General features: G+C 34.6%; 4 protein-coding genes across 8 annotated transcripts; 2 read left to right on the forward strand and 2 right to left on the reverse strand.

Moving 5' to 3' along the window:
• The first annotated feature begins 12,323 nt into the window (after positions 1-12,323).
• IVNS1ABP (influenza virus NS1A binding protein) lies at positions 12,324-33,369 on the forward strand. 2 transcript variants are annotated; one of them, XM_051998781.1, is made up of 15 exons: positions 12,324-13,566; positions 20,408-20,646; positions 21,837-21,965; positions 22,375-22,544; positions 22,672-22,747; positions 23,150-23,323; positions 23,928-24,053; positions 25,540-25,647; positions 27,513-27,642; positions 28,080-28,304; positions 28,786-28,907; positions 29,054-29,180; positions 29,418-29,549; positions 29,664-29,837; positions 31,927-33,369. In XM_051998781.1, the coding sequence occupies exons 3-15, from the start codon at positions 21,855-21,857 to the stop codon at positions 32,178-32,180; spliced, it is 1,929 nt and encodes a 642-aa protein (XP_051854741.1). In that variant the 5' UTR covers positions 12,324-13,566; positions 20,408-20,646; positions 21,837-21,854; the 3' UTR covers positions 32,181-33,369. The 2 variants fall into 2 exon arrangements, with proteins under 2 accessions (XP_051854741.1, XP_051854742.1); XM_051998782.1 differs by lacking the exon at positions 12,324-13,566 and having other exon boundaries at positions 18,954-20,646.
• A 658-nt stretch (positions 33,370-34,027) lies between these two features.
• On the reverse strand, positions 34,028-167,642 carry SWT1 (SWT1 RNA endoribonuclease homolog). 3 transcript variants are annotated; one of them, XM_051998777.1, is made up of 19 exons: positions 167,477-167,638; positions 161,531-161,620; positions 157,872-157,964; positions 155,708-155,766; positions 147,260-148,007; positions 144,924-144,983; positions 142,950-143,079; positions 140,320-140,421; positions 138,604-138,792; positions 132,975-133,068; positions 125,967-126,115; positions 124,077-124,240; positions 117,488-117,626; positions 111,229-111,374; positions 107,072-107,280; positions 102,652-102,783; positions 64,840-64,906; positions 55,422-55,486; positions 34,028-35,006 (listed from the first exon to the last, which is right to left on the reverse strand). In XM_051998777.1, the coding sequence occupies exons 2-19, from the start codon at positions 161,609-161,611 to the stop codon at positions 34,874-34,876; spliced, it is 2,760 nt and encodes a 919-aa protein (XP_051854737.1). In that variant the 5' UTR covers positions 161,612-161,620; positions 167,477-167,638; the 3' UTR covers positions 34,028-34,873. The 3 variants fall into 3 exon arrangements, 2 of the variants coding, with proteins under 2 accessions (XP_051854737.1, XP_051854738.1); XM_051998778.1 differs by lacking the exon at positions 167,477-167,638 and adding an exon at positions 167,117-167,218; XR_007953825.1 differs by lacking the exons at positions 34,028-35,006; positions 55,422-55,486; positions 107,072-107,280 and having other exon boundaries at positions 167,477-167,642.
• Positions 167,643-167,814: 172 nt separating this feature from the next.
• On the forward strand, positions 167,815-214,033 carry TRMT1L (tRNA methyltransferase 1 like). Of its 2 annotated transcripts, none has more exons than XM_051998779.1 (16): positions 167,815-168,225; positions 171,511-171,663; positions 174,496-174,609; positions 184,539-184,652; positions 187,617-187,681; positions 192,027-192,156; positions 194,864-194,987; positions 200,590-200,669; positions 203,050-203,299; positions 203,960-204,172; positions 206,069-206,259; positions 208,086-208,164; positions 210,408-210,574; positions 211,375-211,434; positions 213,203-213,329; positions 213,412-214,033. In XM_051998779.1, exons 1-16 carry the CDS (start codon positions 168,084-168,086, stop codon positions 213,722-213,724), a joined length of 2,322 nt encoding a protein of 773 aa, XP_051854739.1. In that variant the 5' UTR covers positions 167,815-168,083; the 3' UTR covers positions 213,725-214,033. The 2 variants fall into 2 exon arrangements, with proteins under 2 accessions (XP_051854739.1, XP_051854740.1); XM_051998780.1 differs by having other exon boundaries at positions 167,824-168,225; positions 206,069-206,091.
• An 11,070-nt stretch (positions 214,034-225,103) lies between these two features.
• Positions 225,104-255,442, reverse strand: RNF2 (ring finger protein 2). Its single transcript, XM_051998783.1, has 7 exons — positions 255,142-255,442; positions 241,687-241,775; positions 240,681-240,841; positions 234,227-234,442; positions 229,676-229,948; positions 228,417-228,588; positions 225,104-227,335 (listed from the first exon to the last, which is right to left on the reverse strand). Exons 2-7 carry the CDS (start codon positions 241,771-241,773, stop codon positions 227,234-227,236), a joined length of 1,011 nt encoding a protein of 336 aa, XP_051854743.1. The 5' UTR covers positions 241,774-241,775; positions 255,142-255,442; the 3' UTR covers positions 225,104-227,233.
• Positions 255,443-288,358: the final 32,916 nt, after the last annotated feature.

The following is a 288,358-nucleotide window of genomic DNA, read 5'->3' on the forward strand; positions in this document are numbered from 1 at the left end:
CAAAAAATACAAAAACTTTTTAGAAGATGATTCCATTCACATTGGTACATTGAATGTGCATACACTTATGGACCACACAAAATCTCATAGACCTGAAAGATGAAAGTTCTTGTTGTGAGAGGACTCAGCAGATATCACAGCCAAATTCTAGACACATTTGAAACAAGGCTGGCAAATGAAGGCAAGCTTACCCAAGGTGGAGCCAGATCTATGTTTCTCTGGAATGGTCATAGTAAAAGGAAGTGCAGCTAGGATAGATTTTATGTTTTTCTTTTATGTATGCTTCCCAAAAGGAAGGAACAATAGGCTCATGATGAAGTGATTGCTTATAAGAAAGTGCCATGTCGCCATCCTCACCATCCTTATTATATATGTTCCCACCACTACGAACCTGATGAAGTCAAAGAAAAAAGTTATGAAGACCTGGAGATATTGGAATCTTTACAAACTGCTAACTCATTAGAGTTGATAGATCATTGATTTGATCTTACAAGATGTTTTAGCCGGAACCTGAAACAAGGTACTAAGTAGAACTAATTGATACAATGCTTATGTTCACACCTTTACTCATTGGAGTTCACAAGTATGGGAATTCACAAAGTTAACTGTGTAACTTTGGGAGGGGAAGGGGGTGGCAGGTGGGGCGCCCCTGGCACCCGCCGGCACGCAGTTTTATCCCGTCAAGCGAATGATTAGAGGTCTTGGGGCCAAAACGATCTCAACCTATTCTCAAACTTTCAATGGGTAAGAAGCCTGGCTCGCTGGCTTGGAGCCGGCGTGGAATGCAAGTGCCTAGTGGGCCACTTTTGGTAAGCAGAACTGGCGCTGCAGGATGAACCGAATGCCAGGTTAAGGTGCCCTATGCCGACGCTCATCAGACCCCAGAAAAGGTATTGGTTGATATAGACAGCAGGATGGTGGCCATGGAAGTCAGAATCTGCTAAGGGGTGTGTAACAACTCACCTGCCGAATCAACTAGCCCTGAAAATGGATGGCACTGGAGCATCAGGCCCATACCTGGCCGTTGCTGGCAATGGGCGCAAAGCAGGAACAGAAACATGTTATTTCCTGAGAACGGATTCCGCGTATGGGAGGAAGGTGGGAACTCACTCCTCGGGGGCTAGGCCGCGACAAGTAAGAGGGCCGCCACTGTGGTGGGCCTGGAAGCCTAGGGTGAGGGCCCGGGTGGAGCTGCCACGGGTGTAGATCTTGACTGAAGGCCTCTAAGTCAGAATCCCCCCTAAGTGTGACGTGGCGCAATGAAGGTGAAGGCCAGCTTCTGCCGGCTGAGGTGGGATCCCGAGGCCTTGGTTCTTCTTCCCCTCCTGCCAAGGGCGCACCACCAGCTCGTCTCACCTGCCCCGCCGGGGAGGTGGAGCATGAGTGTGCGTGTTAGGACCTGAAAGATGGTGAACTATGTCTGGGCAGGGCGAAGCCAGAGGAAACTTTGGTGGAGGTCTGTATTGGTTCTGACGTGCAAATTGGTCATCCAACCTGGGTTTAGGGGCGAAAGACTAATTGAACCATCTCTTGTATCCCACAATTCCTCTCTCTCGTATAAAAGAAACAGACAGAGGCTCTTGGACAGATTTCAGCTGAATTATGCCAGAAGCCCTCTCTAGAGGCAAGAGAAATTCATTCCAATATTTTTCCACTTGGCTGGCTGGTGGCAGAAGAAGAGTTTTCAGAGGAAGAAGCTATGAGTCAAGAATTCAGTGAAGATTGAGAAGGCTCTCTCAGAGGCAAGACAGATTCAACTTGGTGCTGGCTCTGGAGGCTGAAGAAAGCAGAGGCAGAGGCTGAAGGACAAAACCTTTGGATTTGGAGATATTCGGAGGGAGCTCTTGGAACCAAGCAGAGAGAGAAGGATTATGAGTTTTCTCCCATAGTGCTCTCTGGCCCTAAGAGCTTCAAGGGAGGTGTGAATTCACAAAGTTACACAATTAACTTTGTGAACTCCCATACTTGTGAACTCTAATGAGTAAAGGTGTGAACACAAGCATTGTTATCAATTAGTTCTACTTAGTACCTTGTTTCAGGTTCTGGCCCAAAACATCTTCTTGTAAGATTAAATCAATAATCTATCAACTCTAATGAGTTAGCAGTTTGTAAAGATTCCAACATGGAGATCATCATCATCATTAATGTGCTTAAAGGAAATGAGGTTGTAATTCTAGGTGACTTTAATGCCAGAGTCTGCACAGATTGTCAGACCTGGCAGAGAATCCTTGGGAAGAATAGATTCAGAAAGAACAAAGTAGCAGTCACTTAATGATTTTGTGTCTCATAACCTTCTCCTTATCAAAGACCTCAATGAGGACAAAAAAGGCATCAAGGTGGGGGCAGAGCCAAGATGGTGGAGAGGACACATGCATCTTCCTGAGCTCTCCTTTACCCTCAAACTATTTGTATGAAACTCAGCCTTGGAATTAGTGCTTGACTGTCAAAATCCACGAATATTGGGAGTACAACATATTACCAACAGAAGATAATCTCAAAATTCACCAGAAAAGATCAGTTTTTGCTCATGAGTGGGGACAGAATGGGGCTAGGCCAAGGGCAAACTCAGGTAGGCAGTGAGAGCATGGGCAATAGCTCACACTGAGCAGACCGGAGTGGGTTGGGGTGTGGTCTTCACCAGCAGAAAACTTGCAGAGAGAACTCTACCACAGTGCCGACTACTATGCTCTGGAAGCAAGTTAGTAGATCAGCAGAGAAGCTATAAATACAGGGGGTAAAGACTATAACCCCAAAACGCTAGAGTCTCTCAGGACCTGGCCACACCCACCCAGCATAAGGAAAGATTCAACACGATCTAAGAGAGCAACTGCTGATCACAGCTGAGACACAGTGGTCAGCGTAGACTCTAATCCCAATGTAGATGTTAATTCCAGTTCAGCCAGCATAGCCATTGCTAAACCACTGCTACTTCACTGCTACTTCCTGATGTCTGTTGAGGAAGCTGAGTAACCCCACATTGCCCCAAAAGCAGATTGCAACTTTTTGTTGTTGTTGTTAAAATGAGTAAAAAGGCAAAGGGGGCTCTAACTATAGAATAGCTTCTATCCTGAAAGCAGATTTCAAACTCTGAGGAGACTAAAAACAGTTTGTCTCTAGATCCAAAGGTGGATATAATTTGGTCCCCACACATAAGACTCTCATAGAAGAAATTTAAAAGGCTCTTAAAAGAGAGCTAGAAGAAAAATGAGGAAAGGAAAAGGAAGCTTTGCAAGAGGATCTGGATGAGACATGTAACTCATTAAAAGATAGAGTGGAAAAGGAAATAAAACTCCATGAAAAACAGAATTAGTGAATTGGGAAAAGAAAATAATTCTTTAAAAAATAAAATTGGCAAAATGGAAAAAAAAATTCCACAGAACAAAATAACTCATTTAAAAACTCAATTGGACAATTACAAAAAGACATTTTAAAAAGTAAATGAAGAAAATAATTCATTAAATGAATAAATGGAAATGAATGACTCGAGGAGACACCAAGAATCAGTCAAGCAAAACCAAAAACAAACAAACAAAAAATGTTAAATACCTACTTGGGAAAACAACAAACCTGGAAAATAAATCTAAGAGAGACAATCTAGGGATTATTGGATTCCCTGAAAATCATGATGAAAAAAAAAAAAGAGCCTAGACACTATTTTTCAGGAAATCATCAAAGAGAACTGCCCAGATGTTATAGAAACAGAAGGTAAAATAGACATTGAAAGAATTCATTGATCACCTACTGAAAGAGATCCCAAAATAAAAACCCTAAGAAATATTGTGGCTAAATTCCAGAAACTATCAGACCAAGGAAAAAATATTACAAGCAGCTGTTGGAATCCTTACAAAGTGTAAAGCCATTAGAGTTGATAGAGACAATAATTATCTAATTTAGCATGGTTCAGTATGATTGATCTGATCCAAAGAGGAGATGTTATGGGCCAGAACTTGAAACAAGGTACTAAGTAGAACTGATAGAAGCAATGCTTGTGTTCACATCTTTAGAGAGTTCATATAAGCAAGAAGTTCTTAGGGCCAGAGAGCACTCTGGGAGGAAACCCATAATTCCACTCTTGGATCCCACAATCCCACTCTCGGAGAAGGAGCGTAAATAGAGTTTCAGTGAGCCAGTCGAGTCAGTTCAGGAGAAGCCCTCTTTTGGAGGTGCAACCAGATTCACTTCATCTCATACCACTGTGGTGGCTGGGCTTCTGCACTTCCCCCACTGAGACCAAGGCTGGTCTGAAAGGTTCTCCAGAAAGCTGCTCAGTCCCAGGCAAAGAGACAAGAGATTCATTTCCCACCTTTGTGCTGATTGGAGGCTGAAGGAAACAAAGGCAGAAACAAAGGACATAGCTGCAAAAGCTCTTAGAACCAAGTTGAGAAAGCTATCAGGGCCCAAGGAAGGAGAAAATAAACATTTGCATTTTATCAGCTGGCTGCATTTGAGGTGATTATTGCTTTTAATTGAAACTAAGGCTGCCTCCAGAAAACCTCCCCGAGAAACCTGCTCCCACAGAGAATGATTATATTATAAAAAAGAACACCACAAGCAGCCAGGAAAAAAACAATTCAAATACAGAGGAGCCAAAATAAGGATTACTCAGGATATAGCAGCATCCACATTAAAGGACCAAAGGGCCTGAAATCTGATATTCCAAAAGGCAAAGGAACTTGGTGTGCAGCCAAGAATAACTTATCCAGCCAAACTGAGCATTTTCTTCTAGGGAAGAAGATGGACATTCAATGAAATAGGTGAATTCCATTTATTTCTGAAGAAAAAACCAGAGCTAAACAAAAAGTTTGACCTCAAAATATAGGACTCAAGAGAAGCATAAAAAGATAAAAAGAACTCTTGAGAACTGTATTTCTGTTATGAGTATACATAAAGAATACATATATAATTTGGTTTTACTATTATAATATAAAAAATTATCTAGAGATGGAAAGGAAATTGTAAAAGAAAAAAGGAAAAGTGGAGGTACTACAATTCACAAAGAGGCAAAGGAAACCTATTATATCTGAGGGAAAAAAGGGAGGAGGATGAACATAGTGTGTATATTATTCTCATCAGAATTGGCTCAAAGAGAAAATATTAGACATATTCAGTTTACAAAGAAACTTCTCCCACCTCATTTAAAAGTGGGAGGGGAAAAGTGAAAAGGGAAAAAGTAGGCTAAATAGAGGGTATTACAGAAATTGTAAGGGAAAGATTTAAGAAAAGGGGAGGGACTCTAAGAGAGGGGGGAGGGATCCTAAAGAGGAAGGGCTGCATGAAGCAAGTGGTGCTCATAAATTTAATACTGGGGAGGGGGGTAATGGGGAAAGGAAAGAGAAAAGCATAATCTGGAATTATCAAAATGGCAGGAAATACACAATTAGTAATTTTAACCATAAATGTGAATGGGATAAACTCCCCCATAAAGCAGAGGCGGCTAGCAGACTGGATTAAAAGCCAGAATCCTACAATACATTGTTTACAGGAAACACACTTGAAACAGGACGATACATACAGAGTAAAGGTAAAAGGCTGGAGCAGAATCTACTATGCTTCAGATGAAGTTAAAAAAACAGGAGTAGCCATCCTGATCTCAGATCAAGCAAGAGCAAAAATTGATCTAATTAAAAGAGATAAGGAAGGGCATTATATTTTGCTAAAGGGTAGCATAGATAATGAAGCAATATCAATACTAAGCATATACGTTTTTGCAAGAGATGAGTGTTGAAAAATTACCTATGCATATGTTTTGTTAATAAAAAGCTATAATAATAATAAAAAATACCAAAAAAAAACATCAAGGTCAGCTACTACACTGGTGGTAAATTATTTGACTTCAAAAGGCTACAAACCAAGATTAAAGTGGAGGGAAAGTTGGTGCAAGGTTTTTTGTTGTTCATGGGTTACTATGCACTTAATGCAGCCTTTGAGGCTGAGATGCAACAGAATATAGATTGATTCTCTGCTGCTTGTGCTAATTTTGGCCTCAATTTTCACCAAGAAAGCACTGTTTCATTCATGTACAGGATCATCAAACCAAAAATGGAGAAAATTTTAGTGCTGTGGATAAGTTTACTTATCTTGGCATTATGTTTTCCAGGGATGATAAGGTTGACACACATATTACCAGAGCTAATTGTATTTGGGAGGTTCTGAAGAAAAGGGTGGGGGAGAAGAAGTCTGCCTACTAAACTGAAGTCTACAGGGCCATTGTTCTGATTTCATTGTTCTATGCCTGTAAAACCAGGACAGTCTACCAGTGTCATGACAGAAAATTGAACTGCTTCCATTCAAACTATCTTAGGAATACTATTGATCACCTGTTTGTACCAGACACTTGAGGTCCATTTTCAAGTTTAAGTATTCAGACTCTACTGCAGAAATTCCAACTTTGATGGGCTGATCATATTGTTCAATTGCCAAATGTACATTTGCCTAAAAGATTCTTTAATGTAGAATTCACACAAGGCAAGTGCTCACATGGAGGTCAGAAGAAGCAATACAAAGACACTCTCAAGTTCTCTCTGAAGAACTCTGGAATCATTGTGAGACATAGGAAATATCGGCATTGTGATGGTGTGATCACTGCATGGTGTGCCTGCATCAAAGAGGGTACTGTGCTTTATGAGCAATGCAGAATTGTTCAAAAGAAATGTAAGCTGTCTACAAATTTAGACAGAGGTCTTAGCCTCTGGATGCATCTTCTACTCCATCTCTGCCTCTGAATAAGAGACTAGACCTTCTAATCTAACTAAACTAACTTTGACTCCTAAACTACTTCTAAACTCTAATCTTAAATTACTTTAAAACTCATACTTATACATTAGTCCTAATCCCAATTCTAATTCTACTGTGCCTCCAAACAAGCATTCTGATAACAAGCCTTAATTGCTGTTTCTGATTCCTACTCCACCTCCAACTCCAAGTCAGTTTCTCAGATTTCCATATGTACTCTTGGCCTAATATTAGCCATACTAGCATCACTGGAGGCTCAAAAGGAATTCAAAGATAGTTAATGGAGGACATTTTTTTTTTTACTTTCTTCTACAATAGGCTAGAATAAGGGTTGAGGTATGGACATGGCATGGGGTTCAAGATGGATCTTCAGGGTTGTGGGAGGTAGGAACAAGGAAGCAGGCTTGGGGAAGTAAAGATATTGGAGAGACAGAGATAGAGACAGAAATGGAAGGGGAGAGAGATAAATAGGGAGACTGAAAGCTTTTGAAAGGGAAGCTGGGTGGAAATCTATAAATAATACTGAGACACTGAGTTGGGTATAAAATATTGTGCAGTGGATATAGTAGCAACAAGGGGCAACAAGTAGGGAAAGGAAAAAGGCCTATATGTACAAAATATTGCACCAGACACTTGAGTTCCATGCTGTCCCATGAGGTCCTAAAGTCAAATCACTAAGAACTGGACTTTACTTGCAAGATTGGGATGTTTTTAAAATTTAGTATTTATTTTTTAACATTCTTTTCAAATTTTGAGTTCTAAATTATTTCTCCTATCCCTTCCTCCACTTGCTCAAAAAAGGCAAACAATATATCATCTACCCATGTGAAATCCTGCAAAACATTTCGATAATAGACACGTTTCCAAAAAAAGCAAGAAAAATAAGGCAAACAAATTATACTTCATTTTGCACTCAAGTTCATCAGTTATCTCCCTGGAGGCAAATAGCATTTTTTTCTTCATGAGATCTTTGGATCAAGAGATCATTCTCACTTCACTTTGCATCACTTCATGTAAATCTTACCACATTTTTCTAAAACAACCCCCTCATCATTTCTTATAGCACAATAGTACTCCATTACAATCATATGCCACAACTTGTTTAGTCATTCCCAAATTGAAGAGCAACCCCTCAATTTCCAATTCTTGCCACCATAAAAAGAGTTGCCATATTTTTGTACATATAGGCCTTTTTCCTTTCATCTCTTTATGATACAAACTAGTAGTGGTATTTCTGAGTCAAAGGGTATGTACAGATTTATTGACCTTTGGGCAAAATTGTTTTCCAGAATAGTCGGACCAGTTCACTACTCCACCAACAATTCATTAGTGTACTTCTTTTCTCCTCATTCCCCATCAGGATTTGTCATTTCTAATAGGTATGAGATATTACCTCAGAATTTTTTTTATTACATTTCTCTAATAAATAGTGATTTAGAACAATTTCCCATGATTATAGATCGCTTTGATTTCTTCTAAAAATTGCCTTCTAAAAATTCTTCTAAAAAAATTCTAAAAACTCAAAAATTTACATCCTTTGATCATTTTTCAATTACAGAATGGTTCTTAGTTTTATAATTTGACTCAGTGCATATTTGAGAAATGAAACCTTTATCAGAGAAACTTGCTGTAAACATTTTTGATATTACTTCAGTCTATGGTACCTTTCAGCAAATATAGTTTCCTGATTCTTTTAATTAGGTTTTTTTTTTTTTTTTTTTTTTTTGCTTTTGCTTTGTCTGATTAGATTCTGTTCCAGCTCTTTATTTTAATTCTGTGTATCTTTCTGTTCTGTTGTCTCTCTGTTGAATTCTGGTTTCTGATCCATTCTGCTATCCACTTCTATTTTATGGGTGAGCTTATCCCATTCATAGGCAGAGTTATTTTTACTGTGTATTCCCTCCATCCTGTTTTCTTCTGCTCCCTCTTTTTCTCTCTGTTTTTATCTTGTCCCACTTTAAAGTCTACATTGTTTTTAAACAGCCTTTATAATCCACTCTCCCTTTTCCCATCCTCCCCTACTTCCAATAACTTCTTCCTCTTCTGCTTCCATATTGAGTAGGTTAGATTTCTATGCCTAAGTGTGTATATATATACTCTCCCCTCATTGAATCAATTCTGACAAGAATTAGTATCAAACATTGTCCAGTCCAATCCCCATTTTCCTCTCCATTGTAAAAACTCTTCCTTGTGTATGTCTTTCATATAAAACTTCCTCCATTCTACCTTTCCTTCCACCTCCTTCTATTAGTGCATCACTCTTTCTCACCTTCATTTTTTTGGAGTTCATTCCAACATAATCAATTCACACCTAAGCTCTCTTTTTCTGTAAACTCTTTTTAACTGGGAGTTACATGTATCATCTTTCCATATAGGACTGGAAATAATTTAATCATATTAAAGTCCCTTATGATTTCTCTTTTATGGTTACCTTGTTATGCTTCTCTTGAGTCTTGTATCTATTTGAATGTCAAATTTTCTATTCAGCTCTGGCCTTTTCATCAAGAATGCTTGAAAATTCTCTATTTCTTTAAATAGTCATTTCCCTCCTTGAAGGATTAGATTTAGTTTTGTCTGTTAGATGATTCTTGGTTGTAATCCTAGCTCCTTTGCCCTCTGCAAAATCATATTCCAAGCTTTCCTTTTCTTTAACATGGAAGCTACTAAATTTTCTATGATCCTGAGACTCCATAATATTTGAATGATTTCTTGAAGTATTGAGAGCTCTGAAAGTTTGCTGCATCTTTACCCAGGAAGAGCCTCTAGTCCCCTGCACACATAAGTACTGGTGCTCCTCTTTGCCTTAGAACTGAGACCAGGAAAAGGATATGAACAGACAATTTTCAGACAAAGAAATTAAAGCCATTTCTAGTCATATGAAAAAAAATGGTCTAAATCACTATTGATTAGAGAAATGCAAATTAAAACAACTCTGAGGTACCACTACACACCTTTCAGATTGGTTAAGATGACAGGAAAAGATAATGATAAATGTTGGAGGGGATGTGGGAAAACTGGGACACTGATACATTATTGTTAGTGTTGTGAACTGATCCAGTCATTCTGGAGAGCAATTTGGAACTATGTCCAAAGGTCTATCAAACTGTGTATACCCTTTAATTCAGCAGTGTGTCTACTGGGCCTATATCCTAAATAGATCACAAAAAGGGAAAAGAACCCACATCTGCAAAAGTATTTGTAACAGTCCTTTTTATAATGGCAAGGAACTGGAAACTGAGTGGATGCCCATGGTTTGGGGAGTGGCTGAATAAGTTATGGTATATGAATGTAACCAAATATTCTTGTTCTATAAGAAATAATCAGCAGGATGATTTCAGAAGGCCTGAAAAGATTTACATGAACAGATGCTAAGTGAAGTGAGTAGAACCACAAGATATGATGATCAATTGTGAGGGATTTGACTCACTTTAACAGTGAGGTGATTCAGGCCAATTCCAATAGACTTCTGATGGGGAAAGCCATCTAGATCTAGAGAGAAGATTATGGGGACTGAATGTGGATTGCAATATAGTATTTTCACCATTTGTTGTTGTTTGTTTGTTTTTTCTTTTTTTTCACTTTTGATATGTTTTTTTTTTTTTTGGTTTTTTGTGCAGCATGATAAATGTGAAAATATGTTTAGAAGAATTGTACATGTTTGACCTATATTGGATTATGGAAAGGGGGAAGGTGGAGAGGGAGAAAAATTTGGAACACAAACTTTTGCAAGGGTGAATGTTGAAAACTATCTTTGCATGTATTTTGAAAAATAAAAAAACTTTTATTAAAAAAAATAACAGTTGAGACCAGGGGCCCTGTTCCTCTGTGATTGTCCAAAAGTTCTCTTCACCCTAGAACTGCATATGGACAATACAGTTGCCAATCAGTGCTGGTTGTACCCAATACCAGAAATGATCCCCATTTTTGATCTATTATCTGACCCCCTTATCTCTGGCTGAAATCTCTTGTGTAGCTGTCCCCCACCTTAGCCACTTCACGTACTCTAACAAACCTTTTCTTTAGTATCAAAGAAGTCTACTATTGACTTCCTAAATTCTATTAAAACTAGAAAAAATGACTCATTTTTCATCTTTTGTTGGTTGTGTTACTCCATAATTTCATTTGAAGTATTATTTTAAATTTGTTTGGAGGGAAATGTTGAGAGTTGAGCTGAGTTGCTGCCTCTAATCTGCAAACTTGGCTCCCCAGCTTGGACATTCAGTATTGGATTATGAGTTGTTGAATTTCTCAGAGAGCTCTGCTGTCTGAGAGGAAGTTATTTCTCTTGCTTTTTTCTCCATTCTCACTATTTCTAACAAATGTATTCTTTACCTAGTATCTTATTAGCCTAGGTTGACATTTATTATACTAGATTGCTAGAAATGATGATATATTAAATAGCCACCTCTTTCCAAAAGTATGAGGGCCATCACATTTTTTTCAAAAAGAAGTTTCACGTTATATTATTAATTTATATAAAAGTCAACACTGCTCTCATCCATAGTTTCAATTGCAAGTTATAAATCGAAGTTTTTGTTTTACTTTAAACAAATATTGTTTTATATAATAAGCAACTGACTATGACCCTTTTTGGGGTTTCCTTGGCAAAAATACTGGAGTGGTTTGCCATTTCCTTCTCTATTTCACTTTACAGATGAGGAAACTGAGGCAAGCAGGGTTAAGTGACTTGCAAACAGTCACACATCTGAGGCTAAATTTGAACTCAGTAAGATGAGACTTTCTTACTAGAGGCCTGCCCAGATCAATCTCTATCTGATTTATTAAATCACTCACACAAAATAAGGTTTCCTTATGAATTTTAAAATGAGAAGCTCTGAAATTTCCATTGTCAAGAAAACTAAAAAAATATTTTCTTCCTCCAATAAATATAAATTCTATTATGTCCAATAAACTGTCAGAACTCTTGGCATCTGGGAAATTATATGAATTCCATTGACCAATCAGTATATAAACAAGAACACATCCAGTCTCTGCTTAAGCACCTTCCCCATTGGGATTAACCAAGCCTTTCATAGGTCACTCATTAGACTCCAATTTGGACTTAACTTTCGCTTCACTAAAACTTCCCTTCAATCAAACAAGTCATTCTCCCCCCCCCCCCAACAATTTCTTAAGTCATTTCCCCTTCAGAATGGGGAAGGGATGAACCAGGTGTTATGAAGTCAAGAAGGTCTCTGAAGCATGATAAAAGGATTTCAAATTTTCCAGAGACATCATAGCACATCACATGTCTGCTGCTCCTCTCCAGACATATAAAGGGTAGAGCCAGTAAAGGATTGTTCCTGTGTCTGTGTAGAGAGCAGAAAGCAGCTCTACACAGAAAAAGTAAGAACCCGTGAGGAGCAAAGATAAGAAGTAAACAGGGTCCAAGGGGCCTGTGTTCTCTTCCAGGACCTGTTCTGCCACAAAACTAGCATTTTGAAGGCCATGTCACTTCTTCCCTCTGCGGTTGGATGAGACGGGATTTGGTCTTTTCCAGTTCCATCGCTAAATTATTTAAGTCCGATCTCGAAATTATGATTTATTATCAATAAATGTTTGATTTGCATACGTTTTAGATGCTTTTTTATATACCCGGTTTTACATGTTTTATATATCCGGCGTCTTGTAAAAATTTATTGGAAAAGAAGTTTAAGCAGCTCTGAATGAGATTAGAATTACACTGAAGTCGGTTCTCTCTTGGACCTCTCTACTCCAAGCCGGTAGGGCAAAAATAAAATAGAACAAAACAAACCACAAATACTGGGTGTAAACAAAAAGCTACAGGATACCTTGCAGCCCAACAGTGTCCAGGCGAGCGCTCCTATCTCAGCTCCTTATCTCAGTTCACTACCCTATCTCCTAGCAGACACACAATTAACAATAATAATGCGAAGGTGTGGATTGGACCCAAGGAAGTTAAAGCAGTTAGGTCCAGGCCCGGGTGTGGCACTGGGAGGAGACGGCGAGTCTGAAGTCCTAATTCTCGGGGGGTGAAAACTAATCTCCAAAATCTGATCCGGGAGGACAGGTAAGGGCTGCCTGCCCAGCTAACTCCTTCGTCCTAGGGCTGGAAAGAACCAGCCTGGGGTTAAGAGTAGGCGGGGAAAGAGCACACAGGTGGAGACTGGTCTAGATATTAAAAAAAAAAAAAAAAAAAAAAAAAAGCTCCTGGAGGGGAAGGGGAGAAGGAGGAGGAAGAGGAATAGCAACAGAAGGCGGTGGCACAACCCACTCTGCCCAGGACCTCGCCCTCACATCACCTTGCACTGACCTAGTGCAGCTGCAGAAGGGATGGAAAGGGGGGAGGGGCGGGGGCGCGAGGGAGGGAGAGAGGCAGGCTCCGGCTCAGGCGGGAGTTGGAAGGAGGGAAGCAGAGTGATTTGTGTGTCGGGCTCTGATTCGCTGAGGGATTCACGCAAGAAGGAGTGGGAGGGGGCAGCGCCAGAAGCGCAGGCGCACGCGGTGACGTGTGGAAGGGGGTGCGGCCAACGCCGGGCGGGAGGCAGCAGTGTCTTCTGGCGCGCGAGGAGGACGGACGTATCTTCTGTGCGAGCTCCCGGGCAGCGGCAGTATCAGCGGCGGTGGCAGCGGCTCTCTCTTCTCTTCCTTCTCTTCTTCGTTTTCCTCCCCAGGGCGGGCGAGCGAACGATCCAGCCCGTGCGGAACTCCTTCCCCGTCTGTCTCTCCCTTTGGCTGACCCTGCCCTCCCTCTCCAATCGCTGCCTCCTTCGCCTCGAGGCGCTTTCCGTTGGGGCCGCTTCCTACTCGCTTCCTCCTGATCCCCCCGAAACTCCAGCGATGAATTTTTTCGTCGTTTCTCAAAGGAACCAGGTAACGTCCGCGGGCGGGATGGGATGGAGAGCGGGGAGAAGGGAGCTTGTGCGGCCAGTCAGAGATCGGGCCGAAGAGGGGATGGCTCAAGGGATGCGGAGCCCGGCCCTGCCTGCCTGGTGTGTGCGGGCAGAAGGCGGAGTGTCGAATCGGTAACACCGGCGCCGGCGATGAGCAGTCCGGGAGAGGCTCAGTCCCGCGCGCTCTTGGCGGGGTTGTCTCGATGCCAGCAAACGAGGAGGGGGCGGGACACATGTGTTGTCTGTCTTCCCCGAAAAAGGGGAAGGTTTATCGGTGTAGGGCTGGAAGGACACGAAGGCCACCTCATTTACGAGGCAGGAAACGGAGGCACGGGATGGTGATCTCCCTCTCCCCGATCTCGGAAGTGCACCTGACGGTCTCTCGGAGCTGTCACCTGCGGGAGCGGCTCCTGCGGTCGCCGCTGCCCGGCCCCCAACTCACGGGGAAGGAGGCGCGGGAACCTCCATCCTTGCTCCCCTGTGTTTCTTTTACCCACAGCGAGGCCAGGGGTCGATGAGGACGCGCCCGGAGTCAGCGGGACATGGGAGAGCTACCCTCCCCGGGTCGGGTTCGCAAGGCGCGGAGCCGCCGGCCCCAGGGCTCCTTTGTTCCCTCCACGTTGCCTGCTTCTCTTGCCAAGCGGAGGGGAAGAGGGGGCGGGAAGAGGCAGCCATCGGCTGCCCTGACGTGTCGGGGCTGATTGATTGGGAAGCCGTCCAATCGCCAGCTGGGGGTGTGCCGCCGGCGGGGTGCCGAGCCTCCCTGCGTGGGGCGCTGGGGCTGCGAAACCGAAGGGGGCCAGCGCCACGCCGGGAGCCGGACCTCGTCTTACATCTGGAGGGTTTGGTTTGGGCGGCCCCCCCACACCTCCTGCCACCCTACTGCTCGAAGGTTTATATTCCAGCCCTGAGGGTCTTAGGAAGCAGTCCTACACCTTGGAACACTTAATAAAATCGTCACGTTTTTTACACGTGGTAGAGGGATGTTAATTTCATAACTGCATATTTTTTAAATCTTCCTTAATTTGTTTCATATATACTATACTATATAAATATAGTATGCATAAATATAGTGTATGTGTATATACACTATATAAAAGTAATGGATGAAAGTGACAATTAAATAACAATTAGATGACAATTAAATTAAAAAGACATTAGGAGCTCCTGAAAGAACACCCTTTTGTATACCCGGATTTCTTTGAATTGTTCACTGTTTTATAATTTGTGATCCGTGGTTAAATAATAGTGAAAAACAACCCAGAACACCTTGACATCACTTCTACACTTTTCGCAGTGTGGGGTTGCTCATCTTAACTAATGATACACTATGGGAAATCCAGAAATTCTATTATCTGTAGAACAATTAGAGTAAAGACCCTGATCTAAGTCATATTTTGTTGAACTAGTCCTTTTTCTAGAAGTCCTGGGAATGAAGAAATAATATTAATAATTTAATTACTATCTTATTTGAGCCATGTCTTCATTGCCTGTAGATGTAAATGTTAATTTGGGGGATCGTGAAAATAGTGCTTTGAGTAATTTGTGTTACTTAGAAGATCTATTTCAGATGGTAATAATTTGATCACTATAGGTAAACTGGATGTGAGTCAGTGACAGGGGAACAGGCTTCCAGCTGTGCTGTTCTTTTTTGTGACATCTTTTAATAGCCTTATGGTAATAATTGTATTAGTTCAATATAGAGTTCAGCTTAGATTTTTTTTAAGGTTATTGCTTTTAAGTTTTCTTTTGGAAATCAATTTCTTCTATTAGAGAATTGATGAATTTGTTCATTGTTAAGAATTGAAGTTGTGTTTTCATAGTTGTTGGATGGCTTTAGGTTATGGGAGAAAGTCAGAATAATGGCCTTTGACTTTGAATGATATAGGTATAAATTGTTACTTGAAACAGAGGTGAAACAGACAGCTTCAACTTTCCATGGCATATTAAAAAATCAAGTACCTCTCCATTTTCTCAGTTTTATCTCTAGATGACTACCTTTATGTGGGAGTTAATTTCCTTCAAGAATATTCTTATGTAATGTTGGTAATAAGCTTTTTTTTTTTTTTAATCAGAGAAAGTCACTAGTTTTAATTCCAAATCTTTTGAGAGTGCTTCAAGGGGGAAAGGAAGGTTGTGGGAAAACCTGAAACCAACCAGCTACTGATTTTCTGCTGGGGGAGATGAGCCGCTATTCTTACCAAGTTTTGGATGTTTTAAACAATTTAAGCTTGTTCCTTGCTGAACCAAATCCTTAACAAGTAAGAATTCTAATCTCCACTTTATCCTTAAGAGAAAGAGTATCTCCTAATAATTAATTCTCCACTGAAAAACAGTGATTACTTGCTCTGACCACACCACCCAAAGGAATACTAAGTAAATAAGACTAAAACAGTTTGTTTTGACTACCATTTTCAGATCTTTGTTTCCCTCTTATTTTATCTTCCTTTGTCTCGTTTCTGTTTTTTTTTTTGCCCCCTCTCTCTATCTTTGTTCATAATTATTCTCTTTTTTTAAACTTTAAAGTAAAGTAGACGGCATACTCAAAGAAAAGTATACTGTATGTAGAGTCTTTGAACTGATATGCATATTAGTGACCTTCCCTAAAAAAATCTTATTCTGGTTTCCTTTTTTTTCTATTCACTATTAATGACCTATATTTTAAATTTATCCAGTCTTTCCATTGAGCTTTATTAGTTTAGTTGCATTCATTTCCATTTCAATTAAAGATGGGTATTCTAGATATATGTTTTGGGTTCTCAAAGAAAGGGGTGAGTATAAGGGCTATTTTCAATCCTTCAAGTTGGGAGAAGTGTGAATAATTTTGTTATTAATGATTTATGAAAAGGGTAAATTGATCCACCCTTGAATTTAAGAAATTGAATTTCTGTTCATATCTTAGAATATGATAAAAATTCATTATGTACAGGGTACAGGAATGGATTCTAAACCTGTGGCTTCTGAATAGAGTTATGTCTTTATTACAAAAATTGTAGACATACACTCTGTGATTTTTGTGGGCTGTTGAGAAATCAAGCTTTTGTCTATTAATACATAATAAAAAGAACTTAGAAAACCACTGTTAGTTTAGTTACAACTTATCTAAGGTAATATAGTTGTCTAGAATTTTTTTTAATTAAATAAAAGAGGGAGCCATACATCACAAAATTTACAAAAAGGCTGAAATTTGTTTTTATCTTAATTGCCATGATAAAAATGTAAATTAAACAAGGATAGAGTATCTCTCTAATTTACTTATGGAGGATGAAAATGAGATAAACGTATAAAAAGCTTTTTTATAAACCTTAACTAATTATGCCATAGTTAATAATCAGTTACTTTTATATTATACATGGGATCACATTGTAAAATCATTGTTACTTTAAAGCATTGGTTCTCAAACTTTTGTTTTCAGTACCTTTATCCTATTAAAAATTATTGAGGATCTCTCCAAAGCGTTTTTATTTATCTGGATTATATTTATAGACATTTACTATAGTGGAAATAAAAACTATTTTTGAATTTGTAGACCCTCTAAAAGGGTTTCAGAGATCACCAGGATTCTCTAGACCATACTTTGAGAACCACTGCTTTAAAGGAATGTTTTTACTCATAACACGGCTACTTCTTGGTATACATTTTTGCTGAGTGTGATAGCTCTGAAAAATAGCAAGTTCACTCTGCAGGCACATTCTGGGTAGCAAAAATCTTGTAATCAGAAGACAATAGTTGCATCTCAATGACTTTAAAATATTGAGTCTTATTTCTGGATATGTTCACCTTTAAATGATAAGTTTTCACATTGAAAAAATATGTGCTATATTGTATCTAGGATATACTGTAACCTACTTAACATGTAAAGGACTGCTTGCCATCTGGGGGAGGGGGTGGAAAGAGGGAGGGGGAAAATCGGAACAGAAGTGAGTGCAAGGGATAATGTTGTAAAAAATTACCCTGGCATGGGTTCTATCAATAAAAAGTTATTAAAAAAAAAACGAACCTTTCAAATTAAAAAAAAAAAGAAAAGTAAATATATGTGCCATGTATATTTGCTATAAAAAATACTTTACAGAACCATATTAAAAAATAGGGGGTTCCTTCATAATTTTCGTTAATGTAAATGCTTATAAAAGCTTTGATTATAGTCTAAAAATTTAGTGTGCTCTTAACTTGAACCTAGCTTTGTCTTGTATTATTTAAAGGGAACTAGTTTGCAATCTAGAATCTTAGAGCTGATTTCCCCATTTCATTATAAAATTTCCCTATATGTTGTGAGGTTTCTGAGTAAGTCTTATAAGATGTGCATATGTCAGTATTAATCAAAAAGCTTGTCTTCCTACAAATTGTAGTTTAAAAAAATGATCAAAAACTAATTAAGATTTTCTAGGGATCATCTAGTTTATTCTTTTGTTTGACTATTTTTTTTTCCAAGTAAAATTTTCTTTTCAGTGGTCATGGGATGATCTGATATCGACTAATGTTTCCTTGACTTATAAGCTCAGTTTCACATCCAAGAAAAGTTGCTAGGGCAGTAAAGTTCAATTAGGGGCTTCCTTCCCCATTTCCAATAAATGGTTGAGACATGTCACTAAAATGAATGTTTACATATTCTGAAAATTTTATACAATGTACAGACAATGCTCTTGTGGAAAAACAAAAAAACTAAATTTGTTAAACCAAGAATGAATGAAAGATAATGTCTTATTACTTGACACAGATAAAGGGAATTTAACATTCATTTAGTTAAATTTTTTTGTAGTTATTGGTCTTAATCGTTGTAAGTTTTATGGATGTCAATTGATATTAAAAATTAGTATCATTTGTTTTTTATATGTTATGCTTAAGATTATCTTGTGGTTCATTTCATTAAACTGGAATAATGGCAGACAGAGCTCTGGGCACTTGTAATCAGTTATAAGAAAACTTCTACTGAAGTAGTTTGTAATACTACTAGTTCACATGACATGTAATATATACTCTATGGAGAAATGGTAACTATAATATGTGATATATCTTACATTTGTGTAAAAAGATTTGAATTTTAAGAAAATTATAAGAAATAACCATCATTATATTGTTAAAGAAGCAAACTATTACCTATTCATATATTCAGACTTGCATGTAGATCAGCCTCTGAATCAATACCTAGATCCAAATATTTTTCTCTAGCTACCTACTAAAGAAATTCAGTGATAACTTATAGAAAGCCTTATTGATTAGAAAGTCTTGCTGAACCTGAAATCTGCTTTTCTATGACTTATAGGTATTGTTCCTAGTTTTCTCCTATGGAGCTAAGCATGATAAATATGTTTGTCACAATGACTCTGATGTTTTCCTTTACTCTTTTCTAAATTCCTTCATTTGGCATAGCCACACAGTTTTAGATGTGTTTCATATGTGTTGATTTCTCTTCTAAATGACAAGATGAGAATTTAATCTGTTTGAATAATGCTTCATATACAATCCTTTAACTATTTTCATGTTGTCTGCTTGTGGTACTTTAGAATTTCATATCTTTCTGCACATCCCAAAGGCATCTGCACTCTCCATTAAATGTTGTTTTTCCTCAGAATTCAGTCACCTTCAAAAAAAACAAACAAACAAACTAGAGAATGAAGGGGCTGCAGATTGCCACTTTAATACACTAAATTGTGAATTGATCAGCCCATTCTGGAAATCACTTTAGAATTATGCTCAATAAATGACTAAAATACCCATATCCTTTAACTCCAAGATCCCACTGTAAGACATAGATGTCTAAAGACAAAAAGAGAAGTTCCATATATACCAGTAAGTCATAGCTGCGTTTTTTGAGGTTGCAAAGAAGAGAAAAAAGATACATAGTTCTGATTGGAGTAAGTTGGGACATGGATTTAGGATATTTAACAAAATAACAAGATGATAAAACGTAGATAACGTCACATTTTAAAACTGTTTGAATTTGATACCATTAGCAATACCATGGGGTTAAATGACTAACCAAGGTCACTGCTTGCATTTATTGAAAGTAAATCTTCCTGGCTTTGAGCTCTGCTCTGTATATCACATGTTGATTGGAGAATAGCTAAACAAATCGTGGCATAAAAAACAGTGCAATATTATGTGCCATAAAAAGTGATGACTATGAAAAATTCAGAGAAGCCCTGGAAGATTTATATGAACAGTGAAGAAAGCAACTCCAGAAAAACAGTATACAAAACGATTGCAACAATGTAAATGTTTAAAAAAACTATCTACATATGATCAAGAGTGACTCCAGAGAAGAGAAACTGCCCCCTGCCTTTAAAAAGTTATAGAAAGGACTGTGGGTATAGACGTAGGCTGTTGGAGTAAGTTGGTAAAAAAAAAAAAAAAAAAAAAAGAAGAAGAAGAAGAAGAAGAAAAAAGTTGGTTAATTTTGGAAATTTTTTAAAAATTTGCATTGTAAAAAGAAATGACTGGCTATATAAGGGAAGGATATAATTAGGAATGAAAAAAAAATTAAAGAGTGTGCTCATAAATATATTTTTCCTAATTCTTAGTAGGAAAAAATATTGAAGTGAGCATATATTTCTTTTGTTTGTAGAATTTCCCCAAACTCAAGGATTATTGGATTTTGAAAAGAATTATCATTTATAGAACAAATAATTAATAGAATCAGGTGGGGGGGATTAGGAAGGAAATTCAAGTCAGTTAATTTTTGAGTTTGAGACATTGTTATATGTAATCTTGCATTTGATGCTAAATCAGTTGTTTGTTTTTTTAAAGGTTGCTTATATTTTGAGATTGTAAACTCTTGGCAGAACTTTAATTTGTCTTAAAAAAAAAAACCTCTCTTACAGATTATGATGCATGATTATCACAGAAGAAATTCATGTCTATAGCTTTTAAGGACTTGATTACATCATTTTCAAGCCTGATAGTTTTGGAATCACCATTGCAGCTTTAAACACATCTGCCTTTATTCAGCCCCCTGTCTTCATACAAGAAGATACAGAATCGTGTGCTGCATTTTCACACTCCAGTTCCCTTGGATTATTAACAAATCTCCTGGCATAAATTCTCACAAATATATTAGTAGGTAAGTAAAAGTTTAATACCTGAAGAGACTTTAAATGCAGAACACTGACGTTTTGCTATAAAATCTGTTATATATATTCTGTTATATATCTGTTATATATATATATTCCGTTATATATATATATATATATATTCATTTCACTCCCAAATTGTTGAATATTTCTCATTGACAACATTAGGAATATGAATTCTTTGATATCATTTAAGTTATACCAAATGTGTCAGTATTTTAAACTTCAGTGACTGAAAAATAAAAATCTATTTTGATATTTACTTCAGTGATCTAATTTTTTTTAATTTTTTATTCTATTTTTATAAGTAGAATTTTAGCATTCATTTTTTTTAATGCAGGTAAATGAAAAAATATATATACCTTTGGCAAATGAATTTTTACTTTATAAAGTAAAGATGATTTTAGATTACATAGAATATAAAAGTTTAATTTAGCTGCTAAAAGCTATAGTTCTAGAGATTTATTAAATTGTTAAAAAAATTTTAAGTAGGCTATATGTATGAATAGAGTTATTCATTGATTTTTTTTTCTTCCATTTGTATTGTCTCAAGATTTTGAGCTAAAAGGGATTTCTGTGTCTAGGTCATAACCCTTCGTTTGACAATGATGAAATCTGAGTCCCAAATTGAGGAGCAAATGACATTGTCAAGATTATAAAGTCAAAAGTGGCAGGGCTTCTGGGTATATGACCAGATGATTTTCTGTGACATCTTAACTTAAAATGACTCTATGGAATTAAGCAGAGAGGAGGAAAGAAAGGAAAAAGAATTAGAGGATATTTCTAGTTTTAGATTAGGAAGTTCTTTTTCATTGTAGGTTGTGATAAATCAGGACAAGAGTTCAGAGTTTCCTTCTTAAAAGAAGGGATAGTTAACAGGGATGGAAACCTGAAAGTGGTCCTCATCTCTCTAGTCATTCTGCTTGCTAGCCTTTAAGATTAAGGGATAGGGATAGATTGGTCTTCATTGGTTTGGGACATTTTGTTAACCATGCTTTGCTGCATTGTTTGGAATATATTTTTATATTCCATGAAATGTACATGGTAATTTAAGGCTATCCTACTTGAATAAAATAGGATTTATAAAAAGGTATTAGTCTTTTGTGTAACAAAATTGTTAATTCTTTTAAATGGTTATTTTCTAGGAAGAAAAAAATAACAAATGTTTTCTTTCTCTCAGCCAAACCTACATTTAAAAATGATTCCCAATGGATATTTAATGTTTGAAGATGAAAATTTTATTGAGTCTTCAGTTGCCAAATTAAATGCTTTGAGAAAAAGTGGCCAATTCTGTGATGTTCGACTTCAGGTACTTAAAATTTGATTATTGGAGTGAAGTGGAGGTATAAGTAAGAGTAGGCTAAGCCAGTCTGGTATATTCCCTAAATGGCATTAATATAGGGAACTACTCGGGAGCTGGGGACAACTGAGTTGCTTAAATAGGAGGTCAGAGACTATCAGAAATCAGGTTCCTTTATCTGGCTTGGGCAATATATGGAGACAGTTCTTTTTAAAAAAAAATAACGAAGACATATATTTTTTATTGCCAGGTCACAAAAATTTCCAGACTTAATATATTTTCCATAAAAGACATTTACAAAGTATACTTTGAGAACAGATAACTTGGGGGAAAATTGAGAGAATTGAATATTACATAATGATTTGTTGGTAAGATGTTATCTAATAAATTTCTGATTGTAATTCTTTATAATCTTAAGGTCTGTGGGCATGAGATGTTGGCACACAGAGCAGTGTTGGCTTGCTGCAGTCCCTACTTATTTGAAATCTTCAATAGTGATAGTGATCCTCATGGAGTTTCTCATGTTAAATTTGACGATCTCAATCCAGAAGCCGTTGAAGTTTTGTTGAATTATGCCTACACTGCTCAGTAAGTACTTTCTATCACATGGAAGTAAGCTTCCATATCAGAATTTTGAAATTTCTAATTTAAAACATGTGTTCTATAAACCTTAATATGGATATACTATAATGGACCTTTGAATTTTTTTTAATAGATTGAAAGCTGATAAGGAGTTAGTAAAAGATGTTTATTCTGCAGCTAAGAAGCTAAAGATGGACAGAGTAAAGCAGGTACAGTCTTATTTATATAAGGAGAATTCAGTGTTGCTCTGATCTTAGTCATGTGCATAACTTTGAAAATTTTCACAAGGAAGTATGCTTGTAGATCCTTGACAGAGATAATTGCTTAATAGAAATGAAAATAAATTTGGGGCTTTCTTTGTTGTTTGGGATCTGTGGTTAAACCAAAAAACTTTTAATAGGCTAGGTTCCAGGTCATACTCTTCCCATCTCAGAGGCCTTTCTAGCTTATGGGAAAATCCTTTAAACATCAACATATATATATCTTGCCTTTTCTGTTCTCTGGAGCTATTACTGGCTTTTTCAAGATTTACTATTGAAAAGTATAGGTTACAAATTCACAGAGAAGTTGTGAAATATTCCTATATTTGCATATCCTTATTTTTTTCAAAGGTTTGTGGTGACTATTTGCTATCCAGGATGGATGTTTCAAGCTGTATCTCTTACCGGAATTTTGCAAGTTGCATGGGAGACTCACGTTTGTTGAATAAAGTTGATGTTTATATCCAGGAACACCTATTACAAATTTCAGAAGAAGAGGAATTTCTTAAACTTCCACGGCTAAAAGTAAGAAGAAAAATAAAAATTATCCTGCCTGCTTCATTTTTTTTTTTTTAAGTTTTGTACCCTTCAGGTCATTTGCAGATAAGGTTTTTAGAAACAAAGAAAGCAAAATAAAATAGTTTTTAAAAACTGTTATAAATAGTTCTTACCTGTCCCAATGAAAGGAGTGTAATACATTTTCTCAGCCTGGCTTGTGGTCAAGATTATTAGTGACTAGTTTCACTTTAGTTCAGTATCCAGTTTTTTTTTTTTGTTTTGTTTTTAGAAGCATATTATGCTCTACCATTATACACCTATATACTAGAAAAATGGTACAAAAGTGTATTTCAAAGATTGTAAAAATCATTCAAGTGAAATGATTTTATCTTAATATCTGGCTGAGTATCTTTTTTCCTGTTTTTCTCAAATTTTATCTGTTTTTCTTTAAAAAGGAGTGCAGTTTTTAATTAAATGTAGAAAAAAAGTTTTAGGTAGAATAAACATGAAAAATTGGTTTTAACATACTTTTGCAATAGAAACTCATACAATAAGTAGAACTTAGAATTCTTATTGACAAACTGGGCACTAAAACATATTTTAATGATTATTTTCTTTTTTGGAACTCTAGTTGGAGGTCATGCTTGAAGACAATGTCTGCCTACCTAGCAATGGCAAATTATATACAAAGGTAATCAACTGGGTGCAGCGTAGCATCTGGGAGAATGGAGACAGTCTGGAAGAGCTGATGGAAGAGGTTAGTTTTTAAGTAAATGGGATTAAACAATTCTTTAAAGTTAAGTTGCTTTGACATGAAGGATTCCCTTTCATTTTTATTTTATAACCATGACCCTAAAGAATTTAAATTTTGCTGTAGGTACCCCTAAGCTGAGAAACAGGGGGGGTGTCCAGGTGAGCTGAATGAACTGTTCAGTCTGGTCTTCTGCTTTCTTTTATTTTTTTTCTTTGCTCATTATGTGCTGATAACTTTCTTTAAAGTAGCATGTAATTTGCTTTAGAAATGGGGAGGTGGTACTGAAATTTCTGTAGATTCTTAATGTTTCTTTCACAGGTTTTTGCTTTAAATATGAAAAGTAGGTAAAAGCTTCTAATGGTTGTTCCTCCCCATTGATTTATCTCCCTATAGGTTTATTAACAAAACTAGGATACCCAAGACTGAAGAAACAAGAAGAAACCTCAAGTGTATTGACACGTACAGAAGCAGCAGTCCTGCCCCAGTTCTCCTAAGAAAAATCCGCTGTGGGCAGAGAGCGATGATGATTTAATGGTGTTTACTCCTTTACAGGATTCTTTTCTTTAAAGCTTTATGTCTTTTCATTGGTGTTATTCATGCATACCTCTAAACTTCTCTTGGGCCACTTTTTCTTAAGATCCCCAACGATCCCCTAAACAAACACACATATGCACCAAAGCCTAAAATATTAATGAAGGAGACTTGGAAAAATTTTTTCCTTAAGGACACTCTGCACTTAATTGCTCAATTGTAGCATTTCCACCGAAGCTAGATAATATGATAAAGACATAAGCCTAAGAGACTTTTGAAAAAAAACACCTTGTGTCATTTATGTTCTCAGTTGATCTTCTGCCTTGCCACTTGTTATTTGGCTGCTTTAGTAATGTATTATTGCATGCTCTCACATTTTTTTCTGTTTTGGGGCTTGGGAATTGAATTTTTTTAAAGTTCACTTTTGTTGGCATTTTTCATCCTGCCCAAGAGGAAATTGTTGTACATGGGAAAAGAGCTTATTTTCAGGGAGTAAAACCCTAATGTGTGATTGTGTATCTGTATATTACTCAAGATCCTGTATATTGTGCTTTTATACTTTCTCTCTTAATGTTACATCAAAAATGCTAATAATTGTTAGGAGTCATGAAAAATGAAAATTTCTTTCAAGCAGAACAAGCCAAGGATTCTTAAGCCAGTATTGGAAGATTTTTATTAAAAAAAAAAAAAAAAAAAAAAGGTTTTTTTTCTTTTTTTTTTTTCCTTTTTTCCTTTTTTTTCCCTTTTTCTTTTTTTTTCCCTTTTTCTTTTTTCTTTTTTTTTTCTTTTTTTACCATCATGACTTGTATTTTTCTTTTAATTTGTGATTTTGCCAGAGTGAGATATCAAGAGGCACACTCACTGGAGGTTCCCTTGTGGAGTCTTTGTATTCTACCTAATAGGAGAGTAGTTATGGTGACAAGAGCCACCACATGGGTATTCTATTGCTGTTTTGCAGGTTCAAACGTTGTACTACTCAGCTGATCACAAGCTGCTTGATGGGAATCTACTAGATGGACAGGCTGAGGTGTTTGGCAGTGATGATGACCACATTCAGTTTGTGCAGGTACACATTGCAGAGTTGGAGGTAACTGCAGGTTAAAATTTGATAGTAAACTTTATAGCACACCTAAAAATACTTTTTTTTCTGGTAAAGAAAGTAAAGCAGCAGAATTTTTTATATTACAGACAGTTTGTATTTGGCAGAAAGACATTTGTGGACATGGGAGTATGTTTATTCATGCCTTTCCCAGGTGGTAATCAGTAGCCAATCTGGGTTTCCATTTGGATTCTTCCCCCTAAATTAAGATTTGCAAATAAGACAAAGGGCTGTTTAAATGATGTAATGAAAGAATAGTGACAGTGAAAATTGGGGTTTTGTATTAGGATAAGTTAGCATGTTATAAATTAGTGCTAGAGACTTGAGACTATAAAAAGGTGTTTTGAGCCTTGTAGCCAGATGATTGATCTTGTGGACATTTAAGAAATTTTAGACATGTTTCTTAGCATGTAGTGTTTGGTCTTTTAATGTGTGAGCTTATAATGACATAGTTTGGAGATGGATCATGTCATAAATAGCAAATCATAATGAACAGTATATAGATATCAGAACCATAAAGAATGATAAAACTTAAATTCTTTTGCATACTAAGAAGTAATTCTCTAAATCAATCAATATGGAGAAACTTGGTTATTAATTCCAGTGTGCCTCTTGCATTATATTATTTACAAGTTCATTGCTTTTACAAATTATCCCTAGTCTCTTTATTTTTTATTGCCTTTTTTCAACATACAAACTTTACTCCAAATATTAATCAAGATATTCAATTTAAATGAACAGAATTACATTTGGATGACTTGAAATAATGATAACAAGTGTTAAAGATACGATTCATTTTTGGCTGTGTGGAATGATTTTTATTGAAAAACTCATGAATTTTATCAGGTCAAATGAAATCTTCATTTATAGAAATTTATGTCAGAATGTTAAGTTAACTCTGTACTCTGATCATCATAAAAATAAAGGCTGGCTGAAGTAAAAATTATTATGTTAGAGGTATTCAAACCAGCACTGTGGATTTGTAGCAGTTCAGACTTCATATGTCCGTAAATGGAGTCATGTTCTCATGCAATTATAATTCCTGACATGGCTTCTATAGCTTGATCAGGCTTGTGGGAAATCTTGCACAATGCTCTATGGTATTAACTTATAGGTTCACAGCTGCTAGAAGATAGGCTTATTATTACTTGCCTCTGTATATAGTTGCAGTGATACTTGGGGTCACTGATTTAGAACTAGAAGAAACTTCTATTCCTCATTTAAGAGATGAGAAAAGGCCAAAAGAAATCACTTGCCCAAGTTCGCACAGGTAGCAGTATCAGAGCTGGGAGTTGAACACAAGTCCTCTTATTAAATTCTTTCCATTGAAAATCTGTTAATTCTACCTGGCACTGTGCTTAGAGGCATTGCATGTATTCCTTCCTTATTGAATGGAAACATTAATTTAGTCTTTTACACATCTGTAAAATAAATTCTATGAGCTCATAATGTGTACCAGATGTATCTTCTATTCCCTTTTGCCTTTGAGATTTTCATGCTTTAAACATAAAGTTGTCAGAATATTTCCTTGTTCGAATTATTAAGTATATTCTTACTTGTGGCTAGTTCCTTAAATATTAAATTGGCTATTGTTTTTTGACTTGTCTTAAGATACAGTGGTTCTTTTATGAAGCGAACACTTAACATAGGTGTGCAAGTAAAATTGTCAGTGGTTAGAAAGTGGGTTTGTTTAAATTTAGGTGTGCTATGAATGACGTACATAGGTCGTTGATTTTAGAATCATGTTTTCCTTCATAATGGCTCAGAGGCACAGAGGTAGTTCAGTGTGTGGTCTTTGGCTAGGTTTCTGTAGCTCCCTTTTGATTTTGCAGAAAAAGCCACCACGTGAGAATGGCCACAAGCAGATAAGTAGCAGTTCAACTGGATGTGTCTCTTCTCCAAATGCTACGGTACAAAGTCCTAAACATGAATGGAAAATTGTTGCTTCAGAAAAGACTTCAAGTAAGTATATAAAAATTGATGAATTGCCCTATTGAGTAGCAAAATTTTCTTACTGATTTGGGAAGAAAAAACTTCCCTCCAAATTAATTGTTAATATTTTGTATATTTTAAAACATCTTAACATACATATTAAATAGTATGTATAAATAATGGATTTCAAAACTGAAATTACAAGGAGATGAGTTTTGTAAAATAGAATTCCTTCCACTATCCATCCCTCCTAAGAAAGCCATTCCACATTATATATTTTTTCCCTAAAAATGAAAAAAAAGAGGAGTGAAAAAAAATTTTTTTAAATCTGAAAAAATCTATGTTCCATACAAGTAAACATCCCCACCTTTCTGCAAAAGAATGAAATAGGGGGTACTGTCTCACCTGTTTGGGGAGATCATGTTTGTTGAGGTGTAGTTTTTAATGCCAAGTTCTTGTGCTTGCAGATAATACTTACTTGTGTCTTGCTGTGCTGGATGGTGTATTCTGTGTAATTTTCCTTCATGGACGCAACAGTCCACAGAGTTCACCAACAAGTACTCCACGACTGATTAAAAGTTTAAGTTTTGAGTTGCAACCAGATGGCCCGGTAGAAAAGCCCATGTCTCCCATGCACTATGCTCGATCTGGTCTAGGAACAGCCGAATTGAATGGCAAACTGATAGCTGCAGGTAAGTTAACCTGAGAAACACTTTACATGTAGAAGCCTAGTGAAGTTTATAATGGATATTAGGATATTAGGTATGTTGCTAGTGAAAGCTGAATCCTGTTGTTGGTTAAGAATGTTTACTGCTTCCTCATGATTTATTCTGAATACTGCCCATTCTTGCCTGTGGAAAGAAGCTATTGATAAATGTTCTTGCCTTTTGTCCAACAATCATAAGTTGAGACTTTGATTTAAAAAACAGTTCAACTAGTGTGGGAATAGAAATGAATTGTTTTCCCTCTTATTCTAATTTTCAATCCAAGAATAAACGGTAGATTTATTTAAGAATTAAATCTACTTCTATAGCAGACATGTAGTTAAAGCTTCAAAAATAAGTGCATTCTGTTATGTGTGCATATTCCAAGAAACATTTGAAGGAATTCTGAGCTCAGCAATATATTGAATTGTTTACTACTTTGATAGTAAATGTTGTCTCATCCTTTCAGGTGGCTACAACAGAGAAGAATGTCTTCGCACAGTTGAATGCTATGATCCACATACAGATCATTGGTCCTTCTTGGCTCCCATGAGAACACCAAGAGCCCGGTTTCAAATGGCAGTGTTAATGGTAATTGAGTTGATCCCACAATATGTAGTAGAGACCATTATTTTTTTAGTCTCTCCTTGTGACTTGGGAATTGATTGAAATTCTGTAGTCTTGAGTTAGTTGAAATTTTAAACAGATGAGATTGAAATAATTTGTTTGTTTCCTAGGGCCAGCTCTATGTGGTTGGTGGTTCAAATGGCCACTCTGATGACCTGAGTTGTGGAGAGATGTATGATCCAAACATAGATGACTGGATTCAAGTTCCTGAATTGAGAACAAACCGTTGTAATGCAGGTACATTATTTTTTGTCCAAGTAAAGGTTTTTTGTTTTATTTTACTTTATTTATTTTGCTGAGGCAATTGGGGTTAAGTGGCTTGCCCAGGGTCACACAGGAAGTATTGCGTAAAACTCGATTTGAACTCTGGTCCTCCTGACTTCTGGGCTGGTACTCTATCCACTGTGCCATCTTGCTGCCCTGATACTTGAATTTTAGAAATAGCTTATAATTGTTTCTTTCCTTGAAATATAGGGGTCTGTGCTTTGAATGGAAAACTATACATTCTTGGTGGCTCTGATCCATATGGTCAGAAAGGACTAAAAAATTGTGATGTGTTTGATCCTGTAACAAAGTCATGGACCAGCTGCGCTCCCCTTAACATTCGTAAGTTGGTGGTATTCATATTTTTTAAGGCAGATTTACTTAAGTTCCTTTGAAATAAATCCTCGGGGAATTTTAGTAATAAGGTGATAACACTAGTTTAATTTGCTTTTATAGGTAGACACCAATCAGCAGTATGTGAGCTTAGTGGTTATTTATACATAATTGGAGGAGCTGAGTCTTGGAATTGCTTGAATACAGTAGAACGCTACAACCCAGAGAATAACACCTGGACACTGATTGCATCTATGAATGTGGCTAGACGTGGAGCTGGAGTAGCTGTTCATAATGGTGAGTGTTTTCCTTTCTACCAAGATGTCAGTGATCATAGCTGAAAAACAATGAAATTAGTGTTGCCATAACCAACTTTAAAGAAAGCAAAAATTCTTCTGTCTCTAATTACATGTTGAAAGGGAGGTTCCTTTTGTTTATGAGTTGAATACTGGTTCCCTTCTATTTCTCAGTGGTTAATATACATGTGAGTCAATTTGGTAGCTTCCAAAAATTCCATAGATCCAAATAATTTTTATAATTCAAATTTAGAGACAAAAGAATACTCAACAAACTCTGTATCTTCCACTATTATATACTTAAAAATAACTACAAATTTCAATATGAAAGGAATAGATTTTTAAAGTCATTAATTTGATTCTTTGTTAAAGGAGAAATTTTTTTATAAAAAGGTCTTAATCCTTTCTCAGTTTGAAATGACATTTAGTAATTTTATAAGGGAGTTGTGATTTTAAAATGGCATATGAACACATGAAGAATAAAATGGGGAAAGGGAACAAAATGATCATTTCAGATGAGGCAGTAATACACCAATACTGTCAAGAGGCACAAAATGAGAAATAATATACTCTGATATTGAAAAAATTGTTTATTTATATATATATATGTATGTATATATGTGTGTGTGTGTATATACACACTCCCCTACTTTTACATCATTACCATTATATATATATATATATATATATATATATATATATATATATATATATATATATATATATAATGGTAATGTTGTAAAAGTAGGGGGGGGGGGAGTAAGAAGATAAACCACAAAGTGCTGGAAAACCTAAATGACACTTAACCTTGTGAATGGGAATTTTAAAGAATATGCATATTTTAGCATTTTTTACCCAGAGAACTAAAAAAAAAAGCACAGATCCTTTAGAGAAACAATAGAGATAATTTATTATTGCCAATATATAATCACCAAAGAGCAAAAGATAAAGCTTTGATTGGAGATTAGATTATAACAGATCAATTTGTGAGAACATAACAATTTACAGAGTGAATAATGCAGTCCAAGAAAATTTATATCCTAATTTTATGTATATAAGTAATGTGAATCATAAGAATCTTTTTGTCAAAAGTTAAAGGGAAAATGAAAACGTCTTTTTTCTGTTTGAATTAATTTTTTTTTAGATGTATTAATTGCTTGCTTGTGAGGAGAGAGAGTACACCAAGGACTGGATCAGATTTGGGGGGGTAGGGGGGAAGAGGAAATGGTAGGTAGGGAATAAACTCTTTAGATTGCAGATCCATTGCAGTTTTACGTATCATTCACAAAAAACTTTGGGATTTGGATTGATAAAATTTGCTTTTAAAAATACTATAATTTAGAATGGCCCAACATAATCTAGGCAGTAATCCAGGAGTTAGTATATTTAGCTTCAATGAGAAAAAGAATTTTATGAAATCGTAATGATACAGGTTAATGCCTTAAGCATCCAATAATTGTCTGTGGTCTTTCTATGTGACTTAAAATCTATAAATTAAAGCCATTTTTCCTCCTATTCAGTTTCTGTGTATAATTTAACCTACTTTCTTTTTTTTTTTTAATTTAAATTTTATTTTATTTAATAATAACTTTGTATTGACAGAATCCATGCCAGGGTAATTTTTTACAATATTATCCCTTGCACTCGCTTATGTTTCGTTTTTTCCCCTCCCTCCCTCCAACCCCCCCCCCAAGATGGCAAGCAGTCCTATATATGTTAAGTATGTTGCAGTATATCCTAGATATAATACATATTTGCAGAACCGAACAGTTCTCCTGAATTTAACCTACTTTCGACTAAACAAACCCTCTTAATGTTTTCTCAGGAATTTTTGGTTCTTTGGAGTCTTGATCTCATTATCATCCTTTCTAAAATGCAGAGATTAAAACTGAATTGATACTTTAATAACGGTCAAGAAGAATCACTTCCAAAATAGTTATTCCATAAGTTAAAAAGAATAATGCATTTGAATCGCTAAGATTCTGGCTTCCCTTCAGATTTTTGTTCATTGTGTCTCTGCTATGGGTACTTTTATACAGCAGTCATTTGTATTTGCTCCTATTGATAACTTTTTGGCATTTCTCTTTTAGGAAAGCTATTTGTTGGTGGAGGCTTTGATGGTTCTCATGCTGTCAGTTGTGTAGAGATGTATGATCCAGCTAGAAATGAATGGAAGATGATGGGAAACATGACTTCACCAAGGAGCAACGCTGGCATTGTCGCTGTGGGGAACACCATTTATGCAGTGGGAGGATTTGATGGCAATGAATTCCTGAATACTGTGGAAGTCTATAACCCTGAGTCAAATGAATGGAGCCCCTATACAAGGCTTTTCCAATTTTAACAATTTTAAGGCCCTTTCCAAACTAACAGGCTTAGTGATGTAATTGTGTTTAGTAGAGGTACAGTTGTGAATAGGGTGGGATCGGGGGTGGGGGAGGGTATATAGAAGTTGCTAACAGCAACACAAAGCTTTTGCATATTGCATACTATAATATGTGCTGTACATAATTTTTTGTGTTTATTTGAAAAGAATGCCAACATGAAGGTTTGTTTTGTGTATTTTTAGAATTTTTTTGGTTACTTTTATCTTTTTGAAAGTTGACATTGTAAAAAAAAAAAATAAACTTAAGAATTGATTGGGCATATCATTTCAAGAGTTTCCCTCTTCTCCACATTTGTTTTGCCAATTTGCACATGAAATGACTTTCTCCTTTGAATGTGTTTTATGGGGCAAGAGGGAATAAGGTATTGGGATGTCAGCAAATTTTTTTTCCCAGGCCCCTTTTTTCAATAACAATTCTAACAAAAAAAAAATCCTTATTTAAATATATTACAATGCTATTTTTTTTAAAGAAAGCTGACATGCCTAACAAGAATTAATCTTTTATGATTGCCTTTTTATAAAAACTTTTTATATTCTCAGCAGAGTACTTTTATCTGTTGATATGAAAAGTGGCAGATTCAAATTATTGAAGCAGAGGGAGAATCTTAGAATGGGCCAAGAGGAAGGCTTTTCCTTCAACTCCTAGAATGCTAACTTCTAAGCCTTGGCCTCAGCTGCAACTTTTTTTGTTGTTTTGTTTTGTTTGTATGCAACACTTTCATTATTTGAATAGGGTTCTGAACAGTAACATAGCTGATTACAATAGAGTGGAAATAATTCTGGCTTTAAGTATTTTGATTTGGGTTGAGGAGTATTTTGTACAAGACTCATTTAAGCTAAGTGAAAGATAGTGAAATGTTTTCTTTTCAAAGTAATCATCTTAAATAGTACAATTAATCCCCAAATGGCAGCCCTTGCTCATGAAATATTTAATGCACACTCTACTAGTTTTTTGGAAACAACCTTAAGCAGAACTATGTTTTTGTTTTATGGATAAATTTGGGATACTTGGGTGTCTAATGTGTAATGCTGCACATCTAACCAAGGTGCCAAAATTGGCACTTTCTAATGCTTTACTGCTGATGCAAACACATTAAAGGTACCTTGCAGGAAATCCTTGTACCATGGAATTAAAATCAGAACATGATTGTTTGTGTACTTATTTCCTTAGTATCTGTTGTATGCTTATGAAGAATGAGAAATGTAGATCTTTATAATGTGTAAGGAAACTTTCTCTTCCCCTCTCACTTCCCAGTGATTAGGACAGACATCTATGCCATTTCATCTGAGAAGGGAGATAGTCATTCTAGAATTACTGATGCCTATCTCCAGCTATGACATGATTAAAGTAAAGGGAATCTGTTTCAGTGTCCTTAACCTAGAAAAAGGAATTGGATTAGATGAAATAAGGTCCCTTTAAAAGTCCAAATACTTAAATTCATAGCATTTAAAATGACTTGCCCAAAAAATATACAGGTGGTAACCAAACTAGGATTCAAATCTGTATTACAATAATATTCAGATTGATTACATAAAATTGTCTATGATTGTGGTCCAGTAACCTTGTATTGTCTGACTTCCATATCATGGTGATGGACCTCAACTATGCTGTCTGTCTTGTATGTTCAGGTGCTGCATAGCTTTTAAGTATTTTCAAGTTAATGAGAACTGTCAGCCACTTCCATTAAGTATACAAACTGGGTATTTGGAGTGGAAACGTTTACGAGCTACCCTAACTAGAAATTTAAGATCTCTTCCAATCTCTCAACTTCTTTGAAAGTCAAGTAAAGCAAGAAACACTTCAATTTACTCAAAAAAAAATTTTTATTTAATTTTTCTAAAATAAATAAGACATATGTATTTAGAATATAATGCCTAAGTTGGATTTGTTACCAAATGTAGAGTACATTTCTAATTAATTTCATTGTACAAATGAATAATGCAGAAGACTAAATGTTGAGTTTCAGCCAGGAGCTAACACTGCTAAAACTATAAACTAGGGCAGAGTTGCATTTCAGGGAAACACACAAATCCTCTTCTAGAAATAAAGGATGCAAGAGGTAGAGTTGCATTGCAGCTTAACTTTGATGCCATAGTGTAGGAACTGAAAGCAGCAAAATGACCCCAAAATAAAAGTTTTCGGTCATAACTGAAGATTTACATATTAAAGGCTACATCAAAATGTGTATTAGTCCCCTGGCCTGCAGGGTAAATCCAGCTCAAAACAGTCCAGTGGCTGAAGTTCAGTTTGTAGGATGTGGCCATACTGGGATTGGTTCTTATGTGTCTAGTCCCACAACTGTGTCAATATAACCTGACTTAAGGACAAGTTCAAAATGAGAAGAGTGCTCAACAGCCACATCATCCCATCTGTATAATCTAGGGATAAGAGGAATGGGAAATGTTGACTCCAAAAGAACCGAACTTGCACAGTAAAAAACATTTATCCCATGACCTAAGTACTAAGCTTTTTTCAGGTCTTGGCTGTTTGTTTGTTTGTTTCAGGAAAAGGCAGTCAAACATGAAAACCTGAGGACTGTTCTTGATCCAATTTTGGGTTTGGCTCAAAAGACTCCACAACAAAACAAAAACTACATTATACTGTTATTTCAACTAGTCCAACTCATATAAAGGATTAAGGAAGAAAACATTTAACAAGTCCTGTAGTTGAGCATATCTTCAGACCATCCCCGATTTTTGGCTTCCATATAGACAGAGGCATTACACTGCTGCATGGTGTACTCCATCTGGGCCAGCTGACAACATCCAATTTTTAATTTTTCCCTAAAGGAGAAAAAAAGTATTAAACCTGAGAAAGCAACAAAAGGATGATTTTGTAAGTAATATGTTGGCTTAAAAACAATTTATGCTAGGACATGGGGAATAGGGTTTCCTCTTGTACTAGACAAAGGCCCAGCTTACCTTATTCTACAGAATTTCAGGACCACACCTACCTGTGAAGGGGCAGGTCAAAGCCCCCACAGGTGTGAATTACGGAATTGCAAATCAGCCTTTACTGATGTTGCTTGCTGCTTGTGGATTGGGAGTGAAATAAGTTAGAGGCAAGAGGGAAGAGGAAGAAAGAAAATGCAACTGCCTCAATCTCCTTGCATTGTTATCCACTCACATGAAGTGATCTATTCTGCTGGTCAGAATTAGATCCCAGCAGCCACTAGCAGGTGGTTCCCCTAGGAAGAACTCCTCTTCCATAAACTTGACACTTGAGATAAATTGAAAGGTTAAAGTGACACAAACAGGGCCAAACATAGCGAATATCTGAGGCTCAGATCTCAGGTCTTTTATCATTTCCCCATCCAGCTTTCTACCCACTGTTTGAAGAACAAAGTACAATCTCCAAGAGGTAGGTCAATGATCTTCCAAAAACACAATTATCTTGTATTTTATTTTGTATTCATTCAATAAACAATTAAGTCCCTACTTATGTGCCAAGCACTATGCTAAGGACTGAGGATACAAAAAGAGGTCAAAGACATTTCCTGCCTTCAAAGAGCAGTCTAATGAGGTTGACGATATTCAAACAAAACATATAAAACAAGTTATATACAGGAGAGATATCATTTAAAGAGGGTAAACTGTCAATATGTAGTTTCTGACAATGCAAGAGTACTATATATTTGTATTACTAGAGCCTATCATAAATAGTGGCTTCATATACTAATTATTTAATAAATCTGTATTGATTGGCAGACCCGAAATGGCTATAAACCCCAACACTGAAGCTAGGTAGCAGGCAAATTTCAAGGCAAATAGAGCATTCTTTTCTATAAAAGCACAGCTTCTAAGAGATTCTCAGGGCTGGGTATCCAAAAAGAGCCCTTGTATATGATTAGGCCAAATCAATACAATACAGCCTCATCAGAGCTGCCTGGGTTAAATCATGTTCAGTTCCATTTACTATTTATTGCTGAATGGTCTTATCTAGAAATCTCCCATTTTTGATAAGTGGTATTATACACCCTGTAATAGATTTTTTCAAGGATGTGAGAATAGGAAAGGGAAAATTATGGCACTAATCCTACAGAAACAGATACAGTATATGGCCAAAAACTCTTCCAAAAAACTCCCAGCAAAAATGGAAGGTAGTAAGGTGTACAGTCTTTTAAAATCCTGTTAGATTACAGCTGTTGTAATACTAGCTGACAAAAGGAACACATGAAAAATACATACTTAGGGGTGCCAATAAGTACCAGGAAAGAGAAAATACCTTTTTACAAGTTTTCCTAAAGTCTTGAATTATCATTTTATGGCTATTCTGTAGAATCTCCATTCCCTTTTCTAAATCTTGGCTCAAGTCATCTCTACAAGACTGAAATAAGCTTACTGTATTAAGGGATGCCTCTCAGGCTGGAGGCATCAGAAATAGAAAGGAGGAGTCAAGCCATTTTAGGAAGGTATACAAGAAACCACTTTGGATCAGGCAATTCTTTTTGTAAGGACATAAATTCAGGCTCTTCCATTCCCTGTATTTAAACTTATGACTAAAGGGGTCATTCACACTCTTGCAGTACATACCCAGAATCATAGCAGATATATAGTCTCGCTCTAATTTTTAAAAAATCAAATCCTAATGAATTAAAGGATGAGGTATACAAATGCTTCTTTCTTTTGGTCAGTTAGTCCATGTATGAAAAAGACTCTCCTGGTTTTCTTACCTCTTATTCTGCATGTGGCTCTTTTAGTGAAGATGATCTCTCTGCAATATCTCTCATCTTCAGTTTGATTACTTTTTTAGTGTGATTCACGATTTTGGCACTGGATTCCCCTATAGCAGAGCTTGGTCATGTTTTGAGTAAAGAAAGTGCTTCTATATTCAAGTGAGCATTTAAATTGCAGAAAGCACTTTACATGTGTGAAATGCTTGTTCTCTTCTGAGGCATTTCGATTCAATTTTGATATGGTATTATAGTTAGCTATGAACTATGGAGTAAAATGTCTGGCTCAGATCCTAGCCCAGACCCCAGTTTGAAGGGGAGCTTAAAATTAATTTTCCTCATTTGTAAAGTGCAGACACATGACATCTGCTTTAAATAAATGTGAGATGTTATTACTGCATTTTATATACCAGGTCATGGCATCAGTTAAGGTCTTTCTGCTACTAGGTTTATTTCGAATCACAGGAATCACGACCATGATGCTTGATGGACACTCATGTAACCCCCACATTTTCAGTGGTGAAGAATTCACTGCTTTCTTTTTCAAATCCAGTCATTATTTATTTAGCACCTATGATGAGTCGGTGCTGTATCAAGCTCTGGGAAATAAGATGTAATCCTTGTTCTAGGAGTTTAAGTGACAACTATATAATGATAATACCAAATACATTAATAAATTAAAAAGTTCAAAGGAAGGAAAATTCAGAGTAGACTTAACAGAGAAACTGTCACTTTTTAGCTGGGCTTTTAAGGGTAGGAAAAGTTTCAACAAGAGAAGGATGGGAGAGGGCATTCTAAGAAATTCCCAAATTATTTGGCAGGCAATAAAAGACTGGGGAAGGGGATGGTGATGGTCATTAAAGGGCTGGAATAACTCACTCACCAGCCAGAATACCAGAATAGGCTATTTTAAACAGGACAGAACTCTTCTTAAAATGTCAGAACTACAGCTGGTCATTTGTAGCCAATTATTCATGTAACATTTATTTAATTTCAAAATCTTATAGTGTTGAAATGATAATGGGTTGTCAATTTTATTTTATTTTTTGGTTCCACTGCTTTAAGTTAGACAAAAGGTTCTTAAATTCTTTCGAAGTTTGCCACCCGGGTTTGGAAGATATTTTTGAGCATTAGTCAGTCTCATTGTCTTTTTCATTCCTTTCAAACACTCTGTGCTCACAATGGCAGCCAATACTGTTCTTTTTTCACCAGGTCTTTTATCATCAAAGTTGTCTCCTGATTCCTCTTCCTCTTTCTCGTAACCTTTTCCCCCTCATCACTGTCTTCAGTTACCCTGCTACTGATCACAAGTCTATTAGGATTTGAGAATTTTTGCCCTGAGTCCCCGTCAAATGGATCTTCTTTCTTAGGTTTCTCAGGGGCACTAGCTGGAAACTTCTTGGCTATATCTTCAGAGCTGCTTTAGACTGCATACCTATCTAGAAGCTCACTATTCAGAGCCAAAAAATTCCTTTTCCTATTTGAATTTTCATAGCAAAATGATGGAAAGATCAGAAAAGCCCCAAATGCAAAATTGGCAGCAAAAACCTCCATAAAAAACAAGGAGGGATCTTCCATGGTGGATAGTTGTCACTAACTACAGTAGCTACTGAAGGTGGGTCCCTTGCATCTTCGCAAAGTTTCCCAGTAGACATCAATGACTGACTACAACTCAACTGAGCCATCACTTATCTTGTCTGCCAAGGATATAGATATAAAGAGAATACTTGGGGCTAGGAATTGGGCCATTGAATCGCTGGCACAGTAGGAGAGTTTGAATTAAATTTTAATGAGCCAGTTTCCTGACAGTGCACTCCTAGGGATTATAGTAACCCAGCTCCCATATGGCCAGAGATTTGGGCAGTTCCAAAATAGATGAAGCACCTTCAGTTGTAGTGAACTTTTTTCTACAGAGGCTCAAAAGAGGGCCTCCATTTTCTTCATGAAGTAATGAGGAATCCCTGGGATAATTGAGAACCATTAGCTTAGAAACTTGTAGTGATAGAAGGAATATCAATATGGATAAAAATGGATGCATGAAATGTTAAATTAAGAGAATGCCTAGGAAAACAGCACCCTGTTCTCCTCTTTCTATTACTATAAACATAAGTATATAATAAATTTAAAGGGGTTTTCCTTGGCATTAGGCTAATCTCTATAAGCCATCCAGAAAGATGTTAGTTTTGGTACAGATCTGAAGTTGTGAATTTGATTCCAACCAACTTTTAGGGTTGAAGGTTGAATTGGGCCCTACAGAACCATGCTAGAATAGGTCTACATTTAAAGATAAGTTTTAAAAATTCCCAAAATGTCAAGGGACCTCTAGTCTCTAAAAAAGCTCAGAATGTGCAAGCACATATATATGTACTCATATTCACAAAGATCCAAACTTCTGGAAATCATAAATTAATAACCTGAGCTTCATGGAAGCCTAAGTTTGAACTCTCAGAATTTCTTTCTTTCTTTCTTTCTTTTTTTTTTTTTTAAAACTACGATAGCATCTAAGTATCTAAGCAGCATTAACTGGCAACCAAAATAAAATATACAATACAGACAGTTCAAATCCCACTCTGGTACCTCATCATAAAAGAGAAGTAACTGCTTTAAAAAGGAGTACAAGTTCTGAAACATAACAACTGCCAATAATAAACCCTCACCTACACTTCAGTTACATTTCATTGGTCATTAGATATATTCTTCTAAACTTTAGAAGGTAATAAATAAAAATCAGTCAGTCAACAAACTTTTACTGAGCAACTACTATGTCAAAGGCAGTGTGTTAAATAATAGAGATTAAAAAGGCAAAAAATAATCATTCTTAGGTAATTCAGTCAGAAAGACAATATGCAAAAATATTGTGTGCGAAATATATATGCAAAATCAAGAACATTGGAACTGACTGCAATGTATGAAGATGCTAGCTAAGAACTGCCCAGGATGGTGTGCCTGCATCAAAGGTGCTGTGCTCTAGTAGCAAAGAAGAATTGCAGCAGCTCAAAAGAAATGTGAGATGCACAAATTTAGCAAGTTCACCCCAAATGTTTACGTGGAGTATTTGGGCCCAACTTGTAGTAGAGCACTCCAAACTCATATTGCTCTGGTCAGCCACAGTTGGACACACTATAACTTGACTCTAACATAGTGATGTCATTTTGGACCTCTGAGTATGGACCAACCAACCATACAAAATAAAATGGAGATATTCTCAGAAGGAAGCACTAAATTTAAGGCAAACTATACTTACAGATGCTGCTCCAAGACTGTCTTGTCCCTTTTCTTTTTCCACACCCTGGCTTTCAGTGACCTCCACTCCTATGAGTTTAATTAAAATCTCTACAGATACAAGTCATAGATCAAGCCCATTTTTTCCCTTAGTTCTAGGCTCAACTGCTTATTAGATGTATGACATACTCAATATGTCCAAAATAAAACATCTTTCTCATCACCCCACCCCCTTTGGCAACCTGCAACATTGAAATTTGAAAGGTACCACCACTCTTCCAGTCTTTCAAATTCATAATCAACTCCTCACTCTACCTTATCCTCCACATATCTTTTATATCCTATGCCTTCTCTTTCCTTATACAGCAATCTTAGTTTGGGCCTGCATCACTATACAAACTCTTAAAAATTACTTCCTTAACCCAAATCTCTCTCCCTTCCACTCAGTTGCCCAAGTGCTTTCCTTTAGTGTAGATCTGGCTCCGTCCCTCCTGTTTGCCTCTAGGACAAAACACAAACTCCCCTGTTAAGCTCCTCACAGTCTGGGTCCACTCCCTCTCTGCAGCCTTCTGACATATTACCTTCCTTTCTGCAATCTGTGGCCCAGCCAAGCCAACATAAGGTTCCCTCCCAATGAGCAGGCTCTCCCCATCTCCTGGGTCCATGTCTTTCACTGGATATCCTTCATGATAGGGAAGTACTCCTTCCTCCACCTCACAGAACCCCTCTCTTTCTCCTAAATGTACCTCAAGCATTACCTTCCCTCCACATTTCTTCTGATCCCTCCACTTGTAGGGATCTTTCCTAACTATCCTAATACTTTCCTAAACTATCTTGCATTAACTTTATATTTATTATATATATATACACTTATGTATAGACATGTCTTCTCAGATAGAATGTAATCTCCTTGAAAGGAAGAACTGTTTTGGGGTAGCTAGATGATGGCACAAGGAAGAGAGGGCTATACCTGGAGTCAGGAGGACCCAAGTACAAATCTGGCCTCAAACATATTTACTAGCTATGTGATCATGGGGAAGTCACTTGACCCCAATTACCTTATCTCTCCCCCCCCAAAAAAAAGTAGGAACTATTTCTTTTTTTTGTTTATATTCTTACATAGTGCCTTAAAATAAATGTTTATTCACTTAACTAAAAACAAACCTACTTGTTAAAGATGTTATAACTATCCTAGGTCTAATTTGGATAATGCAAGGACTCCAAGTACTATATATTTCCAAGCTGGAAGCCTTTGAATATGGACCTGGCAATGGATTGTGTGGTTACTGTCTAAACACTTCTACAAATTAAACTAAAAAAGGATGGAGGGTTAGCTAACAAATGATGAATAGGAGTTTTTTGTTTTTGTTTTTACTGTACTTAGTTATTACAGTTCTAACCAGTAACAGAAACTTCAATTGAGTTCCCTTTCACAATCTTCTTCATTTAGACCACAATAATACATGAGTTATGTTTCAAAATGCAGCCTAGAAAATGTAATACCACTTCCTGTGACCAAAATCCACAAGGATTAAGGTTTGTTTATATTTCTCAACAAAGGTATTATTACATGGAGCAGTGAAGGTAACAAGTATTTTAGCTCAAGCTCATATGAGACATATATGATATAACTGCCAGCTAGCAGTTTAAAATGTATTCCCCAGAGTTCAATCATACAAAACAATGGAGTCATTTCCTATGACAAGTAATTTGTGCTTTATAGATTCTAGTATTTCTACTAAAGTTCTACACTAGTCTCCAGCGTGGCATGAAGATAAACTTATGTTCTTGAAGGCTATGTCAGGACAACCTTTGGGCTGATGTACTGGGAAACATCCAGACCCAGGAATAGACAACATATCTGTTGTCTGAGAATGGGACTACCTAAGTTTGGAAAAGATCATTATCAAAAGGTTAGACAGCAGGTGGTCAATGTTTTGGGGACCATGTAAACTTGTCAATCCACCTAACTAATGTTGAGGGATTACATTGTGCAAAAGTGGAAAGTGTTATCTACAATAATGAAATCATAGCTCCTTAATGTAATTTAGGAAAGATTCATTTGACAATATTACCCTTTTTACCCATAAAAAATTATCAATTTCTATGATTTTTAGAGTTTGAACTGATGTTACAATCCTCTTGAATTTTTATATATTTTTCTAACCTACTTCAAGAAGGATTTCTTTTTCTTTCTGCCCTTCTCCCTTCCTTTTTCCTTCCTTCCTGTTTTTGGTATAGTGTGAAACAGATGAGAAGAACTGTGATATAGTGAATAAGGAAGTGGCTTGAAAATCAGGAAAATCTGAGTTTAAGACTTGTTTCTGGTGCACATTGGCTCTGCTCATCTGCTCAGGGCCTCAGACAGCTCTGGAAGTTCTCTATACTAATAAATAACAGGTTCAGTCCAAAAGAAATTAATACTAACAGAAGTGACTCTCTATAAAAGAATACACCTCTAAAGGTTTAACAAAATAAACATTTGTTAAAACTTATGTTCTGTGTCAGACCCTGGGTTATACAGACAAAAATTAAACATCTCCAACTCCCAAAAGACTGCAATTCTATGAGGAAATACAACATGTACAGAGATAAGTAAATAAAAAGGTAATTTCAGAAGGGAGAGAACCCTAACTGGGTGCTAAGTAGCTAAATTAGCTTGTAGTAGAAGGTAGCACCTATACTGTGTCTTGGAAGAAAATAAAGGTAGTAATGAGGAAGTACATTACAAGTATGAGTGGTAGAAGTTTGTGCAAACGCATAGGAATGGGAGAGAGAAAACAAACTACCAGGAACATTTAGTAACTTGATTTGACTGAAGCAATAGAGAACAATATTAATATTAAATCATCTCACAAGATAGGGGCAGGAACTTAAATTCTAGACTGTGGTGAGCACATAGGAGGGGAAGTAAGAAACAACAGGAAGTCCAACCAGGTTAATTTCAATAATTCAGGGGGAGCGGTCAAGAAGTTCTGAATGAAAGTAGTGAATGAACAAAGAAAAGAGAATGAATGTGAAAGATGATGACTTGCAAACTTATTTGGAAATATTGATGGAACAATGAGATGATGCTCTCTAGCAGACAACTGGTAAAGTAAAAGAGAAATGCAAGAAAATGAGTTAAATTTGGGAGCTAATGAATATGAAATGATAAAGCTATGTAAAGATGATAACTGAATCAAGAGAGTAGATGACAAGAAACTGAAAAAGTTCCAGGTCAGGGCACCCTATAAACAGTGTGTGGGAGATAAATAATGCTTTGGTAAAAAGTTTGAGTGGGATCAAAAGTAAAAAAATCAGAAAAATACAATTTTATTACCAAGGGAGAAATAAAAAGTTCAAAGTAAAATAGGGTAGAAAAGAGAAAAAAAATTACATTTAGTAATTAGAGAGATTATTGAAAAGAGCAATCTAAGTGGTGTGAAGAAAAGAAACTTTTGGTAAGGACTGAGAAGAGAATAGGTGATAAAAAAATCTGAAGTAATAATTACAGATGATTTTCTAGGAGTCTGGCTTGAAAGGGAAAAATATATTTAAGCAGCATTGCAAATATTCTATTTTCATTTTTATAATAAACACATCTTAATATGCAAGGTTCTGTAGTAAATGTTATGCAAGGAAAAAATGTACAGAATTTTTAGGATTTCATTATTACTGGTTGGTCTTGCCCGTTTTTGGACTGCGAGGAGATATATTTGTCAAAACTTTCTAAAAAGAAAGTCCCCTCTAGCTCTTAGAATACTGTGTGCCCCAGCCATCTCTCTATATAAGATCCCATCACTTAAAATTGGCCCAAATTTAAACCATACTTTCCTCTTAACTATAAAATAAAACCTGAGTATATGATACAAACTGTGTTATTTTTAATGTGAATAAGCACAATATACATATGTTATGTATGTATACATACATATATAAAACACAGATTTTGGAGGGACTCTGAATAATGCAACCTTTCAATTCTAACACCAAAAAGACAAAGATTTTAGAAAGCTAATGAAAAATTGCTTGTTTCCATGGTAATGCTTGTCACAATGAGATATCACTTTTGAAGAGCTTGGTGCAGATGATTCTCAGATCAGTTTAACCAACCCTAATCTCTTTTTTAACATCCAATCTCTTATCTCCAACTGACTACTGGGTATCTCAAACTAACCGTCCCACTGATTTATTAAACTCAACAAATCCAAAGTGAACTTTCCCCCTACCCTTTCCCCCCTTTTTCTAATTGCCCTATTACTTTCAAGACCACCACCATCCTACATATCACTAGGACTCACAACTTAAATGTACTTTTTTGGTCATTTATTCTTTCTCACCCTTGTGTTCAATCTGTTACCGAGACCTGTTGATTCTACTTCTGACACTGCCACCACCCTGGTTCAGGCCTTCAGCATGTTACACCTATTATAATACTATTGTTAATAGCTTTCTGACTGGCCTTCCTGCTTCAATTCTAGTCCATTCTCCAGGTAGCTATCAAAGTGCTTTCCCAAAACTAAGTCTAAGCAGGTTACTTCAATAAATAATTCAATAAATTCCAGTATCTCCCAACTGCTTCAGGAGCGAATATAAAATCAATCCTTTGGCTTTAAAGCCTTTTAAAAATTGTCTGGTAAATGGTAAAAACTTATCATTCCAGTCTTTTTTACACTTAGACATGTCCTCTCTTATCTGATAGGTGACTCTGGTCTCCTTTCCATTCCTTACACAAAAACTTCATCTCTAGATTTTACATTTTCTCTGGATGTTTCCTATGGCTTGAAATTCTTTCCCTCTCCATATCTACCTCCTGACTTTTTTTTAAGTCTTTGTTAAAATCCTATTTTCTACAAGAAACCTTTCCCAGTCATTCTTAATGTTAGTACTTTCCTACTGTGATTATTTCCAATTTATGCTGTATATACATTGTATGTAATTGTTTGCCTGTTGCCTCCCTCTACCCCCATTAGAATATGAGTTTTTGGGGAAGACAGGGACTGTTTTTTGCCTCTTTTTATATTTCCAACATCTGGCACATAGAAGTTGCTTAATAAATGCTTGCTGATTTGACCTGTTGGGTAAGAATGAACATGAAAGAAACTAAGGATGTGGACTAAGAATAAAATTTCAGTAGCTTAAGCTAAGTTCAATATCAGTGAAAAAAAAATGCTGCTTGAATTTTTTCCACAAATATCTTAATGCCCATATTAAATGAAGAATTGCATCTAAAAATATTACATTACTTTCCTCAACTATTTTCTATATTAAACCAGAAAAGTAGGTTGGCGGGAGACTTCAGTTTCCTTTCACATTTAAATGCTTCATGGCATTTCACCAGCTTTACCTGTCACATGTTCACTTCACTGCTGACTGTAAATTATAAGATAGTAAGGAACAATTCCTTCTGATACCAAATCAATCATTTCCATTAATAACATACTTCAAGGATCTTTACCAGCTAAAATATCTTGTGATGATTCCTGGTATATATGCTTGCTTGCAAAGATGACTAAAACATTTTCATGATACATTTTAATAAGAATTTTTAAATGACAATATAAACAGCCCTGACTCATAAATATTTAATATCTTTTCAATTAAAAATCCTGCTGCTATCATTCCTGTAAAGATAGGATACAATACTAAGATTTCTCACAAGAATAATCAAGATACATTATGATAGGCTCTTGACTTAGTGGATTTTAAAATAATCTGCAATATTAATGAACTAAGAGAATGTGTAGTTAGACCTCACTCTTACCCTAACAATTTGGTTATGTTCCCTCCTGATGATAGACCGAAATGTGACATAGTCAGAGAGCCAGCCTCAAAGACTAGATTCAAGCCTTGCTTCTGACATGCACTGGCATGTGACCTTAGGCAAGTGATTTAATTGATCAGCTGGGACAATTCTGTAAGACTAAACGGCAAAGATTAGATCCCAATCTCTATTAGTAAAGGAGTTTCCTCCCCTGGAAGTTCCCTAAACCAATAAAATCAAAGGTCTAGTCCCTATCCCCATTACTGGTGCTGGTGAGGCCAAGAAAAGTGCTAGTCTTTTGATTAAAATTCTATTCATACAACCTTCCATGAAGGAAGAACCAGAGAAACTAGTTCCATGGTGAGATACTGCTTCAGACCTCTGATCTTAGTGAGGTGAGTAGTTCCTGCAATCATGGAGATCATGCTGCACCAATATCTTCTTATCTCGTACAACTCTAATCCCATAAAACCCTCATAAAAATTTCACCCAACATAAGTGGGAAGTTTCTAGCAATTCACCTGATGTTGCACAAACACCAGCAAAGACCACAGGCTCTCCATCTTTCTGTATGATGGGCCTGTCCATTCATCTCCCTGGAAATCTTTTATACCACTTGCTCCTAAGTAGTTCTTTACTGGCAATACAAGAAGCCAAGTCACACCAACTTCACTGTCCACTAACCACAACTTCAATTATGCAGTATTCTACAAATTGAGGTCATAGATCATCATTAACACTGAGGTTAGTGAGATGTGCCTATGTTTTAGGAGAGTATCTGGACCATTAAGTCACTGAAAAATTTCCAAATTTAATCCAACTCAGTTTCTTTCTCCTCTCTTAATCTTGATCCAGTTCATGGGTCATCTACAGAGCCTGTCCAAAATAGATGAATTGATGGACCATAGCTATAAATTTTCCATTCAAGTACAAATCATAGTATGTATAAAATTTTTTCATCTATACTTGTTTTAATTGCATATATAGTTAAGTTGACCTCTTTTGAGGATTTAGGGATTTCATTTAGGATGGTTAGTAATGTTCTGGGGCTTGATGAAACTACACAATGTCATTTATAAAAAGGATCATCTGAAAGACTTCACTAGCTATAAGGAATCCTCTAAATATCCTCCTTGATAATAGAGAACACTTTTGGTAAATATGCATCTGTTTCTTTGATATTAATAACCAGAAGATTACTTGAGTAAAATTATTTTTGTTATGCTTCAAGGAATAAAGACATTGTTCTCTACTAAATTATTTTTATAGTAATAATAATAATAAATAACTACAGTGGAATTTTACATTTACTACACCTTTTGGACAACTGCACAGCTATAAAGATTTAATGTGTTGTAGAATATATTTTTTAAATCAACCTTTTTTAATTAACAAAAATATACCTTCTTTCTCTTGCCTCTCCCTAAATACCAACTGAGAACGAAAGAAAAATAAATCCCATTACAAACATGTATAGTCAAGCAAAACAAACTTCCACATTAGCTTTATTTAAAAGAGACAGAGAAAGAGTGTGTGTGTGTGTGCGCACGCGTGCACACACACACACACACACACACACACACACACACACACACACAATGCTCCATGTCTCTCACTTCTCTATCAGGAAGTAAACAGTAGGTTTCATCATTAGACTTCTGGAATTATGAGACAGATCATTACATTGATTGGAGTTTCTGAGTCTTTTAATATTGTTGTTACTGTACAGATTGTTTTGGTTCTACTCACTTCATTCTATATCAGTTCATATGTCTTCCCAGATTTCAATGAAATCATCTTCTTTAATATAACTTAACAGGAAAATAATATGCCAACACATTTATACACTATAATTCATTTTGCCTTTCCCTAATTGATAGGTACCCCCTCAAATTCCAATTCTTTGCCAAAAATATTTTGGTACACCTTTAACTAGAATTTGTTTTACTTAAAATTAATCTCTCTCTATGCTATACCCTCTAAATTCCTTCTCTCCATTCCTCATTCCCTATAACATAGACAAACTGTCTATATGTATTCTTTCCTCCTTAGACCAATTCAAATGAGTGAGGTTCAAGTGCCAATTGCTTCCACGAAATACTCTTTTTTATATAGACTTCTACATGTGTAACCTGTGAGATAATTTCCCTCAAACTTTCCTTTCTCTTCTCCCCAGCTCTCAACTGTAATCATCTTTCCCTCCTTTTATCCTTCCATTTAGATTGTCATAAGAGAACTACTCTCAAGTCTTCTGTCTAATTAGACTCCCTCTACAATGCCTTTTTAATATTTCTCCAAAATCCCATTTGGATTTAAACTTTAAAGTTTCTAAGTAGCTCTAGGAATGTTTTTGTTTAACATGAAGTGCCTTGGATAGATCTGGGAACTAGCTCTCTTGCTCTAGTCTACAGCCCCTTCCTGCACTGAAGTGATCTCATGAGGCCAACTCTTGCTCAGTCCCTGTTGGTAGTGTCCAAAGTTCTGTCTCCCTTCTCCCCTGTTAGCTGGAAAAGTGATTTGCTGTGTCTTTTTTTAGATTTAACAAACAAGATTTGGACTGGTTTGTTTTGTTGATCTGTTTGGAGTTCTTCTGAGGGGGTACTTAATCTTGCTACTTTATCATCCTGGCTCTGCCTTCTGAGATAAAGAATATGGCTTCTGCAGTTACTAAAACCATCTGGTATTGGCTAAGAAATAGACTAGTTGATCAATGGAATAGGTTAGGTTCAAAGGACAAAACAGCCAATAACTTTAATAATATAGTGTTTGACAAACCCAAAGACACCAGTTTCTGGGATAAGAATGCATTATTTGACAAAAATTGCTGGGAAAATTGGAAATCAGTATGGCAGAAACTAGGCATTGACCCACACTTAACACCGTACACCAAGATAAGGTCAAAATGGGTTCATGATCTAGGCATAAAGAATGAGATGATAAATAAATTGGAAGAGCATAGGATAGTTTACTTGTCAGACTTGTGGAAGAGGGAAGAATTTATGACCAAAGAAGAACTAGAGATCACTATTGACCACAACACAGAAAATTTTGATTATATCAAACTGAAAAGTTTTTGTACAAACAAAACAAATGCAAACAAGATTAGAAGGGAAAAAATAAACTGGGAAAACATTTTTACAATCAAAGGTTCTGATAAAGGCCTCATTTCCAAAATATATAGAGAACTGACCCTAATCTATAAGAAATCAAACCATTCTCCAATTGATAAATGGTCAAAGGATATGAACAGACAATTCTCAGACGAAGAAATTGAAACTATTTATAGACATATGAAAATATGCTCCAAATCATTATTAATCAGAGAAATGCAAATTAAGACAACTCTGAGATACCACTACACACCTGTCAGATTGGCTAGAATGACAGGGAAAGATAATGGGGAATGTTGGAGGGGATGTGGGAAAACAGGGACACTGATACATTGTTGGTGGAATTGTGAACACATCCAGCCATTCTGGAGAGCAATTTGGAACTATGCTCAAAAAGTTATCAAGCTGTGCATATCCTTTGATCCAGCAGTGTTTCTACTGGGCTTATACCCCAAAGAGATACTAAAGAAAGGAAAGGGACCTGTATGTGCCAAAATGTTTGTGGCAGCCCTGTTTGTAGTGGCTAGAAGCTGGAAAATGAAAGGATGTCCATCAATTGGAGAATGGTTAAGTAAATTGTGGTATATGAACATTATGGAATATTATTGTTCTGTAAGGAACGACCAGCAGGATGAATACAGAGAGGACTGGCGAGACTTACATGAACTGATGCTGAGTGAAATGAGCAGAATCAGGAGATCATTATATACCTCAATGATGATACTGTTTGAGGATGTATTCTGATGGAAGTGGACCTCTTCGATAAAGAGAGCCTTAATTGATCAAAGATGGACAGAAGCAGCTACACCCAGAGAAAGAACACTGGAAATGAATATAAACTGCTTGCATTTATGTTTTTCCTCCCGGGTTATTTATACCTTCTGAATTCAATTCTCCCTGTGCAACAAGAAAACTGGTTCTGCACACATATATTGTATCTAGGATATACTGCAACCCATTCAACATGTAAAGGACTCTTGCCATCTCGGGGAAGGGGTGGAGGGAGGGAGGGGTAAAATCGGAACAGAAATGAATGCAAGGGATAATGCTGTAAAAATTACCCTGGCATGCGTTCTATCAATAAAAAATTATTAAAAAAAAAAAAAAAGAATATGGCTTCTAAAGCTTTGGTCTCTCTCATCTCTTTCTTTCCTCTTCTATGTCCACCTTTGTGCTGAAGTTATCTATTTTTAATGTATATGTTGATTTAATTTAGAAGGCCTTAACAACCTTTCCACATACTCCTTCCTCCTCAGGTTACTGACCAGCTATATGTTCATAGTAGTCCTTTTGAAAATAATTAACATAACACTGAAATATGATATGACTAAGAACACCTTGAAAAAATGTTTCTTCTGTCCTTTGGATACAAATTGAAGAATAAGAAATTCTTTTATTACATCTCCAAGGAGAATCCATGAATTCATGACCACATATTTTGACATGTGACAAGTTAAAACCCATGAGATGTCATGTAGCACATGAATGCTCTTTCAATGTTGTTGCCCTTCCCTTTAATAGATGTTTTAAAAACCACAAGATCCTTGGTATCCCCTGATTCCTTTTCTTCCATTCTGACACTATCACTGGAGAAGCAGAAAGGAAGGCCCACAAAGGACTAAGTTGATATTTTCATTTGTTTCATTTATTATCATGACCAAAGTAACATCCTACTGGGGATGAGCTTTTCTACAACTAGCCCGAAGAAAAGTGGACAGTCTGTTAGCAGCACCAGGTCCTAAAAAGCATCTCTACCATGGAATAACCTTACTCTCGGTGTTATTTGCCTCAGAGTAGAATTTGGTCAAGAAGTTTTCAGAATCAATTATGAACATCAATAACTATACAGCACTATATTAATTATAAATTCATGAAGTATCTGAGTATTTTTAAAACATTTTATGCTGATGATTACGTAGAAGGAGATCATTCAAAAACTGTTATGCCCATTTTACAGATGAAGTTTAATAACAAAACTAATAACTGGCAAGGTCCTGTTCAGACCCAAATCCAAATCACTTTCTGATTCTAATTCTGTATACTTTAATAGTTTATATCATGAAGAATTGAATCTCTGTTCTGATATTTTTGACCTTAAGCAAGCCTCTTGATTTCTCTCTCTGGGGAGTTCAGTTTCCTCATCATTGTAATGAAGGAGTTAGACCAGACAACCTTATAAAGTACTACTAGATGCAAATATATGATCCTATGATTACTACATTTAAAGGATGAAACACCATTCCAATGTTTTATGACAGAATTCTCAATAGTTACTAAGCATATAATTGCAAAATTCACAGTCTGATGTTACAGATATGAGTTCTCCCTCCAATTGTAAACAAGGTTTTGGAATGGACTTTTTGGAGAAATAAGCATGAAGGAGGGGAAAATATACCACTGAAAATATAGCAAGGCAGAAGATACGGTCACTATCTTCAAGAGTACTTCAATCCAATTCACTGAAGAGACAGGTTCCACAAAAAAAATTTTTTTTTTAATACCGTTACAAATGAATGGTATAGACTAGGTTTTGCTGACTCATATTGTAAGTGGAAGGTTTCACAGACTTATGCTGTATCTGGAAGGAAAGGCAAGATTCAGATAGAATCTGAAGAAAAAGACTTTCTGGAATATAGATAGGGTACAAGAAATGATATGGAAATCTGAAGGCTGAAGTCAGATTGTGAAGAGCTTTGATTGTTTTCCTGAGGAACTTACACTATTCTAAAAGGAGTGATGCAATATTATTTTTTGCTGAAGTATCTATCTACTTGAAGTATTCTTCTAGGCTCTTTTGCTCCAAAGAAATACAATTCTTTTTGAAAGAGATCTTAATAATGTCAAAATCTTTTTCTTTTATTAAAATGAATATCTGATTTATTTCTATTTTTGGCAGAAATCAGAATTAATCACGAAGAATCCATGAGGTGTTTAAAATATGGTAACTCATAATTTATAACAGTATTTATGTCCAAGAGGTTTACCCAAAACAGAGAAGCAATGTTTTCTGGGTCATAAAACAGAACTATCACAGACAGGGACTGATTCCAGATGTTTCTCCAAGTCTAGCTCTCAACTATACAACATTATCTCTAAAATAATAAATTCAACAGAATTAAGTAGAAATTATAGTCTACTATTATTATAACTGAAGCTTAAGGTTAAAGAATCAATGGAAAATTCCAAGTTAAAATGTGCTCTCTCTGCCATTTTTAGAATCCATCAAAATATATACTCTCATTATATTCACACTATGGACAACATTTTAGTCAGCAGATCAAATTAGCCTAGAATGTGATCACTCAGAATGTGAATAATGTGTCTGTTAAATCTCTATCTTCAGAGATTGAGTTACTATGTCATCCTGTCAGTCCTGATCTCTTGTGATTTATTAGAAACAAGAGAGCAGAGATAATAAAATAAGGATCCTTATTCTATCTTATATAAACTACTAAGACTAATAGAAGAAAAATCACAAATATTTAAAGTTGTTAAATATGCTGGTACACTTAATTATTGCCTTAATCAAAAGTTGATGGTCAACTATCCAAAAAGGCAAAGCAAAGGTGTACAATTTAGGTCTACATTCACATTTTTTATTTCTATTTGTCTCCTTCCCATTCCATATTCCCACCATAGCTTTCTGCCTAATTCAAAGTAAACAAAACAAAACAATTTTTTTTTTTTTTTAAGATTCGTGGCATATATGTTAAAGGGGTAAATTCAGCTTGTATTTGTTTTTTTTAAAGGTTATTTTAAAAAAAATTTCCTCTACATGTTATGAAAAAGAATTTTAAAAACCCTTTCTATGTGACAGGTACTTATAAAGAGAAGCAATGCAAGTGTGGGGGGGGGGGGAATGGGGGGAAGGGGGTGGAGAAAGGTAGGAAAGAGGAAGCAGGCAAACCAGTAGCAAGTATTTATTAAGCAAGTGCCTGATGCTAAATTAGGGGTTGAGAATACAAATAAAACAATGAAACGGTACCTCATAGGAAAAAAAAAAATCAATTGTCATTTCACTAGCAGACCTACAAACAAAACCACAACAACAAATGCCAAACTGCACAACAGAGGTACACAGTGTAACTCCTTAAAAATGTTTTTTGTTCCATTGTTTTAAGGTCTAATATAGACCTTTATCTACTTTATCAAGATATTTATAACATTAGTATTTAATATTAAGTTCAAGAATGGCTATATGCTCTATCACTATTAACCTATTTTCAAAGATAAATTAGAGAACATAAGGCACATAATATCACACTATGAACATTTGTTAGATTACTTCCACAGCAAAAATCAGAAGACACAATTCTCCAAATAATTCAGTCAATAAAGAAATACTTTTCTTCATTTATTTGCATAACTCTAGAAAAGTATTAATTAGGCAAGAGGAAAACTGATTGTACCATATTAAAATAAGTAATAAACGTGTTCTTCCCTGAATAATACAAATAGTTCTTTATTCTTGGTTTGGCTGAAGAAACAAAAACCAAAGCAACTGACTAGTTTGAGTCAATAAAAAAGAAAGAAGGGGAGAGGGGAAGATTCTGTCTTGCTAGATGTTAACTGTATTTACCAGTTCAATTTTATCTAACCAATTATACTGATATAAAAATAATTAGCCAACCTTTGATTACTTGATATAACTTCCCTTAAATTCTTCCTAAAAATGGAGACACATATTTGTGTATTATGCAAGAGTTATTTCTGACTAATCAAAGCACTTTTGATGCTCAAAACATACTTTATTATTTACATGTCATGTAACATGCTTCCTCAGCTAAAATGAAAAATCCAAATCCTCTACAGTATTTTTGGATCCAAGGCTATTTTTTAGAAGCTTTTGTGTTAGAAATCAGGAACTCTAGTCTAGCCTAATTTTGAGGAAACTTCTGTCTCTAGAGTCACAAAACAAGCAAATTTCCAAAGGCCTTCTTAATGAGAAAATAACAGTAGTGTTGGTACACATTCTGCTGTTAGTGGAATGCTGTTTGGCTTTACCAGATACTTTTTGAATCTGATATCACAAACTAGTTTTTAATTTATACTGAAAAATGACTGTCTCTTTTAGGTTTTCTGAAAAAGTTAAAACTGCTTCAGTTCCTTTTTTATAATAACTAAGACTGGCTGATACACCATCCTAGGTTTCTGAATAAAATTCCCATATGATCCTGACAAATGAATGGATAATCAAGTATCCCTCTAATAAGAGCTGAAAAAATTGAAAGGTGTTTGCAGATTTTAAGATTTCTATTTTATCCCTTACTTGTAAGTTTTAATCAAGGACACTCAATTGGAAACATTACCTTTCTGTTCTATCAGGTTCTATGCACAGTTCCTCCCTACCTCCCCCCCCCCCCATCTCTGCCCTCTCCATTCATTCCTGTAGCACTTATAATTTCCCTATAGCATTAAAATAGAAGTCTTTCTGCAGATGTCTGGTTTTCACAGTCACAATTCCCTCCTTTACAGTCAATTCTGGAGATAAGAAATTATAAAAGAACTAAAAACCCAAGCACTTTAAATAATTATTTGCTTTAATATTCCTAAGGAAGTGATATGTATGCCTGTTAAATGAAATTTATTTCTGTCTGATCCCCTCCCCCAAATTATAGAGAAATTGGTTGGCCTAATATTACTCTACTAAAATTCTTTATTTTAAAAAAAGGAAGTCTGGTTCAACTTCACCTATCATATTTGGCCCTGTGTCAAATAAGGGAAAGGAGTCCTCTTTCTATTTCATCTTTTAAGTAGAGAAACTATGTAATATTGAAATGGTCCCATAAAATCCAACTGCTTTTAAATAGTCCCAAGGCGACCTTATATAGAATCTAGGCATTATTCAATTTTTTTCAATGTCAACTATTACAACTTCCCTCCTCTCTACCCCCACCATTCTAGTCCCAATAAATAGTCTCTAGTCAGTAGTCAGCTTGTTAGCAAATGCCTTAGCTCACATAGCCTAGTAATTAAGAAAAAAAACCTTGGTGACTGTTATTCCTTAAAAAATATAACTAACATATAAGAAGTAAACCTGTAAATGCAACAAGGTATGAGTCAAAAAGAAAAGTAAAATCCAAGTAATTCAGACATATTAGAGAAAACTGTCTTTCCTTTAAGGAATTTCCCTTTTAATCAAAATTGCTGGTACAAGGAACGGCCAGGTGAAGAACTGCAAGGCAGCATGTTCTATGAAATTCTATGAAATGATAATTCAGTGTTTTCTGTCAAGGGCAATTATTCATTACAAAACACCCCCATCAACTTCAGTAATTAGGAAAGAAGAACTAAGTAGTTAAATAAGAGATGGAAGAGTCTAAAATCAAAGCAGCTCAAGGAAAGGTGAAAATTACTGTTATTTCTAGTAACTTTTATTATTACAAGTAACTATTATTATTACAATTAAACTTATTCCGCTTACAGATTTATACTATAGATGACTTACCGATATTCAGCCTGTGACACACAATCATAAAGTTCCTGGGCAGTAAAGTTGATACATCTATTTGCCTAAGGAAAAGAGAAAAATCATAATTATTAAAATTGTACACTAAATCAAATGATTAGCAAAAACCTAGTTAAAATTGCTCAATATACTAAGTGGTAGGATTTTAAATATCTGGATATTAAATAGAAATAATTAAATTGTAATGTTTAATGCCTACAACATATCTAACAGCATAGAGAAAACCTTTTACAGCCCTCATATTAACTAACTTTGAACAAATCAGAAAATGTTCTAATTTCACTCTTATTCTCCCCAACCAATTAGTGAGCTCAAAGCAAGCTCTGAAAGTAAGGGTAGCTGACAGAACCTTGATCCCCATACATTAGTACCCTTGATCCTTTAAAAATAAGACAGCATTTCTATCATAAATCAGAGATGGAACCTTTCCTGTTCTTCTGGGGAAAGCAGAAAAGATAATTTCAGCACTGTGACCCAAAACATTCCACTCCAGTATCTAGCTGCTGTAAAGGGCATCCTTTTATAAAATGCTTTTGCACACACAGGTCTTATATGAAAGTTTCTTTTTACTCTTTCCAGTGAAGACAAAGGGTTGCCAGATGCTCATTCATTTGGAGAGACATTTGTCAATAAAGAAAGGAATTAAAGTGGACAAGAGAAATTGATCATGTTTTCTCATTTTTAAACTAGAATTCAGGGAGCCCTCATTCTAACCCCTGCAGTCAGTGGTTCAGAGAAACAACTTTTTTAGGAAATAAAAGAATTAGTAGGTGTTAAATGCTAAGCCACTGCCAGTGATCTTTGAAAGACTGGCTCTCAAAAAGAACTACAACATCAGGGAATTGGATTGAAGTAAGGGAGGGCTCTGCAAGGTCACCAGTCTCCCTTTCTCCTCCAGAGTTATCTTGGTCCAGTGGCGAGATAGAGTTCAGGATGCCTGGAGATGACCTGGTGGGCTAGAGAACTACTACTGGATTAAATTCTGTCCCAATTTTCAAAGAGGGAAGAAGGATAGGGCTTGTTAATAATAGGCCAATGAGCTTGATTATGGAAAAATTCTAAATCACAGTATTGAGTTACTGAATATCTAATAAAGGAAATGATTACCACAAAAAGTCAATAAGGTTTCATCAAGATCACATCATGCAAGTCTAATATATTTTTCTTTTTGTCATGGTGACTATATTAGTATATGGGGGAAAATGGTAGATATAATTTGCCTAGATTTTAGCAAAACATTTGAAAAAGTCTCATGTTATTCTTGTTAAAGGAATTAAAGATGTGGGCTACATAAAAACTTCTTAAACCGTGGTTTGCAATCCTATATGGGTCGTGTAATTGGGAGGGGGTTGTGAAATTATGATTTATTATCAGTAAATGTTTGATTTGTATACCCATTTTATACACCTACATGCCCACGGTTGCATAAAAATTTCTTGGGTGAAAAGAGGTCATGAATGAAAAAAATTTAGTGGTCCTAAGCTAGATGAGAGTTTGATTAAGTGTATCTTGAACTGGGCTGACTGACCTAGAAGCATTCAATGGAGTTCAACGGACTGTTTGTATTTAAAAAATGACTTGGATAAAGACACAGATGGCATAATTATCAAATCTATAGATGATACAATGCTGGGAAGGACAGCTAACAAGCTGAATGACCATTAAGATTAAAAATTATATTGACATACTAGTACATTGGGCTGAATCTTTGAAGTTTAATAGGATCAAATATAAAGTCTTATGCCTGGATTCAATCAATCAGCTTTTTAAGTAAAAGATTGGTATGATATATGTATATAGTGACTAAATACTAATTCATCTCAAAAAGATCTCAGGTTTTAATGGATTGTAAATTTAATATAAACTGATTGTGTGATAGGGGAATCAAGAAAAGTAACACACTCTTAGGCTACATTAGCAAAGGCATAACTGAGGAACGAGAAGATAATAGCACCATTCTATTCTGCCTTTGTTAGAACACAATATTAGAATATTGTGTTCAGTTCTGGGCACTGTATAGGAAGCACATTGATAAATTGAAGAGTTCTGGAGAAAGCAGTCAGAAAAGTAAGGGGATCGCTAGTTCATAAGAGAAGACAATTATTAAAACTAGGGAGATTTAACAATTTAACCTGGAGAATACTGAGGAAGAATATGAATGTTTTCCTCAAGTATTTGAGTGGCTGTAACATGAAAGAGGAACTAGACTTCTTCTTCATGGCCCCAAAGGAGAGAACTAATCCTAATGTGGTAGAAGTTGAAAAGAAGAAGGCTTAGGTATGCTATCAAGGAACATCTCTTCTTAATAATCAGAGCTTACACAAAAATGGAAAGGGTTGACTCGAGGATTCTCTTTCTCACTGAAAATCTTCATCTTAAAGCTAGGTGACCCCTTATTTGGTATGTTGGAAAAAGGATTTTTTTCAGATATGGCTCTAACTAGATATTTCTAAGGTTTCTTAAAATTCTGAGGTTCTGTGAACCACTGACCCTGATTAAGGGAGCCATGACCTTCTTCACTGTAGAGTTGTGTATTCCCTTTAGTAATACCAATCATGATCCCTTACAGGGGTGCTCAAACTTGTTAAATAGGGCGCCAGTTCACTGTCCCTCAGACTGTTGAAGGGCCAGACTATAGTAAAAACAAAAACTTTGTTTTGTGGGCCTTTAAATAAACTTCATAGCCCTGGGTGAGGGGGATAATCATCCTCAGCTGCCCCATCTGGCCCACGGCTGTAGTTTGAGGACCCCTGCTTTAAGCCTTACTGGATAGTCTTCATGAGTTAACATAGCCAAAATATTCGTTATTCTGTGGCCAACTTAGCAATGAAAAGCTCTAAATTTAATTTAGCTGACTGATCCCTGGGATTATACCCTCAACTTTTCTTATATGGTAAGAACCATCAGATTCTCTTATGCTGGCACAGACAAGAAAAATTCAGACTTAACTCAATGCCACGATAAGGCATAGGATGGATTAGATGACAGTTTAATATTATTGATAGTTTGTTGACAAGATTTACATTATAATGTATTATTGTAACTGGTTACTGTTATGATTCATTTAATACCAGAAAAGGGGAAATGGCTAAAAAGTCTGTTTTAACAAAGTATGATTTATAGAATTTAAAAAAAAAATTATATAGTTACAGAATTAAATTTTTTTTAAAGAAGTAATGTACTTTGCTATAAAGCATTAACTTTAAAAGTTAGTTTAAAAATTTTGATGGGAATGCTATGATTTAAGTCTTTTAAAATACAAAATTGATTATTATAACAAAATTGTAGGCCATTTGGAAAAATTCATGATTTCTTACATGCTTAGTTTGAAAAAGGTACTGATTTTAGTCTGAATGAATTTTAATTCATGCTAAATACTTCAAAAATTCACAAAGAAAATATTTTGAACTTCTTAATTAAAATGGGATAGGAATTTAACTTGTAAGGTCAATGATACAATCAACTCCCAGAAGAGGAAATGATTTTTACCAATTAAAATTAGAATCCTTTTTATAATTTAAAGCATTAGAATGTTTCTTAGAGAACTGAGAGATTAAGAATCACACAGGCAGTCTGTATCAAAAAGCTGAATTTGAATGCAAGTTTCTCTGGTTTTGAGGCATTCACCCAATATATCACATTGCCTCTCTTTTTACTTAATATGGAGCTTAAGTGATCATAAATTTTCAGAGTTCAAATTAATAGACATTTCTATATTTCTGCTGTTTTTAAGTTTTATTTTTACAAGTTATATGCTGTGAATTCTGACTTTTTCAATTAAAAAAAAAAGATGCTTAAATAGATAAGATGCTAATCTAACAAAGAGAAAAGTACTTTTATAAACAAAAAAATACCTCCCCAACAGATCACATCTTCTATGGAGGCAAATAGATTCCTGTAAAAATATCATTGTATGCTCATGTAAAATAATTTTATTTTCTAGAGCAATAATGTCACACTAATAGAACACACTACTAGAAATGAGGGTTACTAAACCATATTTACATCCCTTTGGACCACATACTGACTTAAATTTATTTTGTTAAAAATTTCTCAATTACATTTTAATTTGACTCTAACCTTACCATCACTCAGAAGTGTCATTCATGTTTGACACTTCTGCTCTAAAATTTCTATAAATGATAAGATTTTGTTGTTGTTATTGTCCAGGTGGTTTTTAGTTGTATACAACTTCTCATGACTTCTCAAGGGACTTTCTTCTTAGAGTGATTTGCTATTTCCTTCTCCAGCTCATTTTACAGATTAAAAAAACAGAAGCAAACAGGCTTACATGATGTGCCCAGGTCACAAAGAAGCTGGTTTCAAATTCTTCCTGCCACTTGATACCTAGGTGACATTAGTCAAATTATGCAGTTTCCCTAGTCTCAGTTTCCTCATCTTGTTATAAAAAAAAAAAAAAGAGTTCCAATTGATTAATAGTCAAAGTATATGAATAAGCAGTACTCAAAAGCAAAAATCAAACTATCAACTTCCATATGAAATGCTCTAGATCACTAAGAGAAAATGTAAATTGAAGTAATACTGGGTTTCTAATTCACAGTTATCAAAATGAACAAAAAAGGCAAAATGATGAATGTTGGAAAAAAATATGCAGAGTAACACAGTGTTAGTGGAACTATATGTTGGTCCATCCATTCCAGAAAAAAAAATTTCAAGCTATGCCCCCAAAATGAGCTATACATACCTACTGACCCAGAGTACAACTACTAAGCCTATACTCTCAAAGACATTAATAGGAAAAAGAATTATTCATGTGAAAATGTTTCTAGCAGCTTTTTTTCTAGTGGTAGCTAAGAACTTTAAATTAAGGTGGTACCCATCAATTGGAGAATGACTGAACAAATTATGGTATACAACTATAATGGAATATTATTTTGCTTTAAGAAATAACCAAAGTAATAGTTTCAGAGAAACCTGAAAAGACTTGTATAAACTGATGCAGAGTGAAATGAACAAAATCCAGGAGAAATTTTTTATATAAACACAATATAAAAATGACCAACTTTGAAAGACTTAAGAAACTTTCGTTAACACAATTACCTAAACATAATTCCAGAAAACTGATGATGAAGAACATTCACATGATGCTATATTAGAAACAAACTAAATCTGTAGAAAAGAATGCACATTTTTGAACATGGCAAATGAGAGGATTTGTTTTATCTGACTATTTGTTACAAATGTTTTTTGTTTTGTTTTAATTCCAGTTGAGAAGGAAGGTGGGAAAGTGAAAAAATGGATGCTTGTTAATTGAAAAAAAATTATTTAAAAAAGAAAAAAGAGGGGTTCGTACTAGGTGGTCTCTAAGGTCCTTTCCAGCACTAGGTTGCTTATCTTAGTAACAAATAATCTATTTGGAAATATATCATAATGAATGCAAATATTTCAGGAAGGAAGGGAGGAAAGAAGGAAGGAAAAAATAGAGGGAGGAAAAGAAGAGAGGAAGGGAGAAAACTGTTGAAGATATAAGGAAAGGTTTTCTATTCAAAGGTGGGATTGGACCTAAATCTTGAAGAAGAGATGGCAGTGAATAGGCAAATTATTCTAAGCATACAGAAACAGGAGAATGTGTATTCAGAGAACAGCAAGTTGTTAAGAATAGCTGAATCACAGACAATATAAAAGATAGTAAAATGTAAGAAGATTATAAATATAGGAAAGGGCCAGGTTATGAAGAGCTTTAAAATGCCAAATAGAAGATGATCCTACAGCAACAAGGTGCCTTTACAGCTCACTGAGCTTGGAAGTATACACTTTAGAAAACTTATATTGACAGCTAAGTGGAGGATGGAATGAAACTAGGAAAGATTTGAGACAAACCAATTAGAAGACTATTACAATAGCTAAGGACAGAGGTACTGAGCACTCAAATTAGGATCACAGTGGCAACGTAAGTGGAGAGAAAGGAATATAGATGAACGTTATCATGAAGGTAGAAACAATATAATTTGTCAGTATGTGAGAGTAAGGAGTCGAGAATAATACCAAGGATGCTAATGTGAGAGAATGATCATATCTAGAAGATAAAAGGAAAGTTTCAAAGAGGGACTGATTTTAGGGGAAAGCTGAGTTCTGCTTTGGACATGCTGAGTTTAAGATGCCTATGCAACATATAGTTTGAGATGTCTAAATGGCAATTGGTTATGTGGCACTAAAGTTGGATATGAGAATGTGTGAGAACGATAAGAGCTAATGAGATCAAATGAGCCAATATACTGTAATAACAGGAGACATTCCGAGACAGAACCTTGAGGGACAACCTCTGGTTAATGGGCATGGTATAGATGAAAAACTTAAAAAGGATCAGACAGAAAGGAAGAAAACTGAGAGAAAGGTCAAGAAAACTGAGAAAGGACAGTACAGTATCCAAGAGGAGAAGATCACTATTATCAACAATACAAAAGGTTAAAGCAAAACTTCTGAAACTCTGGTTGTGACCCCATATAGAATCATTGTAACTGAATGTGGAGATTGCAAAAGTATTATCACTTAAGTTTGATTTGTATACTTATTTTATATACCTGTAGATCCAGGGTCATGTAAAAATTTCTCAGGTAAAAAGATTGCAAGTGGGAAAAGTTTAAGAAGTCCTGGGGAAAGGACATTAGATATAGTAATTTAACTGGAGGGGGCAATTTCCGTTGAATGATGAAGTAGAAAAGTCAAACAACAGAGGGTTAGAAGGGAGAAGTGAGAGGCAAGAAATTAATCTTGGGGGATAGAGAGGATAGGGGATACTGAAGGCTATCTCAAGGAATAGAGCAGTGAAAAGAGACACAGAAAGACAGCTAACTAGGATGGTCACATGAGACTTTTTTAAGGATAGAAGATAAATGGATATGTTTGTAGGCTGTATGGAAGAAGCCAGTAGCTAAGGAAAAATTAAAAGATAAGAGAATGGGGATGACAATGAAGGCAAACTGCTGGAAAAGACTCTGGTTTTGATAATTTTTAATAATAAAAATGATAGTTTAAGAATTTATAATCACTCTTGGAATGCTTTCTATAAGACAGTGAAAAACATTAAGTAAAATTCTTAACCTGTTTTAGATTAAACTGATTTTAGGTGCCTTTACTATCTGTGTTCAACACATAACAAAAACAAAGTATCTATGATGAAAATTTAGACATAGGCAACACATGTATTACATACATAGGGATTCATGTATATGCATGTATATATATATATATTAAAAAAAATTAATATTATAGTTTTGTATATGTATGTGTGTGAGAGAGAGAGAGAGAGAGAGAATATGAAGGAATGTGTATGTATCTGCACTTAACTGTAGCCTTTTTCAGAAAACTGGAGAGGCAAAATGGGGATAGGGACAGAATAAAGTAAAAAGTACACAGCAGAGAACAAAAGAAAACCTACAAGGAAGCAAAGAAAGGATGGACAGCTGTAAACAAAATGTTAAGTAAAGAAAAAAGTTAAGTTTATTATATAGGCTTTATTGAAATGGAAATTTAGTGTTTCATATTTTGAATTCTCTCATTTTCTATTGTGCATATGGCAATATTTTTTTTTTGGTTTTTTTTTTTTTCCTATCTTGCAGTTAAGTTTTAAATAATGTTTTAAAAAGAAAAAGAAATATCTTTACTAATTTTCTTTTTTACTAATTTTTTTTACTAATTTTACTTTACTAATTTTTTTTTTTTTATTAATAAAACTTTTTAAAGCTGGAAGGGACCTTATAAGTCAACTTGTCTATTCTGCTCACTTTACAAATTAAATGATTAAGGACTGGAAAAGTTAAATGACACCCAAGAGCACACAACTAATATAAGTTTAACTCAATTCAAGTATTTATTGGGACACTATAACACACTGGAAATAACAGCAGATTTTAAATTTAGAGATTTTGGTTTGAATCCTAGCTCTCTAACTCTATCAAGGTGTTTTAAATGATCTTAAATTCAACTCTTCTCATTTGTTAAATACTGGTAAGATGACTTCATAAGATTGCTATTAAAAATAGTTATTTTGTAAACATTATGGTACTGTGTAAATTTAAATTATTATTAAGAATAAGCCATGTTCCTTGCCCTGAGAGCAATAAATACGATACACAGTAATACATGACAGGTAAGTTAGAGTTACAGAGTATTTTGTGAAGTCAGGGTGAAGCAGGAAAACATCACAGATAAAGGAATCAGACAAGGCTTCTTGGGAAAGGTAGGTTTTAAATCAGTCTTCAATGTGCATGGAAGGCAGTAACAAAAGGTTAGAAAGGATGGTTAATTGGTAAAGTTGGGTCTAACATTCTTTTCCATTGTACCATAGAGGTGATAAAGCTAAGAAGATCTATCATCACTATTATAAGCATAAAGTAAATAGTACAATGACAGTCTGAGATGGCAGTGGGCAGCTAGGGTGGGGATCACCAAGTGAAATGAAATCCCTTCCACACAGTAACCCCCAGTATCTTAAGCAACTAAAAAAACATCAAATGCTGATGACAAATAGAAACTATTTGAGATAGTCTCTGCATGAAAGAATTTTCATTTAAAGATAATAGATGATAAATGGATGATCTAAAGAAATTAAGTTAAAGAACTTCAATTCTTAGAAAAAAGAGTGACTTGAATATAAATTTCTTAAAACTTACTATCAATTATGTAGAAATTTAACACTCTCACTTTTGTAAATAAATTATTTTCAAAAAATGAATGATTGAAAATTTGGAATGTCAGAATATAAAGACAACCTAGACTACCTTTAGGCAAAGAGAAAGGTAAATCATACCCCAAACAAAAAAATGAAAAAGCACGTAAATTGATTTAAGAAACATTTGGGGAGAACATGATTCAAACAACATTCCAGATTTTCATTGTAATGTCACCCTCATGATCTGTACTGCCTTAAAGTTGAGACCATAAAATATTAGGCCATCGTGGCATTTCTAATTACTCAAACCTTTAGGATAAATCAACAATTTCTATCAAAGAAAACTGTGTTATATTAAAGGCTCCAATGTATATTCTAGTAAAAAAGCAGAAGGTAGGAGTTAGGTGACATTATTAAATAAAAGATACTGAAACATCATGCACTCAGAATAATATAAATTTATTTGCTTTTATTGCATTTTGAAATCAGAGTTGGAAACGACCTCAAAAATAATCTAATCCACCTTTCTCATTTTATAGATAAGGAAACTCGGGCATAAATAAGAAGTTTACCCAAGGTCATGTTGTTGATTAGCAAAACTCACAATACATGTCTTGTAATTAAACATTTCTTTAATTCCTAGGAAAATAATCTTTCAAATCCATCAATGTTTCTTTAACACAATCTAAAATTTATTTTTTGTTTTTATTTTATATTAAAGTCATTTCTTTTGAAAAAGAGAAAAATTTAAAGAAACTCTCATACCTCATTACTCACTAAGAAGTTATAAAGGGTCTCAATATCTTGATAACAACTGTGTGGAGCCAAAATCCTGTAATGGGGAAACACAAAATTAGCAATTTCTCTGAAAGATTTTAGAAGTTCTGAAAAATACAAATGCAAACAGTACAGCTGTATGATAATCATAACATTTTCATTAAAGCAATATATTTACCACTTTATATAAATACGATGTCATTTATGCCACACAAAAATACCATTAGATACTACAAATATCCATTACCATTTTACAGATAAGGAAATTAAGTTAAGTGACCTTCCTATGGTCAGAAGTGGAATTTGAAACCAAGTACTCCTGACTTTCAAGTTCAATAATCTGTTTCTGTCCTCTATATAATTATGAACTTTCATTTTAAATTTCATAAATCATTCAGTCAGTAAGGTAAAAAGAAGTCCTTATCCTCAAGAAGGACTAGCAAAGGAGACAACTTGTATAACTAGGTACATACATGTAACACACACATGAGTAGATGAAGATCATCTGAAATGAGAAAGCATTAGCATTTGTAGACAGCAGTAAAAGCTTATTGAAAAAGAATAGAACTGAGTCTTGAAGGAAGCCAGGTAAACAGAGGTGAGATGGGGCAGAGCATTCTAGACAATGGGGACCAAACAGTGCAAAAAAAAAAAAAAAAAATCACAGAAGAGATGGAATATCTTAATACAGTGCCAACCTTCTAAGGCAAAACAGGTTGTGTCCATGGCTTTTCTTCCTCCTAAGTAGATGGACATGTATACATAGGAGCACAGAACAGCATAGACAGCAGGGGTTATAAAGACAAAACAGGGCAGCCAGTAGTGCAATCACAGTGGTCTTTGCTGACACATCTTTGGACTGGGTGGTTTTTCAGAACTGGGAGTTGATATGAATCAGTCTGAGTTGGTTATATGGAATAGTAGGAGAAGTTTTGGATTCATTATGCCAACACTGCAAGGAACTTCTGATATGTCAAGCAAGGAATACAGTTTTATTTGATTCTCAGGTCAGTGCAGTCTCTTCTGGATAGTAAGGGATCTTGACCAAATCAAGGTGATTAATAAAGACACTAACCATTCCATTTTCACAACAGGAATTGCAAGTGGGTTAATGTAGCTGGATCACAGGGTACATGAAGGAGATTATGGTCTAAGAAGGCTAAAAAGGTTTGGTGAAGAGCTTTAGCTTTAAGCTTTACATGCAAGAGGAAAATATATTTACTCCTGAACATAACAGGAAGCCACTGGAGTCCACTAAGGAGTAAAAGCTGTCAGACAGGTTATAGAAAAAAATCATCTTGGAACTGTGTGGAAAATAGAAAGAAATGAGGAAAGATCAGACAAAGAATGAAAATAAAGAGAAGAAAAAGACTACCACTACCTGTAATAGTCTAGTAAAAAGATCTTGAAAGCCTGAGCTAAAATTGCGGCCATATATGAGAGATGTCAAGCTAGAAATGACAAGATATGGCAACAACCTGGATATATAGGCTAAGAGTGAAAAGTCAAGGATGATACAGCAGTCATAAGACTGGTCTCTGGGAATATAGTGGTGTCTTGACAATAATGTGAAAGTTCATAATTGTACATCAGAGGAGAGAAGAGGTTTTGGGGGGGAGGGGAGGTTAAAAATTTCAAACGACTTGTTCTAACATATCATCTCTCTATTAAAATGTTATTCTTAATTAAAGGTTCTGCTATGATCTATAAAATGATAAAAGTGGGAAAAAGACCCACATGTGCAAAAATGTATATAGCGGCTCTTTTTGTGATGGCAAAAAATTTGAAAATTGATTTGCCCATCAATTGGGGAATAGCTGAATAAGTTATGGTATATGGAAGTAATGGAATATCATTATTCTATTTAAAAAAATTGATGAACAGGCTGACTTTAGAAAGGCCTGCAAAAATTTACATGAACTGATACCGAGTGAAACAAGCACACCAGGAAAACATTGTGCCCAGCAACAATAAGACTGTGTGATGACCAACTATGACAGACCTGATTCTTCTCAGTGGTTCAGTGATCCAAAGCAATCCTAATAAACTTTGAATGAAAAAGGCCATTCACACCCAAAGAACTATAGAGAGTGAATATAAATCATCATGTGTGCTATGTTCACTTTTTTTCCCCATTCTGTTTTTATTCCCTTCATGGTTTTTCCCTTTTGTTCTGATTTTTCTCTCCCAAAATGATTCATATGGAACTATGCAAAAAATAAATGTACATTTTATATGTAAGTAAGGAAAACAAAGAAAAAAATAACCTATGAAGTTAAAAAAAAATTTAATCCAAAAAACAGAATTATTTCCACATGAAATAAGTTACAGATACAACGTGACAACATTTCTCAACATATACATGGTAAAAAAGATCACATTCCATATTTCAAAGTTTGAATAAAGTTTTATAATTGCATATAAAAATTTTCCCCCAATATACACACAAAAATCATATATTTTTACTACTAAGAAAAACAGGAATGACAGTAGAGACCAGAACTGTGATTCCACTGACAGAAAACTACCAAATAAGGAAATTCCTCTCAATTCTGCAACTCAGTCTTAGAAAACTTCCTACAGGGACAACTAGGTTGCACAGTGAATAAAGCACCAGCCCCGAAGTCAGGAGAACCTGAGTTCAAATCTGTTCTCAGATATGTAACACTTCCCAGTTGTGTGACCCTCGGCAAATCACTTAACCCCAATTGCCTCAGCAAAAAAAAAAAAAAAAAGAAAAAAAAACTTCATAAAACATAGAGGGTAAGTGACTTGCTCACCATCATAAAGCTAATCTGTTAAAACAATATTTGAACTCAAGTACTATTGGCTCTAAAGGTAGTTCTTTATCCACTATGCCACCTACCAAAGAGAAAAAAAATAGCAAACAGTAACCAATTCAATTCAAATAAATACTGGGATCTTCCTTTATTTACAACAAAATCCTCTAAAGAAAGACTCAACACTAATTGACTATTTGAAAAGATTGGAAAATTATGTCAAGTCATGAGGAAATATATCACTTGAACAACAACAAAAACAAGGGAACCCTAATTATGTAATTCGCAGCCAAAGAATCGTTTTTTAATTAATCTGATAGCAATGTTTAATTTTTTTGTCATGAGGGAAATTTGCTTTTCTACCAGAAAATCATTAATTCAATAAATGTACAATCCTTGGTCATCAAACTAAATATATTCAGAGATGGGGAGGTTATTGCCTAATGTGCAGTTGATTTCATTTTTTGCTATCTGAGAAATGAATGTTTCTTATATTTAATAACTAATTACTATTTTAGGACCAAGGTTTTCCCTTTTAGCTACGTCTTCATCCAGAAACAAACCAATGTGGAAAATCTCAAAACAGACAATAAAAAGAAATTCTAGGTTTGGGCTATTCCTGTTCTTTGTGGTTGCTCAAGTCTGGGAAAATGCTGCTTTTCCCTATAGTCAAAGACAGCTGATAAGAAAATTGATTATTTCTTTAACCAAGAGTTGGAGGACCTAAGGCAAATACTTCAACACCCTCATTTTAGCATAGTCTACCCTCTCCCATTGTATTAAGCAATCATAGTTGATTGGCATCCCTAAGGAACACAATTCTTTAAAAGGGCTTATAAATTGTGAGCCCACCTCATTGGGGATCTTTGGTCTAAGAAAGACAGCCTAATCACCATCTTTTTATTAAGAAAAGTGCTGGGTATTAATAAAATGATTGAATTATCTAGAACTATGATTCTCAAAGTTTTTCAAAACATTACAGGTAACTTTGATGATTTGGAAATTCTTTATGTTTCCCTGTAATATCTAGATTAGTATACTTATTTTAGTTCTTTCCCCTGGAGAAAGAGAATAAAACCACTAAACTTTCTGTGATCTGAAAAACCCTTCAAATATTTTTAAGTCAGATAAAAACCAGTCTAAAAACTCCTAGTTCCTTCCACAGTTATTTTATGAATAAATGAACAGCTGAATGCATGAATGGATAGATTACTTATTACTATTAGTTAGTACTATGTCCCAGGCATTATGATAAGCAAAGAGAATACAAAGATTAAAAAAGAGATAATTCTTTTTCTTCAGCTTGCTTTCTGAAAAGACAACACATTGACAGACTGCAACAAAAGGGAATTTTATTTTGAGAAGGTAGAAAATAGGGAAAGGAGAGAAGAGGTGCTAGTGAGATGAACTGGATGAATGGCTAGATGGTTCAAAACACAGAGGCACAGACTTTTGTTGAAGGTCATCCAGTAGTAACCTAGTTTGCACAGTCTCTATCATCTAATGTTCTAATGAGTTAGGCAATAAGGCTGAAGCTGCAAAATTGAGTGAATTAACTTTCCAAGATAAGAAGCTTGGATTGAGGAAGACCAGGGTATATGAATCTGAGGTCTCCTAAAGAAAATGCTGGTTTACATGGAAAAGAGCAGGTCAGTGATGACAGGCAGATGGTGAGATGATTTAGGTGGGTAGATGTGATAGCCAAAAGGGATGTGAAACTAAAGCATAGTAAAATATGATTATAATATAGCTCTGAATCTCCTAATGATTCTAGGTCACTTCTAGTTGTATTCTAGTGACCAGTACAGTGCTTTGTATATTGCAGCTTATCAAACACTGTGGTGCCCCAACTTCATAATACTTGCTGTGATCAGAAGAATAAAGTGGGATAATTGTTCACTTTTTTTCTGAAATTGTATTTGTTTTGTTTTGTTTTTTTGGGGGGGTCATTTAAAGCTTTTTAAAAAAATTTTTAATAGCTTTTTAGTTACAAGTTATATGCATGAGAAATTTTACAGCATTGATAATTGCCAAACCTTTCCTTCCAAGTTTTCCCCTCTTTCCCCCCGCCCCCTTTCCCTTAGATGGCAGGATGACCAATACATGTTAAATATGTTAACGTATAAATAAATACAAAATAAGTATACATGTCCAAACCGTTATTTTGTTGTACAAAAAAGAATAGGACTCTGAAATATTGTACAATTAGCCTGTGAAAGAAATAAAAAATGCAGGGGGGGGGAGCAAAAATATAGGGTTTGGGAATTCTATGTAATGGTTCTTAGTCATCTCCCAGAGTTCTTTCGCTGGGTGTAGCTGGTTCAGTTCATTACTGCTCCACTGGAACTGATTTGGTTCATCTCATTGCTGAAGATGGCCAGGTCCAGCAGAATTGATCATCATATAGTATTGTTATTGAAGAATATAATGATCTCCTGGTCGTGCTTATTTCAACTCTGCATCAGTTCATGTAAGTCTCTCCAGGCCTTTCTGAAATCATCCTATTGGTCATTTCTTACTGAAAAATAATATTCCATAACATTCATATACCACAATTTATTCAGCCATTCTCCAATTGATGGGCATCCACTCAGTTTCCAGTTTCTGGCCACTACAAATAGGGCTGCCACAAACATTCTTGCACATACAGGTCCTTTTCCCTTCTTTAAGATCTCTTTGGAGTATAAGCCCAGTAGAAACACTGCTGGATCAAAGGGTATGCACAGTTTGATAACTTTTTGATCATAGTTCCAAATTGCTCTCCAGAATGGTTGGATGTATTCACAATTCCACCAACAATGTATTAGTGTCCCTGTTTTCTCACATCCCCTCCAACATTCTGCATTATCTTTCCCTGTCATTCTAGCCAGTCTGACAGGTATATAGTGGTATCTCAGAGTTGTCTTAATTTGCACTGAAATTATATTTGTAATAATAAAAACGACTAAGCTTTTTTTCTCACAAATTATGGCCTAAACTAGATGTATCAAACTCTCAACTGGGGCCCTAACCAGATTAAAATATAATTGAAAAATTCTGAACCAAAATTAATAAAAATACAATACAGCATAGATAATGTTAACTTGTGTTTTTATAAATCAATATGCAGCCTTTAGGGATCTATTTCTATTTGAGTTTAACATCATTTATCTAAACCACACCTCAATTGTGAGTCTCTGAAAATTTTTTTAATCTGAGTACAAGATTTTATATATATACATGTTCATTAAATTTGGCAAGGTATTTTTTATATTATGATACTTTTATACAAAGTCAGCTTTCCCAGATTTCTGTTAACTGAAAATATGATAATCAGGATGTCTATCCAAATTATTCAAAGATCAAACAGAATAGGATGGGTCGGAATTATATAGTGCCACCAATAGAGACCATCTTCAAGATACAAAGAAATTCACCAAGTAACATTCCTTACATGGCTGCCATTTAAGAGCAGGATTGGGGGTAGGGGAGAATATAAGGAAATGAAGAAAAAATTTGGAACACAAAATCTTACCAAAATGAATGTTGAAAACTTTCTTTACATGTATTGGAAAAATAAAATATTATTGAAAAAAAATTTTTAAAGAGTCAGACATAAATGATTGAACAACAGCACTAAGTGCTAGAAATACAAAGAAAGGGGGGAAAAAAAGAGCTCACATTATAATGGCCTAATTATTTTCCTCTCAAACCTGCCCATATTTTGGACTTTCTTTTATCATTCAAAGTAGCACCAGTGTTCTAGTTGCCTAAGTTTATAACTTTAGATCAATCATTTTTTCCCCTTCTCCCCTTCACCAATCAATTGTCAAGTACTGTCAGTTTTACCTCCATATCTCACACAGCATTTTCACTATGCACATAGCTACCATAGCACTTGAAACCCTGATCATCTTCTGTTTTGATTACTATTGCAGCTTTTTATTGTTTTCTCTCTTCTCCAATCCATCTTCTAAAGAGCTGCCAAATTTATTTTTCTGAATTAAATAGTTAACCATATGTCACATTCCCTGGGTCACAGTTTAACACTGATAAGCTGGAGAGTACTCTGAGGAGAGAAATCAAGACAGGGAAGGGCCATGAAGTCATATGAGGATCAGGTGAGGAAATCAGGGATGTTTAGTTTTGAAGACAGAAAGCTTGGAGAACGGGTGAAGATAACTGTCTTGTAAGTATCTTAAGGGTTTCATGTGGAAGAGTGATTAGTCTGTGTGACTCCAAAATAACCAGGAGCAATGGATAAGAGAGCTGAAATCTGAAAGAACTCCCCAACAATGAAAGCCATTCAGAGATGGAATGAGCTGCTTTGAGAGATTCTTCTCACTGAAAGTCTTCAAGCAGAGACTGGATAACTATTTGTCAAGTATGTAATATTGGGAATTCATTTGCAAAAAAGTTAAACTAAATGACTGCTAAGATCACTTTTATCTCCTAAATTCTATGAAGAAGTTCTAATTGTTATTACCACCTCTAAAGTTAAACTTAAACTTCTCAGTCTAGCATTTAAAACCCTTACTAGCTTGATTCCAAGCTACTTTCCCAATCTTATTAAACATTATCACCCTTCACATATTCTACTGTTTCTCACATAAAATATTCAATATCCCATCCTTACAACCCACTATTCAGACATTTACTAGTTGTATAATCCTGGACAGTTTACATCTGTTTCCTTCAGTTTCCTCAGTGCATACTTTGCCACTGCAAGTGGATATTAACAGCATCTACTTTGCAAGGCTTTTTTGAGGATCAAATACAACTGTTATCTGTAAAATGTGTGTCATAGATAAAAATGCCTGAGTGCTATAATATCCTTGTATATTTTTCTGTGCTAAAGCTCAGCAAATCTCCTTATATTGTTGAATAACCTAGAATACTTCTAATACTATACCTAAATCAAAAGGAAAACAGTTTAAGTCTTTGCATTAAATACTACACAAGTGCCCCAAGATAACTTTTCATTACTACATAGGAGCTAGAAAACCTTTAAATAAAATTAAAACAAAATGTCTTTAATAATTAAGAAAACTACAACAAAAACTATTAACCATAGCATTCCACTGGAAATCCAAGGAGAATATAACCATATTAACCCCTCAAATACTAGACTACCATGGGATATAATTGCTATGCTCAAAGAGTCAAGACTACATCAAAATATACTATCATCTCTGTCACATTATTCCATTTTGTCCCAAATATAGCAAAAAGAGGTTGTAGGACAATCAAATCAGAGTGGGAAGAGACCTTAAAAGGCCATTAAATCCAACCCTCCCATTTTATAGATGAGGACAGAGGACAGGCACAGAGAAGTAAAATAATTTGTCCAGGATCAAAAAAACTAGCAAATATCTGATGTAAAATTTGAGCCTCAGTCTTTCTGACTCCAATTCTAATACTCTATCTTACCATGATGTTCCATCCTTCATGAGGTTAACCTACTATGATTTGCTCTTAGTAAACAATATCTTACAGACACAATTGAACACTTTCATTTCTTGGAAACTCCCTCATGTCTGTTTTTGTGATACTACTTCTTTTTGAATTACCATCTACCTCTTTAACTAATCCCTCTCAGTCTTCTTTGCTGGCTTACCAAACACTTCATGCCAGCTAACTGTAGGTGTTCAAAAATACTTGAGTCTACCTGCCAAGAAAACCCCAGGAATTATATGAACAAAATTACAAAATGCTTTTTCACACAAATAAAGACAGACCTAAACTGGAGAACTATTAATTGCTCATGAGCCAATAAAATAAAAATAACTCTCCTCAACTTATTTATTCAGCACTATTCAAATCAAACTTAACCAAAAAATTTTATTTTATAGAGCTAGAAAAAAAATCATAACAAAATTCATTTGGAGGATTAAAGGATCAAAAATATCAAGGGGAAAAAAAGTGGGGTGGGAGAGGAAGAAGGAGAACTACTAGATTTCAAACTGCATTGCAGTTAATCATCAAAAGAAGCTAGTAATGGCTAAGAAATAATGGGGAAGCAGTAGAATAAATTGGGTACATATCACACAGTAGTAAATGACCATAGTAATACAATGTTTAACAAATCTAAAAAGCCAAGCATTTGGGACAAGAACTCATTTTCTGACAAAAATTGCTGGGAAAAATGGCAAAAAGTAGGCATAGACCAACATTTCAGACTGTACACCAAGATACAGCCAAAATGGGTACATAATTTAAATATATATTCATATCATAAGCAAATTAGGGTATTTTACCCATCACATTTACGGATAAGAAAAGAATGTATTTCCAAACAAGAGACGGAGAACATTATAGTGTAAAATGAATAATTTTAATTCTATGAAATTAAAGATGTTTGCACAAACACAAGTAATACAGCTAAGATTAGAAAGAAAATAGGAAACTGGAGGGGAAAATTTTCAGCAAATTTCTTTGATAAAATACCTCAACTCTAAAATATATCAAGAATTGAGTTAAATTTCTAAGAATACATACAAGTCATTCCCCAATTGATGAGTGGTTAGAAGATATAAGGCAGTTTTCAGAAGAAATCGCAATTATAGTCCTAGAAAAAATATTCTAAATCACTACTGATTAGAGAACTACAAACTAAAACAACCCTGAGATACTATCTCACACCTATCGATTGACTAATAAGACAGAAAATAACGAATATTGGCTAGAATATTGCACTCTTAGTAGCATTATAAATTGATTCAACCATCTGGAGAGCCATTTGGAATTATGCCCAAAGATCTATAAGATTCTTAATATCCTTGAATCCAGCAATACTACTACTAGGTCTGTATCTCAAATAAATTTTTTTAATTAAAAAAGGAAAAGGAACTACAAATACAAAAAATATTTATAGCAGCTCTTTTATGTGTTAAGCAAAGAATTGGAAATTGAGTCAATGTCCAACAATTGAGGAATAGCTGAACAAATTGTGGTATATGACTTTGATGGAATATTTTCTGTTTTGTAAGAAAATAGGAGCAGGACAGTTTCAGAAAAAACCTGGTAAGAGTTGTATGAACTTATACAAGATAAACATTGTACACAATAACAACAATGTACGATGATCAACTGTGAATCACTTAGCTATTTAATGATCTAAGACAAGAGTGGAGAACATTTAGCCCCCCAGTATAAGACCTAAGAAATCATTAGCTAAGACGACCATAGGCAATGATGAGCTGAAAACTAGGTATGACAATCTTCCACAATTATAATTATGGAATTATAACTTAATTCCATAAGTTGATAATTTTGTATGTATAACCTGCAGGTGATGTTATAAATATCCAAATGGTCCTTGTCAGGGGGGAAAAAAAAAGGTTCCCCACCCTCAGCTAAGACAGTAATGAAAGACTTATGATGAAAAACGCTATTCAAGGGGCAGCTAGATGGCACAGTGGATAGAGCACTGTCCTGGCATCAGGAGGACCCTAGTTCAAATTCAGGGGCAAACACTTTACACTTACTAGCTGTGTGATGGAAGAAAAGAAAGAAAGACAAGGACGGGGAAGAAAAGGAAGGGAAGGGGAAGAAAGGAAGGAAGGAAAAGGAGGCAGGAAGGAAGGAAAGAACAGATCGAATATGAATGCAAGTATATTTTTTACTTTTTTTGTTAATTTTATTTTTTATATTTTTTTGTTTATAACATAGCTAATATGAAAATGTTTACATAATTATATGTGTATAATCTATATCAAATTGCTTATTTTCTTAAGATGGGGAAGGCAGAAGAGAAAATTTAGAATTCAAAATTGTAAAAAAAAAAAAAAAAAAGTTCAAAAATTAAATGTAATTGGAAAAAATAAAATATTTCCTCCAAAAAAGCCTATTCACTTTTATACTTCTTGATTTCTATCAAAGGCACTATATCCTTTTTCCAGGTTTATAATTCCAGTACCAGTTGCCAAATTTGGTCAAATTTACTGTCAGAAAAATCTCTTACATCTAACCTCTTGTCTTCACACATACAGCTATCACCTTAATTTAGCCTCTTTTCACTGCTTGCCAAGACTATGATCTCCATACACCCAATCTTTTATCACTCCTAAGTGGTCTCACTATGGCCAAGTCTCACCACTCCAGCTCATACTACACTTTGCTGCCAAAGTAATTACCATTAAGTATATATCTGTCCATGTTTCTTCCCTGTTTAAACAACTTCACTGGTGGCCAAGAGGCCCTTTCCAACAGTACCACGCAAGCTGACTCAGCACAAATGCCTTGTACATGACCCTCCCAGATACTCTGAGTTATAATCTTGCCCCTAAAAATTTTACTTTTTTTCAATACTTATGTATAAAGTGTATATGTATACGTTTTTGCCCTTTACAAAATAGTTCCTTGAGGAGAAAGAATGTTTCATTTTTGTCTTTGTATTTCCATTACTTAGTATATCCTGTGGAATGCAGCAGACACTGAATAAATAAATGCTTGCTATTAATATTAAATGATATTAATAGCAGAGAGAAGAATAAAGAAGTTCACTAACTCCATGGAGCATTTATATGGGACACCTAAGAATGATTAAACCTAACGACAACTATCCATTTCTGGAAATTGTGATGGAGATAAAAATCACTACCAGAAGAAAGCTAGAAGGCATTATTAATGATGAATTTCTGGTGAAGAAACTGAAGACCACAGGACAGAAGTGATGTTTTTATCACGGCTGTCCACTGAAGGAAAGAGAATTTCAAGAAGCAGATTTGGGAAGTTTTTAAGTGTACTTTCAAAGTTAACAAAAATATGTGTCAGCAATCTAACAGTCTTCAATCCCTCAGCAGCAAGGATGTATAGCAGAATGAACACTAGGCCTGCAATCAGGAAGGCTTGAATTTTAATCCGGTTTCAGGCACATATTAGTCATATGATATTGGGCTATTTGGCTATTTCCTCAAATGTAAAATGGAGATGATAATAACTGTTGAGTTACTGTGAGAATAAAATGAAGTAATATTTGTAAAGCTTTTATTAACACAATGCCTAGACGATAATAGGTGCTAGAAATACTATTACTAATATCATTACATTGCTCCCTCCCCCAAAAAATGATTTAAAAAGAGAAATTATTTTGTAGAACACATTTATGGAACATATCACACACACAAATGGACTTGACTTAAGTCTTGGTATCATTGCACATAATTGTGGATCGAGTTTATTAATCATGTAGTCCCAGCGCTTCTTGAATGTTATGAATGAAAAATTAGGCTAAATCAAAAAAAAAAAAAAAAAAAGATGTTTACTGTAGACAGAGTTGAAAATTACATGAAAAAATAAAAAATGGGAGGGAAACCTCTACAAACTTATATGCCTTAATAATATCCCACACAAAAATTCTTTCGAGGTCAGTCGTGTATAATTTTCTCATTACTCCTCTTCTACTAGTCTTCAAACAAAAGATTCTTAGAATAAAATTTCTAAAAATGATTCTGCACTGGCAATATTTTAAGGAACAGTAACAGAACAAACATTTAAAATAAAATTATGCTGCCTCTTCAGGAACTAGCCAGTATTTACTTGTAAACATATAACCCTAGCTTTTATATTTGTTATAAAGGTAAAGAAATTCAATTCAATAAAGTACTTTTATAAAATGCGTACTATGTGCTACAGTATAGAAATATGGAGAAGAGGGGCTGATATATAAGACAAAGTCCAAATACTCAAGAAAATTTATCATCTCGGAAATATATAGTAGGATTGTGAACCATTTCTAAGAAACAGAAGCAAAATGATAGTTTTTTTTTTTATTTCTGACCATTACTAATATCTATAAATGAAGTCAATTGATCTAAATGTCTTGATATTTCCAGTAAAAATCAACATTAACTTCCCGTGACAGTATAGTGTAGTGAAAAGAAGTGAAAAGTTGGTCATCAGAAGCTGCCTCAATAATAACTTGCTGTGTAACCTTGGAAATATCATTTATCTTAATGTACCACAGGCATCTCAACTTTAGAATGAGATTAAACCAGACGGCCTTTCTCAAAGTTCTTTTTCGGTTCTAAAATCCTATGAAAACCTATAAAGTGATTCTTTCAAAATTTCCATTTTCACCTTTCTATTAAGAAAATACAAATTTAGGCCCTTATCAAACTCTTAATTGGTCTCCTTGCGTTAAGTGTCTCTTTTCTTTCAGAGAGCTTTTAGAATAACATTCCTAACACAAATTTCTTACTACTATCACACAAAAGATCTGGTAGCTCCATAATGCCAAATTATAAGCTCCTCAGATTGGTACACAAAACCCTTCACAACAAGGGCTGCAGACCCTCTTTTTGAAATCATTATACATTACTGCCCCTCAGGCCCATTCTAGTTTGGCCTACTCTGTATTTCTTCAAATTCCAGGTTGTGGGTTCTGCTAGGGCTAATTATACCCCATACCTTTTCATCCCTGCTTTTTAGAATCCCCAGTTTCCTTCAAAGTTGAGTTCAGATTTCACCTTCTACATGAGGCCTTTCCACTCCTCATTTATAAACTGGGGATAATAATACTTTCACCATATTGTAAGGTAAATGCTTTGCAAACTTTCAAGCAGTAAAAAATCTGAGTGATTACCATGTATGCCTTGTATTACAAAGGCAGCTACTTACCACTTGTGGCTGAAGATGTCTTTATTATTACATAATTATTATTAAGTAATTGACAGAGTCATTGAACTACTCTTTATTGTCCTAGGCAAATAAAGGGCATTTTGTATGTGCCTTCCAATGAAGTTTCTTTGTGGGGGAAAAAAAATCTTTTTTTCCTGAAAACACAGGTAAGAGTTTTGATTGAATAAAATATAATTATCATTTCTGCTTATCAGAATATTCTACAGAAGATCAACCAATGTGAATTTACTACACTATTTAAAAGGACTGGATGAGGGGAAATATCCATATTCTTAGCATTAAGATAATACAATTAACTGATAGTAAATGGAGCCCTTTGATTTATTACTAAATATGTTCTATGTTCATATTAAACTAAATTTAACAAAAACCAAATTTCTCAAACTGGGAACCATTTAATTATCTGCCATCACAAAAACTTATATAGATATATATATGACATCTAATTGCACTTCACTTCTCACCTGTTGTCTAATTGCTATTCTCACCTGCTGTCTTTCTGCCTGGCCTCAAATTTAGATTAATAATTATAGACAGATCAGGAATGAGCACTTGAGGGCTTAAATGCCAACCTAAGGAATTTATTAGGGGCACTACTATCTTGCCAAGCTAGCAGCTAGTCTCCATTAAGCTGAGAGAGGGGAGAGAGGAAAAGGATTTATTAAGCTGCCATGCACTGTGCTAAGTGCTTTCCAAATGTCTCACTTGATTCTCACAACAGTCTTCTAATATAGGTGCTGTCATTAACCCCATTTTACATGGAAAAAAATGATGCAGACATAGGTTAAATGACTTGCCCTGGGTCCCACAACTAGTAAGTGCCCAAGGCTGGATTTGAATTCAGGTTTTCCAGCCTTCCAGCACCATTTAGTAGCCTCCAGCTCAAAGGTAGAAGAGGGATTAAAACAAAAAGATCAACATAAAAGATGGGCCTAAGAAAAAGAGCCAGGAGCAATGTGAGCACCAACATTTTCTGGAATCCCTAGGTATTTCTTACCTCCCATCAAGAGCCCATGGTCTAGACCAGCCCTATGGTTCTGTCCTGCTCTTAGCTTTACTTAGTTGAATAGCTTCCCACAATTCAGACACCAGCACTGATATCCCAGGATCTTTATCTTGCCCCCTTTTCTTTCTCTATCTCCAGGTTCTTCTTCCATTTGCTGTGTAAAGCAGTACAAAGAACCAGATTCCAGTGCCTGCCTGTAAATCTAGATACTTAACAGTCACTACATCTTGGTAAAGTGATTTAAGTTCTCTAGGTCTTAGTTTTCCCAAATATATAAGAGGGTTGGAAAAGATAAATAACTATCATCATTAAAATTTATGCTACTAAGATTTGGGTCCGAATCCTACCACTAGCTTTTATTAGCTTTGTGACCTTCATCAAGTCCAAATCTCACCAATTATCAGAGTCTACATCAAGTTGTCTTGATGGGTAGACTTCCAAATATTTTATACATTATGCAGTTACTCTGAATGAAATTCTCTTTTCCAGTTGATTTTTCTTAGGAATATCTAGAAAGGCTTATAATTTTGTGGATGTGTTTTCCATCTTACACTTTTGCAGAAATCACTGTTTAATTTTTAGGTGAATCTAAGATGGTCACAAAGAGTTTCACAAGAACAATGAATGAATCAACAATAACTACAGGAAAAGTATCTGAAGAAAAATGATAATTTGTTTTTCCTTAGTCTGTACTTACTCAAATTCATTTTTCTTTTTTTACTGTACAGCTAGCATTTCTAGAACGCTAATTATCAAATAGCAAGAATCCCTGCTTCACCCCAATCTTGTTGCAAAACCTTCTAGGTGGCTGCCAATTTTAAATAAATACTATTGATAGTAAAGAATATTACATATATTTTTATACTTCTTAATATTTTAATGCTAATAGGTAATATAGCTTGTCAAAGCCTTTTCTAAATCTCTACATATTTTTATTGCTTTGTTATTAATGAAATCTATTATGTTTATGGATTTCCTAATATTAAGCAAAATATGCATTCCTGATATAAATATACAAAGTATATACTCTTTAACATGCTGATGAAGCCTCTTTGCTACTATTACATTTACAATTGTGCATAGATATTCATTAGAAATATTGATTTATGGTTTCTTTTCTATTTTCTCACTGTTTTAGGCATTAAGACCATTTTTCTGCCATACGAGGATGGTATCTTCCTTTTTGCAAACATTTCATGCAAATACTAGAATCAACTGTTTTTTGAACATTTTATAGGATTCACTTTGTTACTTAGTCCTGGGGATTTTGGCAGGGAAAATTCATTTATAGCTTGTTTAATTTCTCTTGCTAGAATTGGGTGATAAGATATTTCTATGTCGTAGTCTGTTTATTGGGATATTTTATATTTTTCTAAATCATCCATTTTATCTATTTCTGTTGGTATGAAATTGGACAAAATGGTTTCTAATAAAGTCCTTCATTTCTTCATTTGTTGGCAATTTCATTTTCATTTCATTGCTCATCCATATTCATGTCATATTCCCACATACCAGATTCTATCAGAAGCCTCATACTCTTTATAATAAAGGTAATGAAAAAGAAATGTCATCAACACTACTTATGTATAAATAAGAAACTCTATTTTCAAATTATTATTTCTTTTTTATTCCCCCTAAACCCCAAACCTCAAACATAGGATATTACTCGGGTATGGTTTCCCACACCATATTCTAACCCATTCAGTCTTCTTTCCAGAGGAACTCTTATTTCATTTATAATTACTACTCATATAGTCCTTGTGGCTCCTCCTGGATCACTGCTTTGTCATGGCAGAGGGGTTTATGTATGGTAGAGAGGCTTTGTTATGAAATAATGAACTACTTTTTTGTAGCAGCCAAGAATTGGAAGATTGAGGGGATGCCCATTAACTAAAGAATTGCTAAACAAATTCTGGCATATGAATGTAATGAAATACTATTGTGCTATAAGAAATAATAAGCAGGCAGATTTCTGAAAAACCTGGAAAGACTTATATGAACTGATGCTGAAGTGAGCAGAAGCAGGAGAATACTGTAAAAAGTAACAACAATATTGTATGATGATCAACTTTAATAAGACTTGGTTCTCTTCAGCAATAGAAGAAACTAAGACAATTTCAAAAGACTAATGATAGAAAATGCTACCCACATCTAGAAAAAATGGGAGATAGAAAACTGTTCAAGAAAACCTCATGGATATGACACATAAAAAAAAAAATTGAGAGGCATAATTTCCATTAGCAATGATTTATAAAAGAGATCAGTGATATTCCTGAATGATACCCATGAAATGATACCCTCAGGGTAGCAATCTGGTTGGTTAATAAATAATGAGAAGAATGAATATTATAATGCAAGGTGGGCTTATCTAAGGGTCTAGTGACTTTAATCACTAACTCTTGAACTAAAAGTTTTATCTCTTATTCAGACTACCCAGACTTAGGGTAATCTAGACAAACCTCTGTTAAGATCTGCTAATGAGTTGGGATTCACTTTAGACTAAATTCTTTTTAAGGTTCTCTAATTGGGTAGAACCTTCCATCCAGGACTGAAAGACATTTATCCAGGGATTTGGGTAATCGCATCCATCAACAATGCCCTTCCAAGACTGAAAACCAACAGACTTCTGAAAAAAATCCTGATTCCAATTCAATAATTAATTATTAATATAAAAGATAATCAATTCTCTCAAATAGTATAACTTCAGGAAATAGTGGCGGGCAGAAGGACATGGTGTCCATGAGGACACAGAGTTGGACATGATTGAATGACTAAAAAAGTTCTTGTGAACAAGATTTTCCATCCCATTCACTAAACATTCCTCTCTCTGTGTTCTCTCACTCTCTACTTTAAGCCTCTGGTACCTAAATTATTACTTCAGTGTTGCCCGTTTTCTGTTCCTGATGTCTGAGTTCCTGATTTGGGACTTGATATCAGTGCCAAGGTCTATCCCTTTCCACACTCTAGGACAGAGTGGTCAGACCTTACTTGTTCCTGATCTGGATCTACTAGGGGCCTGCTGCTGGTTTCTATCTTATCTCCCTTGCTATGTTTGAAAAAAGAGCAGAGGGAAGTTCCAGAACCATCTGGCTTGAGATTCAAGTGCTACACTCTTTAGGGCCTTTGACACATTTCTGTCAGAGTGCTGACAACTTCTGGCCCCCATCTGTACTAAGGATACTGTTAGTTTCTGATTTCCTCTAGATCATCCCTATTTGGTTACTCTAAAGCTTCCAATCCATCTTAACTCCTCTGGAAACAGTTTGTCATGTTTTAAGAGTTCTTAGAACACTTGTGTTCAGAGTTCTAACAGACTTCTGGCTTATAAACCCATTCCCCAATGCTAACAGGTTTCCAATTGTCTTTGATTCAGGTCTGAAATGAATGAAATTTTCTTGTCATTTCTGGAATTCTTGAGCCATTACCTGCTCAAGTATTGGAGAGAGAATTCGGTTTTTCTGGGAATCATCATAACATCATCTTAGCCAAAAGTTTATAAGTCATCTTCCCTCTTTGCTTATTTCCTTCCCTTTTATGTATGTTTTTGCAATAACCCCCTGTTATCCCTTGAGTACACTCATTAATGAACTAAAAAAAAGTTTGCCATCCCTGAAACTGATCACTGTTCAGGTGAGAACCAGAGCATTTTTTAAGTTGAGGAAGTAAAAAAAATATATATATTCCAATTACTTTCCTTTTTCTATCTGTATTTCAATTACTTTCCCTTTTCTGCTTGTGTATCACTCTTCTTCTCTCTCCTCTGCCCTCAGCCTTTAAAATTTTTTTTTCTTCCTTTCATTTTTTTTTGGAGGGTCAGGGGGAAGTGTGGATGGGGAGGAGTAGGTTCTTCCACAAGTATAGAGAATTGCAGAAACTCTAAAGGGGACGAAAAATAAAACTAAATTAAAGCTCTCTATGTCAAAGTTTCCTCATCTGTAAAAAGTAGGACAACTACTCATTTGACCAAATGAGATAATATAAGCAAATAATAAACAAAGCAATATACAACATTTGTCAGCTATTGATGTATTAAAGAGATTATAAAATCAAAGTGTCTAAGAAATGAACTCACAATGTTAAGAAGTGCTTTCTTAACCCAGAAAAGGAAAAAAAATAAGTTTTAGAATTATTTTCTAGATTTGGAATATGTTCAAATGCTAGGGAATCTCTTTCCTAAACTGCAAAACAAGCAATCTGCCTCTACCTTCTAAATGTTTACATATTCTTCTCAAAAAAAAAAAAAAAAGTATTTCAATTTCTGCCTGCTTTAATGTAGTTTTAATATTTGTACCTTATTTGTGCTTTTGTGTTATGCCTTTAGCAGTCTTTCCTAAAAGCTCAGAGGATTATGGAATAGAATATTTAGTATTAAGCTAAAAAATGCAGTTAATAAAATGCTCCAAGTACAAACCAATATCTTTGAGACAACTAAGTGATTAATATATTAGAGATGCAATTATCGTATACCTGCTTTTTCCATTACTCATTTATAATTCATGTCATTAATTATGATACTAAAATTAAGTGGGGTTAATGGATAAAATATTTAAATAACAATAGAATCTTATTCTATGATTTTTTAAAAAGGCATTATTGGAAATTTTAAGAATTTTTCTAAAAATAAAATACTTCAAAAGAAAACCAAAGGAATTTAAAAGGAATCAATGCTTACTTAGAGTAGAGATTAGCTGCATCAAAGATCTGTAAATACATTATTATAAGTGCTCACTCCTCCAACAATAGAGTATACTACTCTAATTTAGCAGATAAGTTTTAAAGATTTCCATGTCTAAGAAAGCCATGGTTCTACAGCCAAACAAACAATAACATTCTCTAAACTTTATCAGTCATCTACAACATAAAAAGTCTGAACTTAACAGGAATTGTCACAGAAGTTGTGTCGGGATAAACGTTTAACAACAACGGGTAATATGCATATTATGAGACATTGGAGTGGAACTTTTAGTGTTAAAAGAGTTTAAATAACTCAGTAAAAATTAATCACTATCTTGTTCTAAAACTGCAATTATGCTATTATTCAATATCACATCCATGTACCTAGTAATTATCAGGAATTAGGTGACACCTAAAGAATACAACCAAATCCTGATATATTATTTTCAGGGAAGCTTATTATATTTAAATTGTAACAATGAAAAAAATGACATTAATAGATAAGTGCATGTTTTACACCCAGAAAATATCAGTTTCTGATATTAAGATTCCTTTGTTTTAAAAACTTTTTTCTTCTACCTCCACCAGGCTTCTCAAAAAGTTTTCAAAAGACGAAAATGAATATATTGTCCCCCATACACATTTTGCTTTGAAATGGTTGTCAATTATGCTTCTTTTAATTTTAAAAAAGCAAACTATACAGACTAATGTATTAACTCCTTTGAATTAATAAAGTTTGAGTAAATAAAATGAAACTCAAACACTAAGCATACTTCAAATATAGATCTGTTAATTGAATTCTTATTTAGGTAAACAAGTACACAGTTAAACATTTCAACAGTTCATAACAATTGTGACTTCACCAGATTAAAATCCCTGCACACATTTGGTAGAGTGAAGAGTTAACGTGATTAACAACTTTCAAAACCTAGTGTCTAATTTGATGGCGAGTCCTTACAAATATAATTTAGGTTAGTCTGGGGCTAACAATCTACTATTGTACTCAAAAGATTTTTTGGGTTAGTAGGGCCTGCCAAAGTTGGTGCTCCAATAACAATTAGCCTCACCTCTACATAAATCTAAGACATGAGAGCAAGACTCTAATAAAAAGTGTGTGTGTGTGTGTGTGTGTGTGTGTGTGTGTATTAGACTATTTCCTTCATGACCACAAAATGCATATATTAAGGATCATAAATTAGTCAAATTCTGTAATTTAAGAGACTATGAAAAAGTTTCTCTAATCTCAATTGTATTTTATTAAGTGGAAATGCAAGCCTGACTAGAAAATCTAGGCAATTTGAAATCATCACTTCCTCCACAGAATTCTTAATTGGAATGGAAATGGCAATTTTGTTGTATTCCTATTTTCCATACCTTTGCTCCTACCCCTTGAAACTGGAATATTTTATGCTTCATTCCCGACCTTACTCCCCACCCCACCCCCCAAAAAAAATCAAAAATAGTTAATCATATGCTATTATATAATGCAAACATTTTAGTATTAGTTTTAAATTTATACAACTGTTTGATTGACAGTATATTTATAGTACTTAAGTTTTTAGTTTGAATCATAATGACTTGCTTAGTTAACTTAGTTTTACCTACCAATTTAGTACCATTTACAGAATCACTTGAAAATACTTTTTGGTCATGACAATATTACAAATGATGGACACTAAAAGAATTTCTTTAATAGAGTTATTCCTGAGGGCATAATGAAGGAAGCATTTTCCCAGGTTTTCCCAACATAACACTAAATAACTTTTTAAAATGCATAAAATCAAATTCTAAATCGCCAACTAACAAAGTCTAAGTGAGTTATTTTTTTCCAAGCCCAGGACAATCAGCAGATCAGAAAGAGAAGTCTGTGGGCACTGGAATGGGAGCACAAGGAGTAAGCAACACCATCTAGTGCCTTGGAGACCACAGCAATAGTAGCAGTACCACCAGAAACACTCAGCATCTAAATACAATAAGAGAACTGAATATTTAGATAGAAAATATTAGTGCCCACTGTGCTAGCACTGAGCAGATAATTTGGTGCCATTTGTGGTGCCATCCTTGCCCTTTATTTAGTTCTGGATCATATCTCTAAGGCAGTGAGATGTGCTTACAAGAAAGCCACATGGTTAAGAACAAAAAGCACAGACCAGGAGAATAGTTCTACCTGGATTATACCACCTTGGAAGCACTGTAGACATACAGACCTCCAGAACTAGCTATGATAACAGCAGGGCATAAAAGCCTGAAGCTTAAAACAGCGACCACCATCCCACCTGTTCTACAACATCACCTTTTGTAAGGAGAGGCTATTTTTAATATAAAGGTCCAAAGTCAATAAATAGGCTGGAAAAATAAGCAAAGAGAAAAAAAAGTTAGCCATATAAAGCTATTATGATAACAGAAAAACTACACAAACTCCAAAGACCGTAACATAAAACAGGTATCTGCAAGCAAAATCTAAAAGAAAAATATAGATTAGACACAACCACAAGAACTCCTAGAAGATCTAAAGAAAGGAGATTAAAAAAAAAAAAAGCATACTTTTTAAATCAAATGAAAGAGGAAAAATTAGGAAAAGAAATAAGAAAGCAAAAAATATGAAAAGAAAATTAATAACTTGGGAGAAGAATACAAAAGTTTACTGAAGAAAATACTTTCTTAAAAATTAGAATTGGGAAAGTGGAAGTTAATGACAATATGCGACATCAAGGAAAAAAAAAACAAAATCAAAAGAATAAAAGAAAAGTGAAATATCTCATAGGAAAAAAACAACTGTTCTAGACTGAGGAGAGATCATTGAAAAATAAATGGACTTGAAAGACTTGATTTAAAAAGGAGTCTAGATATATTTCAAGAAATTAGAGAAAAACTGCATAAAGAGCTAAGAACCAAGGGGGAAAAACAGACAACAAAAGGATCCACTAATCACATCTGAAAAGACATGTCAAAATGAATGTTAAAAACCAAATTGCTAAACTCCCAAGTCAAGGAGAAAATACTGAAAAGAGTCAGAAAAACACCTAATCTATTAAAATACCATGGAGTCATACTCAAAATCACCTAAGATTTATATGATAAAAGAGTAGAGAACTTAGATATGATATTCTAGAAGGCAAAAGAGGTGGGATTACATTCAAGAATAAACTACTCAGCAAAACTGTATGTACAGATGAAAAAGGAATGAAATAGATTTCCAAGTTTTTCCCAATTAAAAGACTATAGCTGAATAGGAAATGTGACATTCAAATATAAGTCTTAAGAGAGCCATGAAAAGGTAAACATGATGAGAAATCATAAGAAATTCAATAAGGTTAAAGTGTTTACATTCCCAAATATAATGAATGAGAACTTTATCACCTCTAGGGCAATTAGAAGGAATCTACTTAGAAGATATGGGTGTGAATATTATGTCTATTATGCTGGGTTAATCTTCAGGAAAAAAAATGAAATGCTGAGAAAGATGGATATATTAGGAATAGAGAGATGGAGAATAAGGAATGATGTTATAGGAGAACACATGGAACACTTTTTAGAAAGCAGGAAACATCACTCAACTGTAGTGATTCAAAAAGGGAAATATACATGCACGCGTGCGCGCGCGCGCGCGCACACACACACACACACACACACACACACACACACACAGTACAAATATTCTATTTACCCAATGGGACCTTGGAGGAAAAAGAAGAGAAAGGGAAAGGTGGTGACAAGATAGAGGGCAAAGTAAAAGATTCAGAAGCAAAACAGGCTTTGAAGGAGGTATCAAGTAAAACAAAGGGAGAGAAGGAGAGAGAAAGAAAAAGGTGGAGGGGGAAAGACAGAGAAATACACAGAAATAATTATGAATGAAAATCAGATGAACTTAATGAAATTTAAAAATAAAAGCAGATAGTAGAATGGATTAGAAAGCATAATCTAATATCATATTTTATAGAAATACACTTGAAACAGAAAAACACGTAGAATTAAATTAAGGGGCTAGAGAGGAGCTTATTATGTTTCAGCTGAATTAAAGGATATCTCAGATAAAGCAAAAGCAAAAACAGATCTAATTAAAAAGGATAAATACGGAAATGATATTTTGCTAAAAGTTATCACAGGCAGTTAACACTAATTCTAAACCTATATGTACCCAAAAGAATAGCATCCACATTCTTAAAGGAAAAGTTAAATAAATTAAAGGAGAAAATACAACTTTAATAATAGGGGACCTCAATCTACTCCTCTTAGACGAAGAAGGGGATAAATAGTATTTTAGAAAAGTTAAATATGCTAAGACTTTGAAGAATACTGAATAGAATTAAAAATAATTAAATTAAATTAACTAATTAATTAGAAAACGAAATAAAATTTTTTCTCAGCTGTACATGGGATAAAAAATATGTAAATTAAATATTTTTCTCAGTTGTACATAGCCCCTGACCGTATAATAAAAATATAGAAAGCAATAAAAAATTATATTCAATAAAGGATATTAGAAGCATAGGTTAAAATTTATTAGAAACTAAATAATTTTATTCTACAGATGAGTGGGCAAAAGAAGAAATCATAGAATCAACAATTTCATTAAAGAGAATAACGATGAGTCAATATAGATAAAATTTATGAGATGTTGCCATAGTAGAGGAAAATTTATATATCTAAATGCTTTCATCAAAGCAATCAATACTCATACAAATAAAGTCCTTAAATCATTGTAATTAGAAAAATGCAAATTAAAACAACTCTAAGGAACCATCTGAAACCTATCAGATTGGCTAACATGACAGAAAAGGAAAAATGACAAATGCAGGAAAGGATTTAGAAAAATAGATAAATATACTAACATACTATTGGTAGAAATGCAAACTGATACAAGCACTCTGGAACTATGCCAAAGGGCTATAAAATTGTGCATACTTTTTAACCCAATATCACCATGAGGTCTATATTCCAAAGAGATCAAAGAAAAAAAATAGCTCAGAAGTACAAAAATATTTATAGTGGCAACTTGAATGCTGGCCGAGAATTAGAAATTAAGGGATGTCAACAACTGAACAAGTTGTTGTATATGACTATGATGGAATAATATTTTGCTATAAAGAATAAGGGATATGGCCTCAGAAAAACTTTGGAGAAACTTAGATGACTTGATGCAAAGTGAACAAAAAGAACACTACACAGTAATATTTTAATGATAAACTGTGAGACTTAGACTACTATGATCAATACAATAATCTAAGACAATTCCAAGGACTCATGATGAAAAATGCTATTCAACTCCAAAGAGAGAGCTGATAAAATGGATGCAGACTGAAGCATGTTTTTCCACATTATTTTTCTTGTAGTTTCCTTTATAACATGGATAAGTAAAATGTAATTTACATGACTTCATATGTAAAATGAGTATATTTCTTAGTTATCAATGCATAAAGAAAGGGTAAAAAGGAAGAATTTCAAAATAAAAAATCTTCTGAAATTGTTTTTAGTGTATGCAATTTGAAAAGAAATTACATTTTTTGGTTATTTAGTAAAACTCAAGTCTACTTTAAAAATTTACTTCATATCCTAGGCAAACGACAATGATCCTGAGATACTTAAACTAAAGACTTAAATTTCTTCATATGCAAAACAAAAACTAAAGATGTTAACCTACTTTTTAATAAAATCCTAAAGCAATCTTTAAAAAGGAGAAAAAACTCATCTAAATACCCCAAATAATGTACCCTTCCCACATGTGCCAACTTAGAAAGATGAATCTTTTGCACCATTCTTAAGGACACACACCCTCTGCTCTTATCAGATTAACTTAAGACTGGAATATCAGATAGAAAGTTTACGTGGAAAGAACCTTGCCTCTAGCTCTCTGATTTTCAGATAAAGGAACCACAAGTAAAAAGTACAGTTGCTCCTACATATACATAGGGTGAAAGATGAGAGGATGGATTGCTAAAAAAAATTTTGTTTAAACATTAATTTGGTGAAAAAGGAAAAAAAGATGAAAAATATGGATCTATTTTTACTTAGTTTTTGTCTAGCTAGTTTCCTTTCCTATTTTTAACTAATACTTATAGCCCTTGGACATGTTTAAATAGTTGCATTTTCTGTAAATATTTATTTGGTATTGGAGTTTAACAGCTCAATTCTCAGACCAAATAAAATGTATATGTGTGTGAGTGTGAATGTGTATGTATTAATCATCAAGACAATTAAATTATATATGAAAGTACATTATTAACTGCTTAATATTGTTACTGTTTTTTGTTTAAGGCACACATTTATTCTGTTCTTTAGTTAAATGATTTGGTTAATTTTTGTTTTTCATTTTTTATAATACTTTAGTACCACAAAGTGTTCATATAATTTATTACTTTTAAATAATAGTGCTCATTATAATATCTAACATTAAACTCAACAATTCATAATTACAAACGTCAAGTTCACTTCTCAGTGTCTGCAAATAAAAAAAATCACCTACCTTCATGAAAAATAACTAAATACTTGGTTTGTAACAAATTACAGTTTATTTTTGACAAATAATAATTTGTGATCCCTATACTGATTTAAATATCTCTTACCTGATGATTAAAACAAAAATAACCTGACAATTAACAGTAGTTGAATGCTGAGCCTCTATCAAATAAGCGAATGTCTTTTACTTCTTTATTCACATTGCCCTCTACTGGCAGATCAAAGAGAAAACAACCACCTAATTTCTAACCTGACCCTAATTAATCAACTACAACCCTCAAAGCTTTAGACATTAGACAATAGAAAACATCACAATCACTCATAAAATTCAGCTATTATTGGTTAGGTGTAAATGAACCCATAAACAATGAATGAATTTTTGACAAATTTTAATAAAGAAACCATTAGCATATGCTATCTCCCTTTTACATTTAAAGGTCCTCAACAGCAGATGCTAACTCATTGGAGACAGTGATGTGCATATACCAGGAACAACAAATTTTTGCTGAATAAGTTATTAAAATGATATTTCATTCTTCACCTCTCACCCTGTATCCAGAGCAAGGTGACTATGACTAATCTGAAATGAAGATGGGACCTGTAACTTCTCTTTGGAATGCTGTACCTACCTATACTGGTGACATGTGCCTGTCTGATAGCTATAGTCGCACGTCACACAATCAGGCTGATTCTTGAGCTAGCTACCTACGACCCTAGCATACTCCAGGCACTAAGAAGAAGGAATGGAAATTCAGAGCAGCCAGAATTCTATCAGAAAAAATTTCTCGTATGCTTCTTGTAGAAGAAGAGCATTTAAGAGCATTTAACACAAGGTACGTGCTCACTGACTATGTGCTTGATAGTAGTATAAAGAAAATGCTCTAATTTATATGATTTTATTGAGGCAAAAGAAAACTTAAGGCTTTCCCAATATGCCTATTTTTACATACCCTATAAAGTCACAGTTCTATCATTAAATTTAGCCTACTGAAGTAAAACGCTTCATTTAAAAAAAAAAAAAGACAACAAACCAAGAGAGACCACTCTTTCTGTTAGGGCGCCAGCATCATTCCAGTCACCTAGGATCACAAACTCAGTATCATTCTTCAATCTTTATTCTCTTACTCCATGAGATTTTATCAACTGTCAAACCTTATCACCTCTAATTCCACAACCTTATCTCTCTCCCTTTCTCTTCAATTAATCTAGGCTTTAATCACATCTTACCTGAACCCCTAATTTATCTGTCTGGCACATCTCTTTATTCTACCTTCCACATAGCTGCAAAAAGATTTTTCAAAAGCACAGATCTGACTATTTCTTAAATATTCTTTTAGGACCCTTTAAAGGCCTCTTAAAATAGAAATTGCTTTGTTTGGCTTTTAAAATCCTTCATAACTGAGGCTCAACATCTTTTTAACTTTATGAGTATGTTATTTTTCATACGCACTGTGGTCAAGCCAAACTAGCATATTTATTGTTTCTTATATATGACATGCTATTTCCCATTTCCATGAATTTGTACCCCTATTCTCCATACTAAAGGTATTTGCTTCTCAACTCTACCTCTTAGAAACCTTAAACTTTTTCTAAGGGAAGTCTTTTATTAATTTCTTCAGCAGCTAGTATCTTCCTCAAATTATATTATAAAGCAGTAGTTCCCAAAACAATCTGATATTGGCTAAGAGAGAGAGAGTGGTAGATCAATGGAGTGCATCAGGTACAAATTACATTATAGTAAATCACCGTAGTAATTGAGTATATGATAAACCAAACATCCAAGCTTTAAGAACAAAAACTCATCATTTAACAAGAACTGCTAGGAAAATTGAAAAAAAATTATAGCCAAAACTAGGAATAAATCAGTATTTCATACTGTATACCAAGATAAGGTCGAAAAGGGTAAATGATTTATACATAAAAGGTGTTATAAGCAAATTTTAAAAGTATGGAATAGTTTATCAGATTTATAAATAGGGGAAGAATTTAGACTAAAGAAGATGTGGAGAGCATTACAAAAAATAAAACAGATAATTTTGATTATATAAAATTAAAAAGTTTTCCCACAAACAAAACCAAAGCAACCACAATTATATATTTAAAAAAAAAAAGGCAGAAAAAGGGGGAAAGGGTGGGGGGAGGGATTTTTTGCAACAAGTATTTATAATAAAGGCTTCATTTCTCAAATATATAGAGAACTAGGTAAAATTTACAAAAATACAAGTCATTCCACAGTTGATAAATGGTGAAAGCATATGAACAGGCAGTTTTCAGGCAAAGAAATGACAGCTACCTATAGTCATATTTTAAAAAGACTCTATCTTAATTATTGATTGGAGAAAAACAAATTAAAACAACTCAAAACCTCAACCTAAAGAGAGTGGCTAATATGACATAAAAGGAAAATGTTGGATATTGGAGGGGATCTGAGAAAACTAGGATACTAATACATTGTTGATGGAGTTGTGAATTGATCCAACCATTCTGAAGAGCAATTTGGAACTATACTCAAAAAGCTATAAAACTGCAAATCCTTTGATCCAGGAATATAACAGCCGGTGTTTGGTGGAAAGAAAATTAGAGACAACAATATGATGTAGTAGTCAAGAGCTAATAAGATCACTGGCTACACTAATAAAGTCACAGTATACAGCAGGAGAGAAATCACCTGCTATATACTCACTCTGAGTTCTCTCACTGAAGTCACATTTTAGGATACTGAATGTAAACTCCTTATAGATTGCATTTCATTCTTTGAACTTACCCAGTTCCAGGTCCATAGTAGGCACTCCCATATGGAGTGACTAATTGAGATATAAACTGAACAGCATTGCAAGGACTTTCAAGAGGGAAAGGGAAAGGTAGAATTCTGTAAATTATCTGCCATAAAAAGCAAAAAAAAAAGCTTTTCCAGTTGAGAGTAGGAGGGGAAGGGAAGAGGGAGAGAGGGACTCATCAGCATTTGTACAAAGAGGGAATAACATACACACTCGATTGGGTAGAGAAATCCATCTTATCCTGTAGGAAAGGAGGAAAGGAATGGGATATGGGAAGGAAGGAGGATGATAGAAGAGAGGGCATATTGGGGGAAGAAATAGTCAGAAGCAAAATATTTTTGAGGAAGGACAGGGTAAAAGGAGAAAGAGGATAGAATAAATGGGAGGAAATAGTAACAGTAACTATTGAAAAGAACTGTGAAGAAATCTCTCTGATAAAGGTTTCATTACTCAAACATAAAAGAAACTGAGTCAAATTTATAAAAGACTAAGAGTCATTCCCCAACTAATAAATGATTAAAAGATAGGAGTTTTCAGATGAAGTAATCAAACTATTTATAGCCATATAAAAAATACTCTCACTATTGATTGGAGAAATGTGAATTAAACAACTCTAAGGTATTACCTCATACTTATTAGACTGGCTAATAAGACAGAAAAGGAAAATGACAATTGTTGGAGGGAATGTAGGAAAATGAGATATTAATGCACTGTTGGTAGAATTGTGAACTGATTCAACCATTCTGTAGAACAATTTGGAACTGTGCCCAAAGAGCTATAAAAGCATGCATACCTTCTTTGACCTAACAATACCATAGAATTGGAAATTGAGGGGATGTCAATCAACTGTGGAATAGTTGAATAATTTGTAGTATATAATTATGATGAAATACTATTGTGCTATAAGAAACGATGAGCAGAATGCTCTCAGAAAAATCTGGAAAGACTTCTATGAGCTCATACAAAGTGAAATATACTGGGTATAAAATAACAGCAATAATATAAGATGATCAGCTGTAAATGACTGATGTTTTCAGCAATTCAATACTCTAAGACAACTCTAAAAGACTTATAATGAAAAATGCAATCCATATCCAGAGAAAGAACTGATTGTGTCTGAATACAGACTGAAGCACACTTTTCTTTTTTTTTTAAATTTTTTTCTTGAGGGGTTTTTTGGAGAGGTTTTTTTTTTTTTTTTTTTTTTGGTCTGGAGGGAGGAGGAAGAGGGTAGAGAAAAAAGGGAGGTTGGGAAGTTAATACAAAATTTCTTTCACACCATGACTTTTATGAAAATCTTTGGTATAACTTCACATGTGTCATCTCAATGTGGGGAGCAGAAATTTAGAGGGAGAAACAGACAATCTGGAATTCAAAAGTTTTTAAAAAACAAATGTTAAAAATCACTTTAACATGTAAATAGCAGAAAACATTAAATTAAATAATAAAAAGAAAAAAGGACTTAACAAAATCAGCTGAAAGAGAAGAGACTCATACTAGGTACATTACAACTGCTTTCACATATATAAGAGAGAAATCAGAGTATCAGACGATAGAAATAAGAATAACGGGTGTAAACTCAAGGCACAAAAATGAGGTGGACTGGCTGTCTCTGAAAACACTAAGTTCCTCCTAAATAGATGTCTTCAAGTACAGGCTAAATGACAATCTGTTTAGTATATATGTAATAGAGGAGATTAAATTTAGGCTCTCTCCTTATTAGACTGCAAGCTAATTCAGAGCAGGAGCTATTTTTTCCATTCTGTGAATCCACAAGGTTTACACAGCTGGCATTTAGTAAGTTTTTAATAAATAAATGACTGACTGGTTGGACTAAATGATTTGAGGTTCTTACAACAGATCCTGTGATTCAATAAGTCATAAAACCATATTGATTAGGTCCATTACAGATGATTACTATCTAAGCTCAAGTGAATCCTTGTTGTTCGGCCATTTTTTCAGTTGTGACCAACTCCTTGTGACCTCACTTGAGGTTTTCTTAGCAAAAATACTGGAATAATTTGCCATTTTCTTCTCTGGTGGATTAAAACAAACAGAAGTTAAGGGTCTTGCCAGGGTCATACAGCTAGATGGTGTTTGAGGTCAAATCTGAATTCTATCTACTGGGCCACCTAGATGACCCCAACTTAGTCCTTAGAGAAATTTTTTTATTCAAAACTTCTTGTCAGAGAGAATGTTCTCCATTCTCAATTTTTAAAATCTACTCTTTGCCTTGAGCCTCTTCAGATGATCTTGCCTCTAAATTTAAGTATTATTTCAAAATAGTCAACTGTCAACCAATTGAAAAACAACAAAACATTTAACCGCACCAAGAATTTTACACAAACACACACACACACACACACACACACACACACACACACACACACACATACACACACACACACACTTAATATATATGGAATAAACACAAAATTAAAATGTAGTCTGGGACAGGATGACACTAGCTGATTTAGGCAGAAAGAAGAGAAAGGATTCATCTAGAAGATATTTCGAGAATCAGGTTTTGAAAGAAACCTGGGATTCCAAGTAGTGATGATGAAAGAATGCACTCTGATAAAAGAATGAGGGTGGGAGATAAGGAAAAATAAGTAGGCCATTATGGCTGAACTAAAGAAAACATGTAAGAAGATAGAAAAGTAGGAAGTGGTCATATTATGAAGAGCTTAAATGTTATCCTAATCACAAACTTCAATGGCTTTACTCCAAGATTTTCTGAATTCTTCATAGCATTTGATATCATTTGATAGCCTGTTTTCTGAAACTCAAGTCTTCTCAATCAACAAGCAACTGCTAAACACCTGCTTATATAAAACATCTACTCATATAAAAAGCACCATATTAAGTGCAAACACCAAAATATTAAAAATATTAGTGTCGTTACTCTGAAGAAACTTTTTTTTTGGAGGGGGTGGTGGATAAGAGGAGGCAGAGCACAACATATTCACTAGTAAGGAAATACAGGAGAGAAGGTAGGTGGTATAGCACCTAGAGTGCCACACCTGGAATAAGGAAGTCTCATCTTCCTGAATTCCAATCTAGCTTCAGACACTTGGACAAATCACTTAACCTTGTCTGCCTCAGTTTCTTCATCTTGAAAAGGAGCTGGAAGAGGAAATGACAAACTTCTCCAGTATCATTGCCAAGAAAATCCCAAATAGGATTAAAATAAAAAATTTAAAAACTTGGACACAATTGAAACTGTTCATTTGAACAACAAATAAAGCATAAATACAAAATGAATCCTTACTGATTTGGGGGCAAAGAAATATATAATTGAGGAAAATCTCAAGAGAGTAAGTATTTGAACTGCATAATGAAGGGAATTAAGAACTCCAAAAGATAAGCGGTTTTTTTCCAAGAGGGAAAGCATCCTAGTTATGAAAAGTGGGAGATGAAATATTACATCCTAAGAATAGCAAGTGTACAGAGGACAGAACACTGACTCTCCAGTCAAAGAGATATGGGTTAAAAAACAACCTTCTAATTTAGTACTCATGTGACTTTTGGCAAATTACTTAACCTGAACAAGAAGGTTACAGATTCTTCAATTATAAAAGGGGTTCAACTAAATGATCCTCAAAATATTTTCTAGCTCTAAAGCCATCCTAGGTAGTTTTCTCCCTCTTATTGCTATGTGAAATGATATGTATAGTTTGGCTATAGGATGGCTATACTGCCATCCTAGGTAGTTTAGATCATTTGGAATGCAGAGTCTAAGAAGACAATATAGCATATAAATCAATCTATAAAAATAGGCTGGAAAGCAGTAGGCCTTGGAGGCAGTTGCAACAGCGGAAACGGAAGTTCTCAGCTCAGAGATAGTAAAACAATTTGTGGCTAACACTGCACACAGGATGCTGTCACACTGTCTATACACAATTTCAGGTCAAAGCTCCAGAATAAAGAGCAGCATTTGGGTTCAAGAGCCCTGGTCATAGGACCAAGGCAGAGAAGAGTTCTAACACTTGAAGCTGCAGAGGAACGGTCCCTTTTTGGGGAAAGATCAGAGAGCAGGAATCCTACTCCTTGGATCACACCACTTTGGAAGCACAACAAAACTTGTAGACCCCCAGAATTAGACCTGAAAATAACAGGATGAACAAGCCTGAAACTGAGTCAGTACCTCTAACCCCAACGTGAACAAAGCCTAACTTTGTATTTAACACAAAGTTCAAAGTCAAGAAGTAGGTTGAAAAAAGATGAACTAACAACAAAAAAAGAAGCTGATTGTAAAAAGCTACTCTGATGGCAGGGAAGTCTGAGACATAAACTGAAAAGAAGATTAGTGTAAAAATAGGTACAAGCAAAATCTCAAAGAAAAAACTTCTGGAAGAGTTAAAGAGCAAGATTAGTGTGACAGAGGAAAAACTGGGGAAAGAAATGAGAGTGATGCAAGAAAATCATGAAAAGAGAACTAACAGCTTGGTGAAAGAGAAGAAAAATTCACTGAAGAAAAGAACTCTCTAAAAAGCAGAATTAGCCAATGAACAGAAAAAGGCATAAAAGTGCAATGAAGAAAATAATTCCTTTAAAAAATAGAATTGGACAAAGAGAAGCCAATGACTGCTTGGGATTTCAAGAAACAACAAAACAAAAATCAAAAAATTTAAAAATATAAAAATGTGAACTATCTCACTGGAAAAAGAAATAGATCTGGATAAGATAATTTAAGAATTATTGGACTATCCTGAAAGCCATGGATCAGAGCTTAATAGATACTCTGAATTTCAAATACAAGACTCAAGAGATGTATTGAAAGATAAAAGTGAAAAAAAAAAATCAATAAAATTAAACTATGTAATTCCCAAGAATTTTATCATTATTATGGCACTTAGAAGCAGCCTACATAGACAAAGGACCTGGATCAATTATATTGAAATAATAATAAATCAAAAACAGAAGAAAACTGAAAAAATTTCATACCAAAAAAAAAAAAAAGATACATGAAGGAGAATCTTTACTATAAGTGGGGAAATGAATTAAGGATGGAGGAGGGGGGAAGAGTTGGCAGACAATGTTTCAACCTCACATCAGAACTGGTTTAAAGAGAATACATAAACACACTCAATTAGGCATAAAAACCTCATCTTATGCCACTGGCAAATAGGAGAGAAAGAGGATAAAAAATGAAGGGAGGAACAGAAGGGATGATAAAAGGGAAGAAATATTACAGGAGACAATGGTCAGAAGCAAAACAGACTTTTGAGGAGGATCAGGATAAAAAGAAAGAGAAAGATAAATAGAAGAAAACAGGACAGAGGAGAATATATAGTTAGTAATCATATCTGTGATTTTCACCTTTTTCTTTGTTGTTGTTGGCTTGTTTTTTCCCCCGTTCCCTTTTGATCTGATTTTTCTTGCACAGCATGACAAATAAGAAATATGTTTAGAAGAATTACACATGATTAACCTATATTGGACTGTTTGCTGTCTGGGGGAGGGGAGGGCAGAAGAGGGAGAAAAATTTGGAATATAAGGTTTTACAAAGATGAATGCTGAAAACTATCTTTGCATGCATTTGGAAAAATAAAATAAAAATTAAAAGCTGTTTTAAAAAAATAATCATAAATGTAAATAGGAATGGGATGAAATTGGCTATAAAAAGAGTTAGCAAAAAGGATTAGAAACCAGAATCCAAGAAGATATTATTTATAAGAGACACATTTGAAACAGAAAGCCACACATGGAGAATTAAAATAAGAGAATGGAACAATCAATTATGCTTCAGCTGAAGTAATAAAGGCAGGAATAACAGTCATGATCTCAGACAAAGCAAAAGCAAAAATAGACCTAATTAAGAAATAATCAAGGAAATTACATTTTAATAAAAAGCACCATAGAAAATATAATGTAATAATTTTTACAGTGAGTTTCTCTGATAAAGGCCACCTCACAAATATACAAGGACCTGAGTCAAATTTATAAAAATAAGAATTACCTTCAAATTAATAAATTGTCAAGGAATATAAAGAGGTACCTTTCAGAAGAAGAAATCAAAATTATCAATCATACCAGAAAGTTTAAAATCAATACTGATTAGAAAAAATGCAAATTAAAACAACTGCCATCTCATACATATCAGAAATGACAAATGCTATAAGGGGTAATGTAAAATAGGTAAACAAATGAATTGTTGGTGAGTTATAAAGTGGTCTGACCATTCTGGAGAACAATTTGCAACTATGTCCGAAGGGCCATGAAACTATGCATATCATTTCACACAGCAATACAACTACTAAGTCTGTACCCCAAAGAAATCAAAGAAAAAGAGAAAGGACTCACATGAACAAAAATAAAGCAACTCTTTTTTGGTGGCCAAAAAAAAAAAAAAAAAAAAAAAAGGAAATTGAAGGGATGTCCATTATATCCATTTAATTGCGGAACAGCTGAACAAGTTGTGATATAAGATGTGATGGAGTTCTAATTTTCTAGTGCTGCTAGTATACTATCTTCTGATCACCTAAAACAGTCTTCAGAAAGTTTCTATTCTTATTTGTAATAGGATATGTATCATTTAATATTCCTCTCTATAACTCCCAAATTAAATCATAACACCAGAAATGTTATCAGGAACCACTTCTTATTAATCTGTGGTTAATGGACATTATCAGTGGCTAATAGAACCAAATGTTCCACAGACATCTTAAATTCAACATGTCCAAAAATAAACTCATTTATTTTTTTTCTCCAAAGCCTCTTTTCCTAACTTTCCTATTATTTTCAAAGGCACTGCATTGATCCCAGTCACCCAAGCTCACGATCTAGGTGACATCTCTGACATTGCCTCTTTTCTATCTCCATATTCAATTTGTTGCCAAGTCCTAGATCTTCCCTTTGCCACATTTTTCATATTATTCTCTATTCTGTCTTTTGACACTGCCACTATGCTAATGTAGGCCTTATCATATTACCGCTTGATAATTGCAGTAGCCTGCTGAGGGATTCGCCTGTCCAATCTTTCTCTACCCAGTCCATCCTGAACTCATGATGCCAAAACACTAAGTGCAAATCCAACCATGCAATTCCTCCATGCAATAAACTCCAGAGCCAGTCTGATGGACAAGAGGGTACCTGAAAGTTGCTTTAATTTAAGCATTTCCCTGACTATCAGAGATTTAGGCAACTTTTTTCATGACTGCTAGTATCTTGGGCTTCTTATTTGAAAATTGACCATAATCTTTTACAATAATAAAAGGCAGGAATCAACTGGAGAATGGCTTTCAGATTTCTAAATCTGAATTAGTTTCTTATCTATGTTTTACATGAGAACTGTGTTGGAAAAACTTACTGCAAAGAAAAGATTTTTCTCTTTAATTGGTTTTCCTTTTAATTGGGCATGCAAAAACTATTTTTATATAATCAAGATCTCTTTTTATGACCTCTTTCCCCATCCACAGATCTGAAAAGCAACGTCTTCCTTTCTCTTCTAATTTATTTATGAAGTAATTGTTTATACCTGGGGCATATATCAATCTGAAATAGCTAGAGAGTACAGTGGGTAGTCCCAGGATAGAGTAAGGATCTTTCTTAGTTCAAATTCCTAAATTTACATGCAGATTCAGATACTTACTGGCTAACACTTCAAGTTACTTAACTTCTGGCTGTCTCACAGCTTCCTCAAATGTAAAAAGTACATACCTCCCAGAATTGTGATGAAGACCAAATAAGTTTTTCTAAAGTGCTTAGACAGCATTTTACACAAATTAAGCACTATATAAATGTTATTGCTAGCAGTAGTAGCAGCTTCTTAGTATAGGCTATGAAGTGCTAGTCTAAGCTTAAATTCTACCAGACTGATGCTAGTTTTCCCAAAAGTTTTTGTTAAATAATGTGTTCCTACCCTAGTAACAAAAGTATTTTGGTTTATTTAGTGGAGATGCTAACAAGTATGTCTCCCAAATAAGTGAACCTTTCTAGATTTAAGTAAAAGCCAATTCCTATGTTTAGGAAATACTATTGGACAATTATACAGATGTTATTTGTTTCTGGAGTTCATATTGAATCATTTTTACTGCTGGATTCATAAGAATCTATGCTTTATATATGGTCTAATAATTTTTAACTCAAAAAGTCAGATTACTTTTTTAGGATTTTTAGGATATGTATCATTATTGGACTATCCTGAAAGCCATGGATCAGAGCTGAATAGATATTCTGAATTTCAAATACAAGACTCAAGAGATATATACTAAAAGTAAATTCTTAGAAAATAAACTATGATAAGTTAGTTCTAGTATAACTAGGAGCAACAAAATGAAATGAGATAGATTTAGAGCTGGCAAACCCTTACTGATGAAATATTTTTTCATTTGTGAGATCAGACAGTAAAAGATCCACTCAAAAAATGCTTCAGGCAATTTTTTTTAAAATTATGAATTAGCCAATTAGTTTTATTTCACTTTAGGGATAATAAACTCTAATAAATATATTGATGTGCTAAGAAAGGTAAATGTTTAAGAATACAGAAATTCATAAGTTTCTGGAGACAGAATACTGCAACCTAGCCTTCTATTTTACATATTACATATTAAAAAAAGAGAGACAAACATGCTTGAACCCAATTTAAGGGGCAATAAGGATGAATTACAGACCTATGACTTCATTAATATAGGGAATTTCTGGAAAAGGAAATACTTCTACCAATGCAGACTGACACCTTCTCTACAACTTTTAGTCTTGGTAAGTTTCCTGGAAACACTGAAAGATTAAATAACTTGCACAGGGTCATGCAGAATAACAAATGTCAGGAGCAAGACTTGAACTTAGGGCTTCCTGAGGGCTTCCTATGCTGCTTCTGCCTTATTTAAATCCTATTATAGCCTACAGGTTTCCAAAGGTATTGGATTTAAATCCTATTGAAAACTTGTGGATTATAATTGGTGTGAGATTTGGAAAAATAAAATATTTGTCAAAGATATATTTAATATCCATTGAGATAAAAATGTGATTTCAGGATGAATAATTAAAGAATACGAGTCAAAATCTCCTGAAACTAATGTCAAATAGTGTAAAAAGGACTGCAGCAAAGACATTGCATATCAAAGATTTTTTAAAAAAATAAAAAATTGTAAGGCTAATTTATAAGTCAATGCATTTAATTATTTCACTCTGCCCTATTTAACTTGAATACCATTATGTCCACAGATATATTTCACACCTACCTCATTCTATCTTGTAAATAGCCATGTTGTACATACCTTCTACCATACTCTACTTCCCTCATCCCAGATTAGGCCAGAACAGTGCTTATTTTATTTTATTTTTGTATATAATCAGTCAGTTCATACATGTTCTATGACACATACAAAATGAATCTCTACTCGTTCATTATTTTTCATTGAGTTATTCTACATTAATGACACCTCAAAAAATTTTTTTAATTACATAAATATCAATTCCAAAATGTAATGAAAACTATACAAATGACAGGCTCAATATTAAAAGGAATTTATCAATTTATTACCTCTGAATTCCAGCAAGAACATCTTTCACAGCTGCCATCAATTTCTGAAGATACACAAAGGCCTCTTCAAATGATGCAATCTTTGGTGTGCTCGACGTATTGTTGGAATCCAAACTTTGGAAAACATCCGTGCTAAAAAACAAAATTAAAGATCCAAGTTACACATGTATGTATATTTATTAAAATTTCACTTTATGTTTGCTGCATATATAAAAAAAATTAAGATTTATTCTTCTCACACAGTATCTAAAATGGAAATAAGAGACAACACAATAAAATTTTGGCTTGATGGGCATGCAGGAAAGTAGATGAATAGTCATCCAATCCAAAATAATACTATGCAAATTCTGTTTAATTTTCACAGAGAATCTAAAGCAGATTCAGCAAGAATGAACTTCAGAGATCCCAAAGGCCCCATCTACTCTACATCAAATACAAAAGGAATCCCTCCAGCACCACATACAATAAAAGATCATCTAATCTTTGCCTGCAGATAGAGCAAAAGTTCTTAACTTTGTTATGCCCTGGACTCTTTGGCATTCTGGTAAAGTGTAGGGGCCTCTAATCAGAAAAATGATTTTTAAAGTATAAAATATGTGGTATTACAAAGAAAAGTGATTATATTGACAATTGTCAAAAATCCCTGCAATAAAAGAAACCTACCACTTCACCAGGAAGTCCATTCTACTTTTGGAAAGCTCTATTGTTTGCAAGTTCTTCCCAAGACAAAGCCTAAATTTGCCTCTATGCAACTTCCAACTCTTTACAGCAGGTTCTGCCCCCTGGGGCCAGAGAAATAGAACCTCACTTCCACATGACATCAGAGCCCAAATTTCTTCAATCTCTCTCTGTCATGGACTTGGTGCTCTACCATTTTGATTATCCTATTCTAAACTCTATGAAGTATGTTAATGTCCTTAAACTGAGCTGTCCAGAACCAAACAGAAGAGGTGAAGTCTAAACTTGAAAAAGTACAAAAGGACTCTCACCTCTCCATGATGATGAAATGCCAAGATTGGCAGCCACATCACATATCCGAGTCACATCCAATTTGAAGTTCAATAAAATCTTCAGACTTTTTTCATACAAATTGCCGTCTACCCAGGCCTTCTCCCAACTCCAATCCTATACTTGCCAAGTTGCTTTTTTGGACACAAAAGGGAGAATTTACACCTACCTTTATTGATCTTTATTAGATTCAGATCAATAGATGTTCTATTCTGTCAAGACCTTGTGGGGGATAACCCTCAACTTTATTATCTACTGTATTAACTATTGCTTAAGGTCAACAACAAGGCAAGAGAAAAGCTAATGATTATGCTTATCCTGAAATTAACATACATCTAACTAGGATAACAAACTATGTGTTAGATTTGAAATACCTTGCTCAGACTATAAACGTCCTCTTTGCTAAGTATTAAAAAAGCAAATTGCCACCTGATACAGGTACATATTATGTAGGACTGAGCTAAAAGCTCCTCGGAATAGGAAGATGCATCAGAAAGCAACAGTACTAGATAGAAACTGCTTCAATATTTATCATATAACTAATCAATAACTAAGAAAAGTTAAACTCTACTAAAAACCAACATTTGGGTAAACACAGTAATTGATCAACTGATTTTTTACAAGTGGACTTAGTCCCAATTCTCCTGAATTCCTGTCTCACATTGTCAATTGCCTAATGGGCCTCTTCAGCCAAGAGCAAATTTGCTTATCTCAGACTTGACATATTGAAAACTAAATAAATCATCTTTCCTCACTAAATCTCTCCTGATTTGTTCTATGTTCTATGGTTGGTGCCATGATCCTGCCAGTTACTTAAATTTAAAATTTCAGGATAATCTCTCATTTTTCCTCCTCTCTTATTCATCATCCATTTCCAAGTAATGCAGATTCCATCTTACAATATCACTTGCATCTTTCCAATTATATGGCTACCATTCTACTATAGGATCTCATCATCTCTTGCTTAGTCCATTACAAGTTTTCTAATTATCTTCCTGCCCCTTGCAGCCCCAATTTTCCATGCACCTTTCATATAGTTGCCAAAATAATCTTCCAAAACTAACAGGTCTGATCACTTTACTCTTTCATCAAATATATGGAGATAGATAAATGTGTGTGTGTGTGTGTGTGTGTGTGTGTGTGTGTGTGTGTGTGTGAGAGACATAACTGTATTAGCTCCTTATTATTACAAAGAGAAAATACAAATTCCTGACAATAGCCTAATGTGTCATGGGAGACACCTGACAGTGGCTGCTATAGATCCAATCCAGATCTGCAGAATGTATCTCCTCGTCTAAGAAGATGATACAAGGAGACTGAGAGGCAGTTGCTGTTTTCTGACCTCTCCACTGAGAAGCCGTTGTGTTGTCTGACCTCTCTCCTCTTCCCTCTACCTCCAATTTATTTCATTCCCAGTCTGCAACACCTGTGTCAGCAAAGACTTTTAATTTGCTTTTCTAACCATATTTGACAATTTCAAACACTCTATATTCCGGGAAAACCAAACTGCAATTCAATAATTCATGCCATCTTCCTTCTCCATGCATTTGAATAAACAAAGTTGTCTCTTGTTACTTCAGGGAACAAAAATCCATTCTTTTCTTTGCCATGATTTTTACCCCTACCCTGTCTGTTGAAATCCTACCCATTTTTCAAGGGTAGACGCACCCAAATACAAGTTTCCTCCATTAAGCCTTCCCTGAATGTTCCAGACTGGAAGTGATTTCTTTCTCCTCTGGTTTCAAACCATTTAATGCTGCTCTTAACTTATTCTACTGTGAACTTGTGGGTGTGTGTGTGTGTGTGTGTGTGTGTGTGTGTGAGAGAGAGAGAGAGAGAGAGAGAGAGAGAGAGAGAGAGAGAAGAGAGAGAGAAGAGAGAGAAGAGAAGAGAAGAAGAGAAGAGAAGAGAAGAGAAGAGAAGAGAAGAGAAGAGAAGAGAAGAGAAGAGAAGAGAAGAGAAGAGAAGAGAAGAGAAGAGAAGAGAAGAGAGGAGGAGAGGTAAAGAAGAAGGGATGAAGGAGAAGAGAGAAGCAGGGAGGGATGGGGACAGAGAGGAGGAAAGGGGGGGAGGGAAGAAAGAGGGGGAGAGAGTGGGGAGGAGAGGGAGAGAGGGAAAGAATTATTCACATGAGACTCAGCCACCCAGGATTTATTAAGCTTTTGCTAAACCCTGAAAATACAAAGAAAGGCAAAAGTCAGCACCTACTCTCATGGAGATCACAGTCTAATGGGAAAGACAACATGCAAACAACTATGGATGAACAAGATGGACAGAAGAGAAACTGGAGATAACCAATATAAAGAAAAGGAACTAGGAAATAGTACAGTCTTCTCGCCTAAGGTAGGATTTGATCTGAAATTTGAAGAAGTCAGGAAAACTAGGAGGCAGGGATGAGGAGGAAGAGTATTACAGACATGGGAAACAGATAAGAGAATGTCCAAAGCAGCCCAGAGGCCAGTGTTACTGGGTCTCAGAATATGTGGCAGGGAATCAAGTATAAGACTCAAAAAGTAGAATCATAAAGGTAACAAACAGAACCAATAGAATTAACTTGAAGGGGGAAGGGGGGGAGTAGAATTCATATAAATGTGAAAATAAGTCTTGAAGAACTGCACATGTAGAGAGGGAATGGGGAGAAGGTAGGGAAAAAAATTTGGCACAAGTTTTGCAAGAGTTAATATTGAAAACTATCTTTGTATTTTGAAAATAAAAAGCTTTAATAAAGAAAAAGAAAGGGAGCAAGTGATATACTAGCTAACATTTTAGAAGATTAATTGGACACTGGATACATATGACAGAGGAGGATGGCCTGGAGGGGGTACAGGGCACCAACCACCACACCACTGTGGCAGTCTTTAACATGAGTTTATGAGGGCCTGCCCCAGATGGCCACCATGTCATAAGAAGAGGAGCATATGAAAGAGATAATGCAAAGATAGAAACAGGACTTGGCAACTAAGTGAGTATGGTGCATAAAGAAAAACTGAAGACTGCACCCAGATTGTGAGATGGAGTCAGAGGGAAGATGGTACTCTCTAATAATGAAAAAGTCAGGAAGAGAGGAGAGTTTGGGGGAAAAACAATGAGCTTCATTTTAAATAGGGCGAGCTTAAAATGATCTAGGAGACATTAAGTTTAATATGTCTAACAGGGAGATGGAGTTGTGAGACGAGATCAAACATCACCATAAAGAATATAAATTCTTGGAGAATCATCAACATAAAGAATATAAATTCTTGGAGAAGACAAGCCAGACTTTAAAAATTTATCCTTTATTCTTAACCTCTAGCATTATACATCATAGGAACTTAACATCTGATGAGAAAAGAGAAAAAGAAAGAGAAGATTGAGCAGAGAGAAAGCCCAGAGCCATAAAAACAACTACAAATCATCTCTGCTAATATGGTACCTGTTCGTATATATCGTGGTCCAAACATTCTCTAGGACAGACCAGATTTCTTGATGTCTGTTGGGTTGGGGAACCTCAGTTCTCAACACTGTTGTATTCTCCTGATTATTGGGTTGGAGCAATGCATTCTCCTCCTGGTTTTTACATGCAGCATTCTTTGAAAAAGACTCAATTGACTCTGTAGAATTTGGCTTATGTTTAGAATTGACCTGGGGAAAGAAGAATTGCATAAGATGCAGCTAACTTTGACACTAGCAAGTGTCCAAAATGGAAAGCCAACTTCTTGTGCCCATTCGTGTTACAGTTTCCTGTGAGGTGCTATGTTTTTTACTGTACACAGAATATTCATAGGCAAGTGCCAATATTAAAGTGAACGTGGTCCTTTTCCAACTATAACCTATTTAATCACAAATGATTACTGATTTGTTTAATGAAGCAACAATACTGACAAGCAATTTTTAAAGTTAATATACTGATTTCACTATTAACTTGGGAAAAAAAAAGTAGGTTTTTCTTTGCTTCCAGTTTATAAACTTATAAGACCACAAAATAGCAAAGATTAGTAATTATACTTCTCATAATCTCAGGACAAAAACTAAATCCAAGAGTTGAACTGGCAGAATTAAATCTAGTGACCAAAAAAAAAATCAAGATATAAACAAAAAAGATATCTGTCAAGATATAAACAAAAAATGTTTACTACTATGCAGTGCTATCAGACTAAGGAAACAAAGAATAAGGAAATAAATGAATAGGAGAAAACAGAGGAAGAAAAGAAAATAACACTCATATCTCTAAGAAAATAACCCCTTTCTGCCTCCATACATCACTTAGACCTTTCTATTTCTCCCTAACAAAAAAATTAAATTGTCCATTTTTCTTTATTTTTAAAGTAAACAATGAATCAAAAAACTCAAACTACTATTTGTAGAACTTATTTTCAAAGTACACAGACATAGCATTTGAGGGAGGAAATCATTCCCAATTTATAAATAGGATGTGAACCAATTTTATCTCAAGGATGATTTCATTTTCTTACCTTGATACTATGCCTCTGACTGCCTGGCAGAAGTACTAGCACATGTTGGTAATTCCTGTTACTGAAGGATACTGAAGCTGTTGGATCTCTTGAACTCATGAGTTCCAAGCTGCAGTGGGCTTAGTACATTCACTGAGTGCAGCATCAATAAGATGAACCCTAAGAGCCAACAAACTGCCTAAGAGGGAAAACTCTCTCCTCTGATCTGCCTTGCTCAGAAATGGAAAACCTAGTTTTTAAAAAACAACAGTCACAGGGCTGATAGAGTATAAATAGAATATAGAATTATACCCTACCTGCCTCTTTTCCAGCCCTACACCTAAACCAGAAACTTAGATTAAATGATACCAGTTATATTTTGACTTTTTTCTTCAGAAACAATGAATGCATGAAAAAACATTTATTAAGTGCTTATTATACACAAAGCTGTGATAAGGGCTGAGGATACAATATACTCAAGAAAAGGAAAACTGACAGCTACAAAGTAGGGCAATGGCAGAACCATAGAAGTCACTGGCTCCATTCATTCATCCAAACTGTTCCAAGATGATTCTGTGATCTCGATGTGATAGAGACTCTCCTTTCTGCTAATACAGATTACAAACTCTCCATGCTGTTTCATCTGATAATGATATGTTGATCACATCTTTCTAAAAATCTTCCACCCAACTCACCAGAACATTTCCTGATTCTTTTAGTGTATCAAATACAATAACAGTACAAGTCAAGTTCCATTTTTTATCTGCAATCCTATATAACAGATTTTTTGAGGAAAACAAGTCCTTAATGATATCCTTTATATTATTTTTCATATGTTTATCAACACTCTCAATATGCTACAAGCCTACATGCACTTATATGTTTTTACAGTGTCTTTAAATTACACGGAATTTTGACTCTTTCAAAATCATGATGTCACATGATCTCTAACCATACAATGTCATATAGAAAATACTAGTGTTAAAATAGTCTTCAGGAACAAGCAGTTTGGGATCACTGAAAGCACTGTATAATTTCCCAAATTCCACTCAGTTTAATATTATTCTATTACTTAATTCTAAGAGATACACATTTAATCACATCTTCAGCATTGTGTGTATGAGCATATTCAGAATGAATAAAGGATTATATATGTAAATATGTCAATATATCTATACATAATATGTATTTTGTATCTATTTATATATCTTAATATATAATGTATATAAGTGCATCTGTATACATATATGTGTATTTATATTTCTATATATGCATATATATAAATTCACTGAGTTTGTCTATTATTTTTTTCTTACACACATATAAAAATCATTTTTTAAAGATTTTATAGAGATAAGAATGTCAAGATATAAGTTAGTAACAGATGCTTAAGTCTCTTTTTTTTCTAGTAAAATAAATGTCAGTGATTTTTCTCTTGGAGTGGGGAAAATATTGCCTCTTCAAGAAATTCTGAAAATATCTCTGTGACTTTAAAACACAGCACTCCCAGCACTGATTTTCTCTATAGGTATTTGGTCAATTCCAGTTACTCTTTCTGACTTCCTCTTTATATATAACACTGATACTTCCTTTGAAGCTACAGAATTCAAATATGGCTAAAATCAGATGAGCAGATCATCATTAGAAACCTGTAAGATCCACTTTCAATATTATCTGTTCTCCTTCCAATTTCACATGCAAGTGATCTTGAGATCTTACGGTTCGACTAGATCCATGGCCAAATTGTCTGTAGGCTTTTGAGTTTACATTCTCAGATGCTAAACGCATTGTTGTTCAGTTATTGTAACCGAACTTCAAAAACATCTCTCTCTCTTGACTTCTGAATTCAATGAACTATTTATCTGTCTGAAAAGATTTTAATAGATTGTACTGTCATATCATTTCTTCTCTCATTTTCTTTCAAATGAAGCAACTCTACAAAATTGCATCAAAAAGAGACTGAACCTTTGTTCTACATATTTGGAAATGAATGTCAGTCAAATCTAACATTCAAACAAAATTATTTATACTAGAGGAATATTAAAAGTGCCAAAAACAAAAAAGTAAATGTTGGACGGCAGCCAGATGCCAAAATGCGTTTCTAAAAATGAAAATAAAATGTTAATAACTAGCTCCAATTCACAGACGCACAGGCTACTTCAGCTAATCAAATTCTATTTTATGAAACAGATAGAATCCCTGTTCTTAACTTTCCTAATAATGATATGAATGAGAATGAAGTATTCTAAAAACAATATATAAACAAAAATCAAACAATAATTTCTTCTAATCTTGGTTCTGCTCTTCATTACAAAAGGCTACAAAAAAGTCTTTTTTTCCAAAAATTTATTTCACACCAGCAATATGATGTCAAATAGAGACCAATTAAAAATTAAAAACAAAGCAAAACAAAACACCATTTTCTAAATCATTATAGAATATACTTTATCTCCTCCAAGAATATAAAAAAGATATGTTGGTCCATAATCTCCTTCTTTACCAACTATGATTGTTTATCATCAATACTTCCTTCTTTAGCGTGGAAGTAATAAATGAATGAATGAATGAATGAATGATTAGAAAACTTAACTGGCCATGAAAAATCAAGCAAAAAAAAACTAGTCAAGGCTTATGAAAGAAAAAAATCATATAGAAGAAAGGCTACATCAATTTGCATTTGCTATGTCTCACTTGTGATACATGAACTACTAGCATGTGAACTACACATTTTAAAAACATCAAATTTTTTTTTACAGTTTTTTAGGTTTGGAATCAGAAAGGCAAGAATTTAAATTCTAACTAGAGAATTAAACTGATAGTGAGTTTCTTGCATAGGAAAAATAACAAAATGATAAATAATCAGAGGGGTCTTCTCCCCAAAAATGAATTGAAGTGTATTCTTAAGAAATATAAAACTCTTCTTTCCTGAAAGGATAAAATATATAATACAACTAAAACCCAGAGTAGCTTGCCTATTCAGTTTTTAATTCAACCAATACTTCATGAGTACCTTTAAGGCTAAAGAACAAGTCAGAATAACAACAAATATTTCATTTATTATTTACCAACTAAAAGTACTTAGCTAGGCATTAAGAATTTATTGACACTTGTTTTAGAAAGCATTCCAAAACCATCTTACCTCTGAGAGTGTTTGAAGTAATTGATTCACCTGAGCAAAGGCCTGTGGCAGAACCCCATCATAGTTTGACCTCGTACTAAAAGCATGTATCAAATGTTTGGAATCCTGAAGCAGGAATTTAGTTGTTGTGAAATCCACTGTCTTTGCTGATGTCAAGAAAATTTAAAAACAAATAATCATACACATTATAAATCTATGATACAGAGAAACTCAGGAAACTAATTAATATTGTTTTTTAAAAAAACAGATATGCATTCATTAAATGTATACTTGATTCCAAAAATGAGCAAAGAATTACCAAAGTTAATCATTTTGGAACTATGTTTTAATAAAGTATACTTTTATGTAATTGGGAAATTCTTAAGATAAAGACCCTATTATCTATGCAAGCCATCATTCTCTCTCTTTCCACTTTTTCTCAGGCAAACTCCTGGGGAAAATTGTCTTTTCTTAAAAGTGTCTTCACATAGGCTTTATCCTGGGCTCCTTCTCATCTCCAAAGGATTCAATTATGAACATTTAAACTTAAGAAGATAAATGCTAAAGATAAGTTCTCTTTTGAAAAAACAAGATTTTTAAAACTATTTATAGCCATATGAAAATATGCTCCAAATCATTATTAATCAGAGAAATGCAAATTAAGACAACTCTGAGATACCACTAAACACCTGTCAGATTGGCTAGAATGACAGGGAAAGATATTGCGGAATGTTGGAAGGGATGTGGGAAAACAGGGACACTGATACATTGTTGATGGAATTGTAAACACATCCAGCCATTCTGGAGAGCAATTTGGAACTATGCTCAAAAAGTTATCAAACTGTGCATACCCTTTGATCCAGCAGTGTTTCTACTGGGCTTATACCCCAAAGAGATACTAAAGAAGGGAAAGGGACCTGTATGTGCCAAAATGTTTGTGGCAGCCCTGTTTGTAGTGGCTAGAAACTGGAAAATGAATGGATGTCCATCAATTGGAGAATGGTTGAGTAAATTGTGGTATATGAATGTTATGGAATATTATTTCTTACAGAAATGACCAGCAGGATGAATAGAGAGAGGACTGGCAAGACTTACATGAACTGATGCTAAGTGAAATGAGCAGAACCAGGAGATCATTATATACCTCAACGACGATACTGTTTGAGGATGTATTCTGATGGAAGTGGATCTCTTCGATAAAGAGAGCTAATTCAGTTTCAATTGATCAAGGATGGACAGAAGCAGCTACACCCAAAGAAAGAACACTGGGAAATGAATATAAACTGCTTGAATTTCTATTTTTCTTCTCGGGTTATTTATATCTTCTGAATCCAATTCTCCCTGTGCAACAAGAGAACTGTTCGGTTCTGCACACATATATTGTATCTAGAATATACTGTAACCCATTTAACATATAAAGGACTGCTTGCCATCTGGGGGAGGGGAAAAATCGGAACATAAGTGAGTGCAAGGGATAATGTTGTAAAAAATTACCCTGGCATGGGTTCTGTCAATAAAAAATTATTTAAAAAAAAAAAAAGAAAGAAAGAAAGAAAGAAAAAACAAGATTTTTACAACCCCTTTAGGGTTTTGCTATATTTTTTTTTAACATCACAATCATTTCTAGATGTTTTTACTTTTCTCTCCACTCTTTTCCCATCATCACTACCTCCTGTTCTAAAAATGAACTCTCCCTTTTAACAAAAATAGCTAAGCAAAAAACAACTGAAAGAGCAATCACATCTGAGATTGAACATTCTACCTTCAATTTCTCTAAGAATGTTATTTGTTTTTCAGTAAGCAAGTTTAGAGTTCAATTTTTTTAGTGATCTTTTTATTGTTGTTGAAATTATTGTTCTACGAATCCAACCATTCTGGAGAGCAATCTGGAATTATGCCCAAAAAATTATCAAATTGTGCATACCCTTTGATCCAGCAGTGTTTCTATTGGGCTTATATCCCAAAGAAATATTAAAGAAGGGAAAGGGACCTGTATGTGCCAAAATGTTTGTAGCAGCCCTGTTTGTAGTGGCTAGAAACTGGAAAATGAATGGATGCCCATCAATTGGAGAATGGCTGGGTAAATTATGGTATATGAATGTTATGGAATATTATTGTTCTGTAAGAAATGACCAGCAGGATGAATACAGAGAGGACTGGCGAGACTTCCATGAACTGATGCTAAGTGAAATGAGCAGAACCAGGAGATCATTATACTCTTCGACAACGATATTGTATGAGGACATATTTTGATGGAAGTGGATTTCTTTGACAAAGAGACCTGAGTTTCAATTGATAAATGACGGACAAAAGCAGCTACACCCAAAGAAAGAACACTGGGAAACGAATGTGAACTATCTGCATTTTTGTTTTTCTTCCCGGGTTATTTATACCTTCTGAATCCAATTCTCCCTATGCAACAAGAGAACTATTCGGTTCTGCAAACATATATTGTATCTAGGATATACTGCAACATATCCAACATATAAAGGACTGCTTGCCATCTAGGGGAGGGGGTGGAGGGAGGGAGGGAAAAAAAAAATTGGAACAGAAACGAGTGTCAATATAAAGTAATTATTAAATAAAAATTAAAAAAAAAAAAAAAGAAATTATTGTTCTAAGCTTTGATTTCTACTTCCTTTGTAGGATAGTAGGTGATAAAATCATTGTTTCATGCTTGATTTTGTAAAATCCTTTAAAGTTTTATACTTACATTTTAACTGTTAATTAATAATGTATCCTAAAAATAATTCAAGTTGTAAAGTATCATACTGTCTAGAGATGTCTGTTATCCAAATTATATTTACGATAAAAATGAAACAAAAATCAAATAACCTGTACTATGTTAAGAGTAATAAAGAGAAAAGGGGCATAGGAAGAGAATCTCAGGGAGTCTTGACATACATGAGAGAAGATTAAAATAAAATTCAAGGGGAAAAATCATAAATTTAACTATTATAATTTCAAGTATGAATGGATTAAATTCCTCAACAAAATGAAACAAGTAAAATAAATACTTTGCTACAAGCAATAAATATATTTTAAAAAGAAGCCACTGAGTCAAAACAGAGAACCAAAATTCATTAAACAAAAAATGATTCCAAAAATATCAAGAACTGTATTATTATTTCAGACAAAGCAGTAATGAAAATTCACAATGTCAAGAAGGATAAATCCATAAAAGAAATGCTAAATGAATGCCAATAAGACCAAAAAAGATACAGAATTGTTGGAGGAAAAGTTCCTGTTTTTGAGGAAGAGCTAGATAAATCTAGCAGGGGAAAAAAAAAAACAAAACCACATAACTGAATAGAATGTTGAAAACTGAAATTAGAACTTAATCTTAGTAACATCTTAGTGACATCTTAGTAAGAACTTACTATTCAGCTTCATACAGTAAGTACCTTTGCAAAAAATGAATGTTAATGAACAAAGAAAAATATAAACATGTAAAAACCTGAAATAAATACAACTTTTACAGACCATAAATTAAGAAAACAATTCAGGAAAGAGAAAGAATAGAACATACCATACTAAAATTTTAGTAAATTAGCAATGAAAACAGCAAAATAACAATGAAACTAACTGAGGCAATTAAAACTCTTTACTAAAGTAGTTGGCATGCAAAAGAAATGCATAAAAATCGTCGTCACACTTCTGGTACAGGACTATCAAAAACAAAAAGGAAATGGTGGAAAGAAAATTCCATTCAAAATTAGCTACAACATGCAAAAAGCATAATATCAACCCAAATTTTGCAATTTGATGCTATAAACACTCATAAAGCATATGGGTGTTAAGCTACTAAGACATACTCAGATTAAAACATACTCAGATAAATGATTAGTTATCTCCCCAAACTCAACATTCCACATCCTTGCCTAGAGAAATCTGTACAAACCAACAATCCCAATGCCTAGAATATACAATTTTAAAACCTTTACCTCTCAGAATCTTTATCTTTTTTTCAAAGTGTCACCTATTCTGTGAAACTCTACATCTCACCATCTTTTTAATCTTTTTCTCTTCAGTACAATTATCCCTTCCACATCCCAAGTTTCCCTATCATGGCTGTTATCATGGGCTAGCATAAGAAATTAATTGGGACTTTGGGGGAGTTCTATGAAAACTGCAGAAGACAAAAGAAGGCCAGCAGATGACAACAAAAAAGTCTGGAGATTAAGAAATGCACAAAATATATGCAGAGTATTACATAATATCAACCCAAATTTTGCAATTTGATGCTATAAATACTCAATAAAAATAAAAGAAAACTTTCAGACTTCTTCTCTTGTATGCAGGGAGGGCCAAAAATTTTGATGTGGATTTTCCAGATCACTGAGGTGTCATACCCCCAAATCCCCAAGATATGGAAGGGATGACTGTATTTTCTATTTATACCTATTATTTGACCAGGTACATTTAAGTTTTCCACTCCCACCCTGAATGGAACATAAGCCCCTTCAAGAAAGATAATGTTTTATTTTCATTTTGGAACCCCACAACCTAACATATTGCCTTCTATATACCAAGTGTTTAATAATTGTTGATTCAATCTAGACAGGGTAAATTTGCATTCCCAAATATTGGTCTATACAATAAATTATTAGCTATTGTGCAAAGAAAGCATTTGTGTTAGGTGCTAGGAGTGGAGGTGAGGAGTATATTCGTAGTATAAAAGGGGGGAATAAAACATATAGATTTACTACAATTCAAAAATTATAAAAGAAAAGAAATTCTATACCTCTTTTTGGAACAATGAACGAAGATTTCATGGATAAAGTAGTATTTAACCTGGCTTTTAAAAATTAGGATTTTAAAAAGCTGAGATGGAGGAGGGTGGACATATTAAGTGAAAAGAAAAGAGAATCCAGGCAGAAGGAATAGCATGAGTAAAAGCACAAAAGTAAAGTAGTGTAATATGTACATAGGTGGACACAGACAATCTAGTTTGGATATAGCATTGATTAGATGGGGGAAGATAAGACTAGATATTGTATAAGGTCCTGGCTACGAGGCTGCAAAACATAACTTTTATTCAAAAAGAAATTGACAACCATTAAAGGACTTTGAACAGAAGAGTGGTGTGATCAGATCTGCTAGAATTAAAGGATTAATCTGGCAGAATTATGAAGAATGAAATGGAGCTGAAAAACTGGAGATGGGAGATAGGACACTAATAAGATAGTCCAAATGAATGGTAATCAGGGCCTATATTAAAACTGTTGACAGAGAAAATAGAAAGGAGAGAGATGTAAACAGATATTGGAGCAGTAGTATAGTTGACAAGATTTAATAAGTAAAAAGATGTAGAAAATAAAAGTGAAAAAAAAAACTTAACATGAAATCTAAAATATGGATGATGCCTGAATTACAAAGAGAAGATCTTGATGAAAAGATTCTACCTTCAGTTTTAGACATTAGAACTTTAAAGTGTCAATGGGACCTCTAGGGACCTTTGTTTTAGCCCCACAGGCAACAGGAGATACTTAAGAGAAAGATCAGAGCCAACCATTAAGGACAGCAATTTGGAACTATGCCCAAAGGGCTATAAAACTGTGTTTAACCTTTGACTCAGCCACCTCATTACTGCATCTGTATCCCAAAAAAGATCACAAAAAAGGGAAAAAAACCCACATATGCAAAAATGTTTGTAGCAGCCTAGAAAGAATTGGAAACTGAATGGATGCCCATCAGTTAGTAATGGCTGAATAAGTTACAATATGTGAATGTAATGAAATACTGTTATTTTCTAAGAAATAATGAGCAGGATGATTTTAGAAAAGCCTAGAAAAACTTAAATGAACTGATGCTGAGTGAAGTGAGTAGAACCAAGTGAACATTGTATACAGTAAACAAGAAGATTCATGTGCCGATCAACTCTGATAGATTTTGGATTTTCTCAACAATGCAGTGATACAAGGAAATTCCAATAGACTTGGGATGGAAAATGCCATTCATATCAGAGAGGGAACTATGAAGAATAAATTTCATCTCGGTTTTTTCTTCTCTGACTCGATTTTTCTTATAGAACATTAACGAATATGGAAATATGTTTAAAAGGAAAAATAAAAAAAAGGTCAGGGGTAGATATGCCAAATATATACTAAATATAAAGCCATGTCTATCAAAGTGACATGAAATCATGAAAGCAAGAAAAAAAGAGGACCAGGGATAAGACATCTACTAACTCTTCAAAACCTTTGAAAAAAAATTCAATTTAAATCAAACATTTTAAGAAAACAAGAGTATAGCATAGAAAAAATCAAAGATTCCTTACCTTTACAAAGACTTTCATATAGGCTCTCAATTGTCATAAGCAAGTCTTTCTCCATAACTAAACCAAAAACAGCTAACCAGTGTTTTTTAAAACACTGTAATAAATCTGCAAGTGTCCAAGGAGGCTTGAAATACACCATCTGTAGTTAAAAAAAAAAAAAAAATCAACATATATTCAAAGTAAATTTAATATTCACTCCAAGTGCCACCTCCTAAAGAAGTTCTTTTCTGGTTTCCACCCTCATTCCCAACCCTTAGCTAATAGTTTCCCTTGTATAGCTACCTGCAGTCTATTCTATGTATCTAGCGATCTAGGCATTTGTCATTTCAGCCATTAAAATATACGCTCCTTAATTAAGGATAGGAATATCCTTTTGTTTTTTCTTTGCATCACCAATATCTAGCATTGTGCTGTGCACATAAAGTGCTTAATAACTGCTTATGGAATAATTATTAAACATCAAAATTTTAAAAGCATGTCATTATGAACAGTCTCTTCAACATCATTTTAGTTGTCAGTACTAATCTACATCTCATCTGTTAACTCAGTGAAAACAACTTTGAAAATTTCATCATCATTGAAAAAACTAGTCTTCATGTAGACCAAAATTGTTGAATACCTGTTTACTATAACAGATGCTTTCCTTTAATAATTTATGTTTACAAATCACCAGTAAGTAAAAGCTTTCCCTATGTCTACTGTCTGACAACTGACTTACTGAAATCCATTTTTAGAAACCTTTTCTCTCATACTGGGTTTGACACTTAATCTATCATATATAACAAACTAACCACCACAGTTGTGAAAATTGGGAAAACAGTGAGTTTTTAAAATATCATTTATACAACCTTACAATAACAGTAAAGCATTAAATATTTCTCATTATCACAAGGAATAAGAATAGCAGAAAAGGGCAGAGGGTACTAAGAACTAAAGTTTTTAGATCATAAACATTAATAGAACTTTGTACTCTAACTGCAAAATCTATATCCAATGACTAAGGAATTATATTCTTTAGAAGAATTAATACTGAAATTCTCATCATGAATGAAATGAGAAAAAAAAAATACTACAGTCAAGTGAAGAATGCCTCAGGTTAACTTTGAAAAGACAAACAAAAGAATTGGTAAAGTTGTTTTCATCATGAATTCAAACAACAAGAAATATAATTTCAAGTGACACTTTGTCATCTTGTCTTTTAATTCACTTAAGCATAAGCACCAAAGTCACACAATACATGAAGCTTAGATGCCAACATCTGGTACAATAAATAAAGTAGAAAAACTAAGACTTTGACAAGATCTTCTAAATCCAGTCAACATGTACTTGGAAATACTTTGACTTGTTTAGTTAGGCATAGTGAAGGATGGAATGTTGGAAAAATATGATTCAGGTTTAGGAAATGGAAGAAACCTAAGGCTTATAGTCTATTTGGAAGCCTTAGGGCTATATATCATTAACATTTTCCTCAAAAAGGAAAGCAAAAGGTAACAGGCATGACAAGCAATAAACTATCACTGAATTTTAACAAATAGAAAATGACAAATTGATTTTGAGTCATATCAGAATCAACTGTATATAATTATATTATCAACTAGATGGAACAAAGCTCAAATTAACACCAAATCAGAAGATTAAAAAAAAAAACCCTGCACAAAAATAGCAGCCTTCAAAGGGACCTATTGAAACAAATCACTGAAAAAGCTTAGTGCCTAGTGCTAGACTTAAGAGTCAAAAGAACTGAGTGCAGATCCTGCCTCAAATACTTACTAGCTGTGTGACTCAAGGCAAATGATTTTATCTCTCTCAGTCTCTGTTTCTTTATCTGTAAAATGAGGATAATAAGAGCACCTATTTCACAGGATTGTAATAATGTGATAATATCCTTAACCTATTATATAAATGTTATTATTATATTGAAAAATTCCAAATGAAAAAAAAGTATAGATATTGCCCTTGAGTATAATTATTTCTTGCAAAAGTTCAACTGGCATAAAACATCTGTCACAATGGGAAAACAAAAAAGATCTAGAAATTATCATAGACAGAAAACATTCAAAATCCTTATCAAACAGAAAGGATATTGGTCAAGAATAATCACAGCCTAACAAAAAACAAGGACTTCAACGGCCATCTAATCCAACAAAATATATATCTTCAAAAATAATTTCACCTATAGCATTCCTGTAGTCATTTAGCCACTGCTTAAAAATCTCCAAAAAAAGAAAATGCAGAAGATATTTCAGAACACTTGTCTCTACACTAAGAACAGAACCCCAAAAGGATGTGATAAATCATGAGATGGGAAGGATAGGCTTCCATTCCAACTCTTCTGAAGTAACTAGTCATGGGTGCTGTCTCCAATACCACCACATTGGCCATTCCCTTCCTATGGTTCCCCATTCTAACGCTTCCTTCCCTCTGCTACAAAAACTTTCATCTCTGGTCCTCTGAGTCATGCTCTCAGGTAAGCAATAACCGAATGGCTATACAAACATGCAAAGAAAGCACCATTAGAAAAAATCCTACTTTTCCCAACATATCCACCACTGCCCCTAACCAATTCAAGATTTTGGCAGGTATCCCTTTGCTATCCTCAAAGGCAGCTCACAAACCCAGGATAATAAATACAAAAAGAATCTCATTCCTCTTCCTTCCCATCTACAAATCTCCTACCCCAAACCTCTATTTTTTGTTTTGGGTAGCTCAGAGTGTCATAGGATAAATAAGAATCAAGCTGTCTTGTAGATTTTATTAAATAACCTTTCCATAAAACCCACCCATCTTTCCCTTTTTCTATTTTTGCCAGGGGGAACACTATCTTTTTAGTCACACATGTTCACTATCTCAAGGTCATCTTCAACTCCTCATTTTTCCTCAACCCACATCTCTAATCAGTTGCCAAAATCTCGATATTTCCTCCTCCATTTCTCATACAACCATCATCCTACTTTAGGCCATCATCATCTTTCACTTGAAATATTCAAACAACCTCCTACTTGTTCTATCTCAAATCTTGTCCTATATCAATTCATTGAAGTTGCCATAAAGTACAGGTGTAATCATATTGCTCTTCTACTGCAGTTATAAGTCCCAGTAGCTCCCTAGAATCTCTACTCTATGATCAAATTGACTCTAGGATCAAATACCATTTTATCTTTACCTCAAACTTTTTACATTTCTATGTTTAATGTCAATAATGTAAATGCCAATTAATATAGTTAACACTTTCTATATAACTCATAAATGAGTGTATATGTATACATATATGTATACGTGTATGTATATACATACATATATGTATATATACACATATGTGTGTATACATATATGTGTGTGTGTGTGTGTATGTATATATACACACACACACATACGTATTAAAGATAAGTGAGTAACAAAGTCTGGAGACCAATGGTTTACAATTTAGATTCAATTATGTAACAATACATAGGAGAATGAAGATTATCAACAGCATTTTTTCTCTCTAAACATTAAAAAGAATGAGAAACCAAAATAAGCTAGAGAAAGCTTAGTCTGAGACTCACTTCTAAGAAGAATCAAAAGTTTCCTATACAACATAACTCAAGGATAATAAAATACTAAAAGACTGCCACCTATTACTATGTTCAAAAAGGTATATAAAAAACATGTGTAATTACTAACCTATATACCTACTTTTTTCAAGATGAACTTAATTATCAAAAGTAGCTTTAATAAAAATATAAAGAGGTAAACTTTCATAAACTGCATTCTGTATCTGATCACAATTCACAGACACATAATTGACAAAAAGGTACAAAAGACTTTAAAAATTCACTTGTTTATAGATTAACTTTTAAAAACCAAAGACCCACAATAGATTTAACTTTAAAGACTGCCAACATAAAGTTTCTCATGCATTATTTTAGATTCAAAAATTTAATTCAATTTGATAAACATTTATTAAGCACTTACAGCACTGCATTAGGCACTAAGAATACAAAGAAAAAAACAGAATGTTCCTACCCTTAAGGAACTTAAATGTCAATATAAGGACATAGAGCTAATACAAATATTCACAAAGTAATTTCAAGAGGAGAAAACCCTATCAACTTAGAAAGATTAGAATTGATCTAAGAACTGATCCCTGAACTAGGCTTTGAAGGAAACTCAGGATTTTAAGAGAGTGCATATTAAATGCTGATGGACCACATACAAAAGAATTGAAAGGCAGGAGTTAAAATGTTGAGCATGAGGAACAGTTAGCTAGACAAATTTGCCTACAGAGTACATAAAGAGGTCTAACATGAAATAAAACTAAAAAGATAAGTGGGACCCATATCACAGAACATATTCTGTCCTACAAAGCATTTTATATTTTAACCTGGAGATAATAGAAAACTACTGAAGATTTTTAAGAAGAGGAGTGACCTGATCAAGTTTTAGAAATATCAATTAGGCAACTACACAGAAGATATATTGGAAAAAGGAGAACTGAAGCACAAAAAAAAATTAAAAAGTTATTTTAACAGTCCCAGGCAAAATATAATGAGGACTTTGTTACCAGCTATGTGAAAAGATAGAAGGGGGCATACGTGATGGATGCTATGAAAGTAGATAACTTGGCTACTGATTAGGTATCAGAAATAAGAGGGAAAAGCCAAGGTTGCCAACCTTGAAAGGACAGTGATAGCCCCAGAATAATAAAGAACTTTAGAAGAGACAATTTTGAAAGAATGTATAGCCAAGTTCTATTCTGAAAATATTAAAATGAATATGTATTGGACATCAAGGTGGGAAAGTCTTAATGATCCTGATTATGTAGGACAGGGGTTCATTGAGAAAGATCAGGGATAGATACAGAGATTTGGGAGTCATCTTCATAGAGATGGAATTGAACACTTGAGATAACCCAGTGAATGGAATGTAGAGAGAAAACTACCAGAGATTTTTCAAAAGAGGAAGGACTTAATTCAAGTTTCAGAAATATCAATTTGGCAACTATGTAGAATATGTATTGAAGGAAGAGCTGAAGTAAAAAGAAAAATTAGAAAGTTATTGTAACAGTACAGACAAAAAGGGATGGGACTATATCACAGAGACACGAAAAAACGAGAAAAGAACATATTTGTACGAGAATATTTATACCAGCTCTTGTTATAGTGTCTAAGAATTGAAAATCGACAGGATGTTTATCAATTGGGAAATAGCTGAACAAGTTTGTGACATGATTAGAATGGAGCATTATTGTCCTATTTTAAAAAATGATTTGAATTTCAGAAAAACCTGTAAAAACTTACATAAACTGATATAGAATGAAATGAGCAAACCAGGAAAACATTTACACGGTAATAGTAAATTTGTGTATTGAACTATGGCTGACTTAGCTCTTCTCAGCAATACAATGATCCAAGACAATTTCTTAAAGAACACAAGAGGAAAAAAACTTATCTGAATACAAACCAAAGCATATTATTTTTCACTTTTTTTCTTTGAGCTTTCTTACACAAAATGACTGATATAAAAATGTTTTATACAACTATGTATAACCTGTACTGATTGCTTGCTGTCTTTGGGAGAGACAATGTGGAACTTCAAATTTTAAAAAGAAAAATGTTAAAAATTATTTTTACTTGTAACTGGAGGAAAATAGAATTGTTAAAGGATCACTTTTTTTAAAAGTAAAGTATTCAGAAATTATGTTTTCTTCAGCTAAAAGAGAATTCTGATCATAAAAAATGTATTTTTTATTTTTAGAAAAGATGATTTCAAAATTCCTATAAAAATATAATAAGAAAGATAAACTTTTTGTTGGAGGGGATATGAGAAAACTGAGATACTGGTGCATTGTTGGTGGAATTGTGAAATGATCAACCATTCTGGAGAGCAATTTGGAACTATTTTCAAAGGGCTATAACACTATAAATATGCTTAAGCCTAACAGTGTCACTACTGGGCCTGTATCCCAAGGAAAACATAAAGGAGGGAAAAGGACCCATATGTGCAAAAAATTTTGTAGCAGCTCTTTTTATGGTAACAAAAAACTGAAAATGAGTAGATGTCCATCAATTGGGGAATGGCTGAATTGGGATATATTTAGATAATGGAATATTATAATTCTATAAAAAATGATGAACAAGGTAATTTTAGAAAGGCCTAGAAAGATTTACACGAACTGATGTGAGACTAAACAAACAGAATCAAGAAGACATTGTACACAATAACAACAAGAATATGTAATGATAAAACTATGAAAGATTTGGTTCTTGTCAGTGAGTGGTTCAGTGATTCAAAGCAACCCCAATAGACAGACTTTGGACAGAAAATGCCATCTGCATCCAGAAAAAAAAAAAAAATGACTGTAAATCAACACATGCTATGCTCACTTCTTTTTTCTGTTTTCTTTTTTTCTCCCATGATTTTTCCCTTTTGCTTTGATTTTTTTTCTCCCAACATGATTCATAAAGCAATGTGTATTAAAAAAAGAAAGATAAATTTTTAATCACACTAAAGTCACTATCATTTCACTTAAGTAATTTCTTCTGGATTATAAAACTCATTCTTCACCTCTGACAAGAAAATTTCAGTCAATTAATTTTGAAATAATCACCTCCAGCCAGAGATCTCCAAAAGCAATTTTCATTTCTGTTTCTAATATAGAAGATAGAGCTGTTCCAAGACATTTTTCAAGCTCAGAAATAACACTTTCAAGTAGAATGGCCATTCCAGATGATACAGTATTTCCCTTGCAGCTTTTCTCCTGGGGTTTTGTATCTGGAAAAAAAAAAAATTTGAGAGTTTTAAGATTCTATAATATGTAAAAAAAACAAGTTGATATCACTTTTAAAATACTAAAACCACAATTCATCTCTTTTTTAAATAGCTTGTTATCTATAAGCATCAAGAAAATATCAGAAATAATCAACCATTAGATATAGAAATAACAAGTACAATTAAAATGCTGTTACAAACAGGTTTCACGTTTTAGTTTTTTTTTTTTCTAACTAAAAAAAAATTGAATGGGGCTACTCTAATCTAGATAAATAAGATTTATGCATTATCTAGACTATTAGCAAGTGCTACGCCAAAATTGGTAAAAGCTATCTAATATTTTAGTAAAAGTATCAAAATTAATATATATGCTTGGGGCTGATATGAAACTACTTCTAAGCAGTTTATTTAATGAATTTTCAGCCATGAAAAAAAATTATTTTTTATGGTCTTAGCCCAGAGCAATGATTTGTTTTTAAAAAATCCACAAATCTGTTACTTGATTAGTCATTCTATTTCCTCTCCATTCTTTTTATTCATTCATTTAAAATTATTTTCATCATAACTTGATACCATTTAATTAATATATTTTCTAAAATCTTAAATATAATTTCTCTATGGTCAAACTCAAAACATTTGAAGTTTACCTATAATAATTCTATAGATAAATTAAAATAGAATAAAAAAATTATCTCCAAATTGTTAAACTGAAAATTTTCACCAAGGGCAAAAGAGCAGAATACACACACAGACACACACACACACACACACACACACACACACACACACACACACACACACACACACACACCATTTACTATATGTGATCATATTAAAGATTGGGAGATGGGCTATGTACATAATGACCATAATTATTAGTCATGGTCTGGTTTGATGCTGAATTCCACCAAGTGTTTTGATAGAAGAGGAAAAATAATTTTTTTTCAAAGAAGATTAGGAAAAATGTTATAATTATTATTAATAGTAAACAATAATGGCTAGCATTTATAAATTGCTTAAAGCTTCACAAAACTCTGTAAAATAAGTTACCTGATTTGATCCTCACAACAATGCTGAGTTAGGTGCTATTATTATTCCCATTTTATAGATGGAGAAATTTAGGCTGAGAGGCCAAGTGACATCTAGGGTCACACAGCTGGAATATATATGAAGCACAACTGGGTCTCAAGTCTTCCTGATCTTAAGTCCAGGACTCCATTTATCATACAACCTCATGAATAGTAAATAAGCAACAGCATCCACCTTCCCTGCTTCTACGTTATTTATTCAGCATGAAAAACTGTACTATTATAGAATTCCTGCAAAAACCTACATTTTGAGTGAGTACAATATTCAGAATAAATTGTTAAAACTGAAAGAATAATTAAGAACATCCATAAAATTCAAATTGTTTTTAATCTGTTTGTTCAATCATATCTAGTCTGAGGGTTATGAAAAGTAATTTTATACCACAATTAAACTTGACTAAGTAGCTCATATGCCATGCCTTTAAAAACAATCACCCAGTTCAAACTTATTTTTTAAATTCAAAATTTCTTTTATATTATGAATTTAACCTACATGAGCCTTTTATGCTAAGAATAGATTCTATATGAACCTCTATTATGTTTAGTGAGATAAAGAATATTAATTACAAACGTCAAAGACTATCGATGATTATTGTATACTGATGCTATTTATTGAAATATAAATATAAGAACACACTAACCTGCTTTGATGTACTGATTAGAAACATGTGGTTGATTGTCCACAGTTACTGATTTGGGACTGAGATTCAGCAACTCTGCACTTAATTCCACTTTACTGAGTGATTTTATACCACTTATTATGCTTTTATTGCATAAATTTCTATCATCCCTGTGGGGAAAATTATATTTTTCCTTGTTACAACAAAATGCTACAAAAAGAACATAACAGTAATAAAATAACATGAAAAAATAGAACTCAGAAACCAAATATTCTTAGATGAGATCTGTGATTCTTAAAAAAAACAAACAAACAAGATATTTAAAGAATATCTGTTAATCATAAAATTGTGAATGTAAAAAGAGGCATGATATGGTTCTGATTTCATATCTCTTCAACATTCAAATTACTAATATGTTTTTTCAATAAAGTTATAAGAAAGCAAGTCATCTAGACTTAGTATTTTTTTTTAAATGAACACTTAAAATACTAAGATATAGGGTAACTTTTACAAGGCAAAGTCTTGAGGGTTTTTTTTTTTTTAAGACAAAAGATAAATTTTTTAAAAAACAGAAACCTTTTTAACAAAGGTTAAAACATAAAAGATCATAAAGATTACTTATATGTGCAAATATAAAAAGTAAAAACAGAAAAAGAAAATATTTGAAAATAGAAATGGAAAAGAAGAAAAGACAATGTGAGGAATGTATAAGTGAACTGTTTTTCAAAGAGAGAACATATCTTAGGCATTTCTAATGGCCTAATCAGAATTTCTGACATATCCACTATACTGGGAAATACCAACAAGTACAGTAAATATAAGAGTTTTTATTTAAAGCCCACAACATTTAAAAATAAGCCACTTATAAATTCAGCCACTAAACTAAGTTTAGCCTTGTCTCGTACAAGCAAATCTCAAAATTACCACTGCCTTCACCTTAGGGCTTCATCAAACATTACAAAATACAAAAGATAAAATTTTTAGATTTTAGGTTACTATTTTCAGTAATTAATTCTAACTATCTTACCAATTGAAACTATTTCAGATTTCAATGTGCAACAAAAGCAATTGCAGAATGACATCTGACTAGCCTTAAAATGAACAATGAACATATCCTATAGAAATTGATTATTAATTTTTCTTCATTTGCAAAATAAAAAATCAATTTCCTCCAAATTAGGAAAAATGGTAATACTTCACTGCATATGAAAATTTCAAAAAGTTAGCTAATTTCTATGAATATTTCTTGATGAGAACTGCAATCTCTTAATATTTAAATGCCCACTTTAGGAATGAAACTGACTAAAAGCTACAACTTAAAACTACATCTCTGACCTCCAAAACCACTTTAATGTTTCTTCTTCAATTTGGACAAAGAAACCCAAATAAATGTGTGTTGATAAGAATAAGACAGTTAAGAAATAAAATAACATCTTACAAGTAATTTCATTTAAATGAAGAAAAAAAATGTCTAGTTCTACACTTAGAGACAGATAGTTTGAATTCCAGCATAGCTCAGATGCTTGCTGGCTACATTATCTCACAGCAAGTCATTAATTTCCACAGAGATGATGAAATAAAATATCAGACTCTGAGGATTGCTTTAACAACTTTATAAACTTTAAAGAGATATATAAATGAAAATATAAGTTATTACTTGGAGACACTTCTACCTATCTAAACTTGTTTTGTGATTATTTACTAAAGATTCATCCATGAAAAGAGTAGCAAAATTAAAGCAACTAAAATACAATTATAATATATTCAACAAGAATTATTGTACACAAATTATCTTAGTAGAATTTGCTTACTATAGAAGAGTCTGCAATTTATATACTAAAGTTTGATTGTAATTCAAGTATAGCTGAATACATTTTCTTTATAAAATATTAAGACCTCTTGGCAGCTAGCTAGCTGGTGCCATGAACAGAGCACCACTCTGAAATCAGGAGGACATGAGATCAAATTCAGCCTCAGACACATAAAACTTGCTCTATCACCCTGGGCAAGTCACTTAATCCCAATTGTCTCATCAAAAAAAAAAAAAAAGAAAATTAAGTTCCTAACACAATTCACAAGTGCAAAAATATAGGGATTTTTCTTACTTCTGAGCTATCTCTAATCATCCCCATTTATTCTTCCTCCTACCAAGTCCTGGGGATTGACCAGATATTTTCCTTTGTCTACAATCCACTGCTTTCTTTCAGGTATATTTCACTTCTCCTAAGCCCACCAATGTACATAATAATTATTATGTTGTTATTGTAATCTTCTCAAAGACCAACCCAACCTGCATGAGGAAAGGAAGGAAAAAGGAGGAGCAACACAAAGGAGATGCCAGACAAGATGCCAAGTTTGGGGGATACTTCTGAGTGGGGCAGTACCCCAGGCATTGTGATGAAATTTCTACTACAAATCTAAGCTTACTCAAAACCATAGTGATGATGAGATAACAATAAGAGGAGAAAAGTAAGTGATCCTTCTTTGTGTTCTAGAAAAACAAGATGAAGACATACATGTCTTCATTATGTGCTGATACTCTATGAGAAAAAAAATTGAAAACAGCTTTTTAAAGAGGTATTCTCAGACAAAGCCACATAATAGAGTAATCTTAAATTAGGTCAATCATTTTTCAATAAAACAGCTGTGTTCCTAAGCCAGAATTGGAGAAAATAAGAATGAAATTGAGATACTACAGAAGGTAAAGTTAAGGACCAGAAATCACTGAAAATCTTCACTTAAGAATTCTAGAAACTATACCTACTGCCAAATGAGTGGCTAAAGTAGAAACAAAATCTCAAATTACTTTGAAAAAGAGCTGGGCATACTTAAGACTAGAATTCCAAAAAGGTTTTTTTGAGGTTGACAGCATAAACCTAATTAGCAGACCAACAATACCAAAACAGTGTAATTCAAAAGGGATGGCATCTCCTCTAATGATCGTAAGTGCATTGTCTTGCAGCATCTGACAGTAAAACAAAGCACCAATAATCAATGGCAGTCTGATGCTGTTAACAAGAACCACAAAAGAAAAATTACCAACATTGTGACAATCTTAACAGATTGCTTACTGTACACAATACCAAGGAAAAAGTAAATTGATATTCCAATTGATAAATGGTCAAAAGATATGAAAGACAATTTTTAGATGAAGAAACTATAGCCATTTCTAGCCATATGAAAAAAATTCTCTTGATGAAAGAAATGCAAATTAAGACAACGCTAAGGTACTACATCTCTCAGATGGGCTAAAATGACAGGAAAAGATAATGATCAATGTTGGAAGGGATGTGAGAAAACTGGGACACTAATACATTGCTGGTAGAGTTGTGAACTAATCCAAACATTCAGAAAAGCAATCTGGAACAATGCCCAAAGGGCTATATAACCATGCATACCCTTTGACCCAGCAGTGTTATTATTAGATTAGTATCTCAAGGAAATCATACAGGAGGAAAAAGATCCACATGTGCAAAAATGTTTGTAGCAGTTCTTTTTGTAGTAGCAAAGAATTGGAAAATGAGTGCATGTCCATCAATTGGAGAATGGCTGAACAAGCTGTGGTACAGGAAGGTAATGAAATATTGTTCTATAAAAAGTAATCAGCAGGATGATTTCAGAGAGGCCTGGAGAGACTTACATACATTGATGCTGAGTGAAATGAGCAGAACCAATTATTTGATGATCAACTGTGATGAACTTGGCTCTTCTTAACAATGCAGGGATTCCAAAATAATCCCAATAGACTTGGGATGAAAAATGCCATCTATATCTATAGAGAACTAAGGAGATTGAATGTAGATTAAAGCATAGTATTTTCATTGCTTTGTTTTTTTCTCTCATGGATTTTTTTTTCCTTTTGGTCTGATTTTTCTTGCACAGTATGACAAAAATGGAAATATGTTTAAAAGAACTGCACATATTTAATTATGTCAGGTTACTTATTGTCTTGGGCAGAAGGAGAGATAAGGATAGGAGGGAAAAATTTTTGGAACACAAAGTCTTACAAAAACAAATGTTGAAAATTATCTTTACACATATTTGGAAAATATACTACTGAAGAAATGACTTGAAAGAGCTATGGAAGATCTACAAAAGATAAATGGAAGACTGACTGATATTTATTTGGGCTGATAATGTATAGTAAAAAATTTAAATTCCATTTATCAACTATTTGAAGGCAACAGAAAATTTTTGCAGAGAGGAATATAACAACCAAAAGCATATCAAAAATTCTAGATCCTTTAACGAGCATCTAAATGCAAAAATTATAAAATTGTACAAGAGTAAGCCAAAGCCTAAGGAGTCTCACAAAGAATGTAAATGTAAACAGCAAATGAAGTTCCAACTATCCTATGAGAAAACTTGCATGTAACCCCTGAGCGAGTCTATCACTGTGCCTTTTTTGTTGTTTCTATAATACCCCTCTCCTTAGTTAGGGTTGGTATGACAATCCACAATGTTATTACTCTGTCCTACTAATGCCCAAGACAACTGGCCTCTTAAGAGTAAACTTCCTCAAACAACGCAATGAACCTAATGAACCTTAATAAACCTTATTAATAATAACCAAGCTGGTATGAGACTCCTTTTCTTTGATATTCTCAGTGTTCTCTGAAAGATATGCTACTCTAAAACTGGCATAAAAATCAAAGAACAACAACAACAACACACACACACACACACACACCCCAAAATAAAAAATTTTAGCCAAGAAGCTAGAGATGCTAAAAAATTAAAATAAAGGTTGAATCCCTAAAGAAGAGGACATAGTAAATTCCTATGATTTTTTCAGTTTTTTGAGTATATACCTCTATCAGTAAAAACCATTTGGGCAAGTAATCCTTGTTTTCCTTCATGCTTTAAATCCAGCAATACTTTCTATATAAAAGCTTTCCTTAATCTATCTTGCCAGTGTCTTCCTCTAAAATAATCTGGTCTCTAGTTTGTATGTATTGCATTAACAACTATGTATGCATACAATGTCATTTCTCAAAAGCATAGATTCTCTTATCGTTTTCTGTGGATACCCAGTATCTAAGCATAATGACAAGTACATTTCAATCATTTAATAAATATTTATTATCATCACTCTCCACTAGCCCTTAAACTAATTTGCTTCTGTCACCTCTGCCTCCAGATCTCCCCATTGTCTTCTTCAGCCTTCATCTGTCCCCACTGTCTTTTGCTTAATCTATATCTTTGTGTAAAAACAAGCTACTCAAATAACCAATAACATATATAATGTCTTTGCTGATTACTGCAAAACCTCTAATTCAGTTCTGCATGCATGATTTATTTGTGTACTATAAATATAGAGTATTTCAGATTTACTGGCAAATTTTTCTCTGTTTAAAATGTGTTAATCATCCTAAAAATGTCAAGAACAAGTAATATAAAATTGGCATTTTTTTCACAGGGACAGTTCGGAGTCACGATAGTACTGCCCAATTTTATATCTACTATTACTTCTCTAAAGTACAACTATGACTTTCAAAATAAAGACTCAGAACATCTCATTAGCTACTTAGTACAGATGGCTAATTTGGACTTGATAATGTAAAATACTTAATGTAGGTCAAAGAAAGGTTTCCACTTGAAGCCAGAGCTCACATTGAACAAGCAAATAAAGGAAGTACCTACTAACATCCTGTTATCTTCCATAAAAGAAACAAAGTTAAAAAAAAAAGATCAAGAAGGAAAAGACTATTTCAATAAACTTACTGGCTTTCTGATATCAAAGCTGAATGAGACAAAACAAGTTTAAAGCACATAACATCTATACCACAATAGTGTAAATGATTGATATCACAATAGTGATAAAGTGATGTGTAACAGATTTGAAAAGTAATCAAGGAACAGTTAGGTGGTACAATACCTAGAGCACTAGCCTGAAAGTCAAGAGGGACCTGAGTTGAAATCTGACCTCAGAAAACTTACTTCCTGGCTGTGCGATCCCAGGCACGTCACTTAACCCTAAAGGCCTTGTCCAAAAAAAATTTTTTAAGTAATCTAACAACAATCCGCATATTTTAAATGAAACATAGGGCCATCAGTATAGCAACTATGAAAACATCAACCCTATGACAACAAAAAAGAAGAAAAATTCTTAGAATATACTTCACTAAGTAACCAAAAGCTAATAATAGTTACAGATCAATACTTTTTGAAAGCAAACAAAGGGCCCATGAAATCTCTATATGGGGCCCATGAAATTAAGACCCAAAGATTAATGAGATAGAGCATGCCATCCACATGAACTCAGTCAACAATAGGTCAAAGAAGTGTCAACAATGCCCGAATCATAAATATTTATTTGTGGTGACAAAGAGTTTAACAACAGCACTACAGACCCAAGGCACTGTCCCCAAAAACTATAGGAGTTACCGTTAAAAAGCATTAACTTAGTTAATAATGCCAATTATGCAAGGAAATTTAACATATCATTACAGATAGATAAAATGCATCACCCTAGTGAATAACCAGACATCAACATGGTGGGGACAGCATTGATCCTAAAGTAAGAAGGACTAGAGTTCAAATCCAGCCCTAGATACTTAACCCTTACTAGCTGCATGACCCTGGGCAAGTCACTTAACTCCAACAGCCTTGTCAAAACAATAAAAAGACATGACATGGTAGCTACAATAATATGTCAAAAATCCGCAATACTGCATGGGCTGAAAGATAACAAAACTCAATACTATAAATACAGACCTGGAAATAAATTCATCCAATAATCTACTGCAACCATAACATTATTACAGACTGAACTACTCTCTTTTACCTATTAACTCATAAGGTATTTTAAATAAATGTTAATACTCCCAAAATACTTAATCTTTCAGCTAGTAAGAACAAAAAAAATTTCAAAGTAGAATACCTGCTCAATGAGGAATAAGGGTTTTGATATGGAAATGAAGAAATTATCTCACCACCACCACCACCACCCCCCCCACACACATTTTTTTATTTCATTCAATTACTGCAGTTTTATACCAAAAAAGATAAATTGTTCAGGGAACTCACGTGCACAATATGACAACAGCACAAGGAAATAAATTCTGATACTGAAGACAACATTTCAGGACTCTGTCATCATTGTTTTCATCACTTAATCCATCTGAAAATTGAGCAAAAGTAAAAGTCAGCAGGGTATATAGTTAGACTGGATGCATAAATAATTCGTATATAGAAAAATACATTTAATAGAGATTAGAGAGCTATTAAAATGGCTATTATAATATTTCTATTAGTAATTAGTTCTTGGAGAATAAGCTATTTTGATATGAAACTGGTAAGTGATGGGAAGTCTCCAAGTAAGAGCAGAGTAAAAATAATAAAGGCTATTGGGGATGATTTACTTCATAAGTTGCAAGTGACTTAATTTTAGTAATGATAACTTAAGGATTAAAAATATAGTTGGGGTGGCCAGAATATAGATGACTAGGTTAAAGCATGTGTGCGGGCGCACACGTGTGTGTGTGTGTGTTAAATTGAAAATACAGTAGTTATTCAGCCTCTATGTATTATGGATGAGTAACCTAGGATTTTTTGTAGGTGGCTTTAAGTCCTCCTCATCTGCCTGGTACAATAGGACAGCTAGGGAGATAAGAATATTAATATTTAAGGATGGTGAGATCTTGATGTGGGGACAATTTTTTTTCACATTACAGGTGAAAAGTAATTAAATGAAAAGAGGAGAAAGTGAAAAAAATAAAGGATACTTGGGTTTCTATACATAATCTATTTAACATGTCCTTTAGTGGGCAGCTAGGTGGCACAGTGATAAGAGCACCAGATCTGAAGTCAGGCGGATCTGAGTTCAATTTGATCTCAGACACTTAACATTTCGTGGCTGTGTGACTCTGGGCAAGTCACTTATCCCCAATTGCCTCAGCAAAAAACAAACAACCCCCAAAAAAAAAAAAATGCACCTTAGGACATTATAATTTGTGATTGGCTCAACAGAGAAAACACAAAATGTCAGATCTGGAAGAGATTTTAAGAGAATATCTCAATCTTACAGTTGAGGAAAATGAATTACAGTGAGGCAAAGCGAGCTGCCCTCTGTCCAATAGATATTAAGAGAGAAAGAAGAATCTAATCTATATTTCCTGATTTTCCAATCTGTCCTTTACTGTGTACTTTTCACAATTCTCATCATTATTAGTCACATATTATGCCACAGTTCTCAGTTTCTCTAATTATGCTGACCTGACTCAGTTTCTCTGCTTCTAGTCCTACAAAACCTCCCCTCCCTCTTTATCAGAATATTTGATAAGGATAAAAGACCTTATGTTTTAGAATATCAGAATGCCTCTCCCCATCCCAAGCTTCTTCAATCCAAATGCCAAATATTATACTTATTGGCTATTTGATCTTAAGCAAATCAATAAACAGCTTAAGGTTTAGATTCATTATTTGCAAAAAGGGAGGAAGGAGAGAGACTGGGCATTGTGTAAAAAAATTTGGAAAGAGATTGATTTCAATTCAAGAGGATAAAACAGTTTTCAACTTAGAGCTGCCCCAAAATAAATAGGCTGGCACAAGGAAGAATGGGTCTTATTACTACATAATCTTCAATAAAAGGCTGGACTGATTTCCCCCCAGGTAAAGCTAAAAACTTTTGTTATCCCTTCCAATCCCAACAATTTAAGATCCTGTAACAACTGCTCTTGGTCTTGGTCCCAACAAATAATTTTACTTTAAATCTGCCAGATCCCAAAATGAGGTTTTGCTAATATGAAGCTCAGCTGAACAATAAGAAAAAACAGAACATTTATCTTATTCTATAATTTAAAAGGGAACTAAGACTATTTTTAGAGCAAAGGTTCTTAATCTTTCATTGCTTAGTGAAGTCCTCTGGCAGTCTGCTGAAACCTATGTACCTCTTCTTAGAATGATATTTTTAAACAAGTGAAGGAAATACTAAATTTCAATTTGAGGTGAATGAAAATAAAGATTTGATTTTTTCCCCTAACCAAGTTCAGGAATTTCTAAAATCTATTCATGCATCTTTGTGTGGGTCTGAGAAGCCCTACGCTTCTTAAGTTTAAGGAGGAAGTTTAGAAAGGATGGCTCACCATCATTATCACTGTCAGCAAAAGGCATTAAATGTTGAACTGAATATGAATTAAGCCAGATTTGAACCCTAAAGCAATCTTCCAGACATAACACCCATTTATATGAACAAAACTATGAGGCACTGAAAATCATGAAAAATACTTATTACAAATAAGAAACTTTGGCAATTTATCATGGCTACTAAATACTTATACATCAAAAAAATCTATTATTTCATCCCAACATCCATACAGATTACAACCCCTCTAACATTTTCAAGACTATTTATTATAGTCGACAAAAATTCATTATTCAATGGTCAGCCTTCTATTGAAGGAAATCTGTTGCCAGATACATTTTATGTGGAGCTTACGCCCTGGTACAGACTTTGAGAACCTGGCATAAACATTGGAATGAGTTGTCAAAAAATTATTTTAATGGAAGAAAATCAAATGACATCACAACAAAAAAATTACTCAGATGGAAGTGAAATGTAGTTTTCAAAAGAGATACTTCCAAAGTAGAAGCAATATGTACAAACAAAACTAATGCAAACAAGATTAGAAGGGAAGCAATAAACTGGGAAAATATTTTTACAGTCAAAAGTTCTGATAAAGAACTCATTTCCAAAATATATAGAGAATTGACTCTAATTTATAAGAAATCAAGACATTCTCCAATTGATAAATGGTCAAAGGATATGAAGACAATTCTCAGATGAAGAAATTGAAACTATTTCTAGCCATATGAAAAGATGCTCCAAGTCATTATTAATCAGAGAAATGCAAATTAAGACAACTCTGAGATACCACTAAACACCTGTCAGACTGGCTAGAATGACAAGGAAAGATAATGTGGAATGTTGGAGGGGATGTGGGAAAACAGGGACACTAATATATTGTTGGTGGAACTGTGAATACATCCAGCCATTCTGGACAGCAATTTGGAACTATGCTCAAAAAGTTATCAAACTGTGCATACCCTTTGATCCAGCAGTGTTACTACTGGGCTTATACCCCAAAGAGATACTAAAGAAGGGAAAGGGACCTGTATGTGCAAGAATGTTTGTGGCAGCCCTATTTCTAGTGGCCAGAAACTGGAAACTGAGTGGATAACCATCAATTGGAGAATGGCTGAATAAATTGTGGTATATGAATATTATGGAATATTATTGTTCAGTAAAAAATGACCAACAGGATGTTTTCAGAAAGACCTGGAGAGACTTACATGAACTGAAGCCGAGTGAAACGAGCAGGGTCAGGAGATTATTATATACTTCAACAACAATACTATATGATGATCAATTATTCTAATGGACCTGGCCATCTTCAGCAACGAGATGAACTAAATCAGTTCCAATGGAGCAGTAATGAACTGAACCAACTATGCCCAGCGAAAGAACTCTGGGAGAAGACTAAGAACCATTACATTGAATTCCCAATCCCTATATTTTCGCCTGCCTGCATTTTGGATTTCCTTCATAGGCTAATTGTACAATATTTCAAAGTCCTATTCTTTTTGTACAGCAAAATAACGGTTTGATCATGTATACTTATTGTGTATCTAATTTATACTTAATATATTTAACATCTACTGGTCATCCTGCCATTTAGGGGAGGGGGTGGGGGGAAGGAGGGAAAAAATTGGAACAAAAAGTTCGGCAATTGTCAATGCTGTAAAATTATCCATACATATAACTTGTAAATAAAAAGCTATTAAAAATCTTTTTTAAAAAGTAAGCAATAAAGAAAAAGGTTTTGAAACCTTTACTAGAATTCGTAAGACTATGTATCAAAATAGTATACATAAAAGAGCCAGGAATAATGAACCAGTGAAACTAAAAATCATTTTAAAAAATATCAGGTTTTTTCTTGTGCAACAAGAGAATTGTATAAATATGTATATATATATTGTATTTAAGATATACTTTAACATGTTTAACATATATGACACTGCCTGCCATCTAGGGGAGGGGGTGGAGGGAAGGAAAGGAAAAGTTGGTACAGAAGTGATTGCAAGGGACAATGTTGAAAAATTACCCATGTAATGTTCTGTCAATAAAAAGCTGTAATTAAAAAAATAGACAGATAGATAGCAGGGACATATGCAGAAAATGAATTCAAAATTTGATTACAGAGATAAAGAAACAGAGGACATCCTAAGACAAAACAAATCACATCTATTTCTAGAGTTTCAGAATAATCTTTTCTATATCAATTAATGACAATGATACAATGATTTATTCCTTTTAATCTGCATGATAGAGCTTATGTGACAAGTTGTACAGAATACTAAAGTATGTTATTATGATTTAAATAAAATAGAGACAGAGTGGTAGACTAAAAGGGATACTGTTCTTGGAGTCAGTAGACTTGAGTTAGTACATTTACTATCTAGAGGCAAATCATTAACCTCACATCTGTAAAATAGAGATAAGTGTGTACTAGCGATTTCAAAGGGACTATCTGAAGACGAGCTTTTTAAATCTTAAAGCATTCTACCAATAAACATCATTGTTCATTATGTTCCCAAAATGTTAAGAAAAAAGTATACTGAATAAATAATTCATTATACCTCAAGAATTTCTGAGATCTTGTTACTTACAATCATTAAATGGTTACTTGCTATCCTTTTCCCTCAAAGTAGACCAAAATGACATCTCCTTGTTGGAGTCAAGTTAGTGTATCTGACTATAGCTGATCAGACCAAAATGATCTCAGAATGCTCTGCCACAGATTGGATACAAATAATCCATATGAACAATTGAGGTGAATTCTCTAACTTTGTACATCTCTCATTTCTTCTAAGCTAATTCAATCTTGCTTTGCTCATAGAGCACAGAACTTTCTTTGATGAGGGTATACCATGTTGGGCTGTCCTGTGTCAGTGTCTCCCATGTCATACAATCAAACTATATAGATGACTGATTTCCTTAAAAAGCCCAATTTAATGCCATTTCAGGTTCATTCTACACTTATCCATCCATTAAAATTCTGCTTATTGATAATAATTATACTTTGTGGTTTTCTTTGAAGAACTCAAGGAAGTTTTCTCCAAAATGAACAGTAACACTTCTTCCTGAGCCTAAATAAGACTAAGGGAACAATTATCACCAATGAAATTCTTTTCTAAATTAAAGTGAGAAAATATAAATGAATGAAAAAGCATTTGTTAAGAGCTTGCTATGTGGCAAGCTCTTGGTGGCACAAAAAGAAAAGTTGAAATGGGTTCCTGCTCTCAACAAGCTCACAGGATGAGGGAAACACTTAAAAGAAAGAAAAGACAAAATGTAGAATAGCCTCATCACCCAACATCAGCATTATGTAACAATTTTTTTAAGGAATACAAAATGATAGCTATAAAGCACAAAAAACTTACTAACTCTGAATTTTCTTTTCTGTAATAATAATATAGCTTTAAGGAAAAAAATTTTAAATATATTTTTTGCTGAATTTTTATGGTTTGAAAATAATCAATTTTTATCTTTTTAATGGAAAATTAAGTTTTTAAACCATTCCCCTTTATATCCATTTTAAAATTGAATAGAAAGTGCAGCACCCCCAACCCATTCAATTCCCCATGAGATACTTACAAAATTTTTGAGAAGCAAGTTGAATAGATTGACCCCACAGCTTTCCATCTTGACTTTTGAGACAGTCATTGATAAAATGAACCGCAGGTATAGCTTTGTGCTGTGCATGCCGTAGTAATTTCCCTGCTTTCATACGATCTAGTTCTTGCACAACCACCCAAGGAATTATCAATACAAGTCTATCGAAGCCTGAAAAATTCAAATCTTGTCAAATTAAGAAATATACAAGTTGACATCAGTACTAGGCATGCTGACTTTACAGAGAAATATAAGACACTTCCTTAAAATCAAGAAGCTTATAAGTTAATTGAGCTTAACTGGCCATACAGCAGCCATACAGCAAATGATAAATATCAAATAGGTTTCAAAGGAATTCAAGAAAGAGAATGAATTATACCCAAAGGGCTATAAAACTATACACAGCCTTATTCCCGCAATATTACTACTAAGTCTATATCCTAAAGAGATCCAAAAAAAAAAAAAAAAAAAAAAAAAGGAAAAAATCTCTATTATAAAAATAATTTTAGGAGCAGCTAATTGGCTCAATGGATAAAGTACCAGCCCTGAAGTGAGGAGGACCTAAATTCAAATCTGGCCTCAGATACTTAACACTTCCTAGCAGTGTGATCTTGGGCAAGTCATTTAACCCCAATTGTCTCAGCCAAAAAAAAAAAAAAAAGAAAGAAAAGAAAAGAAAAAAAGAAAATATATATATATATATATTTCTATCAGGCAGCTCTTTTTGTGTTGGCAAAGAAGGGAAGGTCATCAACTAAGGAATGTCTGAACAAGTTGTGATATATGATTATGATGGAATACTACTGAATTATAAGAAATATGAGCAGGATGGTTTTGGAAAACCTGAAAAGTTTTATATGAACTGATGCATACTGCAATGAGCTGGATCAGAACACTGTTCACAGGAACACAATATTTTAACAATGATCAACTAGGAAAGATTTAGCAACTATGAGCAATACAATTATTCAAATCAACTCCAAAGAGGTCATAAGGAAAAAATGCTATCCACCTTCAGAGAGCAAACTGATAAACTCGAGATACAGATCTAAGCATACTTTGTTTCAGTTTATTGGTTTGGATAGGTTTTTCGTAATATGGCTAATAGGAAATACATTTTGTATGACTTCACAAGTATAAATGATATATTGTTTGCCTTCTCAGTGGATAAAGAAGGTGATTAAAAGAAGAGGAGAATCTGGAACTCAAAATTTAAAAAAAATGAAATGTTAAAAATAAGATTCTTTTTTAAAAAAGGAATGAGTGAGATTTTATATTGCTAAATCAACTTCTGAAGATCCTATTTTATTATGAAAAGTAAGTTTAGGATTCATTAGCCAAAATTACTTTGTCAAGCATCAGAAAACATTCTGTTTTTCTTTGGGAAGGAAATTCATAAGTTCATATTATAATTAAAGAGAAATAGTGTGACAGTGTGACAGAAGAATTGAGAATGAGATTTCAGATGACCTTGGTTTGAGTTTTGGCTCTGATGCTCCCTAATTGGGTAATTACAGGGAAATCACAGTTATGACTTTCTGAGTTCCAGTTTCCTCATTCTATAAAAAGGGAATAATACTCTATACTCCCTACCTCAAAGTGTTAAAGCACAACACAATACAAATTTTGATCCTATGTTTTCTAGTGATGTCGGATAATGTCTAGTAAGAATCAAAAAATATCTTTATGGATAAATACCTGGAACATCCATTGTCTTCAAAATTCCAAGAAACTTAAGATGATTCATCAGAATATTTGTGTCAATAACAATTAAAAGTTTTTTATCTGAAGCAGTATTCTCTGAATGGAATAAAAAGGTATACCAATATTTTAAGATTATATTATTCTTGATAAAGTTTTACTAATTTAGAAGATTCTGCTTGTTGAACTTAAAAATGTTTTCCAGAATTTTCCAGAAATATCTTCTTCTATCTTAAGATATTGATTTCATTGAATCAATGCCCAATTATCCAGCATTTATTATTTTAATACAACAAATTTCAAATCCAAAACTCAAGCTATCCCTACTCCTCACCTATACTTTTGATTGTATTCCCTCCTGAGTGATCTAAGGCAAGATTTACTTTACTAATCATTCCCTCTTCTCTCATGCATATAAAGCTCTTTTTCACCAATGGCTCTTTTGAACATACTTAAGAAATTTTCCCAATTCCTTCCAATATGAAAAAAGTCCCCCTTTGACTTTTCTATATTATCCAGCTATCATTCTTCTACTCCTGCCTCCCCATCAGTGCCAAATTTCTGGAGGGGAAAAAGTCTACATCCAATGCTTCCACATCTTCATTACCCCTTCCCCTTTGCAATAAGACCTTTGTGGCTAAAGTTGAATTTAAGTTCCTCAAAGTAAGGAACTGATTTTCATTTTCCTTTCTCTAACTGTGGGCCAATGTCTTACATTGTTAAAAGATGTCAGTGACAACCTAAAAATCAAATCCAGCAGCCATTTCCTAGTCCATCTTCCTTTGATAACCCATTCTTTATTAGTCATTCTTATTCTTCATTAGTATTAGACAAGGTTCTCTCTCCCCTGGTTCTCCTATTTTTATAAACATTCTTTTTCAGTTTCCCTCACAAATTCCTCATTCTTTTGGACTTTTAATACATATTCCTTAGGATCTTGTCTTTAACCCTCTTATAACTTTTATTTTCTTTTCCCTTTGGGAATCTCATTCACTTCCATGACATCATTTGCCATTTCTAAAATAAAGTTCCCAAATAAAAATCTTAAACTCAGATCCCTTATCTCAGATTTAGATATATAATACAGCTTCAAGTACCTACAGGACATCTCCCATCTTGATTTTCCACAGGTACTTCAAGCCCAATAGTCCAAAACCAATCTTACTAATAACTTTCAACCAAATGTTGCTACTCCTTACATTTTTATTGTCTTGTTGGGAGTTTCTATAACCTTCTATTCTTTTTCCTGCCATAACTCTCATATCCAGTCCTGTATTGTCATTTAAATTTTTATATTTCTTACTATTGCTGCCTCACTATATTCCCACAGCAAGGACCCTAACATAGGCCTTCTTTACCACTTTCAAAGAGTACTGCAATAGCCTCCAAATTCTGTTCCACTATTTAACATTATTGCCTCATACAAATATCTGTTCAAATCATTCTTCAGCTAACAATTTTCACTAGCTCCCTATTCCCCACTACAAAAAAATCAAATTTACTTTGCCTATACTCAAGGATCTCAAAAATTTGGGACCAGCTTATCTTTCCAGCCTTATTTCACATCATACCCCTGAATGAAGTCTTCATTCAAGTCAAACTTAATAACTTAATAACTGTAGAGCACATCCAATTCCTTTTTTGCTTTCATGTCTTTGTTCATGCTATCTTCTTTTCTCCTGGAATGTTTCTGCTCTCCCTATTCACCAACTCAATTAAGACACTCTTTTAAAGCCCAACTCAAATTCTATCTCCTCTGTGAAACTTTCCCCAATGTGTCCAATTGATAACAGCCCTACAACTATGACTTCAATTGCATTGTAATTCTATAGTGAACTTAACACATATTATTTGTATGTTAGGGCTACCTATATATCCTATTTTCTTCTATACGACCAAGCCCATGAGAGCAACTTCCTTATCTAAAATTTTTTCTCTCCTCAAAATTATCACAGTATTTTACCACATAATATAAATGTTTACTGAATTAAGTGGACTTCCCCTTGCGACTTATTGTGCTTTAAGACTGCTTATTCTATCATCAGTTGATATGTACATCAATAATAAGCTAATATTAAAAATCAATTTATAACTGAATATCATCAGTAAGGTAAATAATGTAATATATACATTCCAAACTCAATAAATGATTTGGGAAGTGTCTATACCACTATTCCTTCCCATTACCAAGAATAAACAAGATCTGACTGTATAACCAGGATAAATCCAAGATGACATTTCCTCCACACATTACAATTTACATTACATCCAGTCAGTGCCTTGACAGAGAAAAAAAAATCTTTATTAGTATACAATTACAGTAGAGAAGGATAAGTTGAAAGGTCAAAACTTTGATGACTATCCCTTACACAAACTAAGTAAGAAGTACAATTAAAGTTAAATACATTACAATAAAAATCTTGTGTCAGAAAGCAAAAATGATACCTCACTGCCTTGTAACTTGAATATAACAAATTATGACAAAGCAGAATACTGAAAATAAATTACAATTCTTTAAAACATTCTGGACATTTCTTCTATATCTTAACACATTCAAAATAATGAGTTATTATGCTGAAATGCTAAGAGCTTAGGTAAAAATGCCAACATTAATATAGAGGACATACCAACAAAAGGATGTACATCATCTTCAGCCAAGTCAATTTCCATACTTGTCAGCTCTCCAGAGGCCGGTACCACAGGTAAATCCATACTTTTCCCCACACGAGCAGCATGAAGCTCTTCTACTATCTGCATCTATCAGAGAATCACAGAATTTCATAGTTGGAAGGTATCTCAGAGGCCAGCTAATCCAATCTGTACTTGATAAATGGATCCCTCTATAACATACTAAATATGTAACCATCCAGCCTTTGCTTACAGATCTCAAGTGAAGGGAAACCCACTCCATTAAGAACATTCCATTCTGTTTATGAATAGCCTTAATTAATTAAGATATCCTTCCTTACCTCAAGTCCAAAATGTCCCTTTGCAACTTGCACTTAGCTCTGCCCTCTGGGACCAAGCAGAACATGGCAAACCCTTCTCCCAGGTGTTAGCCTTTTCAAATATTTCAAGACAGTTCTCATATCTGTCTTCCTATACCACTAGACCCCTTCACCCCACCAGCCAGTCTTCTCTCCCCTAGAATAAATATCCCATTCCTTCAACTGATCCTCAGATGATATAAATTCGAAGACCTTCATTATCCTGGCTGCCCTCCTCTGAATACTCTACAGATTATCTATGTCTTCCTCTAACAGTTCCTGGAACAGAACACAATACCCCCAATGTGGCCGGGCAAAAGCTGTGGACAACAGAATTATCATCACTTTATTTTTTTTGAACTCTAGGCCTCTTTCACAGAAGCTCAAAATCAGACTAGCTTTCTTGGTTACAAAATCACTGTACCAACTCACATTATTCTTATAGTCCACTAAAACCCTCAAATCATTCACAGACTAACTGCTGCCTACTCATGTCTCATCAATCTTGTATTTGTGAAGTTGATTTTTTTAATGAATTGTAGAAAGACTCACATCTGAGTTGTTTCCAAATTAATAAGAAAATGAAAAACATATATTCAAGGCAGAAGATATGTATAGAAAAAAAAAAGTTTAAAACCTTAATAGCTTAATATATTTATAAGTTGTTGATTGATGCTCTTCCTCAGAATATTAAAAAAAAGTTTACAAACCACCCCAGATTATAAACTGGATCTTCAGACATTGCACATTTTGAGGTAGTTAATTCTCTAATGGAAAACTAAAGAAGCTAAAAGACACAAAAAATTTAAATTAAGGGGAAAAAAGTCTTGTCATATTATAAGGGCCACAAAAAATTGAAGGTCATAAAATAATGAGCAATTTAATGAAATTTGGAGACTTTTTAAAAGAAAAATTTTTTAAAATTCCTATGTCCCTAATTACTAAATTAAGAAAAAACTTCATTAAGTAAATATAATACTTAAAAACGTATTTTAGAACTAAATTGAGACCAATTAGAGGAGAAATACATGCATGGTATTTCCTTCTTCCCATATTCTACAGTTAAGATAGTCACGCATATAATTTCAAGGAACACCCCCATTTTGCTGTCTTGTAACTACAATTACAAATGGAAATCTGTTTCAGTATTTGTGTTATGGTAAAAATTTAAGACTCAGAAAATCTAGTAAAATAAGGCAAAAAATCAAAAGACAGAGGAACATTTTAAAATGTTTTTCTAGATAATAGCTTTTGAAGCAATCTACATAACAAAATTATAGAGGTTCATGAATCCCAGATTGTATACTTAAAACTAGAGCTAGAAGGGCCTTAGAAGCTATTTAGTCTAACCTCATCATTTTATGAAGAAACTGAAGCTCTACGTAACTTGGCTAGGTTGAATGCAAATCTAGTGGGGCTTTTACTACTACATAATGCTGACTTTCTCAATAATTATATATACATAATTACATAAAATAGTTATAATGTAGAAACAATCGTGTCAGATATATCTTAACTATATTACATTCACATCACTTTTTAGTATTAATGAGCCAAGAACAATTCAATTTAGCAATTATATTTGATACATCTGAAGTAAATAAGAATACTAACCTCTTGATCTGTGTCCTGATCATAATCATTTGAATATGAAGTACATGTTGCTTCAAAATTCTAAAATAAAAATTAATTCTATGAGTTAATGTTAAGGAACATACCAGATTCTAAGACTACAACCTAAGCAGTCATTTTTTCAATGGCTTTATATGTAGGTGTACCCCTCAACCGCCTATATTAGGTCTATTCTTTTTTCTCTATACTATTCAATGGAGAGAAGTTCAACTTCAGAAGATTCAATTATCATCTCTAGGCAGATGACTTCCTAATCTCTACGCCCAGCCTATATATCTCTCCTGAACTTCAATCCCACATTATCAACTGGTTCTGGAGATTTCAACCTAGCTATCCCTACAGAAACCTCAAATTCCCAAAATCTATCCCTATTCCAAAGTTGACTATTTCTGTTTAAGGAATCAATACCCCTACCTAAGATCCTAATTGCCAAGGTTCACAAGCAAGTAGTCATCCTTCAATCTCTCCTCTCTGGATTTTCATGGCACAGAATCTTATTTTCCTCTATTCTGCAGTCTCCTTTGCTTATTTATCAGCTATATCATGCTCATAATTATGGGTGTTCCCTTCCCTTCTCTACTGTCTCTTTTGCTAATGTTTTCAACAACTAGACTATCACCTCTGCACAGATGACCCCCCCTCTCCCCCCGCCCAAAACTTCATTCCCCTACCCATCACCAGTTGCCCTTTCAACATTTCAAACTGAATGTCCAGGAGACAGCACAAATAAATATCTAAAATTGACTTAAAACTTTCCTCCTAAACTTTTCCCTCTTCAAAACTTCCCTACACCTGCTGAAAGCACTATCATGCTTCAGGCTCCCAGGTTTGTTATTCTAGACAGTAACCTTAGCTTTTCACTTTCTGTCACCCTATTTATGTCACCAGTTACCAAACCTTGCCATTGCTATCCCATGAAATCTGTTTCATCCATCTCCTCTCCACTTACACAACTGCCACCTTAAATCTGCTCTTCCCCACCTTTTGGCTAGATTTCTGTTAGCATCAGCCTCCTAACTCATCCCCCTTCTTCAACTCTACCTATTTCAGTTCATCCTATACATACAAGCCAAAGGTATTTTCCTTGAGCACAGATCTGACCATACAACCCTATCCAATCAATTCCAGTAGCTTCCTATTTTTTCTTAAAAATATGTCTTTTATTGAGCTTTTAAAGCTGTTTTCAACCTGGCCCATCTCTTTCCAGCATCAATATTCATTTACCCAACTACTCATACTCAAAAATTCAACTAAAGTGGTCTTTCCCGCATTCCTCATCTTCAGTCTCCATGTGTGCGTACTAGTTCATCAACCATGCATTAAATGTACTCTCTCCTTTTCTTCTGCCCCGAAAACTCTCTTCATTTAAGAAATTCCAACGCCATCTTCTGTGTGACCTTTCCAAATCCTTTCAACTATTTGTGCCTGTCCTCCTGAACTATATAGTGTATTTGACTACTTTTAAGTATTTGTATTTATTCACCATATATTACACATGTGTATATGTATATATATATACATATTTGCTGTCTCCCCTATGCCTTCAAAGCACTTCTCAGAATCTCCAGCTACCTTCAAAGCTCAGGCTCAGGTATCAACTCCTAAAGAAGGCCTTTCTTGATCTCCCAGTTGTTAGAGCTCTTCTCTTAACATTCCCTGAAATTACTCTTACATGCATTTCATGTACTTATTTGTTTACATATTGTATCCCTGAGGAGTGACTTTCACACATCTAAACCTAAAGTGCCCAACCAGTAGTAAAGTGCCCAACACAGTAATAAATGCTTTGTGGATTGAACTGAATCCAAAAGGAAAAGTGTTCACTTCTATAAACGAACTGGAAAATTAAGAGGAAAAACCAATAAAAATTGTTATGGTCAAGGAATGCATTGAAAACTGAATGCTTTCCTGTACAGGGGTCAAGGGACACTAGGGTGCCTGTTTTAATCTTGTCTCTTTTCCTGACAACTGGCTATCAGTCAGAAGGTTCACTTTGATGAAAACTTTCTCCATCAAATCACTTAATAACAAGCATTTACAAAGTACTTACTGCAGTGTTATGAAAAATTCTAAGAATACAAAGATAAAGTAAAACCCTTCCTTCTAGGAGCAAACATGCACAAAAGAACCAATCTCCTCACGATTAAGGAAAAAGAAAGGATAGGTAATGATGCTTAAAGCCTAGAGACAAAAAAATTCTCAGCAATTTTCATTTTAATGTATTTTCCACAGAGGACAATATCTCTAATGCACTATAATTTTAAAAGTGGTATACTCTACTATCAAAATCTTTTGACCAAAATATCAATTTACTCCACCTGTTTTAACGATACTGTCGCAGGAAAGAAAGTTTCTTCTGGCCGGGAATCATTTCTTTTTTGGCTGGCCTGATCAGGATGACCTTTTTCTCTCCACTTCCCTCCACGGTCAGATGATTTATATGAAGAATCTGATGGTGAGAGTTTACCTTTGTGTCTGAGAGGATTTGGGAGGCTTTCTTTTTTCTCACAGGAAGGCTTTGATTTATGAAATTTAGAATTAAAAACATTATCCTGTACCACCTTTTGAAGAGTACTTGAAGATTTTGTGGCAACTTTGAAACTGATTCTGCATCTTTCAGGTCCAAGTGTTTCCTTACTCAAGTTTTTAGAATTACATTCCTTGGCAAATTCATCTTTGCTATAATTCTCAAGGGAAGATTTTCCTAAATTATCTTTGACTTTAATGCTCTTTTCTCTCTTCTGCCATCCTTTCATCTTCTCCCTCTGGGAAAGATGATGAGGCCATTTCCTTTCACCTGTTTGAGATTCCACGTGGGACTGAGCACTCTTGGTAAGCGTAAGGCTATTACTACTTTTGAGATCACGGTTGTTCTCACTTTTCAATTTTACATCTTCATATTTGAAATCATATTTTTGTATTTCTTTGTCAGTTCTACTTAAAGAGTGACTGTGAGAAGTACTTTGACTGTCATCACATAATTTCTTTTGATGTCTATCAGGTTCTTGAGATGAAAAAGAACTGATTTTTTGTTTCTTCTTCTGAATACCTGTTTCTGCATCCAACCTAAAAAAATAATACAAAAACTAAAGTTATAGGACCACTTTATATATGAGGACTCTCTCAAACTTACACTGAAATACTGCAAAATATAAATTGACATGAGATATATTAAGAATTAAGTCACAGTTGCTGAATTACAACTGAAAATCATAACAATTCAAAAGCAATATAAACATATCTGACTAATATCCAATTCATAACAATCTACTATACTGTCTTACATTTATATAGCACTTTAAGGCCTAGAAAATGTTTCATGTGCATTACTTCTTTTGATCCTTACAACAAATCAGGGAAATGAGTACTATAGGTATTATTATCCCAGTTTTACTGATAAGGAAATTAAAACTGGCCAGGTTAAATGTGCAAGAGACATATGATATCTAAGTATGCAGTTTATATATTCATAATCAGTGAAAATCCAACACAGTAACCTCTTAAGCGCGAATACCAATAAAATTAAAACCAACAATGTTAAATTGTTTTATAAATGTTGTGCTATGCCAATAAAATCAAAGTGATACTTTAAAGCACAAAATACACAGTGATACAAAATAACAAAATTGCTGGAAGAATGAAAGGTCTAGAAATGTGAAGGAATTAAGAAAAAACAGAAGGGAAAACAGCACTTTCAGATCTCAAATTAGAGTATGAAGCACTTATTAGCAAAACTATTTGATGAAATTTAAAAAACAGAAAAGTAGATCAATGGAAGAGACTAGATAAGGAATAACTCAGTGTTCAGTAATTCTGAAAACAAATGACTTGTAGAATTCCTTTTCTGACAAGAACTTCTGGGAAAACTGAAAAGCAGTTTAGCAAAAATTAGATTTACACCAAAATACTAAACTCTAAGTCATGATAAACTCAAAATGGATTTTTGTACCACAAAAAAAAGAAAATGTAGAGAATCAAATGTTTTTTTCAGTTGTACCTAAGGAAAATGTTTTGAAATAAGGAATAGAAATGATCAATAAAGGTAAGATAATTTAAATTATATTAATTGAAAGGCTTTTGCATGAATTATATAAATCAACTAAGATAAAAAGATAAAAGTATTTACGGGGGAAAAAATCTTTACATGAAATACCTGATTTTCATACCAACCCAAGGGATATTTTTGGTCAAAAGAATTATCAAAAAAAGAATTACAAACTATCAATAACTACATGAAAGATCAGTCCAAATACCTAAAAATAAGAGAAATGCAGAGCAAAACAAATCAGCAACTTTACCTGGTGACTAAAAAATTGGCAAAGACAATAAAAGATGGAAATAATCCTCTCTCCCACTGATGAATTTCCCTTGAGGCCTCCATTCGGTGGAGGGGGCCATGCCAGCCTTCATCCCCCTCCTGGCCTTATTCCTGATTTTCAGACTTCATGACCCTACTTGTATCTTCATTTATCTGGTACATCATTAGCACTTAATAAATGTTTATTTATTTCTTTCCTTACTTCCTTCTCACCCAATGCTAGAAAGGTTTGAGAAAGAAAGGCACACTAGCACAGCATTAGTAGAGCCATGAATTGGTCCAACCATCCTGGAAATCAAATTAGAATTAAGTTAAAATAGTGGTTAAAAGGGACACTATATTTGACCCAAAGAATCCTTTTACTTGATATACTCCAGGAAGGTCAGAGACAGAAAGATTCCATATATAATAAAACGGTCGCATTTGCACTTTTTATAGCAGCATAAAATTGGAAAGTAAGTGTCCATTGATCAGAATATGACTAAACAAAACCAGTATGGAAATGTAATAGTACTGTACAGTAAGAAACAACGAATATGAAGAATTCAGAGAATCACACAAGGACTTCACAAAAGCATATGACTACTATTACAACATACATGGGGAAAAAAAAATGCAGTCACATAATCAAAGCATCCAAATTTACTTGAAAAGAGATAAAAAGGCATATCCTTTCAAGAGTGAGAAATCATGAGGAGAGATCACTTATATAATCATTATAGAGTATAAGATTTGCTAATTTTGATGAGTTGTTTTTGCCTTCTTTTTCTTTTCTTGTTCCAAAGAATGGCTTATTAAGTAGGGGATATATTCAGGAATGTAGATACCATTAAAAAAAAAAAAAAGGTATCAATAAAGTTTTTTAAAATAAGAAATATATCTTATATAACAAATATCTCAAAGAATAATGGGGTAAAGCTTTGGGAATTTATTCAACCATATTGTTTCTACTAGAAAAAGAGTTCTATTAGTTCTATGTCTCTTAATGGTCTAGAGCAGGAGGCCTCAAACTATGGCCCATGGACCAGAAGCAGCAGCTGAGGACGTTTATCCCCCTCACCCAAGGCTATAAAGTTTTTTCATTTAAAGGCCCACAAGACAAAGTTTTTGTTTGTACTATCGTCTGGCCCTCCCACAGTCTGAGGTTCAGTGAACTGGCCCCCTATTTAAAAAGTTTGAGCACCACTGCTCTAGACGCTAAAGGCATTATACTCATTTGGTTCAAGTTCCACATAAATCAAGTATTTACTCAGTATCTAGTATGTATAATGTGGCATGTGAAGAAGTTTAGTAAATGGAGCCTGCGATCAAAGAAATTATAGCCATTTTATATTTCTTAAACTGCCTTAACAATTTATTCAACTAAAATTAAGAGGACTTTTTTTTCCTTTTCTACTCTATTTATATTGCTGTTTCTACCTGGAAAGACATAAAAACTGATGCAAAATGAATTGAGAAGAACCAGGAAAACATTGTATATAGTAACAATATTGGGTGATCCTTAACTGTGAATGATTTAGCTGTTCTTAGCAATACAATAATAATCCAAGACAATTTTGAAGGGACTATGATGAAAAGTGCCCTAGAGAAAGAACTAATGGAGTTTGAAAACAAATAGAAGCATACTATTTCTTTATTTTATTATTTTCGTCCTCGGGACAGGGAGGAGTTTTCTTTCAAAACATGACTAATATGAAAATGTGTTTTGCACAATTGCACACACACACACAGACACACATAAAACCTGTAACAAATTACTTGCCTTCTAAATGAGAAAGGAGAAAAGGGAAAAAAGGAGGGAAAGAATCTGGAACTCAAAAAATTAAACAAATGTTAAAAAAAAATGTTTTTACATGTAATTGGGGGGAAAAAATTTAATGTATATTGTTTCTTATTTAATTTCATATTTGTTATGTCCAAAAAAAAAAATGCCTCCTTCTGAATAAATCTCATGATTTTTCTGTCAAGACTTGGGTAATATAATAAGTTCTCTGAATTGTGGTTGCTCATAAGCAGTGATTAGAATTCTTAAATCTTCCAAAGCTGTTTGTTATTAAAAATACATTATATAAATTGTTCTGCTTCTTCCCATTTCATTCTTCACTGGGTCAGTTCATTTAAGTCTTTCCAGGTTTTTTTGAAATTGTCTCTTTCAAGTTTACGTAAACTGATACTGAGTGAAGTGAGGTGAACCAGAAGAACATCATACACAGTAACAATGAGATTATGTGATGATCAACTATAATAGTCTTAGCTTATTTCAACAATATGATGATCTAAGATAATTTCAATAGACTTGGGATAGAAAATGCCATCCAGGACTTAGCTCTTTTCAACAATGAGGTGATTCAGGCCAATTCTAATAAACTTGTGATGAAGAGAGTCATCTGTACCCAAAGAAAGAATTATGGGCACTGAATGTGGACCACAACATGGTATTTCACCTTTTTTTGTTGTTGTTGTTGTTTGCTTGTTTTTTCTCATTTTTTCCTTTTGGTTTGATTTTTCTTGTGCAGCATGATAAATGTGGAAATGTTTAGAAGAATTGCAGATTGTTGAGGACCACGAATAAGTGTGGAACCCAGAAAGCCTGTAAAAGGTTCAAGGGGACTGTACAAAGGGGTGGGCCAGTACTCTGTGTCTCTGCAATTATGAATCACAGCACGCTTGACAAACTAAAGGAATGTTTTGATTTTCACAATCTTTATCTAATTTTCTGAGCAGAGCTAACAGACTCGAGGGGAAACGACATGATCCTGACAATCAGAGATGTCTGTCTGGAGGTCATAAAACACAGTTAATGATGCAGGTACTGCTTACAAATGTATGCTTTTCTTTTAATAATCTTGCTGTACTTAAAAAAAAAAAACTATGTATTCTATACAAGGATGAAATAAATTAGAGGTTCAAAGGTTTTCATTGTAACTGCCTCTCTTCTCCTTGTGTCATTATCATCTTCTCATATGACACACTCTATTATGCTGGTCAGAATGAGATCCCCATACAAAGAGAAATCCCATTCAGAATAACTGTTGATACCATAAAATATTTGGGAATCTATCTACCAAAGGAAAGTCAGGAATTATATGAGCAAAATTATAAAAAAGTCTCCACACGAATAAAGTCAGACTTAAATAATTGGAAAAATATTAAGTGCTCTTGGATCGGCCGAGCGAACATAATAAAGATGACAATACTCCCTAAACTAATCTATTTATTTAGTGCTATACCAATCAGACTTCCAAGAAAATATTTTAATGATCTAGAAAAAATAACAACAAAATTCATATGGAACAATAAAAAGTCGAGAATCTCAAGGGAATTAATGAAAAAAAAAAATCAAATGAAGGTGCCCTAGCTGTACCTGATCTAAAATTATATTATAAAGCAGCAGTCACCAAAACCATTTGGTATTGGCTAAGAAATAGATTAGTGGATCAGTGGAAAAGGCTAGGTTCACAAGATAGAATAGTCAACTATAGCAATCTAGTGTTTGACAAACCCAAAGCCCCTAACTTCTGGGAAAAGAATTCATTATTTGATAAAAACTGCTGGGATAATTGGAAATTAGTATGGCAGAAATTAGGCATGGACCCACACTTAACACCATATACCAAGATAAGATCAAAATGGGTCCATGACCTAGGCATAAAGAACGAGATTATAAATAGAGGAACATAGAATAGTTTATCTCTCAGACTTGTGGAGGAGAAAGAAATTTGTGACCAAAGATGAACTAAAGACCATTACTGATCACAAAATAGAAAATTTTGATTACATCAAATTAAAAAGCCTTTGTACAAATAAAACTAATGCAAACAAGATTAGAAGGGAAGCAACAAACTGGGAAAACATCTTCACAGTTAAAGATTCTGATAAAGGCCTCATTTCCAAAATATATAGAGAACTGACTCAAATTTATAAGAAATCAAGCCATTCTCCAATTGATAAATGGTCAAAGGATATGAACAGACAATTTTCAGAGGATGAAATTGAAACTATTACCATTCATATGAAAGAGTGTTCCAAATCATTATTGATCAGAGAAATGCAAATTAAGACAACTCTGAGATACCACTACACACCTGTCAGATTGGCTAAGATGACAGGAAAAAATAATGATGAATGTTGGAGGGGATGCGGGAAAACTGGGACACTAATGCATTGTTGGTGGAGCTGTGAATGAATCCAACCATTCTGGAGAGCAATCTGGAATTATGCCCCAAAAATTATCAAATTGTGCATACCCTTTGATCCAGCAGTGCTTCTATTGGGCTTATATCCCAAAGAAATACTAAAGAAGGGAAAGGGACCTGTATGTGCCAAAATGTTTGTAGCAGCCCTGTTTGTAGTGGCTAGAAACTGGAAAATGAAAGGATGCCCATCAATTGGAGAATGGCTGGGTAAATTGTGGTATATGAATGTTATGGAATATTATTGTTCTGTAAGAAATGACCAGCAGGATGAATACAGAGAGGACTGGCGAGACTTACATGAACTGATGCTAAGTGAAATGAGCAGAACCAGGAGATCATTATACACTTCGACAACGCTATTGTATGAGGACATATTTTGATGGAAGTGGATTTCTTTGACAAAGAGACCTGAGTTTCAATTGATAAACGATGGACAAAAGCAGCTACACCCAAAGAAAGAACACTGGGAAACTGCATTTTTGTTTTTCTTCCCGGGTTATTTATACCTTCTGAATCCAATTCTCCCTATGCAACAAGAGAACTGTTCGGTTCTGCAAACATATATTGTATCTAGGATATACTGCAACATATCCAACATATAAAGGACTGCTTGCCATCTAGGGGAGGGGGTGGAGGGAGGGAGGGGAAAAAAAATCGGAACAGAAACGAGTGTCAATATAAAGTAATTATTAAATAAAAATTTAAAAAAAAAAAAAAAAAAAAAAGAATGAGATCCCCACAAGCCCTAACAGGTGGATCCCATAACAGCACATATTTAACCTATATTGGATTACTTACTGTCTATGGAAAAGAATGGAAGTGAGGAAGGAGGGAGAAAAATTTGGAACACAAGGTTTTGCAAGGATAAATGTTGAAAAACTATCTTTGCATGTATTTTGAAAAATAAAATGCAATTGTTACTAAAAAAAAAAAAAAAAAAGAAAAAAAAAAAAAAAAAAAAGAAAGAAAGAAAAGAAAAAAAAGAAAAGAAAATGCCATCTGTATCCAAAGAGAACTATGGAGACTAAATGCAGATCAAAGGATGCTAATTTTTTTTTTTTTTTAGTTTGCTCTTTCTCAAAAAAGATTTTTCCTTTTTGTTCTAACTTTTCCTTCACAACATAAATATGGAAATATGTTTAAAATAATTGTACATGTACAACCTAAATCAGAGAGCTTACTGTCTTGGGGAGGAGGGAGATAAAGAAATGCAGGAGAAAAAATGCAACTCAAAATCTTACAAAAAGGAACGTCAAAAACTATCTTTACATGCAATTGGAAAAAATAAAATACTATAACATACTATTGAGAACTCAGAAAAATAAGCTGTTTTCCATCATTTTTAGAGCACAATAGTATTCTATTACAACGCATGCCATAATTTAATGTTTGACTATTCCCTAATTGATGGGAATTCCTACATTTCTAATTCTTTGCCAACACTGTTATAATTATTTTTGTATATACAGATCCTGTTCTTTCTTTCTTTGCTTTGAGGTATAGGCCTAGTAGTGGCAATTTTTGGTCAAAAGGTATGTACAATTAACTTTCTGGCCAGTTTCAAACTGCTTTCCTGAAAGGCCAGAAAAGTCACATCTCTACCAATAGTGCATTTAATGCATTTGTTCTGCCAAAGCCCAATGTTTGTAATTTTCCATTTTTGTTAATTATGTCTATATAATGAGTAAAGGTGAGATCTCAGAGTATAATTAATTTGTATTTCTCTAATTATCAGTGATTTTTTTCATTGGGCTATTGATTTCCTTTGACCAAATATCACAATTCTATCTTCTCTTTGTATAACCCTCCCTAACATCGCATAAGTTCTCCTAGTTATTTCTGCTACCAAGTAATTCAGCAAAGATCACCAGTATAAATTTTATGCAGAGCTCACAGACATAATATAAATTTTATAGATTCACATTTTAAGTTGTCATGCTACTTTTAGTCAATTTTCTAAGGATGAAATAAAGTCAAATTACTTACTACTTATCTATGGAATTTTTATTTCACTGAAAATTTTCTTAAGACTGATACTGACAAAATTCAGTTGCTATTACAAGTAGAATTTGTACATCATGTCAATAAGAGACAATATGTAAGTGCAAAAACTGAAGTTAAACCAAAACTAAATAAAAGATTTTCCAAATTCTGCACAAAATAAAACTAAGAACAGATTTTGAATTACTTTGAGCTTCACCACCCACATTAACCAAAAAACTGTTAAGAAATTAGCACAATAAGGAATTTACCTTTGAAGGTCTTCTCTTCTTTTTGGATCACAGTATAAAACATCTGTATCATCAGATTTCTGAAAAAGGAAATTTATACATCAGCAAGAACTGAAGAACACAAACTATGCAAAGCACTGATAATAATTTTTTTAAAAGGCTTCTCCCCCTGGTGCTTACAGACTACTTAGGAATGGTCAAGACAGGTTAAAAAAAAAAAAACAAACAGCAAAACAAGACAGCAATTTCTCTAAATCCCCTAAGCTTTTTGTTTTGTTTAGTGGTTTACACTAAATGATCTCTAAACTCCTTTCTAGTTCTATGAAAATCTATGATCCTATGAAAAATGATCAAATATTCTGAATCTTTTAAGATAGTTCTTATTTTTATTTTAAATGATTTAATGAGGTTTTGCAAAATTATTCTCATTTGTCATACCATATAAACCTATTTTTGGTTTAAAGATTATGGTCAGCAACTGCATCCAGAAAGAGGACTATAGGGATTGAATGTGAATCACAACATAGTATTTTTGTTTTTGTTGTTTGCTTGCTTTTTCTTTTCCTTTTTGATTTAATTTTTCTTGTACATTAAGATAAATGTGAATATATGTTTAGAATAATTGCATATGTTCAACCTACACTAGATTATTTGTTATCTAGGGGAGAGGAGTGGGGGGGAAGAGGAGAAAAATTTGGAACAATGTTTTGCAAGGATGAATGCTGAAAACTATCTTTGCACTTTTTTTTTTTTTTTTTTTTTTTGGCTGAGGCAACTGGGGTTAAATGACTTTGCCCAGAGTCACAAGGCTAAGAAATGTTAAGTGTCTGAAACCAGATTTGAACTCAGGTCCTCCTGACTTCAGGGCTGGTGCTCTATCCACTGTTCCACCTAGCTGCTCGCCCCTCTTTGCATGTATTTTGAAAATAAAAAGCTATTTTCAAAATTAAAAAAAAAAAAAAATTGAAGACTACAGGCAAATATAGTCATTAAGTGCTTTCTATGTTCCAAGCAATGTGCTAAGCACCAGGGATACAAAGAAAACCTAAAATAGTCTCTATTCTCAAGAAAATTATATTCTTAAAGAGAATACATTCAAATAAATATGTACAAACTATAAAAGGGTAAACTGGAAATATTTTCAGAGAGAAAGTACTAGAATTTGAGGATAAGAAAAGGCCTCTTAGAGAAAGTAGGATATTAGTTGAAACATGAAGGAAGGCAGGAAAGCCAGGAAGTTGACAGAACAGTGTCATTAGATAGTAGAGTACATGAACAGAAGTAAAGTATCAAAGATTTGAAAGGTAAGAAGGAATCAGGTTAAAAAAGGGCCTTTAAAAGCCATACAAAGAATTTTATATTTGATCCTGTAGATAAAAGTAGCCTTCTCAAGTTTAATGAACAGAGAGGTAATATGGTCAGACTGGAATTTTAGGAAGATTAGGTTAGTAGCTGAATGGAAAATATACTAGAATAGCTATTACAAGAGTGCAGGACATTTGATGAGGAGGGCCTACAGCAAAAGTATCAAAAGGAAGAAGAGAGCACATATAAGAGATGTTGTATTGGCAGGTCTTACTTATATATTAGATAGGAAAACCTGAAAAAAATAATGAGATTAGGATGACACCTATGACTGGATGATGGCATTCTGAACAGTGAGAGCAAAGTTGGAGAGGAGTGCTTAAGGAAAAAGATAATGAATTCAATTTAGTTAAGATGAGTAAGATATCTACGAGACATACAGTTTGAGATGTTCACAGGCAGTTGGAGCTGCCAAACTGGAAATCAGAAATGAGAGCAGGACTCGTTAAAGAGATCTGAGAATCATCGGCATAGGGATATCAACACTTCCTTACCTGTAAGTCCCATATGTCCCTTCATGCATTCATTTATCATTTATGTTACTACAATTTGTGAGGTTTTTTAACATATGGAAATGTATTCTAGTCCAAGAAGTATGACAATTAATATAGGCAAATGCAATTAGGCTATTAATAAATGGTTTTGGAGGAGGAAAAGGAAGTTAAAATATGCAATCAAAAAAAAAAAAAAAAGAAAGAAAGAAAATCAAAGTATAAAATCTTTATAAAGAAAAGGTTAACAAAACAAAACCAAAAAACCAAGGGGAAGAAGCAAGATGTCAGCATATAATTTAAGTTATTTAAGGTAGCTAAAAACTTACCAACTTTCTCTTCCCTAAGGAAGTTGAGCATCTGGAACAAGACAAGATACTAGGATTTGGTGCTTTTGAAGAGATTCTTTTCTGCTTCTTTTCCTAAGAATTTCAAGAGGAAAAAGTGAGGAGGAGAAAGTTCAATTTTTTTTTAAATGCTATAAAAAGAGTGCCCTCTATATATCTCAATGAACCTATACTTAATAAGTATTTAATGGATAATACCCGTGAGACATTATAGGAATAAAATGTAAAGACACAGAAACTACCTAAGAGGTAAGATGTGAAGAAGCAGATGTGGTATAAATAAATAAATAATGCTCCTGAAATGCAGTAGACCTGAATTCAACTCTAGATCTAGAGCTGTTTTCTGACAGTATGGAAATCATTTACCCTTTCTAAGACTTGCTTTCTTATATAAAAGTGAGTAATGTATATCAAAAGGCTTCCCAGGCTTCTAACTTAAGTTTCTAACTTTCTATAATTCTTTAAGGATTACTTGGCCTTCAGGAGTATTCTACCTAATTCAATAAGCATTAAGAGACTATAAAGTCTCTTAATTAAGAGACTATATTAAGGCTTATACAGTTTATTCCAGTAGGTTGAATGGTAGTATGTGTTGAATTATGTGACTTAAGCTCCACAGGGTCTTCTCATCTTGTATAAGCATTCCCGCCTCTGCACGGGAAGGTCAATTTCACTGATTGGGAATGAGACAATTAAATCCTCGTCATGCTATTCATACTAGTCCCCATTTAAGAGACAAGTGATTATGCTACCTTTGCACGGTCAGGATATCGCCACCATTAAAGTCACAACTCACTGGGCAGGCAGTGCCTCTAATACTGGTAAATGCTAGAGATGATGTTTTTGGTAAACAGGTGGAGTTTTTGTTTGCTGAGTTCCTTTTATTCCTTCCTTTTTCTGCACACCAGAGTTGGGTTAACAATTATGATGAAGACACCATACTGGTGTGGCTGGACCACAACATAAATCATTCTGGGGTCTTTAGTAGCAACTGTGGTTAGCAATGAAAAGTGGACAAAATTATTTACCTCATAAGGCAGTCCATAGGAAGGCCCTAAGAATATGTGGCCAACTTGTTAGTGAAAGGTATTCTCATGCTAAAACTCCTAGGTAAGTCAGTCTAAATCCCAGTACCAATAGGATCAAAGAGAGCTGGAAGGGACTTTATAAATCATTAAGTCCAACTCCCTCATTTCCCAGAAGAGGAGAAATGGCTTGGTCACAAAAACAGGAGAAACTGCCTACCAGGAGAAACAAGTTTCTCTTAAAACCAGGAATATAGAAATTTTTCAAAACACAGTAATCCTGGTCTACTGTGGCTTTTGTCACCTTCATCAAGTCAAGGATTTCCTGGAATTCACTTTCTATAGATAATGACACCTAAGATCAAAGGTTCCTTCCAGGGGCTGCTAGGCCAACAAAGGGTTCTTGGATAGAGCTCAGTAAGTTTGTGAACTAGGATGGGGAGAGAAATGCATTTTCATTTCAATATAATTGGTTTTCTTTGTAAGCTCTATGCATTTTACTCTAAGTGTGTTAAAACATTATAATGCAGCTTTACCACACTGTCAAAGTACCCATAACAGAAAAAGGTTAAGAATCTATGCTTTATTGTTCCTTATTAACTTCTAACAGATTAACAATTGATTAAAATTCTCCCTCCATTAAATCATAAATACACAAAAGTTAGCATATAGTACATGACTTCTAATTACAAAATTAGCAACAACAATCAGTAGTAGTCCACACTAATCCATAAATGAATACAACGTATTATCATAGCTGTCACCTTTGTCCTTTTGCCTTCTAGCAATTCTCCTAGCAAGCTAAATCAATGCATGTCCAACATTGAAAGAAAACTTCTTAGTTATCTAAGAACAATCTTGTGCGATTGTTAATCACAACTGCTCACCTAGGCAGATAGGCAATGCAGTGGATAAAAGCAATGAGCTGGAGTCAGGAAGGCCTAAATTAAATCTGGTCTCAGATACTTCCCAGCTGTGTGACCCTGAAACAAGTCACTTAATCTCTGTATGCCTTAGTTTCCTCACCTGTAAAATGGAAATAAAAACAGCACCTTCCTCCCAGGTGAGATGAACGATAAGCCCAAGAGACAATTTCTGGGTAATTAACAATCAATTTATTAGACTAACAAATAATCAATAAATTAATAGTCGATGGTCTCTCTCAACCAAAGACAAAACCATGGAAATCACTGAAGAAAAAATGGGGATAGACTTTGACAGGTGAAAATCAACCCTAATTATTTAACTCTTAATGAGTAGGTAAACTTCCAATGGGGGGGTAGGCTAAAAGCCCTCAGTCCCTCCTGCTGAGAACATGGCTTGAATGAGATTCAGTTGCCTCTAGTACAAAGAGGCAAAACAATCTATTCCCAATACACTGAACAACTGGGGGAGAGGGTGTTTTAGAGGTTCAAGGGCTTGAGCTTAATCTATTTAGGGCTAAAATTCACCAAGATTACATTATCTGGATGGGGATGATTCCCAAACAATTTCATCTGTCAGGAGTATTCCTCAAAGACTGACCCACAGGGACTGAGCTTTGAATAAGGAAATAAAAAGAGGAAAAACCCTGGATCCCAATATGAATAACTGGTTATTAGTATAACAGAAAAATAATCATTTCTCTCACAGGGTTGTTGAAAATTTCAAATGAGATAATAAGGGTAAAGTCTTAGCAGAGTGTCTGGCATATAGCAAACACAATAGGCTAAGTTTATTAATTATTTCTTATTATGATTAGGAAAAGAGTGAAGGATACATACATATTTCTCCAAAAGAAAAAAAGAATGCTAATGATACCTTACTGTAATGAGTCAAGTCAAATAGTGGATTTCCAAAATAATGCTACTCAGGAGAAGGAACCAAGGATAGGATTATTAACAACAACAACAACAACAAAATGACTACAACTGGATGTTCATATGAACACCCAAAACTTAAAAAAGTGCCAGTTTCTGGAGCCATCAATAAGATAAGCAATATATTGGGAATAGCCCAAAGTCCTACTTTAAATACACTGAATGAGGTGTTGACTAATAAATGCTTATCTGTTATTTTATGCCACACTATTTCCATGCCTATTCTTTCTAAGAATCTAATTCATTCCAAGGTTTTCAGTTTTGAGATAAGAGAATGAAATTTTTTAACTATCCTCTTTGCTCATGTCAGGAAATGACTTTCATCTTGGCTAATAACACTGACGGCTATCTCTAAGACTTATCCACACTCAAACCCATATAACCTTTGAAACTACCCATCTCACATTCCATTTCAGGTCAATTAAAAACCACTAATCTCTGACATAATGAAATACTTAGTAAACAAATCTCCCTAATTCATCCCAAACTAAACCTATAACCATCCTAAACAATATCCATAGAAACTAAAAAATAACATTATTAAAATGTCATATCCCTTCATCTTTCCAGAAGTTTCTTTTTTTAAGTAATAAAAGGATGAAGAAAATAATGTAAAACGGTCCTAAGACAAGCAAATCTAGATAAAAAAGGAAAAAAATCTTCTATGTCCCATTTTAAACATTGATTTTTTTTCTGCTTTAAAACAAAAATAAAAGTGTGAAAATATTTTATTTGTAAAATGAAATCAGACTCTTACTTTTTCATCTAGGTCGGATGAAGGAGACGTGTCCTTTCTTGGAGACTTTTCCTGTTTACCATTAGATCCTTTCTTGGACATTGTGAAAAGCTAAAAAAAAAAAAAAAAAAAAGTTAAGATTAAAAAAACATAATTAGAAATTATATTTTTCCAAGTCTTTTAACAAACCACTCCTTCCTAGAGATTATCAATATACAACTACTTTTCATTGAGAAAATAAGATTCTGCTTTTGGTAATCTTTCTTCTCTAAGTTCCATCACCTAAGAGAGACTGTATGATTTATTGTCCAGAACAAACTTCATCATCTTTCTCCTAATTCATTTCTTTTTCTAAACTTCCCTATTTCGATGATGGGCACCACAATCCTTACAGTAACCAAAAAATGTGGTAATACTTTGTAGTTTAATGCTATATTATAATGACAGGTCCCCAATATGGAGTCACTTAGGCTAACTGATCTTCCTAACTCCAGACCCATTTATGCATTATGCCTCCTAGATGCACATATGGGAACTTAGCAATCACTTCTCATAGTTTTTCTGTAGCTAAAGCTGTAATTCAGTTGAATCAGGTACCTTGACTGTTTCTTATAAATGAATCCTGCATATGTTTTGCTTTTAATAATTATTTTATTTATACAGTACTATCAATCAATAATGTATATTAACTCAAAAAATTTATTTTGGATCCAGATCTGATTTCATTGTTGTAGGAACACAGATTAAATGATTTGCCCATTCATGTCTATTAAATTTTTTATTAGATTCAGTATAATGTTCTAGGTCTATCAAAATCTTTTCAGATCCTATCTGTCACTCAGTTCAAAAGGTATTCTCTCAGCTTTTGCTTTATCTGAAATTTTAGTAAGCCATTTCTGCGTTCATCCAAGTAACTTCTAAAAATGTTAAACAAAATTTCAGAAAACAGCAGTTTCAACAGGAAACATAATTATTAACTTCAAAAATATGAATAACTGCCATACAGAAAAAGAATAATGTTTTTGCTAATTAGGACCAAAGGGCAGCACTAGAATCAATTGATTGAAGTTATAAGAAGGCAAATCTGGGTTCAGGATGAAGTAATAATTTCCTAACAGTTCATGTCCCAAAATCTAATGAGAAGTCTTAAATGGTAGTGAGTTCTGAGTTATGTGATTTTCAACCCGGGTCTATTTCACTATTTGTATGAGAGAGAACAGATTTGTTAAGCATAGATTCTGCAACAGCAAAAAACAAACAAACAAAAGCTTTTTGGGGGGAAGGAGAGAATCTGGGGAAAAAGACATCTAAACCAGATTCCTAATTATATAGTTAATAATGTGTAAAAATATTCACAATAAGAGTTTCAAAAGCATTTTGATATGAAAAAGGTTTTATTTGTACCAAAAAAAAATATTTGTAGCTGATACAAAGTGTAATGAGCAGAATCAGGAAAATATCTGTAAATAATAATAGCAATATTGTTTGATAATCAAGTGGAAATGAATTATATTATTTTTCAGCAATACAAATGATCCAAAAAAATTCCAAAGGACTCATTACAAAAAATACTATCGACCTGCAGATTAAGAACTATGAAAACTAAATGCAGATTGAACCATGCTATTTTTCATTTTATATTATCATCTTAGGTTGTTACTTTTTTTTTTAGTTTGTATTTTCTTTCACAAGAAGACTAATATGGAAATGTTTTGCATAATTGTACACGTAAAATTTATATCAAATAGTTTAACCTTGTTACAGAGGAGAGAAGATTGGGAAAGAAGAGAATTTAGAACTCAAAATTTAAAAAAAAAAAACAAATATTAAAAAAAGTTTTTACATGCAATTGGTGGAAAGTATTAGATAATTAAAAATTAAAAATAAGATGAAGAGTTCAGACAAAAGAGAAAAAATACTTTGATCTATGAGATCTCTTTCCCTGACTAAGGTCTTTTCCCCATCTTTTCCTAAATAGTAAAACCAGGACAATTTATACAATGACAAGAATATTGTAAAGACAAACAACTTTTAAAAATTTAGGAATTCTGATTAGCATAAAAACCAACTAAGATTCCAAAGACCCACAGGTAAAACATTCTTCGATGAAATAATTCTTTATTAGAGAAGTGAAAAACTCAAAGTGTAGAAATGATATATTTTTTTTATGGACACAGCGAAGATAGAAATGTGTTTTATTGACTATGTATTAGTAAACAAGAGTTTTGTCTTTCTTTTTCAAATGATGGTGAGGGAATCTGGGTAGGAGGGAAATGAAGATTGTTGTTGATTAAAAAAATAAAATTTAACTTGAAAAAAAAGTACTGCTGTCTGAAATTCTGTTTGGTGACAAACTGATTTTAAAGTAACTTTAACAACATAAACTGATTCACAGTAATCTTTTTTCGATAAAAGTGATAGTATAAATTTCCCAAAGCTAAACCAAGCTAAGTTATGAGACTACTACTTCAGCTTTTCAATGTGTCAATTTCAAAATAAGAGTATATACTGTGATGAATGAAAATTTCAGAGACAATTCCAGGAAATCACAATCAGTTTTATTGACTATAGCTAGAAAGTAATCAATAAATAGGCTTATGATAGAGATGGAAACCTTCTATATTTATAAAGTCTTTTGAAAAGGGATGTACTGCCGAATATGGAAATAGGTTTAGAAGAATTGCACAAGTTTAACCTATCCCTATATGCTTACTTCTTAGGAAAGTAGGAGGTGTGAAGAGAGGATAAAAATTTCTAACACAAGGTTTTGCAAAGACGAATATTAAAAACTATCTTTGTGTGTATTTGGAAAAATGAAATGCTATTAAAAATTATTCAAAATAAAAAACTTCCAAGTGTTAAGTGTATTTTAAATTCCAAATGACATCAGAAAAAAAGAGGAGAGGTCCTTCTTCAAAGGATGCATGAATTAAAGAAACTTTTAATTTGAGGGAAAAAAATAGAAAAAGAGAAGAGTTGCACCAGAGGGTGAAAGTCAACTCTAAAAGGTTAACAAGTGAGAATAAATATTATAATGAAAGGTAAACTAAAATCCTAAAAGGGTCTGGCAAGACAAAGAGCACCAAAATCTCAAAGATATTTGTCAATTTCCATATGTCAATTTGTACTGAATGATCTCAAAGATCCCTTCTTAAATTCTATGATACTATGATCTAAACATATTAGGCAACAATCTTTACGTAAAAATACGTAATAAACGTATTTATCTAGCCACAGACCAAATTTCCAAAGCACTCAATAGTTAACTCTGAATATTCCAATGAGGTTAGTCAATTAAGCAGGGAGGGAATCTACAGGGCTGGGAATAGAACATACACTTTCTTTTTTGGGGGGTGGGGTGGGGGGGTTAATTATAACTTTTTATTGACAGAATCCATGCCAGGGTAATTTTTTACAACATTATCTTTTGCACTCACTTCTGTTCCAATTTTTCCCCTCCCCCCTGTACCTCTTCCCCAGATGGCAAGCAGTCCTATACAGAACATACACATTCTTGACAGAGCTCTGAACCTGGAGCCAGCAAAAGTTGAGTTCAAATATGACCTCAAATACTAGTTGTATAGCACTGAACAGTCACTAACATCTGACATAAACACTTAACCTGTTTGCTTCAGATTCCTGATCTGTAAAGTGGGAAAAATAATAGCACCTACTAGGGCTGTTATGAGGATCAAATAATTTATTTGCAAAGTAGTTTTCAACTCAAAAAGTATTATGTAAATGTTGGCTATCATTTGACTCCCCAAGATTAAAACTGCTTCACAAAAATTTTTATTTCTATATAAACAGCATCCTCATCAACTAATATTGTTATAGCACTTTTTAAATTTGCCACATATTTTACATACAAGATCTCATTTGAGCCTCACAATATTATGAGACCTATATAGCAGGTGTTATTCTCATTTAATGGATAAGAAAAATGAAGCTGAAAGGTTAACTCACATAACTCTTTAAGTGCCATGGAATAAGCTCTAAAACTTGGGGTCAAAGAGCACAAATTCAACTCTTAATAAGTCACTTCATTATGTCCTTATGTTATTGCATTTCTGAACATGAAGGGTTTGGATTATCTGCTCTCTCAGGTCCCTTCCAGCTTAAACTACAAAGAGACTCTAAAAATCAACCCTCAGATAAAGCATTTTAAATATAAGCCACCCTAAATCCAAATTCACATCTGCAACTCAAGCAAAAACAGACCCATCTAGCCAGAAAGCCTAAAGATAAAATCAGTTATATCCACTCTATCTCATCAATTCAATAAACTTCCTTCTTTTTGAAGATGGCACTCATGACAAGTAGGGAGGACAGGGGGATGGAAAGATCCAGTTGCCCTTTGCTTGCTTAGTCCAATCTAATTTTGTTCAGTGACTTTTAGAAAGCTAAAAAACAAAGCAATAGATTTACTCTCTTCCTGGGAGTAGTAGACAAAGCAATCATTTCAGAGGTCTCTTGAAATTGTTTTTACTTTTTCTTGTCTCCCATCATGTTCCCACCAATCCCTTCACTCCATATAAGCTAGCCGCCTCCACTCTAGGTGCCTTTGCACTGACCCCTACATTTGAAATACACTCCCACCTTACCTCTGCCTCATTAAAAGACTATATAACCGTTAGCTATTTTTATTATCATAAGATGCAGTCAGACATCATCTCCCACAAGAAGGCTTTACTAATCAATCTCCCCAGTTGCTAATGCCCTCATTCCCAAACTGCCTTGTAGTTAATTAATTCCTATGTGTTTATCACAATATGTATTATATGTTATAGTATAGGCATACACATGTCTATAGCCAGGTTATTTTAAATTTTATATTTATATTATTTCTTTAAACGTACTCGTATGCCCTTTTTACTTGTATCTTCAGTACCTAGCACAGGCATATGTGAAGGGTATAAAGTTGGGGAAGTAAAAGTAAAATATGGTTTAAAAAAAAAAAAAAAAAAAAAAGCACTGGGTTTGGAGTCTAAAAAACAGTATTCATATGAGCTAGTCTCTCCGAGCCACAGTTCCCCAGGGGGTTAGGATGGCTGATATCTAAACTCTTCCAAACGTGAAATTTCATATTCCCATGTAGAGGAGGTCTACCATTTTGGAAACAAAGAGGGGAAGGGGAACAGCACGTTTGGGAGGGGTACTAATTAAGACTAGAAGAATTTCAACATGCCCCCAGCCCAGTACAGACCCTCACCCCCTCCCATATGGACCACCGACTGCCACGGGCAGCTTCCTCGAGTCAGTCACCACTCAGACATCCAGTCACTCTCCCAGTCTCCCTTCGGATTCAATCCAATCCCAATCAACCTCCAGAATGAAATACGCCGCCCTCCCTGAAGGGGTTCAAAGGCTCCCAGAAGCCGCCCTGGCCGCTTGCATCCTCCCGGCTCAGCCTTTTGATCCGGAGCCTCCGGCCTCCTCGCTACTCTTCGCCTAAGGCATTCCACCAGCAAACTCGGGGCATTTTCACACCTGGCGCTTCCTCCCCTCCACCTCAAGGCTCAAATTTCCACCAAAGCCCCACGTTTCTCTTTAATCCGAGTGCCTTCCCTCGGAATCTCCTCTCGAACCCCGACCCCAAACACATACCACCAATATCCTGTTTGTGCAGAGTTTTCCCCGTCCTCCCCAGCTTTAGACTATAAGCTCTCTGAGGGCGGGGCAGGAATGGGTGCTCTTCCAGGCACAGGAAGCTCGCAGAGAGACACTAACAGGAAACACAGGCGACTGGGGCGGAGGGGCGGGGGGGGACGGGGGGGGGGGGTAGATGAGGGGGAGGAAGAAGGCCGAAAGTAGCTAAATTTATCCAACAACAAAAGCAAAAAAGAGAGGATACCGATCGAGGAGGGTCTTTCAAGCTATCACCAATGTGGACCCAGCCTAGGGGGAGAAAAAAGGGGTACACACTCGCCACATCTCAGCCCTTTTTCCCGGGGAACCATTACTTACCCCAGAGGGCTGCAGCGCCGAAGGCCCAAGCCCCTACAAGGCTCCCTCTGCTCCAATGCCCCCTGGGAATTGTAGTTCTTTCTTAGCTTTCCCGGGAAGCTCACGCGCAAGGTTTGTTTTGGTTTGCTTTTCTTTCCTCTTTCGAGCTTAGAATGCCATCCCACACCCACACCCACACCCACCCTCCCTCCGCCTAGACCTCCTCACTCACTGGCCTCGCAATGCAGCCTGGGTGTTGTAGTTCGTTCATTGTTCAGAGGGTGGAGAATAGAGTCGGAGTGACAGTGAACGTGCCATGGAGACAGAGTAATTTTACTTCATTGGCCAGCGCTCCTCGTACGTCAGCGCGCAGAGGCGCGGTGGAAGCTTAATACTTAAGGGACTGGGGAACCTCCGGGATCACGGAATACCGGTGTTTCCCTTGGTCTCCGCCTGAGGAACAGGGACGCTCTCTCCCATTCCCCCACCCTTACCCTAGCCAATACATCTCACTCTTCTCCACTTTTCCCTCGGCCCTCCATCGCGTGAGCAGTTGGGAGCAGCGCACAGCGGTACCCCCTCGGCGCCCCCCGGGCCCTGGACCGGGCTGGGCGTGGAAGTGGTAACTATGGAGAACATGGCGGAGGAGGCGGCGTCGCTGCCGCCCCCAGAAGCGAAGCCAGATCTGGAACCTGAGCCTGAGCCCGAGCCCGAGCCCGATCCTGAGCCTGAACCTGAGGAGGCGACCCCGGAGGCTGCTTCGGAGAGCAGTAAGGGGAGGGGCTGCGGGAGTATGGGGGTCCCAGTCTTGGGGGAAACTGAGGCAGCACCACGTGCCAAAGGAGGCCTGAACTGGTTGGTGCTTGCGGAGTCCCCTGGGATGCTGCCGGATGAAGTATGGGAAGCAATAGTAAGATGGTCGATTTCCCGCAAAGTCTTAATTTATATGTGTATACGCAAATACTCACATACATGTATCCATGTGCATGTATGTGCGCGCGTTGTATGCAACTATATTCACGTGTATGTACATGTGTATATATGTGTGCCGTTCATTAAGGTTTGCTTTAAAAAAAAAAAGTACAAATAATATTCTGATATAAGCCTGGGGGATAGCTGCTCTATTTTATAGACGGGGAGACTGAGCCACAGAATACTTGAGGCAGAATTTGAACTTTAGTCTTTGGACGTTCGAATCCAGTGCTCTGCCACTGTACCACCCAGCCACCTCTGGGGAAATAAGTATGGACCCATCGGACTTGAAGCCCCGAAAGAGTAGTTTCCCAGACAAATTACTCCCTTTTCATCTTTTTCTAAATCATTTAAAGATTTTTATATTAAACATTTCTTGTCTACTGGCTTCCACAGCTCTTAGCTGGGTCCAAAAAGTTCTGTCAATTATGTTTCACTTTCTCCAAGTAATAAGGAATTAATGTATGGATGCCTTTTTGATGGGGATGGACTATATACAAATATTTATTAAATGCCTATGTGCCAGCCATTGAACCAAGTTCTGGGAATACAAAGAAAGGTGGAAAAACAGCCCCTGCCCTCAAGGAGGTCACAGTTCAATGAGTTAGCTTGTTGAGAACATTGATATATTTGGCGTTTATAGGCTTATGATAAAATAATTTTGCAATTTGTATTGGGGTTTTGGTGTATGTGGAGAAGATAATGGAAACAAATCTGTTTCTTTTTTCTTTTTTTTAAAAACAAAACTTAGAAATGTTAAGCAAAAGATAGGGACATGATTGATTGAACTTGACTTTGACTAGCTCTTCATTCACTAGAGCAGATTACTAGAGCTATTAATGTTGATAGATGCCTTGAGCTCCTTAATGTGCAATTGAGTTTTTTGCTGTACATCATAGTAAGCAGGACAGTAAGTATGAATAGGACTAGGAAATAAAATACAATAAATAAATACAAACAAATAAAATCCAAAAAATACTGAGGAGGAAAAGCCATGAAAGAAATATTGTGGAAAAGTTAATATTTGGAGATTTACCACTCACTGTTAAGGCATCTGACTAGTGTCCTACAAATTTATTGAAAAATTGGTTTTAGCATCTCAAGGAGAAAAGGTGCTACATAAGAATAAACTAATAAAAATAAATAAAAGTAGTAAGTAAAAAGTAAAAAGATTTGTTTCCAAAATCGATTCATTGGAATTTGGGATGTATTTCCTTATCACAGTGCCATAAATGATGATTGTGATCTGAGACTAGTTCTCAAAAGTCTATTCATTGCTATCAAGTAAAGAAAGCCCCTTTCTATAGTATGAAATGACTGGGCTTTGAAAGGACCAAGCTGGAAAGGAAATAATAAATTTAATTCAATATCAAATATTTAATAGCTATTAAAGCATTTAAACTGCGCTAAGACTTTTGGGACAACCTTTACAGTTGTTCTAAGGAGCAGCCTCCTTAAGTTTCAAAAGATTTATCCCCAGTTTGGTCTCAGTGATGAATTTTTCAATTACCTCAGAAGAGTGTATTAAGGCATAAGGGCTTGCAATACACAGCAGTGGAGAAAATAGTTATACAGATGAAATCATCAATCCTGAAAATATTTTAAAAGTAGATGAAGTAATATATATTTACAATATTCCAAAATTATAAAACTCTTAGTAGGATACTAGTAATTAAATAAGATAAACAATTGGCTTGAGTTTAATTGAGAAAAATATTTATTTTTAACAGTGATAACTAAAGGGAAGGCTGACTAGATATTTTGGTGGGCTTTCTGGAGCTAAGGAAAGCCATTTTATGTTAAGCTTAACATAATAATCAGAGATCTTGAAGTGATGGGGTGAACCATTATGTCAAATATCAAAAGGAGACAAGACAGTTGTTCATCCTTCATTTTTAAGGAAGATCAGGACATCATGCAGTGATATCCTGACTTGTAGTGAATTGGATTTAAGTGAGCCCAGAGTTAGACAGTTGTCATTTGAGATTCGTCCAAGTGCAGTGGTAAGATCAAAGTTAGAGTGACTGCTAATGGCCTAGGATGTAGTAAATGGTCTTGTTATCTCCTGACCAAGCTCTGATTGCTCCATAGCACCCACTTCAGCTGCCTTCATGTCCATTAGAAAAATTATTCCTATTCACCCATTCCATCAGAGGAAAGCTCCACATGCATGGGAATAGGCCTCCCCCTAAATCACTGAGAAGTTTGAGGTCTGTTGGTTACCTTCAGCCTGGTCTAGCTCATCTTCCATGATGGCTTTAACAGAGTGCAACCAGCGCATACCTGCTGCTTCTTGGAGCCACAGGTAAGTGTTGGGTCAAAAGTGGATGAGGAGCCCTGAAAAGGGCTCAGCAAACCCTCACACCAGAGGTGCTCATCCTTCCTGAACACTATGCACTCTGATGAGGCAGCAAACATCCTAATAGTATGAAACAGAACTTCTCAACAGGATTTAGTAGCTGGTAGTCAGCCAGTTACAGAAGCGGTCACTTGGTGCAGAATTTGAGGGACAGAGGAGAGCAAAACAAAGAATACTAAATTTAAGTCCTAAACATAGCAAGAGAGACAACAATTTGGGACAGTATTTGCTCCCTTTGCTCTAACTATAACCACAGTAAATCTATCTTGAGGGAGCTTATTGCTGTACATAGGTCTCAATTCACATGTTGCCTCTGAGACTTAACGTGTGGCCATGAACAATTCACATTTCTTCAAAACACTTGTTTCCTCATCCAGAAAATGGGGATTGACAGTGTTTGTGGTACTGACTTCACATGAAATAACTAACACAAAACATTTGTAAACTTTAGAGCACTGTATAAATGTTAGTTATTTGTGGGACTTCAGACAAAGTCACTTAATCTTTGTGACATGTCATCGTATATAAAAGAAATTATTCTAGAAAGTATCTGATTTTCTTACCTTTTTAAGTCCCTAAGTTATATGGGTATTTGAGTTTATTTACTTAAAGATTTCATGTTACATGATTAAGAGAAGAAACTTAAAATGAAAATATTTTAATGCATTGGTTACTATTAAGCACTTAACTGTTTTTATAAACAAATTTGTTTCTTCTTCTTTAGATGGACTTAGTAATTCAGTGAAATTAAGCAACAACACTCATGATAAAGACATTGTATCTGAAATGGAATTGAAGACTGGTGAGAAAGAAGCAGAACAGGAGGAAAGTGTGAAAGAGCCTTACAGCATCTTGGCCTCATCTGATTTATCAAGAGGTTTGCTCATTAAATTGTGAAATTATGGTATATAATAAGAAATAATTGTGAAGTATTTAAGTCAGATTTCTTGTTATCCATGATTATACATTAGTAGATTTGAAATATCTTGCAATACTTTAAAATGTCTTTCTATCCAATGCCTATAATCTTAAAATGTTCTTTAAGTCTGAGTTATAGTGTCTATATTATCTAAACATGACTCTCTACGGCTAACATAGTATAAAGTTTTTTTTATATATATATACACATACATAATACTCCATATTCCATCTATACTGAATGAGTCTTGCAAGAGAACATAAGATTCATATTTTCCTTTTATTATCAGTTTATTAAAATACATTTATATTTGTGGAATGATTCCCTGAAAGATTGACCTAGCAGAACTATAGTCAGGAGATCTGGGTAACGTGGAGAGATCATGGAGTGATGGAGAACCAGAGTAGAACATATCAGAAGGTGATAAACACCAGTAAACACATGCTAATAGTATAGGATTATAGGGTCTCTTAAAGTTTCTTACGTCATTGCCTTCAAGTGCCAAAAGTCCACAAGTGGAAGCTTCTGACCAAATGAGAAATTATGAAGAAACACAAAAATGTCCCATTTTGGTTAGGTTATCTGTCATTGGCATAAGAAATGTATTTGAGTGTATAAGGAATTAATTATTAATTTGTCTCTGCTTATAATGTAATCTCTACTTAATTTTAACCAATTATAAAAATCTTATTTATACTCTTTTATTTTCTCTAAAGTAATTGATCCATTGTGCTTCTGTGGTGATGATGGCCAAAAAGTAGAGACATCAAGAAGGATATTGGAAATAAGACATTATTACTTTTTATACAGAGCCACAGTATATTTGTACCTGCACCAGAGCAAATTAATATAATACAACCATTTTGTTCACTTTTTTATTTTATGCTGTTTTTTTACACAACATGTGACAGAGCAAGAAAAGATCCAGACAAAACCAAGGGCAGATCTAGTAGTGAAGAATGAGGATTTTGGATATTTGAAACTTCTAACAAGTATTCTTTGTGTTTGCTTATTTGGGATCTATATTTTCTTATACTGATTAGCAGACTACTGATTTTCAGTCTGGGAAAATTAGTAAGCACTAACACTGGAAAAGAGAGAAATAAGTTAAAAGCAGGTATCTAGTCCTCAGACTTCTGGGGCTGGCAGTAACTAGCAGCATTAAAAAAAAGTAGGTTGCTATAGCAACATGCAGAAGGCATTTTTCAGAAGCATCCACACAGACCTCTATTCTTTAATATATACAGCATAGCCTTTACATATTAGAGTATGTGAAAACTAGAAGTGTTCCAGTGCTATATTTCATGAATTTTACCTTCCTCCTGGAAGCAATCACTGTATATATTATATGCAGGCTAATTGCACATCTTAAAGAAAAGGTTGAAGATCTCAAGAAAACTTCTTGCTCAGACTATTTAATATAAAGAATAAACAAGTTACTAGACAGGATAAATAGAAAGAAAAATCCAGATGGGGACTAGAAGAAAATAATTTAACAGGGTTAAAAGATCAAGAAAAACCTAATACAGAGAGGAAAAGAAAAAAATTAAAACTACTAAAGCTACAAAAAGGCGTCTCCTGCCTCGTGGAATAATAAAATGGATTGATAGGGACAAACATGTTAGAAATCCTGGCACTGACCCCAGGAAAGACAAGGGCATGGGGGACACAGAAGCATGAAGGAAGGAGAGGCACAATTGGGACTCTTTAAAGAACCCCCTCCAAAACTTGAAAAGTTTAATTTTGTGTGAGTAAAAGGGAAGCCTCATCTTAGGCAAGAAGGCTGTAAATTTCTAGAACTTGTGCTGAAGTGAGACAGAATAAAGATGCCCATTAATTTCGCTATAAAGGGTCATTAATAAACATTCAGACTCATGGGACCCATTGCTGATCTTTAAGTTTGATCTCAGGAAAGATGGCTGTGCTTGCACCCAAGGTGATTGCATGTGCTGATTGATACAAAAGAGAATGCTGCAGACTGGTTAGGTGGCACATGTAACCATGTGTAGGAACCAGTGTTCTTTCTCATGAACTATAGGTGGTAAAAGAGTGGAAGAGTCTTGACTCGCATGGGCATTATGGTGAAAAAACAAACAAACTTGGAAATGTTTTTAAATTTTTTGTATAGCAAACAAATTAGAAAGTAGAAAGGGAGAATGGGTAATAACTTGGTCATTTAAAAAATATCTTACATTTATGTAGATCACTTTAAAGTTTGCATACATTTTTACATCAATTTCTCTGTAGAGAGTGCTGTTCATGTCACTCCTAGCTTAAAGGTGGGAAACTGATGCTCTTGTAAGGTCAAGTTACAGGCCTAGCGTCAAGAGTAGTTAAAGGTAGAATGAGCACTCTGGGTGCTTGACTTCAATTATGACAATTCCCATATGCTGCTGACTCCAAAAGACTCGCTCCACAGATAGGGCATCCATACCACATTCTCTCCTCACAAAACACACTCCCAGTTAACTTTCTCTTCTTAACTGATCTGTGTTTAGGAAATACAAATTCTCTTTATTAGTAGTATAAGAAAAGTAGATTAGTACAATTAAAATATGTGGTGCTCTGTACCCTTTTGTATTTTGTGGCATACTTATTAATTTATGAATTTGTTAAGTTACACATGTGAATTTGCCATACAACCTCCTAGGGTGGTTGATGAGGAATTATGCCACAGAAAATGCGTATGAAGCTATATGTAATCTAGTTTAAGGGGGCCAAGAATTTGGAAATGTCATTAAAGTGCTCTTTTCCAAGTCATTCTATTAAATGGACCCATTTTTCCCCCAGAAACACACATCTCAATTCAAAGACAGCTGACTGATCTAGAGAAATTAGCTTACCTGAGTGAAAGTGACTCTGCCTCTGCCATGTCCTCATCAAACACTGACCAGCTTGATGCAGGTATGTTAGCAGTCACAAACTCTCCTCTGACAAAAGTATTTCCACAGGTTTGGTTTCTTTCTATATTATTTTGTCTCAATACTTGCAAAGGCTCCTCAAAGAACCTACCAAGTGTGAGCTCTACTCCCTATTGAAATTTTTGTAACATATTAGAAGCCAAATATAAAAAGGTTTCTTTTACTTTTCAAAGGCTACATGTCCCTTGCTATTATTACCAGTTGCATACATTCCAAAACTGTTATAGCAAATTTTTTTTTCCTGCCACAGGTAAGTGACTACATTCCTTAAACCGAATGCCTGTGGCTAATCTTAGCATGTGCATACATGTGTGTCTATATGTCTGTGTATCTATCTATGTCTCAGTTGTTTTCCCCTCAAAATCTAGCAAACAAATTGCTCTTGAAGAAAAGTCCTCGGTGGTATTTCTCTGTTCTACAACAGTGGCTCTCAAACTTTTGTTCTCAGTATCTTCATGTTGTTTAAAAAAAACTATCGAGGATCTGTTCAAAGAGTTTTTGTTCACATGGGTTATATTTATAACCATTTACTATATTAGAAATAAAAAATAATTTTGAATTTGTAGATCCTCTGAAAGGGTTTCAGAGACCCCTAACAATTCTTTGGACTAACTTTGAGGACCACTGGTCTAGAGATTTGCTTTTATTCAACAGATGAATGTAAATAACAGTAGCTTTAGCTTCTCTTGAAACGTCTGACTTGATGCCCATGCATTGATGCCTTTCCTTATATGATCTCTTATCTGATTTCTACTAAAGATTAACTATCAGATTTCCTAGATGATTTTTCTTAAAAGGAAACAACTCTTTATCTAAGATTCCTTCTAGTAGCAAATTTTCATGGCTCTATGGTAAAATAAATGCTTTCCTTTTCAGTTTGCTTAACCTATTAGGAATTGTTTTTTAGTCTTCTATTGAAATGTTTCTACATTTCCATTTAAGTAACGTCTTCTGAATTTATATAATGCTGTTACCACCAGTGTTATATAGTAACTCTCTGAAGATAAGCAAATTGTCGTGTTTGAGAGTGAGTTCATACTCAGTATTTTCTAACTCTGACTTTCAAAAATTCATGAGATTTGCAGATCAAATTTCAACAGCTTTATATTTAGGTGACACTTGTTATAATGAAACATATGACAGCCATTCAGTTTAGACATTTTATAACTTCATTATGAATAATTATTATTCTTCTTTCTTGCAATATGCTATATGTTGAAATCTTATACTCCACAATCTAATACAAATGCAGTATCCCTCCTGAACCTTTTTTTGACTACCATTATCCCCCCAAAATTATAAATGTAACTCATTTTTCAAAATAAATAAAGTATGGAATTAAATTCCCGATAAAGTCATAGGCTCTAATCTATATTTTTTAATAATAATAAAAACTTTAATATTAATTTGTTTTATTTTGTGTCCCATTCTGATGTCTTCCTCTTTGTACTTACACAATTTTGCCAGTATTTTAGTTCAGCTAATATATTCATGCTTTGTATATGTGTATTTTCTATTTCTGCTTTATTGGCATTATTTCATTTAAGTGTTTCAATATTTCCTTGTGTTTTCATGAATTTTTTTTTCTTGCCCACTCCCTCCTTCCTCCCCTATCTCCTCAATTAGAAAAGCTCCTTCCTTTGAACAGCTTTCCATGCTCTGCTCTTCCATGCCTTAGGCTACTTAACACATTTCTTCTTGTCTGCAAATGATGTCTAGTATTCCCTATGAAGATGTAAACACCTTGGTGGTTTATTCATCCTTTTTTCTCCCGAAACATTTGCACATCGTAGACACCCAAATATCTGTTGAATTAAATTTGCTTTAAAAAAAAAATCATATTCCAGGTCTACAAGAGCTGGAGACAAAACAGAATTGAAATCCAGCCTCTCAGGAGTGAATTAGCGAGTGAAATGAAATGCTCTGAACCCAGTAGAGGAAAGAGGGAGGTATGACAGACACACTTCCTCACCCCTTTCCCTCTTCCATGTTTCTGGATCTTTTTGCATATCTTATTTGGGATGGGGAAGGAGCTGGGGAACTGGGCCTGAAGAGGATCATAGGTCATTGAAATGTCTGAGGGGCAAGAAATTAAAAGAATGAAAGGTAATCATTTCTGTTCCCTGGTGAACTCAAAAACTCTAAATAACTCATCCATGAGTTGTCTTATTTCCCTCCAAAGACAAATAGATAGTACCAAGCCAGATATTTTTCTTTTCCCTTTTTTTCTTTTTCTTTTTCTTTTTTTCTTTTCTTTTCTTTTCTTTCTTTTTTTTTTTTTTTGGCTGAGGCAATTGGGGTTAAGTGACTTGCCCAGGGTCACACAGCTCCAAAGTGTTAAATGTCTGAGGTCACATTTGAACTTTCCTCCTGACTTCAGGGCTGATGCTCTATCCAATGCACCAATTAGCAACCCCCCAGGTACTTTTTCTATGTAGCATATTACAGAAGCTGAAACCAACAAAGAATTTGTAATAGGGAATTCCTTGTTGTGAATTAACAAAAATCATTTGTAGGAACATGGAAATTCCCCAGTTTTTATCAAATACTTCATACTTCATAATAGTGATTATAATAAGATTTTACTTGTATATGCTAATAACATTTTTCCATTTGATATCAAAAGATTAGTTAACTACTTTCTAAGAAAATAAATTAACTCACTAATTTACATTGTGTCCTTAAATTATATTCTTTCTGTAAGAGGACAGAAATTAACATGCCTTAGTTTGCAATTTGTGGAGAACACAAGGAAATGCATTTTAGAATCTTGATGAGAATAAAACTTAAATTTTGAAATTTGTTGTGAGCCTTGAGCTTTGCTTTTCTTTTTTTCTTTCTTTTTTCCCTTTTTCTTTTTCTTTTTCTTTTTTTTTTTTTTTGTTTGTTTGAAAGCTATTTTTTTTTTTTTTCTGTGCAGTTAACTCACAGTAAGTAATGTCTTCTACTGATGCAGTTTGGCTCTTGATTTACATCTCATAGAGTGAAGTGATTTGCCCAGAGCCATACAGGCAGTTTGTGTCAAAAGGGGGACTTTTAAGCCAGGGCTTACTGACTCCAAAACCAACTCTACACTCATATAGGCTACATTATATTTTATTTGTTGCATATGTTTCTAATTACACATGAGCAAAAATAACAAGTTATCTAACTTTTTAAAGAAATAACACATACTAACAATCTCTTATTTTTTCAAAATATGGAAAAATTAATTCATTAATTTGCAATCTATGCTTGAACTACAGTCTTTATTTAAGCAGTCTTGTTCCAGCTTTTAGATATTACAGCTCATGCTAGCATTTTCTGGGAGTCAAAAAGTATAGTAAAACACTACCCTATAGTCCCTGAAAACTGAAGACAAAACAGAATTGTGTCTTTGAAATAATTTAGCTAGTGAAATAAAAGTCTGTGAACCATCAAAAATAGGGCAGTATTCCCTGCCCCGTTTCTCTTTCATGCTTCTGGGTCATTTTGATTGCTTTATTACTTTTGAGGCTCTTTTTTTTTTCTTCTGTATTAAGGGGTAATTTTAAAGATTGCCACATCACATAGTGGCATACAGGAAAGAATAAAAAGAATTATCATCGAGGCTGATAGTGCTTTTTAGTATTCTTACATTCTATTTCATTTTCTTGTGTTTTTTTTTTTTATTTTTGTTTTTTAAAATCGTGTTTGTAGGCTTCTCTTTGTATCTGTGTAAGGAAATTAAAAAAAAAAATTCCATGCCTGCAAATGAAACAAAAATTTTTAGAATCTTTTGCAAAAATTTTTGATGATGCTTAAGTTATAAATGAGTGTTACATTGGAAATGATGTTTTTATTTTAAATTAATTTGGAAAAAATTGAAATTTTTTTTTAATTTTTCCTATTTTACAATAAATCTGACAAATTTTAAATCTTGTTTTTCTTTTTGTTATTTCAGTTAAATATTGATTCTAATATGATTTGCCAGTTTACTTCTCTCTGAGACAAGTGTTTTTATTTTTATCACTTAAAAACTGTCCTGGCTTTCTCTAGTGATGGGAAATTTTTCTTTTATTATTTTACATCTGAAGAAATTAAGGCTCAGGCCAAATTCCTGTTCTCAATCACTCGGCTAGTTTTAAAACAATGACTCACATTCTGCTGTTGCCTGATTCTCAGGCCTGATTCTCACTGTTTCATGTTAGCTCTCAGTATAGTTATAGCTCATGATTTTTAAAAAGTGTAATGGCCTTAACCTAGGATATAATAAAACCACCTTATAATGCTAGTGTTACAAGGATGATAATGGCTATATCAGTCTTCTATAACTTTATACTTAGGCACTTTTTTATACTTAATTATAAAACACCATACCCATCTATGAGAAGATTTTAATCTAGAGAAGAAAGATTGATTCCCTCAATTAAAATAACTAAATGCTAAACTGTGTTTACTGCATATAATTTCAGTAATTCAAAAGAAATCAAAGTAGGTAGAGAAGGCTTAATGGAGAGTTCTCCTTAAGGGAAAAAGGAGGGCATTTCAGGTAAGAGAATAGCTAGAATAAAAGGGCAGAGGTAGTAATATGCAAAGTATGAGGATAGGAAGGAAACTATCCTTCTTGAAGTGGAAGGTATTTACTGGAAGTAGCGGAAAAGAAATCTAGTTAAGTGTTTTGGCATCAAATTACGAAGGGCTTACCACGCTTAGGAGTTTAAACTTAATTGAAGAAGCCATTCTAGAATTTTAAGTGGAAAAGTGGTCAACTAAAAAGCACATTTAGAAAAATTAGCAGTAGCATGTATACTGAATTAAAATAGAGAGACTGGAAAAAAGAATAGCTGTATTATGATTTCATTGAACAAAGGTGATAGTATTGAAAATAGGAAGGGGTGAATCTGAGAGATGTTTCAAAAAACCAGAAACCTAGATCATAAATTTAGAATGAGAAAGAACCTTAGAAGCCATCAATCCCTACCTTTACATGTATGGAACTAAGGCCAGGAAATGTAGAGTGACTTGTTCAGAGTCACATGATCCCAGAGCCAGGATTTGAGGAATGTTCAATACTATACATGACTGTGAGGGAACAGCTAATTTGATCCTTAAAATAGGAAGTACTTTTAACAGAACCTAGGTCTGTGAAGGCAGACCGAAATACAAATGTTCCTTGAATTTAACATAGTTCTACCATGTTTAACATATATTGGACTACTTATCATCTAGGGGAAGGTATGAGGGAAAGGAGAGAAAATTGGAACACAGGGTTTTTCAAGGGCTAATGTTGAAGAATTGTCCACATATATGTTGTGAAAAATAAAAAGTTTTAATAAAAATTTTTTTTAAAAGGAAAGGAAAAAATAGATGTTTTCTGAAACCACATATTGACTTAGAAAAACACAAATTAGAATTGTCTTTTGTATTAAACATTTCCCATTTACATTTTAATTTCATTCAAGGAGTTTGACACCTGTGGTTCTAGATCATTTATAGGTAAAAGTGATAGAACAGGGAACCATTCAAAAAAATTTCCATATTCTAATAAAAATTATGTTGTTAAAGAAGGAATTCCCTATAACAATTAAGAAGAATGGTTTCCAAGTCCTAAGGTTTAGGTCCAGCTTTTGTTTTATTGTAGACAAGAAAGGAAGAATTAAATTGAGCATTTGTCCTACCTGCTATCAAATAAGAATATTTAAAAATGCTTTTTATTTTTATAACATTTAATGTTTGTAGCAGTTATATGGAGCTTCTCATGTGGTGGGCACAGTAGGAAGGGCTTTGCAATGATCTTATTTGAAACGTTACCCTTTCTTAGCTTTTCTCACATCAATATCAATCTAAATAAAAATTAAATTTCCAGATCACACATCAACTCATAACAAGTAGCAAGAATTTGGAAGTGATATGCTAGTTCATCCAATTTGTACTAAATTATACATGATCTCTTCCCTTTTGTTGAGTTTCAAATATTTATTTTAAAGTAACTTTTAAAAGCAGTAATATAGCTTGTCTTTTTACATTATTTCTAGAAAAAAATGAAAATTAAAATATTAAGCAGTAGTTCTTTAAATATTACCTGTGCTTTTAGGTTTCTGCTAAATAATTCAGTTATTAATTGACTTTGATCCGTTATCTATTCTTCCTTAGGTGACCCACTAATTGAGAGAGAGAGAATCTAATTGCCATGTTAATCATTCATTTTGATTCTCTAACTTATTATCATATGTTGTTAAATCAGAAAATGAAAACCCTGGACTATTATTTTTTCAGCTTCTTTTCACCTTCCTATTTATCGATAAGCATACAAAAACATTCACTGAATTGAGATCTAGTTTTATGTCCTTTGCCTTATAAAAGTTCCATATGAGAATCATCTTTTCAAGATTTCTGTGTCTTTGATAAAGCTGTAGTTGAAAATTACTCTTTGTCCCTTAAATAAATTCTTGTTGGGGATTAGTTCTGGAAAAATTTCTGCTTCTAATTAAGATGAAAACTCTATGATTGAATGTTCCTCTTTTCTACGTAGCCACCAAAAAACTTGCAGCCAGATTCAATACCCAAGTTGTAGTTATCCAGATTTTAGTTCAGGTGTCTGGTAACATCATTTTTTTTAACTTCTTTAAGTTAGACTCTGTTCTTTTTTACCCTTAATTATACTGTTGTGTAGTGTTACCTTGCAAATCAATTTAGGTGCTTTTGGAAGTAAGATACACACTTCAAATATTTTATCTGTATTCATATGTGTTTATGTGTGCATACATGTGTATATCTGCAAGAGGCTATATAATATGCATATGTAAATATATGGAGACAGACACACACACACACACACACACACAGACATAAACACATACACATATTGGGGAGAGGCATTGTGGAGTAGATAGGTTTTCTTGGCTTTGTTAACAGATTCTGAGTTCCCATTCCTATCTGTGACATGTAGTTGGCTGCATGACCCTGGCCAAATCACCTAATCCTTAGTGCTCTAGGTTAGCCACATCTAATCAAGCAGAAAAGGGTCACTAAATCAAACAAGAATCCATGCAGACTACACATTATTGACTTAGAAAACTATATAAACATTATCTATGTTCAGTTTTATTTTTATTTATTTTGTTAAATATTTTCCAATTAAATTTTAATCTGTTTGAGAAGCCTTGAGTTTAATACCATTGCTCGAGGCAACTAAGACTCTTTAAATCGGAAAAAAAAAGTTATGACCTGCATTGGTAGGAGGACTCTCCTCTCCTGAGAGTTCCTTATGCCAATGTAATTTTAGATCCAGTCTCTATTCCAGGTCTCCAGGTCTGTGTGTATACACACACACACACACACACACACACACATATTAAAACATATACAATTAGTTTTTGAATACTACTATATATTTATATATATATGTATATAATACTATATCTATTTTTCCCATTAGATGCAAAAACATTGTTTAAAATGCAAATTATGTAGTACTAATATAACCCAGGTAAAGGGTTTTAGCTTTTCATTTGCTACTATTCTAGGTACAGTATGGATCTAGGCATATTGCTGAGGCTTATAACCAACAATAATTGTGTTATTGGCATTATCATATGCCCCATCCCCAAAATTACACCCAAATAATCCCTCCTGTTACCATCCTACATCTTTTCCTTCTCCATTCTCAGCCCTTTACATTCTGACATCATCACTCAATGGAAATTGTTTTCTCCAAAGATACTATCTATTAATCAGCAAACTTTATGATCTTTTTTCAGTTTTCTTCTTAACCTCTGAGCTGCCTTGATGATATTGACTATTCTCTTCTGGATTTTGTGATGCTACTCTCTTGTGGTTCTTTTAAAATAACTGTCTGTCCCTTGCTTCTTAGTTTCTCTTGCTAGCTAATCATCCTTATCCCACCTTGCCCCCATTCATGGATTCCCTAAGGCTGTATGATGAACCCTCTATCATTGTCTCCCCAAAATTAAATTTCACATCCAACTGCTTGGTCAACATTTCAAACTAGAGATCTCAGATTCATCTCTAACTTAATATGTGCAAAGCAGAACTTGTTACCTTTCCTTCAAAATCCACCACCTTCCCAACTTCTCTATTTCCATCACAGGGACAAACTATTTCTTAGTATTTCTCTTGCCCTATGTTTTCCAATCAGATGCCATTTTTACCTTTGCCAATTATCTCAACTTCTCACCCTGATCCCTCTTTCCTTATATAGCCTAACCTTAGTTCTAGGCTTCATTGTGAAGAGGAGAGTCCGGAACTCTGGAAATCCTTGAAGGAGAAACTCTCCTTCAATTCTCTCTCAATAAGGGACACTGCCCCAAGTCTTTTTTCTTTAAATGAATTTAAGTTTTGACTGCTTGAGCGGGGAATGAAGAGGGAACCCCAAAACTGAAAATTCTTAAAGGAGAAAACCTCCTTCGACTCTGCCTCAGTGAGGGAACTCTACCCCAAGCACAAACAGTTTCCATCTTTGTTATCTGGGTGGGGTCAGCTCAGTCCTGAAACCCATTGAATTCAATTCAAATTCGAACCCTAGCTGAAACCCAGCAAGGAGCCAACCTGGGACTCCACCCACGAGCCCCCTTCAGCTTATAGCCAAAACCCCCTATTATAAAAAACCTCTCTTTGTAGAGGTTTCAACCCCAAGGGTCTCTGCCCACTGGAATATTGTTTCCAGTGCCTCTTTATTCTTACCTATTTCCTTAACTATACTTTAACCTTACTTCCAATCCCCATAATAAACCTCTTTTATCAATCTAGGTTTTCAGGTCTGTAAATTCCCTAGACTCCCTGATCACCAGGACCCTAATTTCATTTGGGTACCCCAAATCTAAACCTCGTCAATTGCAGTGACTTTCTAATTGGGACCCTTGTTCCAAGCCTCCCTAATCTAAGCTATCTTGTATATGCTGCTAACATGCACAGCTAACCAGTGGTGTTCCTTAGTCAATAAATTCTAGGGATTTCTTATTGTTCCTGCAGTCAAATAGAAATTTCTCTGATTAGTTTTTAAAGCTTTTTACCACCTTGCCCCCACCTATGTTTCCATAGTTGTTGTGATACTCCTCACCTTCAATAGATCATCCAAGTGCCCTTTCTTTTTCTTAACTCCCCTGACACTCCCTGTCTTATCTCCTTGCCTCTGGACTAAATATCTCCAATGCCTTCTTACCTCCTTCCCCTTCATAGACTGCTTCTCTACCTTCAGGGAATACTTCATGTGTCACTTTCAACATGAAGCCTTTCCTGATCCTCCTAATTATTTCACTTTTCTAATCAACTGGTATTTGTTCAGAATTTATTCTGTATGGCTTATATGTGTAATATATGTACTTGTAGTCTCCCCTAATAAGAAATGTAATATCCTCGGAAACAGGAATGGTTTCATTTTTTTTTTTTTTTTTTAATCATCAAATCCCCAGTACCTGGCTTAATAATTTTTTTTATTACTATCACAGTTTATTTTGCTTGAGGATATTCTTTCTTTGTCTAGCAGGGTATCCATTATTGCTAAAAGAGGAGAGAAATATCATAATAATTACTTGTGCTCCTTCTGTCTTGCTGTTCTGTTTATATGAGGGAATTGCTACTCCTTATAAGCTCAACTAAGAGATTTAAGAAGTGATCCCCACAATAACTTACCTGCAGACAGTCATCATATGAGGAATTTATGTAAGATACCACAAGTGTCATTCCTTCACTGGTGGAACCAAAAATATTAGCTAGATATGGAAGATATAGTAAAGACTGCTAAAAATCAGTGGTCCTAAAAAGGAGGTTGTAGGATATCGCGTGACAACTGCCAAGAACCCCAATGATGAGGTTATCACAAAAAATTTAAGCTGTTACTTGGGGTTAAAGAGAGTTTTAACTGAATTGTAGCATGGTTTTATTCTTTAATAACTGGTTTATTTCCTTTTTTAAATGTCTTTTTCTTTTTAGCTGGTAAAAAACTTTGTCCATTATGCCCTGAGGAAAAATTTAAAGCTTGTTATAGCCATAAACTTCATCGTCATCTTCAGAATTTGCACTGGAAAGTTTCTGTTGAATTTGAAGGTAAGATATTTAATGAATAGAGTATAATATGCACTGTATTTGGGGGGGAAAGGGGGATGACACATTTATTTTTAATTAAGTATTTTCAAGATAAAGCTTCTGCGGCTTTTTTGTCACTTAAGACTAAGTAATAAATGAAAAATTTATGAAAAAATATGAAAAATACAGGTTTACACGCTGTTGGTTTGTTGACAGTTTCATACCACTTTCATATCCATTTGGAACTTGGCAGTTTCCATTTCTTACAGACTTCTGGTTTGTTTTTATTATTGTTGGAATTTTTTGGTGAGTAAGAGGGATACTGTTTTAATTAGATCCTTCCATAATAACTTAGCAGCTATTATTTCTAACATTTTTGGCCTACCAGTTTAGTCTCAAATAGCTCAGTGCCTAAATATGTGTAATTTTAAATGTGTTAGCATCTTAGTTGTTTGTTAATTTTCAGTAAAGAAGTCTAGGTTGTTCTTAAGGAAAATATAATTTTTATTTTTTATCAAATTGAATTTTGGTGCATATGAATTAGAGTAAATGTCATAAAAGCAAGACAAGTGTTTATACACTTTTTGGTTACAAGGAAGATAATACTGTGGGCACAAATTAGGAGACTTGAATTTAGTCCCAGTCTGTTACTAGCTATGGATCTTGATTGTCATTCAATCTGTGGACCTCTGTTTCCTCATGTACAAAGTAAAAATTAAACCATATGATCTGCCAAATAAAGCTGTGTGAAAATGAAAAGGGCTACTTCAGGAAGTATCATTTTCCATCACTTAAGGTCTTCAGAAACTAGATGATTACTTAGGGATATAGAAGCCATTCCTATAAAACTTGTAAAGTCATTCCAACCTGAGATTGTGATTGTGATCTCTTGAGTTTCCTTCCAATTTAGTTAACTCTAATTTGGTATGATTTGCCCAATCAAAATGATAAAAACCCCTTAGGAAGAAAAGCATGCTGTTTTAGGTTAGAATGAAAACAGTCACTTACTTGTCAAGTAAGAACTAATGAACTGAGAATATTTTTAAGTTTTAAGACAATAAAACAAAAATTAAGACAATAAAGACAATTGTAATGGGCTGAGGCTTGAGTTGATACACTGAGGTCCCAAGCACATGAGGCTAAATAGTAATTGGACCATACTCTATTAATATATAAGCTTGGAGAAAGAATGGCCCCCACTCACTCTTTGTGCAAGTCCTGATGTGTTGTATAGGAAATGACGATTTTGGTGGGTGGAGGCAGGGGAGTGGAAAATGAAGGGGAGGAGAGACTTTTGGGATTGCCATTGCCACGGTTGGTTTGACTCGCGCCTCTCTCTCTTAGCTGGCTTCCTGTCGCAACTGCCTATATTTGCTATCGCAATCTTTCTTGCCTATATTTGCTATTGCAATCTTTATTCACCTCTTCACTTCAATAAATATTGAAGATTTTCCCCTTAACCTGAATTCCTGACTCCGGCTGATTTTAAATACGTGGTCATTACAGACAATAAAATTCTTTTAAATGGCATTAAGCTGTTTATTTTTAAGCTTGCTTAAGCTAGCTAACTTTATTTGTTTAGCCATTTTTTCATGCTTCACATAAGCAATGACTTTGTAATGGTAGTCAAATGAGTGGCTTCTTTCTTTAGAATAGTAGAAAGTAGACTTAAAAATGATGATAATTGTAAGAATAGCTTGGTCATCAACAGAACAGAAATAAGAAAGGCCTGAAAAAGAGCCACTTGGGAGGGAAATGATGGAGCTTGGTTTTAGACATATTCAATTTGAGATATTTTAAGGCTATCCATGTGTAGATGTCTAATGGATAATTAGAAATATAGAACTGGAGCTCAATAAAGAAGTTGGAATTGAAGATGAAGCTTTAGAAGACATTTCCATACCATTCATAATCAAAACCATAGAAACAGAAGAGATAGTAGAAAATAGATAGCAGAAGAGAAAGAATACACATTTTTAAAAGAATAAAGATTGGCTGTTGGGGAATTGTATTCATTAGGATCCAGAAGTAGAAGAAGAGCAAGTAGATCCCCAAAAAAGTCTTCAAAAGAAGTAGAATAACTATTACAGTTCTGTACCAAAGAAGGAAGGGGTTTCAAGAAGGAGTGAAGGATAGTTTAACAGCATCAGATAGTACAGAACTATGAAGAATGATAAAGAATTTTACTTTTGAGAACATTTCCAATAAAGTGGGCAAAGCAGATTAGAGTTAAGGAAGCTGAAACCCAGGGAGGATTATAGCTTTCTTGCAGCCACCTACTAATTGGTAGCAGGGCCAGGATCAAAAATCATGTCGTGATTGTATTCTGCTTTCTCCAGCACACAATGCAAAAAGAAACTAATTTAATTAATGCTATAAATGTAAACATAATTAGTAAATTTACTATTACCTTTTTCTATGTAGATGAACATTTGGGCTAGAATTTCACATACATGGTGGACACCCTAACTAAATTCCTGATCTAATTATGATACGGAGGTAACACTGGGTTCCCCAAGGCACATGGCAGCATAACACTTAACTCTAGTAGGTTTTAAAAGGGCCTCATGCATTTGCTCACCAACCGATTGTATGCTTGTAATACAAAGTTACAACCTAGATAAATTTGAAGATCACATTACTAGAAGGCTGATTTAGCAAGTGATATAGATTCATTTTCCTTACCCTTGTCAACCCATGAAACTATCATTCAAACTACTAAGGAATTCTGAGTACATTGGTTTGAAGAATATCTTAAGACAGTTCTTTTGAAAAAAGTGACATGGGGCAGCTAGGTGGTACAGTGGAAAGAGCACCAGTCCTGAAGTCAGGAGGGCCTGAGTTAAATCTGATCTCAGGTACTTAACACTTCCCAGCTGTCTGACACTGGGCGAATCGCTTAATGCCAATTGCTTCAGCAAAAGAAGAAAAAAAAGAAAAAAGTGATGTATATGACATTTATTTGAAGACCATTCTCCTTTTTAGGTTATAGGATGTGCATCTGTCATTTACCTTGTCGACCAGTAAAACCAAACCTCATTGGAGACCAGGTAATGAACTTTTTAAGAAAATAATAAAACTTGTTTTGTTATAGTAATTAAGATTTTTTTTTCCCTTCCCTAAAGTTAAAAATATCAAGCTTCATATTTCATAGTTGACTTTTCCTATTCTATGTCTAAGACATAGGTCTTTGAAGTCTTGCTTCCCCTTAATTCATAGCATTGTAATGGGCATAATTTAAAAGAAAAGAACAAGCTATTATCATCACTGTTTAGGTTTTTTACATTATACATATATCCTCTACATATAAAATAAAAATTAGGAATAGAAATGGGGACTAGACCTGTGATCTCAATGAAATTCCCAGGTGAGGAAATTTCATCTTACTAATTGAGGTCAGCATCTGCAGTGCAACTTATCGTCTTAGATAGTTGCCTAGAGTGGAACTTATGTTCTAATTATATTAAAATGTAATTGTGGGGGCAGCTAAGTGGCACAGTGGATAGAGCACCAGTCCTGAAGTCAGGAGGACCTTAGTTCAAATCTGGTCTCAATACACTTAATACTTCCTGGCTGTATGATCCTAGGCAAGTCATTTAACCCCAGTTGCCTCAAGGGAAAAAAAAATGTAATCATGAAATGGTTAGCAAAATAAATAAAAATGCAATACAGCATAGAAAATGGTAATTGGTTTTCTAAGTCCATATGCCCTCTGCAATTTTATTTGAACTATTTTTATTTAAGTTTGAATCCTCTAGCCTATTATAGCACTGAGAAGTTTAATGACTTGCTCAAGATAACATAAAAGTAGGATGTGATAAAGGAGAGTCTTGAACCCACACTGCTTTAAATTAAAAAACAGTCTAGTACTTACATGATTTAATGCTAAGAACCAAGAGAACATTATACACAGCAGCAACAAGAGTGTATGTGATGATTGACTCTGATAGATATAGCTCTTTTCAACAATGAGATGACTCAGGCCAATTCCAATAAACTTGTCATGATAGAGAGCCATCTGTATCCATATTGAGGACTGAGGGGACTGAATGTGGGTTATAACATAGTATTTTCATCTTTGTTGTTTGCTTGCTTGCTTGGTTTTTTCTTTCTTGTTTTCCCCCCTCCCCTTATTGATCTGATTTTTCTTGCACAGCATGATAAATGTGGAAATATGTTTAAAAGAATTGCACATGTTTAACCTATTTTGGATTTCCTGTTATCTCTGGGAGAGGGGAAGGAGAAAAATTTGAAGCACAAGGTTTTGCAGGGGGTGAATGCTGAAAACTATCTTTGCATATGTTTTAAAAAATAAAAAGCTGTTGTTATTTTTTTAAGTAACTTAAAAAATCCGTCTAGTAGTTAACTATTACGAATGTAAAGGAAAATGTATTTTTCTTTTTTTAAGATTTTGAATGTAAGTTAATTTTCTAACTCTTTAGAGTTAGTTTTATTTCCCTTTTATATTTAATTATACAAAAGGAAGTGATTTAATTTTTTAAATTCTTTTTTGAAATCTTGGTGAAATTTTTGTCACTAATATTATAGGAGTTGAGCCTTTTTTGTGTACAAAATGTTAAACAATATATCTTAAAGAACTCTAGAGAGTCAACTGAAAATTAGTTAAATAATTAACAACTCATCAGCATTGCAGGATATAAAGTAAACCCAAATAAATATCAGCATTCCTAAATAATATTACCAACAAAATCTGTCAAGAAAAGATAGAAATTCCATTTAAAATAACTGCATATATTATTTCATACTTGGGAGTCTTCCTGCCAAAAGACACAGGAACTTCTAAAAGCACAATTACAAAACACTCTTCCGCAAATAAGATCTAAGTAGTTGGAGAAATAATAATTGCTCGTGGACATGCTAAGCCAATGTAGTAAAAATAATAATACTTTAATAAATTTGTTTTAGTAAAAATAACAATACTTAATATAATTGTTTAGTCCAATATCATACCAATCAAACTACCAAAGAATGACTTTAGAGCTAAGAAAAATAAAAACAAAATTCATCTAGGAGAACAAATCAGCAAGGGAATCAGTAGAGTGGGAAATAGGGGAAGGTAAATGAAGGGGGGTCTAGCAGTTCCAGACTTCAAACTGTACTACAAAACTGTGATCAACCAAGTAGTTTGATATTGAAAGAGAAAAGGAGTGGTTAATCAGTGGAAGAGTATAGTTGTACAACATACAGAAATAAATAAGCTAGTGTTTGATAAATCTGTAATCTCAAGTATTGAGATGACAACTCACTATTCCACAGAAACTATGGGGAAAACTGGAAAGTAGTCTGGCAGAAACTAGGCATAAACCAACATCTTAACACCCTGAGTTAAGCTTAAAATGGTTGTGTGATTTAGATAAAAAGGATGATACTATGTGAGATATTTATAGATGGGCAAGAGTTTATAACTAAGAAATAAAGAGGTTCACAAGAGGCAAAATGGATAATTTTGATTACTTAAAATTTGAAAATCTTTACACAAAGCTGTTGGAGACAGGAAACAAAGAGCCAAGAAGAACGTGACTACCTGTGCATAAACTCTGTTATGGTTAGGTAAAACCTTATTGTGAACAAACAATACGTCCTAAATTCCTGAGACAAGATAATGAGTGTGTCCCAGGAAATTGCCCATTTCCGCCCCGGAACTAGATAACGAATATGCCCCAGGATGTCAGCCACACCTATGGTCTGACATTCTTCTCTTTACATTGCAACCCCCCACCCAGAAAACAGGCAGTCAAACCATATATAACTAAGCTCCTTTTTTCAATGAGACTTTTTTCCACCACAATGTAGTCTCCCTCCTCCTCCTCGCCCGTTTCTCTTGCAGGTCTTAGTCGTTTCCTCGACACCCCACGAATTACGAGGTCCTGCTGGCCAGGACACAAAGCTAGTGCAGCCAAAATTAGAAGAAAATGAAGGGGGGAGATCTTGGCAGTAAATTTGTCAAATGAAGTTCTAATTTCTCAAATTATATAGAGAACTGAGCCAAAGTTATTCCCCTATTGATAAATTATCAAGAGATATGAATGAACAGTTTTTAGAGGAAGAAATCAAAGCTATCCATTATCCTAAAAATGTTCTTCATTATAATAATGATAGAACTGCATATTAAAACAGCTCTTGAGGTAGCACCTCACACTCAACAGATTAAGTAGGATGACTGAAAAATATAAAATAAAATACTGGAGGGTATGCAGGAAAATATGCACACTAATTTATTGTCGGAGCTGTGAATTGGTCTAGTCATCCCGGATAAAAATTTGGTACTATATCTAAAAGCTTTGATCAAATAATATGGTTACTAAGTCTATCTCCAAAGAGATAAAAGGAAAAAGACCTATCTGTACAAAGGTGATCATAGTAGGTCTGTTTATGGTGGAAAATAATTGGATATTGAGGGGGCACTCAGTGAATATGGTGAAATACTGTTGTACTGTAAAAAAAATAAGGAATAGGATAGTTTTGGAAAAATTTGGAAAGACAATATTAACTAATGTAAAGTGAAATGAGCAGATCTAGAATAGTTTTACATAGTAACAACTAAAAATAAGCTACTATGAAAGACTTAGTAACTAATCATTAAGATGATCCACCACAATTCCAAAGAATTTGAAAAATCCTGTCTACAGAGTTCTTGTGACTAAATCAATACTGATGTATAGAGTGAAACATATGTTTTGATTGACTTCATATATATATAAAGCATATTGTAATTTTTGCCTTTTCAAGAGTGTAGGGAATGAGATTTTGGAACTGAAAATAAAGTTTAACTATTCTAAAAATAAATAAATTACATTTTAACTTGTATTTATTAATTTGTAGTGAATCCTCAATCAATAAATTATTAATTTCTTAACTTATATAGAATAGTCTAATAACTAATAATTTATTTAATAATCTTTCTAGCAAGAGAGCTAATATAGCAAACACAACTGGGCCTATTGAATGTAGTAGTAATACTTCTAAATTGATCTCTACCCTCTGTCTTTCTTACCCCAAGGACTTTTTACTTTTACTTTCTTGAATAGAATATTCTAAACACATAATTATGTGAGGTCACAAAGAATATGAATTTAGTGTACATTTTTGAAAGGCATTCAGTAAAATCCCAATAGCAATATCTCCATAATGTACAAGTGATCTTTATAGAAAGTAAAATACAATTTTATTAAAAGAAAGAAACAATAAATTACAAAATTAAATCTAAAGTCTACAGAAAAGTAATGTGGGGGTTGCACGTTTAAATAAAACAGGAACATGGGAAAATTAATTTTTCTATTAGAACTTCTGTCCCCAATTTCAATTTCAAGTACTCAAGTTGCTTTAATGGAGGTTTAATATTGTGTGTTTTAATTAATTTTGCTTTGTTCTTAGACATCTAGTAAGATGGGGGCCCATTATCACTGTATCATTTGTTCAGCAACAATCACACGAAGAACTGATATGATAGGACATATTAAACGTCATGTGAACAAAGGAGAAACTGAATCCAGATATATTGCAGGTAAGTTGAATAGCTTGTCTATTAACAAATCATTAAACAATAGGGAAAATTATAATTTTCACATTTGAAACAAAACTTTTTTTGAAATACAGGCTAAAATTCATCATGAGCCAGCAGACTCTTTCAGGAAGGTGATTTCCACAGCAGCACTCTTACTCAAATTGTCCTTGTAACAAATGCAAAATTACTTAACCTGAGTGTTTGTCTTACATGACAGAACCACTTACAAATTGGCCTAGAAAAGAAGTGGAAGATTGCAAATAAACAATATAACTCCTATAGGTAATATCTTTGAGGAGTAACATCTCTTGCCCTAAAGCAAAGTGTAATAGCAACTTACCTTGTATTGAAATTAGTTCACAATAAAAGCATGCTTAATTGTTGTTCATTGGCATTGAAAACCACAAAAGAAATAGCTAATGAGATTTAATGAGCTCATAATCCTGGTTCTGATCTATTTATAAAGACTTTGGGAAAGAGTAAATAAATTCTGAAACATTTGGCAGGTGATTTCAGCTTACCTGCTGGAAGTGTTTATAGTGATATTTATCAGTCAGTAAACATTGAGTTCCTACCATGTACCAGGCACAGTGCTAAGTGCTAGGCATGCAGAAAGAGGCAAAAGACAACTTTTGCCCTCAAAGAGCTTACAGTCTACTGAAAGAAACTGCAAATAATATATATATATAAAAAGCAAACTCTATATAGGATAAATAGGAAATAATTAACACAGGAAAAGCATTAAAACTAGGAGAGTTCCAGAAAGGCTTCTTATTTTAAAAATGGGATTTTAGTTGGGATTTAAGGAAACTAGGAAAGTGAGTAGGTAGAATTGAGGGAGTTAGAGAATTGCAGACCCAATTAGAGAAAAATGCTTAGAATTGAGAAGTGGAGTGTTTTCTTCTGGAACATCAAAGAGTACGATGTAGAAAAAGATGTAAGAAAACTAGTAATGATGGGACAGTTTTTAAGGGCATTGAACACCAAGCAGGATTTTATATTTGATCTTGGAGGCAGTAGGGAGTCCCTGAAAAACAATATATATATATATTATATAATATATTATACACACACACCCCTGTATTTTAGGAAAACTGCTTTGATAATGGCATGGAGGAATAGAGAGAAATTTAAGGCAGACAGACCTGTGGGCCAGCTATTGCAGTATTCCAGGTGGGACATGATGCAGGTCTGTACCAAGACATGATGACATGATCAGAGATGAGGAGGAGGCAGATTTTGTAAAGAAGAAATTGACATGCCTTGGCAAGATATTGGATGTAAGTGGAGAGAGATGGTGGAGGAGCTAAGGATGATACTTAGGTTGCAAGCCTGGGGACTGGGAGGATAGTGATACCTCTGACTAATAGGGAAGTTAAGAGGTAGGGGCAAATACGGGGGGAAAGATGAGATTGGTTTTTGGATATACTGAGTTTGTATCATCTGGACATCCATTTCAAGATGTCTGAAAGGTAGTTGAAAGGTCAACAGAAAACTCTGGACAGAATAAGTAGATTAGAGAGTCATCAGCAAAAAGATAATTAAATTTATGGGAGGTGATAAGATAATCTGGTGAAATAGATTTGAGAAAAAGGAGAAGAGAGCCTTGTGACTCTTGCCTATGGTTAGAGGTCCTAAATGAAACTGAGAAAGAGGAAGAGAAAATGGTGTTCCAAAAACATGGAGAGAGGAGACTATCAGAAGATAATGATCAATACTGGAAAAAACTGTGAGATTGAGGAGAACAGGGACTGAGAAAAGACTACTTGATTTGGCAGCTAAAAAATTATTGGTGATTTTGGAGAGGAAGTTTTGGTTACATGAAGTCAGACGCCAAAATGTAGAGAGTTAAAAAGAAAATGTGAAGACTCCTCCTACATGCTACCTTCTAGCCAAAGTAGTCTCTCTTGTTTCTCCCACATGGCACTTCCATCTCTTTGCCTTTGCAGTGGCCATCCCTTGACTAGAATACACACCTTCCTCACTTCCACCATATAAACCTTCCTTTAAACACTTAAAACATCACCTTCTATATAAAGCCTTTCCCGATCTCCTAATTGCTAGTGCCCTCTTCTAGGTTGAATTTTAATACCTATATATTACTTTAGTATGTAATTTTGGCATATATTAATTTTTTGTCTATAATCTTAAAGTCATTTCAGGTAGATAGATAGGCATCAAACATTTATTAAGACTGCTAAGCTTTGAGGATACAAATATAAACAAAAGCACAGTCCGTGCCCTAAAAGAATTTATAGTCTAACAATGGGAGACAGTACATAAAAAGGAACTAAATGAAGGAGATGGGGTAGTGACAAAATCCAGAGGGGAATGAAACATGTCTGACCAAAACCCCATCCCCAGAATTGATGCCCCAAGAAAGAACTTGGCCTGTTCTACAAGAACAGGTTTAATAAAAGCTTATTGATTGATTTTAGCGTGTTGATGTTGTCACTCATTGATCTGCCTACCACAGATCAAGGCATTTAGTTTCTCTAAGCCTTAGTTCTGTGGTCTGTAAAATGGAGATTCTAACAGTTGCACTACCTACCTCCTTCACTGGCATGTAATGAAAAAAGCACTTTGTAAAGTTTAAAGTGCTTGATGACACATTAGTATGGAGAGGTTGTCCCTCTGAAATTGTTAGAGTCTTGCACATTCTACATTGAAGCCATGAGTCCTTAGAAATCTTTTTTTTTTTTTTTAGCCTCTGCTGCTAAACTATCCCGGGAAGTGTTGAAAGAAGCAGACACTGACATACAAGTTCTTCCTAACTATTCTACACCTCAGAAAACAGATTCCTACTTTAATCCAAAAATGAAATTAAACAGGTAAGAAAATTTGAATTGAGGTATTGATAAATTCATTGATATTTAAGGTTTTCTTCTGAATTTTTTTTATTTAATGGGAAAATAAATTGTTGTCATCAACTCAGGGGAGAAATAGGTATGTGTGTTAAGTCATGTTCAACTCTTCATGTCTCCATTTGGGGCTTTCTTCACAAAGATCCTGTAATGGTTCCTTTCCCAGCTCATTTCTCACATGAAACTGAGGCAAAAAGGCATGAGTGACTTGCCCTGTCATACAGGAAGGAAGTGTCTAAAGCAGAACTTGAACCTTAGGAAGGAGTCCTTCTGACTCCAAGCCCAGCACTTTATCCATTGCACCTCCCCACTGCTATTGTAAGAAACAGTGTGTTAGAGCAGATAAAATATTGTGATAGTAGATAGAAGCCAACCATATACTGTATGTGATATGTCAACTTTCTAACAATTAGGTCACAATAAAATATTTTTTAATTCTTGAAATTTATACTCAAATTACACTTAACATATCTTACTCCTTTCTTTTATGACTCAAATATATACTTGAATCTTGTACTCCTTTAGGATTTTATATGGAAGTTTAACATGAGTAAAACACTATATTTGGGGTTTAAATTTTAACTGCACAGATTAAAACTACAGCTAGGTTATGGGTAAAATAGATATGAAGGTTTCCATTCTTACTTTTTTCCTTTTAAAATTATGTGTAAAGATAGTTTTTACCATTCATTTTTATAATATTTTACAGTTGCAGAATTCTCTCTCTTACCTCCCATCTCCTCAAGATATCTAGGATTCTGAAATAGATTATGCATGTATATTCTTTATAACATTATAACATGTTATAAAGCTATGTTGTGAAAGAAGAAAAGTTGGGGGAAGGGAGAGGAGACCATGAAAATAGTATGCTTCAATCTGCATTTAGAAGCTATAGTTCTTTCTCTGGATGTGGATAGCATTTTCTATCGTGACTCTTTAGGAATTTTCTTGAATCATTGTGTATTGCTGAAAAGAGCTAAGTCTGTCATGGTTGATCATCACACAGTGTTGTTGTTACTCTGTACAATGTTCTCACATCCTGCTCACTTCACTCAGCATCAGTTCATGTAAATCTTTCCAGGTTTTTCTGAAATACACCTGCTCATCATTTCGAATAGAACTATAGTATTTCAATATATATATATTCCACAATTTGTTCAGCCATTCCCCAAGTAATGAGCCTCCCCTCAATTTCTAATTCTTTGCCACTACAAGAGCAGCTGCTATAAATATATACATATAGGCCCTTTCCCCTTTTTTATGATCATTCTGGGATACAGACCTAGTAGTAGTATTAGTAGATCAAAGGATATGCCGTTTTAGAGCACTTTGGGCATAGTTCCAGATTTCTCTCCAGAATGATAAGATCAATATACAACTCCATCAACAATGTATTTATCATTTTCCTTTTCTGTCATATTAGCCAATCTGACAAGTATAAGGTAGTACCTTAGAGTTATTTTCATTTGTGTTTTTCTCATCAGTAGTGACTTAGTATATTTTTTCATATGATTATAGATAGCTTTGATTTCATCTAAAAACTACATTTTTATATCCTTTAAATATTTGTCAACTGGGGAATGGTTCATATTCTTATAAATTTGACTCAGTTTTCTATATATCTGAGAACTGCCTTTATCAAAAGTACTGACTGCAAAAATTATTTCCCAGCTTTCTGCTTTCCTTCTCATATATTTCTTGTATTGGTTTTGCTTGTGCAAAATCTTTTTAATTTAATGTAATCAAAACTATCCATTTTGCATTTTGTAATATTCCCTATCTTTTGTCTGATCATAAATTCTTCCCTTCTCCATACATCTGACTTGTAAATTAATTCTTTCTCTCCTTATTCGCTTATGATATTACCCTTTAAATCTAAGTCATGTACTCATTTTGACCTTATCCTAATATACGCCTAGTTTCCTTCTTAACTATTTTCCAGTTTTCCCAGCAGTTTTTGTCAAATAGTGAGCTCATATCCCAGAAACTGAAGTCTTTGGGAGTCAAACAGTAATTACTGTAACTATTTACAACTGTTTTATGTGCCTAATCTATTCCAATGATCCATCACTATTTCTTGATGCCAAATAGTTTTGATGATTGCAGTTCTATGATAGTTTTATATCTAGTATGGCTAAGGCACTTTCCTTTATATTTTTTCCCTTTTATTCCCTTGATATTCTTGACCTTTTGTTCTTCTAGATGAACTTTATTATTTTTTCTAGCTCTGTAAAATAATTTTTTAGCAGTTTGATTGGTAAATAAGTAGAGTAATTTAAATAGAATTGTCATTTTTATCATATTAACTCGGCCTACCCGAGAGCAGTTGATATTTTCCAGTTGTGTAAATCTGACATTATTTGTGTGAAAAGTATTTTGTATTTGTGTATTTATAGTTCCAGGGTTTGTCTTGACAAGTAGACTCCCAAATGTTTTATATTTCCTACAGTTATTTTAAATGGAATTTATCTTTTGCTGAAGGGCTTTGTTGCTAATATATAGAAGTATGAATGTTTTATGTGGTTTTCTTTTATATTTTTAATAGTAATGGATAGTATATTTTATCAAAAGCTTTTTCTGCATCTATTGAGATAATCAGATAATTTTTATTACTTTCATTATAGATACAGCCAATTATGCTGACAATTTTACTATTATTAAACAAGTCCTGCATTCCTAATATAAATCTCACCTGGTTATGGTGTGTTATCCTCATGATAAATTGCTGTAATCCCTTTGCTAATGTTTTATGTAAAATGTTTACAGCATTATTCATTAGGCAAATTGATCAATAATATTCTATTTTGACTTTTCCTAGTTTGTGTCAGCACTATAAAAGGGGTCATTTAAGCAGTTATTTTCTTCTGTTTATTTGAGCAATTTATATTTTTGTAAATATGCATCCATTTCACTTATGTTGACAGATTTTATTGGCACAGGTTTGGGCAAAATATCTTCTAATTATTGTTTTAATTTCTCCTTCATTATTAGTAAGTTCATCCTTTTCACTTTTTATATTGGTAATTTGGTTTTCTTCTGTCTTTTTTTTTAAAACCAAAATAACCAAAGGTTTATCTATTTTATTTGTTTTTTTTTTTTTTCATAAAATCAGCTCTTAGTTTTATTTAGTTAAATTTTTATTAATCCTTTGATTTTCAGAATTTTAATTTGCTATTTGGGGATTTTTAATTTGCTCTTTTTTTTTTTAGTTACATGCTCAATTCACCCACCCCCTCTTTCTCTATTTTATTCATATAAGCATTTAGAGATATAAAATTTTCCCCAAGAACTGCTTTGGGTGTATCCCATAAATTTTGGTATGCTCTCTCATTGTTACTTTCTTTGATGAAATTATTGTTTCTATGATTTCTTGTTTGACCCATTCATTCTTTTAGATTAAATTATTTAGTTTGCGGTTAATTTTTAGTTTGTCTTTCCATGTCCTTTATTACACATAATTTTTATTGCATAATGATCTAAAAAGGATGCATTTAATATTTCCATCATAATTTAATTTTTTATGTCCTAATATATAGTTAGTTTTTGTACTGGTCATGTACCATTGAGAAAAAAAGTATATTCTAGCTGTACCAGGCCTAAAGCTATTATCATAAAGTAGTAGTCACCAAAATAATTTGGTATTGGCTAAAAAATAGAGTAGTAGATCAGTGGAATAGATTAGATTCACAAAACACAATAGTCAATGACTGTAGTAATTTAGTGTTTGATAAACCCAAAGATTTCAACTTCTGGAATAAGAACAAACTATTTGACAAAAATTGCTAGGGAAACTGGAAAAGGATATGGCAGAAACTAAGCATTGACCCACATCTGACACTCTATGTCAAGATAAGGTCAAAATGGGGTCATGATTTGTAGGAGCAGCTTTCCTTTCAGCAGATTAATCACCACAAGAATAGCCAGGCATTAAAGTCCAAATCCTTTATTATCTTCTTCACAATCTAGTTTCCTTGCCTGGGGCCTGGGGCAGCTTTCTGGAGAGCCTTTCTGACAGGCTTTGATCTCATTGGGGGAAGTGCAGGTCAGCCACCAAGGTGGTGTGAGATGAAATGGTGGTATGAGATGAAGTGAATGTCTCTGAATCCTAGGGCTTGTGCTTCAGCCTCCAGCCACCACAGAAGTGGATGATGGAATGAATGTGTCTCTAGGTCCTTTCCAAGTCTGTGTCTGGCCCTTCTGAATTTCTCTCCAATCCCTTCTGAGTCTGTCTCTGACTCTGATTCTGGCTGATATTGTCACAACTTTATATGCTCTATTTTAATTTCATCATAGGTGTGTATCTTGTAGAACTATATTAAGTAAATGTACTGAACTAGGGAATTGTTAATCACATGCTAAATTAGATAATCATTGTCTCATTAATTCCACTAACTTAACATTTTGTAAGAATTCCTTGTTTTAAGTACAGAGTTTTGGCCCATAACAATGATTTAGACATAAAGGGTGATATTATAAGCAAATTAGAAGACAAAGGATAGTCTGCTTCTCAGATCTGTGGAGAAGGGAGTAATTTGTGACCAAAGAAGAACTTGAACACATTATTGAATGCAAAATGGATAACTATGATTATATTAAATTAAGAAGATTTTGTACAAAATAACCAATGCAGCCAAGATTAGAAATGGTTTGACATTTCTTTCCCCAACTCATTTTGTAATTTAGGCACCAGGACAAATAGGTTTAAATGACTCATCCAGGATCACACAGTTAATAAGTCTCAAGTCCGATTTGTCTGTTCCCTCTGACTCTGCCACCTACCTGCCCTTTTTGACTCCTGTCTCTTCCTAAGCACACATCCAGGCATTTTTCAAAACTTGCTCTTTCTATCTCCACGTTTGCATCTATTCTGTCCTTCTGCTTACATAGTCTTCATCTCCCCTGTCTCCCTAAAGTTTCTCCCCTTCCAATCTGACTTCCACATAACTACCAGAGTGATTTTCCTAAAACCCAGCTCTGGAGCCAATTCCTGTGACAGCTTTTTCTGAGTTTGTTGTAAAAAGAGAGGGGAACTTGGAGATTGTAGCTTAAAGGGATGGATGGCAAGTCTAATGAGGGTTTTTTAAGATTGGGGAAGATATGGTTGTTTGTGTTCCGTAGGGAAGGAGCCAGTAGATAGAACTTGAAAATTACAGAAAACAGGCTATGTTGACCAAAAACAAAAGACAATCTTGGCTTCCTTTAAACTTAAGTCTATAGGATTAGGACAAAGCTGTTCCCCTTTTTCTTTTCCTCTCTCAGACTGCAACTGGAGTAGTGTGTATTTTTGGGTGATACATTTTAGGAAGGACATTAGTAAACTACAGTTTTCAAAGGCTATAGTCCATTCAAGGTAGTCAAAGGCCACATTTATACCATTTGGAATGTTTAACCCAATGAAGAAAAACTTTAAGAAGCTCATAACATATCAAGAATTTAAAGAATGTAAATATTCACTTTTTTTTTTTAATTGACTTCTATGGGCCCAAAATATAGCATTTAAATACCAGGTAGACAAAGATTTTGATACAATGTAAGGAAAAACGTCTTAAACATTTAAACTTTCTTCCAGGCAACTGATATTCTCTACACTGGCTGTGTTGGCTGAGGAACGGAAGCCTTTGGAATGTTTGGATGCTTTTGGAGCCACTGGTAAGAAAAGGAATTTTAAAGAAAAATCAAGGAAACTTAATTTTACATGCTAGATGTATGCTTTTTTTTTCAGTTCTTATTTATGAAGCATGAGTATCTAAGGTGGAAAATTTAATATAAAATTGAAAATCTAAGATAATGTAAATGGAGAAGTCCCCAAATATGACTACAATATTCACAAAAGAAAGGTGACAAAACCAGTAATGTCAAGCCAAATAGGCCATTTGTATGTAAGACTCATTCTGATTCTTAGAAGTTATTTTAATCAAAATTTTTTGGGATACTTTCTACTTGATATGGTAAAAGTTTAACCCCTTTAATTTCCTCATAGATAATGTTTTACAGCAGAGCCAGAGCTTTAATTTTTTGTGGGTTGGTTAGACTCCATTTAGCAATTTAGTGAAGCCTATAGACTCCTTCGAAAAATACTTTTAAATGCATAAAATAAAATATCCAGGTTTACATAGCAAATCAGTTGTATTGAAATACAGTTATCACAGTATTTTTTAAAACAAGTTCATAGAACCCAGGTTAAAAATCCTAGCACAAAATCTAAAATGTCAGGATTTTTTAGTCATCCTTTCCCTTTATTTCATTTCCTTGCTTCTTTCCCTTTCACTTCAGCTAACTAATCACCAGATCCTTTAAGTTCCTCTGTCATTGATCTTCACTTCCTTTCCATTTTCTCAGTCTTAAACTATTATAGGAATCTTATCTTTCAGAATGTACTAGAAGAAGTTTGTCATATAATTTCCATACCTCTTCATCCTCTGCACAGGTCTTGATTCATAAGTTGCAACTTTTCATGATTTCTTTTGTAGTCCTTTCAAAATATTTGTCATGTGCAGTTTGATGCACTATGACTAAATGTTCCATGAAACCCAAGGGGTTTTTGCTTTTTTTAACACGTGATAAAACCAACATCATCAACTTTATTTGCTTCCTAAGGAGAAGATGTGAGCCAAGTTGTTATAACCTCCTTTCATTTTCTAATTTTATCTAGAGAAAGAATATCAAGATTTATAGGATTCAGTTCTATTGAACAGATATACAATGTTTAAAATACTGGCTCTTGTAGATAGTCTAAAAAACGAATTTTCTGTCTCTCTACTACCATTTCTGCTAAATTAAAAGGAGGTTGAGGACTATTTTGCCTTTTTCTTTGTTTCATGGGTTGCCATAAACAAAGAATTTATTGTTAAATAGATAGGAATATCTTGAAACTGTTCATTGGTCTCTATTCCTAGTTATACTGGTTCTGGCAAAAATAAGTACAGAATTTCCAGGAAAATATGTTATGCTTGGTAGAATCTGGAAGAATTTAGACTCCATCAATTCAGCCCTCAGAAACTTAAGAGTCAGACCCACAACCACAAACAAGATCACAGTGGGACTCTGGCATTCACATGGTAGTGAGGGGACAGAGTGCTGGTCCTGCAAGTTCAAATCTGGTCTCTTAAATTGACTAGTCTATGTGATACTTAACCATTGTAGGTCTCTGCTTCCTCGTGTGTAAAGTGGAGATAATAATAGCTTCTGCCTCCCAGGATTGTTGTGAGGATCAAATGAGAAAATAATTGTAAAGTCCTTAGCATAGTGCCTGAGAGACAGAAAATGCTATAAATGCTAGCTATTGTCATCATCATTGTTTCTCTACAAAACTGCTTTGCTTTATATTCTGTTTATTCCCTTAGGAGCCTAATACATGGCCCTTCCTGTAACAAGTGTTTAATAAATCATTATTCAATAAATAAAGAACCAGAAGAAATCAGTAGCAATCCTGTTGTCCTCATACAGAATATGGCTAGGTCATAACACCCATCAGGGTTGGACTATAGGTTTGCTCTCTAAAGCCACAGAGGAGAGCGCCACATTTCCTCCGTGATTGGATGGCAAGGAGAGATGCTCTTTCATCAGCTCTGCTTGGTCAGGCTGTGTCTCCAGCACTGAAATTGTCTGTGAATGATCCTTACGCCTTAACCAAATGACCAGTCTTTTCAGGGAAGGTTCTGTACCTCATGGCAAAGATGATCACTGCCATTCCTCAGGTGACTGTTGTATCAAAGTTCACTGCTCTTCTTCAGCACTCCCTGGGTGTAAGAAAAATGCATATATTGTCAACAACAAAATTTTAATAGAGTTTTGAATAAAAACATACTATGCAGATTTTCTTTATTAGCAATAGAAAATACATAACTTTTACTGATGTTGAATAAATATTATACCCTAATAGACTTGGAAAAATTGCTTATAAAAACATCCAGAATTTTAAACATCTGTTTTAATGTTTCTAAAATTGTACTCTTTGCAACGAGCGTAATTTGCATTCTTTTTATTTGTGGTTATAAAATATCTTCTTCTCTTCCTCGTCTCTCCTAAGGCATAATGGGATTACAGTGGGCAAAACACCTTGGGAATGCTGTAAAGGTTACTATTAATGATTTTAATGAAAACTCTGTGACGATGATTCAGGAAAATTGCCATTTAAACAAAATGAAAGTGATGTTGGACAGCAAAGAAGAGGATGAGTGTGATGAAGCTCTTGAAGAAGGAGAAGAAAATGTTGGTGCTATTGAAGTGACCAAAATGGATGCCAACGTTCTGATGCACTTGAGATCGTTTGACTTTATGTAAGATAAAAATACGATGCATTTGTTCTGTTTCTACTACTTATTGTAGTTGCTTTACTACTACTGATGATTAATTGAGGAATTTTTCTATGTTAGCGTGAGAAAAGAGAAGCAGCTTTATGTAACACAATGGGTATAAAGCTGGCCTCTATTCAAGAACCACTTTCATCATCTCCAGTCTGTGATCTTGAGCAAGTCACTTAACTTTCTTAGTGACCCAGAAGTTCTCCAAGAATCTTAGTTGCCCATCTCAGTTCTTAAAAGGGAAGTATTTCATTCTTCGTAGATCCCTATGCCAATTAAATTAGTTTGAGGGGGAAAAAAGCTTAAGAAAAAATATCACAACTTTAATTTTGTAGTTCTTAATGATCCCCTGAAGCCAATTTCATTTTATGTTTGTTTCTGATTTGTTTTCTCAAATTTTCTCCTTGATTTTCATGTACTTTTAAATATGAGCTCTATGTCTGATTTATAGATGTATAAAATATTTATGTTTGTGAAATAGTCTGATAGGAGTATCTCTCCTACTATTTTCTCCGGAGCTCAATGTGTATCTTTTGCCAGAGTTTTTTCTGATAAGCTAACCAGAAGGTTAATTATCATGGGTTTTGTAGTTATTAATGCATCTTTAAATACTAACATGTCTTTTGTGATTTTTAGACACTTGGACCCATTTGGAACATCAGTGAACTATCTAGATTCTGCCTTCAGAAATGTAAGGAATCTTGGGATAGTATCCGTAACTTCGACAGACATCAGTTCTTTATATGCAAAGGCTTTGCATGTGGCCCGGCGTCATTATGGCTGTAACATTGTACGAACTGAATACTACAAGGAACTGGCAGCCAGAATTGTTGTGGCTGCAGTGGCAAGGTAATGGTAACTAGCAACATATAATTATGTACAGTACAGTTAACTGTCTAGTGTGTTAGAATATCCATACAGTATACATTGTATTTCTGTGTTTTGAATTGGTTTATTTGATGTTTAATGATTTTGGTGTTTTATTTTATGTGGCAATTTCTAATCGTGGGGAGTTTCATGTAAAGAATTCTTGTCTTAAAAGGCAAAAACCTGTGCTAGAAATAAAGATTATTGTTGTATAAATTCTTTTAAAGCTTATAAATAGACAAGCAAAGCTATGGGGTAAGGAGAAGTAAAAGATAACTTCAGATAAGTATATCTCGTTGTAGAAAATAAGAAAGAATAAGAAGATAGACAAAAGCACCTGGAAAAGGAAAAACAAAAATTTCATCCTAGATTAGGAGAAAGCTTATTAAATTATTTTATATCCATTTTATCTCTACTTAATTGGTTTGACTCCAACAATGATTGTCTATTCAGTTGAGAAGAGGAAGGCTTTTATTCATTTAGCATTTATCAAGCACCTATCATGTGTAAGTTGCTATGCTAGGTACCATACAGAAGAAATAGAAGATCTTCTGTCCACTTATCCTAATTCAGGGAAACAGAACATGCACAGAATAAGTGGCGTAATATTTCTAAGGATACATCAGCAAACTTAAGTCAGTATATACAAAATAAACTAATACTATAGATGTGATAGTAAAGCAGGATCTAATAAAATTCAGATGGATTTTATCTAGGAAGCCTTAGTGAAGATAAATGGGTTTTGTGGTAAATTTAAATTAGTAGAAAAAAGGAAAAGAAAATTTACTTCTTCACCCCATATAGCCAGTCATTTGTTAAGTCATATGACACAAAATCTCTCAGATCCATTAAGTAGGTCCACTACCATAATACAGATTCTCAGTACCACCACTTTAAAATATGATGTTATCTTCCTGACTTTGCTATGTCCAGTGGATGCTTGTTGTCAGAATAATATTCTTGATATATAAATGTAATCATAGTACTCCTCTGCTCAAAACTTTACAGTTGTTCCCTTTATATACTACTTGAATTTCCCTTAGTTTGGCATTCAAGGTCTTCCACAATCTGATACCCTCTCCATTTGTAGTCTTATCTCATACCCTCCATGCTGTAATTAAACTGGGAGTTTTGCTACCTCCATGTCTCTACACTTGTTTTCTGCCCTTCTGTACATTTACTCTTGCCATTCTCTAAATTCCTTCCATCTGTGTCTACCTGATTTGTGTGATCTACTTGATGCAAGTTCAGCATCTTCTCCACAAAAGCTTTTCCAACATTTTGTCCCTCAGGTTTCACAAAGCATTTGGTCCACTCTATACATTTAAATATAATTTGTTTATTCATGTGTCATACTGTGAGTGCTATACAGACCTTGTTTTTGTATCTCTTCTCCAGCACTTAACATATAGTAAATGCTTAATAAATGTGTGTGTGTGTGTGTGTGTGTGTGTGTGTGTGTGGTGTACACACACATGGAAGTTACTAAAGGAAAAAAACAGTAAGGAGGATTTTATACATATATGTATGTTTAGATAGAACAGACCAGCAAACTAGTAGGTAATGAGATAGAAAGGGAATTAGGAGGGCAAGGTATAGGACAGGAAAGGTGGTGAAGGAGATAGGAGTTGAGAAAGAGCTGACAGAGGTCAGCCATAGCAAGGGGAGGAAGGGCAGCTCTGATCCCTGCCTCACTCTCCAAGCACCCCTTTTCCTCATTTTTATGTGAAAGGAATAGTGGTAGTTCTATTTGTGAAGCACTTTTTGATAAGAATTGAATTCTCTTTCTTAATCTGCACTGTCCAAATGAGCATTATCCAAGTAGTGAAACTATAGCTGATTTCCAGAAGCAACTTCTCCTTTTTCTCATTCCTACAGAGCTGCGACTCGTTGTAATAAAGGTATAGAAGTCTTGTTTGCAGTAGCCCTAGAACATTTTGTCCTTGTAGTTGTGAGAGTTTTGAGGGGTCCTACCCCAGCTGATGAAACAGCAAAGAAAATTCGATACCTGATTCACTGTCAGTGGTGTGAAGAGAGGATTTTTCAAAAGGATGGTAATATGGTAGAAGGTAACTAAGACTTTTAATTTCCTGTATAATTTGTAAATAAGTACAAACTGTACCCTTAACTTAAACATATTATTGAACCTTGAAGGAAACCAAGAGGCAGAGAGGGAGAGAGATTTCCAGGTATAGGGGACAGCCAATGAAAATAGACAGAGTTCAGAAGCAGAATGTCTTATCTAAGGAACACCAAAGCCACCACTGTCATTTAGTCTCGGAGTGTGTGAGAGATAAAATTTAAGACATAAAAACACTGGAAACATAAGAGGAAGCTAGCTTATGTGGGCTTTTAAAAGCCCAACAAGATTTTTGTATTTGAACTCTGAAGTGATAGGAAGTTCGGTGAATGGGGCTTGACAGTGTCAGACCTGCAGCTTAAGATGAATTTGACAATTCATGTTGGAGGATGGACTGGAATGGGACAGACAGACCCACCAGCAATAGTCCCAGCATGAGGTAATGAGTTCCTACCCAATGGTGGTAGCAGTGTCAGAGGAGAAAAGTGGGTATATTTTAGAGATATTACAGAGGTAAAATGAACAAGACTTAGAAACAAATTGAATAGGGAGGAGAGGGGGAGAAAAAGTAAGGATTTGAAGGTGACCTAATTGTGAGTCTTAAGTGACTCGTAACATGGTGGTCCCCTTGAGAGGAATTAGAAGTTTGAGAAAATTAGCCCAGGTATATTGCTAGTAAGTGTCTGAGGCAAGATTCAAACTCAGGACTTCCTGACTTCCAAGTCCAGCATATTATCTGGTTATTTGTTTTTTTATTGTTTTTGCTGGGGCAATTGAGATTAAGTGACTTGCCCAGGACCACACAGCTAGTAAATGTTAACTGTTTCAGGCTGGATTTAAACTCAGGTTCTCCTGATGCCAAGGCCGTTGCTCTATCCACTGCACCACTTAGCTGCCCCAAGTCCAGTACATTATCCACATTGCTGCTTGTATAATTATATTAACCAAAGGAAATAATGAAGACTGAATGTAAATCAATACATGCTATGTTCACTTTTTTAAAGTTTTCTTCTGTTTTGTAACTGGGAAGATAAAAATTTTTTTAAAAATTGAGAAAGTAAACCTCCCTTTGAAGAAATGAAGATATTGGCTACAGCACATACCCTCAGACTCAGTTAATGTATTGGTTAGTGTATGACCAAATTGTTATAAAGAATGACTCATGGAGTAGGTGAAGGATATATTTGAAAAGAAAGATGATATAGATATAAAAGGTGTCAAAAAGTTAAAATTTATATCAGCTGTGTAAGAAAATTCTCTCCTCTCCTTCAAGTACTACTGCTACACTTGAGTCAGTATTCCTTCTTGGAACATTTCCTGGCTGCTGTTGTCCTAGAACTGGAAGAGCTTAAGAGCAGGATTATGAGGAGAAGCATAGTGTTAGGGGATGGGAGAGAAGAAATGGGCACATGTGCTCAGGCCGTGTCTCACCTGAAATACCTCCAACAGCTTTGGCTCTTCTAGAGTAAAGTAGAAGATGCCGAACTCAGTTGCCAGTTTGCCATGGATACACCAGCAGTAAAGCTTGTCCAGTCTCTTTGTCCCCTTCACCAGAGATGACCTGAGATAATGACAATTCTCCCAGGGTTTTCTAATCCAAATTACACTCTGCTTAGACAAGCCCCCTTTGCTTATTGTACTGGTAAAATCTGCCCATGGGAGGGAGCTTTGAGTTTTCTGGAGGCAGTCTGTAATGATATTTTGGATCTTCCAACTCTTAGCAAAAGTCATGTTTTTGTTCGAATGTGAGGACATTTAAATTTGCTTAATACTCTTTGTCTCTTATTCCATCTTATCTTTTTTTTCTTTTTACAGAAAACCCATATAGACAGCTACCCTGTGATTGTCATGGAAGCATGCCTGGAAAGACAGCAATAGAACTGGGTCCTTTATGGTATGTATCTAAGAATAAAGTAATTTACACAGTTGTTTGTCACAACCAAGGTGTAATTATCAAGGATAGGTACAGCTATAATGTTGACAAATTAAAAAACTTTAAACACAACAAAATATGGCCACCTCTTTCTCTTTAAACTTCAGTTATTGACAAATAGTATAATTTCTTTACCCTACCTCGCTTCCATCAGTGCTAAAAGGTTATATAGTAGAAGAAAATAACCGGGCTCTCTGCCTAGGGCAACCAGGGGGTACAATGGAGGAAGGGCCCAGTCTGCAGTGAGGAAGACATGTGCCTCAGATACTTATTAGCTATGACCGTGGCTAAGCCACACAGTTTCCTCATCTGTAAAATGGAGGTAATAGCACCTATTTCACAGGATTCTTGTAAGTATCCAATAAGGTAATATAAAGTGTTCAGCACAGTGCCTGCCATACAGCACTATATAAATGTTCTTTATTATCATTATTCTTGTAATTTACAAACAAGAGAATTAGTCTCTGAATAAATTGGAAATTGACTGCATATGTTAGGGTGAGGCTTTTAAAAATAAAATTATAAAACAAAAATGTACTTTTTTCTCTCTCATTTCTGACATGGGAGTAGTGAAACACATGTAATACAATATAGTAGAGTGGCTCTCGAAACATCCAGGCTCCACACCGACTCTCATTTTAGGGCCGTCTCATGTAAGTCACTTCATTTTTCTGGCCTTCAGCCACAAGTGAAGCTGTGAGACTAAGCAGCCTGTAAAGTGTCTTCTCTCACTGACATTTAGAAGACTGTGGCGTGTTGCAAAGAAGACATCAGCCTAAAGGCCGGTTCCTCTAACGTCTGTCAGCCCCTGTCCAATAATGTGGCAGGCCTGGCTGCAGGAGAAAGACTGCCTGAGGAGTTGAGAATCTATCTCCTTCTCTTGCCCAGGCCACTGTTTCCCTGTATGTCCTCAAACAGTCTTTACTTCCCAGAATTAACATTTCTTCATCTGTAAATTCAGGGGTCCTGAAGTTCCCTGGAAAATGGAGGTATTTTGCAAATCTGCAAGCCCTGTTGAAGTGTGATTTACCCCTAGTTCTGCCCTCTAGAACCAAGGAACAAAATTAAAATTCTTCTTTGACATAACCACCCTTCAAATACTTGAACACAGCTTTCACATTCCCCAAGTCTTCTCTCCAAGGCAAACCCCCAGAGTCCAAGGCAAAGCAGTGTGGAACAGAGGAAAGGGCAAGGTCTGAAATCCCGTGACCTGGATTGAACTCCTAATTATTTTGCTAATTACTCATCTGATCTTGAACAAAGTCATCCTGCCTCTCTGTACCTCATTAAGAGAGTTGTTTGAGATGACTTAACATCCCCTTCTAACTCTGCATGATCTTATAACCCTTTCATATAGTCTTTTTTTGCAGTATGGTTTTGAGGCCCTTCCCATCAGAATCATCCCACTTTTGTTATGTTCTTATCAGCGTCATTCTTAAAACATTATACTTGCAATGAAACAAAACACTCCAAATTTGGTCTCGTTGGAATGGAATACAATGGGATAGTAACCCAAATTGTATTAAATATCCTACTTTATCAGTATAGACTAAAATCACATTAGTTTTTGTGGCTGTCATATTATATTTTTGACTCATTGAGTTTATAGTTCATTAAAAAAAAAAAAAAACAGTCTTTTTCATGTATACTGTTGTATAGCTGCCCAATAGTCCAATATGTTGACCACTTGAAATTTATTTTTTCAGGTATAGGTAGGGTTTTTTTTTTTTTTTAATCATATAACTTTTTAAGACCAACCCACAACAGTAATTCTTCCCTCCAAGTTCCACATCACTTAACTTGACATTTATCATAATGTAGGGTTTAGTAATATTTTCATGTATTTTACATAAATTTAGTCTGAGCTCTAAAGGCAAAGGCTGTGTTTTATATTTCTTTATATCTTTCTCCATTATGCAAAAGAAGAGCATTTTACATATAGCAGAAACATGGATTTCTTTTTCTTGACTAATCCCACTGGGATTTTATTAAGCAGTTGAACTGACTTCATAAAAAACTATAGCCCTGATTAAAGCAAGTAAATTTAAAGTTGGATCATGAATTCTATCTATTGAATATTAGCCTTCCCCAGCATCACATAATTATATATATTAGTCAATGGTTAAATAATAGAGTCCTTTTCCTTTAAAGGTTATATACATTTCTCAGGCTCAGTGTTCATTTTATTTTCTTTATTTGTCCAGGTCAGGTTCTCTCTTTAATACTGGATTCCTCCGAAGAATGCTGTTTGAAGCGGTTCAGCATGGTTTAGACGACATTCAGCCCCTAATAAAGACTTTAATCTGTGAGGCAGAGTGCACCACTCTAAAACAGTTTTCAATTCATGCACCTACAAGTCTCAATAAGCAAGGTGACTAAGGAAGTGACAGCACTCACCAAAAATAGTTTTATCTTTATTGGAATCTTTTAATTTTATAATTTAAAAGTTATGTGATGCAATGAACTAAAGTTTCAACTAAAGTTCCCTTTTCAGAATGAATAGATATCAAAAAGTACTACATAATATTTTATGCTACCAAATCTGAGAATTCAAAAGAAGTGGATGATTGTCTACAACAATTGTGTCAAATTCAAATAGAAACAGGGCCATTAATCTAATCTTCAGGCCTGTAGTCTTATAAAACCATATGTTAATATTGTATTATCTATGTTCTATCATATTTTTGAAGAAGAATTAATACCCATGTTCAAACATTCTTTTGAGAAACATAGAAGTCCCTCTTGTTTCAAGTCATCATTGCTAAAGATCAGACTATCATAATCTGTGTTCATGCTTAGTCAGGGAACAAAACTTTAGTTGGTGGGTTACTTTAAATTAAAAGCTATTGTTAAAGGTCCTAAGAGTAATTTTACTGCAGATTTCCATAGGACTTTTTTGGGTCTCATTCAAGTAATTTTAAAGTTGTTGTTGTTTTGTTTTGTTTTTTTTCTATTTTATCCTATAAATGTGATCATGGTATAATTTGGCTAGCCCCGATTAAGACCTGGAACTATCTCCACCTTTTCTTCCATCTATAAATTCAAAGATTATTCAGACAAAAATGAGGGTAGTTGGGGGAGGCTGGCATCATTGATTTCATATTTAATCTAATTTTGTTGTCACTATCAATTTATAAACTATTTTATTCCTATTTGCTCTTTGTCTTTTAGAGGAATGTGGTGTAGTTATTAAAACTCCAGATACTGGAACAGATTATTATGTTGTACATGGTATGTATTTATCAAAAAAATACAAAAAAAAACCTTATTTTTATGGCATTGTATACATTGAAAATACCTCATAGCAATTATACACTTATCTAATGATATTTGGAAGTATTAAAGGAGACAAAAGTGCCTTTCACATCAAAGAAAAATTTAATTTTATTAGCAAGGTTTCAGCTAGAAGTTTAATATGTAGACTATAATAACTCTAATATGAGCATATGATTTATCAAAATACCATATTCCATAGTCTTGAGAATTTTTAGTGTATACCTATATGCTAATTAACTGAGTTACATGTCCATATTTATTCTAGGCAATGCAAGTTCTTTGGAGTGTTTAGATTTAATTATCTTGCCAGATTTCTCTTTTTAATCAACTACATGCAGCTTTTCATTACTTCAAACCTTAAGCTTTAAAATGTTTTTTGGATATATGCCCCCTAAAAAGTATAGAGAAAAGTGTTCATTATTTTCCTGAAAGAAAATAGTACAAAGGCAGCTAGGTGATACAGTAGATAAAGCACTGGCCCTGTAGTTTGGAGGACCTGATTTCAAATCCAGCCTCTAGGACTTGATATTTAGTAGTATATGATCCTGGGGAGATGCCTTCTCAAAAGTGTGTGTGTGTGTGTTTGTGTGTGTGTGTAATACTAAAAACTAGATGATGAGAGATCCGATTTGGTTTTGTGGGGCTGTGTATGTGTGTGTGGTTTTTTTTCTTTTAGTGATATCAAGCCACATTTTAAACAGTACTAAATGGTTTTGTTGATGACTGTTTTACAACATAATTTAAGTTTTGGAAGTGCTTCCCCCCCTTATTTCTACAGTTTTCAATCATTTTCCTTAATAATCTAGATCTTTTGTTTCTTCAACTGAATTTTGTTACTTTAACTCTTTAAAGTATCTTCTAAGTAATTAGTATAGCACTAAATCTGTAAATTATCCTTGGAAATATTTTGATCTCTTTTATGTTGTGACAACCCAGCCACAAACACTGACTATTTAGGAGGTATATTTCATTATCTGTCCTCTGTATCTAGCATTAGGCATCATGTTTAAGATTAATTCATCACAACTTAGATCATAACAGTGAATGCATTTTTCTATTACTTATTCCAAGCCCTGGATATTTTTGCAAATTTTATTTTTTTGGAAAATCTGTCACCAAACAAATTTTATTGATGTTACTCTTTTTTTATTACACTGTACCATGAAAGATAAAAAATAGATTTAAGATAGCATACCTGCTAGAGAGTTCCTATTCTGTGATTTAATTCCTACTATGTAACTATTTGGAAAGAGAAACATGAAACATTCAGTTGTAAACGGTATAGAGAACTTTATATTATTTCATTTGTTCACAACATTGACCTTGTGAAGAATGGCCATTTTTGTTCCCATTTTGCTTATGAGGAAACTGAATGCTAGAACTTAGGTCATTTGTCCATTTAGTATAGGGAATTAAGTTACATTATCCAGCCTTGGGGGCAGCTAGGTGGCACAGTGGTCTTAAGCCTGGCTTAAGACTCTTGAATCCAGCAATTTAATATAAAGAGTACATTATTAGTATCTCCTAAAGAAGTTATTGAATTAATTTTTTCTTACATGACTTTAAGGAATAAAAAGAGGACAAATTTAAAACAAAGACTTAATTGGCACAACAAAAATAAATCTTTCTTGTTTAAGGCACTGTATTTATTTTCCAAGATCTTTTATAAACATGTTGTTGTCTATGTCTTTAAAGAAGATAGACCAGTGTTTCTATATTTCAGGAAAGAGAAAAAGTAATGAAATATGCAGAAATGCTACCAAGAAACAAAAGGCTGAGGTTAATGCAGAACATCCTCCCTTCTACTACAACATCCACAGACACAGCATCAAGGGGATGAACATGCCAAAGTAAGAGCTCAAGCCACCCCAGGGGGTCATGGTGGGCCTGATGTGGGAAAGCCCTTCCTTACCTCGCTTTTCTTCTTGACAGGTTAAATAAGTTTCTGCAGTATCTCTCCCAAGCGGGCTTCCGGGTCAGCCGTACCCACTTCGACCCCATGGGCGTGCGGACAGACGCCCCGCTGAACCAGTTCAAAGCCATCCTGATGAAGTACAGCATGCCTACCTATGCGGGGGGACAATCGGAGGGCCACATGCAGCCAGCAACTGAGGACGCGAGAACAGATTCCATCCCTATGTCCGTGGATGGCAGGGCTGACGAGGCCATGGGGAATGAGAAATCTAGTAATGAGAACTTGTTCCCAGATGTTCTGACAGACGACTGGAGAGCTCCTGTTGTGTGATTTAATTCCCGTGATGTAACAAATATAAAACATTCATATTTTTATATGGAAACCTCAACAGTTTCTAATTGGTTTCTAAGTTGGTTTGGAGAGCTGTGCATTGAAACTTTCTTATTCTAAAGGAGACAGTTTCAGAATATTACAGATGTTTAATGTGATGCAGATTTTGTGGTTGATGTCACCTCTCTCTGGTTACATAATTTGGAAGAGTTTCACAGCTGACTGTTGGGTACTTTTGAAATATTTTCAATTGTACATTACCACTTGAGCCTATTCACCATGTTTATGGTAAATAAACTTTTTATAGGGCAGATAGTGGGAGCCAGAAGCCTTTAAATATTACCATGACCTTGAGCTTATAAGTATTCTGAACCTATATTGTATTTCACAATTAAATAGCTAAAAATATTGGCACTGCACATTGCAGGCCTACCAGCTAAGTGATCAGTCAAATATCTATCTGTGCCAAACGTAGAAATGACAGACATTTTATAAATGAAAGGAAAGAGGGATTGGTGTGCAGCAAAGTTTTCTTACACATTTGAGGCCTTTTTTATTATATTGTAATCTATCAGGCACCAGACTTCTTAGACAGGTAAAAGAACAAAAGCTGAATTATCTTACCGCCTTGTGCACTGCATAAACATATTAATCTGGTTGTGATCTGCTTTTTAGAAGCATAATATATAATCTCATAAAGTGATTTTTCATTTTCAGTGTTAAATATTATATAAAAGACATTTTTATATAGGCATCAAAGAGAAGACTAAAAGTAGATTTAGAACTTTTTTTTTCTTTCCCTCTACCATTTCAAAAGTATTAGGAGCAAAAAAGGTTTGGAATTTGCTTTTTTGATCTTATTTTGTCCTTTTATTTTTATTCTAAGAGAATTTTAGCATTTTACTTTTGAAAGCTTAGGACCATTAACTTTATTTCACAAGTTGTTCCAAAATTGCAAGCCTTTTCCCTCTTTTTTGAAGGTTACTGAAATATTTTTTGACCAACATTTTTTAAAATCCCCCAAAATATAAGAGCTTGCTTTAAGAGGAACATTGAGAAGTAAGGAGGAAGATGAGGAGAGCATCAATAGAAGGAAAAAAGAGGCCAGATTTGTGATTTTATTGGTGAAGGGAATTCTTGGTGGGAAAACTCCCCCCCCATGAAGTGAGATGTATTACTGCTTTTATGAGAGCTGCTTTTGGCACTGAAGTAATAAGTGAATTCATTAGGGTTATGTAGCCAGAATGTATTGTGGTGGCCAAACTTGAACCCTGTGCTCTGTCCTCTCATAAATCAGCTAAATAGATTAAATATAATTCCTCAGTTTATTTCAAAAAAAATCCAGTGATAGCTTCTGACTTGGTACTTGGACTTCACATATTTTCAATGCATTGTTATTTTTCCAAGTTCTCAAAGTTGTCATACTGAATGAACAATTATTTCACTATGCAAAAAACATTTCCATAGTTAATTCTCATTTTGCAAGCCCATTTTTTTCTCTCAAGCGTTAGCTTCAGTTTATTGACAATGATTAGGTTTTCAAATGGTTGTAAGGAGAATAAATGGTTATGGAATATCTTTATAATTCCTTGAAGCTTGTTCAAGGAAAAAAAAAGGTCCGATCAACCACAGCTTGGGGAAAAACAATATATTGATAAAGTATGAACATTAATATATAACTACCAAGTAGGTACTTGCAGGTTATAATGCTACATGGTGTAGCGTTATTGAAGAACTCTCATGATTTCTTTAATGAACACTCGTGATAGATTGAGCTATCACCTCTACTGAATGAATGCCACATCAGTATATGCTGGCATTTAGTGTCTGATTTTCACGTCTTCCACGAATCCCACACTGTCATCTAAAACCCAGTAAGATGACACTTCTTGCTCAAACCCAACTACAGCCACAACTAATACTCCACTATCTATAATACTATGGCAGTCTTCAACTGATGAAACTTTAACTATAGCTAACTACTTCCTCTTTTATATCAATTTAGCCACCAAGCTTAGTTTCATCTTCCTACTTTGAACATTTATTTTTCAGTGAATTACAGGATTATAATGGAAGTCGGTAACTGTCTGGGCCAATCAATGCAAAAAAGGATCCCTTCTACAACCTATCCAATAAGCTGCCTAGAGTTCCTGGAAGACTCCAAGAATACAATGCTTCCCTAATTAGCTCATTTCTTCTTGAAGTTCTCTCTAAAATTGCTTCCAACTCCCACCCTTTGCTTCTAAGCCTCTCTTGAGTCAGCATTGGGTCACATAAAACATACCTAACTTTTTCAGGCTAAAAAAACACTCAGTTCCTTCCTTTTGCATCAGGTTGCTCTACTCTGAATGCAGGATCCATGAGATGTTTGGGGAGGAGCAGCATCTCTGGTATGAGGGTTTGCCAAGTCCTCAGAACCACTTGTCTTTGGGTATCTGGCTATCACTCAGCTCTTTCTTACCTGTGCTCCAGGAAGCTTTAGCAGGTACATCTGTCACACCCTGGTAAAGCCGGCTCAGTAGGTGAACCAAAGTAGTTGAGAGGGCATTTGTGGGAATTGGAGATTGACCTCAAGTATATGAAAACTCCCCCCAGCAAGATAGGTAGATGAGAATGGAAGGCAGCTGAAGCTGTGGAGCATGTAAAGCTTGGTCAGACATCACAGGTGCCATGGTGGTCCAGTGTATTTCAGGCCATTGCTAGTTGCCTTCCTTGATTTTTGTCCTGCCACTAGACTTCAGTAACTGGAAGAGAGCAAGGCTGATGACTGCAACTCTGCAATTAACACAGAAGTCAAGACATCAACCTGCAATGTCACGTTTAAAACAAAAGACAAATGCTGGGCTGCCTTTCCTAAGATGTAGTGCCCAGAACCAAACAGTGTTGGTTATTCTAGGACAGAGCCTAGGATAAAATTATTTATCTCATTTCTGAAAGTTCTGCAGCCTAAGATAAAATTAACATTTTTGACTGCAATGTAACACTGACTCATTGAAAAACCTTCAGGTCTTTTCAGATCAACTTACTGGGTTATATTTTGGAATCTACATGTATATCACTTTATATTTGTTCTTAGGGTTTACCTTGGAAAGACAGGATCACATAGTGTATGAAATTACAGGTCTTAACTGCTTCTTCCAGCCCCTAATCACCTTTGCTATCTTGGTCCACTGACCTGGTCCAGGGTTACTTATCTCTCCCAGTTTGTCATCCGAGAACAACTTTAAGCTATTGATAGGAATTAGATCTTCAGTTTTATTAGAGATTCCCTCTGTTAGTTCAGGTTAGTATCTTCTATGCACTTTATAGTCTTGGTGATATAGAAAGATTAAGCGAGTTTACCTAAGATCATTTGTCCAGTGTATATCAGAAACAAGACTTGAAACAAGATCTTCCTGACTCTGAGGCCTGCACTATCCAATGAACCACAACTCCGTCTTGAGTGGTTGATAAGGATGCTCAGTAACATTGTTGAACAGTCCTACAGATCCCCAGAACACCCCACTAAAAAGATCATTATGAACAATTTAATGATTCCCCTTCTTTGTATCTCTTGCTTCAAACAGTAGTGTCTCTCACATAGTGAGCTAAAGAAATATTTAATTTTTGTTGACTGAAATCCTGCAGATTATCACCTAAACCCCATTCCAACCCCTCCCACACAGTTCTTATTCTCATCCTTCTCAAACCTCCCACCCCAAAGTCCTAACAAAATGCTTCCCACTTCTTCCATTGTATATTCTGGATGCCTGTTCCTCGGATAATAGACATTCTTTCCTTTCAATTTAAATCTTTTCTTCTTTCAGTTCTTCTATCCTCTGGCAGTCAACAAGACCTGGCTGCTTTCCCTCAACTCCCATGACACTGCTGGCCACCCTTTCCAGTTGGAGCTGCATTCCCATTCCCTTTTTCTTTCAGGTTGAAACAAGGGGGCACTATTTGGGGACTGTTGATAGCCTAACTACTCAGTTCCTCAGCCTATTCAGTTTCTATCAGCTATACAAAAAGAGTAATACTGGTGGTCTTGCCACCATTCACAAATACACCACTTCCCATGTTCAAGAATTCTAAATCCCCTTATCTGGCCACAATCTGTTGGCTTTCCACCTCTTCTTCTGCCTTCCTTTAACTGTCCACACTGTGAACTCCAGTCCTTTCACCCTTTGGTTCTCTCCCAGGCAATCAGCGCTGACTAGCTACTCTCTTTTCCCTGTCTTGACCCCTTGGTGAATCAGTTCCATGCTGTCCCCCTCCGTTGAATCCCTGGCACCCTTATAAAATCGCTGATTTTCCCTGCTCCTACCACCCATATGAGCAGCTGAACAAAGGTAGAGTCACCACCATTCTAACTGGGTCCGATCCAAACAGGGCCTTCACTGCTACTTGGCAATCCCTCCACACCTTCCTTATGCAGCCCCAACCCTCCTCTCCACAGCTGCTCTCCCAGACACTCCAGCCTCCTGTAGCTCCCCCTACCCCAACCTTTCTGCTGAGAACTTTGCCGCATTTTGTAGAGAAAAAATAAGGCCGCTTGTGTGATTTCCCTTTTCATCTGTCACTGTATGCTTTTGGCCACTCTGCCCTCAGTCCTTACCAAGGCAGACTCCCCTCATCTCTACACTAGTGATCTCATTCCATCCCGCTTCCTCCAGAGGATTACCTGTCACCCACACTCGTCACATCTCCTCCTTGCCCACTGTGTCACCTGCCCCCTTTTCCATCTAAAACTCTTCCTTGATCCTTCCATCCCCACTCTATCGCTTCTGCCTATGGCCAAACTCCCTGAGACCGCCTCTCAACTCTTGTCATAAACCCTTATAATCTGGATCCTAACGCCATTCCATCAAAACTGCTCTCTCCAAAGTTGCCAATGCTTCTTAATTGCCTAATCCAATGACTCAATTTTCATTCTTCTCTCTTCATCCTTTGAACTCTGGATCACCTTTTTTTAACCAAAAAAATTTTTATTATTTTTTAAATTTTTTTCCACCCTCTTCTCTTTGATCCTTCTTTCTCTTTAGGTTTTCAGGACACGACTGTTGCTCTTATCAGACCACTTCTTAGTCGGCTTTGCTGTATTCTTATGCAGGTCAAGCAGGATAACCATGTCCCATGGGGCTCTGTCTTGGGCTCTCTTTTTCCCTTGTGGTTTCATTCGGTGATCTCATCAGCTCTCATGGATTTAATTACCATCTCTATGCTGATGATTTTCTAACCTCCTACCCAACTTCTCAACTAACTGCTTTCTTACTTCCACCTGCCTTTCAGACATTTCAAATGATATCCAGTAGACATTTCAATATGTCCAAAATTGAATTTATTCTTCCCCCAAAACACTCCCGCCTTTCCAAATTTCCTTATTACTATAGGGTTACTCCATCCCCCTGGTTGCACAGGCTCGGAGTCTAGGTTGTATCCTCAACCCCTTACATCCAAAATCTGCTGATTTTACCTTTGCAACGTCTCTCAAATACACATCCTTCTTCTCTATGCAGCTGTCACCATCCTAGTACAGGCCTTATCATCTGACTTATCCCCAGCATTTAGCACAATCCTAGCATATACTAGGCACCTAATAAATGTTTACTGACTGCATGAAATTATGAATAACTGGGGGCAGCTAGATGCCGCAGTGAATAGAGCACCAGCTTTGAAGCCAGGAGGACCCGAATTCAAATGTGACCTCAGATACTTAACATGTCCTAGCTGTGGGATCCTGGGCAAGCCAGGCAAGCCCCAACTGCCTCCGCAAAAAAAAGAAGAAAAAAAGAAAATATAAATGACTTATTCTTGCCATGCAACCATTTAACAAATCACCAAATATACCATTATTTAACCCATCCCCATTTTTTCCACAAGAAAAAAATCATGAGTTGATTAAATGTTTTAATAAATCTAGGTAAGCCATTTATATCATTTCCCTGAAGTATTAATTCATAAATGCTGCCAAAAAAAGGAAAAAAATATTAATCTAGATCTAATCTTGATAAAATTACGCTAGCTCTTTGTGATCACTTTTTTATTATTAAAGCTTTTTATTTCCAAAACACGCATAATTTTCAACATTCACCCTGGCAAAATCTTGTGTTTCAAATTTTCTCCTCCCTTTTCCACACCCTCTTCCCTAAATGGCAAGTAATATGTTAAACATCAGCAATTCTTCCATATCTATTTCCACAAATATGCTGCACAAGAAAAATCAGATCAAAAAGGGAAAAAATGAGAAAGAAAATAAAAAAAAAAAAAACAAAGCAAAAATGCTCTGTTGTCATCCACACTTAGTTCCACAGGCATCCCTTGCAGATGGTTCTCTTCATCACAAGTCCATTGGAACTGGCTTGAATCATCTCACTGCTGAAGAGAGCCACGTCCATCAGAATTGATCATCTTATAATCTTGTCATTGTTGTGTATAATGATCTCCTGATTCTGCTCATTTTACTTAGGATTAGTTCATGTAAATCTCTCCAGGTCTCTCTGAAATCATCCTGTTGGTCGTTTCTCAGACAACAATAATATTCCGAAGCATTCGTATACCATAACTTATTCAGCCATTCTCCAACTGATGGGCATCCATTCAGTTTCCAGTTTCTTGCCACTACAAAAAAAGACTACCACAAACATTTTTGTACCTGTGGGTCCCTTTCCCTCCTTTAAGATCTCTTTGGGATATAGCCCAGTAATAACACTGCTGGGTTTAAAAAGGATATGCAGTTTGATAATCCTTTGGGCATAGTTCCAAATTGTTCTCCAGAATGGCTGGATCAGTTCACAAGTCCATCAATAACATATCTGATTTTCCCACATCCCCTCCAACCTTCATCATTATCTTTTCCTGATAGCAGGGTCTGATCTGAAAGGTGTGTAATGGTACCTCAGAGTTGTTAATTTGCATTTTTCTGATGTGATCACTTTCTTTCCTGTATATTCACTAACAATTTTTTCACCAATAATGTTCTACATTTTTTCCAGTTTTTAAATCAAGCTCATTATATCATCATTTGTTGCTTCCACTCATTAAGAAAATTTTTTTGAGACATTGGCAATCCTGAACATTTCCATGTCTTTCCATATTCTTCCAAGTATTACTGTCAGTGTCTCAGCCACCTCAGCTGTCAGTTCTGAACACAGAGATATGATTCATGTGACCAAAGGGTCCATTAAGAACTCTTATCATCTTACTTCAACCTTCTATTTGCTATTTTTGTTCTTTCTTTTCTAGTCCATAAGTCTTTTTTCTTATCAGGACACAAAAGCAATGCAGGAATTAAATAGCTTTATCTTCTTTGTGGTCTTATCCCTTTTTGTTCCTATTCTATGCCAATATTGTTTATAACTTTTCATTGTATGCGGCTTTTCCTCACAATGTGGAATACTTTTCAGTTCTGAGCACATTTTGGGAAGGACGTTTTCAAACTGGAGAATGGGCTAAGGCAGGCAACCAAATTGAGTTAATGCTATATGAGGCTTCCTGAAAGAAGCTCAGAATTCAAAGTTGGAGAGAAAATTCAGATAGAAAAAACTGAAATATCTCTTATATTACATTATTTTCCCACCCAGAATACTTCAGTGGCTCACTATAATAAATAGGACAGAAATTAAATTTATTACTCTTGATCCAACACACTATATACAATCCGACCCTCTAATTTTCTTCTCTCATTACTCCCTTATACAAATCCTATACTGTAGTCAAACTATTCCCTACAAAAGTAACCAATGTGACAAACTGACCTCTCTGACTTCCTTTAAAATCCCATCTTCTACCCAAGATTTTTGAATTCTGGTGTCTTCTCTCTTTTAATTATTTCCTACTTATCCTTTATGTAGCCTTGTATTTGTAAGCTCAGAAAAGCCTTTGCTTACAGAAAAGCCAGTCTGAAATTAACAGTACACCTACTTTTCCTCCATCTCTATGATCTATACCATCCTTCAGAAAAACTCAAAGCTTTTGCTAAATTCAGTTTTTAGAACAAGACCATATATATATATAATATTTTCATTTGTCCAGTTCTTTCAAAACATGTTCCCTGCCCTCAGAATGCTATAGGTCTCTTTAACTAATATGATTTGACTTATGAAAATCTGGGCTAATTATAAAGTGGGTGTTTTAATATTTGATACACTAAAGATTTAATATCAACATTAATTTCATTATCTGTAAAATGAGGGATTGGATTAAATGATCTCCTTCCTCTAAATCCCATTGTCCAGGGAGAAATATTAAGGGGTTGAAAATATCAAACTAGGGCAGCTAGATGGTGCAGTGGATGGACCACCAGGCCTGAAGTCAGGAGGCCCTGAGTTCAAATCTAGTCTCAGATATGTAAGACTTCCTAGTGACCCTGGGCAAGTCACTTAATCCCAATTACCTCAGCAAAAAAATTTTTAAAAAAAGAAAATTTATCAAAGTAACATTTTGATAGGAAATCATTTCAGTATATTTAAACTGATAAAACATTACGTTCATTTGGAGAGAGATAAGCTGGAATCCACATCACGTAAAGGAAAGCCACTTTGCATTTTGTTTCTTTTTTACCTCATTACTTCTGCTAATTTTTCTTCCCTACTCAAAATCTACCTCAAATTTGATTTGCTTCACAAGAGGAGAAATGGGGTTTGTTGAATTAAAACACTGAAGCATATCGAGGCAAGGTCAAAAAAAGAGAGTCCGGAAGGTAGAGATTATAGAATGGATCTCACCGATGTAGAATTGAATACTCTGAAGTTTTTAAAAAGAAAATAATGTCTGAAGTATAGATCTAATATCCACAAACAGCATCTAGAGACTCTCAATTCCTATAAGAATTTATAAATTTCATTTAGATTCCACAATGGACACACTACTTGGGAGAGTCAAATATCTTTGGCAATCTTGTCTACCTGTTTTACACTTCACTTGATAAATCATCAAAAAGACATCAGTTATCTCTAACTCTTCTACACATTCTTTGGAAAAGATGGCAAAGCACCTTTATTGAATACTTTAAAATGATGTATTGAATACATCAGTGTATCCCTTAAAAAAAAAAAAAGAGGCAATTGTGATATTAAAATGTGGTCTGCTGTTGTATATAATTTTCAAAAGCTGCTTTCAATGAATATGTATTATTCTGAAATATAGAAATGGTAAAGTTGAACTATAGGAATCAGTGACTATTACTTTCTCAATTCTTTTTTGTTTTTGTTAATAAGATCTTTGATTTTTTCCAAATGTTTGGTATTGAAGCATCACATCTGGACACCCAACTTTGAAGTCTCCTACAAATTACTTTGTTACATCTGGTAGTTTCCCTTATTTATCTGACTTCTAGCCTGGAATTTAATTGTTCATAAGATCATAAATCTAGAACTCAATCCCAAAACTACAGATAAGAACTAGAAAGGACCTTTGGGATTATCAACTCAAATTCCCCCTTATTTTCTAGTTGAGGACACGGTCATAGAAACGACATACACAGACCAAGAGCTAAAGTCTGAGATTTGAACCCAGGTTTTCCCCAACTCTCATTTGTAATGAGGATTACAACTGTGTGCCCAAGGTCACATGGGTTGTAAGTGATGGGATTTGAGTGAATTGCATTCTTAATGTCTTTTTGCCATCAATGGAGACTGTAGCCAGATAAATTAATTTTCTTAAAATAACCGAGGTTTTCCGCACCTAAATAGCTTCTAAAACATTCTCAATAATTCTTGCCTTTAAAGACTATATAACTTTAAGAATTCTTATTACTATGAAGAGCTGTTATCCTAATACACTACTGAGATGCCCTTGAGATGATTAAGTCTCTTCCCCATGGATGGAAGTATAGGAGTTAGGGCTTAGTTTTGTCAGTGATATCCTCGAGGCAGAAACATTTGTTAAGCAAAAACTTCCCTGAGGAAAAGATGAAAGAAATAAATTTTTATTCAAGTTGGTATTACAGAGTTATGCTTATCTCTTAAGCAAATGAAAATTCTCAAAAGATTTCAGACTCCAATAGAAAACAGAAATGGCAGAATTGTTGTCAATCACGAGGTGATTATTAATACCATCCTGGGGAGAGAACTAGTGTAGTTACTAATGTTTATTAACTTATTATTGATGTGATGGGAAAGCCTCAAATCGCGATGCTATAGATAAATCATTACCAGCGGTCTTTCTGCAGAATGGCAAACACAAGCTATTTAATCTCTTGGCTTTTTCCAAGCAAATCCTGAGCCCTCTGAGGCTCAGTAGACTGCAGCTAACAGTCTCTGCATGCGCATAGGCCAGTTTCTGCTCATACCCAAATCCTTTCTCAACTTGGCAACATCTGACAAGTCCGTGCCCTTCCATAGCTGAGAATTCAACATCATTGCCATATCACACTCAAGTATCAGAGGCTTTAGTGGAGTTCCAATAATCTGACCCCTAGTCTATTTACGGGAATTTAAGCAGACACAGAAACCAGATGATTAGTAGGGATGATTTTCTGAATATCATTTATTAGATATTTTATATTAATTCTAAGGAATTTTATATTTTATATAGATTTTACATTTTAAATTTTTATTTACATAACAAATATGTAATTTGTATTTTAAAATTTAAAGAATTTTATATAGATATTTTATAACCATTTTAAGAAGGCATGCAAATGCAAACTGGAAAAACTGGCGGAAAAGGGGATGGATATGGAGGGACTGGATGAGAGAGAGGGGGTAGAAGAGCATCCAGAAGAGTTAATAGTTCATCTTTAACATTCAAACTTAACAAGTATATTTTACTGAGGGGAAGCTAAGTTATATAGTGGATGAAGCACTGGCTCTGGAGTCAGGGAGAGTTCAAATTTCACCTTAAAAAACTAGATACTTTACTGTGTGCTCCTGGGCAAATTCTTTAACTCCAATTGCCTCACCAAAAACCAAGCATATTTGACTGACAAATTCTTAAATACTTACAGCTTGCATTTGCTTTTTACTCATCAGACTCAATGTGCACAAATAATCTTTTTTTCTTGGTTTGGTAAATCCTACCCATATCACCTTTTGAAATAAATCAAATTCCTAATAATATGAATTAATGAGGTTTTACTATATTTTGCACTGTTACAATTACACATCTACCAAAATAAGGCAGATACTATAAAACTTGAGTGGGAATAAGATTATTATTGATAAATGATGATAAGACCTGCAAATCATTTATTTTATTGTGGATATGTATGTAAATGTCACAATAAGCTGAATCATTTTAGATATACTTTGCAGTGCTCAATTTCTCATTTTTATAATAAGCCATTTCTATTTTCCTTAGATAGAAGGATTCAGAAAACTGGTCCAGGAGACACACACATAGGCTTTGAAATCATAAAAGTTTTGAGTTTTTTTTTTTTTTAAATAAAGACAGTACACTCAATGATTTATCAAATGCTTACATTATATTTTGTAAAGGACAACAGTCAATAAATTCACTAATGATGTAAAGAGATTACATTCTCCCACACTGACATATGAACACACATACATTCTCTAAACATAAACACAGCTTAAGTTCACAAATATGTCTTTTGCTTCAAGACTAAAGTTCTATTAAAAATCACACAATGGGAATTTAGTTATTTGATGCAACCACTAATCTAGTATTTTTCCAACAAAACCCAAGTATTTATATCACAAAACCCAGGTTATAGTCAGTGGACATGCATTAATATATAACTGAACATTACACCAAAAAAAGTACTGAATACAAAATTTCTCTTAATTTTGGCGGCTCTCAATTTCATGGCACATTACAAAAAAACCCAAAAAAAACAAAACCCAAAAAACTGTAAAAATAGGTTTTAAATATTAGAAAAGAAAAAGGGTAAAAAAAAAAATATTTAATAAAACTCTTGAGTTTTCATGTAGGGCTGAAGCACTTAAAACCGACCCCACCGTCAAAACAGACGGCTCAATATTTACAAGTATTAGGCTTTAATTACAAGGGAAATAGAGGATTCCTTTCTTCCTCTCAAAACATTACAGAGTTTGGTTTGTCAACGTTAACATTCTGTAAATACTGTAACACTAAAAACTCAGAAACATAGCTGGATGTGTGACAGGAATGAGAAATAACATGCGAACCTTCTTATTTTTGACCACTAGTACAAAGCCTTGTCACCCCAAACACCTAACACTGTACCTCATGTTATAGTAGCACCAAATTAAGCAAAGTGCAGCTTCATTTTAGGTGGTGCTACTATTCCTTTAGCAAAGCATCCTGCACTCTAGCAGAGCAGGGCTCAAGTTTTGGGTGGGTTTAACATACTTTTCTGTGGCTCAACAGGAGTTAAAAATTATTCTCTAGCAACCAAAAAAAAAAAAAACAAAAAAAAACAAAAACCCAAAAACCCAAACCCAAAACACAACCACTGGGGTAAAGTTAGAAAACAAAATAATATAATTTTTTCATACAAAAAAGTATATCCTTGTTTTCCTTCTGTCAGTGTCATGTGGTTCTCAAAACTTAAAAGCCACAAAAAAAGAAGGGTATCTTATTGAAATAGTACAGTATTTATTTTTTAATCAAGGTTAAAGTGCAAGTAAGTATATCCCAGAATCTCTGGTATTACAAGAGGGTTATCAAATACTATAAAAAAATGACTGTCACAAGGGACTACAAAAGATGTTTCAGTTATGATCAAAAAAGTGATCCCTTAAGTTTTATATATGAGAACTACCTATTTAGGGCTACTTTAACTCCCACGCCTCGTAAGATTTGCAAATATTATACCAGTGTCTTTTTATAATGTTGAGTTGTGTAATTCACTAACTAGAGCAAGAATTCTAAGGCTGGAACAGGAAGAAAAGTGAATAAAATGACACTGCTTGACTGTAAAATAAGGAACATCAATTTAAAAAAAAAAATGCTAGCAACAAGGTTTTAAATAATGAAGAGAAACCCATGAAACAAAAATTTCAGCATACTTATTAAGTCCTAATCTTCAGATGAAATAGAAAACCTATTTCCCTTAGGACTGTATTAAATAAATTATGTCTTAAGGAAAGAGATTATATACTAAATATTTATGCTCCTCAAAAAAAAAAAAAAAAAGCCTAATCATGCCTAATCCACAATTATACCCTTACCCTTAGCTAGCAAAAATACACCATAAACCAACTTTAACATTCTTTACTTTTAAGAAACTTTTGAGAGGAAAAAAACTTAAGTAAAGGTTGCCATTAAGTATGAAGGCCCACTAAACCTTCCTTTGCCAGTCGAGAGCCTCAAATGGATCCATTGCTTCATCAGTGAAAAGACACAAAAGTTAGATAATAATTTCAAAAGAACGCACTGGATAGCTTCATTCAGTCCCTTTGAAAAAGAAAAGTTTAAATAAAAAACAAACAAAACATGAATTCTAATAGTGTAAACAAGTCTGGCTCAGCAAGGAAACTGAACGCAAATCCAAGATTATGTCCATGAAAACAATGATGGTGCATCTTTAATATTAAAGAAATCAGAGCTATAAAAAAAAGTTTATTTTCAAAGCCATCTTTCCAAAGCTTATTTGTGCTCCTTTGTTGGTGCGTAGTAAAGTTCCATGGGTTTGTTCACTTTCCAGTACTTCTCACTGACCAGTTCCAAGGAAAAAGAACCATTTAGTACCTAAGAATAAAGAGAAAATATGTATAACTGAGGTAAGGAATATTATAGAAATTAAGAATTAGAAAACTGCCAGAAGACATGGAACAGTGATACTAAAAAACACAATTATTAGTTCTTATGTCTAAACACAACTGTGGCTAAAAGCAGCCTTGCCACTGACATGGCATATTTCAAGAAATAAAAGAGGGCCATAAAAATCAGTTTTCCTAAAGAGAAATTTCCTTTTCCCAATTGCCTGGTATGTACAATTTCCTTTCAATAAGGGAAGCTATTATATTTATGTAAATTCTCTAGGCAAATAAACTCTAACACTAAAAATTATTAATTGCTTTCACTACTCCATATTTTTGCCTTTATTTCTTAAGTAAATTCATTTTTTCAAAGGCTTTAAAGCATGTATCTGCTATGGCTAAATATGACACTGAAGCTTCTAAATAAACTAGTTCCTTCATGAATCAAAATGTATTTTGTATACATCATTCACTAACTTCCTTCTATCCCCCTTTGGGTCAGTATGATTGTAGAAGCAGAGTTCCAAGTCTCAGCTCCAACAGCCATTTAAATAAGATTATTAAAAACTTCTAAAGGCAAAGACTGTCACTCTAGAAAATAAGTTCCATGAAACTTCTATTATACTACAATTGATGAAAAAGCCTCAAGTACAGAATCCCAAAGATTCTCTAAGGAATACTATTCAAGTCTTTCAGTTTAAAAAAAAAAGTATGATCTGTAACTGTAGTTTCTCCTATTCTTATTCTTTATTCCTCAAAAAGCCCATAGAAAATTGAAATGCTATTAAGCATTTAGTATAAAGAAAGTGATCACGTATTCAAAAAGCATATAAAATATGTTGCAGCTTTAATAAAGGCATTAAGACCTGAAATGAATTCAAGTTCTATTTCATAACAAATAATTCCCTCCAAAAATCTTAGGTATTTATGGAATAAGAAAAGGTTTCTAAACAAAGAAGGTAATAATACCTTTTACAGGATGGTGGGGAGGGAGGGGGAAGAACATTCTAATTCTTATGTTGCCAAAACTGTGCCTTAATATTACATATTAAGCAGTTTCAGGTACTCACAGTGAACTGTCCATTAGCTGTAGCAATGTAAATCGTGTACTGCTTCTCACTGGCTGTATCCAGGTTCATCTGGTTTGATTCTCCCTTGCTCCGGAGCTCTTCTAAAGCTAATCTCACAGCTAGGTACTTGGACAAGTGATCAACCGTGGCATTGCCTGAAGTCTTTATATATCTGAAAGAAGAGGAATTTTTAAAAAGCTAAGTGCTGAAAACAAAAGTAATCTTCAAAATCTTCAGATCACTAGAGCATTGCTATAATACGAGGTATAAAACAAATTTCTAAGATATATCTCAGCATTTTCTATATCTCCTGCCTTGTTCTACCCCATCCACCATACTGATATTCTACCTGTCCTTCATAACTCAATTTCAATGATATCACCTACACAAAGTTTTCCAAGTCCCCATACTTGGGAATGCTTTCTCCTTCCTTTAGTTTCAGTCATTTATACTCTTCTTATACATTCTACTTTAAGTCTAATTTGTATTACAGTTATCTAGAGATGCCTTTGCATCTCCTCTTTCAACAATAAGGTTTTATTATAAATAAGGACTATAGGAATCTCCTTCATATGAGCAGAACTAGGAGATCATTATACACTTCGACAACGATATTGTATGAGGACATATTTTGATGGAAGGGGATTTCTTTGACAAAGAGACCTGAGTTTCAATTGATAAATGACGGACAAAAGCAGCTACACCCAAAGAAAGAACACTGGGAAACGAATGTGAACTATCTGCATTTTTGTTTTTCTTCCCGGGTTATTTATACCTTCTGAATCCAATTCTCCCTATGCAACAAGAGAACTGTTCGGTTCTGCAAACATATATTGTATCTAGGATATACTGCAACATATCCAACATATAAAGGACTGCTTGCCATCTAGGAGAGGGGGTGGAGGGAGGGAAGGAAAAAAAAAATCGGAACAGAAACGAGTGTCAATATAAAGTAATTATTAAATAAAAATTAAAAAAAAAAAATAAACAGTATTTCTACCTTAAAAAAAAAAAAAGGTGGTCCTTGTATTAAGCTTAGAAGAAAACTAGGGATTTTGAAGGTTGGAGGTGATTAAGAGAGGGTGGTCCAGGCTGTGCTGCTAGAAACAGACAGAAGATGAAACATCAGATGGGAGAAGCATCAAAAAGGCTGAACAGTAAAGCCATTTTTTTCAGTCACGTCCAACTCTTCATACCTTCGTACCTGTGGGGCCCAGCACGTCAAGGCCTCATTGGGTAATCCTCCCCCACCTGCTCACCTTGTCTGGGCACTATCATCCTTCTCCATCAGTGTGGGATGAGGCCTGAAAACCAACTCAATTTCGCTAGTGCCGTCCAGGACAGGGTCGATGGCCACCGTGGCGTTGTTGTTATCCAGTTCTAATCCAGAATCGTCTGACGTTTTGGTCCTTTTGTTACTAGGCCCAGCTTCCTGATTGCTGTGAGTGGACGCATTGCTGCAGTGTGAACTGTCCCCGTTATCCTCTGCTCCGCTGCCATTTTCAATCTGTTGTTTCTTGCCTCGCTGTAGCCTGAGCAAAGTTATGTAATATTACTAATTAGCCTTGTTAAAAGCAAAACAAAAAAGGAGTTTTTAACAGGGACAAATCTTGACTGGTGACTTTAGTAAAGTTTTATCTTTAGTAAAGGTATAACTAAAACATTTCCCCTATCATGTGCTTGTAGAAAATACTTTAGAAAAAAATGGAAGAATTAAAAAATACATCTAATAGCAACTAAGATTAGCAATGACAGAAATAACAATTACTAAGAAAATCTCCAGCAACACTACTAAATTTTCCTGTGTGTGTATAATGCATTTTAAAAGACAGACTAAAAGAATCCAAATCATTTATTTTAATTTAAAAAGTACACTTAAATTTCAAAAAATAACCAACATATTTTCTCTTATCTATTTTTAATTTAACATAGGATATTAAAATTAGTTTTAAAAACATCATGTGATGATGATAATAGGGCCAGAAGGTTCACAAAGCACTTTATAAATCTCATTTGATCCTGAAAAAAAGGTGAGTGATATTATTTAACCATTTGACCAATGAGGAAATTGAAGGTGCACTAGATTAAGTGACTTGACTAGGTCACAAAACTAGGAAATATTTGAAGCTGGATTTGAATCTGGAGCTCCCTGATTCCAAGCACAGAGCATCACCTGGCTGCCTATAAGCAAGACAGGACAAAAGACATCCTAGAGAGAGCCTGAGATTTAAAAATATATGTAAAAAGTTCACACACAGATACTGCGCTGTAACTGCCTGTTCCTATAAGGACATTTCCAGAAATCCCAAGTCTTCAGTGACATGGACAAATTTTTCAAGTAAGGGTTAATATTTATATGGGGCAGCCAGGGGTGCCATAGTACACAGAGTGCTGGGCCTGGAGTCAGGAAGGCAACTTTCCGAATTCCATTTGCCTCAGTTTCTTCATCTGTAAAATTAGCTAGAAAAGGAAATGGCAGACCCCTCTAGGATCTCTGCCAACAAAACTCCAAATAAGTTCAGGAAGAGTCAGGAATGACTGAAGAAAAGTGACTGAACAACAAATATTTATATATGATTTTAAGGCTTGAAAAATGTTCCAAATACTGAATTATAGTCGTCCCTCTGCATGTTTGTCATTGAATTAATAGAAAAAGAATAAGCATTCAAATCATACTTATGTTCCAGGCACTGTTTTATGGGCTTTATGAGGACTTCTATGGTTTTAAATCTGAATCTACGTGTGTGTGTGCGCGCGTGCGTGTATGTATGTATGTATGTGTATATGTATGTGTATATGTCAGTGTCAAGCCCATAGCCGGCAAAATTCCCCAGTCTTTCTAGAATCAGATTAAAATGTATTTGGGAAATGTTTAACAAAATAAATAAAAATACAACATAGAAAAATTTTTAAAAGCTCTAATTTTAAAAAAGCTCATTTGAAGGTTACAGCTACTCAGTGACATAAGCCATTTTACAACAAAACCAAAAAGGAAAACCCCAAGACAGAAATTAAATGGCTTGCAAATCACTGTCTGAACCAAAAGCTGGACTCAGGTCTTTCTGATACTAAATTCAACATTAACACATTATGCCATCTATATGTTCCCTCTTAAACAGAGGCATTTCATTTTAACCTGCCTCAGTAATTAAACAAAGTATAATGAACACAATTTTTAACCTTATCTTGATGAAAAAAAAGTCGATGAATATACTAGCTTCTCAAAGAGCATGTACCTCATGATACCCTCAGGAACTATTTATATCCCCTGGGATTAGCATGCCCTTTCCCCGAATGAGCCTGGATTTCTGTTATTCCATCTTAACATTTCTTGTGTCTTCTCCCTCCATGAACCCATTTTCTGACTTCATGCCTCACTGTCAGTAATGAGTCTTATTTTTTCTCCCAGTTTTCACTTTTAAAGTGCCCCCTAAGTAATAATCTGCTATTTGACTCCTACTATTTTGATTATAATCTTGCACAGGACTGAGGACTGTCAGGGGAAAACGGACAACCAAAGTATTTTGTATGAAATTAAGATAAATAATGGTCTGTGCCCAAGAAAGGAGTAAGACAGATCTATTCCTCTCCTACCCAGCAAAGTACAGGAGTTTTGTAATAGATGCTTTTACTTAGATTCACCCAACTTTTCCCTTCCAACTTACCTAAAAGTTGAAATTATAATAGGTCGAATAAACAGAAGCTTTACTTTACTTAACCACTGTTTTAGTTCAGTTACAAATAAATCAGGCTGGCACAGTTATACTGTCCACTGAGCTTTCTCTTTGCTTTACCAGTGTCAGAAAAGTCATTCATCTATGTCTCAGTCCTCTCATCTGTAAAATGAAAGGATATGACTAGATGACCTATATAATACCCCAGCTAGCTCTAAAATTTGTATTTTTATGCCCTGAATAAAATGCAAACTATTATAAAAATGGAAGGTACTACTATAAAATGATCCAAATTAAACTATAACCTGTCTTACTGATAGTTCTTCATCTAGGTGTTAGACTAAGTAACATCCTGAATTTGTTGGATACTTGTCTAAACAAATTAAATATAAAATTATAAAAAGAGCAGAGGGGACACTTGCAAGGAGAAAAGAGAAGAATAACTCTTTCTCAGGAGTGGCAAAAACCTGTAAAGCAAGAATCATTAAGGCCAGGATGAAATCCACAGTCCCCATTCCCAAACAACTATATTTAGAGCAAGAACAAGGAAAGTATAGAGGCCCACTGCTGAGGAAAAGCTGGCATAATGTTAACAGAAGACAGAGAAAAACCAGAATTACTCAGCCTCCCTTTCTACATCCATCTTCTCTATCAAGGATAATGATATTAAAAATTAGAAAGAGTAGAATAAAAGTCATTAAGAGGAAGGAATAAGAGCACACCTTATCAACACTAATGGGCTCAATTCTCCACGTCATCTGAGTCATCCCTGGGTCTTGAAAAAAACCTGCAGATGTGCTCCACATGCCTGGGACAGACTCCCCTTCTCTGTCTTGAAAGACCCTTGGAGAAGTAAGGTCACTGCCTTCTGCGAGATCACCAATAGCTAATACCCTCTGCCCCTAGATGACCTTCTTATTTTGTACTTGTCTGCATATACTTACATACTTGTACGTTGACTCCCCAAAAGATTGCAAACTACTTGAGAGCATGAACAGTTTCTTTTTTGTCTTCATATCCTCAGTGACTGGCCAACAGTAATAATAAGTTGAACAGGAAAGATATAAAGAGACTGAACTGAGAAACATGGTTTGAGGATTGTTTAATCAATCGTTACCAACCTAAAGGAATATCTCTAATGATATATTAAAGGGCTCTATACAGAGTCCCATCTCTTCAACATTTCCACCATCAACTTGGATAAAAACATATATGCTTAACAAGAGAAAGCAGAAGATGGCCTAATACCATGGACAACAAAAGCAAGATTTTAAAAGATGAGCCTGAAATAACAGGCCAAAAAGTCATAATGGAGAATATCTTCTGATTTGTAATCATTGGCAAATCTACATGCAATCTGGATTATGATGAGATTGTGACAATACCTGCACTAAAATAAACCAGGGGGCATTTATTAGACACATACTACATGCAAGGTCCTATGCTAAGAATTATAATACAAAAGAGGCAAAAATATTATGGTGCCTGTCCCCAAGCTCACTTTTAATGGTGGAAACAAATGCAAACAACTGTGTACACATAGAGTAGATACAGCATAATGTACAGTGGAGAAAAAATAACTGTTAAACTTAGACTCTTATACACTCAAATTTCAAAATGAAAGTTACACTATCTCTAATTCCATTACTGAAAGTATTTTTTATTTTAAAGAAAGACAAACATCTGTTACTGGGGGGAAGTGGAAACAAACAAAACATTCATTAACTGGAGAATAGCTAAGTAAGTTGAGGCATATGAATATCATCAAATATTATGGTACAAGTAAAATTGGAAGCTAAGAGGAATTCAAAGAAATCTAGATAGACATATGTATTTGAAATAACTTCAAGCAAAGAAAAGAGGAATCAAAAATAAGACTATAGAAACTAATGTAAAAAAAAAAAAAAACATAACTATCAATGAGGGAATAATGCATTATTTTCAATAGCCTATACTGAAATCATTTATTCAAATGTAAATATCCATACAGTATGTTTACATAGTTTTACTGTTACCTTCACAATAAACCATTAAAAAAAACCGCATACACCTTTTATTTCTTGTCATATGTTTTCACTTAACATTTTTGAGAAATTCATCACTTTTCAACCATTCACTATCCTTTTCCCAACATACCTGTTCATAGCCTGTATTTTCAGTCCCTCTTCAATACTGTGACTAAGAGCTTGTTGATTATTGTGTTTGCTGATCCTTGCTAACACTCTCTCTTGATGAGCTTCATATTCATCACGACTTGGATAAATTTTACTGATGAGAGCATCAAAGTTTGGATCTGGCCTTAGAGATCTTTTGGAAACCAACTTTTTCCGACATGTAGGACATTCTTTGTTCCTAAATGAAAAGAAAGGAAATTAATTTATAAAATGTATACATCCTAAGGTTAAAAGAAAAATATCTGGTCTGCAACTAGTTATCTTTATAAGGTATGTCGATTCTTATCAAAGATAAAACTTGATCTGTATAATTAAGACTTTTTTCAGTTTCTTATTTATTTTTCCATTAAGATTTTTACAGTCAGAGTCTATTTTTATCTTGTTCTATTTCCTTCTAAATGCATTTCATGTCTTCCTAATACCACTCTAACTTTAAATATTCATCATTTCTTATAGTGTTATGTTGCAATTTGTTTTGTCATTTAGCAGTCCCTCCAATGTTGCCTATCCTCCTCATGTCATCTTTCCAAAACTGGAAAACATTCTTCCTTCATAGCAATTTGTTTAGTCATTCCCCAATTGAGCTGCAAATACTTTGTAATCAGTTCATTGCTACCACAAAAAAAGTTAAGGTATTTTTGTATTTATTTCTTAGTATATGTGGAATTTTCTGGTTTTCACCTTCTTGGAATGCGTTCATAGGTTGTAAAAAGATGAAAAGGCAGGAACATTTTAGTAACATTTTTAGCATAATTCCAAGCTGCTCTCCAGAATGCTTAGATCAAAGTATAGCTCCATGAACATTGTATTATTGTGCCTATCCTTCAGCAGTCCCTCCAATGTTGCCTATCCTTCTCAAGTCATCTTTCCAAAACTGAAAAAGTTGTTTCAATCTGCATTTTTATTATACTTCAATGATTTGGCCCAAATTTTCATATTAACAGGTTGATAAATCTTTTGAAATCTGTTTTGTTCTAAGGGTTTTTTGATCTGGTTATCCAGAGAGAAATGGCCCTTTGTCTTAAATATCTATATTAGTTCCCTATAAATTTTGGTTAGCACACTCACCAGAAATATCTTATGCAAAGATTTTTTTTCCCTCAAGCAACATCTTCCCTTTATATTCTACTTTTGTTGATTTTGTTCATATTAAAAATCTTTCAAAAATTAATAGAGTCAAAATTATCTACTTATTCTTTTGTGAGTACCTCTATCCCTTAAGATTTGTCCTCTAGGAATAAATAAGAGAGAGGTTGTTCTAATGCTAATTTCTTTAAGAATTCCATTAATTTTTCCTAAAAGTTCTTGTCAAATATAAATTTCTTTTCCAAGTAATTTATGCTTTGGGGTTTATAACAATAAACCCCACTTATGCAGTACTTTATTGTTTGCAAAGCACTCTAAAAATATAATTTGATCCTTACAAAAGCCCTGGGAATGAGGAGCTGTTATCCTCATTTTACAGTTAAGAAAACTGAGGTAGCATTTAACTTGGAAGTATTTGAAGTATAATTTAAACTCTTTCTGACTTCATGTCTAAGCAATCTATTGAACTAGCAAACATTGTGTAATTCAATTCAGTGGTTTCTGATTCTTTCTTATCTAATCTACAGTTTCTTTTTTTATTCCTCTTTGTTAGATTTACCAAATTCTATCATAATTATTGGGTTGTTAGATGCATTTTTGCAATTTAGTTCTTTTTTGAGTATCTTTATTAATTGAAGGAAATGGGCAACCTGATTTTAGAAAAAAGAGAAAATGGAAGATGAAACATGACAGCTGTCTTTAAGTACTTGAAGGACTATTATGTGAAGGGGGATTAGACTTAGTCTTCTGCCCTCATAGAGACACAAAAGGCATAATGGGTAGAAGCTGCAAAGTGACAAATTTAGGGCTTCATAACAACTTGGAGCTATGCAAAAAATGGAATGAATTGACTCCTTAAGTGATGAGTTCCTTGTCTCTGGAGGTCTTGAAGCAGAGACTGGATAGTCACATTTCAAGTATATTATAGGGATTTCTTTCACCCTTTTCAATTCTCAATTTCTATGATTCTTTTATGAAGTTAGATGCTATGCTATGTAGTATATATATTTGGTATATACATGTATATGTAAATATACATATTTACAGTATATTTCAGCATATACTGTTTCATTATATAGTTTAAGTATAATGTAATTTACTTATCTCTCTTAGTTTTGTGAATTTTCATTTCTGAAATGTCTCTCAGCATGATTCTTTTTTTTTCATAAACCCCAGCTACATAGTAACTTGTTTGTACTTATTCCATGTTACCAGGATTTTTGAATTTAAATTTAAAATTATTCACTCACATTTAAGTTATTAAGAATGCCAGATTTCTGGGTTTTTTTTTTTCCAATTTATTTCTTTTATACTAATTTTACCCATCTCATATTCACAATTTTGTCCCTGTATTAGCTTTACTTAAATTATCTTGAAAAGTCAATTCCTATGGATCTCTGTCTTTCCCCATCACCCTCTCCCATACTTACATAGTTTATCCCAACTTCTCTGAATTTAAATTGTGACTTTTTTTAACCCATTAACTCCCGTTGACCACTTTTATTTTAAATATCATTGTTTTGTTTATAATGTTCTCTTTTCTTTTTTTTTTCTTGGTGAGGCAATTGGGGGTAAGTGACTCGCCCAGAGTCACATAGCTAGGAAGTATTAAGTGACTGAGGCCATATTTGAACTCAGGTCTTCCTGACCCTAGGGCTGATCCTCTAACCACTGTGCCACCTATCTGTTCCTGCTTATAATCTTTCTCTGGAAGTTTTCTTTTGCTATTCCCTCATTATTTCTCTTCCTTTCAGGTCTATCTTAAATGTTTTCTGATTCATTATTTACTCCTTCTATATACTCAATTCTAGTCTACACTAACATTTTGAACAACTTCAATGCCATTTCTGTTTATTATCTTTGTAAATTATAACCACTCTCCTTATTTTTTTCTGTGCCTCATTCTTAGAAATATTAGAAACATGCTACGTGCTGACTGGTCACCATAGTCAAAGTCATAAGGCCTGGTCCTATGTCTCCAGCTGTCATCCAAAATGTTACCTCCCCCTAAAGATTCTCTCACACATCCCTTTTTCTTTGAGTGGGATATTTCCAGAGAGATATAATTTTTTCTCAGAGAAGGAAATATCCTAATATATGTACAAAACAAATTCATTATAAGGTCTTTTTTTTTCTTTCTATAGATACAGACCTTCTTTTCCAAAGGAATGTTCTTTTGTGGAACTCTTTCATCTTTCCATTTGGAATAAGCCTTCACCATTCTCATCCTATATCATCTCTCCATTGTTTTTATCATATTCTTCCATAATTCCTTACTCTTGTTAAGAAACTAAAATAAGTATTATCCCTTCACTGTTCAATTATGGGCTTGGCAGAGATGCACTGACCACCTACCCTGTTACTTATTTCCCTCTCTCCATTTGCTCTCTTAACCAAGCCATCATTCCCTCTGACAAAAAAAAAAAAAAAAATACTGATTCACTTACAAAGGATAAGAATATTTATTCCATAGGGTATTCATTCAACTCTTCCTTTCCTTCTTCAGATTCCTTAATTTCCCCTTACATCTAATAGTCCTTCAATCTCTTTTTGTACTGATAATCATTTTGTTCTATTCGCAAACTGATTAAAAAAATAACTTGCAAACATTAATTTTACCTTTGTTCTATTTGTTGTTGGGATATTTATAAGAGGAAACCTCATCTCTCTTTAGGCCGTAATGCCTCCAACAGATCGCTGGATGGTGCAATGTATAGATGAGTGTGGGCCTGGAGTAGAGAAGACTCTTCTCCCTGAGTTCAAATCTGTCTCAGACACTGACTAGATCTAGCTGGGTGACCCTGGGCAAGTCAACCCTTTTTGACTCAGTTTCCTTATCTGTAAAATGAGCTAGACAGGGAAATGGCAAACCCCTTGTGTCTTTGCCAAGAAACCTCAAACAGAGTCAGGGAATAACAAATGCCTCAGTCATTTTTAAATTATGAGGCTCAGATTTAGATTATAGCTTGTGCCCCAAGCTTTGTTCCTTAGAATACACTATTCCTTTTTCTTTTTAAACTTCATATAACTGTAGAATAATCTTGAGTTATTAAAAATGCCTTTCCTTGTATTTAAAGTTCTTTCTCCTAGCTGCTTGACTCCTATTTAATTAGACTTTAAATGCTTAAGTTATTGTTTATATCTTGTTGTTTAGATCAGCTACTTTGGCCTGTAGAGAATTCATGTTCTTTTAATAAATGTTGCCTCTAGTTTCTCCAGTAAATACTTTTCTACTTCAATATTTTTGTTTTTCACACATCCTTTCAAGAGATTCTACTTAGGAAAGATTCAATCAAGACCATTTTTTTCTATTCTGCTGTTGGTGGGTTTTTAAATTCTGCACTGGGATATCCAATTTTTTTATCTAATTCCTATCCTGGCTAGATTTCATTGTGTGGCAGTAGTACTCAGTGAAGGTGAAACTAGATTGGGAGCAGCTTGCAAATGTTTTTAAAAATTAGATTATTAATATTTTAATCTAAAAAGTAATAGGAAACCACTTAATTTACTGATTAGAAGTGTTAAAAGTCAAATCTTTATTTACACAAAATCACTTTGGCAATGGAGTCCAAAATGGATTGTGGTAGAGACAAAATCAGGGGAGAATGCAACAATCCAAGGTGTGACAAGAACTGAGGCCATGAATTAAGGGAGTGACTATATGTGGGGCAAGGATTGAGTATGAGAGATATTATGGGTGTAGAAACAACAAGACTTTGGTAAGTGTACAGCCCTAGACTCGATGTCTCACTGACATCATAGATGTGGCAGACCTGGAGTTGGGGGTCTCTTAGACACAGAGTCTGGGAATCAGGTTGCTCTTGAAACCACTGATGGTACGGGAACACAGAGAGAACTGGCTATCAAGAGATGAGAGCCCTTGGAGAAGAGCATCTAAGATGGCACCATGGGGCCATTCCATAGCAGCAGTGGTCCTGAGAGGAGGGAGCCAGCAGCTCAGCACAGCAGACAGACCCCCCCCAAGAAGAAGCACCGAGACTCCTTCTCACTCGCTCTGGCAGAGAAGGGCTCTGCAGGGAGAAGAGAGGAACGGAGGAGAGTGCCTGGTGCTGCTGACTGGGAGGGGCCAACCTACCCTGGCTGGCACAGGCTGGGTGGGGCACGCAGCCCAGGGGTTTGTGAGGTGCCAAAGGAGCTCACCTCAACAGCCTCAACTCCCTCTGGGAGCAGGGGGGGAGAGCCCTCAAGGCTTGGAATGAGCTGTGGAGGGAAGTCCGGCAGGGAGGCAGCTGTGCTGAGGTGATGGTCCGGTGACGTTGGACAGCACGGGCTCCTCATTCTTCTGCACTCCCCCAGCCCACCAGGGGTTCTTTCTGGCACATGCCCCTTCAGAGGGGACATCTTCGGTCAGCTGATCCACTGAGAGCTCCTCCTGACTGGGTTGGGAGATGGGGGACCCTGAAGGGGAGGGCTACATATTTGTTTGTCAATGTGATCTGACTGACTCTGTCCCATGTCTGTGCTAAGATCTTAGGAAGATTCCATTTCAAGTTCTCAGGTCTGGGACATAATTCCTTTCCCAAAAACAAGGATTTCAGAAACTTCAATAATCACTACAACAACCCTTGCCAATAACTAAAAACTTAAAAAACTCTCCATAATTGTAGATTTTGTTAAAAATAAATTATGCTTAGTAGACATAATCACTGTTAGAAATTTTCAAAAAACTTATCTCATAATTTTCCCATACTGGTACACAAGCACAAGAAACATACTTATGTCGGAATTCACTTAAAATGTGTTATCAGCTCTTGTCTTAAAATAGCATATATGCTCCACAGTAATGTGATTTTATCTACTTAAAAGACTAGAAAAAATATGGCTTACTTTCTTCTCAACCTTCCAAGAAATATGCATCTTACATCTATACTCTTCTAAGATAACAGACCAGAATCAACTCTTCTCATTACTTAATCTTTAGTATTTCTCTCATTTCAAGATACATAAAATTGCTGATTATAAACATATCCTGAAAACATGTTCCTTTCTAGTTCTAAAAAGAACATTCTTCCGTATACTGTATATTTTTCTTATGTATGAAAATTATCATGTCATCAATTCTTATGGCACCAGAATATTTTCCAATAGTTAAAAAGGCTTTTTAATTCCTATACAACAATGTTCAAACATAATTTAAGAGCCTAAAAGAATGTTCAACATACCTCTTTTTTCTTTAAATTTTGAATTTTTTTCAATTGCATATAAAAATAATTTTTAACATTCTTTTAAAATAATTTTTAGCTTCAAATTTTCTCTTTCCTTCCTCCCCCAGATGGCATACAATTTGATATAAGTTCTACACAACATACCCACTTCTGAGGGCTGTGATGATACAGTCTGCACAGAAGCGATGTAAACACTCTTTTGTGGTCATAGTATTCTTCAACATATCCAAACAGATTGGGCACATTAATTCACTATGTAGACTTCTAGGTGACACCACAATTTCCAAGCCATCTGTTATTGCTTCCTATAGATCCAAAAAAAAAAAAAAAAACCAGAAAGAAAGAAAAAAAAGAAAACTTGAATAAAATACTCAGATTTCTTTTGTAAATTCCTAAAATCACAGATTGCTATAAATATCTAGGAACCTATATGTTTGGTTCACAGGGTCAGTTCTCTTATTAATTAGACTTCATTTCTCTTTTCTGCAAAATGAGGAAAGTGGACTAGATAAGCCTTCCCAGTTTTAAACATCTTTTGAATCAGTGGTTCACAATCATACAACAGATTAGTAAAATATCCAAGTCTCTGATGCAAACTACTTCACCTTATACAACCTCAACTCAGAAGCTAAAGGAACAGAGACAGAAAATAGTTGTATGTAGGAGAAATAGGGTACAAAGAAGAGAAGAAAGTCATTTTAAGTTCAATGGTTTTAGGGCTTTCAGTAATGCAAATTTTACCTACTGATAAGACATAAACCTGACAAATGGGAAAGTGGCAAAATAATACATCTCAAAAAAGCATGCCCTACTCATCATTAATTGTTCCTACCTAAAAAAATTTATCAGGAAAAAATGACATTACAAGTAGGCACCAGTGCATTATCAATGATCAGAAGGGTTTTGGTTATCAAGGCACAGCAAATGTCAATGGTCAAGTCAACAATATGTTATTTTCTAGTTCATAATCAAAAAAAAAACAAAAACAAAAAAACTTCGAAATAGCACATAGATTTACCTAATCTATAGTTTTAGGTTTTTAAACATCAACTATATAGACATTTCTAGAAACTAAGTAATTTCTTATAACTATACAAATTTCTTATCTATCTCAATGTTTCAAATCATATTTTAACATATTCTGTATTACCTGAGGTGTCCGCTGCAATTCATATAAACTTAGTTCCCATGTTTTGCTTAAAGGTTGAGTTCCGTTAGTCTGCACAGCCTGAGACATTGCTGAAAATAAAAGTGAGAAGAGTAAAAGTTTAATTATTTGAAAAGGATAAAAATATCACAAAAGGGTTTTTGAATACAAACAACTGAAGACAAAAGATAAACCTTTTCAAAAGTCAGTTTTATCAAAGTTCCTTAAAGAAGTTAAAAAATACGATGTGGTTAAAAAGATCACTAAATGTCAGAATTCACATTTTTACCTAAGAAATATTTAGTATACTCTAAAAAATAAAGATTTTTTTTTTAATTTAAAAAAGGTGGGAGAAAGAAGGCATTCATTTTGTAGTTGTTAATTAGGCAAATGAGGAAAAGAAATGATAATGTTAAAAACCAAAGTTGCTCCTTTTCTCTTCAAATGTGATCAAATGATCAGCAGAGATTTTGTAGTTCTTATATAAATCTCTACCAAAAAAACAAAACCACCTAACTTTTCATTTTTCCAATTTAAAGAACATATTTTATAAATCTACTTCTAGGAGCAAGTTAAAATTTCTTTAAGTCAATTAATAAAATGACAACTTCACAGGATATACATGCTATTTTAACACAGTCTTCATTAGCAAAATAGAAAATGTTTTGTTTATAGTCATTTGCCATATGTAAAATGGTTCTTTCTTATATTTTTAAAAGCTATTCCTCTTAAAGACAAAGTAATTTTATTAAACAAACTGAAAGAAAGCTAAGAGCCTGAGAAAAGGTGACAAACTATCACATATCTCAAATCACTAATTACATATGTATATGTAATTTCTGACTGACATAATTTAATCTCAATTTATAGTCATCATTGCTATTGTTCAAATTTCAAATTTCATAGGTCTAGTTACTGATATAACTCTTCAATTCATTTTTCTAACAAAGAATAAGCAATTTTTCTTCATTGCTTATTTTAGCAATTTTAAAATTATTTTGTACTTGGATAAAAAAGATAAAATTCTTTACTCATCCAAAATTTTTTAAGAAAAAAATTTCAATAAGCTCTTCTCCATATGTAAATGACAATTGAATATGTAGCAAATAAAGAAGAGAAAATGAATAATATGTAACAAAAAGCAGTACATATGAATAGAGCTAACTGGTGAGAAAAGTTAGTGATTGACTATATTTTGATTTACTGTCACAATCTGCCAAGTAAGCTGCAAAAATATGCTTATCAAAAGAAAAATTATGACACTAGAAAAGAATTTTCTTTATGAGACAAAAAGCTTTACTTGATCATTTTTAATAAAACGCCATTACCGATTAAACAATCCAGAAGCATTTAAGTGTATACTGTGTGAGAGGCACTATTCTAAGTGATGAAGATACTAAGAAAAAAAACAAAATGTCCCTGACCTCAAGAAGCTTGAATTCTAAGAAAGGAGGCAGGCAGCACATAAACAAGTAAAAACAGAGATAACAAAGTAACCTGAGGAAAAGCCACCTTCAGGAAAAACAAAAACAACAACAAAAACAAAAAAAAAAAAACCTGATGAGATCATCAAATGAAATGGTAGAGAAAAGAAGTCAGGACAGTGTCCTGTGGAAATTGTATGGTTATCAGGCAGCAGGCATAACCTAGGGGTAAATGACCACAAAAGATGATGAAGGAAAAGTCAGACAGATGGGAGAACCTGAGGAGAAAAATATCAATACACAAAAAGAGAAGAGAACACCATAAAGAAGGTGAGTGGCAGTGTCAAATGCAGCAGAGAAATCAGGAGGTATAAAGGTTGAGATAAAGTCATTGGGTTTGGCATTTAAGAATTATTGATAACTTGGGGAGATCATTATCAATTGAATAAAGAAGTTAGAAGCCAGACTACTGAGTAATGAAGAGGAAGAAGAAAGTAGAAAGAAGTAGAAGCATCTATAGTAGATAAAACTTCAAGGGCATCTATATTTCCACTTTTGTTTGTTTGCTTGGGTTTTTTTTCCTTTCTTGTGGTTTTTTTCCCCTTTTGATCTGATTTTTTTTTTTTTTTTTTTTTTTGCTCAGCATGATGAATATGAAAATGTTTAAAAGAATTGCACACATTTAACCTATACCAAATTGCTTGCTGTCTTGGGGAGGCGGGAAAGAAGAAAGGGGTAAATACATGCAAAGATAATGTTCATCTTTGCAAAATTGTATTATTGCAAATATGAACATTATCTCTGCATGTATTTGGAAAAATAAAATACCATTAAGGAAAAAAAATAATTTTAGCCTTAAAAGGGAAAGTCCAGGATGATGTTAGGAATAGAAGATCAAATGAGGATTTTCTGAGGATGAGGGAGATTTGGCATATGTCTATAAACAGTAGGGAAGCAAACCCAAATCAGGGAGACACTGAAAATTAGGAAGAATAGGGAAGATAAATGGGGCAAAGTACAGGAGAAGATGGGAAAGAAGAGGATCAGTTGTGCATGAAAAGGGATGCCTGGGTAAGAAGAACCACCTACCATTGCAAGCCTACCAGACCTACCCTTCAAGGTATATATTCCATTATTTCTCTCTAGCCAAAAGTTTTACTATTTCTAAATACACTGATTTATACACAGAAAGTGCTTAATGTCTACTTGATTCCATGTGGTATAGTTATTTGTAGCCCATATTATTCAGTCTTAAATTCCTGGTAAAATATTTTACCATCTTTTATGAAAAGATTAGAATTTCCTAAAAGAATTTGTATTCTTTTCATTTAGAAATATGATAATAAATTAAGGTATGAGCCAGGTAAATGGTACACTGAGTAGAACACTGAGAAGACTGGAGTTCAAATCTAGTCTCAGATACTTACTAACTTGGTGACCCTGGGGTAACCTGGGGCAAGACTCTTAATTCTGTTTGCCTCAGTTCCTCATCTATAAAATGAGCTGGAGAAAAAATGGCAAACCATCCCATATTTTTGCCAAGAAAACTCCAAGTGGGGTCATGAAGAGTTGGATACAACAGAAATGATTAAACAACAACAAACTGACAAAACAACTAACATATCATGTCAGTATTTAGGATCATATGATCCTACATTCAACTCTAGAAGATATGATCTAATCCCAGGCCCACTTTACAAATAAGAAATTGTGACTTGACTTACTTGAGGTAACAAAAGTAACCCAGTCCTTTGACATGCAATAACTTTAAAATAACTCTTTTATTTGATTCTTTTGGTCTTAAACATATTTAAAACTACAAGATCATACCCCAGTAATTTAATGTTATCACCACATTTATGTAGTAGAAAGAAGACTGGACTTAAAGTCACAAATTGGATTCATATCCATACTTTAATTCTGTTCCTCTGGACAAATAACTTAACCTTTTTCAGGCTAACTTCCTAATTTGTAAAACAGGGTTAATACCTGCCCTAATTTCAGAGAATTGTTACAAGGAATCAAATGAACTAATGGAGTACTTTGCTAACCCAATATAAGGCCCAATCAAATCCAACAAGTATTTAAATGTCAATTATATTTATAGGGGCTGGGAATACAAGGAGTACATCACTAAGTACAGGGGTTATATTTTGTTGGGGAGGGATTCCACAGGTAGAGGGATAAAGTCACTGCACACTAATTTGATGTGGAAGAGAATATTAGCATAAGTACATCTCAGGCATTATTGAGGGTAGAAGTGGCAAGAACTCTAAGGTAAGGGGGGGGGGGGAGGGTGGCACCAAGAACTGGGCAAGTTTGGCTGAAACATAAGAATATGTGCAGGGAGAGTTATGTGAAATGAAGCTAAAAAGTTAAGCCACAGGCAGATACTAAAGGGCTTTAAATGCCAAACTTAAGAATTTGTATTTTATCCTAAGGGAATTAGGAAGCCATTAAAAGATTCTTGAACAGGGAAAAGAATGACATAATCAGACATAAGCTTATGAAGATTCTTTTGAAAGCTACATGGAAGATATATTGAAGAAAGGAGAGACAAAGGCAGTAGTCCAATTATATGTAGGATTCCTATATTTTATTTAATCTTCCTCTTATCTGCAACATGTCTAAAAAGTTATTGTCTTTAGCAGTAGTCTCAATTAAATTGAGCTTGAAGTTTAGTCTGATACTATCTTTATAAAATCTAATCATTCTTCGTTACCTGTCTTTAATGACATTTGTTGTATTTTTTTAATTCTGTCAATGATATCACTGTTTAATAACACCAGACTCTTTAGACACCAGTCCTTTTTCTTCCCCAACAGAGGTGATGACACCAGAATTCTCTGAGAAACATTATCACAAACTATTTAGTTAGATGTAACCATTGGTTTATTTCATGGACTCAACTATGCCAGGAGTTCTTAACTTGGTATTTGACAGACAGATTTGAGGAGATCTATAAACTTGGCTGACAACTCAATTCTTTATTGTTATTAATCTCTAACTGAAATTTAGCATCTATTTCAATTATTTAAAAAGTTTTCTGAAAAGTGGTCCAAAGACTTTGCTAGATTGACACATGGGTCCTTGACACAAAAAAGATTAAGAACACCTGAAAGTGTATTAAACATCTATATATTTATAGAATTATACTAGTACTGGAGTAATCATGTGCTTAATTAAAATACAGACCCACTTCATTATCCCTACTAGTAAATTCTAGAAAGACCAAGCGCTAGAACTAGTCTCCAATCTCAAACACAAATAATTTTAAAAGTTTTGGTCAGGATAGAAATTAAGATTCAGAATCACTAATGACAATAGCACTTTGAAGCGCATGCACACATATGCACACAAGAGAGATAATCTCTTTGATCCATATAATATTATTATCTCTATTTTACAGAAAAAGAGAACCCTCCAATGGCTAAGCTAGGTACCTCTAGTCTTGTTGTCTACAGCACCTTGACTATGTTCTCTTCTTCACGCTTGTGTTGCAGATCTGGAGTCAAGAAGACTTAGGTTCAAATCCTGCCTTTGACATCTACTAGCTATATGACTGGACAATTAACTTTTCTGTGCCTCAATTTATCTGTAAAATGAAATGGTTGGAAATGCAATGGTTTCTAGTTCTGTATCTATAAATATGTGTATTTTATCTCTTCCCCAGCCCTGCCTCCCTCAAAAACAAACTCCTTAAGGGCAGGGACTATCTCCATTTGTACTTTTATTTTCAATGCTTCCTCTGGGACACAGCCCTATAGTTGCCAATTAATCAACAACAGGCTAATTATAATGTGGACTCTAAAAAGAAACTGAGTAAGAATAAGCTATAATAAGAATAAATGAATATATACATAAAGGATAATATCCAATTCAATAATCATTCTTGTATAGTTTACATATTTCAATAGTTTCAAGTTTACGAATTTCTATATTGTACAACATGAAAATCCATGTCTATTGCCCTTAAACTGGCACCACAGGACCTGAATCCCAACTCTGCAGTTTAATTTCTCTGAGATTTGGGGCAATTCATTTCACCTCTCAAGGTCTCAGTTTCTATACATGTAAAATGGCAATAAATGACTTTTAAGGTCTTCTCCAGCTTAAAATCAAATGATGCAATGAAGCTTATCTTGCTTCTAGTCTGTATCCTTTTATGTCAGTACAGTACTGCTTTCTTTTCCTTCTGGTCAATGGACAAAAAAATAAGCAGGTTATTATTAAAGAGTGATTTGAGAAAAATATAAAAGCATAGTTGTGGCAGAGATTGAGGGGAAAATGGCAAACAGAAGCAATGAACTGAACTCCAAGAGTCATATAGTTTTAAAACCAAACTTTTCCCCACCCCTCACCATTAGCTCAGTAGTCTTGAGTCCAAACCATCTTTTGTTTTAGTCATATCCTACTAAGCAGGTATGAAGTAGGAGCCAGGAGAAAGTAGGACATTGTATCTTAAAGAGCATGGATGTGGGGGAGATAGTGTGCCTTCTAATGCACTTAGTATTGAGTCTTACATGGGTTTTTTGCATGAAATTATAAGCAATGAATATAGAAAGTAATGTCAGCAATTGGCTCAGATTTATATATTGAGTTAAGGTCTATAAACTCCTTCCCTTCAATGACAGTATGAGATCAGGAGTCATTCAACAGCAAGTATTAATTGCCTACTAAATGACAGGTACTGGGGATATAAAGACATAAGCAAAACTACTTCTGCCTACAAGATAACAAATTGAGTCAAATTTATAAGAATAAGAGCCATTCACCAATTGATAAACGGTTAAAGGTTATGAAAAGGAAGAAATCCATGTTATCACTAGCTACGTGAAAAATGCTCTACTTGACTGATAATTAAGAGACACACAATAAATTAACTTTGAGATTCCACATTTCAGACCAGGGGAGCTTGGTAAACCATTTAATAATTAGTTCTCTAGTTTTAAAAAAATGTACCCACAACATATTAAGTTTAATATTCATTATTTACATTTTGTGCACCACTTTCTTAAGCTGAGGCACTTAACAAAACAATAAATCAAGCTCTGTCTTGTAGTGTTTGCCGGACACCAGCACAGCCTGCACCTCTCACTTTAACAAGACTGGCAAAGATGACGACAAAGGAAAATGACAAATAGTTGGAAAGTCTAGTAGAGTTGTGAACTGGACCAGTCATTCTGAAAAGCAACTGTGAACTGCTAAATTTATAGCCTAGAAAAGATCAAAGGAAAATGTACAAAAATCCAGCAACTTTTTCTGTGCCAAAAAATGGAAAATTAAGGGAGTGCCCATCAATTAGAGGACAACTGAATGGATATATAGGTATACACACACACACATACACTCACACTCTCACACTCTCTCTCTCTCTCTCACAAAATCAAGGTAACAGTTTCAGGGGAAACTGGCCAAACTTGTATGAATTGTTGCAAAGTGAGCACAATCAGGAGTGCAATTTATTCAGTAATAACACTGTAAAAACCAACAACTTTGAGACATTTAAGAATTCGGATCAATGTAATGATTAACAATTCTAGAGGACTTATGATGAAATATGCAACCCACCTCCTAAGAGAGAATACATTCAAAAGTGTGCAGACATACATTTTTAGGACATGGGTCAGTACAGGAATTTTGTTTTGCTTAACTGTATATGTTACAATAATTTTTTTTAATTATACAAAATTAAAACAATTTCCGTTTTATATTTTAATTCCTTTCATAGGAAATCATCTGCTAAACCGGTTTAAAAAAAAGTTTTGTCTAGAAGGCAAAGCAGAAGAGAACTATAGATCAATACAGCTAGAAGGAGCTGTAAGACCATCTAGAGATCATCATTATGTCCCAAAAAAGAAACTGAGACCCAAAGCATTAAGTAATTTTTCATCAAGGTCACACAATTGGTTATTCTATTAGCAGACTTAGAAGTCCAAGGCTTCTGGATCCCAATCTTGTAGTACGGCCCCCAGCCCCCGTAATCCACTCTTAGAATAAAAAATCTTTATTCATTATTTCTTGGACATTATTACAATGAATGTTTTACGTATGTGCACAACATCAAAACGTCTCAACTTAGAATGTCTGACAACTTTCTCATTTTCTTATTAAGAGATGTGTGATTACACACAATAACCTTTGAAGCATGGAAATATTCGATTCAAACAATCATGATCACATTGGATGGGTGAGAGTCTTGCAAAACAAACTAAAAAACCTATTGTTTTAACTTGGTAAAGAGTTAAGAACTAATAGATCTCCCTTTTTGTCATAGATAGCCTATATTCCAATACATATTTCTAAATATACAATTAAAAATAAATTCAATTGACAGGCTGTCTATATTTTGCCTAACAGAAATATTAACTTGTCAAAAATAGTTAAGACTTTTGAAGTGAACAATTACTGAAATGAGCTACACAGATGCTAACCTAAGCTGACAAATGAAACTTGCTTTTGAATTACTGTTAACATTAAAAGCAAACAATTTATCACTTTAAACAAAATAAATCTCAGAATTAAGAATAAGGCCACTTGCCCATAATAATCACCTTACCACCCGCCCCCCCCAAATCTCCCACCCCTGGCCAATTCTCATTCTTAGCAGCCACTACCATCAATCCATAAAAATGACATCTTGTGGATGGTAACAGAAACGGTGGACAGATTTTCTCAAGAGGATGACAAAGGTACTCACTATTTTCACTGTGGAAAAGGCCAATTAAAACTACTGGTTTTTCCCAAAATTCTATCAGACATAATCTCAATCTTGTAATAATTCAATCAACAAGCATGAAGTGCCTGCTACAGATATTGCATTTTGGCAGACATTGACAAAGACCCTTCAGATAAAACTGTCCTTGTTTTCATACAACTTAAAGCTCATTAGAAGGATGACTTGTAGGGCTATTAACTATAAACAAAACACTGCATGCAAAATGTCATGTGAGATCCGAGGAAGGAAAAAGACCCCAGAGATAATTAGATTGAGGGGTGAGATGTGAGGGCCCTAAAGGAGTTGGCTTTCTCAAGTTAATTTTCAAGGATAAAAAGATTCAATATAATAGCCTAGGCATATAGCTTACTGTAAATTATTATGTATTTTTACTGTCTTTGTAGATATAAGCAAAATCAAAAATAAAATAGAATTAAACCACAACTAAGTTATTTCCAATTAAAATATCAAAGAGCCTGTTTCCCCACCTCCTTCACTTTATTCCACGTGAGGCCGCTGGTGTACAGTGGACTGGAGTCAAAGATCAGATTTCAAGTAGACCTAAGATTCTTAATAACTATGTGACCCTGGGAAAGTCACTTAACTGTTTACTTCAATTTCCTCAACTATAAAATGTGGACAATTACAGGATTGTGGTGAGGTTATAAAGGTTATAAAGGTGCAGACGCGTAGTAGGTACCAATATACATGCATATGCCCCTTAAATATGCAAAATAAACTTGAGGCTTTCAGTTTCAAGTTGTTGCAAAGCACCCACTAAAAAGAAAATATGGGCAGGACTCTAAATTCAAAACAACAAAGTTTAATGTGAGAAGAAAAATGGAACTTATGAAACAAGTCAATCTTTAAAAAGCAATTTTATCTAAAAGAGAAGAAGGCTTAATGGGAGGTAGGTACTATGGATCTTTTTAACCAAAGATGCAAAATCTTCCATCCCCCACTCTTTTTAATTTAAAAGAGCAGATTCTTTTATTTAGGACCTACCCACCAGCCATCTGAATTGAGGCTTTTTGAAAAGAATGTTCAGATTTGGTTTAAAAATTTAGAATTGTTATTATAAAGCCGACTATCATTCAGGGACAACAGACAATACACTTGAGTTATAGATTTGAATGTTCTGCATCAAACTTAAATCACCTTTACAGCAGTGGACAAACTTTTATTTTTCTTTAGAAAATGTTAACACTACTTTACCCTGCTTGAGTCATGATTATTTTAATTTTTTCTAGGAAAACTAGGGAAGGGGAGGAATTAAAAAGACCACAAAACCTTTCTTACTGCCTGTTATCTATTTATAAAGTACTCTACCGCATCAGTCCAATCCTTCCAAAATTTGATCATATTAAATAGAAAAAATAAAAATAAAACTCCCATACTTCCATAAAAAAGGCACTGAATGGGAGCCTAACGGTTTTCATTATGTCTTTATTAAGTTAACTGAACAGTTCCTGAATCCTACAAATTCATTCAATAATGCTACAAGTATTTTAATTTATTTTTATTTTTGAAGCATACATTTTACATTTTTATGACTATACATTATTTTTGCAATGGACATAAAAGTTTTAATGTCCTTTCACACAGAAATATCACTTCAAGAGTTAATTAAAATTAAATCTTGCATAAGGCTTGAATTGATTAAACAGATAAGTATAGTAATTTAAAAAAATACATTTGCTTATCTCCACAGTTCTCTCCAGTATACTTTTTACCTGCCTATATATTTTTTCTCTCCAATTTCTATTTCAAAGTGCTGCTTATTCTGCCTTTTTTTTGTCTTTTCACTTTGTTTATGCACATTTTTTAAACTGTTAAATTTGCCTTCTCAATATTTTTATTGTTGAAAGACAGAAGTTATGAAAAGGTAAGAACCAAAGGAAAATGTACAAATGTATTATCTACTCCCAGAAAAGTAGATTATACTCCCCCAAAAGACTAGTTTTCTGATATTTCTCTCATTATTCTGATCTCTGGTTTTAAATGTCCCTATGGTAATGAAGACCTAGGGAACTCATACCTTCTAATAGCATAAAAATATTATCCTGCTATAACTCTACAGATTTAACTATACATATGCTTCCTTAATAAAATTTTAGGGAAGAGAAAAAATAATGAAAACAACAAAGCTACCATTAACAAAAAGTGATAAAAATCAATTTAGCCACAAGTTTTAAAAATGTCAGCAGCAAAACACAAAACCCATTAATAAAGTTTTTCTATGTTTTAAATGAAAAAATAGAAGTTCAAAGGAAGACACAGACATAAATGGATATAGACACACACACACCAAAGCACAGGCTTAGCCAGGCAAGGAGGTGCTCATTTTTGAAATTTTAAGTATTAATGGCTCATATTAAACCAATATTTGCAAAACTAGTAATGTGTAATTGAGAGACAAAGTATACTGGGGGGAAAAAGGCAATATCCCTACAGTTCACGCTTTTCTATTAGAAAGGACAATAAATTGTTTTGTAATTTGCCTTCCACAAAGTTGTGGACCCTGGAAAGAGCAGACACGTAGATAAATGATTAACATTTGCTTTAAAAAAAATTTGAAAAGTTACCAAAAAATGCAATATGAAATGCACAAAATTTATAGAATTAGAAGCTATTTTAGGGTTGTATAATAATTTTATAGTGTTGGTAGAAGCAAGGATTTTACTTAAATATCAAAAGGAATCTCTGGTCTTGGAGAATGAGTAATGGATAAAAAACAAAACAAAACAAAACTCCACCAAGGCATTATTCCTAGCTCTCACATAATAAATGAATACTAATAATTGAATAAACTAATTCACAATTATAAGCTTCAATCACCTAATCATCTGTAAAATCAATTCCCATCCAATTCCTCTAGGGTGTGACGGATAGAGCACTGGACTTGGGAGTAGGGAAGATCTGAAATTGAAAACTTTTCAACTGCTTGAAACTAGTGGTGTGATCTAGGGGAGGGCTTGGTGGAAGTGGGGGGGTGGGGGAATTGGAACACAGGGTTTTTGCATGGGCTAATGTTGAGGAATTGTCCATGTATACGTTTTGAAAAATAAAAGGCTTCAATAAAAACTAATAAAGAGAATATGGAGTAAAAAAAAATGAAACTAGTGCTGTGACCACTATATAATCCACAGTATGGGCAAATAACAAAACTTCTCTAGGCCTTAGTAGCTTCATCTGCAAAATAGTGGTAATAAGAACTACTTAATCTTCAAAGGGTTGTTTTGAGACTCATAAGTGACAATGTAAGAAGTGAATTGAGCTTTGCAGAGGGAGTAGGTCCAACTGAGTCAAAACGTGGCCTCCAGACATTAGCTGTGTGATCGTGGGCAAGTGATTTAACCTGTTTGCCTCAGTTTCCTCATCTGTAAAATAAGGAAAAAGAATAGCACCTGCTTCCCAGGATTGTAAAGATCAAATGAAATATTTGTAAAGTACTTTGAAAGTATACAGTGCTTTACAAGCATGATATAAACGCTAGCTATTATTATTATTGCATATTAAATACTTTTGGAAAAATTAAAAGGACTATATTGTCAGCTAATATTTATTCTGGTAATCCTGGCAAGACAAAATACAATAAAGTCATTCAATAAAGAGGTCGAAAATCACCGTGGCATTTCAAATTCCATTATATACAAATCAACAAGTACATATAAAATAGTGATGTAAAGAACAAGATATTCTGGAAACACAAGAAATGTTTAAGGTATAATGCCAAAAAGGTATATGATTAAGTGCCATAATTAATATTATAAGAATTCAGAAATAAATCAATACGGGTGGCTGCTTAGCAACATGGCTTGCCTTCCAAACTAAAATTATCTTGAAACTGTACCAAAAATAAATTGGATTAATAAAACACTTTAGGATGTTTGACCATCTATCTTTGTCCTAGAATTTTCAGTTCAAACCTTAGAAACCCAAGCTTTAACTTTGCCTTCGTACCATGGCCAGAGAATTGAAAAAGGCATGTGAGGTAATCTGTTTTAATCTCTCAGTTTCACAGAGGAAGAAACTAATGACAGTGATCAGGAAAGACTGAACGATTCCCAATCCGGTCTTGTAAAAACTTCCAATTGAGCTCCACATTTTAAAAAGGCAATCACGGTTCTAGTAGAAGGTGCATTATACTTAATGCAAAAGTATAGGGTTGGGTGAATTCCAATCTATTCCTTCCACGACAAACTGATATGATTAAAACTTGGAAGGAATCAAAAGCTGAACCAGGTAGACCCTAAATTCCTCTTTTTCCTTCCAAAGGGGAAAAGGCGCAGTCTGGTTTCGGTGGCCAAAAGGCAAGTTTTGTGGATTCATTCAGTTCGAACAGAACCTGAAAAAACACTTTCAAGCATCAAAGAGAAATCTGACAACCTCGGTGACGTTAAGACCTGAAGCCCAGGGCTGGACTCCAGGGGACCCAGGGGGTCTCAGAAATCAACATCCCTCCCTTTCCACATAAAATTCTTAGAGGGAGGCAGGAGACCTCAGAGAAGGCTGTCTCCCCAGTGAGCCCCAACACTCAGCCCCACAGTCGGAGGGGCTGCTACTAGCACAAAGAACATCACCCCAACTCTCTCGCACACACAGACCCTCAAAGCTCCCCTCTTCCGTGTAGGAGCGGGAAGGATCTACATATACCCCCCCCAAGTTGTGCCTCGAGGACCAGAACCTCGGTGGGCTAAGAGCACTGAAGGGGCTTGGGAGCAGAACCTCTCCCCCCTCCCCCGGTGCCCCTTCCCCAGTCATAATCTTGTGGGGATGGACGCTCAAGAGAGAGAAAAGGAAGAAGAGGAGGGGGAAACAGAGGAGAGGGAGAGAGGAAAAGATGGGGGGGTGGAGGAGGGGAGTGGAGGAGGGGAAAAGGGAGGGAATGGGGTAGAAGAAGAGGAGTGGGGAGGAAAGGAAGGTAAAGGGGAGAAGGCGGCGAAGACGGAGAATAGGGGGAAAACAGGAGAAAAGGGAGGGGGTGGGGAAGAAGAGGAAAGTGGGGAGAAGGAAGAGGGAAGAGGAAAAGTGGCGGGGAGAGGGTAGCGACCCCTTTCTCCCACCGCTTGCTCTCCCCGAAATGTGCCTCGCCTACCCCTCTCTCCACACACGCCTCCTCCCCCCCTCCCCAAACCGGAGGAAACGCCGGAACAATGAGCATTCTCCGCCGCCGCCGCCGAAACCCCCCCAGCCCGGCCCGGAGCAGAAGCCGGAGCCGGCCCCGGACCGAAGGGACGCAGGGGCCCACGCCGCCATGTCCCCTCCCCCCACTCCCGGGCCGGCGGCCCCGGGTCTGCCCCCGCCCTCACTCACCGGCGCCCGCCCCGAGCCTCCGCGGGCTCCGCTCGCCGCAGCAGCCGGAGGGAGACGCAGGCGAGCGAGGGCCCCAGCCGCCGCCGGCAGCGCCGCCGCACAATATGGCGAGGCTCGGCTTCCGCAATGGAGCTCGGGAAATCCAACAGGGGCCGCTCAATATTCATGAGAGACCGAGCCCGAGCCGGCTCCGACGGGGCTGGACGCCGAACGGGCGGGAGGCTGAGGCTGGGGGAGGGGGGCGGCGCCGGCGCCGGCGGGGGGAGAGACACCTGGAAGCTGCGAGCCGCCCCCCTCGCTGCCCGCCCCGCCCCCCGCGCGCGCCGCCTTCCCGCCTGCCCCGCCCCTCCTACCCACCCGGGCACCCTCCCCTCCCAGAGATGATGAAATCAGGACGTCATCGCCCTGACCTTATCAAGCCTCATCACTCGGGGGAGGGGGGGGGGATCTCACTTCGTCTGGTCCACCATCCCTGCCTGCCCCTCCTTCCCGAGTCTGGCTTGGGACAGGTGTGTCAGCTGCATCTCTAGCCCGGGCTCCGCGTCCTCAGCCCAGATGGGTAGCAGCTGTGGAATTCTCCCCAGTGCCCTCCCCCTCCTCCCCACGCCTCCTCCGGGATTCCGAGGAGAGATGTCCGAACTTTTAAGACAGCAAAGACTTGGGACTTTCTCCTCCCCGGCCCAGTAAGGAGCTGACTTCTTACCGAGAATGGCCTCTTGCCCATTTCCACCCGCTCCTTTCTCTTTCGCCTGTTACACGCTCAGCTGCTCTCCCATGAGAAACCCAGAAGTGTGTGCCCACAGGCGCCCCATCACCCCAGGGGCTCGTGACCTTCAGACTTAGAACTGTCTGAAATTACCTCCTACTAACAATATACTGCGTGGAGATCTGGATTTGGTATCAGAAGACTCAGCTTTGACTCTTGGTTCTGTAATAACCTGTATGACCTTGGACAAAGCAAATAATGTCTTTGGTTCTTGGTTTCTTTGTCTACAAAATGAAGTAAATGGGGAAAAATTATCTTTAAAATGTTTCTTTTAAAACCCTGCCATTAACTTTGGTATCACCCATCCTACTCTTAGAACCCTAACACTTTCCAGAGACCATTCTCTGATCTTGAAAATAAATTCTTCTTGGTTCCTACCCAGCCCTCTACCTTGTACAAACCTACTCCAACTGCTCTCTCATATCTTTGCAGGTATTCCCTCCAATGATGACTATGGAAATCCATCTATGCTCACTCATCCTCTGTGATTCTTGTTCAATCCCACTGTTCACAAGACCTGCAATTTCATCTGTTTAAATCTATCTAGTAGGCACTTGATAAATGTTGCATTTAATTAAAATATTCAGCTTCTCAATTTACAACTATGATAAATATATTTAAAAGCTATAAATATAGCTGCCAAAACCTAACCTCTTTGTTAAAAATACAAAGCCCTCACTCAATAAATATTTGAATACCTACTATAGGGAAAGTACTTGCTATGTGTACCAAAGGAAATACAAAGGAATGAATTATTCAAATATTTTTGTAATAGTCCCTGCTCTCCAGAAAGTTTAAATTAATTTGGGGAAATAAGACTTATGCAACTTGGTAAAAAAAAAATAATTAGCAATGCCAGATAGCAAATAAGCTTCAAATTATTGATGCGGCTATCAGTGAAATATAAATTGTGTGCTTTACTATACACAGTTTCAGCCTCAGCATTTTGGTCTATTAGAAAGAATACTGGAATTAATAACTCCAGGTTCTAAACTCTGCACAATTCAGGCATTGGTTATCTAAAAGGAGGCAATAAACTTTAAATCTGTGGGCCAGAGTTCCCTCTTTAAAAAAGAGTTAGACTACATGATTTTATGTCCCCATGGGCAGTCGATAGGAAGAGACTACAAAGATCCCTTTCTTCCTCTGTTCTAGTCTGATTCCGACAAACACTGCAAGTTTCCCCTCCTAGTAGAATAGTAACTTTCCTTTGCCTTCTCCTTGTACCAGGCAACCCTCAATCTTTGCTTCAGCTGAGTTCCCCAAGCCCTCTTTTATGACCTGGAGACATAGCCACTCATCCATTGGATGAGTAAGAAGTCAACATCTTTGAAGATGGTAGACCACTCACTGAACCTTACTCCATAAACCCTGCAACAACAAGGCTTCAGATCCCAGGCATTGCCATATGACCTACATATTATTAGCCTGTGTTGTCTCAGATTAACCTTCCACTACGTGTTGTCTCCCCTAATTAGTATCTGAGCTCCTTGAAAATAGAGACTGTTTTATTTTCCTATTTGTATCCCAGCACTTAGCATACTATATGGCTCATAGGAAATTCTTAAGAGATGCTTTTTTCATTCATTCATTCCTAAGATTCTTTCTCACTTTCTGAGTCTATGATCTCTATTAATGATATTAACAAAAAGTTCTATAGGAGTTCTGAGGGATCCAGGGTAATTTCTGACTAGGTAGTCGAGGAAGGCATCTAGGAAGAAGTGAAATTTAAATTGTATTTTTCGAGTGTTATTGGCTTTGGATGAAGTGCACAATGACCTAAGAGCCAGGAAGAGTGCTAGGAAACATCCTAGTTGTGATCATCCATCAAATCCTCAATTATTCAAGCATTTTTTTGACTTACAAGTTACAGACAAAATGTAGATTTTTGTTAATGGAGAGATCCATGGAATCACAACTTTTTGAACTATTATAGCTATAAAAGCAATTTAATTTTTGCTTGAAAATTTTAAAAGATGCCTTAGTCAAAATATTCAGTTCTTTTTCAATGATTTGTAAACTCTTTTATATAATATATTTATAAGGGGTTTAGATTCTCTAATCTTACAAATTCCTCAAAGTTAATAAATTCTTTATTCAAGAAAGATCAATTAATGGGAATTCTTTGACCCTTCCACTTTGACCACATTATACCTTTCCTAAAAAGATTGTGAGTTTAAGATACATTTCCTGTACAGTGACTAAGAGGAAATCATCTCCCTTTATAAGCCTACACATAGGCATACTCACTTAACAAGCTAAACAAAGGGAAATAATACACTTTTAATTAAGACTCTTTTTGGCAATAGTTAAAATGTTTGTAAACTCATGATCTGTGGTCAGATGCTTAAGCAGCTCAGATGATGCTAAGGAAGGCAATTATTTGTGGAAATCACAAGAACTCTATAGATGCAAGTTAACTATAGTATTTATGGGATGTTCATAAGACAATCATGGAGAAAATGGAAAATTCATGCTATAGTTTTGTATTGTATTTTCTGACAAGAAAGAAAATATTCTATGATCTTTTGTTGGGTATGTTGTAGAGAGCATTTTTGTTCAAATATGAGTTGTATTAGGCTGAAGTCCCCTTTCACTCTGTGATTTTGAGATAGTTCCTACTGTGAATGATTACAGTCAAAAGTTCACCTTAAATTTATCCCTCATCCTAAAAGGTTACCTTTGAAGCAGCCAATTCCTACTTTGTGCTGTCAAACACCCCACATTCAATTCTTTCAATATTGGCTCAATTTTAGAGTGGAAACAGCAAAGTCATTCAAAAATAAATTATTTCTTTGAATGCTAGAATTCTTACTAGCTATTATCAATCAATTACAAATAAATTTGAATTCTAAGTCTCTTAGTATTTTAATTAATACCTTCCATAATCAATGTGTCAAGGTAATATTTCACTATTGTTGGTTTCTTAAATATAGTTATTATCATCAATTGGTGAATGACTGAATAAGTTATGATATATGAATGTAATGGAATATTATTGTTCTATAAAAAATGATGAGCAGACTTATTTCAGAAAAGCCTGCAAAAACTTCCATGAACTGATGCTGAGTGAAGTGAGCAGAACCAAGAGAACAAGATTATATGAAGATCAACTATGATGGACTTAGCTCTTTTCAACAATGAAGTGATTCAAGGCAGTTCAGATAGGTCTGTGGTGGAAAGTGCCAACCACATTCAGAGAGAGAACTATGGAGACGGAATGTAAATCAAAGCATAGTATTTTAACCTTTTGTTGTCGTTGTTGTTTGTTGTTTTCTTTCTCATGTTTTTTTTTTCCTTTTAATCTGATTTTTCTTGTGCAGCATGACAAATACGGAAATATATTTAGAATTGCAAAATAAAAAAGGTAATCAGTTATTAATCTGTAACAATTTTTCTCCTTACTAGGAAAATGCAAGCATGTTAAAAATCCAGGTGAAAGTGGGAAAGTATATGCTAAGTTGATAACATTTAGTAGATACTTAATATTCTATAGTTCTGCATGTGAATCTTCAAGTTACTAGACAATGATGTGATTTAAGATGGCATTTCCAGTTAATCAGTCAATAAACATTGATTAAGCACCTACTAAAAAGAGGCTCTGCTTTGAGGAGCTCACAGTCATTATAATGGAGGGGATAGCCAGCAAAGCAATGAGTATAATCTTTGTGTAAGATAAATGGGAAATAATTAAGAAAAGGAAGGCACCAGAGTTAAGAGAGATTCCTAAAAAATTGTATCTCTCTTAAGTCACTGCCCAGTTTTGGTGTCATAAAATTAGTAACACTGGGGACTTAGTTTTTCAGAATTGAATAATAGACAAAGTGCAAACTGCATTTTCCTCTTACTCTCTGCATTAAGGATATACAATTGTAATAAAGATATTATAGAGAAATATCACTTTGAGAGACTAGAACTAGGACTAAAATATATAAAGCATATATATATGCATTAAAGTATATATATATGTATATATATATACATATACACATATGCTTGTGTATATGTATTTATATATATACTTTATACATATATACATATATATACTTTATACATATACATACATATACACATTCAAGATAAATAGGAAATAATTAATAAAAGAAAGGCATTAGAATTAGGAAGAGTTGAGAAAGACTTACTGCAGAAGATAAAATTTTATTTGGGATCTGAAGGAAGCCAGGGAAACCAGTGGGTGATGAGGAGGGAGAACAATCCAAGAAAGGGGGAAAACAAGAGCACAGTCTAGAATTGAGAAATGAAATGTTTTATTCATGGTGCATCTAGGAAGCCAGAGTCACTGTATTAAAGAATATATGGTAAGGAGTAAAGTGTAAGAATATGGAGAAGATAGGAGGGGACTAGAGATGTGAGAGACTTTAAATGCCAAAAAGAGGATTTTGTATTTGGTCTTGAAAATGATAGGAAAGCACTAGAATTAATTGAATAGAAGGGTGACATGAAACTTATGCTTTAGGAAAATCACTTTGTTGGCTAAATGAAAGATGGACTGGACAGGAGAGAGAGACAGGCAGAACCATCAGCAGGTTATTATAATTGTCTAGCTTGAGGGGCAGTGTCAGAAGAAAGAAGAGGGTGTATTTGAAAGATGTTGCAAAGTGAATTAATAGGACTTGATGACATCTTGGATATGGAGGATGAGAAACAGTAAGACTGTAACTAGGATGATTCCTGGGTTGTGAGCTTGAAATGTTTAGAGAATGATATTGTTTTCTACACCAGTAGGGAAGGTAGAAGAGATTAAGAGGTTTGGGGTTTGGATATGTTGAGTTTAAGATGTCAATTAGACATCCAGTTTGAGGGATCTGAAAACCAATTGAAGATAGAGATCAGCAAAGAGGATAGGTAGATTTGAAAATTTTCAGCATAGAAATGGTATTAAATCCATGGAAGTTGATCATATCATTAAGTAAAGTAATATAAAGATAGAAGAAGAGGGCCCAGTATAGAACTCTTTGGGGATAACTGGTTAGAGAGTGTGATCCAGCAGAGGAAACTGAGAAGGAATAGTCAGTAAGGAAAGGGACCAGGAAAAAGTATTGCACCAAAAACTTAGAAGGAAGAGGAGAAGATGATGAACATTTTCAGATTGCAGAAAGGTCAAGGAGAATGAAAATTGAGAATAAGCCATTAAATTTGGAAATTAAGAGATAACTGGTGACTTTGTAGAAAACAGGTTTAGTGGAATGATGAGTTAAAAGCTAGATTTTAAGATTTAAGAAGAAAGTGAAAGGAGAGGAAATGAAAGAACCTATGGCAGATAACATTTTTAAAGAAGTTTAACCACAAAGGACAAAAAGGATGTAAGTAATTAGGAGGCTAGGTGGGGAAGGGGATAGAGTGCCAGGTCTGGAATCAAGAAGTCTCTCCTTCCTGAGTTCAAATCTGGCCTCAGACACTAGCTATCTGATCCCAGACAAGTCACTTTACCCCAACCCATTTGTTTTTTTCATCTGTAAAATGAACTGGAGAAGGATCTGGTAAATCAATACAGTATCTCTGCCAAGAAAATCCCAAATGGGATCATGAAGAGTCAGACAAGAACAAAAATTGCATACATTGTCTTATAAGTGCAGTTAGATGGCATGGTGGCCTAAATTCAGGGGTCTCAAACCAGTTCTTTAATTTTTTCAAGAAAACCCCAAGAGGAGTCACAGACATGACTGAAAAACAACTTAACAACAACTAGGATTAGCAGAAATTGAAAGATCAAGTGAGAGTTTTTTAAGCTTGAGGGAGACATGGTCAGGATTATAGGCAGTAAGAAAGCCGCCAGCAGACAAACTAAAGCATGAATCCCAAAGACTAATGATGAAATATGCCATTCACCTCTTGCCAAAAAGGTGATGAACTTAAAATGCAGAAACATATATTTCCTTACAAGTCAATATGAGAATTAATTTTGATGGACTATATGTTTGTAATAAGGATTTTATATTTTTTCTTTGTCCTTTTTTTCTCAATTGCGAGGGACAAGTTATTATATTTAAAGAAAAATAAATATTTAGGCCACCAAAAACATTATATTGGAGTCAACAATATTTTTCTGGTCTCTAGTGGCTAAGGGGAACTTGAATCAGACACTTCCCCTTGCTTTCTCAATATAGTTAATCTCTAAGACATGGGAAAGATGCTAAAGGTAAATTATTTTATAGATTTGAATCACTGAGAAATAATCAATCAGTCAGTCAGTAAGCACTAGGGCTTACTTTGTGCCAAGTATTGTGCAAAGTGCTAGGAAGAGAAAGAAAAAGGGGAAACAGACCCCACCATCGTAGAGTTTGAAATCAAGAGACTTCCTAGAAAGCAGGCTGGGGGGGAGGGTGAAGAAGGGAAGTTAGAACTGGATTGGAGTTTAAGACACTACCATTTATAACCTATACCAGAACATTTGTTCACCTTGTAGATCTACATCACGTGTTTCCTTTGGGAGAACCAAGTAAACATAAAGAGAATGGAATGAGTCTGAAATGACGGAATGTGTGAAGCATAAACTCATAGTTTATGACAACCCCAACTTGAGCCAGCTGAACAAACAACAGCTTTGGCTCACAAGTGACAGGGTAGCCTTATTTGTATTAATGTTGATGAATTATTGGCTTGCTTCTCAGCATCCTGTCCTGCCTTCAAGTCTTTGCCAATTCTTTTAGTATATTAAGTCGCTTTCTCTTTTAGAAATTTTGGATTTTAGAGGCAACAAAAACAATTGGCATTGGTCTTGATAGCTTACAGGTTCCGCTGATAAATGCCAACATATTAAAAAAGTTGAAGTATGCAATGGCAGCCTAGGAGGGAACCTTAAGGGAGGAGCAGACACCCTCACTCCTCTTTAGTATGGAAAGAGAATAGCATTTTATAAGTCCCAGATGTGGTCATAGTCTGTACAACATCTGTGAGTGCATTTTATTAAATAATGAACCAGGCTATGAATGAGTAACTAAGATAATTTTTTTAAGTATTCATTGAAATTCAGTTCAGTCAATTACCTAATTATAATTAATGTGGCAGACCATCTTTAAACATAAAATAAAGCATAATATCATGTTTATCTTTATGGGATTCTAATATGAAGATAATTCATTCCATTCAAAATTTGGGAAGAGGGGCGGTGTGCATTTTTGCTTTTAAACTTTTACTTGCTGAAAATATCACCACAAGAAATGAAAGTTGGGCTTCTGCACTCAGTTCTGACGCATTTTAGAATAGCAATACTAAAATAATTTATATTTATACAGAGTTTCAATTAAGTTTTACAAAAACAATTCTGAACTCTACCAGGAAGCTGATTTCAGATAAAAATTCCACATTTAAGTTCTTATTGAAAAGACTGAAACTCTAATGGGGACATTGTGATCAGACTGCCCAATATTTTAATTCAGTCAAGTTGCTTAAGTGTATATTTCCTTCTTTACTATGTACTTAACAGCACTGGGAGAGGGGGGACCTCATCTGTAAAATACAGAGATTGGAATAGATAATTGCTAAGGCACTGTTTGTTATGAGTCTGGGAGAAATCAATCACTCAAAAAGTATTTATTCAGTACCTATTGTGTGCCAGATGCTTTCCTAGATTTTAAAGATGCAAAGAGAAAAAAAAATGAAATAATCTCTGACCTCAAGGACCTTATATTTTATTGTGAAATACATAGATAAAAATATGTATAAGTATGTGTGTGTGCAGTGTATATACACAATACATATATAATACATAAATAAAATGTGTTTATGTAATGTATGTACACTCTATATGTATATATAAATACAATGTGTGTCTATATATATATATATGTACATATATACACACAATTTATTTATATATACATATACATATATACATATATACACATGTGTATGTAAAGCAAATAAAAAGTGGAGTCAGCTGGGTGGAATAGTGAATAGAGCATTAGGCTTGCCAATCACGAAAATTCATCATCGTGAGTTCAAATCTGTTCTCAGCCAAACTATCGGAGTAGTTTACTATTTCCTTCTCCACCTTATTTTATAGATGAGAATACTGAGGTTAACTCACTTGCCTAGAATCACACAACTAGTAAGTGAATTCCAGTCTTCTGCATTCCAGGCCCAGGATTCTGTTAATGAGGCATCCAAGTGCCTTGCATCAGCACTCCAAGGAACTAAAAGCAAACTTTTAGGAATGGTATCTGTGGCTCAGCTCAGCTGTAGTTGAAATAAGGACTTATCCAGCAGTCAGGCCATATCTGGATTTGAACTTGGAGGAGCCAATGTTATGTTGAAACTGTTAAATTTGAGACTACTCTCCCCAGGGTCAAAGGTGGTCTAGAGGAGAAACAGGGGGACTGGGAGATGATTGTGCATTTGTTTTTGTTATATTTTTGAAGTATCTTTAAAGTAAATATCTTTGAAATAAATTATCAGTTTGTAAAAGCTAGTGATTAAATGGAATTAGAATAATAGTCACTGGCTAAAGAGAGAGGGAATATAACCACTGAGGGTTCTAGCCAATAAAAAGCATTAGATCAGGGACACCTCAAGCCCCTCAAAGAATCCCCTTGAACTCCAAGAGGGAGATATAACCAGCTTCACTATGAGTTCCCATAAGGATGGTGAAAGTAAAATGAGTATAGAGATTACACCGGGAGGAGTCTGATAAGTGTCTTCAATTTTTCAACATGATCATTAGTGGGATAATGGTCAGTAGATAGCCACTTTACCCATGATGTGGGGGAGAGTGCTGTAAAGATGGCACTCATAGCAGACCCAGGGCAAACCTGAGTTACAACCATTATTCCATGATGGTTACAGCTCCCAGGAACCCAGGAAATATCACTTCATAAGTGAAGGACTCATGATCTTCATTCTTCTGATTGTCCTCCTTCAAATATTGTCTAGCTTGAAATTATTCCTAGACTGTCCTACTCAGAACTGAACCCAGTACTTCAGATGAAGTCATGTTCTTATTCCTGGAAGGTGTACCTCTCTTAAATGTAATACAAGATGGCACTAGCTTTTTTGGCAGTCATATTTCACTGATGACTTATATTGAGTTTGTAGTCCATGAAAACCCTTAGGTCTTTTCCAAATAAATTTCCTCCTCTGTCTTGAATTTATTTTTCAGGCTTTCCAGTGGTATTCTTTCCCCCTATTTCCTTTCTTCCCGAAGAGGAGAATCCTATGAGAGGCATGAAGGATAATGGAAAATGAAATGGATTTAAATCACAAGACTTGAGTGAAGTTCCACCTGTTCTATTTATAAGTTGTGTGACCTCAACCGAGCCTCAGCCTTTGCCTTGTAAAATAAAGGGTTTGGAGCAGATCATCTTAAAGGTACCTTCCAACTATATAGTTCTGTGTTGCTAGATGTGGCTCTCCAATGTCTTACTCAACAAAGGAGTTGAAATTTTTTATAGGTGAATATAGAAAATTTTAAATTCTATTAGAACTTGAGGTTTTTGAGTTATATTAAATAGCCTAAAGCAAAGGATTCCTGGACAATAAAATTCTACATAAATGAAAACATTTATACATCCCCCCCTTAACTCCATTATCATCTGCAAATTATACATTACATTTTAACAAATAAAATCAGCCGGAATCAACCAACACATCTTTCTTTGCCATCTGTTTTTCTTAATTAATGCTTTTAACGCTTCTGTTCTTTCGAATCACATTAAAATATTGAGTAATTTCACTCAATGACTTCTGAGTGTATGAAAAAATTTAAGTTTTTTATATAAATTCAACAGAGGTTATGATTATGTAATTACATAGTCTTTTATTTTTAGAAAGGTTTACAATTATTCACTTAAGGGGAAAAATCCAACTGAGGGAGAAAAATCCAAATAGCATATAACTTTATACTCTTGGAAACCCTTCCCCCTCAAATACATACATACATAAATAAAAGAGTACATTTTTTTTTTATGGAGTCCCACTGCTTTGTAAAATAGAATCTTCAGAAGTATTGTTAATTGAGAAAAATGCCCATCTTGAGTGTGCCTTTGATTTAATGCTCATTTGCTTTTGATATAGCACAATAGATCTTGTTTGAATAATCAGTCAATTTAGCCAAGCCTCAGACATAGAGAAGCAATACAAGACTCAATTTACTCTACTGAACAGCTATGCATACACGTCTGTAATTCTGCTGCCTGCACAAGGGAGCTTATTTGAATAGAGTCAGGGCTACTGTTGACAAATTGTCTAGTACAAGAGCAGAAGGAGGATTATTTATTCATTGAAGAATGGCTGTGCAGAACAGGCCCTATTCCTCCAAACCCCAAATAAGTGGTTGATTTAGTCAAGCCAATCAAACAACAGGTTAATTCATTAAAAAAAAAAAGTCAATTAATCTATTTGTATGCTGAACAGTCAATTCAGTAAAGGAAAAAAAAAGAAAACAATTGATCTGTTCACTTCACATTGACATAATATCAAAAGAAACAATGTTTTCTCTATGAGTTATTAGACAAAGAATTTTTCACATTAAAAAAGCCTGTTCATTCATCATATTCTGTCCCTTAGCTGAGGAAGCTGCATGCTAATGTGAAAGGTGCAGAAACATTACTCTAATGCAATCTGACATTACTGCTTGATGAAATTCACTTATGTGCTGAATCAATTGGACAATGCTATACATATTAAGAAAAATTTTCCTTGAACTTGGAGGGCAATTAACTGTTATTATAAAAGAGATTCATGTTTATACTGCACTTTTCAGACCTCAAACTTTTCTCAGTTAAATTGTGAAGTGAGTAGTTCAGATTTATAAAAGTATATGTTTTATAAAAACATTATTCTGAGGAGTCTTTACTGGATTATTGAAGGAATCCATGACACATATACAAAAGATTAAGAACTTGTACCTTTGAGGTATGGAGCCTGATTTTAAGAAAAGGTTTGGAACAAATGAAATTTGTTTATAGTATTCTCCCTTTCTGCACCTCTCTGACAATCTTCCTAAAGAGGATTAAGACACTCCTTTCTAGAAAGATATTCATTATAGAGCAGCTATTTATTTCTATCATCTCAAAAGAAATGCTTACAACAAAGACTTGTAAGTTTACATTGATTAATACTTAAAAGCACAAAATAATTAACCATAATTCCTATTATGCTTTACTGGAAGGCTGATTCTTAAAATATCAAAATATGAAACTCTTTATGAGAGTGCTAAACACTCACCTCAGACCTGTACTTCTGAGTAACTCACTAAAGGTCCATTTTCTTTGCCAAGCCAGGGAATGGATTGGATTCATCTTCCTGACAGGGATCATCTTCTCTGAGAATTCTGAGATTACTTACTACTGGACAAGTAGTAGCACTTAAACCCTAAGCTCCTCATCTCTCAGATCTTTGAGATAATTTATATAGACTTTTAAGGTTTGCCAAACATCTTATAAATTCCATCTCAAGGACTCCATTCCAGTGTTCCATGAAAGAAATACAAAACAGAGAGACAGTCAGGATTTAGAACCCAAACTCAGGACAATACCTGTGTTCACCACCATGTGGGCAGCTATCATTGTTGAAGAAGTGGTATTGATAGCAATTTGATAGATATGTTTTTTAAAGTAATTCACTTGGAAATTAGATATTAAACCAGGTTCTTTTACTTGATGAGCATTAAATTTCAGACTTCTGAGAAAAGTTTGTGTGGCCCCAAACTAGTCAGGCTTTGGTCAGAGATGTGCTCAGGTTTCTTGTTCCTTCAAAATAAATGATACCAAGCTAGACAATGGACACATTTCCTAACTTTCAAAAAAAATTATCTAGAAATGTGTATTTTAAAATGTACTAGTGATAAAGGATAGAACCTGAAATTTAGCGCAGGGTATGGAACCGGCTTATCAGTGTGAATGTTAATAATTGTGGAGAAAATGCTATCTTTAATACCTTTTCGTTGCTGAGGGATCAGTAAGGGTTTAACCAAAAAAGTAAGTCTTTAACCAAAGATTAGGGCCAGAAACCACAAAAATTTGAAACTTACAAAAGCTAATTCAGAAACCCGAAAACTATATACTGAACATTTATCTTAACTTTAATGCTTAAGATTCATTGAGACTTGTCTTTAGCAGCTTAAATGAATAAAACCTTTAACATTCACATGTTTGCTCCTTCGTAGCTATAATATAATAACAATATGACTTAGTCAAGAAACATTTATTAAGTGTATACTAGGTGCCAGGTACTGTGTTAAGGGCTGGGGAATCCTTACTACCTCCCAAATAAATAGACAGTCCCTGCTCAGTAACATGATGAAGAAATTAAATGGCAAAAGGAATGGGAAATGAAAAGCTGATTGTGTCAAGATTCTCTGATTAATGAGACTGTGAAGGACTTAGAAGGACTACAACTGGTGAGATAAAAATTCTTTGGTAACTATGTCCCACATCAGTTTTTCAGCTAGATGTTGGGTTGATGATCAAAGAAATCTTAGAAATCTTAAAAATTAAAGGTGACATTAATAACATTGAGTGTAAGAACATCATTGAATTAGTCAATAAAACTAGGAGTTAATTTAATGAAAAAAAACTTATAAAATAGATAAATCATTGGCTAATATGATTGAAAAAAGAAGAAAATCAAATCACTAGTATTAAAAATGAAAAGAATGACTCAAAGCAATTATAAGGAATAATTTTGTCTAATTATATGCCAATAAATTTAGCAATTTAGGTGAAATGGAAGAATATTTACAAAAATAGAAACTATCTATATTAAAAGAAGAGGAAATAGAATATTTAAATAGATCTACTTTAGAAAAGGAAGTTGAATGATCAGTAGGATGAATACAGAGAGGCTTGGAGAGACTCACATGAACTGATGCTGAGTGAAATGAGCAGAACCAGGAGATCATTATATACTTCAAAAACAATTTTATATGAAGATCATTTCTGATAGAAGTGGCTATCTTTGGCAATGTAAGAACCCAAATCAGTTTCAGTTGATCAATGATGAACAGAACCAGCTACACCCAGCAAAAGAACACTGGGAAATGAGTGTGGACCACAGCATAGCATTTGCGCTCTTTCTGTAATTGTTTGCTTGCATTTTTGTTTTTCTTCCCAGATTATTTTTATCTTCTTTCTAAATCCGATTTTTCTTGTGCAACAAGATAACTGTATAAATATGTATTCACATATTATATTTAACACTTTAACATGTTTAACATGTATGGGACTGCCTGCCATCTAGGGGAGAGGGTGGAGGGAAGGAGGGAAAAAGTTGAAACAGAAGTTTTTGCAAGGGTCAAGGTTGAAAAATTACTATGCATATGTTTTGTCAACAAAAAGCTATAATAAAAAAAGAAAAGGAAGTTGAATAAGTCATAAATTTTAAAAGCACCATACCAGATGGATTTATAAGTGAATTCTTTTAAACATTTAAAGATCAACTAATTCCAATACTAAATAAATGGTTTGCAATAATAATCAAAATTATTATACATATATATACATATATATTATACAAAAATCCTTTTATGTAACAAATGTGATACTGATATCTAAACTAGGACAAGTAAAAACAGAGAAAAAAGATTATAGACTAATTTCATTAATGAATATGGATACAAAAATCCTAAGTAAAACAGTAACTAAAAGATTACAATGATAAATTATGAAGATTATGCATTATGACTAAGCAGAATTTATACAAGGAATGCAGGAATGGTTTAACATAAGGAAAACTATTAATATAATTGATTATATAGTAATAAAAAGCATGTGACTATATCAAGAGATGCAGAAAAGGCTTTTGATAAAATACAATACTTATTTCTATTAAAAACACTTAAAATGTAGTTGTACATGCATTTTTACTTAAATAGATAAAAATCATTTATCTAAACCCACAAATTATTATTTTTAATAGGAATAAGCTAGAAGCCTTTGTAGTAAGATTAGATATGAAACAAGGATGCTTAATATCACCAATATTCATCAGCATTACTATATGTCACCAAAAAAACCCTGAAAAAAGAAATAGTAAAAGATATTCTATTTAAAATAACTCTAGACAGTACTTGGGAATACACTTGCCAAAACAAACACAGGAACTATCTGAACAAAACTGTAAAAAAATAACAATACCTTTTTATGCAATTAAAATCAGATTTAAATATTGAAGAAATATTAATTATTCATGGGAAGAAAGGGCCAATATAACAAAAATGACAATTCTACATAAAATAATCTCTATACTCCATGCCATCCCAATTAAATTATCAAAAAATTATTTTACTGAATTGGAAAAATAATAACATAATTTCATTTGGAAGAACAAAAGGTCAAGAACTAATGAAAAAATGTAAAGGAAGGAGGTTTAAGTTATATTACAAAGTAGTAATTATCAAAACTATCTAGTATTGGCTAAAAAATAGAAAGGTAGATTAGTCAAACAGAGTAGATATACAATCTACAATAGCAAATGACTATACTAATCTGATGTTTAACTTAAGTTTGGAGGATAAGAATTCATTATTTGCTTTAAAAAATGTTGGGAAAGCCAGAAAGCAGAAATTGGGTATAGACTAACATCTTATGCAATTTACCAAGATTATGTCAAAATGAATACATGATATAGATATAAATGGAGATAATACAAAAAATATGAAATATGTATTATATATGAATATGTATATTGTTTATGAATACAAGAAACTACAAGAAAACATGGAACCTAAGGGAAGTGGCAAGGTTATCTGTCCAGGTTTTTTTTTTTTAAATCACAGCAAAATCTTTTCAGTAGACCAAAATTCACATGTTGCTAGGCTTTCTATTAAGAAGAATTCAGGAAATTCATTGTATATAGGAATTTCTCCCCACATTCCCAGAGGGCTACCCAAGAAGCTTAGGCCAAGGCAGACTGTTACAGGAGATGGAAGGATGTGAGCCTCTCCTAAGCACGGACTCTGGCAAGAGAGATCTAAAGCTTGAAAAGACCTCAGAAATAATCTAACCCAAACTCTTCATTTTATACTTTAGGAAATTGAGTCATAGAAAGACTAAGTTCTACTTTATAGTGGTATAATTCATCAGGGGTGGGATTTGAACTTATATCTTCAGACTGCCCAGACTTTACTTTTCCACAGTACCATTTTTCCTCCTCAGGGTCACAACTAATAATCCCTTTTAAATTCCCCCATCTCAGCTTTCTCCATGCTCCCACAGCCAAACACAGTTAATGTCTAAATCTCTGAGAGAAGGGCATAAGTGTGTTATTTAAATAATAAAATGCAGGAGCAATAACATTTCAAAACAATATAAAAATGTCTACATTCAGGCAGTATTCAGATAAAAAAATGTGTTATATTCTAAAAGTTCATTTGTCAAAGGATGTTTGGAACTGGGAGAACATTTTCCCATCAAAAGTATTACTAATAGGGATTAGTAGCTAGTAATAGCCTATTTAATCCATAATGTAGATTGCCTTTAGTATTAATGGAACAAACCTTGAATGAATAAATTTTAAAAAGTAAAAGTTTTCTTCCCTTAGGGAATCCTGGGAGTCCACAAAGTTGTTTAAAAAAAATATATATATATATATATATATGGAGATATATATGTGTATGTATATGTATGTATATACATATATATGATACATATATGTATATTTATATATAATGTGGTGTGTATATATATATATTTATATATATAATTGGTTTCTTTTATAATCCTATGTATTTTATTTTATGTATTTAAAAAAAAAACTCAATAGAATTCTGAGAAGGGGTCTATAGGCTTTACCAGACTATAGAAGGGATCTATGACTCATACACACAAAAAAGAAACTTTTCTTAGAAGAACAGTTACTGATTTAAGGAAAATTTTGAAGTAAATGAAATGTATTTTCAGTATTTATGCTTTCTACACTTCTCCCACTTCCCATTCCCTTTTTCTTTAAATCCTTTAATCCTCTAGTGTCCTCAAGCTGTCCTAATCCCTTCCTTGCTTGCTTCTCTCTTCTTAGACCTGCTTTATTATTAATCTTCCTTCTCCTCTCATACAGTCAAAACTCCCATTTGCTTTTCCACTGTGGCATTTGACAAGATCTTCAAGGGAGAGGAAATAAATGGAGAAGGGTAGAAAGCCCAAACCTAAACTTACAGGAATGTTCTTTTGGGGGAGTTTAGGAGGAAGAGGAAGAAGAACCAGTAAAGGTGACAGAGATGGATCAGTTAGAGGGGTAGGAGACTGAGGATGAAACATAATAGAAACCAAAACAAGAGAGAATGTTAAAAAGAAAGACGATGTCAAAAGAGTCATTATTGCAAAAGGATCAAGGTTAATTAATACTCCAAAAAGTCACTGAGTTTATGAATGGGAAGTGATTGTTAATCCTTTAAAGAAGTTGTTTCAGTTTGGTGGCAGGATGTAAACCCAGGTGCAGAAAATGAAAGCAGTTTGTGTATATGACTCATTCTATCAATTTGGCATTGGTAGTGATAGGAAGGATAGAAAAAGGGCAGTTGTGAGTCAAATTAAAAAAAAAAGTCATTTCCCAATTGATAAATGATAAAAAGATATGAGCTACTCCAAAAGGGCAATAAAATCATGCATTTCTTTAGACCATCTAATACTACTTCTAGACATGAATCCCAAAAGAGATTTACAAAAAGGAAAATGACCTATACTTAGAAAATATTTAGAGCAACTCTGTTCTCAAGGCAAAGAATTGGAAACTGGAGGGATGCCCATCAGTTGGGAAGCTACTTAATAAATTGTGGTATGTGATTATGATGAAAAAAATTATTGTTCCATAGGAAATGATGAGCAGGATGCTCTCAGAAAAACCTGGAAAGTCCTTCATGTACTCAAGCAAAGTGAAATGTATAGTGTCCATAGTACAAATGTAGTAATAACAATGTATTTTCACCAATACAATGATCCACAACTACTCTGAGGGACTTATGATGAAAAATGCTATCCATACCCAGAGAAAGAACTGATTGTGTCTCAATACAGATTGGAGCATACTCTTTTTTTTTTTTAAACTTTCTTTTTCTTGAGGGTTTTTTATGGGGGGGAGTAGCGGAATCTAGGTTTTCTTTTACAACATGACTTTTATGGAAATGTTTTGCATAACTTCTTTTTTTTCATGTTGCCTTATTATTTTTTTTATTACAGCTTTTAATTTACAAGTTATATGCATGGGTAATTTTATAGCATTGACAATTGCCAAACCTTTTATTCCAATTTTTCCCCTCCCTCCCCCCATGGCAGGTTGACCAATACATGTTAAGTATGTTAAAGTATAAATTAAATATAACATAAGCATACATTGCATAACTTTTTAAAGGGGGTTGGGATGGGAAAGAAGGGAGAGAATCTGGAACTCAAAGTTATGAAGACAAATGTTAATTGGGAAAAATAAAATTATTTTTTAAAAATGACCAATAGTTAAGAGGGAAAATTTAGATGAAATGAAGATTTTTTTCTAAGATATAGAAAATCTGTACACATTTTAGGATGAAAGTAAAGGAGGGAGAGATTTAAAATGCTAAAGATAGAATAATGTATAGCACAAGTCCTGAAGAAGGGGATGGGAACTGAAAGTACATATTGGTGGAGGAATTAGCCTTGGAATTTAAAGTGACTTAAAAAAAGGTCTTAGTGATTTTAAAAATAATTTAAAATAATTTATTTGAAGAAGACTTGGGGAGGTTTGGGATGGCAAGGTGTGCTACAAGTAAATATGAGATAAATAGCAAGACAGTAAAATAAGCTAGCTTTATTGAGGGAACATGTTTCAGATATAAAGAGCAGTCAGGGAGAATGCTTGAAACAGATCAGCTCAGCTGAGACCTGAGTGCAATTGGGCATGTCCCTAAGGTCCTAAAAGGAATGGGGCATGTCAACCAATAAAGTCTAGTGGATAATTATATTTATGGGCATGGATATGGTATAGCATGATAAAATATTGAGAGGAAGGAGGAAGAGGCTGGACTGGGAAATGGTGCTAATTCATGGCAGTGGATAATGGGAAGAATCCTGGGGAACTGGAGGCTAGTTAACATTCAGACTCTTTACATATGGAAAAAGGGCTTTCTGCCATTATACTGCTCTTATTCTGACATAGTGAATCAGGGGTTTTGTTTCCTTTTACAGGGTTGGGAGATTAGTATTGGGTCATTGCTGTTGTTTGTCCTTTGTTCTGGAAGACACAATGACATGCAAGTGAGTTGGGTTTCAGTGAGGGAGGGCTGTGCAAAGTCACCTGCCTCTCTTTTCCCTCCAGAACCATCTGAGTCCAGTGGCCAGATAGAGGGAAAGTGCCCTTATGCAGTGAGAGACTTTATTTACTGACTAGCTGACACTCTTATTTTACCTATTTATTTTAATGAAATGAGAGAAATAAAATTATATTGATATTATTTTATGTCACATTTTAAAGGAAGAGTGACAGTTATTCCTTTGACGCAGGAAAAAAAGGCAAATATTTAGAATTGGAGCCTTGATTTTTTTATGATAGCTAAGATTTATAAAGCAATTTCAATATGCCAGGCACTTTGTTAAACACTTTGCAATTATGTCTCATTTGATCTTCTCAACAACTCTGGGAAATTAGTGCTATTGTTATTTTCATTGTACAGAAGAAGAAACACAGACAAACAGAGGCTAAATGTCTTGCTCTGAGTCACACAACTAGTAAGTGTCCGAGACCAAATTTGAACTCTGGTCTTCTTGATTCCAGGTCCAGAACTGTGTCTCCTGTGCCACTTAGCTGCCCCTTTAGTTAAACAGGAGAAAAAATAATTTGCCAAGACTTGGCTATTGGACAAAACTGGAATAGTAAGGATATTTGAAAAGATGGGAAAAACTATTAGAAGGAATCAAATAAAATGAATATTTCTGCCATACTGATTTCCAATTTTCCCAGCAATTTTTGTCAAATAATAATGCATTCTTATCCCAGAAACTGGTGTCTTTGGGTTTGTCAAACACTAAATCAGTATGGCAGAAACTAGGCATTGACCCACACTTAACACCGTACACCAAGATAAGGTCAAAATGGGTTCATGACCTAGGCATAAAGAATGAGATGATAAATAAATTGGAAGAGCATAGGATAGTTTACCTCGCAGACCTGTGGAAGAGGGAGGAATTTATGACCAAAGAAGAACTAGAGATCACTATTGACCACAACATAGAAAATTTTGATTATATCAAATTGAAAAGTTTTTGTACAAACAAAACAAATGCAAACAAGATTAGAAGGGAAACAATAAACTGGGAAAACATTTTTACAATCAAAGGTTCTGATAAAGGCCTCATTTCCAAAATATATAGAGAATTGACTCTAATCTATAAGAAATCAAACCATTCTCCAATTGATAAATGGTCAAAGGATATGAACAGACAATTCTCAGACGAAGAAATTGAAACTATTTATAGACATATGAAAATATGCTCCAAATCATTATTAATCAGAGAAATGCAAATTAAGACAACTCTGAGATACCACTACACACCTGTCAGATTGGCTAGAATGATAGGGAAAGATAATGGGGAATGTTGGAGAGGATGTGGGAAAACAGGGACACTGATACATTGTTGGTGGAATTGTGAACACATCCAGCCATTCTGGAGAGCTTTGGAACTATGCTCAAAAAGTTATCAAACTGTGCATACCCTTTGATCCAGCAGTGTTTCTACTGGGCTTATACCCCAAAGAGATACTAAAGAAAGAAAGGGACCTGTATGTGCCAAAATGTTTGTGGTAGCCCTGTTTGTAGTGGCTAGAAACTGGAAAATGAATGGATGCCCATCAATTGGAGAATGGCTGGGTAAATTGTGGTATATGAATGTTATGGAATATTATTGTTCTGTAAGGAATGACCAGCAGGATGAATACAGAGAGGCTTGGAGAGACTTACATGAACTGATGCTGAGTGAAATGAGCAGAACCAGGAGATCATTATATACCTCAACAATGATACTATTTGAGGATATATTCTGATGGAAGTGGATCTCTTCGATAAAGAGAGCCTTAATTGATCAAAGATGGACAGAAACAGCTACACCCAGAGAAAGAACACTGGGAAATGAATATAAACTGCTTGCATTTTTGTTTTTCTTCCTGGGTTATTTATACCTTCTGAATTCAATTCTCCCTGTGCAACAAGAAAACTGTTCGGTTCTGCAGACATATATTGTATCTAGGATATACTGCAACCCATTCAACATGTAAAGGACTGCTTGCCATCTGGGGGAAGGGGTGGAGGGAGGGAGGGGAAAAATCGGAACAGAAGTGAATGCAAGGGATAATGCTGTAAAAAATTACCCTGGCATGCATTCTATCAATAAAAAGTTATTTTAAAAAAAGGAATTAAAACTCAATAAAGTTATAAAGCTTTTATTTAAAAAAAATAAAATGAATATTTCCTTATACATAGTAGAACAGGAGAAGAATTATACATGAAGTTTCAAGACTCTATAATGTACAACTTGCTTTTTTCTTAAGTATTTAAGTTCAAGCTGTAGCTTTCTCAACTCTCCTTCTTTTCTGTACTTTTTTTTTCTGTTTCTCCTATTTTCTCTTCTTTTTCTAAAAAAAAGTCTCAATGACTTTTTTTTTTTTTTGCCAAAAAAGAAAAGCTTCATTCTCTCATCTACCATAGAAAAAAGTCCTTCATAATACATTGTTGGTGGAGTTGTGAATTGATCCAGCCATTCTGGAGAGCAACCTGGTGATAGTCACCCAGATTCTGACTCCAGACCACAAAATCCAGGAATATACTGGACAGCAGCTGTAACGGCTGACCGACCTATGCTCATGATCTATATAAGTGGCATGCAATTAGAAGGACTGGTAGACACTGGTGCAGATTGTATAGTCATTAGAGGCCCAGTCACTTACCAAACATTAAAGCAGACACTTATGTCTGGAGTAGGGGGGTCAATAGCAGCTGAAGTTAGTGCTGCCCCTTTGAGATGGACTTTTGAAGGTAAAACAGGAGTTTTTACTCCTTTTATATTTGGAAAAAATCCCCATCAATCTGTGGGGAAGAGACATTTTACAACAATTAGGATTAAAAATGAATACTTCAGTTTTTTAGGCAGGGCTGCTGTTGAAGGCCTGCCAACACATTCACCTGTTCCTATCCAATGGAAAACTGATACATCAGTGTGGATAGAACAGTGGCCCCTTAGGTAGCAATAAAATTCAGGCCTTATTAGATATAGTACAGGAGCAACTTGACCAAGGATACTTACAACCTTCTCTAAGTCCTTGGAATTTGTTGTATTTGTTGTAAAAAAGAAATCTGGAAAATGGAGGATGTTGACTGATTTAAGAAAAGTGAATGAACAGATGGAAACTATGGGAACTCTTCAGCCTGGGCTTCCATCTCCTTCTCAATTGCCTAGAGAATGGCCTCTTTGGGTTATAGACATTAAGGATTGTTTCTACTCTATCCCTCTGGATAAGGAGAATATGAAAAGATTTGCCTTTTCAGTGCCAGCGTTAACCTAGCTGAGCCTTATAAAAGATACGAATAAACAGTTTTGCCACAGGGAATGAAAAACAGCCCTACTATGTATCAAATGTATGTTGCTGCTGCTCTTGCTCCAGTAAGAAAAGCATTTCCAAAAGTTATGCTATTACATTACATGGATGATATATTGGAATGTGCACCTGAGAACAAATGTTAGAAGCATGTCTACAAAAGACCATTGAAACACTAAGGAACTACAAATTGTACATAGCTCCAGAAAAAATTCAAAGACATGCTCCTTTTCAATATTTAGTATACACTAAGCTAAACACGTTATATGATTTTCAGAAATTGATAGGAGATATCCAATGGATGTGACCAGTGTTAGACTTGACTACCTATCAATTGCAACCGTTATATGATATTTTAAGGGGAGACAGTGCTTTAAACTCACCATGTCAGCTTACAAAAGAAGCTCGAGAGGTTTTGAGAGAAATTGAATTGGCTTTATCCAATGTGGTTGAAAGAGTCACTCAAAAAACCTTGGAAATATCAGTTTTTGCTATACAAGAGGCACCCACAGCAGTCCTTCATCAAGGAGACAGTGTGATAGAGTGGATGAACCTCCTGGCACAACCAGAACAAAGCCTTACTCCTTACCCAGTGCTTGTGGCTAGGATTTTATTAAAGGCCATTAAGCGAGCAGTACAATTATCTGAGATAAGACCTGACAAGATATATACACCTTTTATACTAATGCACAAATTGATGTATGCTGTGAAACCATCCCAGAGTGACAAATTTTATTAGCCATGGCTCCAAATTTTACACACAGGTCTCCATTAAAGATAACCAGACTATTACATTATTGGCGATGGATTCTTGAAGAAAAGGTTTCTAAAGTTCCTCTTAAAGGACCAACTATCTTTACAGATGCATCCAAACATAATATTTGCACTATATACTCTCATGACTTAACTATAAAGAGAGTAGTCAGAACTCCTTTTCAGTCCGCTCAGCAGAATGAATTGTATGCAATCATTCTATCTCTTACAATTATTATTCAGGAGATATAAATATAATATCTGATTTGGCCTATTCAGTAGGTGTGGTACAAAGAATTGCCACAGCCCAGATAAAATTTGTAGCCTCTAATATATATCAGCTCTTTAAGGAATTTCAAGAGCAAGTGAGAAAGCATCCAGGTAAGATTTGTATCTTGCATGTCCACTCTCACAGTGGACTTCCAGGTCCTATTTTTGATGGTAATTCAAAGGCAGATAGCCTCTAACTATGTTGGCTAATATTCCTTTATTTCAAGAAGCCCAAGAATCTCATTTTAAATATCATCAGGCTGCTCAAGCTTTACGTTTGCAATTTGGAATAACGAGAGAGGAACCTAGGAGCATAGTAAAAGCTTGTACAGCTTGCCTTCCTTTCCACGCTCCTACACTGCCGAAAAACCCTCATGGTTTGAGACCCAATGAAATTTGGCAAATGGATGTGACCCATTATATACCTTTTGGTCTTCTGTTTTTTATCCATGTTGTGGTAGACACCTTTTCAGGATTTACTTTTGCAGTACCAGCAGCAAAAGAGACAGCCCGAGTGGTCACTGAATTCCTTATACAAGCATTTGTAATTGTGGTGCGCCACAAGCCATAAAAACAGACAATGGACTTGCATATACCGCTAAACATTTTGCACACTTTTATGCACAGTATAAGATTTTACACACCACTGGCATACCCTTTAATCCTCAAGGATAGGCAATAATAGAGAGGAGATAGGCAATAATAGAGACATTAAGATGCTCCTCCAAAAACAAAAGAAAGGGGGAGCCACAGGTAACCCTAGAGACCTTCTAAATCTAGCTCTTTATACTGTTAATTTCTTGATTTTTGACAAAGATGCACTGGCTCCAGCAGACAGGTTTTATAACCCATTGGAAGGGCAGTGTAGTGCGAGCAGCTCCACTATCTTTAGATAATTGCCAGATGATGTGGAGAGACCCAGAAAGTGGTGAATGGAAGGGACCAGAGACTGCTTGGGGGAGAGGGTTTGCTTGTATCTTTACAGATGGAGAAGGAATCAGATGGGTGCCAACGAGCTGTATTCGCCTTGTCCATCAGAGAGAGACGGAGCAGACCCTTGAAACAAAAGAGAAGACCCAAGAAACATTGGGTGCTTCCATTGCTGACTGTGCCTACCACTGAATGAGCATGGCAGTTATGGCATTTGAATCATGGATATCAAAAATTGTTGGACTTCAAAACCCGCAGGAATCATTGGATTCTCTGGGACATGATAAGATTGTTGTAGGACCTCAAAACCCTCAGGAATCATTGGATTCTCTGAGATATGATAAGACTGTTATAGGACCTGAAAACCCTCAGGATCATTGGATTTTCTGAGAAATGATAAGATTGTTGCAGGACTTCAAAATCTGCAGGAATCATTAGATTCCCTAACACATAAAAAGACTTTTGCAGGACTTCAAACACTTCCAGGGATCATTGGATTCCCTGACATGTGAAGCAATGGACAATAGATTGGTTTTGGACTATCTCTTGGCTGCTGAAGGAAGTGTATGTGTGATTGTTGTTTACACACTCTCCTTCTAGGACTTCTGGAAATCTCTTTTAATACCATATTGATTTATATTGTTTGTTATATCACTACTTGCATATACAATTCATGTTTGTTGGACCACATTGAGCCTGCACTGGTTGTGGGGAGAGTCATCACTAATAGCCTCTGCGTTATTGCTATGTGCTTGTGTAATACCTCCCATGTTTATGGGTTTGAGCATACCTGTTTCTAATAAGACCCTTAAGCCCAGAAACCTGCTAGCAATCCCCACTTCACTTTAGTGCTTTTCATTTCCCTTCCTGAGAAGTTAGGGAGGGTGTGATCACCTCCTTTTGGGGGCTTTTACCTCCCTGAGAAGTTAGGGATGGTATGACCACCTATGTTCTAAAACAAAAGAAAGTGGGAGATGTAGAGGGCTGAAACTCTTGAGTCATTGCACTGAGGTCGGTTCAAGCACTCAGGGCTAATTACTGATTGGACAATACTCTATGGGCATATGCTTGCAAAATGGCCCTTCCCTCTATCCTGTGCTGGCACAATGATAGGTATATACAGAGGATTATAGGAGGGACTAAGGGATGGAGTAAGACTAGCCAAGGTCATTCTTTGTCAGTAAACAAGGGAGAAGGCAGTTGCAGAGATTCTTCTTCCAACCTGTTCAATTCTGCATCTAGGGCTAATTACTGATTGGACAATACTCTATGGGCATATGCTTGCAAAATGGCCCTTCCCTCTATCCTGTGCTGGCACAATGATAGGTATATACAGAGGATTATAGGAGGGACTAAGGGATGGAGTAAGACTAGCCAAGGTCATTCTTTGTCAGTAAACAAGGGAGAAGGCAGTTGCAGAGATTCTTCTTCCAACCTGTTCAATTCTGCATCTAAAGACCAAGAATAAAGACTAAGGACTTTTGCTTATCCGGATTCCAGCTGATTCTGGGGTGTCTGGGGTGCTAGTGCGGTTGTCACAGAAACTGAAGGTGGATCACAAGATAGTGCTTTTATTTTTTTGTTGTTGTTGTTGCTGGTTTGCTTTTATTTTTCTTTCTTATTTTTTTTCCCTTTTTGATCTGGTCTTGTGCAGAATTATGGGTGAGGTTAATAACAGAATCTACTTTAGATGTGGTTATGAGGATCTAATAAAATAACATTAGATTGAATAAAATCTAAATTTTAAAAAATATTTTAGGTTAAAAAAAAGAAAAAAAATGTTTGTCTTACTCTGTACCTTAAGTCTACCTACTCTGTTAAGAAGCATGTAACATTCTTTATAATTAGATCTCTGGAATCATATTTGGTCTTTGAATAATCAGAGTTCTCAAGTTTAAGGTTTTACAAAGTGCTTAACCTATGTTATTTCATTAGAGCCTTATAACTATATCAAAAGTAGATTCTATTATCAATTTCATTTTACAGAAATGGAAAATGAGATGTGAAAAAAAATTAAATGACTTACCCATGGTACTCATCTAAGTATCTGAGAAAGAATTTGAATTTAGGTCTTTCTCCAACTAAGTCCTAAACATCTTCTACTAGATAAGTCACCTCTTAATAGGAGATAAAAATTTATTACTGATTAGACTGGACATTTTAGGAGATATAAAAGAAATAGAAGATTATGGACTCTGCCTTCAGAATGTTTATAATCGTTATGGACAGGACTTAATTACCAATGCAGCATATAAAGGAAAGAACACTGGACTTGGGAATCAGAAGATCTATTCTACTACTTATTAGCTAAATAAATAGAAAAGTCATTCATTTTCAGTTTCCTCCTCTGTAAAACAGAGTAAATAATACTCATATTATCTACTTCTCTGGATTGTTGTTAAAAAAATCAATATAATGTACTTTGTGCACTATATAGGTATGATTTTACCTAATAACAATTCGTCTCTCAAAAGTTGGAAAAATTATCAAGGATAATAATATTGTGGATCTGATTTTCACCAATAGGGGAAAACTGGATGCTGTGGTAAAAATGATGAGTACCTGAGGGGAAAAGTTACCCTTCTCTTCTTAAGTATGTGAAAAAAAAAAGTCACTCATAGTCTCATATATTCCCTAGATATTGAGTTAGCATTTTGCAAATGAATCAGTGGAAGGCTAGATAAAGTTGATGAAGAAGATCCAAAAAGGCATATGACCACTGCTCAGTTTGGATATAATGATAACTGATAATGGAAAAAAATCAAAAAAGCAGTCTCTTCTTTTTACTTTTGTTTTCCCTGTCAAGAATAATGATGTTTCAGATATGAATAGACAGCAAAAATGACCACAGGGAGTTGATATTGACTATAAATAAGGAATTTGTAAGAAATCACTCTGCTACTTTTGTCAGACTACCTGCCCAAATGAACTATAGTTTCCAGAAATAAGAATATGATATGATAATCCCATTGTACTCTGCCCTCATCAGGATATAATATTCTGTTCTGGCCATCACAGTTTAGGAAGGACACTTATGAGCAGAAAAAGGATCTTGAGTATAGGCCATATGAAAATTGTTTGAAAGCACTAGGGATGTTTAGCTTAGAGAAGGGAAGACTAGAAAAAAACATGCTATCTGTTTTGATGTACTTGAAAGGCTATCAGTAGGAAGGGAGCCTAGGAGACATGTTTGGTTTGGCCCCAGAGGGCAAAAATAGGAACAATAGGCTTTAGATACAAGCAGGCAAATTGAGGTTTGATGTCAGGAAAAACTTCCTAATAATTAAAGTTATCCAAAAATGGAATTGACAGACTTCCTCAAGCAGTAGAGATTTCCCTTAGCTGAAGGCCTTCAAGCAAAGGCAGTAGGACCATGTGTAGGTTGTGTCTTAGAGATTCTTTCTCTAATTGGGAGAGAATTGGGGGGAGGGCTTCTTAGGTTTGCTGATCATTGAGGTCCTTTCCAAGTCTGAAATTTTGGATTTTTATATTAGCTATGACCACTGCATGAAAATATGAGAGGACATAAGAGACTATATAGTCATAATCAAGATTGTGTGGTTTGTAAGCTATTAAATCCACATAAGTCAGAAAGTTGTAATTTGGTAAGAGGTCTTCCATTAAAACCATCACCTCCACCACAAAAAGAAGATGACATGGAAGTATCTCTAGAAAAGGCATTAGTAGTTAGGCCCTCCATATAAAATGTTTATTTCTAATTCCCAGAGATATCAAGGTGCCGTAAGGGGTAGAATGCTGACTTTGGACTCATGAATCCTACCTTAATCACTTCCTATCTGTGTTATCTCTCTGACCAAGTCATTTAACTTCTCTTAGCCTTGGTTTCCTTATCCATAAAATGGGAATAATAATAAAACCTATTTCTCAGAGCTGTTTTGAGGATTAAATGAAATTAAAATATATAAATTATTTTACAAATGTTAAGGCACTATATAATTATTGACTATTCTTTAATCTCAGTGTCTTTTGTGAATTCAGGATGTATCTGAGAATGTTATCACTGGAATTTGTGTCAAACTGGCTCAACTCCTTTAACTGAATGTCTTTCACTATTGTTACAGTCATCAAATCCAACCTTGCTTCTAATTTTTCTCATAGAAGTGCCATTGGCAATAATTCTCACTTGGTCTAAAGCCAATTTCCCTAGCTTTGCTAGAGTTTACAGCTTTTTGTTGTTGGTTTGTTTGTTTGTTTGTTTTTACCACATTCTGCCTCATATCCTAACTCAAACACATTGAATTTCTTGATGCTTTTAAGCATTGCTTCTTTTTCAGCCCAAACAGACGTTTGCAATAACAGGTGATGTTATCTCTCCTTAAGAATATGTTCTTATGAAAACAATTTAGGGATGAAAAGCATTCTGTTCTTTTGTGATTTTACTTAGAGACAGCGCTGTTTTGTGTAGTTCTTTTTTTTTGGGGGGGGGAATATTTTTCTCCCTTGGCTTATTATAATTAGGGTTTATTTGTATGAAAATAGAATCTTTGTTGCTTAAGCTTTCCACAGCTCCTGCTGATCATTCTTCACTCATAGGCATCTTCCTTTGTGATATAATAGTTAGTTGCTGTGGAGATGATTATCATGTCATGAAAAAAGAATCTTATGAATTTAAGTGAAGAATGAACAGCAGGAGCAAAGGAACTATGCCAAAAGCCAAAGATTGAATCCAATTTAATTTTCTATAGCCTTTTTAATATATACTGTATCATAAAGTTGGATTTTTCAGATTAAATAATACAATTTTGGGGGTTAAATGATGAATAATGAGAGAAAGAAAGGAATATTAGGAAGCAGAGACAAGATATATTTTTGACATCCATTCAAAGATAGGGATCCTTTTCTTATAAAGCAAGAAAAAATGAAATGAGGAAATGAAAGTACTATTGAGCCACATCTTCATGTGGCTCATGACCATCTTCATGGTCAAAGCAAAAGAATAGAAGTGACTGATTATTTGTTCACTTCTAAGAGAGCACTAGATTTAGTTAGAGTCAGAAGACTTACCTTCAAATCCTAGCTACTAATGATATGACCATATGTAATATATCTCTGAGCCTTAATTTTCTTATCTATAAATCGAAAGAATTGAACTAGATGACATCTAAGGTTTCTTCTAGTTCTATATCTAATCTAATTATTCAAACATTGGGATGAAATCTAACTTCACTTTTTCAGATCATTCTGGACAAAATTGAGACTTTTAACAACAAACAATAAATTAATATTTATTAAATGACTATGTACCTATGTGCAAGGGAAAATATAGAAACATTAGAGTTTCCATCCACAAGAAATTTATAATCTAGTTGATCAGATAAGGCATATATGCAAAATTATGATAAACAAATAACAAAGCCATAAATTATACAAATAGAATAGAGATAAAACATTATACAGTCAAATAACAGAAGAATATATATAATAAGATATATTATTGACACAGTACAAATACAGACAGATGGGAGAGAACATCACGGGAATAATGAGGAATCAAACATCCCTCATTCTCTTTCCAAATTGTTCATCTTTGTAATATTTATGTTTAGTACAAATTTTTCTGGTTCTGTTAATTTTATTCTCTATCACTTCATAAAAATCTTTTCCTGTTTCAAAAAAACCAAATGACCATTTTTAAATAGCAGAATTATATTTTGTTATGTTGTTCAGTGATTTCAGTTGTGACTTTCTCTTCATGACCATATTTTGAAGTTTTCTAGGTAAAGATACTAGAGTGTTTTGCCATTCCCTTCTCCATTTTATAGATGAGGAACTGAGGCAAACAGGGTTAAGTGATTTGCTCAGGACCCTACAGTTAGTCTGAAGTCATATTTGAATCCATGAAGAGGACTGTTCCTGACTCCAGGCACTCTATCCACAAATAGCTGCCTATTTCATTATGTTAATACTCCATAATTGTTTAGTTTTTTTGCCACCACAAAAAGACCTACTATGAATATCTTTCTTATCTATACTTTGTAAACCTATAGAACCTTTTGTACCACAGGACCTTTTCATTTTTTTAAAAATTGCTTTAAATTATAAGCTCCGTTATGTTATCAAAAGGAATTCATGTAAGTAACTTTCTGGTCAGACTTCTAAACTACTTTCCAGAATGGCTGGGTCTGTTCTCTGCTCTACTAATAGTATACTGATATGCCTATTTTCCCATAATACCTTCAACATTTTAAATTTTCCCTTAATTTATTTAGGTTAACTTTGCCAAGGTATGAACTGAAACCAGAATTGTTTTAATTCTAATTCCTCTCATGGCTATGGGAAGCTTGTATTTCTTCCCTGATGCAATATCTTTTGACTATTTATCAATAAGGAAATAGTTCTTATAAATTTGAATCCATTCCTTTGATATCTTGGAAATGATAAGAAGGAAAAGCCTCCATCAGATAAATTTGCCAAAAAGCTTCCCCCCAATTAATGATTCCCCTTTTCATCTTAGTTGTAGTATTTCTTTGTACAAAAGCTTTTTAATTTTATGTAATCAAAATTGTTCATTCTATCTTCTGTGATCTTCTCTCTTCCTTATTTGATCTCTGTTCATGTTCATGTTCCCCTGTCCAGGGATCTGAAAGATAATTTCTTTTTTACTCCTCTAATTTGTTTGTTATCTGACCTTTTATTTCTTGGCATATGGTATTAGATGTTGGTCATTACCTTATTTCTGCCAGACTGCTGTTCAGTTTTACAAATAGCTTTATAGAATATGGATTTCTTATCTCAGTAACTGGAGTCTTTGGATTTATTGGACTTTGGATTTATTGGACTGTGGATTGCTAGGTTCATTTGCTTCTGTATATTATATACCTAATCTGTCCCATTAATCAACTCCTATTTCTTTACCAGTACCAAATCATTTTGATGATTACTATTTTAAAGTACAGTTTGTGATCTGGTACCTCTAGGCTCCCTTCTTCACCATTTTCCACATTATTTTCTTTGAGATTTCTTGGCCTCTTGTTCTAGCAGATGAGTTTTGTTATTTTTTTTTCCCTAGTTGTATAAAGTAATCCTTTACTTGATTGGGATGGCATCAAATAAGTAAATGCATTTGGATAGAATTATCACTTTTATTATATTGGCTCAGTCTACCTATTGTCAATCTGAAATAAAGAAGATTACTAAAGTAGTAAAAACTAGAATTCTTTAATGAAACAAGGAAATTGCAATTCAGGGCACAATGCAGCACAGATATCCTGGAGCACCCAAGAAGGGCACAGGTAGGCAGGGTTAAATACATTTCCAGGGAGGGAATCTCATGAGCACAGCCTGGTGAAGTTGTTCCATAAATTGTTTGCATAACAACTGAAAATCCATAGAGAAGGTTAAGAGAGACTGGGGGGAGGTACAACATCTGCTCAGAACAGCAGGCTAGGGTTCTAGGAGCAGCAACAGGAAAACTGATTTGAACTTGTTCCAATCATGGGGGCAATTGTTATCAAAGTCAAAAAGCCCTTTCTGATATCTGTATTCAACACTATAAACAATATTTCTCCAATTATTTATTTGTCTTTAATTCCATGAATAGTGTTTTATAATTGAATTCATATAGTTCTAGTGTTTATCTTGGTAGCTTGACTCCTAAATATTGTATAGATTTATACTTATTTTAAATGAAATTAATCTTTTCATTTCTTCCTCCTAGATTTTATTATTGATAAACAAATATTATTTATATAGATTTACTTTCTGCTCTGCAACTTTGGTGAAGTTATTTCAATTAATTTTGACTCATCTGCAAAAAAAAAGGTAATTTTGTTTCTTCCTTTTTGTTGTTAAGTCATTTCACTTGTGTCCAACTCTTAGTGATCACATTAGGGATTTTCTAGGCAAAGATACTGTAGTGGTATGCCATTTCCTTTTCCAGCTCATTGTGCAGATGAGAAAACTGAGGCAAGCAGGTTTAGATGACTTGCCCTGGGTCACATAGCTGGTAAGTCTCTGAGGCAGAATTTGATCTCAGGAAGAGCGGTCTTCCTGATTCCAGGCTAGTATTCCCTCTCCCATGCCATCCAATTGTCCCTAAAAAAAAAGAATATTTCAGAGGTTATATTCCCTGTTTTTTTGTTGTTGTTTAATCACATCCAAATCTTTGTGACCTCATTTTGGGATTTCTTCTTTATGTACACTTACTTCCTCAATTTCTTTTTCTAGTTTCATATATATGTATACATAAATGATGTGATCCAGCCATTGTCAGGAATTATGTGAACTCTAATCAAGTCCACCCTGTTCCCATTGTCAAACTCGTTCTACACAAAGGGAGGTCACATTCTTAAGACTGTTTTGTCAGCATGACCATGGCTTGTCCAACTCATCAAATAAGTAAGGACCTCACAGATAAGGGACCCTTCTTTCTCTGAGCAGGTGCCTTAGAAAAATTTTTGCCCTCCAAGTAACCTTTGTGATCAAAGCACCCTAATTTTTTAGTATTTTTCTTTTCCTAGTATTAGTTTACATCTCTATATAAATATCTATATACTTATAGCTATATATGTAAATATATAGATATCAATAATCCATATAATGCTAATTAGTATTCGCATTTTTCTTTTTCTGTGTTCCCTTCACGCAATTGCTGACATATGATGAGATCCTGAATGGGGGTGGGGCTGCATTGGGCTGATTGGTTGTTCTTCCTTCTCCAAGAGGACCAAAATAGCATCCCTATGTTAAAACTGAGTTACAGTGTGTCCGACTGTGGCTGATCAGACCAATATGAGCTCGGAATGCTCTGTCACAAGTCGGGTACAAATAGTCCCTAGTTGGGGGGGCTTCCCTAACTTTGTGTCTCCCCCATTTCTTCTGGGCTAATTCAATCCTGTTTTGCTCACAGAGGGCAGTCCCTTCTCTGATGAGGGCATGCCATGTTGGTGATCCTGGGCCAGTGTCTCCCAAGTCATAAAATCGATTCTAAAGTTCTTGAGAGACCTTGAGAGAGTCCTTGTATCACTT

This window comes from Antechinus flavipes, chromosome 4 (genome assembly GCF_016432865.1).
Source record: "Antechinus flavipes isolate AdamAnt ecotype Samford, QLD, Australia chromosome 4, AdamAnt_v2, whole genome shotgun sequence".
Lineage (NCBI taxonomy): Eukaryota > Metazoa > Chordata > Mammalia > Dasyuromorphia > Dasyuridae > Antechinus > Antechinus flavipes.

Coding starts and splice junctions, on each gene's coding strand:
- IVNS1ABP (XM_051998781.1), top strand. CDS start 21,855: ATGATTCCCAATGGATATTTAATGTTTGAAGATGAAAATTTTATTGAG. Junction 21,966..22,374: donor TCTGTGATGTTCGACTTCAG/GTACTTAAAATT, acceptor TATAATCTTAAG/GTCTGTGGGCATGAGATGTT. Junction 28,305..28,785: donor TGGCAAACTGATAGCTGCAG/GTAAGTTAACCT, acceptor TCATCCTTTCAG/GTGGCTACAACAGAGAAGAA.
- SWT1 (XM_051998777.1), bottom strand. CDS start 161,611: ATGTCCAAGAAAGGATCTAATGGTAAACAGGAAAAGTCTCCAAGAAAG. Junction 124,241..125,966: donor TAATCAGTACATCAAAGCAG/GTTAGTGTGTTC, acceptor TTTTTTTTCCAG/ATACAAAACCCCAGGAGAAA. Junction 117,627..124,076: donor TTGGAGATCTCTGGCTGGAG/GTGATTATTTCA, acceptor TTTTAACTACAG/ATGGTGTATTTCAAGCCTCC.
- TRMT1L (XM_051998779.1), top strand. CDS start 168,084: ATGGAGAACATGGCGGAGGAGGCGGCGTCGCTGCCGCCCCCAGAAGCG. Junction 187,682..192,026: donor CAAACCTCATTGGAGACCAG/GTAATGAACTTT, acceptor CTTTGTTCTTAG/ACATCTAGTAAGATGGGGGC. Junction 210,575..211,374: donor TACAAGTCTCAATAAGCAAG/GTGACTAAGGAA, acceptor TTTGTCTTTTAG/AGGAATGTGGTGTAGTTATT.
- RNF2 (XM_051998783.1), bottom strand. CDS start 241,773: ATGTCTCAGGCTGTGCAGACTAACGGAACTCAACCTTTAAGCAAAACA. Junction 228,589..229,675: donor GATGATAGTGCCCAGACAAG/GTGAGCAGGTGG, acceptor CTCTTCTTTCAG/ATATATAAAGACTTCAGGCA. Junction 227,336..228,416: donor CAGCTAATGGACAGTTCACT/GTGAGTACCTGA, acceptor CTTTATTCTTAG/GTACTAAATGGTTCTTTTTC.